The sequence below is a fragment of the Microcebus murinus genome, chromosome X (genome assembly GCF_040939455.1).
Source record: "Microcebus murinus isolate Inina chromosome X, M.murinus_Inina_mat1.0, whole genome shotgun sequence".
Lineage (NCBI taxonomy): Eukaryota > Metazoa > Chordata > Mammalia > Primates > Cheirogaleidae > Microcebus > Microcebus murinus.
In genome coordinates, this window is record NC_134136.1 from 48277109 (window position 1) to 48565466 (window position 288358).

A 288358-nucleotide genomic window follows, 5' to 3' on the forward strand; every position below is an offset into this window, starting at 1 on the left:
TACCTTGAAAGTATTATTGAGCATATCAGGAATTTTGGTTCCCTTTCTATGGAAGCCACTTTAACTCTGTATTCTAATATTACTTTAGCAAGAATGAAAATAATGAAAGAGTTCTCAGAGAGTGGGAATATAGGAGCATATAAAATTAGACTGCCCCTCCTTATTTTTGTAACAAAGCAGGTTTATTAAAATGTTACTAATACTGCTAATTACTGCTAACTAATATGGACGGAGTTCTCAGATATCCCTTGTGAGATATGGTCTGAATATCAGTACAGGTAGAGTATCCATGATTCAAAATGCCTAAAACCAGAAGTATTTTAGATTTGATATATTTTTGGATTTGAGAATATTTGCATTATGTGATACAGTCATGTACCGCATAATAAAGTTTTGGTCAATGATGAACCACATACCATGGTGGTCCCATAAAATTATAATAGAACTGAAACTTTCTTGTCATACAAATACTTAATGTTGTCTTACTATTTCCTTACATTATTCAGTACAGTAGCATGCTATACAGGTTTGTAGCCTAAGAGCAATAGGCTATACCACATAAACTAGGTGCATCGTAGGTTGTACCATTTAGATTTGTGTAACTACATTCTATGATGTTCACACAATGATGAAATTACTTAACAATGCATTTCTGAGAATGTATCCCTGTAGTTAAGTGATGCATGATTGTGCTTATCTGGTTGAACATCCCACATCTAAAAATCTGAAATCCAAAATGCTCCAATGAACATTTCCTTTGAGTATCATGTTGGCACTCAAAATATTTTGGATTTCAGATTTTTGGATTTGGGCTCAACCTATAGTAATCTCCCCTGTTGTGGAGCTGTCTTTCAATGGAATATCTTCTCAGCAAGAGGCCCATAAATTTCTCTGACCCATGGGAAAACTGCCCTGTAATCTTCAGTTATCCCCAACCTTCATCACTTCTTTACCTCTAACTGATTCTGTTCGGGGGTCCATGAACATAACTTGCTTTTTTCCTCCATAAAACAAGAATATTGATAAAATGATTTTCAAGCCCTCTTAAATGCTCAAATTTCATTATTAACACAAATATCTTGAAATTATTGAATAATAAAATTATAAGCTTTATTATGTGACACAGCATACTCTCTCAGTCAGTTAGAACCTCGATAGGAAACAAAACATTCATAATACAATAATTTGAGGAGGATTTATTTGCATAAGTACTGTTCATAAAGGTGTGGACAGGGTGTATGGGATCCATAAGACAGTGTAAGAAGCAAGAGAAGTTCACATTGTTTCTATCTGTAGTCCTGAGAGACAGACAGTGGTTAATGAAACTCAAAATGAGAGAGATTTATGTAAAGCCAGCTGCTATATGAGCATTTACTTTCTCTTTTAGAGGCACAGTGAGATTAAAATCTCATAAGAAGGGAACCAGAAGAATAAATACTCTAACTTCATTCTCTTCTCTCCCTCTGGTCTCTTGCTGGTGCTCCCTACTGACTGAACCCAACTGAAAATCATAGGTTAGGGGATTTCAATGATATATAGTCCATACAGATCAGCCTCCTGAGGCAGAAAGCCAAATAGAGAAAGGGATGAATCCAAGGCTGTAAACATGTCAATTATATTTACTTAACATGTATGATGTGCCAGGCTCCTTACATATATTATTTCCTTTAATTCTTATAACACCATGAGAGAATATTTTATTAGACTGATTTTACAGATGAGAAGTTGAAACATAATGAGTTTAATTAATTTGACCTGAGTCACACAGATAATCAACTGAAGACTAGGCTCATAAATGTCATTTGTATTTCTTCTCTATAAAACTATTATTAGCGAGAATTTGCTGAATCTAATCCTATTGACTATCCTTAGAGGTAGCTACTATCATCCACATTTGACAAATAGGGAAACCAAAACACAGGAGAAGTTAAATAACTTATACAAGATTATAGAGCTAGTAAGAAACAATAGCAGGATTTGGAACAAGGAAATCTGGTTCTAGAGCTCCTGTTGTTTGTTTACCATTACAATGTAGCATCTGCTGATTTCCAATATTTTCTCTAAGCTATTTTATTAGATTTTGTTTATCCTTTAATATACATTACAAAGCATCAATTAGAGTAGCTTATATGACCCTTTTCCTCCTAATTCAACTCCTGTTCCAGCCTTTAAATTAAAGAAGCATCTATCTGTAAATACACTGCCCCACCTTTTCCAAATAAGGGAGAAATTTTTTGTTCCACTTTAGTAATAACCTTCTGCTTCTTTCTGGACCAGCATTTCACCTCTAGGATTCTGGAAGTGAGTTTGTGATCTGTACAGTTAGGACAGGAAGATAGTCTTATACATGAACTGGCTGTGAAAATATATGTAAACAGTTTCAGATTTGGGTGTAAAATATAACATTTTCTTTCAGAAATAAGCCTGGAACCACAACCATCACCACAACCCCAAAACATTGGAGTGGGTACTTCTAAATATATTTTTATAGAATTAAAGAAGTACGAAATAGTATTAAATTATAAATCACAGGCCAATTGATTTTATATTTTATGATTTGTATTATTTCTAAATACCTAAATAACACATGGTCCTTTTGGAAAATACAGATAAATGGTAAGAAGAATGTAAAAATGATCCATAGTGTTATAACCTAGAGAGAAACAATATTTATATTTTTATGTAAATTTTTCTGAAATATTATCTCATATGTATATATTTGAATTTAGATAGAACTTAAAAATATATAATTTTTAAATAATTTTTAAAACATGAGTGGAGCATGCCTGTTGGAGAAGAAAATTAAATAATGCAGTTAAACAAAAGGAATCAAAATAGAAATCAACACAGAGAGCGCCAGTGTTAATGTTTTGGTGACTATCCTTCTAGATTATTTTCTATGTATATGCTTGTCTATATATTTATATACATGTAAAACCTCTTAACAGAGGTGGCATCATGCTGTATGTGTGGTATTTTTGTGGCCTGCTTTATGATGGTATAATATCCTGATACTTGGAGGTATTGTCTTAATTTCATATTTTTGATGTGTAGATTGTTTTTCTTTTAAAAATATTTCATACATAGTCTTGATAAATATGCTTATAGTTAAATATTTATTATTTAATTTGGTGATTTCATTAGTCTAATCTCAAAAGTAAAATTTATGTATTAAAGGGAATGAGCAGTAAAATTTATGTGTTAAAGGGAATGAGCACTTTTAAGCTTTTGATGCATATTTTAAAATGTATCTCTCAGGAAGAGTTACTAATTTCCATTTCCACTGGTAGTATTTGAGAGTTTTTCCATTCACTTACCTATACTCAATATTATTGTTTAAAAAGGGGGAAAATTACTACTTTAAGAGAAGAAAATAGTATTTTAATTTTGTTCATATTTCCTTTATTGTCAACATATTAATTAGTTGTATATGTGTATGAATTACCTGTTTATGCAAGTGAGGCTATCTAATCACAGAAATATAATTTTATGGAATGAATCAATGTGTAGCATTTAGAAAGGTGGAGAAGGGAGTAAACTGATCTGTATTGGCAAAGGGAAACATTCTCAATACCTAGAATAATGTTAAGAAGTATCTCTTAAAGTTTAAATTGTTGCAAAGGATGCGATTTCAGTCATAGTATAAACAAAGTCATATCCCTCTTCTAAATGTTTCCAGTGTTATCTAAATAACATAGTGATTTTATCCCTACAATCATCTATTTGAAAAATACATGACTTCTGGATGAATCATCTTGGAAAGAACATTCTGAATCAGAGAAGTGACTGGAGACACCCAACATGAAGAAGAGGGAGGCAGGATAATCCATTCAGCAAGATTAGGAGGTACCTGGTGAAAGCACCCACACATGGGAAAAGGTTGGGGGAGTGAACCCTGTGGCTCTAGGCTCACCCCATAGACACTGAAACCTGAGCTGCAAGGGGGCAATGCCACCATGGCAGACTTCTGATCAAGAAGCTGTTTGGAGATGATACTTCACTTACTAGAATTGACTCCAGCACCATCCAGGATAATGCAAGAGGTGCTAGTTCACCATTGTTTTTTGTGGCTGAGTAGTACTCCATGGTATACATATACCACATTTTATTAATCGAGTCATGTATTGATGCGCACTTGGGTTGTTTCCACATCTTTGCAATATTCTCAACTTTTTCATGTGTATAATTTTCTTTGTCATTCAAATTGAATGACAAAGAGAACACAAGTTCCAAAAATCTATGGGATACAGCAAAGGCAGTGGTAAGGGGGAAGTTCATAGCCTTAAATACTTACATTAAAAGACAAAAAGATAACAAATTAGCAATTTCATGTCACATATCAAAGAACTAGACAAAGAAGAACACAACAAACCCAGAAGTAGCATAAGAAGAAAAATATCAAAGCTCAGAGTAGAATTAAAAGAAACTGAAACAAATGAAAACCACAAAATACAAAAGGATCAATGAAAAAAAAGATCAATGAAACAAAAGTTGATTATTTGAAAAGATAAACAAATTCAATAGATCACTAGTTGGATTAACTAGAAATAGAAGAGAAAGGACTCACACTCAATCAGAAATAACAATGGGACATTGCAATAGATACCACAGAAATACAACATATGAGTCATGCCCACTAGGAAAACCGCTATACCCACCAACAAGAAAACCTAGTAAGCAAAATGTTTGTACCCCCATAATATCCCGAAATAAAATAAAATAAGAAAACCTAGAAGAAATGGATAAACTTTTGCAAATACAAAACACACCAAAATTGAATCAAGAAGACATAGAAATCCTGAACAGACTAATAATGAGTAGTAAAATTGAAACAGTAAAAAAAAAAAATCTAATAATAATTTAAAAAAAAACAGACTAGACAGATTCACAGTTAAATTCTACCAGTCCCACAAAGAAGAACTAGCACCCATTCTACTCAAACAGTTCCATAACATCAAGAAGGAGGGAATGTTCCCTAATTCATTCTACAAAACCAGGATTACCTTGATACCAAATCAGGAAAGGACCCAACAAAAAAAGATACTATGGACCAATATCCCTTATGATCATAGATACAAAAATCCTTTGCAAAATACTAGCAAATCGAATTCAATAGCATGTCAAAGGTAGTTCAACATAATCAAGTAAGTTTCATACCTGGGATGTAAGGGTGGTTCAACATATGCACATCAAGAAATGTGCTGCATCACATAAATAGGAGTGAAAACAAAGACCACATGCAGACCATTCCATAGATGCACTAAAAGCATGCAATAAAATCCAGCACTGCTTCATGATAAAAACCCTCAAAAAACTAGGCATAGAAAGAACATGCCTCAAAATAATAAAAAAATAAGAAAACCCAATAAACAACATGATAATAAATGGAATAAAGTTGAAAGCATTCCACTTAAGAACTGGCATGAGACAAGTGTGCCCACTGTCACCATATCTAGGCAACATAGTACTGGAAGTCCTAGCCAGAGAAGTCAGACAAGAGAAAGAAATAAAGGGCATTCAAATCAGGAAGGAGGAGGTCAAACTATCCCTGTTTGATCTTGCCACTCAAAAACCTTGCAGACTCCACCAAAATACTCCAAGTATTGATAAATAAATTCAGTGAAGTCTCAGTTTACAAAATCAATGTGCAAAAATCAGTAGTGTTTCTACATACTAATAACAATCAAGCTGAGAGTCAAATCAAGAACTCAATACCATTTACAATAGCTGCAATGAAAATAAAATACAGGGGGATATACTTAAACAAGGACACGAAAGATTTCTCCAAGGTGAACTACAAAACACTGATGAAAGAAACCAAGGATGACGCAAACAAATAGAAAAGCATCCCATGCCCATGGATTGGAGGAATTGATACTGTTAAAATGTCCATACTGCCCAAAGTGATTTACAGACTCAACATGATTCCCACCAAAATACAGACATTATTTTTCATAGATCTAGATAAATAATCCTAAACTAGATAGGCAACCAGAAACGAGCCTGAATAGCCAAAGCAATCTTAAGCATAAAGGACAAATTTGGAGGCATCACATTACCTGACTTCAAATTATGCTGCAAGGTTATGGTAACCAAAACAGCACAGTAGTGGTATAAAGATACAGACATAGAACAATGGAACAGAATAAATAACCTAGAAATATAACCATACAGGTATGAGCAACTTATTTTTGATAAAGCAGACAAAAAGATGCACCAGGGAGAAAGCATCCTATTCAATAAATGGTGCTGGGAAAATTGGAGAGGCACATGCTGAAGAATGAATCATGATCCTTATCTCTTGCCATATATAAAAATTCACTCAAAATTGACTCAAAATGGATTAAAGACTTAAATGTAAGACCAGAAACCATAAAAATACTAGAAGAAAACATAGGAAAAACTCTTCTAGACTTCAGCCTAGGGAACGAATTTATGACAAAGACTCAAATGACAAATAGAGCAACAACAAAGATAAATGGGACTTAATTAAAATAAAAAGTTCTAGAAAACTCTTAAAGACAGTGGCCTAGAGAAAGAATTTATGATGAAGACCCCAAAGTCTATAATCAACAACAAAAATAAACAAATGGGGCCTGATCAAATTAAAAAGCTTCTGCACAGCCAAGGAAACTATCATAGAGCTAATAGACAATGTACAGAATAGGAGAAAATATTTGCATGCTACACATCCAATAAAGGGCTGATAACTAGAATCTATATAGAACTGAGGAAAATCAACAAGAAAAAATCAAACAACCCCATTAAAAAGTGGGCAAAAGACATGCACAGATACTTTTCAAAAGAAAATAGACTAATGGCCAACAAACATATGAAAAAATGCTCAACATCTCTATTCATCAGGGGCATGCAAATCAAAACCACAGTGAGATATCACTTAACTCTAGTGAGAATGTTTTTTATCAAAGAGTCCCGAAACAATAAATGTTGGTATGGATGTGCAACTTCTGTGGAAAGCAATATATCTCAAAGAGATATAAGCAGAGCTACCATTTGATCCAGCAATCCCATTATTGGGCATCTACCCAAAAGAACAAAAGACATTCTACAAAAAAAGACATCTGCACTGGAATGTTTATAGCAGCACAATTCACAATTGCAAAGATGGGGAAACAACCCAAGTGCCCATTCATACATGAGTGGATTAATAAAATGTAGTATATGTATACCATGGAGTTCTACTCAGCAACAAAAACAATGGTGAACTAGCACCTCCTGTATCATCCTGGTTGGTGCTGGAACCCATTCTACTAAGTAAAGTATCCCAAGAATGGAAAAATAAGCAGCACATGTACTTACCATCAAATCGGTATTAATTGATTAACACTTATGTGCACATATGCTAGTAACATTCATTGGGTGTTGGGCAGGTGAGAGGGTAGAGAGTGAGATGGGTATATTCACATCTAATGGGTGCGGTGTACACTGTCTGGCTGATGGGCATACTTGTAGCTCTGCCTCAGGCAGGGCTAAGTCAATATATGTAACCTAAACATGTGTGCCCCCATAATATTTTGAAATAAAAAATAATAATTATATGATTAAAAAATTCTGCACAGCAAAGGAAATAACAGAGTAAATAGACAAACTACATACTGGGAAAAAATATTCACACTGATACATCTGTAAAACGACTAATATCCTAATATCCAGAATCTATAAAGAACTCAAATCAGCAATAAAAGAACAAATAACCCCATTAAAAAGTGGGCAAAAGATCTGAACAGAGTCTGTTAAAAAGAAGATAGACAAATGGCTAACAAACACATGATAAAATGCTCAACTTTTTATCATCAGGGAAATGCAAAGTAATACCACAATGACATACCACCTTATCCCTATCATAATGGCCATTATTAAAAACTCAAAAAGCTGTAGACTTTGGCATTGATGCAGTGAAAAAGGACCGTTTGTCCAAAGTCGGTGGGACTACAAATTAATATAACCTCTATGGAAAACAGTATAGAGATTTCTCAAAGAACTAAAAGTAAACCTTCCATTTGACCCAGTCATCCCACTACTGGGTATCTACCGGAAGGAAAAGAAGTTATTATATCATAAAGACACCCTCACTTCAAAGTTTATCACAGCACAATTCACAATTGCAAAATATGGAATCAACCTAGGGCCCAACAGTTGGTTAGTAGATAAAGCAAATGTTGTGTTTGTATGTGGTCGGGGGAGCATGGGATACTACTCAGTCATAAAAAAGAATGAAACAATGTGTTTTGCAACAACTTGGATTGAACTGGAGAACTTTATCCTAAGCAAAGTATCTCAGGAATGGTAAAAGTAACACCACATGTTCCCACCAGCATGTGTGAGCTAAATGATGGGCACACAAGTTCATATAATGATGTAGAAACTAAGAAGGAAGTGAGTGGGAGGGAAGTGAAGTATAATAGTGTAACTGTCTGGTACAACATACACTACTCTGGTGCTGGGCATGCTAAATCCCTGACTTTAGCATTAATGCAGTTCATCCATGTAACAAAAATGTTTATATCTGCTAATATTTTGAAATAAAAAAGAAACTAATTTCCTCACAAATAAAAATATTTTGTATGTTCTAAAAGATAAAAAATAAATACTCCTAGTATTAAAAGTAACAGTAGTTAACAATGACATATTCACTACATGCCACTCCCTCAAAAAAAAAATAGAAAATTACATAAACCAGTTAAAAATACATTGAAAGAAGTTTTATATCACTACTTCTCCTTTAGCTCATTTTCCATTGTCCTTTTCCTACAGTATTTTATCTTAATTTATGTTATTTAGTGACTAAAATTATATTGATCATCTATATTTCTCTGTTGAAATATGGATATATTTTGATTTTTTATATCCCCTATGAGTACAGAGCTCTAAGTATTGATTTTTTTCTCCTGAAATGAATTATTTGTACAAAGTTTTAGTACATAGTTGGTAAAAATCGCATAAGCATATCAACATTTTGACAGATAAAGTAATAAATGCTATTGGAAGTACATCTCTTTATAAAATGATAGGAAATGTTTTCCAAATTAGATTTAATATTTGTAGATGAATTTCAATTTTTACAAAAATGAGATTGGTTTTATCAATTTCATAAATTTTTCTTTGATTTGTAAGATATGTAAGCATGAAAAAACTTATACAGAATTAGATTGCGACGGAGGGAATTTTGTAACAACAAAGTATCTTAATCCTTTAAAAACTGAGTTACATGCCAGAAATCACATTCTAATTTATCATCAAAATGTATTTTTAATGATCTGTCATCTGGCAGTTCAATTTGGTCCTCCTTCAATTTTATTAATAGCAAAGAATTAGAAATACTTAAGTTACATGAGTATGTTACTCAGCGATTAATCATTCATTTTATTTAATTTATTAACATAATTTCAAATAGTATCTTTGTTTGGCACATCACAGGTTTTTCCATCCTGTGGCAACATACTGTAATAAAAATTTCTGGTGGCCAAGAGATATGCTTTTCTTTGATGAAGCAAAAGAAGGAGTTTGTGAATGGGATTTGGAGAAAGAATCTGCAGTTTGCAGATGTTGTCTCAGGTAAACAATGATTAGGAAAGAGTGTATATGAAATTTGGAGATCTGAAATTATCTTAAAAATCTTCATCCTTCCACATATCATTTCGAAAGATTTTTGTATCCCTCCACGGGTATATGTACTATGGTTTATGATCTTTGATTTAGAATATGACATACCATTGCTTCAGCTCCATTAGTTTTCTTTACTCCAATACAATTAAAATATTTTTAATGGCAGTTATTATATGTTTATAGTCTTTCCACCTGGCATGATTCTGGGCACATCATGGGAATTAAATAAGTACAGAAATTCTCCAACTTATGATGGTTCAACTTACAATTTTTCAATTTTATGATGGTGCGAAAGTGATACACATTCAGTAAAAACTGTACTTCAAGTACCCATACAACCGTGCTATTTTTCACCATCAGTACAGTATTCAGTAAATTACATGAGGTATTTAACACTTTACATGAAATTGGCTTTATGTTAGATGACTTTGCCCTACTATAGGGTAATGTTTAAGGCAGCCTATGCTAAGTTGTGATTTTCAGGAGGTTAGGTATATTAAATATATTTTTAACTTATGATATTTTTCAACTTATGAGTTTATCAGAACATAACCCCATTGTTAAGTAGAGGAGCATATGAATTGCTTTAATTTGAATAGGTTCTTGAGGCTCTTGTTTCTATAAAATAAGAACTGACCTAAATATAAGAATAGTGGAAGAAAAAGTAGAGACAGTTCCAGGAGGCAGCAGGTTTGCAGAACAGGGGCCCAACGAAATCAGAAAATGAATAAAAGTGTACAATCCACCTAAGAACATTTTCTGGATCTGAATCGTAGTCAGACATTTCTCTTTTTTGTAGTAAAGTCAATTGTAACTATAGTAACCTTATGTTGTTTTTACAGTTGACTTGGAGGTTTTGAGCCAATCTTCTGCCTATCTGAATACTACTGAATATTTTCTTTAAATCTTTCCTGACAACCTGATACTTCATTGATCTCTGTTTAAGGACTAGAGTATTTATAACTTGTATCATATAGTTTTGTGCTTAATTATATACTGTTTATTTTTTGAAGATATGTCCTAAATTTGACTAGTTTCCCTCACTAGATTGAGGGTAGGGATTAAGTTTTATTACATTTGGCAAATACTTTGTTAATATTTGCAGTCTAATTAAAAGTCTTTCAAAAGTTTAGCATAACAGTTTTGAAGGTCAGAAAAAATGAAGTGCTTAGAAATGCCAGGCCTAAAGTACAAATAACTTGGTTGAGAATATAATTGAGTGACACCTCCCCCTGCTTTTTGTTTTGTATCTTCTTGGAGTTTGTTTAGAAATTGTTCATTTTATTATCAATTAAAAGATGAATATTCTACTGTCTGTGAAAAGAAGGATTGACAATGGCCTTGATAACATAGTCATTTTGCAACTGTATAATTACCAGAGATCCAAGTCTGCCACAGATTTTGGTCATTGTAGTTAAAGACTCATTAGGTTGTTGCTACTATTAAATTTTCAGTGTTATAAAGACTTCCATCCTAATGTAAGAGCTAATAACTTTGAAACCATTTCCTTCCATTGTTTCTCCTAAATATAATCATTTGCATTTATTAGTATTTTACCACATTGTATCTTCTTCCTTTTGACTGAGACATCCTGTGGAGTTATAGCAAGTCAGGATAATGATTGGACTTTGTTATCAAGAGTTTCCAAAAGTTTAAGCATCTGTGATACTTCATATTATTAATATAAGCATTTTTTCTCTTCTCCTAGATCAGTATTTCTCAATATATTGGGTTTGAATTGAATGTTAAAAGTTAGTTTATTTTCTGTAACTTTTATTTTATAGTAACCTTATATTGAGGCTAATCAAAGATAAATGTGAAATATAGTGGCTCTCAAATCAAGGAATGATGGAGTTGATTTACTTATGACCCTACCATTTAAAACCATTGCAGTAGTTTGGAAACCTCTTAAGATAATCTGTGTCCCATAGGCCTAGCATTGCCAGGCACAATATAGGCATTAAACAAATATTTTTTGAATGATCAAATTAAAAGTGCAATGGCTGTGTATTATTATAATACATCATAGATTAGCTTATAAATTGGTAATAAAGCATATGCAGCTATTTATTGATAATGATACTTTAGTAGTTTGTTTGAAATGATAAATGGTTATGACATACTATTGAGTGAACAGAAGATTACAAACATGATATTATTGGTAAAATTTTGTGTATGTGTATCTGTATATATATACATATCTGTGGATTTGTATGGTTTAAAATATTAGGCTACATGTTTAGATATGTTAAATTAGTTATATTCTCCTATGGCAAAATTTAGGTCAATTTTAATTTAGTATTTCCTGGATCTCATTAGCTACCTTATTGTATATCCTGAGAAGAAATGTATCCTTTGCAACGTTCCTGTGAATTCCTTGATCATATGTTCTTGTCAACAAAAAATTTCCTAAGTTTATAAATTTGGAGATGAAAGCTTTATTTTCTTATAAAGGATTACAACTCACAAGCTAGCCATCCTGTGGGCTGGGAAGCATAGCCTTTGGCAGAGTCCAAAAGCAGACACTATGAGGGAGAAAAGGGTGAGACAGTACATATGCAACAGGTTATAGAAGAAGCTATAAATATTCATATTAATGAAGAAGGGGATGCACACATGCATAGAAAGCAAATATGCATGTTGCAAATGTCTCATGTTCATTTTGGGGTAGAGACTTAATATTTAAGTATATTACAATGAGGCCCTATATGTCAAAAGGTGAAGCAGGGACACTTCAGGGCACAGCCTCCCTAAACCAGGTAGAACCAGTCCATGGTCAGTGGTTTCTTATTAGGAGAAAATGACTGAAATCAATCTCTTGTCCAAGCAAAGCTGTAGTTATGGCTTGTGAAACAGAGGTGTCAGTTAGCATCTGGCAGTGGGTGAACTGCAGTTATTTTAATATTGCTAATCTCAAGGCCAGTGCTTGTTTAGCTGCCAGATAAAAAGGGAAAACATTGTGATAGTTAGAACATCATTTATTCTTTAAATGTAGGGGTGCGTGACTTAACCCTTGCCTGACATAGCCTTAGGTCTTGTTTATAATTTGGTATCTTTTTTTGCCATGAAGTGTCCCTTTTGTCAGTCTTAAGATCTCTCTTTTGACATTCTCATGGTCACTCATGCTACTAATTTCTTGCTTCCACTGAACTTTTCAGTCTCACCTACAGTGACTGTCTTTTATTCTCATTGCTGGGCTGACCTAAATGTCAAACTTGTCTTTTTATTTGATTTTTCAAGATGTGTGTGTACACACACATACACATATACTTAGTTATTTGTATGAGTTGCAGAATTTTAAAAAGATTTTATTTGATGAGCAGGAAGTTTACATTGTAGTAATGCTAAACTTAAATTTGAATATTAGATGTCATTCTTCATAAAAAATCCATGACCCCCTGCCAATGGTAATATCTTACCTTTCATGTTTTTTTCCTATGGAAACAATCCTTCTGTCCTTTTGTCTACTCTCTTGTTCTTGTCATGGCTCCATAATTAGATTTCATCAGGCAGCTTCTTTATTTTATCATAACATGCCTCCACCTAAGAAAAACAATACTAACCCAGTGCCCTTTACCTGATTATGTAGAACAATGAATAGTTCTATTATATACTGGCTCAAGGGACATTCTTACATATTCGGACTCAGTAATGTGATTCTGCTAAACAAAGGGTCACCTACTATTTGTAAATGTTTCAGGAAACTGACAGAGGTTTTGAAATTGTCCTCCCTTTCTCCTTATTAGTTTGCAAAATTTGGGGAGTGCCACACAGACCCTTAAGACAGAAATTAGAATGCAAAATTTGCTACAGTAAATTTTATTTTAAAACAACATTTTAATGTAACATATACAGCTGGCTAATTTAATTAATTTCATGTAAATGTTTCTGAATTTTCTGCCCAGAAAGCAGCTTTAATTTTGTTTTCATGCCTTGCACTCCAATGTTTCACTTAAAATGACTATTGTTGTTTTATTAATATAAGGCAACAAGTTAAAAGGATAAAGGGTGATAAAATGTACTTATATATTTAACTTTTCCCTTAGGAACACGTGGCTTTGGTTATTTTGCTTTATGAATATACATAGTTCAATAAACTAGCAATAGCATGATTAGTATGCCATTATCAAATCTGTTACTGATCAAAGTTATCATTTGTTAAAATTATGACCATATAATAACATATCATATTTGCTTGCATACTTCTCTTCAATATTGAGAAATTAATTCAAGCTCCAGATAATTGCCCTAGGCTGACTTTCATTGTTAGCAGAAGGAATCCTACGCACTTAAAGGCTTTCTAATAGCTGCTAAAGAGGTGAGATTTGTGTTTACATTCTGTTCACAACTCTCTAACTTCCTGTAAGCAAGCTTTGGAGCCTATTCTTAACAGGACTGGTATTGGGAATTTCTCCCTGTTGTTAGAATACTATTGCTATATAATCCCCATCCACTATTTTAGGTCAAAGGTATCCAGAAAAAATTGGTATCTGGATTCATTTCCTGCTAGCCATCTGTTAAAAGAGTTAAGCAACTTTGCACTGTTGACTCACTTAAACTCCCTTAGCTTCTTGGAGACTTACTTTCTTGATTCATCTCCTTTCTCTATAATTTTTCTTTGTCTATCATTCTTACTGACACTTTGCTTTACAGTTTCTTGTGGGTAACTGTACACTCAGGTCTGTATTGATTTTCTCAAAAAGCTCAGCCACTCTCATAACTTCAAATATCATCTCTATATTAATGATTTCCAAGTTCATTGCCCTGGCCCCCATCAATATGTCTTCCCTTTCCTTCTTTCAAGTTCTGTTTTTCTATAGATCATTTTTCCAGTCTCCATGTGGAACTGCTGGAGATAACATAAGATTGTTCTTATGACGTTTATCTAGTCCATGAGCTTTGTTATTTCTTAGTCCCACTCTTTACTTTCTATTCCACTGCTACACTTCCCTACCACCTATCTTGATAGTACAAAAACCTTCTAATTGATTTTTCAGAGAGCTGTCCCACAACAAATATAACAAACCCATAATTATCTTTTGACACCACTTTGCTTTTAAATCAAAGCTTTTCCTCCTTAGGAATCATACTTGCAAAGTGCATAGTAAATTGGGATGCTTAGATATGCCTTTCTGTGTACCAATTGGCTAGATCTTCTCCAGATATGAGTAATTATAATTGATAATAAACTGCCGTATTTTCCTACTTGACCTTATTTTTCTCATAAAATGGGATCTTAAGATATTAAATATAAATTCTAAAGGTTTAAGGAAGCATAAATACTTAGACTACTTAGACACAAATTAAGTTTCTTTCTGAATAAGCTTCAACTTTTTTCCCCTCAGTCCTTATTAAATTCAGTGTTGACTTATTTCCCTAGTCTAAGTAAAAAAAGATCTGCTGATAATTTTAGACATTTTGACAGGGTCAAAAATGTTTTACAGATATAAATACTTATTTATTTCTGATTCTTGTATTTCAAAGCTTCATGCAGGTTGATTTGTGACTTTGGAGAGACCCCTATCTTCCTCATATAATTATTGTAGAGAAATGATGTATTTAATCAAGGTAACTTATACTAGTGGACTGGAGTAGCCAAACCTCAGTTTTTCAACACATTAAAAGTTTATTTCTCATTCATGAAGAATTCAGTGAGGAAATTTTAGCATGGATGACTCTCACTTTGATGACTCAGACATCATAGTTCCTTCTATCTAATGGCTCCAACATTTCCTCGGGCCCTTGGGGTCCTGTGCTGGATCCTTTACATCTACTATCAGTGAGCATGATGAATGAACATGAAGGATCACACAAAATATTTTAACAACCAGGCCTGAGAGTATTATATATTACATTTACCTACTTGTTGTTGATCATAATTAGTCAAATGGTTTCACCTAGATGTAAAGGGGTTGAAAAATATAGTTTGTGTGCCCAGTAAGAAGAAATGAGTTTGGCAAACATTTAACTGCTCTTTGCCACAGATAATGTTAATTTTTCTTCTGAATAATCCCAGTTTACACTTTGGTTTCTGACTCATTTGTCCAGTTGTATACCCTTCATATGAAGGAAAATTTCTTATTTCTTTTTACTTCAATATAAATATCTTAAGAATAACCAAATTACCTCCATTGGTGTACATAGAACTGGTCTGGTAGTGGTGTTGGTGATAATGATAGACGTGACTGGGGAGGTGACGATGAGTGTTGAGTAAGTTAATCACAAGGTAAATATCAGTTATTGATAAAATATGGCTGTTCAAAAACATTTTTTGATTTTAGTAAAAATAATTCAAGCCTGTATTCTTGTGTATATGTATCAACTATTAGTAAAGTTTATTTTTTTCTTAAGATATAATTCACATAGCATAAAATTTACCCTTTTAAAGTTGATAATTCAGTGGTTTTTAATATGATCAAAAATCTATACAACAATCTCCACTCTGTAATTCCAGAACACTTTTCATCACCACAAAAAACAAACCATTGTACCTATGAGCATTTTCCCTAGTTATGTCCTCTGCCTTACTCCTGTCAGGAATTTAGTTGAATTTATAGATCAATTTGGGGGCATTATAATTTTATCAATGTTAATATTCTAATTCATGAACATTGGTTGTCTTTCCATTTATATAGATGTTGTTTAATTTCTTTTTACCATATTTTGTAGTTTTCAGTGTGTAAGTCTTACACTTTTTTTGTTAATATTTTCCTAAGAATCTTGTTTTTTTGATGCTGTTATAAATGAAATTGTGTTCTTAATTTTTTTTTCAGATTGTTCTTTCTAGTGTATTGAGATAGAATTGACTACTGTAGTTTGCTTTTTTATCCCGAAATTTTGATGAACTAGTGTGAGTGTGTTTGTGTTTGTGTATATATTTTCATGAAGAGTATTCTGATAAAAACCTTATTAGATAAATTCTATTAATAAAAGAACTGTAACACTTGAACTATATTCTACTAGTTTTCTTGTAGATTCCTGAGGATTTTCCCTATATAAAATCATATCATCTACAAATACAGATAGTTTTATTTCTTCCTTTCTGATTTTGATACCTGTTATTTATTTCTTTATTTTTTTCTTCCCTAATTATGCTGGTAATTAGGACTTCTGGCACAATGTTGAATATAAGTGGCAAGACCAGGCATGCTTGTCATGGTCTTGATATTAGGGGGAAAGCTTTTGGTTGTACATCATTAAGTATGATTATAGCAGTAGTTATTTCATAGATGTCCTTTAGCAGGTTGAGAAAGTTGCCTTCTATGCCAAGAGTGTTCAGTGTTTTTAATATGAAATGATATTGAATATTGTCCATTGTTTTTTCTGCATCTGTTGAGATATCATGTATATTTTGTCCCTTATTCTACTAATATGGTATATCACATTGAATTTGTATATTGATATGACCTTGTACTCCTGGGATAAATTCTACTTGATCACAGAGTATAATACTTTTACTATGCTGGTGGTTTGGTTAGCTAATGTTTAGTTGAAGACTTCTGCTTCTATATTCATGGAAATATTGGTCAGTAGTTTTTTTTCCTTATTTTCTTTTCTTGTGTTGGTATTATGTTAAATTAGCCTCATAGGTTGAGTTGTGAAGTGTTTCCTCCTTTTATATTTTGGAAGAGTTTGTGAATAAATGGTGTGAATTATTCTTTAAACTGTTGCTTGAATTTATCAGGGGAATCACCTGGGTCCTGGCCTTTTCTTCATGGAAAGCTTTTTGGTTACTTATTCAATCTTTTTAGTTGTTATAGGTCTATTTAGGTTTTTTATTTCTTTTTGAGTCAGTTTCAATAGTTGTGTCTTTCTTGGAATTTGTCCATTTCATCCAAGGTTATCTAATTTGTTCACGTACTATTGCTCACAATACTCCTCTGTAATCTTTTTAATTTCTGTGAGGTAGATAATCCATTCTTTTATTCCTGATTTTAGTAATTTGAGTGTTATGCCTTTTTTGTTCAGTCTAGCCAAAGATTTGTCAGTATTTATTAACTTTCTATCTTTATTATTTTTTCTGCTCAGTCTAGTTAAAATTTCCTCAATATTGTTAGTTTTATTCAATGAACTAATAACTTCTCATTTCATTTATTCCCACTCTAATTTTCATTATTTTCTTCCTTCTGAAAGCTTTGGGTTTAATATGCTCTCCTTTTTATAGTTTTTTAAGGTAGAAGATTAAGTTATTTATTTGAGATTTTTTTTCCTTTTTAATATAGATGATTACATTCTTCTCAAGCATATGTAGAACAATCTCCAAGATGGACCTTTCCTTTATTATAAAAGAATGTGTATACTTCTTTTCTGATGTGGAGTTTTCTACAGATGTCTATTAGGTAGGTCTAATTGGTTTATAGTATTCTTTAAGTTTTCTATTTCCTTGTTGATCTTCTGCCTGATTGTTCTATCCACTATTAAATGAGGTGTTGAAGTCTCTATTATTGCACATTATTTCTCCTTTCAGTTCTCTCAGTTTTATATCATATATTTTGGGGGATATCTTGGTATATGCTTTTATTGTTATGTATTCTTTATGTATTCACATTTTTATTATCCCAGCCCTCCTTTGGTTATTGTTTACATAGTATAGATTTTCCATACCTTCACACTTAACCTATTTGTGTCTTTGCATTGAAAGTGTATCTGTTATGGAAATTATATAGTTGGATAATATTTTTTTAAAAAATGTATATCCATTCTGTCAATCTCTGTTCTTTGCTTGGAGTGTTTACTCCATTTGCATGTAATGTAATTACTGAAAGGCTAGGAATTATATCTTATAACTTCTTTATTTTGTATATGTCTTATTTTTGGTTCATCTACTTCTACTATTCTTTGGGTTGAATAGATACTTTCTATTATTCCATTTTAATTGTATTAGTTGGGGTTATCCAGAGAAACAGAACCAATAGGGTGTGTGTGTGTGTGTATGTGTAAGGAGGTATGTGTGTGTGTGCATGTATGTGTGTGTGTGTGTATAAAGAGGTTTATTATAAGGAATTGACTCATGTGATTATGGAGACTGGAAATTCTGAAGATCTGCAGGGTGAGTCAGCAAGCTAGAGATTGAAGAGAGCTGATAAAGTGGTTCTAGTCTGAAGGCTGGCAAGCTCAAGACACAGGAAAAGCCAATGTTTGAGTTTGAGTCCAAAAGCAGAAAAAAGGATGAAGGCTAATGTCCCATTTCGAAGGCTGCCAAACAGGAAGAATATTCGTTTACTTGGGGGAGTATTAACCTTTTTGTTCTATTCTGGCTTTCAACTGGATGAATGAGGCCTATCCACATTAGGCAGGGCAGTCTGCTTTATACAGTCTACAAAATTTTAAAGTTAATCTTGTCCCCCAAAACATATAAACTTCCAGAATAATTTTTGACCAAGTATCTGGGCACACTGTGGCCCAGTAAAAGTGATAGATAAAAGTGACCATCACATAACTCCTTTGCCATTTATTTTGCTATGCGTTTGAATTACTTTCTTAGTCATTTCTCTGGTAGTTACAATTAACACCTAAATTTATAACAACTACTTCAGATTAATGATGGTACAATTTCAATTTTATACAAAGCTTTGCTTCTGTACAGCTCCCTTTTCTTTTCCTTCCTTTGTAATGTTATTGTCATACAAATTATAGGCCTGTACCTTGTGTGCTTATCAACATATATGTAATTATTACTTTATGTAGTTGTCTTTAAAGAATATAATAGTTATAAATCAAAACACATTTGTTCTGCCTTTTATATTTACCTACGTAGTTATCATAAAATGTAACCTATATGTCATATTCATTACCTATGCCATGGGATGTGGTATTCTTAATTCTTTTTGTGGATTCAAGGTACTGCCTAGGATCTCTCAATTTAAGTCTGAGGGATTTCTTCTTGTATTTCCTGTAGGTCAAGTCTGCTAGTGATAAATTCTCTCAGCTTTTATTTGAGAATGTCTTAATTTCTATTTGATTTCTGGAGGACAGGTTTTCTGCACATAGAATTCTTGGTTTACAATAATTTTCTTTAACACATTGAATCTGTTATACCCCCACCTTCTGGGATGCATGGTTTCTGATGAGCAATCAGATGGCAGTCTTATTGAGGATTCTGTGTATGCAATGAGTTGCTCCTCCCTTAGTGCTTTCAAGGTTCTCTCTTTGTCTTTCTATAGTTTGATTGTAATGAGTTACAGTGAGTACCTCTTTTGATTAATCCTATTTAGAGTTCATCAAGCTTCTTGTATGAGAAGATTAGTATATTTCACTAAATTCAGAAATAATTTAGCCATTAATTATTGAAATAAAATTTATGCCCCATTGTCTCCTTACTCTAAGAGTCACATTGTACCTATGTTGATATGCTTGGTGGTGTCCCGAAATTCTCTTTGGCTCTGTTCAATTTTCTTCATTTTTTGGTTGTCTATTTCTCAGATACAATAATCTCAATTGACCTATCTTCAAGTTCTCTGATCCTTTCTTTTGCTGGCTCAATTCTGATGTCAAACCCACTGGTAATTATTTATTTATTTTTTAATTTTAGTTATTGTACTTTTAAACTTCATAATTTATGTTTGAGTCCTAAAATAATTTATATATTTTTATTGGGTATTCTCTGTTTGCTGAGACAATATTTGTATATTTCCTTTAATTCTTTATACATGGTTTCCCTTAATTCTTTATACAAATTTAAAATAGCTTATTTAAATTTTTTGTCTATTAAGTGCAATATCTTGTCTTCCTCAGGGATAGTTTCTGTTCTCTGTTTTTTATTCTGTGTATGTGTCATCCATTTTTGTTCTCTTACATGCCCCATAATATTTTTTTGTTCAAAACTGGACATTTTATCTAATATAGTTTGGCACCTCTGGAAATCAAATTCTTCCCCCTCTCCACAGTTGTTACTGTTGTTTGTTATTGTTAGTCTATTGACTTCTCTAAAGTAATTTTATAATGTCTGTCTTTGTCATGCATGGCCATTGAAGTCTTTGCTCAGTTCACTTTGTAATCACCTATGTTGACCAGAAATTTTCTTGGATGTCTGCAACCGGTAGCTCCCTCTCTTTTCTGAAGGGCTCTATGTTGTTAGGATATATCTTAAACATTAAGCCAGGAAGTTTACTACTTTGCCTTAGTCTTTATTTTCTGCTTATACAGAGCTTCAAGGTTAACCAGTAGTGAGAGCTTAGGGCATTCTCAGGTTTTCCTTGAGCATGGGCACAATCCTACACAGGCACATGGCCTTCTAGATTCCCAAGAATAAGCCCTCTATGAATGTCTCATTCCCCAGCTTGTCCTTTTAAGTTTTTTGGTTAGCACATGGTTTGCATTAACTCTTATTCTCTGCCCCATATAGCTGTGTTATTAAACCATTGCTACTGACTATTTTTGACAAATGCTCCCAGCAAAAGTTATCATTGGGTAATTTCTGAATAAGGCCCAAGAAAGATAGGCCTTGTGAATGAGGTCTTTCAGGAAACCCTCAGAATAGCCAAATAATTATAATTCTTAGGAAATAGGCTTTGAAAGAGCTGCAACCCTGTTCTTACTCCATTGGCTACCAATCTACTTCCTGGTTTTCACAGTGATTGCAGGATGTTGATTTTCAAGGGTGCCACAAAGCTCAGGGAGGGCAAGTAGGAGTAAAACAAGTTAAAATGCCAAAATTCTCACTATCGTTACTGAAATTCTACTTTTTTCCTGAATAAATTCTCCTTGATTGCTGTAAACCTTTGATTAATTTCCATATTCCTGAACAAGTTTATTATAATTTTTTATCAGAGTTCTTTATTTTATTAAAGTAAGATGTTTTTAAAAGTCCTCACTCTGATATTACTATGGATACCCCCCCTTTTAATTGTGCTTTTTAAAAGATATATATGTTTTCTTTTTTTCCCCTAGTACCTAGCTACATGATCTAGAGCACATTCTTTTATTCGTCTCTCTGGGCCTCAGATTACCTATCTGTAAAATGAGGATTTGGAGTTGAGGCATAATCATGGAACCTCTTCCTGGATCCAGAAGCATTCTGGATTATGATATGGGAATGTTCATTTCAGTATGATGGATAGTAACATAGTAGTGATAATGGACACTGAGTGGTAAGTTCAAAATGAGCTATAATATAACTCTTAATTTTTAAATTTCAAAACATGAATGGGGTACAAATATTTTAGGTTATGTGGATCACTTTTATAATGCTTGATTCATGGCTCTAGGTATGCCTATCATCTAAACAGCATTCATAGTACCCATTAGGTAAGTTTTTACTCTTCTCACCTATCTCTTCCCCTTGGATGATTTCTGCTGAGTCTTACTTCCCTGTGTGTAAATGTGTGTTCATCAGTAAGTTCCAATTTAATAGTGAGTGCATGTGGTATTTGTTTCTTCATTCTTTAAATACTTAGGATACTGGTCTCTTGTAAAAGGTATTCATTAATCTTTTTTATGGCTGAGTAGTACTCCATGGTATACATATACCTAATTTTATTAATTCACTAATAAATTGATGGGCACCTGAGTTCATTCCACATCTTTGCAATTGTGAATTATGCTGCAATAAATAATCAAGTGCAGACTTTTTGATGAAAGTCTTCTTTTCCTTTGGGTAGATACCCAGTAGTGGGAATATAGGATAAAATGGTAGATCTACTTTTAGTTCTTTGAGGAAGCTCCATACTGCTTTCCATGGAGGTTGTATTAATTTGCAGGCCCACTAACAGTGTATAAGCATTTCTTTCTCTCTGTATCCATGCCATAATCTATTGTTTTTGGACCTTTAAATAAAAACATTGTAACTGGGATAACACGATATTTCATTGTGGTTTCAATTTGCATTTCCCTGATGGATATTCATGTTCAACATTTTTTCATGTTTTTATTGGCTATTTCTCTCTTTTTGAGAAGCTTCAGTTCATATATTTTCCTACTTTTTTAATAGGTTTGTTTGTTTTCTCTTGCTGATTTGCTCGAGTTCTTTGTAAATTCTGGTTTTTAGCCCTTTATCGAATGTGTAGATTGCAAATACTTTCTCCCATTTTGCAGGTTGTCTGTTTGCACTGTTGATTGTTTCCTTAGCTGTGCAGAAACTTTTTAGTTTAATCTAATTCCATTTATTTATTTCTGTTGTTGCCATGAGTTCCATAGGGGACTTCATCATAAATTCTCTGCCTATGCCAATATCTAGAAGAGTTTTTTCCTAAATTTTCCTCTAAAATTCTTATGGTTTCATGGCTTAGATTTAAGTCTTTATCCATCTTGAATTAATTTTTATGAGTGATGAGAGGTAAGGGTTCTGTTTCATTCTTTTGCATGTGGTTATCCAATTTTCCCAGCACCATTTATTGAATAGAGCTTCTTTTCCCCAGTGTACATTGCTGTCTGCTTTGTAAAAAAATCAGATGGTTGTAGGTAGATGCTTTTATATCTGGGTTATCTGTTCTGCTTCATTGGTCTATGACTCTATTTTTGTGCCAATACTATGCTATTTTGGTTGTTATAGCCTTTTTAGTATAGTTTGAACTCTGGTAAAGTGATGCCTCCAGATTTGTTCTGTTTTTCCTAAAGATTGCTTTGGCTATTCAGGCTCTTTTCTGGTTCCAAGCAAATTATAGAATTATTTTTTCTAGATCTTTGAAGTATGACTTTGGTAAGTTGATGGAGATTGTACTGAATTTGTAAATCACTTTGGGTAGTATGGACATTTTAACTATGTTGATTCTGCATATCCATGAACATGATATATTTTTTCATTTGTTTGTATCCTCTATGATTTATTTCCTCAGAGTTCCATAGTTCTCCTTGTAGAGATTTGTTAACTCCTTACTTGAGTATATTCCTAGGTGTTTTATTTTCCTTGTAGCTATTGTGAATGGTATTGAATCTTTGATCTGATTTTCAGCTTGACTCTTATTAGTATGTAGAAAGGCTACTGTTTTATGTACATTGATTTTGTATCCTGAGACTTTGCTGAATTTATCAATTCCAGGAGACTCTTGGTGGAATCTTTCGGGTTTCTAGATATAAGACCATACTGTGAGCAAAGAGTGATAGTTTTGTCTCCTCTTTCCCAATTTGGGTACCCTTAATATTCTTTTCTTGCCTGATTGCTCTGGCTAGTGCTTCTAGCACTTAGTTGAATAAAAGTGGTCACAGTGGACATCCTTGTCTTGTTCCCATTATTAGGGGGAATGCTTTCAAATTTTCCCTATTTAGTATGATGTTGGCTATGGGTTTGTCATATGTAGCTTTTATATTTCTGAGATATGTGATATATGTATACTTATACTATGGAGCACTACTCAGCCATAAAAAACAATGGTGAACAAATGCCTCTTTTATTATCCTGGGTGGAGTTGGAGCTCATTCTTCAAAGTGAAGTATCATAAGAATTGAAAAGCAAGCACCACATATACTCACCATTAAATTGGTACTAACTGATGAACACTTATGTGCACATATGGAAATAATATCCATCAGGTTCCAGACAGTGGGGAAAGATGGGATAGGTAAATTCACACCTAATGGGTGCAGGGTATACTTTCTTGGGGATGGGTACTACTTGTAGCTATGACTCAGGCATTCAAAGACAATATATGTAACCAAAGTGTTTGTATCCCCATAATATTCTAAAATAAAACATAAAATATAATAAAAAGAAAGGAAGATAATGTGGCATTATGGTTGAAACTGTGTTTCTTTTTATTGTATGAATATATTTTCCTTATAAAAATTATAAAACCAAAGATACAGTAAAAATGTAAAGTCTCACTTCCCCAGCCTCATCAATTTCCTTCCTGTCCCCATAAAAATGTATCTTTCCATTTTTTTCTATACATTTACATGTATAAAATAATTTGCATATACATGCATATTATTATTCTATAACTTGTTTTCTTTATCAGATGATATTTCTATGTTACTCCCAAGATCTAGTTCAACTACTGAACTAGATACAACTACTGCAGTATATAAATAGTGTATCTATTCATACTTCTATTGAGGAATATCTAGGTTTCAAAATATGCTACTATAGTAATTATGTAATACACACTGGATTTTAAATTTTCTTTTATCCAAACTGTTACTCTTTTTGTACAGACATGTTTAATCCATTATCTTTTGTTGTGATAACTAATATACTTACCCTTACTTATAACATTGTATTTTGTGTTTTCTTTGTATTTTATTTTTTTAATGTATAAAAGCATCATAGTTTATTTTGTACACAACAGTGTGGTGAGCACACTCTTTCACCTAAATAACAGTCTTGATTCACATACACAACTAGCTAACTTAGAAATATCTTTGATACATTTGTCTTTATTTGGTGTATTACATGTACCAAAGTGTTAGGAAGATATTCTTTCACTGAATAAATAAGTAGCCCTCTTAAAAATATATTTCATACATATGTATTTACATAGTGTATGGCAAATACCACAGTGGGATGACCATATACCTTCACTGAATAAACTGTAGTGATTCAAATGCACAACTAGAATTCTTAGAATTACTTTTTATACCTGTGTCTTCACAAAGTATATTACATGCACCACAGTGTGGTGAACACATTTCATTCACTGAAATAGCACTGCTGTGATGCGAAGAATAACTATCACTATTAGAAACATCTTTCATACATGATCTTTATATACTTTATTTCATGTACTGCAGTGAGATGAATTAATGAAGAAATAACATTGTCATGATTCACATTCACAGGCTGAACTCTTAGAAACAGCTTTTATACATGTGTCTTTACATAGTGTATTGTATTGTACCACAGCGTCATGAAAATGTTAATTCTTTGAAATAATGCTATCTGGATGCAGTGAAAATCTTGCTCTCTTAAACCTCTTTTGTGTATGTGTCTTTTCAGAGTATATTACATATAGCACAGTGTGCTGAATATATTTATTCACTGAAATTACACCATAATGTTGCAATAAATAGCATTCTACAAACATCTTGTATACATGTGTCTTTAGGTAGTGTATCACATGCACCACAGTGTGATGAATTCTTTTTTTTTTAATTGTGGTAAACACATGAGAGCTACCCTCATAACAAATTTTTAACTGTATAGTATTGCTAAATATACTCACAGTATTGTACATCAGATCTCTGGAAATTTTTCATGTTGTGACTGATACTTTCTACCCATTGAATAGCAACTCACCATTTTACCTGACCGATATCACCTGGTAACCAACACTCTATATTCTGCTTTGATGAGTCTGACTGCTTTAGGTATTTCATATAAGTGGAATCATGTAGTATGTATTCTTCTGTGACTGGCTTATTTCACTGAGCATAATAACCTCCAGGTTCATCAAAGTTGTAGCATATTACAGGATTTCCTTTTTATGACATTGTGTATATATATATATATATATATATATATATATATATATATATATATCATATTTTCTTTATCTGTTCATCCATTGATGGTTATTTAGTTTATTTATACCTCTTGGCTATTGTGAATAGTGCTTAAGTGAAAATGATAGAGCAAGTATCTCTTTGTGAACAAAAATAAGATTATCATGAAATAAATATTGTAAAAAAGAACCAAACAGAAATACTGTAGATGAAGAGTACAAATTGAATTGAAAGATTCACTAGAGGGACTCAACAGCAGGCTCGATCAAACAAAAGAATTGGTGAACCAGAAGATAGGTCATTTGAAATTATTGAGGCAGAGGAACAACAAGGAAAAAGAATTAAGAAAAGTGAATGGAGCTTCTATGGTTTGAATGTGTGCCCTAAAGTTCATGTATTAGAAACTTAATCAACAATGCAACAGTGTTATGAGGTAGGGCCTAATAAAAGCTGATGAGGTTATATGGATTCTGTCCTTATGAATAGATTTATGTTGTTAACATTGGAGTGAGTTAGTTATCATGAGAATAGGTGTGTAATAAAAGTGAGTTTGGGCTCCTTGAGCTCTCTTGCTGTCATGCGTTCTTGCCCTTCTGCCTTCCAACATGGCATAATGCAGCATGGAGGTCCTCACCTGATGCTTGCACTATGATCTTGGACTTGACAGCCTCCAGAATCATGAGTCAAATAAACTATTGTTTTTGAATTACCCAATCTCAAGTATTCTATTATAGCAACACAAAATTGAATAGGATAGGAGCCTAAGGGACTTAAAGGACAATATCTAGCAGACCAATATGGATATTATGGAAATCCCAAAGGAGAAGAATGAGATTAAAGACCAGAGCATACTTGAAGAAATAATGACCACAGACTGTCCAAATCTGAAGGATGAAATGGACATACAAATTCAAGAATTTCAGTAGACTATGAGAATAATTCCAACCCACATTAAGGACCCACATTAAGAAACATTATACTCAAACTGTCAAAAGTTGAAGACAGGCAGAATCCTGAAAATAGTAAGAGTAAAGGACTTTTCATGTAGAGAAGTACTTTAATAAGATTATCAGTGGATTTCTTGGTAGCAACATTACAAGCCAGAAAGGAATGTGATGATATATTCTAACTGCTGAAAGAAAAAAAATCAACCAAGAATACTGTATCTGATAAACCTGTCCTGGGAAAATGAAGGCAAAATTAAGACTTCCCCAAATAAAAAAAGCTTAGGTAATTCACTACCACTATACCTGCTCTAGAAGAACTGCTAAAGGGAACTTTTCAATTTGAAACAAAAGGATGATAGGCAACAACAAAAAAACACTTGAAAATATAAAGCTCTCTGACAGAGATAAATATATATACACCTATAAAATCCTTTATTATTGTAATGCTACTGCATAAATCATTTTTAATTCTTGTGTAGAATTAATTTAAAAGATAAAAACATTAAAATTACTATAAATCTATGTTAATGGATATACAATATATAATTTGTATTAATAATATAAAGTGGGAGAGAGGAAGAGATGCAAAGGAGTAGTTTTTCTATGAGATTGAGTTCGTTATTAGATTAAAATAGATTATTATAACTTTAAGATATTTAATCTCATGATTAACCACAAATAAATTATCTATAAAATATACACAAAAGGAAATGATGAGGAAATCAAAGCATGTTACTCTGAAAATCAATGAAAGAAAGAAGGCAGGAAGAAAGTAAAAGAGAGACAGAATAATTCAAGTCATATAAGAAATAGTTAACAAAATAGCAATAGGAAAACCTTCCTTATCAGTAATTATTTTAAATGTAAATAATTAAACTCCTACATCAGTAAACATACATTAGATGAATGGATAGAAACAAAAGACCCAAATATATGTTGTGTATGAGACTCACATTAGATCTAAGAGCATACATAGACTGAAAATGAAAACCTAGAGAAAAGATATTCCATGCAAAAGATAACCAAAAGAGCATGGGTAGTTATATATCCATACAGAGGACTTGAAAAATACTATAAATCAATCGAAACTATCAGACATATACAGAATAATCTATCAATCAACTTCAGATTACACATTCTTCTTAAGAGCACATGGAACATTCTGCAGAATAGGCCAAATGTTAGGCCACATATAAGACCCACTCAAAATTATGAAGATTGAAATCATCCCAAGTGTCTTTTCCAACCGTAATGGAATAAAAATGAAGATATAAATCAGTATCAGAAGGAAAACTGGAAAATCTACATGTATTTGAAAATTAAACAATAAACTCTTAAACAACCAATGAGTCAGAAAAGAAACTACAAGGAAAATTAGAAAATACCTTGATACAGATGAAAATGAAAACAAAACATACCAGAACTTATGGTATGTAGAAAAAGCAGTACTAAGCGGGAAGTTTATAGTGGTAAGTGCTTATATTGAAAAAGGAAGATGTCAGAGCAACAACCTAAGTTTTCACCTCAAGGAACTAGAAAAAGAACAAATTAAACTCAAAGTTAGCAGAAAGAATAGGATAATAGAGCATAAATAAATGAAATAGAAAATATCAACAAAACTAAGAATTGGTTTCTCTAAAAGACCAACAAAATTGACAAATTCTTAGCTTGAATAAGAAAGAAAGAAGACTCCAGTAACTGAATTAAAAAAAGAAATAGGGGATATTAACAACTGTTGTATCAGAAACAAACAAACAAACAAACAAAAACTGTCAGAACTAATAAACAAATTCAGGAAAGTTGCAATATACAGGATAAACACACAAAAAAAATCGATTATGTTTCCATACACTGAGAATGAACAATCTGTAAATTATATTAAAAAAATGCCTTTTACAATAGCATCAAAAAGAACAAAATACCTGTGAATAAATTTAACCAAAGAAATGAAAGCCTATACACTGAAAACCATAAAACATTTCTGAAAGAAATTATAAGACACAAATGAAAAAACATCATGTTTCTAGATCAGAAGACTTAATATCATTAAAATGTCCATGTTACCCCAAATGATCTACATATTCAGTATAATCCCTATCAATAGTTTTTACAGATACAGAAAAATTATCCTAAAATTCATATGGAATCTTAAGGGACCCCTGAATAGTCAGAACAATCTTGAAAAAGTTAAGCAGAGTTTCATGCTTCATAACTCCTGATTTCAAAACATATTGCAAAACTATGATAATTAAAACACTGTGGTACTTTCATAAAGACAAACATATAGATCTATCTGTACTGAACAGAGTAGTGAGCCCAGAATTAACATTTGCATAGTCAAATGATCTTTGCAAGGGAGCTAAAACCACTTAGTGAAGAGGAGACAATATTTTCAACAAATGGTTTTGGAAAAATTGGATGTACAAATGCAAAAAAAATGAAGTTGGACCCTTACCTTATGCCATTTACAAAAATTAACTCAAAGTGGATTATACACTCAAATGTAAGAAATAAAATTATAATATTTCTGGAAGAAACATAGGGGAAAAATCCTTACATTGTATTTGGCAGTAAGTTCTGAGATATGACACCAAAAGCACAGGCAACAGTAACAAAATATACAAATTGGGCATCGAACTCGAAAACTTCTTCACATCATAGGAAATAATCAACAGAGCAGGAAGGTAACTAAGGAATGAGAGAAACTATCTACAAGTCTATCAGTATTTGAGTAGATATATCATGGTATATTCATATACTTTAATATTGTATAGGAAAAAAATGTATAACTACTGCTACCTTTATCAGTGAGAATCAATTTCCCAGATACAATGTTGAGGAAGCAAGACACCAAATAATATATACACTATTATTCCATTTATATAAATTTTAGGAACAAAAAAGCTAAACAATGATGTTTAAGAATGAATAATATATGATAATATGCAAAGAAAAGCAAACTATGATAATCAAAAGAATGAGGATCTGTTATCTTTCGGGGGGGGGCGCGGAGCGTGAGGAGCAGTGAGATGGCATGGGCGGGGCATTCTAGGGTGCTGGCAATGTTTTATTTCTTGATCTGGGTGGTGATAACATAGGAATTTGCTTTTTAATTACTTTTAAACTATTCATATGTTTTATTCGTTACTTTATATAGATTGCATTAACTGATTTTTTTACAATAGAAGTATGAAAGGGAAAACCTTATTATTTTATGAATTGAAAAAGAAAGCCTTATTTTCTGAATTGCCTATTTCCTTTACAGTCATTGGGTTTAGTGTTTATTTTTATCCTTGTTTACTATTCTCAGGCTTTTTTTTTTTTAATCCTAGTCTAACGAACATGGCTGTTTATTCATATTTTTACATGAATATCTGGGTTCAGTAGTTCAGGTAGCTGTCATGAGTTTTCTCTGTAGTTATGTAGACTTATTTTCTCAAAATGACCTCCTTTTGAGTGAGATGGCTGACCATAATGACTGTATAAGTAGAGAGTATATGCAATATTTGACATTGGTAACATCCTCTCCCTTTTTCCCTCCTCCTCATTCTTCTTTTTCTTCTTCCTCACTTTTCTGTCTCTCCTCCTTCTCCTCTGACTCTCCCAGCCCCTGTCATCTGACTTCTATGATAGTATACTTTCTACTTCTTCTTTTCTTTAAATTTCCATTGCTCTTTTTTTTTTTTATTCATCCACTTATTGGCATTGGAGTATAGGTATTTCCCATTTTTGCATGTTGTTCTGGTTTAGTATTCACAAGTTCAATTATTAAATAAAACCTAAAAATAGCTAGATTTCAAAATATTTATCTCTAGCTTCTCAATTCCAAGTTCCAGGGAACCAGAAGAGTAAATACCCTGTGACTATTTGTAGATGATTCATTTATTCTGCTATTTAGTGAGAATCTACTAGGTTCTAGTTACTATAAGGTGATATTTAGGGGATAGAGGTTTCACCCAATAAATTCAATCATGTTCTATAGGTTCTAAGCTATTGCTTTGCATTGAAATGTTATAGTGGACTACAAAGGAGGTAGGGAGTTCTTTCCGGGTAGATAAGTCATGAAAATATTTAAAGTTATGCATGAGTGATTCTTGAATGTTAATAAAAAAAGAGAAAACAACAGAAAAATGAACAAAGAAAATAAATAGGGAGTTCACAGATGAGCACACTTGAATGTCCATTAAATGGATATTCATGGATATCATGGATATTCATGGATATCATGGATATCCATGGATATTTCATGGATATTCATATGAATATCTTTTGTATGAATTACCAGGAATAAAGTAAATATTAAAGCAGCAATATCATGTTAAACCCATCTGATTGGCAAATATCAAAAAGTCTAATGAACCAAATAATTCAGTTTGTCCCATAAAAATGCACTCTCCTCCTTGCTCCAGGATCCTGACCTGTATTGACTGTACAGTGGGGGTTGTCCTCTTGCTCCTCAATGAATTCAGCAGAAGATTAGAGGGAGGGAGGAAACTTAAGTCAAGGTATTCATTTTCCTGGATACTTCCTTATGTGTTGCCTCTGGATGGTCTCATCTCTTGAATAAAGACCAAAACTCCTCTTAAGACAGCTTTCTCTTTATATATTTCATTAAATTCATTATTCAGTGAGGTACCATCTCAAACTACAAGTATGCAAAAATATTTTGATAAATTTATGGTTGAAGACATTATGGAAAAATCAACACTGTTAGATTTCTTGACTTTATATTTTAACATTTTCTTTTGAAAAATTATACATGGGAGTTGAGAAGAGGAGGGGTCTTAGTATCTTCAGTTTCTCTGGGTTCAGAAGGTTCCAATATGACCCTGTCTATTAGATAAATGAAAGATATTTGGAACTGTGCCTAACTTTTGGAGTTGACCCCCAAAGGGCAACCATACCCTCCCAGAACTGTGATTTTTATAAGATAATTGAGCTGGAGAAGTATTGCAATATTATTTAATTGCCTCCTGTATCTCTGGCTCAGTTTGGCACTGTCTTTGCTTTCATCCTTCCTCCAAAATACCTGTATGATGACCTCATGGAACAAATTCTTTGAAAAGAGTTTTTCCCAATAAGGCAGAGAGAAAGTTTCAGCACATTATTACAACTCTAGTCATATTTTTTTTTGAGAATTGGGCCTATTTTATATATGTTTTTAAAATATCTAAATTCTAGACCAGTTTGTGTGCCACAGAACAGTATTCCTGTAGGTATTGGTATGGAGAAAGAAATTTTTTTTGATGTTCATATGCTTAAATACATTTAGGAAATGTTGGGATTTATTATTATACATTTCTTATTATAGGCCTTTTCTTACCATACAGCTTTTCAGATCTTTTAATAATATGCTAATATGCATTATGAATATTCAAGATAAGTGATTTATTGTGGAACAACTGAAAACAAACTAGTACCCCACAGAATATTTTTTGAAGTAAAGCTTATCTAGAGTAGTTTTTCTGGAAGGCTCATCCACTGACCACTAAGAACGTCTGAGCTCCCTTTCAAGGGCTCTGTGATATCAGAACTATTTTGCAATAATTCTAAGACATCTTTTCCTTTTTTCAGTGTGTTGACATTTGTACTGACTGTGCAAAAGTAATGGTGGTGAAAACTGCTGGATACTTAATACAAATTGAAGCAGTATCACCAAAACATTCCAGTAGTTATTGTTAATATTTTTTTCATTACCCAACACTTGTAGTTTTTTTACGAAAGAAAAAGCCCAGTTTTACTTAAGAATATCCCTGATTGGAGTAGTCACAATTATTAATTTCATGAAATCCCAATCCTTTAATACCCATCTTTTTAATATTTTCTGTGAAAAATGGGAATTATGCAGAGAGCACTACTACTGCATATAATAGTATTTTGATTATCTGAAAGAAAAGTACTTTCGTGATTGAGCTGCTAACTGAACAGGCCAAATTTTTCATGGAACACCATTTTTATTTGAAAGACTGAAAAAGTATGTTTATTTATACTTAGGTATTGGCAGATTTAAAAAAATGAATGAAATGAAATTTTCAAATCAAAGAAGACAACAGAGAATATATGCTGCCAATGATAAAATTTGTGCTTTTGAGTAAAACAAATTTTGGAAAATTTGTATCCACCACTTTTGAAAACTTTTCTCATGAGATTGATGATGATGCTAATGAATGAAAGTGATTTTTAATATTGTATAATGAAAGGTGTCAACATTTAGAAGATCTGATCTAACTCAGTGAATCAGTATTTTCCAAATGACCATTGCAAGATGTTACAAAATGGAATGTGGATAAAACAGTACATTGAAAATGCAAAATACACTGCAAAATTTTCTAAATCTTACCTTCAATACTCAGGCCATTTCCTCTCTCAAAATACCCATGTTTATTATCTTCCTCAAGGTGGTTTCTATTGATGAAATTATAGACTAACTTGTTTTCAATATCTACAGACTGATGATGCTAATTTTTTTAAATCTGGAATGTTTTTTTATTATTATTGTTTTTATTTTAGCGTATTATGGGGGTACAACTGTTAAGGTTACATATATTGCCATGCCCCCCTCCCCCCTCGAGTAAGAGCTTCAAGTGTGTCCATCCCCCAAACGTTGCACATCTTACTCGTTGTGGTTGTATATACCCATCCCTCCTCCCCCCTCCCACCCTCCCGACACCCAATAAATGTTATTCCTATATGTCCACTTAGGTGTTGATCCGTTAATACCAATTTGCTGGTGAGTACATATGGTGCTTGTTTTTCCATTCTTGAGATACTTCACTTAGTAGAATGGGTTCCAGCTGTATCCAGGAATATACAAGAGGTGCTATATCACCATTGTTTCTTAAAGCTGAGTAGTATTCCATATACATATATACATATACCACATTTTATTAATCCACTCATGAATTGATGGGCACTTGGATTGTTTCCACAGCTTTGCAATTGTGAATTGTGCTGCTATAAACATTGAGTGCATGTGTCTTTTTCATAAAGTGACTTTTAATCTTTTGGGTAGATGCCCAGTAGTGGGATTGCTGGATCAAATGGTAGATTTACTCGTATAGCTTTGAGGTATCTCCATATTGCTTTCCACAGAGGTTGAACTAGTTTGCAGTCCCACCAGTAGTGTAGGGGTGTTCCTCTCTCTCCGGATCCATGCCAGAATTTGTTGTTTGGGGACTTTTTGATAAAGGCCATTCTCACTAGAGTTAAGTGATATCTCATTGTGGTTTTGAGTTGCATTTCCCTGATGATTAGAGATGCAGATAGCTCATGAGGAAGGTCTGATTTGAATTTATGGATGGAAAGGTATGTAGGAAGAGATGGTGAAAAGCTAAAAATATAATAGTAAGTTGGGGGTCTACCGTTGAATGCAGTATGAAGTGACAATTTATTCTTGGTAATGCTTTTCTCAGAATAAAATTATATTTTACCTTTATTGATTTTTTGATTGTCTAGTTTTTGTAAAGTTATTTTGTCATTGATATTTGGTGGATATTTTTGGAGTAACTATCTTTTTCATCTGTAAAATAGGATGATAGCAACGAGTACCTCACAGAGTTATTGTGGGAATAAATTGGATCATATAAGGAAACACCCTTTGTAAATTATAAGATCATTTATTTGCCTTTAAAATCTCTCTGATAAACATAGCCTATGATTGGAAAACTGCAAAATAATCATGGTACAGATAAACTAGTGATACTGCTTTTAAAAAATGCAAAATATACCAAAAAGATTGTGAGCCACTGCTGTCAATCCTTGAGAAATTAAAACCCAAGGACCTCTGTGCTTTTGTAAGAGTATTAATGTTTATAATATGTCCATGCATGTCTTCTACAGATTTTTCTTACATAATTTATTTATCTCTTCCTAATGATAAAATATTCTCAAAGTTTCTCTCATTAAAAGCAGCAAATTATTTCAATATATTTTATATTACTAGGTATAGAAAACTTTAATCAAACCCCCTGGTGGAGAATCCCTACTCATCAAGAAAGAGTTGGAAGAGGCCTTAGAAATCATCCAGTCTAGTAATTGTCAAACATTTTCTGCACACCTGTGTCTTAATTGCTTCATGATCTTGGGCCTTACACCTATGGATTTTCATTCAGTAGACAAGGGTGGAGGCAAGAAATCTGTATTTTATAGAAGCTCCCCCACATTGTCCTGATGCCTAAACAGATTTGAAATTAATAATATGGTTCAACCTATTATTTCCTAGGGCAGGTTTGTCAAACTATAGTTAGTGGGCTAAATCAGGGGCCCTCAACCTATGGTGAGTTATATAATTATTTCATTATTTATTACAATATAATAATAGAAATAAAGTGTACAATAAAGTACTTGAATCAGTACAAGGACCACATATACTCACCAGAAAACTGGTATTAACTGAGCAGCACCTAAGTGGACACATAGGTACTATAGTAATAGGGTATTGGACAGGTGGGAGGGGGAGGGGGGCAGGTGTATACATATGTAATGAGTGAGATGTGCACCATCTGGGGGATGGTCACGCTGGAAACTCAGACTTGTGGGGGGAGGGGGAAAGGGCATTTTTTGAAACCTTAAAATTTGTACCCCCATAATATGCTGAAAAAAAGAAAGAAAAAAATTATGGTACAAAAAAAAAAAAAAAAAGTACTTGAATCATCCCCAAAACATCCCCCAGCCCAGTCTGTGGAAAAATTGTCTTCCATGAAAACAGTCCCTAGTGCCAAAACTGTTGGGGATAGCTGGGCTAAATTAAGCCCAACACCTGTTTTTATAAAGTTTTATTGGAATTACAGCCATGACCATTTGTTTATACATTATCTATTGATGATTCTGTGCCACAACAGTTGAGTAGTTGCAGCATCAGCTCTATAAGTCTACAAAACATAAAATATTTGATACCCAGACCTTTACAGAAAGAGTGTGCCAGTTCCTGTGCTACAAGAAAAATGGTAAACTTGGGAGTTATAAGGATTTTTAATTTGGGTAGTGTCTTAGTCCATTCAGGCTTCTGTAATGAAATATCTTAGACTGGGTGATTTATAAACAACAGGTATTTATTGCTGACAGTTCTGGAGGCTGGAGGAAGTCAAGGATCAAGGCACTAGCAAATTCAGTGTTTGATGAGGGCCCATTTCTCATACATGGTGTCTTCTATATGTCCTCACATGGTAGAATGGTGAAAGGGCCTAACAAGCTTCCTTGGGGCTTCTTTTATAAATATACTAATCCCATTTGTGAGGGCAGAGCCATCATTACCTAATCACCTCCTAAAGGCCACACCTCTTAATAACATCATCATGGGAGTTAAGAGTTGACATACTAATTTTAGGAGGACACAAACATTCAAACATAGTAGGTAGGTAGAAGAATTCCGACTGGAAACCAGATCCCCTGACACTGGTCCAGCGTACTCTATACCTGATGTTTTCTTTAACACAAAAGGCAAGTTAGTGATGGTTATTTTTGCTGATACTGAGCTTACAACACAATTCTATTAAATAGTAAACTACCATTCTGCACTAAAATTATAGTTTTAGTGCAGAATGAAGAAATTAGATTTGAAGACATATCCCAACACAAACTTGTTTATTGTGAGGCAAGTGGACCAAAAGGTTTTTTGTTTTCAACTTTTTCCCAGTGGTCCATGATTCATGTTTTCTTTTCAGCTCATTTAAAGGAGAATGGCCAAACAATGCTAATTGCTCCTGTTTATTTTCTGCTACTATATGGCAAGTGCTAGAAACTTTATATACATAATCACAGTGATTTTCAAATTTCCTCTCCAATTCCTCCTCTACCCAAATGGTTTCAAGAACAGCTCCACATTATCTGTTGCATGTTGGGCTTCACCATAAGCTTTAATTTGAAGAAAATATTTTGAAACGAAAAAAGAAATACTTAAAAATTGCTACATTATCTCATTTACTACTCATAACTGCCCTATGAGATAGGTATTAAGCTTATTTTAAAGATGACAACGAAATTGTTAGCTATGACCTTGAGTCTCAAACAAATCATGGAATTTGAACTCAGTTCTATAGAGTGAATTTATAATTATCATATCACTGTGCCAAACTGAAGGAATGTAGTTCTAGAGAAATCTTTTAAGAGTTATCTTAGATTGGAGAAGATTATAGAAGGAAGATATTGATATTCTGAAGGAGAAGATGAGAAAAGAAGAAATGAAAAGCTTTGCCTTGATAGCTCATCATCATAAAATGAGATAAAGGAGATTAGGTCTCAGGCCCTACTAACATGATAAAAAGGCAACTGCAGTATGATTATGCAGAGTTTGATAGATTGGCTTTGCAACTTTGTTCACTAGATTCAGCTTTGTCACAACATTTATCAAAGTCAATAGTTATGTTTTGGGATTTGGCCAGGATAACTGTCATTGGAACTTGTCTGGTATAAGAAGTTTATGCTTGCTGAAAAGGCCCAAATTTTAGTCCTTTTCTTTTTGTTTTGCACTTTAAAAACATGGACCACAGCTCTGACCAAGATCACCTCACTTATCCAGTGGTGTCTCCTGATCCATATATATTTTTGTCCCATAAAGATTCTAGTAAGCTCTCAGTCACAAAATTAATAGAAGACTAGATGACTTCTTAAAAATTCAGTCTCACTACTTGGAAAAAAGCACCTTATATTTAAAATATGGGAGCCATTGGTCATAGTATAATTTTATGTAGCTAAATAGAATGAGAATGAACTTTGGCGTTTGAGAGACATGGAATAAAATGCTGTTTTACCATTGATTAGTGTTGTGATCTTAGGCTAGCTGTATCTCAGCCTCAATTTTCTTATGTGTAAAATGAGGATAATAATCATATCTATCTTATAAGGTGGCTAGATATGTATATGTGATATACATATATATATATACACACTTATATACATTATGTATATATTGCAAATATTCCAAAATCTAAAAAAAATTTCCAAAATCCAGAAATCTTCTAGTTCCAAAGATTTTGGATAAGAGACATTCAGCCTATGATGGGAAAAGTAATTGAATCATTTCACATTTGAAATACTGTGATTAAGTCTCAAATAGAAATATTACTGTATTTCAATATACAGGAAAGCATCCCAAAATCTGCTTGGTGCAAACTTTCATTGTTTACTTTCTTTCTAATATCTTTCAGTTCACCATCTTTTGGTGTGATGTTTTACTGAACAACACACCAAAACATATGGTGTGAAAACACCACGCCTGAAAACGATATGTAGAAAGGGTTTCCACAGTGTCTGTTCCTTCTGACAAATATTTGGGCTTATAAAATTAAACTTTGTTGTAGAAACATTTTTCATTTGTCAATGATACTTTAAAAGAAAAATTTGCTATTTTGAATGTGACTTAGGAAGACATTCTGCTGTAATCACAATCACAAGTTGCCTCAAAGAAATAAGAAAGAAAGAAAGAAAGAAAAAAAAAAAACCTAGATGAATAGAAACAGATGTCTTATTGTACCCAAACTAGAACAAAAGCTTTATAACAAAAAATTTACTTGGCATGTTATACCCCTAGTATTAGGATACATACTGTTTGAATTTCTTTCTTTGTGCATCTTTTGTGCATTGAAATAGTGCATTTGCATGTGAATGGAAGAAAGCAAAATTATATTTCAAGGTTCATGAAAAGAAATTACTGATTGGCTCTTTAATTGGACAAACACCATCTGAGCCACTTTCTCCATTTATTTTCAGCTTTGACATTAACTGAAACCTTTGCTTCTCTTTGCTTCAGTGGAAATAGTATTTGTAGCCTGAAATTCTAAGTTAGTCTAAATATTACATCCTGATCTATAAAGGAAGAAAATGTCTTAACGCCTGGTCCTGTGGTTATTCCTCTTTACAAGGTTGACTCAAAAAATTTATGCAGAAAGACAAAGGTTTTCTTTAGCACTGCCACTTCGTTCTTAAAGATGCCTGATGCCCTCATGAATTGGTAGTAGGTCTCACTTTGGTTCCTATTCACTAATTGCTTTCTAATTCAGCGACCTATTTTTTTCTCTTACAGAAGTAGAGACTTCGACATGTAACATACTTGTCTTGTGTCCTCTTCTCTTAGGGCATAATCTGAAGTAGCTGTATTTGCCAGACATCTAACATAAAGGAATAAAATAGGTCAGATTGGGGCTATAAACAAAAGCAAAGCCCATGCCCCATCTACAGGGGACAACATATTACTGCATAAGAATATTGACTCCATATTGCTAGATCTTCCAAATTCACATGAAAAGTCAGATATGTAAAAATTTTTAAATAGTACATTTCCTGGTTTTTCAATACTGGCAACAATTGTTTTCAACACTGTTCTGGATCATATTGTATGAATTACATAAAGCTCATGTATGGAGTACATGTAACTTAAAAAGCCACCAGTTTTCAACCTCTGTTTTAGGGGACTTGCTTTCTGGCTTTCTGCTCTGGGTGATAATGGCTAAATGCATAAATCCCTGTCATCGTAATTAGTAATTTGTGTCTTTATTACTTCTTTATTTCTCCAGTTATGTACTCATGAAATATTTACTATACAAATATGATATAGTTTTACTGTTCTAGGCACTGGAAATGGAGTCTAATTGTTCCCTTTCTGCAAGGATCATTTTAGAACATAAACAATCGCAATGCAACATAATGAATGTCATGAGAGAAGGAGGCATGTGTATATTGGTAGCACAGAAGAGAGATACCTAATTTTCTCAGTTAATATATTCTCTTAAATGAGCAAAATGACCATATCTCCTTCTAGCAGGTATCTGAGAGGAGATGGTAATGGCAGGATGTTCAGGAAATCTGACATGCTGGTGGAGGAGATTTGTGAGGAGACAGGCCTTTCAGTTCCTCCTAAACAGAGCATGTTTGTCATTTGGCAATTGAAAAAAATGATGCTGTCATTTCACCCTTTGACATCTATTGAGTGTTATTTCTAAAGTGAAATGCTCAGAAGAGTCAACAGACTGTTCCCTTTTTATATTGCTTTGACTAGGTGTCAGCAATTCCAATCGTTATCAGATCATTTATTACTCTGAGAAAATCCCTTGACAAACTCAGAGATGAATTTGTTGTTGGTGGGCTACTCAGGAGATATTTCTACTTTTTCCTATAATAGAGAGAGGTGCTCACAGTTCAGGCCACGTCTGGTATTATAGCTTTGTATGAAATATAAACATGTAAGAGGAGGGATCAAAGTGAAATTTTGAGTTGGTTTCAAATCAAAACAAAATCTCCATGCACTGTCAAAATCCTTGGTTTTCTTTATTGCGAAGGCAGTTCATGCAGAGAAACGATAAGCGTGCCCAGTAAACAAGTAGCTTTTGGATAGTAGATAAAACTGAAAAATGAAAGCACTCGATGGATAGAAAATGTTACTTGTCTACCTTGATTTGATGTTATATTTTATGGGAAGTGAGTTAATATCTGCCCTATAGGCTTACTCAAGTGAGAATAGGCACATTTCCTAAAATTGTCCATTTGGCAATGAGTTTATAGAACTTTAAGGAAAAAATTAGTATTAAATGCTGAGTCATTTCCAAAGGAAAATTCCATAAACTTCTAACATCAATATTGATTGGAGGTTGGAAATTGGATAAATACTTGCTTTATAAGCCAACAGGAGATATAAAATGTTGAGATGGCACGGCTTCTTGTGGTGTTACATGAATGAAAGCTCTTACCATTCATGAAGTCCTATGCATAGCAAGCTACATAAAATTAATTCCTAAGGCTCAGTGCACCTCAAAGGTAAATTTCATTAAAAAAGCAAGTTATAGGTATTGTATTTTCCTATTTTCACCTGCCAAATAAATGATTTTAAACTTATAGGAGAATCCACTGTTTATCTTCTTGGGCTGACCCTCAGCAATAACCTGAAGCTATTTGGGGGCCTCCATGTTATGAGCATAGGATCTGGAACAAGATACCTGGGTTTGAGTGCTTTCTCTGCCATTTGTTAGCTATGTAGCTATGGGCTATTTGATGAACTTCCTTGTACCTCAGTTTACTCATTTTAAAAATAAAGATAATAATCCTTACTTCATTGGGTTGTTGTGAGTACTGAGATGCCTTGAACATAGTAAATGTGCAATTATTATTAATCACATTCCTTCCTTCACAGATTTCTCTGTCTTCATAATAGTCCAGTACCTCAAGCATTTCATGCCTAGAGAGGCCAGGGAGAAAGGTAGCTATAGAGGGAAGGGGTCCTACTGATGATCCTCAAATTAGGCAACATAGTTGTTCATCTATATGACCTTCCAACAGATAAGTCCTGTTCCCTGATGTTTGGCATTCCCAAATGTCTCTGAGTTGAGGGCCTCTTTGTGTATAAGTTTATGGTGCTAATTTTCACTATAACTTTGTGTAGGTTACACACCAGAGCAGGGAGATTTTTCACTGGAAACTCCTTGTTTCTAATTTTTCCTATATATTTGAGTCTGAGGATTTATCTGCAGGGGTGAAGAATATTTTATTCTAAGTCCACACTCTCCTGAGCTAGAAAACCTCATATAGAGAAAGCTCCTACTGAGAATAAAGGGAACTCTGCCTAAAAAAAGAACTGTAGGACTTGGCCTACTGTGTATAGATAGTTATTCAAGAAAGTTTGAAGATACATCAGTCATAGTTTTCCTTTCCCTTACCCCAATGTATGTCTTAAACAAACATGCCAGCAGAGATCTGTATTCTCTAAGGGACAGAACACTAATTTGGTCTAGTTCAACAGATTAGACTTTCAAAAATATGGGAGAAGCCCTTCTCTGAGAGAAAGAATGGTGCAATGCATTTGAAAGTTCATTATTTTAATCCTGTCAGGGATAAAGTATTGATATAATAAAAAGGAAAGGGCTATAATTGCTAACATTTTGATTTGGAAATTGTAACTGAAATTGAAAGGGATTTATATAAATTTTTCTGATTTTTGGTGAAGGGCTCAAATAAACCTATTTCTGATTCCCTGGGAAATATGAAATATAATTAGGGTAAAATTAACACAGTTATCAATTAGTCAACCAAGCCATGAACATATATTTTTCCTTGAGTCAGTACCCAACAATAGTCACCCTCTTGGATATATGGTAAATTTGGCTCCTGCTCTCAATGTATTAACAGAATACTTTAAAAACATGAGTATTATATATATATATATATATATGACAATAAATTTAACAGATTAAATATTATTCTGAGAACTTTCTATTCCTGAAAATCTTCCTAATTCTCATGACTTATGTCAGTTAGTTCCTACCAAAGTTTCAAATAATACTAATTCATTCATACTGGGGTTTACCTGGTTCTTTTCAGATAACAGGGGAAGCAAGAAAAAATAAATCACTGAGCATCAGGAAGGTAAAGGGGCTTGGAGAATGCAGGTTGGGAGAGAGAATAGTACAAAAAAAAAAAAAAAAAAAACAGTAGTGAGATGCTGAAGATAGCTGCCTGCACCATGACTTTGCCTCAGGCTGTTTTTCCTAAAATCCATGTGAATTTAATTATGAATAAGCATCAAATAGAAGCCTAGAAATGCGAAATAAAATCTCAATTTTGGCTATGATTTTTAAAAATTACTTATCTATATGCTCCAATACATAATAAGCTAATTGAGGGAAATAATTATGTCTTGGTTATTATATTCTCAACTTCTAACATGCTAACATATGATAAGTGCCTGATATATATTTATTTAATATGTTTCAAAGGAGCTACTCTGTTCTCATTTTTCTATTAATCTTTTCTACCTCCTTTGTAAGTTCTTTTTGATCCTCTAATTATGGTATCCCTTAGATTCCACCCTCAGACTCTTATTTTCCCCTTCTATATACTTTATTTCCCCTTCTATATACTTATTTTTCCCTTCTATATACTTTCACTGAGTTCATTTCTTCTTCAATGATTACCTTTTTCCTGATGACCAGATAGGGTAGATTAGTAATTTAAATTGCAGGCATGACTATTGGAATAATAAAAACATGTCTTCAAATTTACAGTTCTCCTACTTAGTAGCTATGGGACCTAAGACCTAGGCATACTCAGGTTCTTTGATGCTTAGCTTCCCTTTCCTTTGAAAAGGATTAATGATAATACCTAATTCATAGTGCTGTCCTGAGAATTAGGTGAAATAATACATATAAAGGTTCAGAACTTGATAAGCACTCAATAAATGTTGGCTTCTTTTACTTTTTCAAAAGCTTTATTGAGATATTTTAATTCATATGACTTATAATTTATCCATTTAAAGTGTGCAATTCAATGATTTTTGGTTAATTCACAAGGTTGCATAATCATCATCACAATCTAATTTTACAATAATTTTTGTTCTCTCAGAAAAAAAAAATTAGCTTTTGGCAGTCACTCCTCATTCCTCCCAGCCCCACTTATAAGAAACCACTAATCTCCTTTCTGACTTTAAAGATTTGACTATTCTTGATATTTTATATAAATGGAGTCATACAACAGAAACTGTTTTCAAGGTTCACTCATGTTGTATAATGTATCAGAACTTCATTCTTTTTTATTGCTGAATTCCATTGTATCTATATATACCATATATTATTTATCCATTCATCAGTTGTTGGACATTTGGGTCGTTTCTACTTAGTGGCTGTTATGAATAATGCCACCCTGAACATTTGTGTACAAGTTTTTATGAAAATCTATATTTTCACTCCTCTTGGGTGTATACTTAGGAATGGAGTTGTTGGTTCATGTGAGAACTCAATGTTTAGGATTTTGAAGAAATGCTAAACTGTTGTCCAAAGTGGCTGCACCATTTTACACTTCTACATGCAATGTATGAGGGTCCCATTTGCCCCAAATTTTTGCCAATACGTGTTCTTGTCTGATTTTTAAAATTCTAGCCATCCTATTAAGTATAAAGTGATATCTCATCATGGTTTTGATTTAAAATTCCCAAATGACTAATAATGTTGAATATTTTATGTGTATGTGCATAGAGGACTTTTGTGTATCTTCATTCAAGAAAACTAAAAGTACACTTATTGCCCATATTTAAATGGAATTATTTGTCTATTATTATTGAGTTATAAGTGTTTTTTATATTCTGGATACAATTCTTTTATCAGACATATGATTTGCAAAAATTTTCTCTTATTTTCTGGATTGTCTTTTTACTTCCTTGATGGTGTTTTTGGAAACCCAAATATTTTAAATTTTAATGTTGTCTAACATATCTTTTGCTAAAAAATATCTGCTTGTGCTTTTGGTGCCATCTCGAAGAAATCATTGCTCAATCCAATACCATGCGAATTTATTTCCTTTTAAGAATTTTTTGTCTCTTATGTTTAGGTCTATGATTCATTTTGAATTATTATTATTTTTTTTTGACAGAGTCTCACTCTGGTGCCCAGGCTAGAGTGCTGTGGTGTCAGCCTAGCTCACAGCAACCTCAAACTCCTGGGCTCAAGCAATCCTCCTGCCTCAACCTCCCGAGTAGCTGGGACTATAAGTGTGTGCCACCATGCCCGGCTAATTTTTTCTATATATTTTTAGTTGTCCAACTAATTTCTTTCTATTTTTAGTAGAGACGGGATCTCGCTCTTGCTCAGGATGGTGTCAAACTCCTGAGCTCAAACGATCCTCCCGCCTCGGCCTCCCAGAGTAATAGGATTACAGGCTTGAGCCACTGCACCCAGCCCTTTGAATTACTTTTTATATATGGTGTGATGTAAGGGTATAACTTCATGCTTTTACCAGTGGATATGCATTTGGCCCATTACCACTTATTGAAAAAATGATTCCTATTGAATTGTCTTGGTACTCTCGTCAAAAATCAATAAACGAAAAATGTGGGAGTTCATTTCTGGACTCTCAGTTCCATTCTATTGATCTATATGTTTATACTTAGGCCAGTGTCACACACTTGATTACTGTAGCTTTGTGGTAAGTTTTAAAATAGGGAAATTTGAATCTTCCAACTCTATTCTTATTCAAAATTGTTTTGGCTGTCCTAGATCTCTTGCATTTCCATTTGAAATTTTGGATCAGCTTGTCAGTTTCTTCAAAAATGCTAGGTAATATTTTGATAGGGATTATATTTAACCTGTAGATGAGTTTAAGAAATATTGCTATTATAACACTACTAAGTCTTTGAATTTATGATCATGGATGTGGACTCATCTGTTTAAGTCTTCTATTTCTTCTTACTTCTAAATATTAAGGGGGTACAAATGTTTTAGATTACATGGATTATTTTGTAATGCTTGAGTCCTGGCTATAGGTGAACCCATCACCTAAATAGTGTCCATAGTACCCATTAGGTGGCTCTATTCCCTTTACCTCCTCCTCCTTCCGTTGTTTTCTACTGAGTTTTACTTCCCTCTGTGCACTTGCGCACTCATTGGTTTGTTCCAGCTTTATAGTGAGTATATGTGGTGTTTGTTTTTTCCATTAGGAGAATGGTCTTCAGTTCTATCCAGATTGTTACAAAAGGTATTAAATCATTTGTTATGGCTGAGTAATACTCCATGGTGACCATATACCATATTTTATTAATTCACTTATGAATTAATGAGCACTTGGGTTGATTCCACATATTTGCAATTGTGAATTGTGCTGCAATAAACATTTGAGTGCAGGTGTCTTTTTGATGAAATGACTTCTTTTCCTTTGAGTAAGTACCCAGTAGTGGGATTGCTGGATCAAATGGTAGATCTACTTTTAGTTCTTTGAGGAATGTCCATACTGTTTTCCATAGAGATTGTAATAATTTGCAGTACTACCAGCAATGTATAAAGTGCTCCTTTCTCTCTGCATCCACACAAGCATCTATTGTTTTGGGACTTTTTAATAAAAGGCATTCTACTGGGGTTAGGTGATATCTCATTGTAGTTTTAATTTGCATTTCCCTGATGATTAGTGATATTGAGCAATTTCTCAATAAATGTAATTCATCATATAAACAGAAGCAAAAACAAAGACTATATGATCCTCTCAATAGACGCAGAAAAAGCATTCGATAAAATTCAATACCCTTTTATGATAAGAATGCTCAACAAAATAGGCATAGACGGGGCTTACCTAAAAACGATACAAGCCATATATGACAAACTCACAGCCAACATCATACTGAATGTGGAAAAATTGAAAGCATTCCCACTTAGAACTTGAACAAGACAAGGTTGCCCACTATCTCCACTGCTATTCAACATAGTGCTGGAAGTCTTTGCTACAGCAATCAGACAAGAGAGTTGAATTAAGGGCATCCAAATCGTACCAGAAGAGATCAAACCCTCACTCTTTGCTGATGACATGATATTATACCTAGAAAACCCCAAGGATTCAACCAAGAGACTCATTGTATTGATAAATGAATTTGGTAAAGTCTCAGGATACAAAATCAATACACAGAATCAGAGGCATTCATATACGCCAAAAACAGCACAAGAAAGAACCAAATCAAAGACTCAATTCCCTTCAAGATAGCAACAAAGAAAATAAAGTACCTTGGAATATATTTAACTAAACAGGTAAAAGACCTCTACAGGGAGAACTATGAAACACTGAAGAAAGCAATAGCAGAGAACATACATAGATGGAAGAATATACCATGCTCATGGGTCGGCAGAATCAACATTGTTAAAATGTCTATACTGCCCAAAGTGACCTACAGAGTCAATGCAATCCTTATCAAAATACCATCATCATTTTTCAGAGATATAGAAAAAATAATTTTATGCTTCATATGGAACCAGAGAATACCCATATAGCAAAATGAATCCTAGGCAATAAAAACAAAATAGGAGGTATCAATTTACCAGACTTGAAACTATACTATAAGGCTATAGTCATTAAAACATTTTGAGACTGGCACAAGAACAGGGACATTGACCAGTGGAACAGAACAGAGAACCCAGATATAAAACCACCCTCATATAGCCAGCTAATCTTCAACAAAGCAGACAAAAACATACACTGGGGAAAAAAATCCTTATTCAATAAATGGCGCTGGGAAAACTAGATAGCCACATGTAGAAGACTGAAACAAGACCCACACCTTTCACCTCTCACAAAAGTCAACTCACGCTGGGTAACAGACTTGAACCTTAGGTGTGAAAGTATTAGAATCCTAGAGGAAAATGTTGGAAATACTCTCCTAAACATCAGTCTAGGCAAAGAATTCATGAAGGAAGACCCCAAAGGCATTCACAGCAGCAACAAAAATAAACAAATGGGACTTGTGCAAATTAAAAAGCTTCTGCACAGCCAGAGTAACTGTCAAGAGAGCAAACAGACAACCCACAGAATGGGAGAACATTTTTGCAAGCTACTCAGCCAGAAAAAAAATCAAACAATCCCATCAAAAAATGGGCAAAGGACATGAACAGAAACTTTTCAAAAGAAGACAGAATATATTGCTGATAATGGGTTAGCTAAAAAAAAAAAAAAAAAAAAAAGACAGAATAATGGTCAACAAACATATGAAAAAATGCTCAACATCTCTAATCATCAGGGAAATGCAAATCAAAACCACAATGAGATATCATTTAACTCCAGTGAGAATGGCCTTTATCAAAAAGTCCCCAAACAATAAATGCTGGCATGGATGCAGAGAGATAGGAACACTCCTACACTGCTGGTGCGACTGCAAACTAGTTCAACCTCTGTGGAAAGCAATATGGAGATACCTCAAAGTGATACAAGTAGATCTACCATATGATCCACCAGTTCCACTACTGGGCATCTACCCAAAAGATCAAAAATCACTTCATGAAAAAGACACCTGCACTGAGGTGTGACATTAGGTTGTTAATTACTGATCTTTTTGATATCGATATTTAAGGATATGAATTTTCCCCTGAGGAATACTTTTTCTGTGTCCCAAAGATTTTGATAGCTTGTATCCCCTTTGTTGTTCAGCTCAAAGAATTTTTGTTAGCATAAGACAAGATAGATTTTTATTTACATATTTGAACAGGAGTTCACAGAAAAATGTGACTCAGAAGTGGTTAGAATTTGTAGCTTATATACCATCTTCACAAGGGAAAGGGAGGAGAGAACTACTCATATGGGAAAATAAATTATTTTTAAGAAAGATAAATGGGTCCTTCGAAGGATAGATGGGAGATGTAAGAGTTTTGTGACAATGCTGTTTCCAATGATTTCTTATCCCAGTACTGACTACTTCTGTCTAGTGAAAAGAGTCAGTCTCCCTTGGCTGCTGAATTCCTGGGGAGAGGATTTATGATAGTTGAATTATTTGGAGAGGCTCTGCTTTCAAGCAAATAAGGGAAATTCTTTGGGGAAAACTTTCTTCACAGTGTTATATTCCAAAGCCCTTCAAACCTCAACTGGGGAAATTATGGTATATATACACAATGCAATATTATATAGCCATAAAAAAAGAATTAAATCCTGCCATGTGTAATTTTAATTGCATTCTTGACCCAATAATCATTCAGTAGCAGGTTGTTTAATTTTCATGACTTTGTATAGGTTTAAGTGTCTTTGAATTCTAGTTTTATTCCACTGTCGTTTGAGAAGATACATGGTATGATTTCCATATTTTTGAATTTGTTGAGACCTTTTTTGTGGCCAAGATGCGATTAATCTTGGAGAATGTTTCATGTGCTGCTTAGAGGAATGTGTATTCTGTAGTTTTGAGGTAGAATGTTCTGTAAATGTCTGTTAGGTCCATCTGATTTAGAGTTTGGTTTAATTCCATTCTTTCTTTCTTTTATGCTTAGATGATTTATCAAGTTCTGACAGTGGTGTATTGAGGTCCTAGCAAATACTATGCTACTATTTATTTCTTTCCTTAGCTCTAGTTAGATTTGCTTTATGTATCTGGGAGCTCCTATGTTGGGTGCATATATCTTTAGGATTGGTATATCTTCTTGTCAGATAGCTCCCTTTATCATCATATAATGTTAATTGACTTTACCTTTGTTGTTTTAAGTCAATTATATCTGATATGGTATACCTGAACTCTTTTGATTTCCATTTACATGGAATATTTTTTTCTATTCTATCATGATAAGTCTCTGTGCATCCTTGTGGTTTAGATGAGTTTCTTGGAGACATCTAATACTTGGGTTGTGTTTTTTCATTCATTCAGTCAGCCTATGTCTTTTGAGGGAAACATTCAGTCCATTCACATTAATTGATAACATCGATATGTGGGATATTGGTTTGTTCACCATGTTGAATAGTCCCTTATTGCTATGTTTTACCTCTTCTTCTATCATTTTATAGGAGTTGTGAGTTTGGGAGGTTTTGTAGGTGAATTTACACTGGCAGGTATCTGTTGTGCCGATTTGTGTATAGTGCTATTCTGAGTATTTCGTGCAGAGCAGGTCTGGTCATGGCAAATTCCCTCAGTGTTTGCTTGTCTGGAAAAGACTTAGTTTCCATCTATTGTGAAACTTAGTTTTACAGGATATAAAATTCTAGGCTGGCAATTGTTTACTTTTTTGATTGAAGATGGGTCCTCATTTTCTTTTGACTTGTAAGGTTCCTGCTGTGAAGTCTGCAGTTAGCATGATGGGGTTTCCTTTGTAGGATATATAATTCTGTTGTCTTGCCACTTGTAGAATTTTCTCCTTTATTTTGACTTTGGCCAGGTTGATTACTACATGTCTTAGAAATGACCAGTTTTCTATGTATCTTCCTGATGTTTGATCTGCATGGTGTATCTGTATATCTGAATTTCTGGTGATGCCTGGGAAGTTTTCCTCAATGATTTCCTCAAATATGTTTTCCATGCTTTTAGCTCTTTCTTCTTCACACTCAGGGATACCTATAATTTGAATGTTAGTACACTTCAGATAGTCCCATATCTCTCTATGTGATTGGTTGGATTTTTTTAAATACTCTTTTCTGCCTGTTTGAGTGACTGGGTTATCTTGAGAGCCTTGTCTGAGTTTAGCTCTGTCTCTAGTTAGCTCTGAGTTTCTTTCTTCTCCTTGATGTTGCTTGTTAAAGATTTTGACTGCACTTTGAAATTCCATGAATGACTCTTTAATTTCTTTAAGTTATATTGTATCCTTTCTTATATTGTCTAGCACTCTAGTGATTTTTTTTCTTTTTTTCATTGATTCCCTGAAATATTTTTTGGCTTCTTTTTGTTGCTCTTCAAATTTCTCTTCAATTCTGATTATCTTATTTTCCACCCATATTCTGAATCCCATTTCTGTCATTTGGCAATTTACCTCTGGGTGGGGGTCCACTACTGTAGCTCCATTGTGTTCCCTTGGGAATGTTGAACTATTTTGATTTTTCATGTTGCCAGGGTTCTTTTGTTGGTTTCTTCTCCTCTGGCTTCTCTTCTCTTGGCTCTGGTTAATAGGTATATAGGGCACCTGTTCTCCTTTGCTAGGGATTCTCTTGAACCAAGTTCAACAGTGATAACTACTAAGGTCTGAAGGGTCTTTAGTGGAGTGTTGTACCTCAGGGAGGTTCTGCCAGCCCAGCAGTAGTGGTGGGGACTCAGTTGTGGGGTCTTGGTGTCCATATATGACTCCAGAGTCTCAGGGGTGGAGTTGGGGGCTCAATGGCCCCAGAGCTACGGGGGCAGAGCCTTGGACTTGGGCACAATGAGAGCTTCAGAGCTGGCTTTGGATACTTCAGGGGCAGAGTCACCCATATGGTGGGCTGTCCCACCTGCATTGGGACTGCTGATGCCCAGTTGCATGGGTTTCTCTCAGTAGGTCAGGTTCTGCATAGGTGTGCTTGAGATGCTGGTCAGCCTGTGTTCTCCTCCCACACCTAGGACCCAGTGAAGCAGTCCACTGAGCCTTCCCATGTTGTCCCTGTGGTGTCTGAGGCTCCCCCTCTGTTTGGCTTCCATGCCAGGGAGGAGGTGTGCTCAATTCCCAGTGACAGGGCTCAACACAGGGGACCGACTCTTCCATCCCGAGCCTGGCGAGTGTGATGCTAAGTTTAATGTTGGATGGCAGGGTCCTTAGTGGACTTGGCTCTGTGTATCAGAGTGATCAGGATGTTTTCTGTTGCAATAGGCTGGTATTGGAAGGTAGAAGATCTCTGCTGCATCTGCTCTCTGGTGAAATGTCTCTGTACAAACTCTGAGCAGCTCTCTGAACAGCCCAGAGGTCTTCAGTGAAAGACGGAGACCTCTCACAGATCAAGCTGCCCATAACTTTTGTTTTTCTCCTAATAAACAGTGTCCTCTTGGCTTGCCTCTGCCCTGCTATCTTCACCTCTTCCCAGTAGTGTGAATTATATTGGGTCTGCAAGCTTAATCTCTGAGATGGTAGATGGTAGTTGTAAGAATCAGCCCTGCCCTGTTTGAGTTGGCGGCTGCTGTGATGAGCTACTACAGAGTTGTTCTCCCTGTCAGTGGTTGATGCTTGCAGGAAAGAGCCAACTGCCAATATGTTCTTTTGTGCCTGTGGTAAGCTCTAGTCCCTCAGGTGGAGCACTTGAGTGCCCCAGGCTTTGGAAAGGTCCCTGTAGCTCCCAGGAGGTTGCCTGATCTCCACCACAGCAGAGGTGAGTGGAGAAGCAAGGCAGAGTATGGTTAGGTTATGAGAGCCTGGAAGGCTTTGCAAAGCCTCAGCAGGGCTTAGAGGATGTTTTCCTGGTCGCTAGGGGGAGGCATTAGGAGGAAAGTCAAGGCATGCCCTCTAGACCAGGAGGGCTGTGCATGGGGGAAGGGCTTAAATGCTTGGTTACAATAGTGCCAATCTGGGATCTTCACTGCTAGAGGACCTGCCTTAATCCAATAGCATGGCTTTCCTGTGGGGAGGTCAGTGTCCCAGATCACCAAGTCTCAGACCCCCACAGTATTCTTCTGGCAGTTCTGTCAACATGGGCTCCTTTGCTACCTGAGTTCAGGTCTCAAACTTCCACCTGGCCTACATGTCTGATCCTCTGTCAGGCTTCTCTGCGATATGCTGGCAGGCGGGGAGCTCCCAGATTGGGCACCCTAGGTCCACTGCAGGTCCTTAAGGGAAGAAGTGTGGTCTCTGCTCTCTGTGGAGACTTCAGACTGGAGTACATGCCCAGTGGAAAGAGGTGGCCACTCACCAAATTGTTGCCTCAAACTGCTCTCCTGGTTGCAGTGGTGAGGGAGGGGCCACAGTTCCCAGTCAGCCTGAGTACCTGAATATGCCACATTTGGTTGCTATGGCTCCCAGGGCTGGAATCTTCCTTGCTGGAGGACCCACCCTAATCCAAGAGGGCAATTTAACTGCAGGGAGGATGGGTTCTCTGTCACACTGCTGCATCTTGGAACCCCACAGTATTATCCTGTCAGTTCTGTCCATGTGGGCTCCCTTACCACTTGAATCTACCTCCTAGACTTCCTCCTATATGCCCCAGCAACCCAGTCGAGTCCAGGGGGCACAGGGTCCATCCTGCTTGCCTGACCCAGTTGTGGGCATCTCCACAAAATGCCGGCAGGCAGGGATCTCCCAGATTGGGAAGTATATACGGCAAATATTAATAGACCTAAAGGGAGAGAGAGACCATAAAACAATAAGAGCAGTGAACTTCAAAACCCCACTCTCAATAATAGATCATCGAGACAAAAAAATCAACAAAGAAATATAGGAGATAAACTATATACCAGACCAAATGGGCCTAACTACATTTACATATGTCATCCAACTGCTGCAGAATATACATTCTTTTCATTAGCACATGGAACATTTTTCAGATTAGATGCTATTTTAGGTCACAAAACAAGTCTCAACAAATTCAGAAAAGTATAAATCATAACATGCATCTTTCTGACCACAGTGAAATAAAACTAAAAATCAATAAAAGGAACATATGAAGTTACATAAATACATGGAAATTAAACAACATGCTCCTGAACAAACAATGTGTTGATAAAAAATTAAGAAAGAAATTTTAAAATCTCTTGAAACAAATGAAAATGGAGCTACAATATACTAAAATCTTTAGGATACAGCAAAAGCAGTACTAAGAGAGAAGTTTAACGCAATAAATGCCTATACTAAAAAAGTTGAAAGACCTTAAATAAACAATCTAACAATAAACCTCAAGGAACCAGAAAATCATGATCAAACCTATCCCAAAATTAGTGGAAGGAAAAAATAATAAAGATCATAGGAAAAATAAATAAAATTGAGAGTAAAAACTACAGAAGATTAACAAAACACAAACTTAGTTTTAGAAAAACATCAAGTTGACTAATGTTTGGCTAGACTAATAAAAAGAGAGAAGTTCCAAATAAATGAAATTAGAAACAATAAGAGAAATACAAACTGAGATCACAGAAATACAAAGAATAATTGGAGACTATTGCAAACAATTATACACCAAAAAATTGGAAAACCTAGAAGAAATGGATAAATTCCTAGATTCATATAACCTACCAAGATTGAACCATATAGAAGTAGAAAACCACAACAAACCAGTAATAATAAAAAATATAAAAGTCCTAATAAAAAGTTTCCCTTCAAAGAAAAGTCCAGAACCTGATGGCTCCACTGCTGAATCCTAACAAACATTTCAAGAAGAATAAATACCAGTTCTACTCAAAGTCTTCCAAAATAATTAAAGAGGAGAGGGATTACTTCCAAATTCATTCTACAATGCCAGTATTACCTTGATATCAAAACCAGGCAAAGGCACAATAAAAAAATAAAACTATAGGCCAATATCCCTGATGAATATAAATGTAAAAATCCTCAACAAAATACTGGCACACATTATTTTCCACAGAGGTTGCATTAATTTTCAGTCCCACCAACAGTATAAGAGTGTTCCTGTCTTTCCACATCCTCACCAGCATTTGTTGTTTTGAGATTATTTGATAATAGCCAATATCACTGGGGTTAGGTGATATCTCATTGTGGTTTTGATTTGAATTTCTCTAATGATTAGAGATGTTGAGCATTTTTTAATATGTTTACTAGCACTATTAAGCATCTACCCAAAAGAACAAAAGACATTCTGTAATAAAGACATGTGTACCCAAATGTTTATGGAAGCACAATTCACTATTGCAAGGATGTGGAAGCAATCCAAGCCCATGATTTTGGGCTTGATGTGGCTGCAGTCCCTGCCTAGCTGGGAAGGATCAGGGAAACCAGGATTTCCAGAACACAGTTGGGACACTGCCGACCATCCTGCAGCTAGATGCTTTGGGATTGAGCCTTGAGCACACTGCACTCCCCACAGTTTCCTGATAGTGCAGCCTGCCTGAGAAAGGCATCCCATCTCTGGCCACAGGCCAAGGGCACCTTTTTGGGAGTTTGAAGCTGGGAAGTGCCCCCCTCTTGGGCTGAATTCAAGCTGACACACTCCTGTCTAGCTGAGAAGGGACAGGGGAGCCCAAGCTCTCCTACCTACTGCTAGAACAATCCCTACCAACCTGCTACAAGCTGATGTTAGATGAAGATGCAAGCATAGCGCACTCTACCCAGCATCTTGCCCATGTTCTTTGCCTAGAAGAGGCCCCACCCTCTCTGGTCACAGGCCCAAGGCACCATTTTGGGAGTTTAAATATGGGAAGCCTAGGAAGCAACATGGAGATGGGGAACTCCCTTCCTCCAAACACCCAATACTTTAGATGTAGCTGCCTCTGCTCCCAAGGATGAGCTTTCAGTGCAGGTGATCTGTGTGTTGGCCAATTTTAGGGTTGCAAAAGGGGTACCCCCCCAATAGTACTCTGCTCAGTGTACACAGGTTCTGTACAGAGTGTACAGAGCTGTTCTGTACAGAGCTCATTTCCCTCCCTTCATCGACAGGCAGTGTTTATTTTTTAGCTATCCTAACCAGGGAATCTCAGTCCCTGAGTCTCTACATGGCTGGATCCACAACCAATGCTTTCTAGTACCCACTTGTACTACAGGAACCTTGGGGCACTAGTGGGTCCAGGGGTAACTATGGGGCTCCCAGAGCTTGGGCATTCATGGCAGGCTGCTTCTAGCTTAGAGGAGAGTGCAGCATACCAGAGGTCCCCTAGGGACAAAGGAGAGTAGGGCCCTGTCTCCCTACCATTCAGGGTCTTCTCTTCCTCCACCTCTCCCCCTCCCACTAATGTTGAGGCAGCCGTGGCTGTTTCCACTTAAGATGAGCAAGGGTTACACAGGAGAGGATTAACCCAGGGTGCCTGGGAGTGGCTATTCCACCTTTGACAGTACATCTATCAAACCCAAGATTCCACAGAGCTTGAGGTACACTCCTTTCCCTCTAAAAAGTCACTACAAGCACTTTGGTGTTTCCAATAACTAAAGCTACCACCTGTCCTGAGGGAGAATGAAGCTAGCAGTTCTTTTCCCAAGCTCCCTATCTCTTTTAGGAGAAGCCTACCCACCTTGGATGCTAGTCCCTGGCATGACCACACCTCTCATGCTGGAGCATTTCAGCCACAGCCCACAGCCAGCTTGGCAACAGTGCACACAGCAGGTTAAGCTGACCTATTACCTCTGATGCAGGTGGGTCAGGGTTGGATCTGAGAATCTAGGCACTTTTTTCCCCCAAATAACAGAGACCTCTGTCACTGCTGAGAGAGGGAGGTGTGAGTGGCATGTGCATCCCACAAGTGCCAACCTCTGCTAATCTCATCAAGAGGGGCTCACCCTTCCTTTCACAGACTTACAGTGCATCTACCCTTCTCCTTTCTGAGCACTCTTCCAGAACAGGAGGTCAACCCACCCTCTCACTATCACAGACAGTGCCAGAACTCATAAAGGCTTGACAGCATATTTATCACCTTGGTCTTGATCTGATACCATAGGACTTATGCATGCTACCCAGGAGGCTGGGATCTGGGCGTTACCTAACCTAGTCCATCACTGCTGGTACATGAACACCCTCCCAGGGGTCTAAGGTCCAACTGACCCAAATTACCAGCAAACCCACAACAGGTACCTATGTGAAGAAGTGAAAGGCAGTCTACCTCTACCTTTTCACACTGAGCAGCAGAGTTACCAACAGAGGAGAACAGATGAATGGCAAAGCTAACTGCTTTAAGATTAGTAAGGGAAGAGGTTCCAGATGAGAAGGAACCAGCATAAGAACTCTGACAGTATGAATAAAGCAAGCTCTTTGACACCCCCATTGGATCACACTAACTCTTAAGCAATGGACTTTAAGCAAAAAGAAATCTGTGAAATGTCAGGTAGGGAATTGAAAATATTGATCACAAGTGAGCTTAATGGGATAGATGAGAAAGTTGAAAATCAATACAAAGAAATAAAAAATTAATTCAGGGCATAAATGAAAAATTAACTAGATACATATTTTTGGAAGTACAAAACAGAAACTCTGGAAATGAAAGAGACATTTAGAGAATTTAAAACAAATAGTGGAAAAACTTATCAATAGAGTAAAAGAAGCAGCAGAAAGAATTTAAGAGCTTGAAGATAAGGCTTTCAAATTAACCCAGTAACTCAAAAATAAAATCAAAGAGAAATGAACAAAGTCTCTGAGAAATAATGGATTATGTAAAATGCCCAAATATAAGAATTATAAGTATCCCTGAGGGAGAAGAAGAAAACCAAAAAGCAAGCAAAACCTATTAGAGGAAATAATGTAGGAAATCTTGCATGGTCTTGTTAGAGATTTAGAAATCCAGATACAAGGTCAACAAATTCCTGGAAGATTCAATGTAAATACACATCATAAAGACACATAGACACCAGATAGCCAAAGTCAAAGTGAAGGAAAAAATCCTACAATCTGTGAGATGAATGCATCAGGTACCTCAAAATGGAAAACTCATCAGACTAACAGCAAACATCTCAACAGAAACCTTACAAGCCGGAATGGGGTCTCATCTATAGTATTCTTAAATATAATAACTGCTAACAAAAAAAATTCTGTATCCTTCAAAACTGAGTTTCATAAATCAAGGAGAAAGAAAATCTCTCCCAGATAAGTGAACACTAAAGGAATTTGTTACCACTAGTCTGCCCTACAGAAAATACACAGAACTGCATTATACATGGAACAGAAAAAAAAATAGATACCCACCAGTATAAAAATACCTGAAATTTAAAGCTCACAGCTCTTATAAAACAATAGCAAATGAGGGAAAATAAAATAAGGCAAATAAAACATGATGAACAGAACAATATCTCACATATTGATAATTATACTGAAAGTGAATGGTCTTAATGCCCCACTTAAAAGTCAGACTGGCTGAATGGATGGATGACAAAACACACTCCAAGTATATGCTATCTTCAGAAAACACATGTAACTCACCAGGAATTGCACAGACTCAAGGAAAGGGGATGGAAAAAGAAAAGATATCCCATGCAAATGGAAACTGAGAGGAAGTAGGTGTAGACATTCTCTTATCAGAAAAAATAGACTGAAACAAAAATAGTTAAACAAAAGACAAAGATGGTCATTATAAAATGGTAAAGGGCACAATTCAACAAAAAGTCATAACAATTCTAAATATATATGCACCTAACATGGGAGCTCCCAGTTTCATAGAACAAACTCTACTAGATCTAAGCAAAGAAATACACAGTAGCATTGTAATTGCCTTGGACTTCAACACCCTCTGACAGAGTTGGACAGATCATCTAAGCAACAAATCAATAAAAAAAAACATGGAATTAAACAGGACTCTAGCACAAATGGATCTAATAGACATTTACAGAACAATCTAAAGAAATACTCTGAATATATATTCTTCTAATCAGCACATGAGTCATTTTCCTAGATTGATCATATATTAGGCCACAAAAGGTCTTATCAAATTCAAAAAATTTAAATCATACCATGTATTTTCTCAGCCCACAATGGAATAAAACTAGAAATCAAGTACAAGAGAAACACTCGAGTATATGCAAAGTCATGCAAATTAAACAAACTGCTGCTGAACGATTCTTGGGTCAATCATGAATTTAAAATGGGAATCAAATTATTCCTTAAGCTTAATGACAAAGTAGATACAAGCAATCAAAATCTATGGGATACAGTGAAAGCAGTCCTAAGGCGAAAGTTCATAGCGCTAAATGCCTATATCAAAAAGACAGAAGGTCACAAATTAACAACCTAATGTCACATTTCAAGGAACTTGAAAATGAAGAGCAAACAAACTCAAAATCAGCAGAAAAACATGAATGATTAAGATCACAGGAGCACTAAATGAAATGGAGACCAAAATAACAATACAAACAACAAATTAAACAAAAAATGGTTCTTTGAAAAGATGACGAAAATTGATAGACCATTAGCCACTTTAACCAGAAATAGAAGAGAAAGGATTCAAATAAAAATGGAAAAGGAGGTATTACCACTGATACCACAGAAATAAAAAACAACTTTCATGAATACTAGGAAAACTTCTATGCACACAAACTAGAAAATGTAGAGGAAATGAATAAATTCCTGGAACCACACAACCTCCCAAGCGTGAAACAGGAAAACTAGAAATCTCAAATAGACCAATAATGAGTAGTAAGATTGAAGCAGTAATAAAAAAAATCCCCCAACAGAGAAAAGTCCCAGACCAAATGGATTCACGTGAAATTCTACAAGATTTACAAAGAAGAACTGGAACATATCCTACATAAATTATTCCATGACATTGAAAAGGGAAGAATCATCCCTAACTCATTCTGTGAAGCCACTATTACCTTGATACCAAAGCCAGGAAAATACACCAAATAAAGAAAACCATAGACCAATATCCCTGATAAATATAGATGCAAAAATCCTCAATAAAATGCTACCAAACTGAATTTAACAGCACATCAAAAAAGATAATTCACCATGATCAACTGGATTTCATTCCAATGATGGAAGGATAATTTAACATATGCAAATCAATAAATGTAATTCAACACATAAAGAGAAGCAAAAACAAAGTCTCTTCAAGAAAGGGTGTTGAGAAAGCTGGATGTCCATATATAGAAGAATGAAACTAGACTGTTATCTCTTGCCATGTACAAATTCAAATCAAAATGGATTAAAATCTTAAATCTGAGGCCTGAAACTATGAAATTACTAAAAGAAGACATTGGGGAAACATGTCAGGATATTTGTCTTGGCAAGGACTTCTCAACGACATTGGTATGGGCAGGACAAGGACCTCTAAAGCACAGGCAACTAAACCAAAATTAGACAAATGGGGTCACATTAAGCTAAAAAGCTTCCATATAAGAAAGGAAACAATAAAATGAAGAGACAGCCCACAGAATGGAAGAAAATATTACAAACTACCTATCTGATAAGGGATTAATAACAAGAATACACAGGGTGCTCCAACAACTCAAAAGAAAAAAATCAAATAACCTGATTTAAAAAATGGGCAAAGTATCCAAACAGATATTTCTCAGAAGAGCATATACAAATGGCCAACAAATATATGGAAAAAGTGCTCAACATCATTAGTTATCAGAGAAATGCAAATTAAAAAAAAAAAACTACAATGAGATATCATCTCACCTCAGTTAAAATGAATTTAACTAAAAGACAGGTAATAACAAAATCCGGCGAGAATATAGAGAAAGGAGAATCCTCATAAACTGTTGGAGAGAATGTATATTAATGCATCTACTATGGAGAACAGTATGGAGATTACTCAAAAAACTAAAAATAGAACTATGATATCATCCAGCGATCCCACTGTTGGGTATACATTCAAAAGAAAAACAAGTATATAGAAAAGATATCTGCACTCCCATTTTTTTTATTATTATTATTTTTTTATTTCGGCATATTACGGGGGTACAGATTTTAAGGTTTCAATAAATGCCCATTTGCCCCCTCCCCCCACAAGTCTGAGTCTCCGTCATGACCATCCCCCAGATGGTGCACATCTCACTCATTATGTATGTATATACCCGCCCCCCTCTCCCCTCCCACCTGCCCAATACCCTATTACTGTATTAACTATGTGACCACTTAGGTGTTGTTCAGTTAATATCATTTTGCTGGTGAGTATATGTGGTGCTTCTTTTTCCATTCTTGGGAAACTTCACTTAATAGTATGGGTTCCAGCTCTAACCAGGAAAATATAAGATGTGCTATGTCACCATTGTTTCTTAGAGCTGAATAGTACTCCATGGTATACATATACCACATTTTATTAATCCATTCTTGGATGGATGGGCACTTGGGCTGTTTCCACAGCCTTGCAATTATGAATTGTGCTGCTATAAACATTCGAGTGCAGGTGTCTTTTTTGTAGAGTGTCACTGGATCATTTGGGTAGATGCCCAGCAATGGGATTGCTGGATCAAATGGTAGATTCACTTGTATCACTTTAAGGTATCTCCATATTGCTTTCCACAGAGGTTGAACTAGTTTGCAGTCCCACCAGGAGTGAAGGAGTGATCCTCTCTCTCCGCAACCACGCCAGCATTTATTGTTTGGAGATTTTTTGATAAAGGCCATTCTCACTGGGGTTAAGTGATATCTCATTGTGGTTTTGATTTGCATTTCCCTGATGATTAGAGATGTTGAGCATTTCTTCATATGTTTGTTGGCCATTCTTCTGTCTTCTTTAGAAAAATTTCTGTTCAAGTCCTTTGCCCACTTTTTAATGGGGTTATTTGATTTTTTCTTCCTAATTTTCGTGAGTTCTAAGTATATTCTAGTTATCAGTCCCTTATCGGATGCATAGGATGCAAAAATTTTCTCCCATTCTGTAGGTTGTCTGTTTACTTTCATGACTATTTCTTTGGCTGTGCAGAAGCTTTGTAGTTTGATCATGTCCCATTTATTTATTTTTGTTGCTGCTGTGATTGCCTTTGGGGACTTCTTCATAAACTCTTTGCCCAGGCCGATGTCTAGGAGAGTGTTTCCAACTTTTTCCTCTAGAGTTCTAATAGTTTCATATCTTAGGTTTTAGTCTGTTATCCAGCGTGAGTTGGTTTTTGTGAGAGGTGAAAGGTGTGGGTCCTGTTTTAGCCTTCTACAGGTGGCTATCCAGTTTTCCCAGCACCATTTATTGAAGAGAGATTCTTTTCCCCAGCGTATGTTTTTGTCTGCTTTGTCAAAGATGAGATGGCTATATGAGGATGGTTTTATATCAGGATTCTCACATCTGTTCTACTGGTCAATATTCCTGTTTTTGTGCCAATACCATATTGTTTTAATTACTACAGCTTTGTAGTATAGTTTGATATCTGGCATATTAATGCCTCCCATTTTGTTTTTGTTGCCTAGAATTGCTCTTGATATTCGGGGTCTTGTTTGGTTCCATGCGAAGCGTAAAATTATTTTTTCTATATCTGTGAAGAATGCTGATGGGATTTTAATAGGTATTGCATTGAATCTGTAGATCAGTTTGGGTAGTATAGACATTTTGATGATATTGAGTCTGCCGATCCACGAGCATGGTATGGATTTCCATCTGTTTACATCCTCTGCTATTTCCTTCCTCAGTGTTTCATAGTTCTCCCTGTAGAGGTCTTTTACCTCTTTGGTTAAATATATTCCTAGGTACTTTAATTTCTTTGTTGCTATTGTGAAGGGAATTGAGTCTTTGATTTGGTTCTCAATTAGATTGTTGTTGGCGTATATGAATGCCTCTGATTTCTGTGTATTGATTTTGTATCCTGAGACTTTACTGAATTCATTGATCAGTTCCAGGAGTTTCTTGGTTGAATCCTTGGGGTTTTCTAGATACAATATCATATCATCAGCAAACAGTGAAAGTTTGATCTCTTCTGCCCCTATTTGGACACCTTTGATTCCATTTTCCTGTCTGATTGCTGTAGCCAAGACTTCCAGTACTATGTTGAACAGAAGTGGAGATAGTGGGCAGCCTTGTCTGGTTCCAGTTCTAAGTGGGAATGATTTCAATCTTTCCCCATTCAGTATGATGTTGGCTATGGGTCTGTCATATATGGCTTGTATCATTTTTAGGTATGTCCCTTCTATGCCTATTTTCTTAAGTGTTCGTATCATGAAAGGGTGTTGAATTTTGTCAAAAGCTTTTTCTGCATCTATTGAAAGAATCATGTGGTCTTTGTTTTTGCTTCTGTTTATGTGGTGAATTGCATTTATAGATTTACGTATGTTGAACCATCCCTGCATCCCTGGGATGAAGCCCACTTGGTCGTGGTGGATTATTTTTTTGATAAGTGTCTGGATTCGGTTAGCTAAGATTTTGTTGAAAATTTTTGCATCTATATTCATGAGGCATATTGGTCTGTAGTTTTCTTTTTTTGTTGCATCCTTTCCTGGTTTTGGTATCAGAGTAATATTCGCTTCATAAAAGGTGTGGGGGAGGTTTCCGTTCTTCTCGATATTGTGGAATAGTTTCTGCAAGATAGGTACTAGTTCTTCTTTGTAGGTGTGGTAAAATTCGGGTGTGAAGCCATCTGGACCTGGAATTTTCTGTTTAGGGAGATTTTTAATTTCTGTTTCTATTTCAGCTGTTGAGATTGGTCTGTTCAGGGAATCTATTTCTTCCAGGGCGAGCCTAGGGAGGCTGTGTGTTTCTAGAAATTTGTCCATTTCCTCCACATTTTCCAGTTTGTGTGCATAAAGATTTTTGTAGTATTCATAAATTGTATCTTGTATTTCTTTGGGATCAGTTGTGATATCCCCATTTTTATTCCTGATGGAGCTTATTAGAGATTTCTCTTTTCTGCTTTTCGTTAGCTTAGCCAATGGTGTGTCAATTTTGTTTATTTTTTTCAAATAACCAACTTTTTGTTTTATTAATCTCCTGAACAGCTTCCCTGTTTTCAATTTCGTTTAGTTCTGATTTGATCTTGTTGATTTCACTTTTTCTGCTGGGTTTGGGGTTGGTCTATTCTTCTTTTTCCAGCTCTTTTAGTCGTTTCTTTAGATTGTCTGTTTGTGATCTTCTTGTCTTTTGGTTATAGGCTTTTATGGATATAAACTTTCCTCTCAGAATTGCTTTAGCTGTGTCCCAGAGGAGTTGATAACTTGTCTCTCCATTGTCGTTTTCTTCATAGAATTTTTTTTATTTCTGTCTTGATTTCTTCATTTATGAAGTAATCATTTAGTAGGAGGTTGTTTAATTTCCACGTTTTTGTGTAGAAATGTGAGTTTCTGTTATGGTTGATTTCTAGTTTTATTGCACTGTGATCTGAGAAGGTACATGGTATGATTTCTATTTTTTTAAATTTCTTGAGATTTTCTTTGTGTCCTAGGATATGGTCAATCTTAGAGAATGTCCTGTGAGCTGATGAGAAGAACATATATTCAGTGGATTTTGGGTAGAATGTTCTGTAAAGGTCAGTCAGACCCAATTGTTCTAGAGTTTTGTTTAAGTCCATTATTTGTTTATTAATTTTCTGTCTGGAGGATCTGTCTCGTGCCATCAGTGGGGTGTTGAAATCTCCGGGGATTATGGAGTTGCTATTAATCCATTTGCTTATCTCCAGTAAAGTTTGCTTTATGAATCTGGGTGCACCTAAGTTGGGTGCATATATATTTAAAATTGTTATCTCTTCTTGTTGAACTGTGCCCTTCACCATTATATAATGACCCTCTTTGTCTTTCACTACTTTTGTTGGTTTAAAAACTAAATCGTCTGAAATTAGAACTGCCACACCAGCCTTCCTTTGTCTTCTATTTGCTTGGAATACTGATATCTATCCTTTTATTTTTAGTCTATATGCATCCTTGCAGGTTAGATGTGCTTTCTGAAGACAGCATATACTTGGCCTATATTTTGTTATCCATTCAGCCAGCCTATGTCTCTTGAGTGGAGAGTTTAAGCCATTCACATTTATTGAGAGAACTGATAGGTAAGGTAGATTACTGATCATTCTGTTGGGTTGGATGTTGTTGCTATGATTTCTGTCTTGAGCCATTGTAATATTTGGCCTTTAATATCTTTGGATTTTGGTTGTTTTTATATTTGTGGGTTATTATTATGATGTTCTGTGCGTAACGCTGTTTTGAGTACTTCTTGTAGGGCTGGTCTTGTCTTGGTGAATTCTCTGAGCTTTTGCTTGTCTGAGAATGTTTTTATTTCTCCTTCATATACGAAGCTTAGTTTTGCAGGGAATAAGATTCTAGGCTGGGCATTTTTTTGTTTCAAAAGAGTGAGAATGGGGCAGCAGTCTCTCCTTGCTTTTAAAGTCTCATTAGAGAAGTCTGATGTTATTCGAATTGGCTTTCCCTTGTAAGTTACTTGCTTCCTTTGTCTTACAGCTCTTAGAAGGGCCTCTTTAGTTGATACTTTGTTCAGTCTGATGACTGCATGTCGTGACATCTTCCTTTTTACATTGTATCTCCCAGGGGTCCTCTGAGCTTCTTGAACTTGTATATCCAGATTTTGAGCAAGGCCTGCAAATTTTCTTCTATTATATCTTCAAACAGCTTGTCCAACCCTTGAGTGTTGTCTTCTTCCCCTTCTTGTAACCCTATGACCCTCACATTAGGTTTCTTCACATAATCCCACAGCTCTTGTAGTCTTTGCTCTTTTCTCTTGTTTCTCTGCTCTATTTCCATGACTGATTTATTTAATTGGAGGGTGTTATCTTCAAGCTCTGAGATTCTTTCTTCTGTTTGATCTACCCTGTTCTTGAGACTTTCCACTGTATTTTGTAGTTCCTTGAATTTATTCTTCATTTCCAGGAGTTCGGTTACACTTTTCTTCATTGTGTCTATTTCTTTTTCCATATCCTGGAGGCTTTTTGTGGTTTCTTTTTGTTGGTTATTGAGTTGTTGTTGCAGCTTGGTGAGTGTTTTTAGGATCCACATAGATATTCTTATTCTGTCATATTGGTTGCCTTATTTTGGTTGGTGTCCGTTTCTAGGGGGCTGGTGCTCCTCCTTGGGGGTGTGTTTTCCATTTGGTTCTTCATATTTCCTGAGTTCTTTCGCTGATTTCTTCCCATGTCGATCAGTTATTTTTTCTTTCCTTTAGGTTATTGTTTGGGTATTCACACACCTTGTTTAGTTTCTGAGGCGTTAGGTGGTGTCTGTGGGTGAGATTGGACCACTCCCTGTATATTGAGTCAGTGGGTGCCGTTGAAATGCTGTACAAGATGCTGTCCCTGTCAGTAGGTGGCGTTTGCTTGGAGGAACAGGCTATACTGTTGATTTTGTGTCCTGTTATCAGCTCTTGTTCTGGGCGGAGCTGGGTTGAGTAAGCCTGTCCTCAGGCAGTTATCAGGGGTCAAAGTTCTGTTCTCTGCTTCCAGGGAAAGCTGTCAGGGTGGGGCTGGAATGGTCCCGCTCAGCCAGAAATTCTGGGTGTGGGGTGGGGCTCTCTTGAGACCCGTAGTCTGGAGCGGGCCTTACTTCTTTCCACCCTCCCCAAGTCCGCAGCTATTCCTGGGCCTCTGCCAGCAGGCCAGACCACAAACCACAAGGCCTCCCCGGACTGTGAATCCGGCGGGGAGGTTCCCTGCACAGGAATGCCACCTGGGCTGGGCGCACGGCCTCCTCCTGGGAGGAGGAGGGTTGCCCTCTAGGATGCCGATCTGCCCCTGGAGTCACACACACCTCAGTAGGCTGTTCATGTATAACCCTTCTGTGCCCCGGGCAATGCTAGCCCTCAGTGCCAGGGATCTGGTCTGCAGGTCCGACCTCTGGGTCCCAGAGTTCAAACTGTATCCCCACCAGGGAGAGGAATTCCAGTCCCAATTCACCCACAGGGAGCACAAGCTGGGTCTATGTCTCTCAGCCTCTGAGTCAGCACCGTTCTCCTGGGAACAATGTGCCAGCAGCACCTGGGAGAGCTGGTGGGTAGGGAGCTCACAGTCTGAGTTCCCCTGAGTCAGCTGTAGTGTCCCAAAAGGGAAGGTCTCATTACCTGGAGGTGCCTCTGGCTGGTGGCTGTATTGTCTCTCTGGGCAGCCACGGGTAGGGTAGGTGGAGGGGAGGAGGAGGCAATATGGCGCCTGCCGCGCGGCTTGTGTCTGTGCACACGGAGGTGCCCGGAGGAAGTTGGGAACCTTGTGCCACGTCTGCTACAGGCTCACCGCTGGCTGGCGACGGCCAACTCTGGGCAGGTGTCCGCAGGTCTCTCCACTCGCTGGGGAGCTCACCAGCAGTCCCAAATGCAGGGTAGGGGAAATAGCAAATCCACCTACCTTTGCCGCTGGTCTCCGGGCTGCTCCGGTGGTCTCAGCCTCCAGTTCTCCTCTGCAGCCTCCTCCCGTGGAGTCTCCCGGGGGCTCAGGTTCCCCTCCTTCTGGCCCTCGTCTGCTGTATGCTCGTCTTCTTGCTTCTTTTTTCTATTTTCTGCTAGAATCTGTCTTTTCTGCAGAGACACTCTCTCTGGCGGTGTTTCTCGTCCGCCATCTTGCTCCACCTCCTGCACTCCCATGTTTATTGCAATATTATTCACAATAGCTAAGATTTGGAATCCACCTAAATTTCTATCAATGGATATAGAAATTGTGGTACATATACACAATATAATATAGTTACAAAAAAGAATGAAATCCTGCTAGGTGCAACAACATGTATGTTACTGTAGAATATTATGCTAAGTGAAATAAGCGAAGCACAGAAAGACAAAGTTTACATGTTCTCCGTCATATGTGGTAGCTAAATATTAAAGGCAATTGATCTCATGTACACAAAGAGTAGAATGATGGTTACTAGAGGCTAGATACTGTAGTGTGGGTGGATAAAGTGGGGATGGTTAATGTGTGTAAATATACAGTTAATTAGACAAAATGAAAAATATTCGATAGCACAACAATGTGACTATAATCAGTGTAAAGTTAGGATATGCTTTAAAATAACCAAAAGAGTGGAATTTGAATATTCCTAACACAAAGAAGTGATAAATGTCTGAGATGTTAGATATTCCAATTACCCAGATTTGATTCATTCACATTGCATGCATTTATCAGAAATCACATGTACTCCATAAAGATACACAGCTATTATACCTATACATGATAGTTTTAAAAGGAAAGTTTAAAAGTTTTAAAAGGAAAAATGGATGTGTATTAAAAAATAGGCAAAAGAACATAATAGACATTTCTTTAAAAAAGACATATAAATGGTCCACACACATATAAAAATTCTCAACCTCACTTATCATCAGAAAAATGCAAATTAAAACCAGAATGACATATCATCTCAGCTCAGTTATAATGGATTTTATTGAATAGCAAGGAATAACAGGTGATCCTGAAGATATGGGAAAAGGAGAACCCTTGTACACTGTTTATTGGAATGTAAGTTCATACAGTCACTATGGAGGTTCCTCACAAAACTAAAAATGGAACTATCATGGATCTAGCAATTCCACTAGTGAGTATATATCCAAAACACAGGACATCAAAATATCAAAGAGATATCTACACTTAAATGTTTATTGAAGAATTTATTTATAGCAGCCAAAATATGGAATCAACCTAAGTGTCCATAGGACTGACTGGATAAAGAAAACATAGTTTATATATACAATGGAATATTATTCAGCCTACAAAGAATTAAATCCTGTCATTTGTAGCAACATGGGTGGAACTGAAGGTTATTATGTTAAATGAAATAAGTCAACCACACAAAGACAAATACAGCATGTTCTCACTCATATGTGGGATCTAATTAAGTAGATCTCTGGAAGATAGTGTACAGATTCATGGTTACTAGGGGCCTGGAATTATATGGGGGGAGAGGAGGATGAAAAGAGATTGATTAATGAATACAAATGTACACTTAGAGAAATAAGACCTAGTTTTTGATAGATCAGTAAAGTGACTATAGTTAACATCTATCAATTGTACATTTCAAAATAGCTAGAAGAGAATATTTCAAATTTTTCTAGCATAAAGAAAAGATAAATATTTAGGGATGATGTATTTTTCAATTACCCTTAATTGGTTATATCAATGTATCCAATTACATGTACCTCCAAAATATGTACATATAAAATGTATTAAAAATAAAATAAATATATAAAATAAAAATTTTAAACAGAGATTATTTTATTTCTTTCCAATTGTTTGCCTTTTATTTACTTTCTTGCCTCGTTGCTCATGCTAAGCCTCCCATTATTATGTTGCATAGAAGTGGTGAGAGTGGGCATCCTTGTCTTGTTCCAGCTCTTATAGGAAAAGCTTTCAGCTTTTCACCATGCAGTATGACATTAGCTGTGGGCTTATCATATATGGCCATTATTATGTTGAGGTACATTCCTTATATACCTAATTTATTGAGACTGTTAATCATGAAATTATATTAGCTTTTGTCAAATGCTTTTTGTGCATCTATTGATTATATATTGATCAATATATATATTGATCATATGATTTTTATCTTTCATTCAATTAATGTTGTATATCAAATTTTATTTTTTGTTGAATCATTCTTGCATTCCAAGTATAAATTTCACTTTATGATTTTATGTCTAGATGTTCTACCCATTGTTGAAAGTGGATATTAAAGTCACTTACTTTTAGTGTATTGCTGTCTATTTCTCCTTTTAGTTCAGTTAATATTTGCTTTATATATTTATATGGTTTGATTTTAGGTGTAGTACTTGACAGCCAGAGGCAATGTATGCAGAGTTAAAGTAATAGAAAAGGCCAAATTTTTAATTTTGTTGATTTGACCCTCAAGGGTCTTTGGTAGGGGGAAACTGATTATTGACTACCTAAGACTTTTTTTTATTTCAGAATATTATGGGGGTATAAACATTTTGGTTATATATAATACCTTTGCCTCACCCATTGAACATATGAGATGCCTGATAATGTATTATTTGACTGGTAAAACTGAAAATTCTAAATCTGGTTTAAAGATTCTAACTTGAACCAATAAAATCACAAGTCATTGCCCTGTATTCAGGTCACAAACCCAAAGCTAGTTATTATAATAAATTCACTACTTTTGAATGAAAGATAGGCAGAAAGTCCATAAGGAAAAACTCTGTGATAACATCACTAGGACTTGTGCCATTATCAATGGGCTTGTGCCCCAGGGAATGGAAATTATTCATACCTTTCAGGGATTACTGGATACTAGTTATAAAATAATGTTAATATCTGAGAATGCAGAACACTATTTTAGACAAGGAAGAGAATTATAAACTCTGTTGATATATAAGAGTTTAGGACCCCAGTGGAACTACAAACCCTCTTGAGGTTATTATACCAGTTACTGATATATAGTTGGAATAGACATGCTCAGCAATGAGAAGAATCCCTACTTTGGCTCCCTGACTCTAAGGGTGATGGATCATGGAAAAGCCCCTGAGTTACCTCTCTTACCAAAATTAAAAACTGCCTAGGGAAATTGAAGTGATTAATGGTACCATCAAATATTTGAATTATGTGCATTATCTTCATTTAAATCACCAGTTTGTGCTGTGTACAAGAAAAAGCCACCTTGGAGCAGAACAGTGAATTATTTTAAGCTTAATCAGGTGGTGACACCAACTGCAGCTGCAGTTTTAGACTAGTCAACTTTCTGGAACAAATCAATATAATCTCCAGCACCTGGTATAAAACGATAGCACTGGCAAATACATTATTCCTTATCCCAATAAAAAAAGAGAAAAAAAAAAATAAGTTAACTTTCATTTGGTAGGTATAGCACTAAATATTTACCATCTTGCCTCAGGGGTATATTAACTCTAAAGATTTGTGTCATAATGTAGTCTACAGGGACAGTGATCATTTTATCACACAGACATTACACTTGTTGATACTATTAATAATAATGACAGTATAACAATAGAACCAGGTGAGCAGGAAGTAGCAGCAATTACCTTAGACGCTTTGGTCAGACACATGCTTATCAGAATTTAGGACAAAACCCATGAAAATTTGGAAGTTGAAAACATGGGTAAAGTTTACTGGGAATCCAGTGCCTTCAGTAATGGGATTTCCTTCCAAATGATATGATGTTCCTTCCAAAGTAAAAGACAAGTCACTGTACCTTACTTCCCTAAACTTTAAGAAAGAGGTATAATACTTGATGGGACTTTTTACATAAACCACATTAGGGTATGCTTCTCTAAACCATGTGTCAGGTAGCCTATAAGACTTTGGATAGTGATTAAAATAATGCAAGGATCTCCAGAAATTCCAGGGCACAGTTCTGTGCAAGCAACTTTGCCACTTGCCCATTATTACCCAGCCCATCCAATTCTTTAAGGATATTGTATGAAATAAAAAAAAAATCCATGCCAACTACTTATTTTAAAAAATCACAGCAGAGCCTTCTAGAGTTTTAGAACAAAACAATGCCTCCTCTAATAAATGTCTGTTCTCCTTTATGGAAATAGCTTTTGGCTTACTGTTTGGCCCTGCTAGAGGTTCAATGCCTGACAATGAAAACAACTTTTAGACCTATCAGTCATTACAAATTACACATGCCAATGAGTATTCCACTATCAAGTAGAAGTGATATTGAGGGATTGCCTTAAAGAGTATATAGAATGGATGATATTGTCATAGACATCTTTGGAAAAAATAATATGCTCCAGTGCCCAAGTTGGTAGTGGTAAAAACAGACTGAGTTCTAAATACAGCATTCTAATCTGAGGTAACCACAGTGGCCTGTACTGGCAGATGGAGAATATTGGCTCTCTTCTGTTATCAAGAAGATAGCAATTTGTCCCCACGGAAATAGATAATATGGATATGGATTTTTCTTCTTTTCATACCATGCTTTTGTACAACATTATCCATGAACTTAGTGAATGCCTTACATACTATAAAGGCGTGTAAAGAGTTTTGACATTTACTCATCAAAAGAAGTAAGACCATTAAGATAAAACTCTGGGCAATTACTATTTGTAGCATGAACTCCATTTCACAGAGGTAGGTGGCTAAATGAAATTTTAGAGTGGCCTATGGAAAACTCAGTATTTATGGCTATATATCCAAAGGGAGGGAATTTAGTATATTGAAAAAATATCTGCACTCCCACGTTTACCATTTGGGTACCTTGAAAGGCAATAACCAAAATTGCTATTTCCTTTGTCTGGCTGTGTCATTAAATCTTTGTGTCAACTCTAATTCCTTGCCCAATGAAGAAATGACCTTAGATGCCACTGATTCATGGCTGTAGATAAATCATTTGGCCTGATGGCCAGGCATTTGATAATAATCATGTCTACGTTTTGGTGAAATCTAGAGAAGAATAAAATATCTTCATAGTAACATAACATCTGAAAAATGTCCCTGGAAATTACAACCTTCCCACTCTGAAATCCCAGGACCTCTATCCTCCTATCCTTCTTTTTTTCCTTTACTTTTATCCATGGTATTTTATCACCTTCCAAAATACTATATAGTTGTTTATTCTATTTACTGTTTCATCAAATAGGAATATACTATAATTTTTCCGTCTTGTTCACTGATGTACTTCCCAGAACCTAGCACAGTACCTGACATGTAGAAAACATTCAAAAGATATTTGTTGGAATTAATGAGGAGAAATATGATTTCTGCTACAAAGTGCTGCAAGAGAGAAGTATGTTTGGTACACAGTCAATAGAAGATCACAGAAATTCCATATAGATAGGACCACTAACAATAGATTTCTTAGGAACAAAAAATTTCCTGCCCATGTAAAGGACTTCAACCACCTGTTTTTATGGGTGAAGAAAAAGAGAACATGGAAAGGGTAAGAAAGGAAGGCAATTATAAATGGCTTTTTGACCAGTTGTAGAAATAAGGGCTATAGTAGCCATACGATGTGTTAATTTTTTAAATTTACAATTTAGTCCACAGGTTCCAGAATTTTCCTTAAAAATGTTACTATAACCTAGCGAACAAATGATCAACACTCAGAGATTCTGGACTTAAAAGTGGTAAGACTTTTAGGTATCTCCCTTTAGATAAAGGGTGAATGTTTGTGTGTTTGTGGGATACTTACATTATACTAAATAGAACCATATTATTGTTGATTGAAAGAAGAAGAATGTAGAAGGGTATATGCTATTTCCAGAAACAGCCAAGGAGGGTGTCCTATACTGGGCTATTAGTGAACATGTGTGATTCTTAGCTGCTTAATATCCTTCTTACATCTGATAGTTGATGACATTGTAAGTTCCACATTCCCAAGGTAATATATAGGATATTCCCTTCCTCAGCCTCCTTTGCAGCTAAAATGCAGACATGTAAACCAAATTCCACCACTAAGATATACCATTGCAAGATTTGTAAATGAGCAATATGTAGAAATAGGCTCTGGTGGGCATCTATTTTTCTGGCTTGGGTGGTAGCACAGGTGGCCACACTAGCTATTCTTCATCAGGCCAGTTTTGTAATGTGATTTTGCATACTGCTTTAAGAAGCTTAGCTTCAACCCACTTTCTCCAGCTTCCCCAGTGATTCTGTAAACTATCTAATATTGTTTAATAAAAAAACACACTCTGCTAAAATTAGGTAAAATAGACTTTTTTTTTTTGCAACTAAGATCACTAACGGATACATTCACTCACATGTGGGATTATTTTCTTTTTGTATTTATGTTAATTTTTCCTGTATATATTTCAAATCTATGATCTTAGTACCTAAAGTTCATGGAAGCTATATCTTACTGGTAGATTACACCTTTTAGCAATTTCAATAATTCTTTATATCTTATGCATTATCTCTTGAAAGTAATTCCAAATTAACATGGCTACACCTGATATGAGTTTTGTCTCCTATATCTTATTACATTCCCTTATTTCTACTTTCTGTGTTATTTTGTTATTAAACTTATATTGAATCTTTCAAAATCCAAAATAACTGTATGTCTTTATGAAGCAATTTAACACTTTCATATATAGTATGATTAATAATACCAAATTTGGTCTTATTCCTGCCAGTTATATTTTCTGTTTACCATGGTTTCTTACTTTAACATTGGTGTTTTTTGCTCTCCCTATATATTGTTAGATGATTAGTGGTTTATTATTCTATTTTTTTGCATTGCAATTTTCTTAATACTCTCAAGCTTTTAAATAAACACAACTATCATTTTGTGTAGCAGGAATTGGCAAACTATGGCCTACTGTGTCAAATGTACCTGTAATATTTTTTTACTGCCCGTGCATTAAAAAGAGTTTCTATACTTTAAAATGGTATAATGTGGGCATTTTATTTATTTATTATTATTTTTTATTTATTTTGGCATATTATGGGGGTACAGATTTTAAGGTTTCAATAAATGTCCTTCACCCCCCCCACAAGTCTGAGTTTCCGGCATGACCATCCCCCAGATGGTGCACATCTCACTCATTATGTATGTATATACCCGCCCCCCTACCCCCTCCCCCGGGCCCAATACCCTATTACTGTAGTACCTATGTGTCCACTTAGGTGCTACTCAGTTAATACCAGTTTGCTGGTGAATATATGTGGTGCTTGTTTTTCAATTCTTGGGATACTTCACTTAGTAGTATGGGTTTCAGCTCTAACCAGGAAAATATAAGATGTGCTATATCACCATTGTTTCTTAGAGCTGAATAGTACTCCATGGTATACATATACCACATTTTATTAATCCATTGTTAGATTGATGGGCACTTGGGCTGTTTCCACAGCCTTGCAATTATGAATTGTGCTGCTATAAACATTCGAGTGCAGGTGTCTTTTTTGTAGAGTGTCATTGGATCTTTTGGGTAGATGCCCAGCAATGGGATTGCTGGATCAAATGGTAGATTCACTAGTATCGCTTTAAGGTATCTCCATATTGCTTTCCACAGAGGTTGAACTAGTTTGCAGTCCCACCAGCAGTGTAGGAATGTTCCTCTCTCTCTGCATCCACGCCAGCATTTATTGTTCGGAGACTTTTTGATAAAGGCCATTCTCACTGGGGTTAAGTGATATCTCATTGTGGTTTTGATTTGCATTTCACTGATGATTAGAGATGATGAGCATTTTTCATATGTTTGTTGGCCATTCTTCTGTCTTCTTTAGAAAATTTTCTGTTCAAGTCCTTTGCCCACTTTTTAATAGGGATATTTGATTTTTTCTTACGGATTTTCGTGAGTTCTAAGTATATTCTAGTTATCAGCCCTTTATCGGACACGTAGGATGCAAAAATTTTCTCCCATTCTGTAGGTTGTCTGTTTACTTTTATGACTGTTTCTTTGGCTGTGCAGAAGCTTTTTAGTTTGATCATGTCTGATTTATTTATTTTTGTTGCTGCTTTGATTGCCTTTGGGGACTTCTTCATAAACTCTTTGCCTAGGCCGATGTCTAGGAGAGTGTTTCCAAACTTTTCCTGTAGAATTCTAATAGTTTCATACCTTAGGTTTAAGTCTGTTATCCAGTGTGAGTCTGTTATCCAGTTTGTGAGAGGTGAAAGGTGTGGGTCCTGTTTTAGCCTTCTACAAGTGGCTATCCAGTTTTCCCAGCAACATTTATTGAAAAGGGATTCTTTTCCACAGTGTATGTTATTGTCTGCTTTGTCAAAGATGAGATGGCTATATGAGGATGGTTTTATATCAGGATTCTCACATCTGTTCCACTGGTCAATATTTCTATTTTTGTGCCAATACCAGATTGTTTTATTTACTACAACTTTGTAGTATACTGTGATATCTGGCATATCAATACCTCCCATTTGGTTTTTGTTGCCTAGAATTGCTCTTGATATTTGGGGTCTTCTTTGGTTCCATACAAAGCATAAAATTATTTTTTCTATATCTGTGAAGAATGCTGATGGGATTTTAATAGGCATTGCATTGAATCTGTAGATCAGTTTGGGTAGTATAGACATTTTAATGATGTTGAGGATGCCGATCCATGAGCATGGGATGGATTTCCATCTGTTTACATCCTCTGCTATTTCCTTCCTCAGTGTTTCATAGTTCTCCCTGTAGAGGTCTTTTACCTCCTTGGTTAAGTATATTCCTAGGTACTTTAATTTCTTTCTTGCTATTGTGAACGGTATTGAGTCTTTAATATGGTTTTCAATTTGATTGTTGTTGGCGTATACGAATGGCTCTGATTTCTGTGTATTGATTTTGTATCCTGAGACTTTACTAAATTCATTGATCAGTTCCAGGAGTTTCTTGGTTGAATCTTTGGGGTTTTCTAAATATAACATCATATCATCAGCAAACAGTGAAAGTTTGATCTCTTCTGCCCCTATTTGGATAACTTTAATTCCACTTTTCTGTCTGATTGCTGTAGCCAGGACTTCCAGCACTATGTTGAATAGAAGTAGAGATAGTGGGCAGCCTTGTCTGGTTCCAGTTCTAAGTGGGAATGCTTTCAGTTTTTCCTCATTCAGTATGATGTTGGCTATGGGTCTGTCATATATGGCTTGTATCATTTTTAGGTATGTCCCCTCTATGCCTATTTCTTAAGTGTTCGTATCATGAAAGGGTGTTGAATTTTGTCCAAAGCTTTTTCAGCATCTATTGAAAGAATGATGTGGTCCTTGTTTTTGCTTCTGTTTATGTGGTGAATTGCTTTTATAGATTTACGTATGTTGAACCATCCCTGCATCCCTGGGATGAAGCCCACTTGGTCGTGATGGATTAATTTTTTGATAAGTGTCTGGATTCGGTTAGCTAAGATTTCGTTGAAAATTTTTGCATCTATATTCATGAGGGATATTGGTCTGTAGTTTTCTTTTTTTGTTGCATTCTTTCCTGGTTTTGGTATCAGAGTAATATTCGCTTCATAAAAGGTGTCCGGGATGTTTCCGTTCTTCTTGATGTTGTGGAATAGTTTCTGCAAGATAGGTACTAGTTCATCTTTGTAAGTGTGGTAAAATTCGGGTGTGAAGCTATCTGGACCTGGACTTTTCTTTTTAGGGAGATTTTTAATTGCTGTTTCTATTTCAGGTCTTGAGATTGGTCTGTTCACGGAATCTATTTCTTCCTGGTTGAGCCTAGGGAGGCTGTGTGTTTCTAGAAATTTGTCCATTTCCTCCACATTTTCCAATTTGTGTGAATAAACATTTTTGTAGTACTTATAAATTATATCTTGTATCTCTTTGGGATCAGTTGTGATATCTCCTTTTTTGTTCCTGATGGAGCTTAGGAGAGATTTCTCTTTTCTGCTTTTCGTTAGCTTTGCCAGTGGCGTGTCAATTTTGTTTATTTTTTCAAAGAACCAACTTTTTGTTTTGTTAATCTCCTGAATAGCTTCCCTGTTTTCAATTTTGTTTAGTTCTGATTTGATCTTGTTGATTTCACTTCATCTGCTGGGTTTGGGGCTGGTCTGTTCTTCTTTTTCCAGCTCTTTGAGTCATTTCATTAGATTGTCTATTTGTGATCTTTTTGTCTTTTGGTTATAGGCATTTATGGAGATAAACTTTCCTCTCAGAACTGCTTTAGCTGTGTCCCAGAGGATCTGATAACTTGTCTGTCCATTGTCGTTTTCTTCATAGAATTTTTTATTTCCATCTTGATTTCTTCTTTTATGAAGTAATCATTTAGTAGGAGGTTGTTTAATTTCCGTGTTTTTGTGTAGAAATGTGAGTTTCTGTTAGGGTTGATTTCTCCTTTTATTCCACTGTGATCTGAGAAGGTACATGGTATGATTTCTGTTTTTTTAAGTTTCTTGAGATTTACTTTGTGTCCTAGGATATGGTCAATCTTAGAGAATGTCCTCTGTGCTGATGAGAAGAACGTATATTCAGTGGATTTTGGGTAGAATTTTCTGTAAATGTCAGTCAGACCCAATTGTTCCAGGGTTTTGTTTAAGTCCATTATTTCTTTATTAATTTTCTTTTTGGAGGTTCTGTCTTGTGTCGTCAGTGGGGTGTTGAAATCTCTGGTGATTATGGAGTTGCTATTGATCCATTTGCTCAACTCCATTAAGGTTTGCTTTATGAATCTGGGAGCACCTAAGTTGAGTGCATATATATTTAAAATTGTTATCTCTTCTTGTTGAACTGTGCCCTTCACCATTATATAATGACCCTCTTTGTCTTTCACTACTTTTGTTGCTTTAAAAACCAAATTGTCTGAAATTGGAACTGCCACACCAGCCTTCCTTTGGCTTCTATTTGCTTGGAATACTGATATCCAAACTTTCATTTTTAGTCTGTATGCATCCTTGCAGGTTAGATATGTTTCCTGAAGACAGCATATACATGGCCTGTATTTTGTTATCCATTCAGCCAGCCTATGTCTCTTGAGTGGAGAGTTTAAGCCATTCACATTTATTGAGAGAACTGATAGGTAAGGTAGATTACTGTTCATTCTGTTGGGTTGGATGCTGTTGCTGTGATTTATGTCTTGAGTTAATGTAATATCTGGCCTTCAATCTTTGGGTTTTGGTTTTTATATTCATGAGTTTTATTATGGTGGTCCGTGAGTAACAGTGTTTTGAGTACTTCTTGTAAGTCTGGTCTTGTCTTGGTGAATTCTCTGAGCCTTTTCTTGTTTGAGAATGTCTTTATTTCTCCTTCATATACGAAGCTTAGTTTTGCAGGGAATAGGATTCTAGGCTGGGCATTGTTTTGTTTCAAAAGAGTGAAAATAGGGCCCCAGTCTCTCCTTGCTTGTAAAGTCTCATTAGATAAGTCTGCTGTTATTCGAATTGGCTTTCCCTTGTATGTTACTTGCTTCTTTTGTCTTACAGCTCTTAGAAGGGCCTCTTTAGTTGATATTTTGGTCAGTGTGATAACTGCATGTTGTGACGTCTTCCTGTTTGCATTGAATCTCCCAGGGGTCCTCTGAGCCTTTTCAAGTTGTATATCCAGATTTTGAGCAAGGCCTGGGAAATTTTCCTCTATTATATCTTCAAATAGCTTGTCCAACCTCTGAATGTTGTCTTCTTCCCCTTCTGATAACCCTATGACCCTCACATTAGGTTTCTTCACATAATCCCACATCTCTTGTAGGCTTTGCTCTTTTCTCTTGTTTCTCTGCTCTATCTCTGTGACGGTTTTATTTAGTTGGAAGATGTTATCTTCAATCTCTGAGATTCTTTCTTCTGTTTGATCTACCCTGTTCTTGAGACTTTTCACTGTATTTTGTAGTTCCCTGAATTGATTCTTCCTTTCCAGGAGTTCAGTTAAACTTTTCTTCATTGTGTCTATTTCTTTAGTGAACTTTTTTTCCCCGATCCTGGAGGCTTCTTGTGGTTTCTTTGTGTTGGTTATTGAGTTATTCTTGCAGGTCGGTGAGTGTTTTTATGATCCACATATGAAATTCCTCTTCTGTTATTTTGGTTGCCTCATTTTGTTTAGTCCCTGTTTCTAGGGGGCTGGGGCTCCTCTTTAGGGGTGTTTTTTCCGCTTGGTTCTTCATATTTCCTAAGTTCCTTCGCTGATTTCTTCCCATATCGGTCAATTTGTTGTTTCTTTTCTTTAGGTTTTTGTTTCGGTATTCACATGCCTTTTTTGGTTTCTGAGCCAGTAAGTGGTGTCTGTGCGTGAGATTCGACCACTTCCTGTTTAATGAGTCAGTAGGTGTTGTGAAAAGGGTGTACAGGATGCTCTCCCTGTGAGTAGGTGGCACTTGCTTGGAGGAACAGGCTACGCTGTTGTTTTTATGTCCTGTTATCCGTTCTTGTTCCTATTGAGAGAACTCTAGTGCCTCAGGTGGTGGGTGGGGCCCTGGGACTTCCAGGTGTGTCCTTTTCTCCCCTTCAGTTAGGGTTAGTATAGGAGAGAGTCAGGGGGGAGCTGGGTTGGGTCAGCCTGCCCTCAGGCACCACCAACGTCGTTAGCAGGGGTTAAAGTTCTTTTCTCTGCTTCCAGGCAAAGCTGACAGGGAGGGGCTAGAATGGCCTGGTTCAGTCAGAGAGTCTATGTGTGGGGGTGGGGCTGTCTGAGACCTACAGTCTGGAGCGGGCCTGGCTTCTTTCCACCATACCCAACTCCACAGCTACCCCTGGGCCTCTGCCAGCAGGCCAGACCACACACCACCAGGCCTCCCCTGGCTGTGCTGAGGTGGGGAGGTTCCCTGCGCAGGAACACCACCTGGGCTGGGCGCATGGCCTTCCTTTGGGGGGAGGGTTGCCCCCTAGGACGGTGATCTGCCCCTGAAGGCACACACACCTCAGTAGGCTGTTCACATATATCCCTTCTGTGCCCCGGGAAATGCGAGACCTCAGTGCACGGGATCTGGTCTGCAGGTCTGGCCTCTGGGTCCCAGAGTTCAAACTATATCTCCACCAGGGAGAGTAATGCCGGTCCCAATTCACCCACAGGGAGCTCAGGCTGGGTCTATGTCTCTCAACCTCAGGGTCTGCCCCGTTTTCCTGGGATCACTGTGCCAGCAGCACCTGGGAGGGCTGGCGGGTAGGGAGCTCACAATCTGTGTTCCCCTTAGTCAGCTGTAAGGCCCCAAAAGGGAAGGAGTTCCCTTTCCCTGTAGGTACCTCCGGCTGGTGGCTATATTGTCTCTCTGTCTCTCTGGGCAGCCGTGGGTAGGGTTGGGGGTGGTGAGGAGGAGGCAATATGGCGTCTGCTGTGGGGCTCGGGTCTGTGCACAGGTAGGTGCCCCGAGGGAGTTGGGAGCCTGGTGCCGAGTCCGCTACTGGCTTACTGCTCACTGGCAGCGGCTGTCGCTGGGCTGGTGTCCTCAGGTCTCTCCACTTGCTGAGGAGCCCACCAGCAGTCCGGGATGCAGGCGAGGGGAAATGGCTGATCCACCTACACTTCCCGCTTGTCTCCGGGCTGCTCCGGGGGTCCCAGCTTCCGGTTCTCCTCCGTGACCTCCTCCTGTGGAGTCTCCCGTGGTCTCAGGTACTACTCCTTCCAACCCTCATCCGATGTCTTCTTGCTTCTTTCTTCTAATTTCTGCTAGAATCTGTCTATTGTGCAGAGACACTCTGTCTGGCGGTGTTTCTCATCTGCCATCTTCTGCTATCTCTAATGTGGGCATTTTATAAAAGTTATGAATAAATACCTACAAAATATCTTCGGTTTGACTCTTGGCCTCCAAAACCCAAAACATTTACTATTTGACTCTAAGAAAAAAATTGCTGACTTTGATCTAAACACTGCTCATAGTCTCCCACTAAATAAGATAAGAACTTTGTCTCACTTTCTCTTCTTTCTTCATTTCTGCTAATTAATTCAACAAATGTATATGGAGTACCAAGTATATGCCATGAAATGTCCTGGATTTTGAGAATAGAATATTATTTAAAAATCTGAGATTTTAATTATAGGTGGCTACTCATTTTATTTTACTTTAGAAATAATCCATATTTAAAGACTTGTTTCACTAATATTATTGATAATTTGTACTTCATGCTACCTATGTCATCTTTTAAAGACTTATTTTTCATTTTTCTGGCATTAATTCTTGGGAAATTTTTCAAATGGGTGTGTAGGAGGAAACATTTCTGATTCCTCATATGTTTGAAAAATTTTTGTTTCCCTGTAATTTTGAATGTTTGTGCTTAGTATGTTTCTCTTTCTTTTGTAAATAGATTTTTTTCTTGGAAATTTCTAGAATTTTCATGTTTGTAGTTCCAAAAATTTACCACATATACTCATTTAAACATATTCTTCAATCTGAATGTGTATCTTTTTTTAGTAACAAAAATTTATTATATTATCAATTGGATTATTTCTTTCACTCCATTTTTCCTTGTTCTCATCTCCTGAGTCTATTAGACAGATTTTAGGCCATCTGGCTGAATTTCTAAATGCCCCTAAATTTTTCTCTTGTCTTTTCTATCTCTTTGCTTTGGGATAAAATAACAATTAAGGCAATCATAATCCCTGTCCTCATGGAACTTTTATCTAGTCACTATAAAGAACACAGATAAAGACAATAAATAAAATATGGTAAGATATTTAAGTAAACAAACAAGGTGGTGTGATAGTCTTAAAATGTGATAGTTAAGGTGAGTGCTAAAGAATGAGAAGGAGCCAGCCATGTATGAGGGATGAGGGGCTCTTCATGTGCAAATACAAGTACTTGGTGTGCTGAAAGAACTGTATGAAAGGGTCTGGCTGAATTGTAGAAAGCAAAGAGGAAGTGGGCCAAGTTGAAGTCAGAATTATTGGCAGGGAGCAAATTATTCAGGGCCTTATACGTTGTGGTAAAGTTTGGGTTTTATTCTAAAGTGCAACTCAAGTGCATTGAAGGGCTAACTTATTTCAAAGATTGCTGAGGCTATTAGCACAGAATAGTTTAAAAGAGTAAAAGTATAAGAGAAAAAATAATGAAAATTCAAAGTAATTAGAGAACATCTTGAGAATTGATCTTTCTGGAAAATAACAAAAAGCATAAGCATAATTTCAATTTTTATATCCTCTGCTTTACTGGCTGCCAGAATGGTTTGGTCAATTTCTACTCTGATCAAAGTTCATCAGTTCCATTTTCTACAAAGTTTACCAGCGTTGTTAGTGCCAATATAAATTTTTTGATAAATGATAGATGGAAAATTATATCTTATTTTTTAATATGCATTCATGTAATCAACAGAGACAGTTAAACACCTTTTCCCATTTTTATTGGTCATTTGAATTTCTTCTTTGGTTAGATGACTGTTTGTACCCTTTGTCTCTAGAGGTGTTTGACCTTTTATTATTAGTTTATAGCACTTAATAATAATAAAGATATCACTTCTTTATCTGCTATATATTTCCCAATATTTTTTCTTTATCTTCATTTATGGTGACTTTTGAAATAAGGACTTCGGTTGTTTTTCCTGTTGTTTCTGTGTCCTTTTTGAATTTGGATAATTATTTCAATTTTCTCTTTTATGGTTTCTGGTTTTGGAATAATACTTGCAAACTTTTCCCTCACCACAAATTCATTAAAATAGTCACTCTTAAGTGTTCACCTAGAATATTTCTGGTTTTGCTTAGATTTAATTAATCTATCTAGTATTTATTTTGTGGTAAGGAGTGAGGTAGATATACTTTATTGTTCTCAAAATGGCTAACCAGTTGTTTCCAACACAATTTATTGTACACTTTCTGTACTGTCCTTACCTTAATAGAAATACTTCTACAGCATCATTTTCCAATGTGTTCTGAGAAATATGATAGGACTAGACATCAATATCTCTTTCAAGAAGAAATATTTTTGTAGTTAAAAACATTTGGAAAACATAGAATAACTAAATGAACTTTTTAAATATTGGATTTCATGGAGAATTTATAATGTTACTATTGTTTGTATATCTCCAAAGTACATAGTTTATTACATACCCCTATTTTCACTGAACCTCTCAAAGGGCAAGAAATTTATAGAAAATATTCTGAGAAACACTGCTTTAGAGATTTATTTTGAGGACATATTGTTATTATTGTGGAATGTATATAGTTACAACTCTACAGAAAAAATATAGTTTATTTGATTGACTTTTATATGAAAAACTGATGTTTAATTTTTAGCATTCATTGAAATAATAATATTGTTTTATTCTTTTGACCCTATTAATATTATGAAACAGGTGTTTTTTTTATTTCAAAAATTATGGGGGTACAAAATGGATACATGTATCAATTTTGTTATGCTTGAGTCAGGGTTATAAGTGAGCCCATCACCCAGATAGTGTTTATTATACCTGTTGGGTTTTTGCCCATCTCCACCTCTGCTCTGCTTTATTTCTGCAGAGTTTTACTTCCCTCTGTGCACATGTGTACTCATTTGTTAGTTTCAATTTAATAGCAAGTACATGTGATGTTTACTTTTTCCATTTTTAAGATACTTTACTTAGGATGATGGCCCCTAGTTCCATCTACATTGTTGCAAAAGGTCTTAATTCATCTTTCTTCGTGACTATGTAATATTCCATAATATAAGTATACAATATTTGTTAATCCACTCATGAATTAATGGAACCTTGGGTTGATCCCACATCTTTGAAATTGTGAATTGTTAGGCAATAAACATTCCAGTACAGTGTCTTTTTGATAAAATGAGTTATTTTCCTTTGGGTAAATACCCAGTAGAGGGATTGCTGGATCGAATGTAGGTCAACTTTTAGTTCTTTGAAGAATCTCCATACTGTTTTCCATAGGGGTTGTACTAATTTGTTGAGGGCTTTTATCATGAAAGGATGCTGGATTTTGTTGAATGATTTGTTTGCATCTATTAAGATGATCACATGCTGTTTGTTTTTGCTTTTGCTTATGTGGTAAATCACATTTATTGATTTCTGTATGTTGCACCATCCTTACATCCTTGGGGTGAAGCCCACTTGGTCATGGTGGATTATTTTTTTGATGCACTCTTTTTTTTTTTTTTTTTTTTGAGACAGAGTCTCGCTTTGTTGTCCAGGCTAGAGTGAGTGCCATGGCGTCAGCCTAGCTCACAGCAACCTCAATCTCCTGGGCTCGAGCGATCCTTCTGCCTCAGCCTCCCGAGTAGCTGGGACTACAGGCATGCGCCACCATGCCCGGCTAATTTTATATATATATATATATCAGTTGGCCAATTAATTTCTTTCTATTTATAGTAGAGACGGGGTCTCGCTCTTGCTCAGGCTGGTTTTGAACTCCTGACCTTGAGTAATCCGCCCGCCTCAGCCTCCCAGAGAGCTAGGATTACAGGCGTGAGCCACCGCGCCCGGCTTGATGCACTCTTGAATTTGGTTTGCTAATATTTTACTGAGGATTTTTGCATCTATATTCATAAGGGATGTTGGTTTGTACTTTTCCATTTTTGTTGTGTCTTTTCCTGGGTTTAGTATCAAGGTGACACTGGCTTTGTAGAATGACTTGGGGAAGCTTCCCTTCTTATAAATATTATGGAATAATTTCTGCAGTATGGGTATCAGCTCTTCTTTGTAGGTCTGGTAAAATTCAGCTATGAATCCACCTTGTCTAGGCTTTTTTGTTGGAAATTTTTTTTATTACTGCTTCAGTCTCACTGCTTGTTGTTGGTCTGTTCAGGAGTTCTGTTTCTTCCTAATTGAGTCTCAGTAGGATGTGTGTTTTCAGGAATTTGTCATTTTCCTCTATGTTTTTGAATTTGTGTGCATAGAGATTTTCATAGTATTCACAGATGATATTCTATATTTCTGTTGTATCAGTTGTAATATCTCCCTTTTCATTTCTGATTGAGCTTATTTGGGTCCTTTCTCTTCTATTCCAGGTTAGTATAGCAAGAGAGCTATCAAATTTATTTATATTTAAAAAAAAAAACAATTTTTTGTTTCATTGATCCTTTGTATTGCTTTCCATTTCATTTAGTTCTGCTCTGACCCAGTTATTTTTTTTTTCTTCTGCTGGCTTTGAGATTGGTTTGCTTTTCCTTTTTCAGTTCCTTGAGATATGTCATGATATCATTAATTTGTGATCTTTTTGTCTTTTTGACATAAGCATTTAAGGCTATGAATTTTCCCCAAAAGACTGTTTTTGTTGAATCCCATAGATTTTTGTATCTTGTGTCTCTTTTGTCATTTGCTTTTGTGGCACTCCATCTCAGAACCCAGGCACCATGCTATGGAGAATCATAAGCTGCATAGAGTGGCTATATGTAGGTACTTCTCTTAACATTCCAAACTGAGCTCCAAATGGATAGTCAGCAACAAATGCCATACATGTAACTGAGCTATATTATATTTCCAAGGCTGAGTCAAATCTTCAGATGACTCCAACTCCAGCCATCATTAATTGTAAACACATATGAGAAGCTCAAGTGAGTACTGCCCTACTGATAAAAATTGACCCATGGAAATGTGAAATAAAATAAATTTTAAGGCACTAAATTGAGAAGTGGTTGTTTATTTGGTAACCGATAACCAGATTTCCACATAAATTGTGCATGGAGGTATATTTACATATAGGTACACATTGCATGCTTGTGTGGAGGGTAAACAACTGGATTGTTGGCTACATCTAGCTCTGCAACTTGCTTTTTACATTGATGATATGTCATAGACATATTTCCAAGTTGTTTTCAGATGGCCTTCTCCTGTGTCTCCATCTGTGTGTTTTCCTTTTCAGTCCCTTATAAAGACACCAGTGAGCCTGCTCTCATCCAGAATGATCTCATCTAACGATCCTTACCTTAATTATATCTGCAAAGACTTATTAAAAATAATGTCACTTTCTGAGATTCCAGTGGACATATTTGGGGAGCATTGTTCTAACCACTACAAATACTGATTATTTAAAATATTTTTTTCATGTTGTAAATAATATTTGGAAATTTGTAAAGAGATACTTGCCTCATGTATTTTATTTTATTTTATTTCATTCAGCTTTAAGTAGGAAAACAAATCCAGCATTAGTGATACATTCAAACTAGTCCCCCACCTACTCTGCTTTACAGATGCTGGGAAAGCACATGGTCCAGTTGAATCTTAAGTGGCAAATACAACAGAATATATACTTTCTAAAAGAAAATATACCCACCTTTATTAGTCCAAGATGCTTCCATCTACATGGCTCTGGATAACAAGACAAAAGGGCTATACCCTCACATCTTTCACAAATATCGGAGCTAAATATCACTCTGTGTATCAGCACTGAAGTTTGATACCCTCTGAGTGCTGTGGTTATGCCCATTGATGGACAAGACACTATAATGATTATCCACTATTTGGAATGTATCATAAATTCCTATTATCCTTTAGTTCTCCCTTGCCCAAGCCTCTTGAAATCAATGGCACTAAAATGGCACTCCAAAGCACAACTAATTTCTGTTTTACACACCCACATTAAATCTCAGGCAAGTAGTAGCAGGTGAAATTTAAAAACAAAATACAAAAACAACAAAAATGAAAAACAAAAACAGCCTATCTCAACAGATTTCTAGTTCTAACACTATTATTTTCTAAAAGGCCTATAACATATATAATTGTTTTTTGTTTGCTTACAGTTACCCTACTTTGCCTTAATTATCAAAAATTGAAAACAACATTTCCATTAAACATTGTCTCAAATTTAATAGATGCACAAACGGTGAAGCCTAAAATAAAGAGTCATAGATGCGAAATTTTGACATAATTAAATGTGAAGGATCTCATCTCAGAAAATAGCTTAAATTTAACATACACAAATTTAATAGCACAGGGTATTTTGAATTCAAAAAGCAATCACTGCAATTTTGTCAACATACTGTAAGTTTTTTGGGGGATGATTTTTTTTCATTTATTTCTTGGTCTATGTGATATAATTTGATTCAGAAAGCTGATTCCAATGCACTGTCAATAGATTAATGGCCTTACCTGTGTTACAACTATCCTCCAAACAAAAGTACAATGTTCATAAATGCGGCAAAAGAAAGTTATAAAAGGCAAACAATATAAAAATATAAAATTGGTGACATGTTTTGGAAAGGGGGCATAGATAGAAACACACACACAGGAAAATGAAATCAATAGAGAATTAACCAATGGCAAGTTTCCTCACCAAAGCAGGCTGTGAATTTTGGCCAATACCAAAATTGTAAAGAGTTGAGTTTCCACACACAGGTTGAGGCTTACTATTTTAACATATTTAGAATTACTCATTGGATTACCTGCCAAGTATCTAGTTTAGTTCTAGGTAATTCCAATTATAGAGGCCTTCTAGTCTATATAACTTCAAGCAGGTTAGGGATCAGATTTTATAAACAATGATAACATTTTAAAAAATAAATACTTTTTACACTCCTGCAATACAATATTGATTACAGGTGATACAAAAGAATTTCAAATCCAAAATACAAACATATTCATTTTTCTTTCCTGGAAAAATTCCAAAACAGAATTCTTATTTGAAAGATCAATAATTATTCTCAAATTAAACATTCTTAGATGTTAGTAAAAGAAACAGATTTTTTAAATATGTCAAATTACTTTTATCTCAATGTAGGATAAAGTAAAGAAAGTTGGATTCTAACATTGCATTGGTTCTAACTTCATTTCAAATTGAACTTAGATGTTACACCTCAAGCCACACAAGAGAAATATCACTCTAACATATGATAATTTTAGGTTATAGAAATGGTAAAGAGAAATGTACCATGCTGACCACCCAGTTAATGTTATAGTACTCATTTATTTTGTCTTTTTTGTTTAGTTGTGTCCCTTACCACAAAAAGAAAGAAAAGAGAAGAAAAAAGGTTGCATGCAAGGGAGGCATGAACTCAGAAAGAGGTCATAGCAGAAATAAATATTTAAAAACATGTTTTGACAAAATATCTGTTAGTCATTTTGGCATAGACTCCATAATACAGAGTGCTAACCACTATATGATCACAGCAACATAGACACCAAAGAATATCACCTTGTGTGTCTATAATTTTCAGAGTATATTTACCTACATTGTGTAATGAATCCTTCTAACAAATCTTAAGATAGCCAGGAGACACCAGAAAGACCCAAGTAGACTCATGTAAGTTTTTAGAAACAGGGCCATGTTCCATTGTTCTGACGACATTTCAGTTGCATCCATTTTTGTCACATTTGCATAGACATAGGTTGTTTTAAAAAAGTTATATTGATAGAAGGTATGGCTATCTGTCTTGTACATTTATCCCACAAGATATACACGACAGAATCAGACCACAGATAAAAATATCCGAATTCTCCTAAGCTTTCTGTTGTGACCAGGTCTGGTAAAATAATTTTAAAACACTTTTCCCCTTTCAGGTTTGTTTCTACAGAGCTCAATATGAAAAACTAGAAGAGGATATTGATTAGACTCCTGGGAAAATTACACTGATTGTGCACAGTCCAGGTGCACAAACGAGACAATACATTTTACCTCATACCAAACTCTAAAGGCAATTTCATCATTATTATTTTCCAAACAATTTATGTTTCTCTTTCTGTCAAGGCAGTCACAGGGAACATTTGGTCAGTAATGATTGATCGTTATGGCACAGCCAAACAGTGGACTTGTGAAAACAGCCAGAAATAAGGATTACATTTAAATGCTGAGAAACCATGGGCACATTACTGAAGGATGGCATTGGTAAACAAAGTACCATTTCTCATCTATCTGAAACACAAGTTTTAGCTTCAATACCACATTTTTTCCCTTAGGAAGTCTTTACATATCTTTTCAGCCCTCTTTTTCTCTATGTCTTTGGAGACCTCCATTATGCCTCCAGGCTACCTTCTGTTTTTTTCAATAGTAGTAATTACTATTATTCATAAGAATTGTTCCCAAGATATTAAATAGAACTATGCATAAAGGTGGCTATATCTGTCTTATTCACTATTGTTGTCTCTAGCATTTAACATAGTTTTTGGCATATATGAAGCATTGAATAAGTATCACAGGAATGAACAGAGAAATGACTGAACAAATAAGCTGGATTTCCAATAATTTTAAGAAAATAGCTTCATTATTTTTCCAAATGAGAGCCTCCTTCCAACCAATATTATGTGCTAAACATAATGCAGCTTTATCCAGGGATGAATAAAGAATGGAATTGGTATTTGTTGAGTACCACCTATACGCCAAACACAGTGTAAGTCCCTTTACTGGAGACATTTAATTTATCCTAATCATCATACCACCTCTGCTAGGTAATTGTTATTAGTTTATAAATGGAAAACCAACTGAAAAATACAATAAGCTTTGTGTATTTTATCTGGTTCACTTGCTATTTTTCCACCTTTGCAATGAAAATGGCAATAATTGAATTCAGTTATCTTCCAAGAATGAAGGGAGAACCAGGCATGGTACCTTACACCTGGAATTCCAGCACTTTGGGAGGCTGAGGTGGGAGAATTTCTTGAGGCTCGAGGTTTGAGACCACCCTGGACAACATAGTGAGAAACCATCTCTACAAAAAAATTTAAAAAATTATCTGGTGTAGTGTCATGCACCCACAGTCACAGCGGAGGCAGGAGGATTACTTGAGAACAACAGTTTGAGGTTTCAGTGGGCTATGATAACCCCATTGCACTATAGCCTGGACAGCAGAGTGAGAAAGTATCTAAAAAAAAGTGATTCTCTAAAATATGAACCCTTGAAAAAGAAAAAAAAAATAAAAAAAAGTGAGGGGAGACACATTAGAAAAAGAATATATCAATATAATAATAATCATGGTGCCAGGCATCCTGCTAAGCACCTTAGATGCATTATTTCCATGCAGTTCTCAAAATGGCCATGTGAAAATATTAGCCTCATTTTATAGGTGAAGAAAAGTAAGGCTCAGAGAATTTAAGTAACATGCCTAAAATCACACAGCTAGTAAGTAAATGGTGAATATAAGATTCAAACCTAGGTCAGTCTGACTCTAAAGCCTAAACTATAACCTACCCTATATAAATCTACAGCCTTTTAAAGTAATCATTAACATTCCTGCTCTCTATACATAATACATCTTTTAAAAACAACTTTATTGAAATTTAATTTACATACCATACAATTCATCCATGGTATGTAAATTAAACCCAATGGTTTTAAATATATTCACAGGGTTGTTGCAAGGTTTTAAATATATTCATAGGGTTGTTGCAATCATCTTTATAGTCTAATTTTAGAACATTTTTGTTTCCCCCAAAAGTAACCCCATTTCCACTACCAGGTGTAAGTATCTTTTAACCTTTTAACCCTATGTTGTAACAAATCATTGGGTCATCACATATACTGAAAATAAATGGTTTTGTATTATTTATGGTATATGATGAGAAGAATGATATTTGGATAAATATTTTCTATACTTTACTGCTCTACTGCCATCTGTCCTGGATATATATCATAAGCCTCTTGTTACTCTCCTTGAGGAATAATAATGGTAGGACAGTAAATCCATCTTACCAAACAAAATTAAATTGCACATCAAAAAATAATTCATCATGACCAGGTGGGCTTTATACCAGAGATGCAAGGATGGTTCAACATATGCAAATCTCTAATTGCAATTCACCACATAAATAAAAGCAAGAACAAAGACCATATGATTCTCTCAATAGATACAGAAAAAGTATTTGACAAAATACAGCACACTGTTATTATAAAAGCTATTAACAAAATAGGCATAGATGGGATATATCTTAAAATTATTAAAGCCATATATGATAAACCCACAGCCAATATTATACTGAATTGGAAAAAATTGAAAGCATTTCTGGTTAGAACTGGAACAAGACAAGGTTACCCACTATCTCCACTTCTATTCAACATAGTGCTGGTAGTCTTTGCCAGAGCAATCAGACAAGAGAGGACAATTAAGGGTGTCCAAATGGGGGCAGAAGAAGTCAAATTCTCACTCTTTGCTGACGACATGATATTATATCTAGAAGATCCCAAAGGTTCAACCAAGAAAATCCTGGAATTGCTAAATGAATTCAGTAAAGTCTCAGGTTACAAAATCAATGCACACAAATCAGTGGCTTTTATATACTCCAATGACAGCGAAGCCAAAATTCAAATCAAAGATGCAACACTTTTCACAATAGCACCAGAGAAAATTAAATATTTAGGAATATATTTAACAAAGGAGGTGAGAGACCTATATAGGGATAACTGCATATTCCTACACTTTCTTAAACAATTCCTCATATAACACATGCTGCTGGGTAAACGATGCTGATCTAGAGTAATATGTTAAAGGAATAGTGAGAAAAGCTTTTATCCCATCTCAAATCAAGGCCCATGTTTTCTCAAGACATAAAGATATAACAAGCTGTCTTAATTTTTAAAGAGATAATAGAATACTAGAAAAGAATGTTTTGATGATGAAAGTTTGTGGTAGTGGAAGTACAGAGGGGGTGGGTTAATGAATCTATTCAAAACACAGATTACTGCATGAAAAAGGAGAAGACCTTTGGGCAATTGAGGATCAGGTTCTGGGTTCTGGGAATATGAAAAGTGAAAAGAAGTGAAGGGCCATTATTCTGTCTTCTTTTGAAAAGTTTCTGTTCATTTCCACTGCCCATTTATTGATGGGGTTGTTTTATTATTTCTTGTTGATTCTTTTAAGTTCTAGATAGATTCTTGTTATCAGACCTTTATAGGATATGTAGAGAGCAAATATTTTCTCCCATTGTGTAGGCTGTCTATTCACTCTAATGATATTGTCCTTGGCTGTGCAAAAGCTTTTTAATTTGATCAGATCCCATTTATTTTTATTGCTGTGGTAAATCCTTTGGGGGTCTTCTTCAAAAATTCTTTGCCTAGGCCAATGTCTGAAAGGGTCTTCCTAACATCTTCTAGAATTCTTAAGGTTTCATGCCTTAGATTTAATTCTGTTATCCATCTTGAGTGGATTTTTGTGAGAGGTAGGGATCCAGTTTCATTCTTCTGCATGTAGCTATCCAGTTTTCCTAGCACCATTTATTAAGAAGAGATTTTTTTCCCCAATGTATATTTTTGTCTGCTTTATCAAAGGTTAGATTACCATATGCGGATGGTTTCATCTCCAGAATCTCAGTCCTGTTCTTAAGATCTATGTCTCTGTTCTTGTCCCAGTACGAAGCGGGGGTTTTTTTTTTTTTTTTGAGACAGAGTCTCACTTTGCTGCCCAGGCTAGAGTGAGTGCTGTGGCATCAGACTAGCTCACAGCAACCTCAGACTCCTGGGCTCAAGCAATCCTTCTGCCTCAGGCTCCCGAGTAGCTGAGACTACAGGCATGTGCCACCATGCCCAGCTTATTTTTTCTATATACATTAGCTGGCCAGTTAATTTCTATTTTTAGTAGAGATGGGGTCTTGCTCTTGCTCAGGCTGGTTTCAAACTCCTGACCTTGAGTGATCCACCCACCTCGGCCTCCCAGAGTGCTAGGATTACAGGTGTGAGCCACCACGCCTGGCCCCAAGCAGTTTTAATTATTTTTTTCTATCTCCTTCATTTTTATTTTTTAATTTATATTTATTTATTTATTTTAATTTCAGCATATTATGATAGTACAAATGTTAAGGTTACATATATACCATGCCCCCCTCGCCCCTCGAGTCAAAGCTTCAAGTGTGTTTAATAATTACAGCTTTGTAGTACAGCTTGAAGTCTGGTAGACTGATACCTCCAAGTTGTTTTTACTTAAGATTGCTTTGGCTTTACGAGGTTTTTTCCAGTTCCATACAAAATGTAGAATTATTTTTTCTAGATCTGTAAAGAATTATGATGGTACTTTGATGGGGATTGCATTAATTCTATAGATCACTTTAGGTAGTATTGATATTTTAATGATATTGATTCTACCAATCCATGAGCAAGGTAGATTTTTTCATCTGTTTACATCTTCTAAAATTTCTTTTTTTAGTGTTTTGTAGTTCTCCCTGTATATGTCTCTCACATCTTTCATTAAATATATTCCTAGACATTTAATTTTCTTTGGGGCTATAATAAAAGGTATTGTGTTTTTGATTTGAGTTTTTACTTGACTTTTATTGGCATATATGAATGCCTCTCATTTGTGTGTATTGATTTTGTAACCTGAGACTTTACTGAATTCATTTATCGATTCTAGGAGTCTCTTGGACGAATCCTTGGGGTTTTCTAGATATAATATCATATCATCAGCAAAGAGCGAGAGTTTGATCTCATCTGCTCCCATTTGGATGCCCTTAATACTCCTCTCTTTCCTGATTGCTTATAGCTAGGACTTCAAAAACTATGTTGAATAGAATTGGAGATAGTGGGCATCCTTGTCTAGTTCTGCTTCGAAGTGGGAATGGTTTCAATTTTTCCCTATTCAGTATGATATTGGCCATGGGTTTGTCATAAATGGACTTGGTAATTTTAAGGTATGAGCCGTCTATGCCAATTTGTTAAGAGTTTTTATCATAAAGGTGTGTTGGACTTTTCAAATGCTTTTTATGCATCTATTGAGAGAATTATATGGTCTTTTCTCTTTTATTTATGAGGAAAATTGCATTTATAGATTTGCATATTTTGAACCAAACTTGCATCCCTGGAATAAAGTCCACCTGGTCATGGTGAATTATGTTTTTGATGTGCTGCTGAATTCTATTTGTAAAAATTTTGTTGAGGATTTTCGCATCTATATTCATCAGGGATGAACATATAAAAAAATGCTCAAATCCCTAATCATTAGAGAAATGCAAATCCAAACCATAATGAGATATCACCTAACCCCAGTGAGATTGGCCTCTATCAAAAAATTCCAAAACAACACATGCCAGCAAGGATGTGGAGAGACAGAAACACTCTTAAACTGCTGGTGGGACTGCAAATTAGTGAAACCTCTGTGGAAAAGAATTGGTAGATATATCAAAGAGCTGAAAATAGAAATACCATTCAATCCAGCAATAGCACTATTAGGCATTTCCCTTAAAGAGCAAAAGACATTCTATAATAAAGACATCTGCACCAGAATGTTTATGGCAGCACAATTCACTATTGCAAGGATGTGCAAACAGCCCAAATGCCCGTCAGTTTATGAGTGGATTATTAAAATTTGGTATATGTATACAATGAAATATTACTCAATTATAAGAAACAACAGTGATCTAGCACCACTTATATTTTCCTGGATTGAGCTTCATCCCATTATCTGAAATGAGGTGACACAAGAATGGAAGAATAGGCCCCACATGTACTTGCCATCAAATTGGTACTGACTGATTAACACTATAGTGCTCACATCGTAGTAATATTCTCCAGGTCTTAGGGGGTTGGGGGGGCAAACTCAGAACTAAAGGACACAATGAACATTGTAGAGGGGAAGGGCATTCCTCTAACCCTTGCTAGGGAGAGGAAGAGATATAAAATGTAACCAAATTTTTTGTACTCTCATAATTTCCTAAAATAAAAGAAGTGAAAGGGTAGTGAGATAGTACCAAAGAGAAACTTTGATGACTTGGCAATTGTCCTTTTATCTAGCACTGGACAGAACTGTCAGCTACGAAAACTAATTCCCCTTGACTTTGTTGATGTAGGTGATGCTGAAACCACATTTTCAGAAACACCGATCTAGAGGAAAGTCACATTCTTATTTTTTTTTTCTCTGCCTTCACGTAATTGGAGTAAACAAGATTGATTGATACTGTGGTGCAATTAAATAAGTACTACTTATTGTTTATCACATATATAGGAACTGCAAGAGCACACAAATAGTAGAACAGAACCTGCAAGAGAATTGCTTATTCATCATATGGTATCTGCTTTCTCAGTGCTATTACTGCCAAACCTGCTTAGTTTATAAGCACAGTCCTTAGAACAATGTTGATAAATTTGCTTCAATATTTTCACTGTAATATTATATGCTTCCCCAACCCTTGAAAGTACTGGGAATCTTCATAAAGAACCATGGGCCTAAAGTCACAAAATGTTGGCAATAGCCCATTAAAAAGAAAAGAGAGTAACAAGTTTTTCATTAACTAAAATCAATAGCATACACCACTGCAATTTGCCATCATTGCAAAAACATATTGCGTTCCAATCAGAGAGAGTATAAAATGTTTTAAGTTCTACAAAGTCACAGAGGTAACCAAAATTAGAGTAGTAAACTAGTCAGTGGTATGAAATCAATAGAATTATCAAGCTCCAAATCCTATGTAGAGGCTTTATAGCAAAAGTATATGATATACAAGGAGAATGCATAACACCAATCAATAATGACCACTCTTAATCTGGCAGTAGAAGTTGTAGAATTAATTCTATTTGCTGTTTGATATGAAGCAAAGTTAATTAATTGTGTTTCAGAGAAAACTATTGTGTTTGCACTTTTCTAACACAAGAAGTCTCTATAATAGACCATTGTGAGAGATGAAAGATCTCTCCCTAGAACCTGCTTTTGCTGTATCATTCTCTTTCCAAAGGGCTTTCTCCTCCTCCTTCTGGAAAGTGCTGAAAGTCATCCTGAAGAAAAAAAAAACAATTTGTACAGGGGCTTTTGAAAACAACATAAAAGTAGACCTGTGTGAAAAATACCACTGACCATCTTCCACTGTCCCTTTTCTCTGTAGTGCTTTCCAAAAGTAAAAAATCTGGTTTTTGGGATCTTACCTCTTAGTGACATTGTTTAATATCACATTTCACAAATGATTGACATCATTTTATAATAATTACAATGTTTTGAGAAATTATCATTTTCCAGACACCATGCTTATTGCTTTATATTTATCTCATTACTCCCCCAATATGTCAGCCATTTTTTGGCCTAGTAAACCAAGATTTACAGAGGCTAAATAAATATCCCAAGATTATATAATCACACAGTTAAAAAAAAGTATATGTGTGTGTGTATACCCACAATTATAGATTTCTTTGTTTATTTTTCCAAACAAAGGGCAGCCCCTAGCACTTACCTCCTGGATTCTGGGGTACAGAATGATATGAGTTTTATGTCAAGAGATCTATTGATTCTAGGCAATGCCATCCATACAGCTGCATGCTTATTGTCATGTATACAACAGATAAACAATAAGAAGGGTATTAAGGATTCAAACCAAAGCACAATTATGATTTAGTTTTCTTTTGGTTTAAATAATATTTTCATGCTTTGGTATTGTAAAAATATCATAGTTTTTGCAAATACATATGCCTGGCTGTAGTCAGAACTGGTCCAATTGGGCTTTTTTGTTTATTTATTGTATGTTTTGCTTTTTAAAATTTGTAAGTTATTATAGAATAGTAAATTAGTACAGTATTTCAAAATGGTTTGGTGTTCCATAATGAACCAGATTCTTAGTTTAGTTTGCTTTAAATCCAAATCTATACTATCAATTTTATAGATATGTGGCTATTAGCACCAGGATTGAGACGAGGTGAATGAGGTGTCTAAGGAGTAAAATTTAAGGAGGCATTCATTTATGGAGCCAGAGCTCTGAGAATGAGTGCCTCCTAAAAATCTGTGCCCTATGCATCTAACTCATTGCTGTTTGTCACCCTATTCCTTGCCCTACAACTAACTAGGTAATTATAGCTTAAGTTTCCTGGTGACTGTTAGTCTTACATCAAAGGGATATATAATCCCAGTTGTTTAGTGCTCTCAGATAAACATCACACCTGTCAATGTTTCCTCTAATTCATCAAAGATAAAAATGTGCTTTCAATATTGAAGTATCGGGAATGGGTTTCACAGAGACATTTATATTCTATTCATTTAGTCCCCCCAAATCTAAAAGAAGGCTGACATAAGAAGTCGTGTATTTAGCTGTCTCGGCAACAGATTCCCCTCCCTCATATGACAACCAATAAATAAATGTTGGGTGAAAGAAATCTACAACCTTAGTTTCATGAACAGTTAATACCATGTTCCCACCAATTAAATAATTAGCTCAAACTGGTCTCAGATATGTCCCAGGAGATGAACAATCACCAACACAATAACATCAGTAGAATTTGATAGTGTTTAGCAATTTCTGCTTATCAGAGCAGAATTAAATCACAAAGTAACTGAATTACAGCGCTCCTTACTCTATCAGAAAAGTTTCCCTCATGATCATAGTGAAAGTCAGCAGTGGTATGTTAAGGTACCTACAGTTCATTGATGGTGAATCTAGTTTCCAGTTCAATCATTTTGCTTTCATGAATACAGGTATCAAAACTACGTACAGAAATCAATTACAGGACGTGAAATTAGGAGATAGTACAAAGCATCTTTAACATTTTGGGGATGCCCATTTATGAACTTATATTAAAAGGCTGAGCATAAGGAGTAAAAGACTCCTTAAAATGTATATATTTAGCTCACCTACACAGTATTAGTAAATATAAAAATATACATCATTACTAAGCAAGCCCAAATATTCACCATTTGGCACTTGGGCATGTAGTGGCATATGGTCAACAAGTTATGTGCCTGAGATTTTCTAATATGTTTTAATGTAAATTGGAATAAAAGAGGTCAAACGAAATTCATGTCAAGATCTCTTTAGGGGTTATTGAAGCCATTCAAATGGTGAAAAATATACATTTAACTTCAAGTTGTAGAAAACAGTGTTTTAGATAAAAAGCCTATTCCTTTAATTTTTTTTTTTAGTTTTTTTTAATTTTTTTTTTATTTTTTTTTAATTTTGGCATATTATGGGGGTACAGATTTTAAGGTTTCAATAAATGCCCATTTCCCCCCCTCCCCCCAAAAGTCTGAGTCTCCATCATGACCATCCCCCAGATGGTGCACATCTCACTCATTATGTATGTATATACCCGCCCCCCCCACCTGCCCAATACCCTATTACTGTAGTACCTATGTGTCCACTTAGGTGCTACTCAGTTAATACCAGTTTGCTGGAGAATATATCTGGTGCTTGTTTTTCCATTCTTCGGATACTTCACTTAGTAGTATGGGTTCCAGCTCTAACCAGGAAAATATAAGATGTGCTATATCACCATTGTTTCTTAGAGCTGAATAGTACTCCATGGTATACATATACCACATTTTATTAATCCATTCTTGGATGGATGGGCACTTGGGCTGTTTCCACAGCCTTGCAATTATGAATTGTGCTGCTATAAACATTCGAGTGCAGGTGTCTTTTTTGTAGAGTGTCACTGGATCATTTGGGTAGATGCCCAGCAATGGGATTGCTGGATCAAATGGTAGATTCACTTGTATCGCTTTAAGGTATCTCCATATTGCTTTCCACAGAGGTTGAACTAGTTTGCAGTCCCACCAGCAGTGTAGGAATGTTCCTCTCTCTCCGCAACCACGCCAGCATTTATTCCTTTAATTTTATATGCTAAAACCTGCACAATATGTCCTTCTGCACAATATGTCCTGCATAATATGTCCTGCACAATATGCATAATATGTCCTGCACAATATGTCCTGCTAAAACCTGCACAATATGTCCTTCTGCCATATTAAAGTCAAATGGACATGCTTAAATCTTTCTCTAAAGTTCAAAAAATTTTCTGAATTTCAAAATCACCTGAAAACAATCTTTTCCACATTACCCATTTTTTAAAGGGAAATGGATATGACATGATGTTCTAGAGTGAAAATATAAAGCCAGTATACTTAATTTTCATAAAATTAAATAAAACTTTCCTATGAGGTTTTCCTGTCATTTATTTCTCCTAAAACTAAAAGGAATTTCAAAATAAAAGTTATTTCAGCATTGTACTGAAGTTCCCATTAACATTTTTAAATAATTAATTTAATTTAGTATATTCATGTTAGCAGGAAGTCTGGAGTGAATAACCTCAACCACAATTATGTAATTGCCCCTTTTCCATGTTCTACGTGCTTTTCTAGGAGATCAGAAAGTTACTTTCCTTTATAGTAAGTAAAGAACTGAGGTAAGTATCAATTTTAGAACACAATAAATTAGAATTAGAAGGGCTCCTAAAGATTATGTAGACCAATGGCCTTATTTTACAGAGGAAACTTGAGACCAGAGAGGGAAAATGATAGAAACAGCTAGGACTAATTGTTGTATGATCACGTATATTAAATCCCACATTCAGAAAAGAAAAACAAACATGAAGACCACTGTAATAGACAAAAATAAGATGGTAATGCTATCTAGTTATGGTCTCCCAAATTATAAGAAACCTTTCCTCTAAGTATTAATTCCCTCACAAAACAATTTTTTTCTCACATTGTAATGCTGACATCTGAAGTTATGTCATGGTTTTGTGGACATAATAGTCATATTTAAAAAACTGCTCTTTCTCCATCATGTAGAAATGAACTATAAGCTTGGCAACCTTGCTAATCATATGGGTTTTCATTGAAATACTTGTTGAGTTTTTAAAATTTATTTATTCCATAACAAATGAGCAGAAAATACAGACTTCCCATTTACCAGTGGACACAATTTCCTCTATAAAAAATATCTTGCATTAGTGTGGTATATATATATTTTTTACAACTAATGGACTGATACTTTATTATACCTTATTAACTAAGCACATAATTTACATTTACATTAGGGTTAATACTTTGTATTGTACAGTTTTATGGGTTTTGACAAATATACAGATCAAACATGTACCATTAGAGTATGCTACAGAACAGTTTCACCTCCCTAAAATTTCTCCTCTCTGCTTCACCTATTCAACCCTCCTATATCCCCTTGATCCACTGGCAACCACTGACCATCTTTATATTATTCCTGTAGTATTGCCTATTTCAGAATGTCATATACCTGGAATCATACAGTTTGTACCCTTTTCAGAATTGCTTCCTTCATTCAGGAATATTCATTTAATATCCAGCTCTGTCTATCTGCAGCTTAATAGATCATTTCTTTTTAGCACTGAATACTATTACATTATCTAGATGTACTGATGTTTATCCATTTACTTAATGAAGGACACAGGTTGCTTTTAGGTTTTGCTAGTTATGAATAAAACTGCTATGGATATTTGTGTACAGGTTTTTGTATGGACATAAGTTTTCAACTGAATAGGATAAATTCCTAGGAATTTAATTGATGGATTATATGGTAGGACTATTTTTAAATTTGTGAGAAACTGTCAAACTATTTTCCAAAGGGGCCATATCCAGAAATGAATGAGAGTTCCTGATGCTTTGTATCTCTGCTAGCATTTGGCATTCCCATTTTTTTGTTTTTGGATATTTGCCATATTTAATACATTAAGTCCTCACTTAACATTGTCAATAGGTTCTTGGAAACTGCAACTTTAAGAGAAACAAAGTATAATGAAACCAATTTTATCATACCCTATTTCTGCAGTCCTCAACCCCAGGCCATGGCTGGTACCAGTCTGTGGCCTGTTAGGAAACAGGCCATACATCACCACCTGAGCTCCACACCACCCACCTACAGCACCCCACCTCTGTCCACCCCCTAGTAATGTGGAAAAATTGTCTTCCATGAAACCGGTCCCTGGTGCCAGAAAGGTTGGGGACTGCTGTGCTAATTGATATAAATAAGAGTTAAGTTCTCACCATATAATTCTGGTCACAAAAACATCACCAAATTTCTAAATAAAGACCCAAATCATTTGTAATATTAAATATTAAAATAAATGGAAGCTATACATACATTTAAGAGACATTAATAAAAGCAGGTAAGATAACTACCCGATTTTCGGTGAATCAGTGAGCGATGACTGTCTTAATGATGATGAGTTAAATGAAAGAGTTAATGTTGGCAAACAAAAATTGTAAGGCGCACCTCCTAGCACTGTGCAGGTCAAAAACAATGACAAATATGGCAGGCTCTTTGAGCACTTTGTACTACATTGTTTATTTTTGTTCATGTTTACTTTATGAAGTTTTATTTCACAATGATTTATATCCACTCATGTTCTAACCCACTTATTTCAGTTCAAAGTCATGGGCGAGCTGTTCCAGTAGCTTAGGACACACGGTGAGCACCAATCCTGGACACAAGGGACACCATCCCTCCACAGGGCTCACTCACACACATCCTCACTCACTGAGACTGGGAAAATTTAGACACACCAATTAACCTAAGGTGCACATCTTTAGGATGTGGGAGAACAGAGTACCCATAGAAAATCCACATAGAAATGAGGAGAATCTACAAACTCCATATAAATAGTGGCCCTGGTTGGGAATATATTTGATTTTTTTTTCTTATCAACTCTATAACAAATGATGTTAAAAGAAAAAATGTTATCTGAGGACCTGGTGTAGGTGTGTAATAGTTTCTCATTGTTTTAATTTATAATTCCCTAATGATATATGACGTTGACCATCATTTCATATGCTAATTTTCCCCTGAATATTTTCTTTGGGAGTTATCTGTTCAGATATTTTGCCTGTTTTCAACTAGGTTGTTTGTTTCCTAATCAAATAATTTTAAGTGTTCTTTGTATATTATGGATACAAGTATTTTATCATATAATATGCTTTGTAGATATTTTGTCACAGTCTGTATATTTTCATTCTCTTAATCTTTCACAGATCATAAGTTTTTTACTTTAATAAAGTCCAACTTATCAATTTTTTTCTTTTACAGATTGTATTCATGATGTTGGACATAAAACTCATTGCCAAACTAAAAGTAACTTATCTTCTAGAATTTTTATGGGTTTGCATTTTGTATTTAGGTCTATGGTCCATTTAGAGTTAATTTTTGTGAAAGGTGTAAGTTCCTTGTATATATATATATATATATATATATATATATATATATATATATATAATATATATACTGCATTTTGATGCCCAGTTGTTTCAGCATAATTTGTTGAAAGATTATCCTTTCTTCATTGAATTGCTTTTGCTCTTTTGTCAAAGATCAGTTTACTATATTTATGTGGGTCTATTCCTGAGCTCTATATTCTGTCCCATTGACCTAATGCCTATCTTCAGTATTGTGTTGGCTATTCTGGATCTTCTGTTTTCCTCCATATAACTTTTAAAAAAAATTATTTTATTTCAAGAAAATATGAAAGTACGAATGAACATTTTGGTTACATTTTATATCTTTGCCTCTCCCTAGCAAGGGTTAGAGGTATGTCCTTTGCCTCCACAATGCTCACCACATCCCTCAGATGTGGGTCTATACCTCCAACCCCCGAATCCCTGGTGAACACCACCACCCTTTGAGCACCATAGTGTTAATCAGTCAGTACCAGGTTGATGGCGAGTACATGTGGAGCCCATTCTTCCAATCTTGTGTCACCTCACTTCAGATAATGGGGGAGAAGGGGGGAAAGCAACACACGTAATCTAAACATTTATACCCCCAGTATTGGTCATCCAAGGAGGTGGCCTAGAAGCAGCCTGAACATGCCACCCTCACAGAGATGATTGAAGGTGGTGACTGGCTATGCACCTTTTTTTTTTAATTTTATTTTATTTCAGCATATTATGGGGGTACAAATGTTTAGGTTACGTGTGTTGCCTTTGCCCCCCTTTCCCTCCGGAGTCAGAGCTTCAAACATGTCCATCCCCCAGATGGTGCACATCGCACTTATTATATATGTATATACCCATCCCCTTCTCTCCCTTCCCATCTGCCTGACACCCAATAAATGTTATTCGTATATGTCCACTTAGGTGTTGATCAGTGAAACCAATTTGCTGGTGAGTACATGTGGTACTTGTTTTCCCATTCTGTGATATCTCACTTAGTAGAATGGGTTCCAGCTCTATCCAGAAAAATACAAGATGTGCTATATCACCATTGTCTCTTAGAGCTGAATAGTACTCCATAGGATACGTATACCACATTTTATTAATCCGCTCATGTATTCATGGGCACTTGGATTGTTTCCACATCTTTAAAATTGTGAATTTTGTGGCTATACACCTTTAGATCAATTATCTAAAAGAGAGCATTGGGAATCAACAGAGTGGCAACAGGAGCCTCTCAAAGTGAAGGAGATGAAAGAGAGGTGATCTGCTCTGTGGAATCGGAGGTACATGGGGAAAGTGCCTGCATGTGGTGAAGAGACAGAGGAGAGAATCTCAGAGCTCCACACTTCCCCCATGGACATTGCTATCTGAGCTGTGGAAGGGGCCCTCTGCCACAGCAGGCCACAGGTCTCATATCAGGAATTAACTGGAGTCTATACAGAAGCATTGCTCTGGAAAGAAAGCACAGCAGGAATCCACTGACTTACAAACAGTGGGCACTGCAGCTCACACCACTTTGAAATCCAAGACCCAGAGCACTGAATACACCTGAGGGTCAGATCCATTGTTACTGCCTACCTATTACCTCTGTTGGGCTGGAGAGGAAGCAGGGAAGCTGGTTGCTCTGGTGTGTCCCCTGAGCAGGAGCTGCATGCTCCCACTGCCACCAGGGGATATGGTTGGAATGAAAACTAGGGTCACCAAAGGCTGGCAAATACTGCCACCCAGGGATTTGGGTGGAGCTGCACTCACGCTGGTGTGGGCCAACAAACACCAACACCTGTGTATCTGAGAGGGCCAGCACTCAAGCCTCCATGGGCCAACAATCACCCACCACCTGAATACATGGGTGAAGCAGCACTTAAGTTGAAATGGGCTGGCAAATGCTGCCTTTTGCAGACATGGGTGGGGCGGTGCTCAAGATATCCTGCGCAATAAATTGCTAATACCCATGATCTTGGGTGGAGAAGCACTCAAGCCTCCATGGGCAAACAAATGCTGGCAACTGTGGATTTAGGTGGGCCTGTGCTCAAGCTAATGCAAGCCAACAAACACCACTACCAGAAGATCTGAGTAGAGCAGCACTCAACTCCATGGTTTGACAATTGCCACCACCTATGGTCTTTGGTGGGCCAGTGCTCACACTGCCATTGGGGACAATCACTGCCACTGATGGAACTGGGCATTCACTCTGCAGCACAAGGACCATCCATAACAACCACAGGGGAATGGTGAGATGGAAGGTACAGGAGAGAAGCAATGTTAAATGCTATGAATGCATCTACCCCTCTTGTGCTGAGTCAATCTTCTGGAGCAGGACTCAAGGGCACCTTCCAGGGAACTCTTCCTCTCTTCACTGAGTAGGAGAGTTCCCAATAGAGGAGAACAGGTACATCACAAACCTATCTGTCTTGAGCTGAAAAAGAGGTTTCAGATGAGTAGGAATCAACATAAGAACTCTGGCAACATGAAATACAAGCTGTTTTGACACCACGAAATCAACATAGTTCTCCAGCAATGGAAACCAACCAAAAGAAAATGAATATAATGAGTGACATGTGCACCATCTGAGGGATGGTCATGCTGGAAACTCAGACTTGTGGGGGGAGGGGAGGAAAGGGGATTTATTGAAACCTTAAAATCTGTACCCCCATAATATGCTGAAATAAAAAAGATGTAAGATACGGAATTCAGAATATGGAAGATAAGTAAGATCAATGGGATCAATGACAACATTGAAAATCAATACAAAGAAACAACAAAAAAATCAGGACATAAAAGAAAAATTCACTAAAGATTTGAGTTTCTGCTTGATGGTTCTTGGCATATATCAATGTTTCTGATTTGTATATATTGATTTTATAACCTGAAACTTTACCAAATTTATTTATTAAATCTAGGAGTCTCTTGGATGAATCCATGGGGTTTTCTAGGTATAATATCATCAGCAAAGAGCGAGAGTTTGATCTTATCTGCCCCCACTTAGATGCCCTTAATACCCCTCTCTTGTCTGATTGCTGTAACTAAGATTTCGAGTACTATGTTGAATAGAAGAGGAGACGGTGGCCATCCTTGTCTAGTTCTGGTTGAAAGAGGGAATGATTTCAATTTTTCCCCATTTAGGATGATATTAGCAGTGGGTTTGTCATAAATGGATTAAATAAGTTTAAGGTATGAACCATCTATGCCTATTTTGTTAAGAGTTTTTATCATAAAGGTGTGTTGGACTTTATCAAATGCTTTTTCTGCATCTATTGCCAGAATCATATGGTCTTTTTTCTTGATTTTATTTATGAAATGAATTGCATTTATAGACTTATGTATTTTGAACCAGCCTTGCATCCCTAAAGAGTTACACAATATAAGAAAAGATATAACAGAACTTAAAAAAATTAAATTCATTTAGGGAATTTCAAAATACAGCAGAAAGTTATAACAACAGACTAGACAGAACAAATAATTTCAGAGCTTGAAGACAAGATTTTCAGATTAACCCAGTCAGTCAAAAATGTCTAAATTAAAAAAAAAAGAAGAAGAATGAAAAATCACTCTGAAAAATGTGGGACTATGTAAAGTTAGGTAATGTAAGAATAACTTATAGCTCAGAGGGAGAAGAAGAAAAAACAAAAAGCATGAAAAACCTATTTGAGTGAATAACTGAGGAAAACATGCCTGGTGTTGCTAGAGATTTACATATTGAGATACAAGATTGTCATCAAAAACCTGAAAGATTCACAGCAAATAGAATATCATCAAGGCACGTAGTCATCAGTATGGCCAAAGTCAAAGTGAGGAGAAAATCCTAAAATCTATAAGATGAAAGCAATAACTAACTTACAAAGGAAAACCCTTCAGACTAACAAACTTATATGCAGAGACCATACAAGCCAGAAGTAATTGGGTTCACATTTTTAGTCTGTTTAAATGAAATAACAGCCAGCCAAGAATTTTGTTATCCTGCAAAACTAAGTTGCATAAGTGAAAGAGAAATAAAGTCTTTTCCAGACAAGCAAATACCAAGGGAATTTGCCACCACTAGACCTGGCCTACAGGAAATGCTTAAACATGCTTTATACATGGAAAAGAACAATCAATACCCACAAGTGTAAAACAAACCCCAAAGTTAAAGTTCACAGTGCTGATAAAATAGTAACACATAGGGGAAAACAAAGCAACTAGGGATCATTCAATATGATAAAGAGAACAGAATCACACATATTAATACTAACATTGGACCTAAATGGTCTTAATGCTTCACTCAGAAGATATAGATTGGCTGAATGGATGTAGAAACACAACCCAAATATATGGTGTCTCTAAGAAACTCATCCAACTCACAAGAATTCTTTTAGACTCAAAGTAAAGGGATGGAAAAAAATATTCCACAAAAATGAAAACCAAAAGTGAGCAGAAGTACCTATTCTCACATGAGATAAAACAAACTTTAAATCAACAATGGTTAAAAAAAGACAAAGACAGTCATTATATAATGATAAAAGGAGCCATTCAGCATGATGATATAATAATCCCACATATTTATGAATCTAATACAAGAGCTCCCAGAATCATAAGAGAAATTCTACTAAATCTAAGCAAAGGAATAAATAACAGCATTATAATAGCTGAGGACATCAACACTCTACTAATGGAACTGGATAGGTCATTGAGGCAGAAAATCCATAAGGAAAGACTGGATGTAAATGGGACATTAGAACAAATGGGCATAACGGGTATTTACAGAGCATTCTACCCAAAAACTACAGGATACACTTTCAACTCATCAGCACATGGGACCTTTTCCAAGACAGAATGGATGTTAGCCACAAAACAAGTCTCAGCACATTCAAAAGACTCAAAGTAATACTATGGCAAAGGCAATTTATATGACCAAAGTGTTTGTGCCCTGATAATATTCTGAAATTAAAATATAATAATAATAAATAAAAGATCCCCTTTCTTTAGTCATACATACATACACAAAATAATACAATGTATCTTCTCAGACCACAGTGGAATAAAACCAGAAATCAATTCAAAGATGAACTCTCAAATCCACACAAAGTCTTGGAAATTAATCTGCTGCTGAACAATCTTCAGGTCAATAACAAAGTAAAGATTGAAATCAAAATATTTTTCAAACTGAATGACAAAGAGAACACAAGCTTACAAAATCCGTGGAATACAGCAAAGGCAGTGGTAAGGGGGAAGTCCGTAACCTTAAATGTCTACATCAAAAAGACAGAAATATCACAAATTAACAACCTTATGTCACACCTCAAGGAACTAGACCAAAAAAGAATATACCGAACCCAAAGCTGGCAGATGAAGAGAAACAACAAAGCTCAGAGGAGAATTAAATGAAATGGAAACCAAAGAAAATAATACAAAGTATCAACAAAACAAATAGTTGGTTCCTTGAAAAGATAAACAAAATTGATAGACCAATAGCTAGATTAACCAGAAATAGAAAGGACTCAAAGAAGGTCAATGAGAAAAGAAAAAACAGAAGGTTGTTTAACTTCCACATTTTTGTGTAGAAATGTTTGTTTCTGTTAGGGTTGATTTCCACTTTTATTCCACTGTGATCTGAAAAGATACATGGTATAATTTCTATTTTTTAAAATTTTTTGAGACTTGCTTTGTGTCCTAGGATATGGTTAATCTTAGAGAATATCCCATGAGCTGATGAGAAGAATGTATATTCAGTGGATTTGGGGTAGAATGTCCTGTAAATGTCAGTCATGTTCAATTGTTCTAGAGTTTTGTCTAAGTCCGTTATTTCTTTATTAATTTTCTGTTTGGAGGACCTGTCCTGTGCAGTGAGTGGGGTGTTGAAATCTCCGGCTATTATGGAGTTGCTGTTTATCAATTTGCTTAGATCAAGTAAGGTTTGCTTTATGAATCTGGGTGCACCTAAGTTGGGTGCATATATATTTAAAATTGTTATGTTGTCTTGTTGAACTGTACCCTTTACCATTATATAATGACCCTCTTTGTCTTTCACTATTTTTGTTGGTTTAAAAACTAAGTTACCTGAAATCAGAACTGCCACACAAGCCTTCTTTTGGCTTCCATTTGCTTGAAATACTGATCTCCATGGCTTTACTTTTAGTCTATATGTATCCTTGCAAGTTAGGTGTGTTTCCTGAAGATAGTAGAAACTTGGCTTTTATTTTTTTATCCATTCAGCCAGCCTGTGTCTCTTGAGTGGGGAGTTTGAGCCATTCACATTTATTGAGAGAACTGATAGGTGGGGCAGATTTCTTTCTGTTAGGTTGGACATTGTTGCTTTGTTTTTGGTCTTGAGCCATTGTAGTATCTGGCCTTTAATCTTTAGCTTTTGAGAATGGAAAAACAAGCACCACATGTACTCACCAACAAATTGATATTAACTGATCAGCACCTAAGTGGACATATAGGAATAACATTTATTGGGTGTTGGGCAGGTGGGAGGGGGGAAGAGGGGATGAGTATGTACATACGTAATGAGTGAGACGTGCACCATCTGGGGGATGGTCACACTTGAAGCTCTGACTTGAGGGGAGAGAGGGGGGCAAGGGCATTATACATAACCTTAATATTTGTACCCCCATAGTATGGTGAAATAAAGAAGAAAAAAATAGAAACTGTTTAGTATTTATTAAAAAAAGAAAAGAAAAAACAGACATTATAACTGATGCAACAGAAATACAAAATATTATCTGTAACTACTATGAGAACCATTAAACAAACAAACTAGAAAAACTAAAGGAAAAGTGTAAATTTCTGGAAACACCAAGCCTGAATCAGGAAAATATAGAAATCCTGAACAGATCAATAAGGAATAGTGAGATTGAAACTGTAAGAAAATATATCCTCCCAAAAAACCCCTGGACCAGACAAATTCATAGCCAAATTCTACCAGACATAAAAAGAACTGGCATCTATCCTACTGAAAATGTTTTATAACATCAAGAAGAGTGAATCCCCCATAACTCATACAAAGCTATTACCACTATGATATCAAAGCCAGAAAAGATACTACAACAACAACAAAAAATAGAATGAAAGACCAATATCCCTCATGAATGTAGATAGAAAAATTCTGAACAAAATACTAGCAAACCAACTGAAACCAACATCAAAAAGATAATTCACCATTGTAAAGTGAGTTTCATCCCAGGGATGCAAGGATGGTTCAACATACGAAAATCAATAAATGTAATTCACTACATAAATAGAAGTAAAAACAAAACCCATATGATCATCTCAATAGATACAGAAAAGGCATCTAATAAAATCCAGCACCCCTTCGTGATAAAAACCCTCAACAAATGAGGCATAGAAGGAACATAGTTCAATATTATAAAAGCCATATATGACAAATTCATAACCGATTATCATATTCAAAGGAGTAAGTTGAAAGCATCCCCCCGAAGAATTGTAACAAGATAAGGGTGCCCACTGTCACGACTTCTATTCAACATAGTACAAGAAGTCCTAGCCAGAGAAATCAGGTAAGAATAAGAAATAAAGGGCATCACAATCAGGAAAGAGGGGAGTCAAACTATCCACATTTGCCAAAGATATGAGGTATACCTAGAAAACCCTAAAATCTCCACGAAAAGACTCCTAGAATTGATAAATAGATCCATTAAAGTCTCAGGTTACAAAATCAATGTACAACAATCAGGAAGCATTTTTTTTTTTTATTTCAGCATATTATGGGGGTACAGATTTTAAGGTTTCAATAAATGCCCATTTCCCCCCTTCCCCCCAAAAGTCTGAGTCTCCATCATAACCATCCCCCAGATGGTGCACATCTCACTCATTATATATGTATATACCCGCCCCCCTCTCCCCTCCGACCTGCCCAATACCCTATTACTGTAGTACCTATGTGTCCACTTAGGTGCTACTCAGTTAATACCAGTTTGCTGGAGAATATATCTGGTGCTTGTTTTTCCATTCTTCGGATACTTCACTTAGTAGTATGGGTTCCAGCTCTAACCAGGAAAATATAAGATGTGCTATATCACCATTGTTTCTTAGAGCTGAATAGTACTCCATGGTATACATATACCACATTTTATTAATCCATTCTTGGATGGATGGGCACTTGGGCTGTTTCCACAGCCTTGCAATTATGAATTGTGCTGCTATAAACATTCGAGTGCAGGTGTCTTTTTTGTAGAGTGTCATTGGATCATTTGGGTAGATGCCCAGCAATGGGATTGCTGGATCAAATGGTAGATTCACTTGTATCGCTTTAAGGTATCTCCATATTGCTTTCCACAGAGGTTGAACTAGTTTGCAGTCCCACCAGTAGTGTAGGAGTGTTCCTCTCTCTCCGCAACCACGCCAGCATTTATTGTTTGGAGATTTTTTGATAAAGGCCATTCTCACTGGGGTTAAGTGATATCTCATTGTGGTTTTGATTTGCATTTCCCTGATGATTAGAGATGTTGAGCATTTTTTCATATGTTTGTTGGCCATACTTCTGTCTTCTTTAGAAAAATTTCTGTTCAAGTCCTTTGCCCACTTTTTAATGGGGTTATTTGAATTTTTCTTCCTGATTTTCGTGAGTTCTAAGTATATTCTAGTTATCAGTCCCTTATCGGATGCATAGGATGCAAAAATGTTCTCCCATTCTGTAGGTTGTCTGTTTACTTTCATGACTATTTCTTTGGCTGTGCAGAAACTTTGTAGTTTGATCATGTCCCATTTATTTATTTTTGTTGCTGCTGTAATTGCCTTTGGGGACTTCTTCATAAACTCTTTGCCAAGGCCGATGTCTAGGAGAGTGTTTCCAACTTTTTCCTCTAGAGTTCTAATAGTTTCATACCTTAGGTTTAAGTCTGTTATCCAGCGTGAGTTGGTTTTTGTGAGAGGTGAAAGGTGTGGGTTCTGTTTTAGCCTTCTACAGGTGGCTATCCAGTTTTCCCAGCACCATTTATTGAAGAGGGATTCTTTTCCCAGCGTATGTTTTTGTCTGCTTTGTCAAAGATTAGATGGCTATATGAGGATGGTTTTATATCAGGATTCTCACATCTGTTCCACTGGTCAATGTTCCTATTTTTGTGCCAATACCATATTGATTTAATTACTACAGCTTTGTAGTATAGTTTGATATCTGGCATATTAATGCCTCCCATTTTGTTTCTGTTGCCTAGAATTGCTCTTGATATTCGGGGTCTTCTTTGGTTCCATACGAAGCGTAAAATTATTTTTTCTATATCTGTGAAGAATGCTGATGGGATTTTAATAGGTATAGCATTGAATCTGTAGATCAGTTTGGGTAGTATAGACATTTTGATGATATTGAGTCTGCCGATCCACGAGCATGGTATGGATTTCTATCTGTTTACATCCTCTGCTATTTCCTTCCTCAGTGTTTCATAGTTCTCCCTGTAGAGGTCTTTTACCTCCGAGGTTAAGTATATTCCTAGGTACATTAATTTCTTTGTTGCTATTGTGAAGGGAATTGAGTCTTTGATTTAGTTCTCCATTAGATTGTTGTTGGCGTATATGAATGCCTCTGATTTCTGTGTATTGATTTTGTATCCTGAGACTTTACTAAATTCATTGATCAGTTCCAGGAGTTTCTTGGTTGAATCTTTGGGGTTTTCTAGATACAATATCATATTATCAGCAAACAGTGAAAGTTTGATCTCTTCTGCCCCTATTTGGATACCTTTGATTCCATTTTACTGTCTGATTGCTGTAGCCAACACTTCCAGCACTATGTTGAACAGAAGTGGAGATAGTGGGCAGCCTTGTCTGGTTCCAGTTCTAAGTGGGAATGATTTCAATTTTTCCCCATTCAGTATGATGTTGGCTATGGGTCTGTCATATACGGCTTGTATCATTTTTAGGTATGTCCCTTCTATGCCTATTTTCTTAAGTGTTCATATCATTAAAGGGTGTTGAATTTTGTAGAAAGCTTTTTCTGCATCTATTGAAAGAATCATGTGGTCTTTGTTTTTGCTTCTGTTTATGTGGTGAATTGCATTTATAGATTTACGTATGTTGAACCATCCCTGCATCCCTGGGATGAAGCCCACTTGGTCGTGGTGGATTATTTTTTTGATAAGTGTCTGGATTCAGTTAGCTAAGATTTTGTTGAAAATTTTTGCATCTATATTCATGAGGGATATTGGTCTGTAGTTTTCTTTTTTTGTTACATCCTTTCCTGGTTTGGGTATCAGGGTAATATTCGCTTCATAAAAGGTGTCAGGGAGGTTTCCGTTCTTCTCGATGTTGTGGAATAGTTTCTGCAAGATAGGTACTAGTTCTTCTTTGTAAGTGTGGTAAAATTCAGGTGTGAAGCCATCTGGACCGGGACTTTTCTTTTTAGGGAGATTTTTAATTGCTGTTTCTATTTCAGCTGTTGAGATTGGTCTGTTCAGGGAATCTATTTCTTCCTGGTTGAGCCTAGGGAGGTTATGTGTTTCTAGAAATTTGTCCATTTCCTCCACATTTTCCAGTTTGTGTGCATAAAGATTTTTGTAGTATTCATAAATTGTATCTTGTATCTCTTTGGGATCAGCTGTGATATCTCCTTTTTGTTCCTGATGGAGCTTATTAGAGATTTCTCTATTCTGCTTTTCATTAGCTTAGCCAATGGTGTGTCAATTTTGTTTATTTTTTCAAAGAACCAACTTTTTGTTTTATTAATCTCCTGAATAGCTTCCCTGTTTTCAATTTCGTTTAGTTCTGATTTGATCTTGTTGATTTCACTTCTTCTGCTGGGTTTGGGGTTGCTCTGCTCTTCTTTTTCCAGCTCTTTGAGTTGTTTCGTTACATTGTCTATTTGTGATCTTTTTGACTTTTGGTTCTAGGCATCTATGGAGATAAACTTTCCTCTCAGAACCGCTTTAGCTGTGTCCCAGAGGAGTTGATAACTTGCCTCCGCATTGTCATTTTCTTCATAGAATTTTTTTATTTCCATCTTGATTTCTTCATTTACGAAGTAATCATTTAGTAGGAGGTTGTTTAATTTCCACGTTTTTGTGTAGAAATATGAGTTTCTGTTAGGGTTGATTTCTAGTTTTATTGCACTGTGATCTGAGAAGGTACATGGTATGATTTCTATTTTTTTAAATTTCTTGAGATTTTCTTTGTGTCCTAGGATATGGTCAATCTTAGAGAATGTCCCGTGAGCTGATGAGAAGAACGTGTATTCAGTGGATTTTGGGTAGAATGTTCTGTAGATGTCTCTCAGACCCAATTGTTCTAGAGTTTTGTTTAAGTCCATTATTTCTTTATTAATTTTCTGTTTGGAGGATCTGTCTCGTGCCGTCAGTGGGGTGTTGAAATCACCAGTGTTTATGGAACTGCTATTAATCCATTTGCTTAGCTCCAGTAAGGTTTGCTTTATGAATCTAGGTGCACCTAAGTTGGGTGCATATATATTTAAAATTGTTATCCCTTCTTTTGGACTGTGCCCTTCACCATTATATAATGACCCTCTTTGTCTTTCACTACTTTTGTTAGTTTAAAAACTAAATCGTCTGAAATTAGAACTGCCACACCAGCCTTCTTTTGGCTTCTGTTTGCTTGGAATATTGATCTCCACCCTTTTATTTTTAGTCTATATGCATCCTTGCAGGTTAGATGTGTTTCCTGAAGACAGCATATACTTGTCCTGTATTTTCTTATCCATTCAGCCAGCCTATGTCTCTTGAGTGGAGAGTTTAAGCCATTCACATTTATTGAGAGAACTGATAGGTAAGGTAGATTACTGTTCATTCTGTTGGGTTGGATGTTGTTGCTATGAGTTCTGTCTTGAGCCATTTTAATATCTGTCCTTTAATATCTTTGGGTTTTGGTTGTTTTTATATTCGTGGGTTATTATTATGATGTTCCGTACGTAACGCTGTTTTAAGTACTTCTTGTAGGGCTGGTCTTGTCTTGGTGAATTCTCTGAGCCTTTGCTTGTCTGAGAATGTTTTTATTTCTCCTTCATATATGAAGCTTAGTTTTGCAGGGAATAATATTCTCGGCTGGGCATTGTTTTGTTTCAAAAGAGTGAGAATGGGGCCCCAGTCTCCTTGCTTGTAAGGTCTCATTAGAGAAGTCTGATGTTATTCGAATTGTCTTTCCCTTGTATGTTACTTGCTTCTTTTGTCTTACAGCTCTTAGAAGGGCCTCTTTAGTTGATACTTTGGTCAATCTGATGACTGCATTTTGTGATGTCTTCCTGTTTGCATTGAATCTCCCAGGGGTCCTCTGGGCTTCTTCAACTTGTATATCAAGATTTTGAGCAAGGCCTTGGAAATTTTCCTCTATTATATCTTCAAACAGCTTGCCCAGCCCTTGAGTGTTGTATTCTTCCCCTTCTTGTAAGCCTATGACCCTCACATTAGGTTTCTTCACATAATCCCACAGCTCTTGTAGGCTTTGCTCTTTTCTCTTGTTTCTCTGTTCTATTTCTGTGACTGATTTATTTAATAGGAGGGTGTTATCTTCAAGCTCTGAGATTCTTTCTTCTGTTTCATCTACCCTGTTTTTGAGACTTTCCACTGTATTTTGTATTTCCTTGAATTGATTCTTCATTTCCAGGAGTTCGGTTACACTTTTCTTCATTGTGTCTATTTCTTTTCCCATATCCTGGAGGCTTTTTGTGGTTTCTTTATGTTGGTTATTGAGTTGTTGTTTCAGCTCGGTGAGTGTTCTTATGATCCACTTACGAAATTCCTCTTCTGTCATATTGGTTTCCTGATCTTGGTAGGTGTCCGTTTCTAGGGGGCTGGTGCTCCTCTTTGGGGGTGTGTTTTCGGTTTGGTTCTTCATATTTCCTGAGTTCTTTCGCTGATTTCTTCCCATGTCGATCAGTTGTTGTTTCTTTCCTTAAGTTACTGTTTGGGTATTCACACACCTTGTTTAGTTTCTGAGGCGTTAGGTGGTGTCTGTGGGTGAAATTGGACCACTCCCTGTATATTGAGTCAGTGGATGCTGTGAAAAGGCTGTGCAGGATGCCGTCCCTGTCAGTAGGTGGCGTTTGCTTGGAGGAACAGGCTATGCTGTGGATTTTGTGTAAGCCTGCCCTCAGGCCTTTAGCAGGGGTCAAAGTTCTGTACTCCGCTTCCAGGGAAGGCTGTCAGGGCGGGGCTGGAATGGTCCCGCTCAGCCAGAAAGTCTGGGTGTGGGTGCCGGGCTGTCTGAGACTGGCAGTCTGGAGCGGGCCTCGCTTCTTTCCACCCTCCCCAAGTCCGCAGCTACTCCTGGGCCTCTGCCAGCAGGCCAGACCACAAGCCACCAGGCCTCTGGGGACTGTGATGTCGGCGGGGAGGTTCCCTGCACAGGAACGCCACCTGGGTTGGGCCCACGGCCTCCTCCTGGGAGGAGGGTTGCCCCCTAGGATGCCGATCTGTCCCTGGAGGCACACACACTTCAGTAGGCTGTTCACGTATAACCTTTCTGTGCCCTGGGCAATGCTAGCCCTCGGTGCAGGGGATCTGGTCTGCAGGTCCGACCTCTGGGTCCCAGAGTTCAAACTGTATCCCCACCAGGGAGAGGAGTTCTGGTCCCAATTCACCCACAGGGAGCCCAAGCTGGGTCTATGTCTCTCAGCCTCTGAGTCGGCACCTTTCTCCTGGGAACTCAGTGCCAGCAGCACCTGGGAGGGCGGGCGGGTAGGGAGCTCACAGTCTGAGTTCCCCTGAGACAGCTGTACCGTCCCAAGAGGGAAGATCCCGTTCCCTGGAGGTGCCTCCGGCTGGTGGCTGTATTGTCTCTCTGGGCAGCCGCGGGTAGGGTCGGCGGAGGGGAGGAGGAGGCAATATGGCGCCTGCCGCGCGGCTCGGGTCTGTACACACGGAGGTGCCCGGAGGAAGTTGGGAACCTTGTGCCACGTCTGCTACAGGCTCACCGCTGGCTGGCGGCGCCACCAGTCTCTGGGCTGGTGTCTGCAGGTCTCTCCACCCACTGGGGAGCCCACCAGCAGTCCCAAATGCAGGGGAGGGGAAACAGCAAATCCACCTACCCTTGCCGCTGGTCTCCAGGCTGCTCCGGTGGTCTCAGCCTCCAGTTCTCCTCCGCAGCCTCCTCCTGTGGAGTCTCCCGGGGTCTCAGGTACCCCTCCTTCCGGCCCTTGTCCGCTGTATGCTCATCTTCTTGCTTCTTTCCTCTAATTTCTGCTAGAATCTGTCTTTTCTGCAGAGAGACTCTGTTTGGTGCTGTTATTCGTCCACCATCTTGCTCCGCCCCTCAGGAAGCATTTTTATATGCTAATAACAGTCAAGCTGAGAGTCAAATCAAGAACTCAATCCTATTTACAGTAGCTGCAGCAAAAATGGGAACATATTTAACCAAGGAGGTGAATGATCTCTACAAGGAGAACTATTAATACAAAAAACTGATTAAAGAAATCATAGATGAAAAAACAAATGGAAAAACATCCCATGCTCATGGATTGGAAGAATCAACATTGTTAAAATGTCCATACTACCTAAAGTGATTTACAGATTCAATGCAATTTTTATCAAAATTCCAATGTTATTTTTTTTTTACAGATCTACAAATGTAATAATAAACTTCATATGGAATGAAAAACGAGGCCAAATAGCCAAAACAATCTCACACAAGAAGAACAAATCTTGAGGTATCACATTACATGACTTCAAATTACAGTACAAGACTATAGTAATCAAAACTGGATGAAACTGGTATAAATATAGACACACAGTGCAATGAAGTGAAATAGAGAACCCAGAAATAAAGCCATATAGCTGCAACTAACTAATTTTTGACAAATTAGACAAAAATATACACTGGGGAAGGAATGCCCTATTCAATAAATGATGCTTGGAAAACTGATAGCCACATGAAAAATAATAAAACTGGATCCCTATCTGTTATCATATACAAAAATTAAGTCAAAATGGATTAAAGATCTCAATGTAAGACCTGAAATCATAAAATTTCTAGAACAAAATGTAGGAAAAACTCTTTAGAGGTTGGAATATGCAAAGAAATTATGAGTAAGATACCAAAGCAAATAAAGCAACAATAAAAATAAGTAAATGGGGCTTAATTAAAAAGTTCCTACACAGCAAAGGAAGTATTCAACAGCATAAATAGACAACCTATAGAATGAGAGAAAATATTCACAAGCTATACATTCTACAAAGGGCTAATATCCAGAATTTACAAAGAACTCACATCAGTAAGAAGAAAACAAATAATCCTATTAAAAAGTGGGCAAAAGACTTGAACAGATTATTCTCAAAAGAAGATATACAAATGGCCAACAAACATGGGAAAAAAATACCCAACATTACTAATTATCCAGGAGATGGAAATTCTAACCACAATGAGATACCACCTTACCCCTGTCAGAATAGTCTATATTAAAAAGTCAAAAAAGAATAGATGTTGGCATGCATGTGGTGAAAAGGGCATGCTTATACACTTTTGGTGGGAACATAATCTAGTACAACTCCTGTTGAAAGCAGTATGGACATTCCTCAAATCAGTAAAAGTAGACCTACTATTCAATCAAGCAATCCCACTACTGGATATCTAGCCAAAGGAAAAGAAGTCATTATATTAATAAGACACCTACACTCAAATTTTATTTTATTGTAGTAAAATGCACAATTGCAAAGATATGGAACCAACCTAAGTGTTCATCAACTGAGGAGTGGATAAAGAAAATGTGTGTATGTGTGTGTATATATGCATGCACACACACAAATGCGCGCACGTGTGTGTGCACACACACACACACACACACATACACACACCCCATGGGTATTACTTAGCCATAAAAAGTAATGAAATAATGTATTTCGCACCAGCTTGTACAGAACTGGAGATCCTTATCCTAAGTGAAGTATCTCAGGAATGGTAAAACAAACAATGCATGTTCTCACTTATAAGCAGGAGCTAAACAAGGCATATATATGGTCATAAAGTGGTGTAGTGGACATTGAAAACTAAGAGGGGGGAGGCTGGGGATGAGGGATAAAAATCTACCTGTTGAGTACAATGTACACTATTCTGGTTATGGGTACACTGAAAGACTTTAGCATGATAAAATTCATCCACATAACTTCAAAACACTTTTACCCCCCAAATTAAGGAAGTTCCATCCTATTTCTGTCTTACTAGGAGTTTTATTTTGAGTGAATGTTGAAGTTTTTTCAAATGCTTTTCCTGCACCAATTGATATAATCTTATGGTTATTCTTCTTTAGCCTGTTGACTTGATGGGTTACACTAATCATCAAATATTAAATTGGACTTGAAATTATCAAATATTAAATTGGACTTTATTCCTGAAATAAATCATGTTATATAGTAGCCTATAACTGTTCTATATATTGTTAAGTTTGTGTTTGCTAAAATTTTCCTGAGGAGTTTTGTGTCTGTGTTCATAACAGATATTGGTCTATAGTTTTCCTCTCTTGTAATAACTTTATCTGGTTCTGATATTAGGGAAAGTGTTAAGTAGCATTTTCTCTGCTTAATTCTTCAAGGCAGTGTTGACAATTGGTCATTTCTTACTTAAATGTCTTGTATTAATAAAATTCACCAGTGATTACACCTGGGACTAGTGTTTCTTCATAGGTTATTAATTATTGATTCAATTATTCAATTACTTTAATAGTTATAGGCCTATTCAGATTATATTTCTCCTTGTGTGAGTTTTGGTGCTTTCATCCTCTTAACAGTGTCATTCAGAGAGAAAATTTTGCCTTTTTAAAGAAATTTATCCATTTCATCTGAGTTATGAAACTTAGGGGCAAAGAGATGTTCTTATGGTGTTATTATCCTTTCAATGCTCATGGGACCGGTAGTGATGCTGTCTCTTTAATTTCTGAGATTAGTAATTTGTGCTTTTATATTTTTAATTGGCTTGACTATTTTATCAATTTTATTGATCATTTCAAACAATCACCTTTTGGTTTCATTGATGTTATCTACTGATACTTTATTGATATTTGCTCTAATTTTTATGATTTCTTTTCTTCTGCTTGATTTTGGTTTACATTACTCTTTTTCTCTAGTTCCCTCAAGTATAAGCTTAGATTACTAATTTTAGATCTTACTATTTTCAAATATGAGTTCAATGCTACATATTTCCCTCTAAGCACTTCTTTTATTGTACTTCATAAATTTTATGAGTTGTATTTTCATTTTGATTTAATCCAAAGTAATTTTAAATTTTTCTTGAGACTTATTTTTTGGCCTGTGTATTATTTAAAAGTGTGTCATTAAATTTCCAAATACATTGGTGTTTTACAGCTAGCTCTTTGTTATTGATTTCTAATTTAATTTCATTTTGTTCTGAGAGGATATATGCATGATTTCCATTTTTTTAATTTTTTTAAGGTGTGTTTTACAGCCTGGTATAAGTTCTACCTTGGTGAATATTCTATGCGAGTTTGAAAAGAATGTGTATTCTACTGTTGTTGAATAAAGTGTTCTATAAATATCAAATAGACCCAATTGATTCATAGTATTGTTCAGTTTAACTATATCCTTACTGATTTTATACCTACTAGATCTGTCAATTACAGATTGGATGCTGAAGTCTCCAACTATAGTGGATTAGTATGTTTCTCCTTGAGGTCCTATTGTTTTTTGACTCACATACTTTGACACTCTGTAGTTTGGCATACAAATGTTAAGAATTATTATGCCTTCTTGGAGAAGTGATCCCTTTAACAATATATACTAAACCTCTTTATACCTAATGTTTTGTTGTTCTTATTGTTCTGAAGTTTGCTTTTTATGAGATTAGCACGGGGTATATTTCTCCATTGTGTTATTTGAAATCTCTTTTTTTAAATATTTTGGGTGGGTTTGTTTTAGACAACATAGGTCTTTGTTTTTTCCTTTTTTTTGTAATTCACTTAAACAGCCTCTTTTAATTGGTGCATTTAGATGGCTCACACTGACAATTATTGATCCTATAATTATTATAGGATTTATTTCTACAATGTTTGTTACTCTTTCATATTCATTGCACTTGTTCTTTCTTTTTTCCTCTAGCTTTATTGAGGCATAATTGACTAACCAAATTAGGTATATTTAAGATGTACACTCTGATTTGATATATATATACCTTGTTACATGATTACTATGATCAAGTTAGTTAACATATCCATCATTTCACATAATTACATTTGTGCATATGTGAACACTTAAGATCTTCTCTCAGTAAATTTCAAGTACAGATTATGGTATTATTAACAATAATAATGTACATTAGATCTCAGAACTTATTAATCTTGTAACTTAAAGTTTGTACATTTGACCAATATCTCCCTATTTCTCTCACCACCCAACCCCTGGAAACCACCATTCTACCATCTTTTTCTATGAGTTCAACTTTTTTATATTTCACATATTAGTGAGATCATACAGTATTTGTCTTTTTTTTATCTAGCTTATTTCACTTAGTATGATACCCTCCAGGCTTATCCATATTGTCAAAATGGCAATATTTCCTTCTTTTTAATGCATGAATAATATTCCATTGTGTATATATATACGATGTTTTCTTTATCTGTGCACCTGTTGATGGACACATAGGTGTTTTCCATATTTTGGCTGTTGTGAGTAATGCTACAATGAATATGGGAGTGCAAATACCTCTTTGAGGAACCTCCATACTGTTTTTCATAATGGCCATACTAATTTACATTCCCCCAACAGTACACAGGGGTTCCCTTTTCTCCACATTCTCATCAACACTTGTTAGCACTTGTCTTTTTGATAATAGTAATCTGTATTAGTCAGTGTTCTCCAGGGAAACACAACTAATAGGTTAGACAAACAGATAAGAGACTTATTATGGGAATTGGATCATATGAATGTGGAAGCCAAAAATTTCTACAATATGCCAATTGAAAATTAGAGAAACAGGAACCCAGTGGTGTAATTCAATCCAAGTCTAGGGGCCTGAGACCTAGGTTTGCCAATGGTATAAGTCCTGGAGTTTGAAGGCCTGAGAATCAGGAACTCCAATATCTGTGGATAGGAGAATATGGCTGTCCCTGTTCAAGGAGAGAGGGAGAGAGAAAAGGAGAGAGAGAGAGAGAGAGAGAGAGAGAGAGAGAGAGAGAGAGAGAGAGAGAGAGAGAGAGAGAGAGAAGGAAAGAGAGAGAGAGAGAATGAATGTATGAGAATGAATGAATGAATGAGAGAGAATATTCTATTCAGGTCCAGAATGGGTTGGCTGATGCCTGACCCACATTCGTGAGGGCAGATCTTCTTAACTCAGTCTACTGATTCAAATGCTAGTCTCTTTTGAAAATGCCCTCACAAACAGAAATAATACCCTCACGCAAAAATAGTGTATCAGTTTTTTGGGCATCCGTTAACCCAATCAAGCTGACACACAAAATAACCAATCACACAATCCTAAGTAGTATTAGTTGATATCTCATTGTGGTTTTGAGTTGAATTTCCCTGGTGCTGAATATGTTTTTGATACTCATGTTGGCAATTTTTCTGTGTTGTTTGAAAAAATGTCTACATAGGCCCTTTGTCCACTGTTTAATCAGGCTATTTGTCTTGATTTGTTTATTGCTATTAAGTTGTGTAAGATGAACTTTAAAAGGCTTTTTAAATCTCCCCTAATTCTCAAGAGGATGGTTGTTGCAATTACATTAATTTGGGAAAGAATTAATAGGTGTGCACTATTTAGTCTGAGTACATAGAATGACTCTGAGAGCCCATCTGGCCCAAAGTAATAATGAGAGGGGCAGTTGAACAAAGAAAAGCACAAGTACGCCATCATGTCAGAATATAATTTTTCAATCACAATAGGTGGAAGAAATTCTCAGAATTATTATATAAACAGACTTAGAAGTTGCCAATCCCTGTAGAGAAACAAAAGCTAAAGAAATTCTCCCCTAAACTTATGAAGAGAAACTTAACTGTAAATTAGCAGAAATTTCTTCTTGCCCAGAAATCCAACCTTCACCATTTGCCATGCAAATTACTTTCAAATAAGTGCAGAAAACTACCTTATTTGAAGATAATTAATAATAAAAATAAACCAAAACAAGACCCAATATTGATATACTTGTGAGGAAGGAAAAGATGGCAGCCCAGAGACGCCAGCTGCCAGATTGTCTCAGAAAGAAGGAAATGTTTTAGATGAAAAAGGAAAAACAAACAAACAAACATAGACTGGGTGTAATTGCAAGGGAAAAGTGCCAGACCCTACAAGAAATTCCACAGGAAGAAGTTGTAGAGCAGAACAAAAAGGATCAAGATATCAACAGAGGTCAACCCCTGAGAGGTTTGGAGTCCAGTGAAAAGGGTAGGTGGAACAATTAGTTTCTTCCTCCCTCACATCTCTGTCAGTCAGTAAGCTCCTGAGCTGCTGGAGAGCATTTTTACTTTCACAAGCCAAAAAGCAGCTACTGCCAGTGAACTGGGAGCCTCTTGAGGACAAAGCACTAGGCTGGCAGTGCCCTAAGGATCACTTCCCATCACTACAGACCTGAGCCAAGACAGTAGGTGCCATATTGCTTCTCTACCCACCCTGTTCCTTTGTCCTCCCAAGGGGGCTTCAGCCCCTCAGTTTTTGTCTTGCTCATTTCCACACAAACATTTCCCAACCTGAGCCCAGACTGCAGGAGCCACAGAAGCTGGTGGGTACTGGGATCTGTGAGACCCCAGGCCCTGGACATTCTGGGAAGACTGCCTTCCAGAGAGAGGGACAGGGATGAACAGAGTACTAGCTTTCCTCCATCCAAACTCTTTGCCTCTCTTTACCCTCCCCCACTGATAGCTGCTAAGAGAGAGCTTATGGAGACAGGGCTCTCAGGAGTTGCTGCTTCCCTTGTTAGTGTGCCCACCACACTGAGACTTCCACAGAAATTGGGGTTCAAACCTTCCCTCTTAGAGACCTGAAGCAGACTAAGGGGTGCTCAGACTGTGAGCACCCTTCTCATCAGCCCTTGCCAGTGCTGTTTGCTCAGTTGCTCCATCAGAGGAGGGTGCACCCTGAAACAAGAGGGACATCAAACCTCCTTGCGGACCCTGTAGGCAACTTGGGACCAGCACATTTTTCCCTGGCACAATCAGGAATTGATCTTCAGGGACCCAGAGACAGGTCTGCAGGCCAGATCCCATATGCCTAGGACTTGATCATGTTGCTCGGGGGCACAGAGGGGAAATTTGTGAACTAACCACAGGAGGTGAGGAATCCCCCATAGGCACTGAGCTGAAAGGAGAAGAAAGTGTGAGTCCTAGTTGCAGTACACACATGGAGCACCCCTCCCCCCACAGGAAGGCTATGCTCTCAGCCCAAGATGGGATCCTGGACAAGGAAGCTCACGGCCCACAGCACCATCATGGGGGAGCTCAGCTAGTTTGAGCCGCTGACAGATGCCTGAGGGAGACTGTGCAGCAGAGGAGTGGGGAGAAGAGGGAAACCTGATCATGACAGCCAGATCATGAATCTCAGATGGCCCTCCCCTACAATCAGACTTTCTGGCTGGGTGAGGCCACTTCAGCCCTTCCCTGGAGGCCTGGGAATACACCTTCGACCTCAGCCAAGATAGCTATATTACCAGCTTTTGTGGAGTCTGAGGGCAGGCTCACCCAACCCAGCCCTACCCCCCAGCCTCACTCCCCTACTAGCCTATGCTGAGGTAGAGGATAAGAACTCACCTGCATAGTTCCAGGGCCCTTCCCACTGCCTGGGGCATTTGAGTGCTTCTCCTGAGTGGCTAGAGCCAGTCACCGGTCCTGAAAACAACACTGCAGCCTGTTCCTTCCAGCAAACACCACCTATCCACAGGAAGTTCAATTTGCAAAGCCCTTTACAGCATTTACTGACTCAATCACACAGGGTGTGGTTGATTCTTAGCCACAAGGACCACCTACTGTCTCAGAGATTAAACTGGGTGTGCCAGTATAATTGACACTGTTAAGAAAACCATAGGGCTGAGGAAAGAAAAAGGATTTCAAAGATCTCCACTCCCCCTCATCAAAGAGAGAGGAGGAACCTGCCCATGCATATAGTTCACCACTGGTACAGCTTACAAACAGCTAGCAACTGAGAAACCACTATGCTAAAGATATCTATAACCAAAGCATCCATCCAGAAACTAGATCACTATCAAAGCACCCACAAGCAAAGCCAAAAGTTCTTATCCAACATATGCTACAGTCACACTCTTTCAAGTTGGGGGCAGAAAGAAGCCCCATCTAAGCAAAAGAAAATCCAAATATAAAAAATGACAGCTGCTCCAGATGAGAAGGAATCAGCAAAAGAACTCTGGAGGTATGAAAAATCGGAATGAAAGGACACCCCAGTAGGGAACACCACCTCACTAGCAATAGATCTCAACCAAAATGAAAATATCGAAATGGCAGATAAAGAATTCCAAATATGGATTGTAAGGAAGCTCAATGAAATACAGGAGAAAATGAAAAAAAAAAAAAAAAACAACTCAAAGAAACCAGAAAAACAGCTTAAGAAATGAATGAAAAATTCACTAAAGAGATTGACATATTTATAAACAAACAAATAGAACCTCTAGAAATGAAAAATACATTTAAGGAAATACAAAACACAGTGGAAAGGTTGAATAATATACTAGACCAGGCAGAAGAAAGAGTCTCAGAGCTTGAAGACAACTGTGTCAACTTAACTCAGTCAGTCAAAAATAAAGAACAGAATTAACACTGAACATTATCTGGATAATGGAAACAATTATAAACCTGACTGAAGCATAACAAAATTGATACATATAACTAAAACATTTGTGCCCTTGTAATATTTTGAAATAAAAAAAATAGAAAAAAATAAAAACAAAACATTCTTAAGCCCATTACCAAAAATGAAAACAAAACAAAAAAGCCCCTAAACCTCCAAAAAACAGAAAAAAGGAAGGCCAACATCAAGAAAGGCAAATGACAGATGACGAACATGACAAACACATGAATTGTTTCAGCTTTGTCTGCCTTTTTTTTTTTTTTTTTTTTTTTTGAGATGTCACTGCTACCCCATATTAATCACATCCTTATCCATCTCAGTTCTGGCAATGTAAACCCTGATACAAAATTACCCCTTCTCTTCCCATCCCACACAAACACCAAGCCCTTTTTACTCCTTGCATGTGGTTTAAAGTGTTATAGAGAGAAATTTTTCTTCAATGCTCAGTTCTCACCTAGTGCTTATCTGAAATGTCTGCTGTGGACCTGTCAGTCTAGCCCTCAATCCTGCAGGGCTTTGCTTCTTTCCCTTTTCACATACCTACCTCTTCCTTTCTTATTTTCCTCTCCATCATCAAAGAACTCACAGGGATACACACATACCTACCATGAGGAGGAGGGGCCTCTCTCACCCTATTGATTTCATTTTAATCATCACTATCTGCATTTCACATTGGTGTTCTATCTTGGAAAGGTGTGGTTCTGTAGCATCCCTTGAGCCTGGCCTAGCTGCATTTGGTTCAGAGTCTTGTTCTGTCTGTTGTAATGGTTAAAATGTATTGGTCATTCTTCCTCCATTCTGTTTAAAGTAGTTCCAGTTTTGTGAAGAGATATATTAATTGAACTCATGTGAATTAGTCTTTCTACTTTCCTCTGTGTCTTTGACAAACTGATGAGCTCAGAAGGGCATTAAGTTGGGGGAAAAGAATGAGGGACAAGTGCGAAAGGGGGCCTAATAAGAATGAATTAGACCTTGAGGTTTATGCCAGGCAAGGGTAGGAGAAATTCTTGGTTGGGGGGTGACAATGAAGAAGAGAAGCTTAGATAGGATCATCTGACCTTGCCATCACTCCTGGACCTGAGTTTACAAAAGGTCCTCCTCATATTCCTCTGTTTGGTGCTTGTGGTTCATTATCTCCCAAGTACACTAGGCTCCTGTGATTTCTTGATCACCTCAGCAATGTTAAAACCTCCCAGTTTCTGCCTTAAGAATCCTGCCTTCTCAAGATATACCACTCCCCAGGACAAGGAGAAGCCATGCCTTTTGAGTTTTGTTTGGTCATCAAAGCACTCTTCCCAGCCAATGGTAGCAATGGATGGCTTATACTTCATAAATTACCACTCTGACATGACCCTGGAGGATGTGGATGCTGGGGAAACAATGTGCTCTGGTCGGAAGAGGGAGTTTTTTTTTAGCACCCCTAAAGAGCCTTCCCAAACTGATCTTCTACCTTCCCTCATCTTCCCATGTTCAATTCTGGTGATAACATGGCAGGGAGAGCATTTCCTCCAAGGTATTTGTTACGGCCATACCCCATTTCCCTAGTTCATTCTGTCTCCCATCCTTCACTATTAACTAATACCTTAGATACCTCACCTATAATATCTCCAAGGTAATGTTGTTGTATTTAAATGCCAATGAAGTTATGAATCATCTCACTTCTCTCCAACAAATTTCCTGAGTGCTTTTAAGACCATTCACATCCTGCCTACTACCAGGCAACTTTCCTGTCCTACCTTCTTTTCCCAATATCTACATAGATCATTTGAGTTTGCTGTTTTCCAGTCTGAGCTAACTGCCTCAGGTTGTCACGAATCCAGCGGGAAACTTGCTATATTTGCCATTCTGGTCTTGTTTCAAATCTGGAGTACTATGTTTATCTCAATAGGTGCAGTGCCCAGACTTGGTTTTTATCAGTGTGGGGATAAGAGAAAATATTTATTGGATGGAAGTTGTGCTGGGTGTTTGTATGCCAGAAAATACAACCTAAGACTGATAAATGCTCTCAGTGAAGAGGTTTGTTTTACCAGAGGCATGCCTTACCTGAAGAGTTTTTGTCAATATATGTCAGTACCCAACATATACTTTTCCTCTCTTAATTTATTGATGAGGCTACTAGCATCCTACCTTCCTTCTCTCTTTTGAGGCTTTTTGGAGAAATGGAGCTCACCTCACTGGAGGGACGCTGGTAGTATTCATTTATATGAACAGTAATAACAAGCTTCCAGATTCTTAGAGAAGACAAATTGTCCAACATCATGTTCTCTCCATTTACCTCACTAGATAGAGGGTCCTTTATTCAGGTTTTTCACTCTAGAGGAAAGAATTGTGGGGTAGGCCATGAGTCTTATGACTCTAATTTGACTAGTAGGTTCATTTATCTTGTGGCCCTTGGCACACATCCTTTTAGCCTAGCAGGGTCATTCCTGGATTTCCCATAAAGCACTCACTTCCTGGTGGCCACTGGTTGCTTACTCACCCAGGATACCTACCATCCATAAATAATTTTCCTGGGGAATCCTCATTTGAGGAGGCAGGTGCAGTTAGTTGCTTATGACTTCATGTAATATGCAGAATAAGCCCCAAATATGTTCATATCCTAATCTCTGGAACCTATGAATATTTTAGGTTACATGGTAATAGGGAATTAAGGATACAGAAAAAGTCAAGGCTGCTAATCAGCTGAACCAAAGGCAAGGAGATTATCCTGAATTATCCCAATGGGTCTATAAAAGTGGAAGAGAAAGGCAGAAGAAAGCGGTTAGAAGGAGAAATGTCAATGGAAGTGATATAATGTGAGAATCAATTCACCTTTGCTAGCTTTAAATATGGAGGAAGGGGGCTATAAGAATGAAATGTGTCCTTAAGAATCTAGAAAGGTCAAGGAAGTAGATTATCTCCTGGAGTCTTCAGAAAATAATGCAGCCCTGCTGACACTTTTCTTTTATCTCAGTGAGACCCATGTCAGACTTCTATCTCCCCAAACTGTAAGATAATAAATCTGGTTTTTTAAGCTGATAAATTTGTGACAACTTGTTAAAATATCAATAGAAAACTACTGTACCTCATAAGGTACAGTAGTTAATTAACTCATAAATAATTTATTATGTATCTGCTTTGAATAAAGCACTATGCTACTAATCTGGGATGACACACAGCTAAAGAAGACATGGTCTCCAACACCAAAGAGCTTCTAAGTCCAATAGAAGAGGGAAATGTTAAAGGTACATTCCTACCATCTCAGAATCATAAATGCATTTTCTGGGATGCTATCGTCTAGACCTCTGTTCCTATGCACTTTATTGTTTCCTGGGCTCTGGTCTCAGGCTCTCTTCCTTTGTAACTTTCAGAATTTTCTTAGGGAACCCCTCACCTCTACTGAGGGCTGTATATCTCTCTGGCCAACTATTCCTGTTAATTTCCTTTCAATCTCTCTCCCAGGTTGGTGTAGACCTTCATTAAGACAAACCTCTAATAACATTGCCTTGGCTTCCAAGACTTTCTCCAACAAGAGGATAACCTATTTATTGATGGGATTTTGTTCCTATCTCTGTATGTGTAGCAGCCAGAAAGAAAAAAATCTCAGTGTAAGTGCCCAAGACATCTTTATTTAATGAGCACATGCTACCAGTAGCAATAGTACAGCACAATGTAGCAATGGTAACACTGGATTTGGAGTCAGGAACATCTGGAAAGAGGATAAAAGATTTAATCCAAAGCCTAATTATGACGTAAACATTTGAGAGTTTGAGGCTTAGTACAGTTTTTATCAGAAGTAGGATGGCTAGGCAGACTGTACAGTTATATGGAAGGACAGTGATAGAATTCAGAAAGAAACAGGTTTAGCTCAAGTTGTGGATCATTAGCCAGTATTGTGGAGCTAGGTCACAGAGTAGTAAACCTGGAGTGTTATTAAACAATCACGCTGGGAGCTTCTCTGAAATCTACTGATGCATATCTAATTCCTGCCTTCAGTAAAAGTTCTGAGGTTAAGATATGTGTCCAAATAAGTATGGCAAATGATATGGGTCATAGAAGAGGAATAAAATAGGAACTTCTAGAGTCAAGAGGTAAGGACTTTCTGTATTAAACCTTCTGGTGGTTACCACCACCTACTGTGCTGGGAACAGTTTTTTAAAAATATAAATTTTATGAAAATATATATATTTTTATCTTTCTTCTAGTAAAGTTTATATATTCACCTCTGGGTGTGAATCCCAGAGAAATACTCACGTAGGATCCAAGTGCAAATGTACAAGGTTCATCTTAAAGTCAATTCTGTGGCAGTGGATAGTTGAAGACGAGGCATTCATCTGTGGGGGCACAGATTAGTGAACAAAGTGACTTACTCACTCTGAAATACTATTCAGTAGTTGAACACAATGAACTAGACAATTAAACACATATACAGTAGCAAAGACACAGTTTATCACATTTATATACACACTGAAAGATTTAAAGTTTAAATAGTATAGTTTCTGGATTTGCTTTACAAATATTCCAGGAAAAATATAGAAATAAGTAGAGAGGTGTATAAATGGTAGAATGTTAGCTGTTGGATCTTGGTGATGCATACACTATTAGTATGCATTATTTGAAGAAATGTCTATTCAAGTCCTTTGCTTATTTTTTATTGTGTTAACATAAAAGTTACCATTTAAACCATTTTTAAAATTTATAATTCAGTGGCATTAAGTGTTGTACATTCACCATCACAATGTTGCGCATTCATCATCACCATCTAATTCTAGAACATTTTAATCACCCAAATAGGAAACCCATACTTATTAAGTAGTGTGGATATAGGTCAGAAAACAATGGAGAAATATCTTCAAAGTACTTAAAGGGGGGAAAAAGAAATGTAAACCAAGAATTCTATGCCCAGTGACAACATACTACATATTTCCAAAAGACTTAAACAATAAAAGTAAAATAATTCATCACCAGAAGACTTAATTACTAGAGATATTAAAGGAAGTCCTTGAGGTATAAAGAAATAGAATCTCGTAGAAATATGGATCTACACAGTGTGATGGAAAACACCAGAAAATTGTAAATATTTGGGTAAATATAAAATAATTTTTACCTAATTTTAAAAATATCTTTGAAAACTATGTTAAAAATAATAACAATGTATTATAGGGCTTAAAACATATGTAGTAGTAAAATAAATGAAAAATAAAAAATCACCATAATACTGATATAATTAAGATTATATCCTCTGACATCAATGGAATTAATCTTGAAATCAATCACAACTATTAAGTAGAAAATCCCTGAGTGTTTAAAAATTAAGTAACACACAGCTAAATAAGCCATATGATTAAAGAAGAAATCAACATGATATTTTAAAATATTTTTAACTCAAAAATAATGAAAATATCACTGAAAAAGCTGAAAACCTCCTGATATTCAGCTTAAACTATACATAGAGGGAAATATATAGCCTTAAATACATATTTTGCAAAAAACAGTCTGAAAAATAATGACTTAAAACTTCCATCTGAAAATAACAGCAAGCTAATCCTAAGGAATATAGAAGGAAATAAATAATGAGTAGAGCATAAGTCAGTGAAATAGAAAAGAAAAATACTCTAGAGAGAATAAACAATACAAAATCAGTTCATTGAAAAGGCTAATAATATTGGTAAAGTTCTGATAAGAATGACCAAGAAATAAAGAGAGATGGGACAAATTACTAACATTTGGGAATAAAAAGGATATATAACTACAAATCCTCAGATGATAGAAAATTAATGAGATATTATGAAAATTTTATGTCAATACACTTGAATATTTACATGAAATGAAAAAAAAAAATTTAAGCTGGCGTGGTGGCTCACTCCTATAATCCCAGCACTTTGGGAGGCTGAGGCAGGAGGATTGCCAGAGACCAGGAGTTTGAAGAACATTAGCTGGATGTGGTAACATCTGTAGTTCCAGCTATTTGGAAGCTGAGGTAGGATAGCAGAAGGATTTCTTGAGTGCAGGAGTGTGACGTTGTAGTGAACTGTGATCGTGACACTGGACTCCAGCCTGAACAACAGAGATAGACCCTGTATCTAAAAAAATTAAAAAAGAAAAGAAAAAGGAAAAAAAAAAAGACTCAATGTCTTATGAACATAAAGAAAATGTTATCAAACAGAAACCAGCTAATAAGTTAAGGATAATATTTCTTGATCAATTTGGATTTACTTCAGGTATACCATATTGGCTTAATATTTAAAAGTCAACCAATATAATTCACCACATTCAAAGACATCTCAAGAGATGCATAAAATCCATGTAATAAAATTAGGAATTCATTCATAATAACAACTCTTAACAGATTAAAAAAAGAAGGAATATTCTTTACACTAATATGAGATCTACAAATAATCTACAGCAAATAGACTTAATGACGAGATGCCATAAGCTTTCTCTGTGAGACAAGTAAGAAAAATTTATTTATTATTCACTCTTACATTTAACATTTTACTGGTGGTTCTGTGTAATGCAACAAGAAAATAAAGAGAAATAAAACATTTAATAACACAAAAGAAATATATAAAGCTCTCATTATTTGTTACATAATTTTACATATAACTAGATTATATACATAGAAAATTCAAAATCTACCAGAATTGCTAATTAGATTTATTAAGTTCACTGACTATAAGGTCAATGTGCAAAGAATGTGTGTAATTTATATAACAACTAAAAATAGAATACCAATTTAAAAACAATACTATTTATAGTAGCATCACAAATATTACAAAGTCAAAAAGCTGTATAGAAAAATATGCATGAACTTTACCCAGGAAATTACAAAACATTACTGGTATAACCATCTCAATGGATATAGAACAAATATTTCATTTCACAAAATCTAAAATCCATTCTTAATAGCATCAAAAGAGTAAAATATTTAAATTTAACAAAACTGCAAGACCTGTGCCAAGTTCATGGATTGGAAGACTTAACATTGGGCAGCTTTCCCCAAGTCGATATATACACTCAAGGCAATTCCAGTAAAAGTCTCAACGTTTGTTTGTAGATATTGAAAAGCCAATACTAAAAATTATATGAAATTAGTATCTAGAATAATAAAAACCATTTAAGAAGAAGAATAAAGTTTGGGAAGTCATACTACCTGATTTCAAGGCTTCCTATAAAGCTACAGTAATTAAGAAAGTAATATACTGATAGAAAGATAGACATATAAGCATATAGAATAGAGACTATGGAAATAGGCCCTCACATATACAGTCAATTGATTGCTAACAAAGATGCCAAAGTAATTCAGTGAAGAAAAGAAAGTCTTTTCAACAAATAGTGATAAAACAATTGTATATCTATTTGCAGAAAACAAAAAGGATATTACTTTCATGTGAGCACCTAAGTGTTGATCAGTTAGTACCAATTTGATGGTGAGTAACAAAAAAAAAAAAAAAAGAATTTCAGACCTCATACTATATACAAAATTAATTCAAAATGTATCAAATGTATGAATGTGAGGTCTAAAATGATCAAATTTCTATAAAAATATAGGAGAAATTCTTTGTGACATTGGGCCAGGCAAAGATTTCTGAAGTATGACACAAAAATGTATGTAAATTAAATAAAAGGAAAAAATGATGAACTGAATTAGACTTCATCAAAATTAAAAACCTTTTGCTCTTCAAAAGACACCAGTAATGACATGAAGAAACAAGTCACAGAATTGGAGATATTTGCAAAACATGTATCTAATAAAGGACTTGTATTTGGATTACATAAAAAAAATCTTCCAACTTAATAAGATAAACCAATAAACCAATGACAAAAGAATAGCCAATTCATCACAGAAGATAATTAATGGCAATTATGCATATAAAAAGTTGCTCACCACCATTAGCCATTTGGGAAATGAAAATTCAAACCACAATGAAATGCCACTATACAACCACTGCAAGTGTAGGTGAGGATTTAAAGAAACATGAACTCTTATATATTGTGGGTGGAAATATAAAATGGTACTGCCATTTTAGGAAACAATTTTAAAGCTTCTGAAATTTTTAAATATAAGCTTACTATTATATATGACTTAGTAATTTCACTCCTTGGTATCTATCCTAGAGAAATGAAAAACATTTGTATACAAATATTTATAGCTGTATAACTCATATTAGCCCAAAGGTGAATGATTAAACAGAATATGGCATATCCATTTAATCAAATATTTACATAGCAATTATAAAGAACAAAATATTGTTACATGCAACAGCATGGATTAAATATAAAAGACACCATGCTCATTGAAAGAAGCCAGAAACAAAATACTTCATACTGTATGATTCCATTATATTAAATTTCTGGAAATGGCAAAACCTTATACACTAAAAGTACATCAGAGATGGCCTAGCTCTGGAAGTGGGAGCGGGGATTTACTACTAAGAGGCATGATGAAACTGTGAAGTGATGGAAATGTTCATTATCATAGATTGCCAAGATAATTATTCATTGTATAAATTAACCATCAAATTGTACAGTTAAAATTAGTGAATTTTATGATATGTAAATTATATCTCAATGAAGCTGTTAAAAATTACAGAGAAATATTAAGGAATACCTCATTTAATGGGGGCATATATCATTTTCATGGATTGGAAGTTTCAAACTTTAAGGTAATTCTCTGCAATGTAATTGCAGGTAAAATCACAGCTGTGTTTTATTTTGGGGGAAATTGATAAAATGATTCTAAAATTTATATGGAAAGGTAAGATGAGGAAATGTGAAGATCTTGAACAAAGAGTGATGACATACACTATCAGAAATCAAAGATTACTGTAAAAGCTATGATAATTAAGGTACTGTAGTAGTGTTGTGGTAAAAATTTTTTAAAATGGAATAGAAGATTGAATCGAGAAGCAGACTATACTAGTTTTCTATTGCTGTATAACAAATTATCACACATTTAGTAACATAAAACAATACCTATTTAATATCTCACAGCTCTGCAGGTCAGAAGTCCAGGTGGGTTCGACTGGGTTCTTTGCTGAGGGTCTCACAAGACTGTAATTAATACATTGCTTGGGCTAGGATCTTACCTGAAGTCTTGGGGTAAGAATCTGCCTCCAAGTTCTTTCAGGTTGTTAGCACAATCCAGTTCCTTAAGGTATAGGTCTGAAGTCCCTATTTCCTTACTGGCTGTCAGCTGAGAGACTGCTCCCTTCTCCAGGCTGCCCAAATACTGTCTCACATGGCCCTTTCTATCATTAAACTGGCAACAGTATATTGAGTCCTTCTTATACCTCATATCTCTTTGGCTTTTCCTTTTGCCACCAAGAGAAGAAAGTGCTCTGCATTTAAGGGCTCATATGGTTAGCTTAGGCTCACCCAGACACTGTCTGTATCCTATATGGAGTGGAGGGAGCAATTGGTCAATGGGTACAAAGTTACAGTTAGATAGGAAGAATAAGTTCTGGTGCTCTAATGCACTGTAGGGTGACTATGGTAAATAGTATTATATTGTGTATTTCAAAGTAGCTAAAAAAGAAGATTTTAAATATTCTTGCCATGAAGAAATGACAAATGTATGAGCTGATGAATATGCCTTTTATACAATGTATATGTATATCAAAATACCACACTGTACTTCATGTATATGGATAATTATGTATCAATTGAAAAAAACACACAAAAAAGAAATAATGGCCCAGCGGGTGGAGAGACCTGCAGACATCAGCCCAGAGACTGCCACCGCCTGCCAACGGTGAGCCTGTAGCAGACGTGGCACCAGGTTCCCAACTTCCTCCGGGCACCTCCGTGTGCACGGACCCGAGCCGCGCGGCAGGCGCCATATTGCCTCTTCCTCCCCTCCGCCGACCCTACCCTCGGCTGCCCAGAGAGACAATACAGCCACCAGCCGGAGGCACCTCTAGGGAACCGGACCTTCCCGTTTGGGACCCCGCCCTCCCTCCCAGGTACTGCTGGCACCCTGTTCCCAGGAAAACGGTGCCGACTCAGAGGCTGAGAGACATAGACCCAGCTTGGGCTCCCTGTGGGTGAATTAGGACCGGAAATCCTCTCCCTGGTGGGAATACAGTTTGAACTCTGGGACCCAGAGGTCGGACCTGCAGACCAGATCCCCTGCACCGAGGGCTAGCATTGCCCGAGGCACAGAAGGGTTATACGTGAACAGCCTACTGAGGGCTGTGTGCCTCCAGGGGCAGATCGGCACCACAGTCGGGGGAGGCCTGGTGGCTTGTGGTCTGGCCTGCTGGCAGAGGCCCAGGAGTAGCTGCAGAGTTGGGGAGGGTGGAAAGAAGCGAGGCCTGCTGCAGACTGCGGGTCTCAGACAGCCCCACCCCCACACCCAGACTTTCTGGCTGAGCTGGACCATTCCAGCCCCGCCCTGACAGCTTTCCCTGGAAGCTGAGAACAGAACTTTGACCCCTGCTAACGGCCTGAGGGCAGGCTTATCCAACCCAGCTCCGCCCAGAACGAGAGCTGATAACAGGACTCAAAATCAACACCATAGCCTGTTCCTCCAAGCAAACGCCACCTACTGACAGGGACAGCATCTTGCACAGCCTTGCCACGGCATCCACTGACTCAATATACAGGGAGTGGTCCAATTTCACCCACAGGCACCACCTAACGCCTCAGAAACTAAACAAGGTGTGTGAATACCCAAACAATAACCTAAGGAAAGAAACAACAACTGATCGACATGGGAAGAAATCAGCGAAAGAACTCAGGAAATATGAAGAACCAAACGGAAAACACACCCCCAAGGAGGAGCACCAGCCCCCTAGAAACGGACACCGACCAAAATCAGGCAACCAATATGACAGAAAAGGAATTTCGTATGTGGATCATAAGAACACTCACCCAGCTGCAACAACAACTCAATAATCAACACCAAGAAAACACAAAAAACCTCCAAGAAATGGAACAAAGGTTTAACAAAGAGATTGACACAGTGAAGAAAACTTTAACTGAAGTCCTGGAGATGAAGAATCAACTCAGAGAACTACAAAATACTGTGGAAAGTCTCAAGAACAGGGTAGATCAAGCAGAAGAAAGAATCTCAGAGCTTGAAGATAACACCTTCCAATTAAATAAATCAGTCACAGAAATAGAGCAGAGAAACAAGAGAAAAGACCAAAGCCTACAAGAGCTGTGGGATTATGTGAAAAAACCTAACGTGAGGGTCATAGGTTTAGCCGAAGGGGAGGAAGACAACACTCAAGGGCTGGACAAGCTTTTTGAAGATATAATAGAGGAAAATTTCCCAGGCCTTGCTCAAAATCTCGATATACAAGTTCAAGAAGCCAAGAGGACCCCTGGGAGATTCAATGCAAACAGGAAGACGTCACGTCATGCAGTCATCAGACTAACCAAAGTATCAACTAAAGAGGCCCTTCTAAGAGCTGTAAGACAAAAGAAGCAAGTGACATACAAGGGAAAGCCAATTCGAATAACATCAGACTTCTCTAATGAGACTTTACAAGCAAGGAGAGACTGGGGCCCCATTCTCACTCTTTTGAAACAAAACAATGCCCAGCCTAGAATATTATTCCCTGCAAAACTAAGCTTCATATATGAAGGAGAAATAAAAACATTCTCAGACAAGCAAAGGCTCAGAGAATTCACCAAGACAAGACCAGCCCTACAAGAAGTACTTAAAACAGCGTTATGCACGGAACATCATAATAATAATCCACGGATATAAAAACAACCAAAACCCAAAGATATTAAAGGCCAGATATTACAATGGCTCAAGACAGAAATCATAGCAACAACATCCAACCCAACAGAAGGATCAGTAATCTACCTTACCTATCAGTTCTCTCAATAAATGTGAATGGCTTAAACTCTCCACTCAAGAGACATAGGCTGGCTAAATGGATAAGAAAATACAGGCCAAGTATATGCTGTCTTCAGGAAACACATTTAACCTGCAAGGATGCACATAGACTAAAAATAAAAGGGTGGAGATCAATATTCCAAGCAAATAGAAGCCAAAAGAAGGCTGGTGTGGCAGTTCTAATTTCAGACGATTTAGTTTTTAAACCAACAAAAGTAGTAAAAGACAAAGAGGGTCATTATATAATGGTGAAGTGCACAGTCAAACAAGAAGAGATAACAATTTTAAATATATATGCACCCAACTTAGGTGCACCCAGATTCATAAAGCAAACCTTACTGGAGCTAAGCAAATGGATTAATAGCAACTCCATAATCGCCGGGGATTTCAACACCCCACTGACGGCACGAGACAGATCCTCCAAACAGAAAATTAATAAAGAAATAATGGACTTAAACAAAACTCTAGAACAATTGGGTCTGACAGACATCTACAGAACATTCTACCCAAAATCCACTGAATATACGTTCTTCTCATCAGCTCATGGGACATTCTCTAAGATTGACCATATCCTAGGACACAAAGAAAATCTCAACAAATTTAAAAAAATAGAAATCATACCATGTACCTTCTCAGATCACAGTGGAATAAAACTAGAAATCAACCCTAACAGAAACTCACATTTCTACACAAAAACGTGGAAATTAAACAACCTCCTACTAAATGATTACTTCGTAAATGAAGAAATCAAGACGGAAATAAAAAACTTCTATGAAGAAAACGACAATGGAGAGACAAGTTATCAACTCCTCTGGGACACAGCTAAAGCAGTTCTGAGAGGAAAGTTTATCTCCATAAATGCCTATAACCAAAAGGCAAGAAGATCACAAATAGACAATCTAATGAAACGACTCAAAGAGCTGGAAAAAGAAGAACAGACCAACCCCAAACCCAGCAGAAGAAGTGAAATCAACAAGATCAAATCAGAACTAAACGAAATTGAAAACAGGAAAGCTATTCAGGAGATTAATAAAACAAAAAGTTGGTTCTTTGAAAAAATAAACAAAATTGACACGCCATTGGCTAAGCTAACGAAAAGCAGAAAAGAGAAATCTCTAATAAGCTCCATCAGGAATGAAAAAGGAGATATCACAACTGATCCCAAAGAGATACAAGATACAATTTATGAATACTACAAAAATCTTTATGCACACAAACTGGAAAATGTGGAGGAAATGGACAAATTTCTAGAAACACACAGCCTCCCTAGGCTCAACCAGGAAGAAATAGATTCTCTGAACAGACCAATCTCAACAGCTGAAATAGAAACAGCAATTAAAAATCTCCCTAAAAAGAAAAGTCCCGGTCCAGATGGCTTCACACCTGAATTTTACCATACTTACAAAGAAGAACTAGTACCTATCTTGCAGAAACTATTCCACAACATCGAGAAGAACGGAAACCTCCCCGACACCTTTTATGAAGCGAATATTACTCTGATACCAAAACCAGGAAAGGATGCAACAAAAAAAGAAAACTACAGACCAATATCCCTAATGAATATAGATGCAAAAATTTTCAACAAAATCTTAGCTAACCGAATCCAGACACTTATCAAAAAAATAATCCACCACGACCAAGTGGGCTTCATCCCAGGGATGCAGGGATGGTTCAACATACGTAAATCTATAAATGCAATTCACCACATAAACAGAAGCAAAAACAAAGACCACATGATTCTTTCAATAGATGCAGAAAAAGCTTTTGACAAAATTCAACACCCTTTCATGATACGAACACTGAAGAAAATAGGCATAGAAGGGACATACCTAAAAATGATACAAGCCATTTATGACAGACCCATAGCCAACATCATACTGAATGGGGAAAAACTGAAAGCATTCCCACTTAGAACCGGAACCAGACAAGGCTGCCCACTATCTCCACTTCTGTTCAACATAGTGCTGGAAGTCTTGGCTACAGCAATCAGACAGGAAAATGGAATCAAAGGTATCCAAATAGGGGCAGAAGAGATCAAACTTTCACTGTTTGCTGATGATATGATATTGTATCTAGAAAACCCCAAGGATTCAACCAAGAAACTCCTGGAACTGATCAATGAATTTAGTAAAGTCTCAGGATACAAAATCAATACACAGAAATCAGAGGCATTCATATACGCCAACAACAATCTAATTGAGAACCAAATCAAAGACTCAATTCCCTTCACAATAGCAACAAAGAAATTAAAGTACCTAGGAATATATTTAACCAAAGAGGTAAAAGATCTCTACAGGGAGAACTATGAAACACTGAGGAAGGAAATAGCAGAGGATGTAAACAGATGGAAATCCATACCATGCTCGTGGATCGGCAGACTCAATATCATCAAAATGTCTATACTACCCAAACTGATCTACAGATTCAATGCAATACCTATTAAAATCCCATCAGCATTCTTCACAGATATAGAAAAAATAATTTTACGCTTCGTATGGAACCAAAGAAGACCCCGAATATCAAGAGCAATTCTAGGCAACAAAAACAAAATGGGAGGCATTAATATGCCAGATATCAAACTATACTACAAAGCTGTAGTAATTAAAACAATATGGTATTGGCACAAAAACAGGAATATTGACCAGTGGAACAGATGTGAGAATCCTGATATAAAACCATCCTCATATAGCCATCTCATCTTTGACAAAGCAGACAAAAACATACGCTGGGGAAAAGAATCCCTCTTCAATAAATGGTGCTGGGAAAACTGGATAGCCACCTGTAGAAGGCTAAAACAGGACCCACACCTTTCACCTCTCACAAAAACCAACTCACGCTGGATAACAGACTTAAACCTAAGATATGAAACTATTAGAACTCTAGAGGAAAAAGTTGGAAACACTCTCCTAGACATCGGCCTGGGCAAAGAGTTTATGAAGAAGTCCCCAAAGGCAATCACAGCAGCAACAAAAATAAATAAATGGGACATGATCAAACTACAAAGCTTCTGCACAGCCAAAGAAATAGTCATGAAAGTAAACAGACAACCTACAGAATGGGAGAAAATTTTTGCATCCTATGCATCCGATAAGGGACTGATAACTAGAATATACTTAGAACTCACGAAAATTAGGAAGAAAAAATCAAATAACCCCATTAAAAAGTGGGCAAAGGACTTGAACAGAAATTTTTCTAAAGAAGACAGAAGAATGGCCAACAAACATATGAAAAAATGCTCAACATCTCTAATCATCAGGGAAATGCAAATCAAAACCACAATGAGATATCACTTAACCCCAGTGAGAATGGCCTTTATCAAAAAATCTCCAAACAATAAATGCTGGCGTGGTTGCGGAGAGAGAGGAACACTCCTACACTGCTGGTGGGACTGCAAACTAGTTCAACCTCTGTGGAAAGCAATATGGAGATACCTTAAAGCGATACAAGTGAATCTACCATTTGATCCAGCAATCCCATTGCTGGGCATCTACCCAAATGATCCAGTGACACTCTACAAAAAAGACACCTGCACTCGAATGTTTATAGCAGCACAATTCATAATTGCAAGGCTGTGGAAACAGCCCAAGTGCCCATCAATCAAAGAATGGATTAATAAAATGTGGTATATGTACACCATGGAGTACTATTCAGCTCTAAGAAACAATGGTGATATAGCACACCTTATATTTTCCTGGTTAGAGCTGGAACCCATACTACTAAGTGAAGTATCCCAAGAATGGAAAAACAAGCACCAGATATATTCTCCAGCAAACTGGTATTAACTGAGTAGCACCTAAGTGGACACATAGGTGCTACAGTAATAGGGTATTGGGGAAGGGGGGGAGGGGGGAGGGGGGCGGGTATATACATACATAGTGAGTGAGATGTGCACCATCTGGGGGATGGTCATGATGGAGACTCAGACTTTTGGGGGGAGGGGGGGAAATGGGCATTTATTGAAACCTTAAAATCTGTACCCCCATAATATACCAAAATAAAAAATAAAAAAAAAAAAAAGAAATAATGGTGTGACATTTTCGAAAATAAACCTTAAGAGCACTGAGGGTTTCTGCTAGCTCTTATGCAATTTTTCCATCTCCATAAGAACTTTCCCAGTGTAACTGCTGCCTACCCACTCTCTGGTCTGTGCTCCTGAATAAACACACAAATAACAGACAATAGTAAGGAGTCAATCCCAGCCAGAACCATTGTTTAGAGCAGAATTATAAAAAAAACCCTAACCTATATCAGTTGATCCCAGATGTACCTGCAGATGTATGAGCAATAATAAATACAGACAGTTCCCAACTTACGGTGGTTTGACTTAGGATTTTTCAACTTTGTGATGGTGTGAAGTGATACATATTCAGTATGAATTTGTAATTGTTTTAAGCCATTGAGTTCCATTGTGGTTTGTTTTCCAGCTAACTATTGATACCAAGTGTTAGTAAGGAGGTGGAGCAATTAGAACTCTCAGATTCTGATGGAGGCAGTAAAAATTTGCACAGCTATTTAGACAAACTGGTAATGTCTAATAAAGATAATCATGTCTTTTCCTCTCAACCCAGAAACTCCACTCCAGAAATGCAAATATATATCCACAAAAGTTCTCACAATGATACTATTCATAATGGAAGAAAATTGGAAAGTGTGTGTGTGTGTGTGTATACATACATACACATATTCATGTATGTGTGTATATATAGTGGTACATCTATACATTGAAATACTATGAGTAGGAAAAGGAATGAAAAGTAACTAAATTCAATAACATGGATGAATTTACAATCATTATTTTGACCAAAAAAAGACAAAAATGTACATACTGTACCATTCAATTCATATTAAAGTTCAAACATTGGCAAAATAAGTTGAGGCTTATAGAATAATGCTTATCTTTTGTAAAGGTAGGAGGTGCAGAGAGAGGTTTCTGTAATGTTGTTTTATGTTCTATATCTTGACCTGAGTGGTGGTTTCAGTACAAAGAGGCATTTTAATTAATTCATTTCAGTCTTGTGAGACCCTTAGCAAAGAATCCAGTTAAACCCACCTGGACTTCTGACCTACAGAGCTGTGAGATATTAAGTAGGTACTGTGTTCAGTTTATACAAATTCATTAAGCAGTACATTTAGGATTTGGGTACCTTTCTGTGTGTATGTTTTACTTAAAAAAACAAATTTCCAAAAAAAATAAATAAATAAAAAGAGAGTGGAAAGCTCTCTCTATATATACTGATATAGAATGACTTTCAAGATATAAGCAAAATATTATCTATTCCAATTATCTTTAATTTCTAGTTAACCTGCATATGGCAAGCAATATCTGAGGCAATTCAGTTATACAGCAACTCAGGGTCTTTTTTTGGTAGTGGGTATTACCACTGTTTTTAATAAAACGATGACCTCACTTGGTAATTCATAGTATTGCCTGCTTGGAAGATGCCTCATGTGAATCTTCTATTTCCATAAACCTCTCTTTGCTTGCTATCTCTTCCCTCAATAATCACTCATTTCTATGCAGTCCCTTCTTTCAAGTTTCCAAGTCCAATCCTGTTTTGCTCTTCCCCAGAGACACACTACCTTTGTTCAAAAGAGGAGAAAGTTATTCTCCACTTAATCACTTCCTACTTTTCTGCAAACTGGAGCATCTCTAGCTTTAGTTAAGTGCTAACAGAGATTCTCATCCGCACAGACATCACTGCCTTTAGAGGAGGTATATACAGCCTCTAATTCTCTCAGAGAATGAAAGTTGGTGTCCTCATTTCAGTTCTGCCTCCCCACTAACAAAAGCCAATGCTTATTTCCTCACTAGCTTTCCCAATAGGCATGTAAAACTTACCATGTTGAGAATTATTTTTTCATGGAATTAATGTGATAATTTACTCTCAATTGATCAAAGAATATTTCTCCTGCTAACTTAAGTGTGACTTTGCATTCCTTTTAAAAAACTAAATAAAAATAAAATAAGCCTATTATTTTGCTGAGGCTTTCCTGAGCCTGCCTTACATTATAAGAACCACAACACCAAGCTCTCTTTATGTCCAAAACACTTGGAGCTAGATTAGTTTATATATATATATATTTTTTTTTCAATTTCTCTCCCTAATTGAGGCATGGGAGTATGAAAACAGGGGGATTAGTTTCCAGTTCATTTCCCTATGTTTTTTTATTTTTTAAAGAGGGAATCTGTGTTTTCTTCAATGTCATTTAGAACACAGAATATAGTCTACAAATTTTCCTCTGGTTTACTCTAGTAAATCTTTTTCAATCTCAGCAGAAGTAGCTGCCAGACAGACCTCAGTGCCTGCTTTCAATGTAGTCTCCTCTATACTATAACTAGTACACATTTTAGTTTTTATTGATACAGAAGTTTTTGCTTTTTTCATTTTCTTAGGTATAGGTTTTTTTCTGGTGGTATATTCTACTGTTTATTTAAATAATCAGAAGAGAAATGCATGTGTTAGGTGACTAGACTCATATTACCATCCACTACTGGTTTAAAGCAGTACTTCTCCAACTTTAACATACATAATATACTGAAGATCTTGTTAAAATGTATATCCTGACTCAATATGTCTTGGGTAGAGCCAGAAACTGCACATTTGTAACAAACTCCAAATTATGCCAATAATTCTGGCCCATAGGCCACAAGTTAAGTAGCAAATATTTAAGGTACAGGTGCTGGAAAAAAAACTATTTGGTTAAAATCCAAGCTTTGAAATGTATTTTAGCTTTATGATTTGGGTAAGTGACTAAGATTCCTTATCTTTAAGATGGGAATCATAATGGTACCTATCATTTGGGGGTTAAAGAGATAATGCATTAAAATATTTAGAAGAGAATCTGACAAACAGTAAGTGTACAATAAATGATGTAAATCTCTGAGGCAATCTAACTTCCATATACAAAGTGATAATCATAAAAGTGATTACCCTCTTGTATTTTCCTGGATTGAGCTGGAAGCCATTCTACTAAGTGAAGTATCCCAAGAATGGAAAAACAAGCACCACATGTACTCACCAGCAAATTGGTATTAACGGATCATCACCTAAGTGGACATATAGGAATAACATTTATTGGGTGTTGGGCAGATGGGAGGGGGAGGAGGGGATGGGTATATACAAACATAATGAATGAGATATGCAACGTCTGGGGGATGGTCACGCTTGAAGCTCTGACTCGAGGGGGGACGGGGAATGGGCAATATACATAACCTTAACATTTATACCCCCATAATATGCTGAAATTAAAAAAATGGAAAAAAGTGATTATGATAAAGTCTCAGATACTTTTGCCAGCAATTGTGTTATTTTGAACATTTAAAGGAAATTATTCGTTTCAACCACACAAAGAACAAATGTGATTTAGAAAAAAAATAATGTCCCAGTAACATGGCAAGCATAAATGACCAGAAAACTAGTTAAAGGAAAGCAATGTATTATATATGATGACCGATGAATATAAATATATATACATATAGCTTTAAATCATATAACAATCCTGTAAGTCAGGTATTACTATTTCCATTATACAGTTATGAAAATCGAGGTGCAGAGCACTTAAGACATTTGACCAAAGTCATGTAGTACATAGCAAAACCAGGATTTGAATAGATTTGCAAATTTCTATTTCATTATCATTCTAGAAAAATTATCTGGTTTTCTAGAAGAAGTTTCAAATAGTGAATTCTCTTTGCATAAATCTCAAAAATATGAAGAGGTTCTCAACAATTCCTTCAGCTTTGGATGCTTCACTTACCTTTGTGTGAACTATAATCCTGCCACACCTGCTAGCCTAAAGGCACACGCGGTAAGCATTTCCATTCTGAACGCTATAGGGGCACTTTGTAACTCAGCCATAATCAATCTATATTGGGCTGAGGTTTGTCAATTAAGGTCATGACTCAAAAGCAACTTTAACAAAAAACCCTCCTTTTAGCAAACTTTAGTAGAAGCAAGGCACATGAATTCAGGCTGATTTTGCACCTGATTGTAATTCACAGCCAGGTGTCAGATTTGCCTATGCTTTCTAAAAGATGGTGCTGTGTATTTGCACCTGCAAAAAAAAAAAAAAGCAAACTGCAGGAGAAAATAATTACAGGTACAGCTAGCTCAGCCAAATTCCCTTATCTAAAGAAACTCTGAACATTAACTTCTAGTTTCAAAAGGTTTATCATGCTAAAATTTCATCATGACAAACGTTGCAGATTGGAGATCTAAAGTAAGTGAGGCAAATATTCTGACCTTGAAATTGAAGATAACAGCTTGATTTTGACTTGAGAAATTTAATAACTCCAGAAATTTCCAAGTGCAAAAAATTCTAAGTATGACTATTTTTAACAGAAAGCACTGAAGAATTCCAAAATCTCAATGCAACATAAAAGGAAGACCTGATACCACCTAACTGAGCCAGTATTTTAATTAGATAGGTTCAAGCAAGTCAGCCATGATCAGTGATGTGCTTGTAAAATAGCTCTCTAAAAATCCACATTTGCTAATTTCTGTGGTGTAAATACTCCAACAAAGATTGATTCCAAGCTATATATATGATACTACCAAATCCAGAGTTGGGAAAAGATATGTACAACTGGCTCTGTTAAGCTGGTGTTAACCAGTTATGATACACTGATGGCTACAATGAATAAAAATCCCAGGACATGACTTTCATACTAACCATGTTTTGTTACCATGGCTGTCTCCCAAGAAAAGCATGGATGATGTTTATATCAGTTAAATAATTAGTGACTGAAATGCAGATGAATATGAAAAAGGAAGAGCTCTAAATAATGGAATTTTATAATTAAAGCTTTTCCATGCCCTTTAGGTCTTCAGAAGCAAATAAAAATTATAAAGTAGATTGAATTACCAATCACAGTTGATATAGATCTCAGAAAAAAATTTATTAGACATAAAGAAGCATATTTTGATAATGATAGAGAGGCCAGTCCATAAAGAAGACATAACAATTATATATGCACCTAACAACAGAGCTCTAAAATACATGAAGTAATAACTGGTAGAATTGAAGGCAGAAAGAGATAATACTACAATAATAGTTGGAAACTTCAATAACCCAATTTCAATATGTAACAGACCAAATGGGAAGAATATCAACAAATAAATAGAAGAACTGAACAACACTATATGTCAACTAGACCTAACTAACATCTATAAAACACTGCACCCAATATTAGCATAATATACATTCTCAAGTGCACAAGAAACATTCTCTAGTAGAATCCATAGGCTAGACCATAAAAAAGGCTCAATAAATTTAAAATTATTAAAATCATATGAAGTATATTCTTATAATAAAAAAGTATTTAAACAAGCAATCAATAACTGAAGAAAATTTTGGAAATGAATAAATATGTAAAAGTTTAAAACAAAACACTCCTAAATAACCAGTGAGCTAATGAAGAAACCACAGTGAAAATTAGAAAATATTTTGAGATAAACAGATACTAAAATATACCACACCAAAACACATGAAATTCTGGGAAAACAGTGATTAGGAGAAATTTTATAGTTGTAAATGCCAATATTAAAAAAACCCCTCAAATTAATAAACTAACCTTTTATATTAGGAAAGTATAAAAGAGTAAGTTAAACCTAAAACAGACAGAAATTATAAAGATTAAATAGAGAATAGAAAAATAGACAAAAATCAATGAAAATAATAACTAATTATTTGAAAATAACAACAAAATAGAAAAACCTTTGCCTAGAATGACCATGATATTGGGAGAATATGTATCTTACAAAACTAAAAGGACTGGGGTGGGCTGAGCAATATCTCCAAATAGATATCTCCATAGATTGTTTTTTGCAGGAACACCAAATTCAACAACTATCTACACAAAAAAGCATCTTCACTAACAATGAACTATCTGAAAAAAATTAAGAAAACATTTTATCAGTAGCATCAAAAGAATACATAAGAATAAATGTAACCAAAAAACATGAAAGATCTGTACAATAGAACTATAAAACATTGATGAAAGAAATTGAAACATAAATAAATGAAAAGGTAGCCCATGTTCATGGGTTGGAAGAATGATTGTTGTTAAACTGTTTTTACTACCCAATGTGCCCTATAGATTCATCACAATTGCTGTAAAAATTCTGATGTCATTTGTAAAAATATTTAAAAAATAATATTAAGGTTTATATGAAATCATAAAAGACTACAAAGAGCCAAAGCAATCCGGAATAAGTAAAACAAATCTGGAGTTATCACACTTCCTAATTTCAAATTATATTAGAAAGCTATAAATAGACGCATAGACCAATGAAAAGGAATAGAGAACCCAGAAATAAACCGATGCATAGGCAGTCAATTGATCTTCATCAAGGGTGCTAAGAATATACAGTGGGGAAAAGATAGTTTCTTCAATAAATGATGTTGGGAAAAATGGATATCCACGTGCAAAAAACTGAAATTAGATACTTACACTATACATGAAAATCAACTCAAAATGGATTAAAGACTTTGATGTAAGACCTGAAGCTGTAAAACTCCTAGAAGAAAATATAGGGGCAAATCTCCTTCATATTAATTTTGGCAATGAATTTTTGGATATGACACTAAAATCATAGGCAACAAAAGCAAAAATAAACAAGTTTGAATACATCAAAGAAAAATGCTTCTCTATAGCATAGGAAACAATCAATAAAATAAAAGACAACCTACAGAATGGGAGAAATACTTGTAAACTGTATATCTGATAAGACATTAATATCCAAAATATATAAGAAAATCATAAAACTCAATAGCAATAAACCAAACCAAACAACAAATAATGTGATTAAAATGTGGACAAAGTCCCTAATAGACATTTTTTCGAAGAAGACATACAAATGGCCAATAGGTACATGAAAAGGTGCTCAACATCACTAATCATCAGGGGAATTTAAATCAAAACCACAATGAAGTATCATCTCATGCCTTTTAGGATGGTATTACTAAAAAACCAAAAGATAACAGGTGTTGATGAGGATGTGGAGAAAAGGGAACCCTTGTACACTTTGAGAATGTAAATTGGTTAAATCGTTTTTGAAAACAATATGGATATTCCTCATAAAATTAAAAATAGAACCACCATATGATCCAACAATCATTTTGGGTATTTATCCTCAGGAATTTAAATCAGAATCTCAAAAAGATACCTACACTCCCATATTCATTGCAGCATTATTCAACAATAGTCACGATGTGGGAGCAACACAAATGTCTGTTGACAGATAAATGGATAATAAAAATGGAATATCATTATGCCTTAAAAATGAAGGAAGTCCTGACATTTGTGACAATATGCATAGACCTGGAGGGCATTATGCTAAGTGAAATAAGCCAAACACGGAAAGACAAATACTGTACAATCTTTCTTATCCATGTAATCCAAAATAGTCAAATAAATGGAAGCAGATTGTAGTATGGTGGTTGCCAGGGATTGGTTATAGGAAAAAATGGGTAAGTAATGGTCAAAGGGTACAAAGTTTCATTTATGCAAGAGAAATGAGTTCTGAAAGTCTACTATATGAATCAGTGCCTATAGCTAACAATATTGTATACTTAAAATTTTCTAAAAGTACAGATCTTTTGTTAAGTGTTCTTACCATAACACCCCCCACAAACATAATGATAATAGTAATAATAGTGGCAGAAGAAAACTTTGAAAGGCAATGGAAATTATATATATATATATATATATATATATATATATATATATAGTGAGACAGTCTCACTCTGTTGCCCATGCTAGAGTGCCGTGGCATCAGCCTAACTCACAGCAACCTCAAACTCCTGGGCTGCAGCAATCCTTCTGCTTCAGCCTCCCAAGTAGCTGGAACTACAGGCATGCACCACCATGCTCACTCATTTTTTCTATATATTTTTAGTTGGCCAATTAATTTCTTTCTATTTTTAGTAGAGACAGGGTCTCGTTCTTGTTCAGGCTTGTCTTGAACTCTGACCTTGAGCTATCAGCCCGCCTCGGCCTCCCAGAGTGCTAGGATTACAGGCTTGAGCCACCGCGCCAGGCCCAATGGATATCTTTATGGCCTTTATGGTGATGATGGTTTCATGGCATCCTCAAACTCATTAATCAAATTGTGTACATTTAATATGTACAGCTCTTTTCATGTCAGTCATGCCTCAATGAAGTGTTTTAAAAAGAAAGAAAATGAATTTATTAAAGAATATTAGATAATTTATGGAATTATTGCGAGGGATAGAGAAACAAACTTGAGGATAATTATTCACAATTAATTCCTAAAAATGTACCACAGAACTGGCTTAATGAATAAACTACTGCTACTCATGCAAACTCAGATATTACCTTTGCAAACAAAATCGATATCTTGCTGAAAGTTGTGTTTCCTCATCTTTTTTTTTTTTATCTCTTGATCAGTCTTGCTAGGATGCATCTCAGTGGCAGAAGCAAGGTCACATGCCTGCACCCAATTGCAAAGGAAGATAGGAAAACTGATTTTCTGATTCTCCCTTAGGAAAGGATGCCTTAGAATATGTTTAAGTCTCTATGTATTTGCCTTGTATGGACATTTAATATGATGAATAGAATCATAAAATATGTAGTCTTTTGTGATTGGCTTCTTTTACTTAGCATGTTTTCAAGGTTCATCCACACTGTAGCATGTCAGTACTTCATACTGTTTAATGGCTAAATAATATTCCACTATATATCACATGTTTATTGTGTTTTAAGTGGATGGACTTTTGATTTGTTTTTACTCTTTGGCTATTATGAATAATTTAGTTATGAACATTCACATATGAGTTTTTGGGTGTGCAGGTATTTTCATTTCTCCTGGGTATATATCTAGAAATGAAATTGCTGAGTTATATGATTAATCTATATTTAACATTTTGGGAAACCATCAAACTGTTTTCCAACGTACCTGTACTATTTTACATTCCCACCAGCAGTTTATGAGAATTTCAGTTGTTCCACATCTTCACCAAAACATGTTATTGTACTTTTTATTCTAGTCATCTTAGTGAGTGTGAACTGGCATCTCAATTGTGGTTTTAATTTATGTTTCCCTAATAGCTAATCATATTGAGCATCTTTTTCTTCTCTGTGACCGTTTGTATTAGCATGTATTATTTGGAGAAATGTTTACTAAAATCTTTTGAATTTTAATTAAATTATCTGCCTTTTTTATAATTGAGTTATAATAGTTTTTCATTAATATATATTCTAGATCTAAGTCCCTAATCCATTACTAGATATGATTTCCAAATACTTTCTTATATTATGTCTATTGCCTTTTTACTTTGTTGATAGTGTCCTTTGATGAACAGAGGTTTTGATGATATTCAATTTATGTATTTTTTCTTTTCTTATCTCTAAAAAATGTTGCCTAATCTAAGGTCATGATGAATTTAACTGTTTTCTTCTGAGAGTTTTATAATATTTTTAATCACATATAGGTCCATGATTCATTTTGAGTTAAATTTTATATATAGTATAATAAAGAGCATAAAATTTCATTTTTTTTTTGCCCAAAGGAGGTGAAGGAGGTACAGTTTTATTTATTACATTATTATTTATTTATTTTCATTAAAAGTTGTTATTTTTTTGTAACACAATTAGATTTATTTGTCACAATTTGCATACCATCCTGGGTTCTCCCATATCCTGGTTAATTTTTTTTTAATTTTAATTTTAATTTTTATTTATTTATTTATTTATTTTGAGACAGAGTCTCACTTTGTTGCCCAGGCTAGAGTGAGTGCCATGGCATCAGGCTAGCTCACAGCAACCTCAAACTCCTGGGCTCAAGCCATCCTCCTGCCTCTGCCTCCCGAGTAGCTGGGACTACAGACATGCGCCACCATGCCCGGCTAATTTTTTCTATATATATATATATATATATATATATTAGTTGGCCAATTAATTTGTTTCTATTTATAGTAGAGATGGGGTCTCGCTCTTGCTCAGGCTGGTTTCGAACTCCTGACCTCAAGCAATCCGCCCGCCTCGGCCTCCCAGAGTGCTCGGATTACAGGCGTGAGCCACCTCGCCTGGCCAATTTTTATTATTGATACAAAATATTTGTACATATCTATGGGGTATATGTGATATTTTGTTACATGCGTAGAATGTGTAATCATCAAGTCAGGATATTTAGGATATTCATCACTTTGGACCTTTATAATTTATATGTGTTAGAAACATCTCAAGTCCACTCTTCTAGGTATTTTGAAATATTCAATATATTGTTCATTAATTGTCATCATCCTACTCTGCTATTGAACAGTATAACTATTTCTTATATCTCTAAGTGATCTGTACACATTAACCAACCACTCTTCATCCCCCTTCCTTCCCAACACATGCCCTTCCAAGCCTCTGGTCACTGTCATTCTACTCTCTCCCTCCATGTAATCAACTTTTGTAGCTCCTATGTATGAGTGATTACATGTGGTATTTGTGTTTCTGTGCCTGGCTTATTTCGCTTAACATAATGAATTCTACTTCCATACATGTTGTTTTAAATAACAATATTTCATTTATTTTTTAAGGCCAAATAGTTTACCATTGTGTATATATACCATACTTTTATCTATACTTCTGTTGATGGATACTTAGGTTGACTCACTACCTTTGCTATTGTGAATGATGCTAAAATAAACATGGTGCAAGTATCCCTTTGATATATTTATTTCCTTTTCTTTGAATAAATAACCAGTAGTGGGATATCTGGATCATATGGTAGTTTTCAAATAAATCTCAATATTATTTCCCATAATGGCTGTACAAATTTACATTTCCACAAATAGTTTATGAGTTCCCTTTCCTCCACGTCCTCACCAGCATTTGTTATTTTTTGTATTTTTGATAATAGTTGTTCTTACTGGGATAAGGTGATATCTCATTGTAGTTTTGATTTGTATTTTCCTGATATTAGTAATGTTGAGCATTTTTTTCATATACCAATTGTTAATTTTTATATAAAGTTCTAATATCCTGCAATCTTGCTGGATCCATTTATTAGCTCTAGTAGGTTTTTAGTGCATTACTTAGTGTTTTTTCTACACAAGTTTATGTCATCTGAAAATAAAGATTATTTTGTTTCTTCCTTTATAATATGGATGCTTTTATTTCTCTTTCTCACCTAAGAACTACATCTACAACCTCCAGTGCAAAGTTGGATAGAAGTGACAAGAGCAGATACCTTTGTCTTGTTTCTAATCTTAGGGGAAAAGCATTCAGTCTTTTATCATTAAGTATGATTTTAATCATGGGTTTTTTTTTTTTTTTTTTTTTTTTTTTTTGAGACAGAGTCTCACTTTTGTTGCCCCGGCTAGAGTGAGTGCCGTGGCGTCAGCCTAGCTCACAGCAACCTCAAACTCCTGGGCTCAAGCGATCCTCCTGCCTCAGCCTCCCAAGTAGCTGGGACTACAGGCATGCACCACCATGCCCGGCTAATTTTTTTTTTTTTTTTAGTAGAGACGGGGTCTCGCTCAGGATGGTTTCGAACTCCCAACCTCGAGCAATCCGCCCGCCTCAGCCTCCCAGAGTGCTAGGATTACAGGCGTGAGCCACCGCGCCCGGCTAATCATGGGTTTTGATAGATCCCCTTTTTCAGATTAAAGAAATTTCTTTCTCTTCCTTGTTGGTTGGATTTTTGTCAAATATTCTTTCTACATTTATTGAGGTGGTTATGTGTTTTTTCCCTTTATTCATTGATATTGTATATTACATTGATTAAGTCAGAGATATTAAACCATCTTTGTATTCCTAGAGTAAATGCCAGTTGGTCATACACTTCTATATATTGGTGAATTCAAGTTGCTATTCTACTGTTGAGGATAAAATGTGCTAATATATTTATCTTACTTGGAAGGAAGAGCTACTGAAAAACTAAACTTTTCGTTTAGGAAATTATAGTGATAGCTTGAGAGAGGTTGAAGAGTTTCTGATAAGATGGCATTTGGAATAATAAGTGGAATGCTAGCCTATTATGCTTTTATCACCTAGGTCGTTGATGTTCATGCGAGTCAGATGAGGGTACTCTTGCCTAGATCAGAAATTACAGGCTTGTTGTTAAACCCAAGGCTGACATTACAATTTTGATATTTCATTCTCTCTGAAAATGTTGACTATGCACTCTTTCTGAAGTATTATATATCAGTTATACCTCAATATTATGGATTTACCAGTCCTTTTCTATATGTTCTCTATTATTTTCCTCTGTGGGCTCTTCTTACTGGGCCATTCCTTGAATTTTAGTATCCTTTATGTGTTCATCCTTTTATCTCTTCTCGCATCATAAACACTTTTTGAGAGATGCTATCCAGTCTTGTTGCTTGAATTTTTATTGATATAATGTATATTACTGAATCTATATCCCATTCCTTATCTCTCCCTTGAATAATTCCAACATGTGTGCATGTATGTGTAGGATATCACATGGGCATCTTAAATTTATGCTCCATTGTTTTCTCTGAACTCTCAACCTCTTCCACCTTCTGGTCTCCCTAACACCACAGTAAACTAGTTCACTATTTAGCCAATTGCTCAGATAAGTATACTGGTCATAATTCTTTAGTCCCTCCATGCCTAAATATCAATGAGACTAATTACAAAATAAGCTCTCATATCTGTCTATTTTCCATTCACTGCCATTATTTTCATTAAGACTACACACAACACCTAAGTGCACATATAGGAATAACATTTATCAGGTGTGTCAGGCAGATGGCAGGGGGGAGGAGGGGATGGGTATATACATACATAATGAGTGCGATGAGCACCATCTGGGGGATGGACATGCTTGAAGCTCTAACTTTGGGGGGAAGGGGGGCAAGGGCAATATATGTAACCTAAACATTTGTAGCCCCATAATATGCTGAAATAAAAAAAAGTCTACACACAAGTTTTATCTCAGTCTTACAGTAAAATTATAAGTGGTTTTCCTAAGCAATTCATTCTCCATAAATCATGCAGAAAGAGCTTTCTTCAGTGCAAATCAGACTATGGCACACTCCTGTTTAAAACCATTCTTTAGCTTGTAGTTGCTACTAGGATAAAGGCTAAGCTTCTTTATAGGGATTTCAGATCCCTGCAATATTTTGCCCAGCTTACCTTATTATTTGCATTGTCTGTTTTCATTCTGTACAAAATGTATTCCAGCAAATTAATTGAATGAGTGAATGGAATTTTAGTTTTAACTTAAATAAGCAACATCAAATAGGAAAATTATCAAACTGGACATTAAGTAAAATGGGCATAATAATACCTAAAGTACTTAAAGATTTTATGTAAGGCACATGTAGTGAGACATATTAGCACTTTGAAAAATAGAAGCACCCACCCAACAAGTGCTATGTATTTTGCTACACTTAGTGTTACTAATATTGATATAATAGTAATAATAATAACATTAGTAAAACTTTACTAGAAAGTGATCTTTGTTTGATGTTTATAATTTTATAGTTGAGTTCTAATTTTTTCATTTACAACTATGTAGTCATGAAGAATGAATCTTTCTGAACTTATCTGTAGAATGGGGATAATAAAAATTCCCTTCAATGACTTTAGTAATATTGTTAGGAATATTTAATGAAATATTACTTATTAAATTATTTCATAGACTAAAAAATGCTATGTAATTTTAAGTTGATTTAGCATTTTCTAGTTTCAGAGACTATGTATGCCATCCTTCCTTTCCATTTTTGTAGGCTTAATGAGGTGATGCTTAAGTCAACAGTATCATATGCAGCATCATTAAATAATGAAATTTATGAATATCTACTGTGTTCCAGACTTTGTGCTGTCCACTGAGGATACCTACTGAATCCTTATGGGGTTCATAGCAGTCAATTAATTTATAAAGTCTATAGAATATTATTTTTATGAATGTGAGATCTCAGGGAGGAAGATTTAGGATAAAATATAAGTGAACACAGAATTAAGATTTTCCAAAAAGTATTGATTATAAAATTTTATTATTATTCACACATGAACACAACTTCTTGCACAGATAGATCATCATAATTATGCTACAGCAGTCACCATTGTTGGCTTTCTGATTTTCGTCAAATGGGGAAAAGTTTCAGTTTTAGGATAGAATGGATAGAATGCCTCCAAAAATTTTATTCCTGATACTCCTTTATTCAGATACATGACTTTTCATTAGCTCTCTCTATTTGCTTCACTGCTTCCTGATCAATTGATGTCTGTTGAGGAAGATGTATGGTAATATTGGGACATGTTTGATCTTGGGATAAGAATATTTTAATCAATAAATGTTTCACAAGGCCAGTTCTACTTCTTGCTGAGGTAAAAAAAAAATCATGATTATCCATTGATTTTGGAGCAATAAAGTCACCTTTAGTTGATTGATGTGTGAGAGACCCAGGAATTGTGACAGTCTGATGAATTTCACAAGACCACTTATGGTTTTGTTTGGAGATTCAAAGCTAAATAAGACCAGGTATCATCCTGCAAACCCACTTTGATTTTTGATCTACTAAAATTTTAGACAAACATCTTCATGAAAATATCCTCAAGCTAAAATACTGAGGATTGGAAGATACAGTGCTAAATATAATTTAGCAACATTTGGGGGAGAAATTATAAAATAGAGGCTACTAAATGAAATCTTCATATCAGTTGTAATAAGCAGTCTGATTTCAGAAAATGTAAAAATATAAGAAAATGTACATATGGGTATGAAGAAGATGTAGTAATCTAGTGAAAAAGATTTTTATTGACTCATAATAAACCATCTCTAAATTTGGCATCTTAAAAGAATAAAACCTTCATTGGTCACAGGTCTGTGATTTGGCAATTTGGGCTGATATCACCAGAAGCAGAACTTCTTTGTTCCATTAGGCGTCAACTTGGTTCACTCATACATTTGGGCCTTAGCTGGGGTAGGGTAGCTGAAATGGCTTGGTTGACTGTAGTCTCACTCCACATGCTCTCTCCAGCTCTCAGGAGCTAGCTCTGGCTTTTTCACATGCAGGCAGAAGATTTCCAAGTAGCAAGAGAGGACATGCTCCGCTACACAAACCTTTCACAGCCTCTATGTGTACCATATTTAAAATTATTCCATTGTGTCAAAGTCAAATGGTGAATAGAGAATCAATGTGGGGAAAAAAAGTACAAAAGACCATATATCCAGGGAAGGATGATTCACTGGTGCCTATTACTATAATAATTTACATGAAGAACATTTTCTTTATAACCCACTCATTCTATCACTTTAAAATCCTTTGTAATTGATGATAATACATTATAAAACAATTATGAATTTGCTGTTACACATTATTGTCATGAAATGCTATTCAGATTATTGTTATTGTTGTATTTACACCTGTAGGCTTTTATTCATTCATTCACATGTTTATTGAGCATATATTGTGTATAAAGCACTGCATTAGGCAAGTAGATCATAGAACACAGATAATTTTATAGAATTTTCTAGAGTAGTACCAATTTCAAATATTTTATTATCTCATCAGATTGTGTCTCCTTTTCCCACGTGCATGGTACTACTTATTAATAATATAAATATTTTCAGTGAACCTATCTTGTTGACATAGGATCATACAAATATATTTGTAGCTTATATGAATCAAGTATAAATTACATTATTGTTCAATGTAAATCTCTTTTCTTATGGCCACTAAGTCTCTAACTAGATTGCCCTTCTATTTCATTCCTCACCTCAAGAATTTAGCTATTTTTAGTGATTGTAATTTTCTCAGAATAGGAGGGGAAATACTTGTCATTAAAATGGGAAAATATTTTTGAATACTATCTTGTATAAATCTTTCTTTTTCTGTAAATGGAATCCTTCTCTCCTATTGTTTATGCTATAATATCCAGGAAAACTGTGGCTAATTTATGATAGAATAATAGTTTTCAAGGCTTTAAAATAATTTATCTTTAATATGAGCATGTGTGAAAAAAAGATTCAGCTTAATGTCAACTGTTCCGAAAGGTCTTCCCCAAAAACTTTACCTAATGAGCCCCCTGACATTATTCTCTATCACAGCTAGATTTTATGCTCTATAGCAATTTTAACATCTATTTGTTTATTGTCTCTCTGCCCCTGATTAGAATATTAATATTCATCGGGTGTCGGGCAGGTGGGAGGGAGTAGGGAATGGGTATATTCACACCTAATGGGTGCGGTGCGCACCGACTAGGGGATAGACACACTTGTAGCTCTCTCGGGTGGGGCAAAGGCAATATATGTAACCTAAACATTTGTACACCCATAATATTCTGAAAAAATATATTAAAAAGAGAGTATTAACAGCATGATTATGACATTGCTTTTTTTGTCTACATTACTGAGAACACTTAGCTCAGTGGCTGATACATAATAAGCAATTTGGTGTATAAATGAATTAATGAATGAATGAGAGGAAGGAAAGAAAGGATAGATGGATGAAGGAATTAAAGGGTTTTAAGTGACAGTAAGTTCAACAAGAGACAGTAGCGTGATGTGGTTGCCACTGGAAAGACAAGTATTTCCCCTGCTATTCTGAGAAAATTACAATCACTAAAAATAGCTAAACTCTTGAGGTGAAGAATGAGATAGAAGGGCAATCTAGTTCTAGAGACTTAGTGGCCATAGGAAAAGAGATTTACATTCAACACTAATAAGAGAACTGTCTTAGAGTAGAGGGATTAAATTAATCCTGACAAATTTCACAGGCTAGAATTAGGGCCAATAGATAAGGTACAAAAGATATCAACTCAATAACAAATTAACTTTGGAAATAACTTTTAACAGCCAATGCCAGCTGAATGTTATGAGTTCCCCATCACTATCATTATCAAGTCAGAATTTTTAAAGAGTACTCAAGCATAAGATGGTTAGCAGAGTAGATAACATCCCTCTCAAAAAATGATTTTACAATTTTGATATTCTTTGCTTTCAAAAGTTTTTTTTTTTTGTCAAAAACACATTTAAAGTATTTTAAAACATTTGATGTATTTGACATTTGGGGAAAATAAAGGATAATTTAGCAAAAAAAAATTATGCCCGAATTTATGTTTCCTAATTTTCTATTTTTGTTTTCTTAAAGAAGTCACATACATTAAGTAACCTGGTCTTTTCTCCTTTGTTACTACCTGAGATCAAAGGTTAATGGAAAGAACTATGGGCTTTGTTATAGTCTATCATATGTCTCACTTGAATTCTTTATTCAGTCTTTAATATATAAAGGATAGATAATGATATGTTAGCTTTTATTAATCTAACATCACTGTTTTCCTGCTATTAGCAAACAAAAAAGCCATCGCCAGGTCTTAAACTTAATAGGCAAGTCTAAAAGTTGTCTGTCTTTAGTCAAGTAAATAAAATCAGAAATTAAAAAGGAGGCATCACAACTGATACCACAGATATATTTAATAAAAGGATTATAAGAGACAATGAACAATTCTATACCAACAAATTGTATAACTTGTGTTTTTAACTTTTATCTGGTGTTGCTAATATTTAGCAGGAATCAATGTTAATTAAAATTCTCAACAATATGGTCCCTGTCAGATACTGTGGTAGATACTGTGCTGTACCACTTAGACCCTTCTCAGAAATGAAGGACTTATTCCCTTAGCTTCTAGGAGGAGAAAGAAAAACGTCTCACTTAAGGGGCAGCTCATATCAAGGACTGATTGACAAAAGGTGTGAAGTCTTCTTGCTCCACCCTGGGCCAAAATCTGAAAGCCCATCTCAGTGGGACTTGCTGGGATCTTTGTTGGAATGGTATGACAGCTCAACTTCCTTTTGTCTAACCCTGTTTCCTTCTATTACTTTCCACAAGTATGATCTGGAAAGCATTCTCTTATGTACTTATTATGTACTAATCTCTATCTCTGAGTTCACTTGCCAGAGAACCTAATTTGCAAATGAAAGTATAGGCTGGGACATGAGATGGCAAGAGAAGACATGGGAGATGAGAAGGAAGACAGTAGGGAAGGGTCAGGAGCTGGATGCCCAGGACACAACTAGTTAATAAAGCATCAAGAAATTGGTGGGTTATGGGAGGACAATTGCATAGTTCATAGCTTTTTTAAGAGCTAATCCTGGATGACCAAAGTAAGGTTTAGGGGTATACTTATAGAATGTTAATTGCATCAAACATATAGTGTATAATTTGTATATATAGGCATTCATATATGCCAACAACAGTAAAAGTGAGAACCAAATCAAAGACTCAATTCCCTTCAAAATAGCAACAAAGAAAATAAAGTACCTAGGAATATATTTAACTAAGGAGGTAAAAGACCTCTACAGGGAGAACTATGAAACACTGAAGAAGGAAATAGCAGAGGATGTAAACAGGTGGAAGAATATGCCATGCTCATGGCTCGGCAGAATCAACATTGTTAAAATGTCTATACTACGCAAAGTGACCTACAGAGTCAAAGCAATCCCTATCAAAATATCATCATCATTTTTCAGAGATACAGAAAAAATAATTTTATGCTTCGTATGGAACCAGAGAAGACCCCGTATAGCAAAATCAATCCTAGGCAATAAAAACAAAATAGGAGGTATCAATTTACCAGACTTGAAACTATACTACAAGGCTATAGTAATTAAAATAGCTTGAGACTGGCACAAGAACAGGGACATTGACCAGTGGAACAGAACAGAGAACCCAGATATAAAACCACCCTCATATAGCCAACTAATCTTCGACAAAGCAGACAAAAGCATACACTGGGGAAAAGAATCCTTATTCAATAAATGGTGCTGGGAAAACTGGATAGCCACATGTAGAAGACTGCAACAAGACCCACACCTTTCACCTCTCACAACAATCAACTCACTCTGGGTAACAGACTTGAACCTTAGGTGCGAAACTATTAGAATTCTAGAGGAAAACATTGGAAATATTCTTCTAGACATTGGCCTAGGCAAAGAATTTATGAAGAAGACCCCAAAGGCAATCACAGCAAGAACAAAAATAAATAAATGGGACCTGATCAAATTAAAAAGCTTCTGCATAGCCAAAGAAACTGTCAAGAGAGCACAGAGACAACCCACAGACTGGGAGAAAATTTTCTCAAGCTACATATATGATAAAGGGCTGATAACTAGAATCTATTTAGAACTCAAGAAAATAAGCAAGGAAAAATCAAATAACCCTATCAAAAAATGGGCAAAGGACATGAACAGAAATCTTTCAAAAGAAGACAGAATAATGGCCCACAAACATATGAAAAAATGCTCAACATCTCTAACCATCAGGGAAATGCAAATCAAAGCTGCAATGAGATATCACCTATCTCTGGTAAGAATGGCCTTTATCAAAAAGTTGCCAAACAATAAATATTGGCATAGATGCAGAGAGATAGGAACACTCCTACACTGCTGGTGGGACTGCAAACTACTTCAACCTCTGTGGAAAGTAATATGGAGATACCTTAAAGTGATAACAAGTAGATCTATCATTTGATCCAGCAATCCCACTACTGGGCACCTACCCAAAAGATCAAGAGTCACTTTATGAAAAAGACACCTGTGCTTGAATGTTTATAGCAGCACAATTCACAATTGCAAAGCTGTGGAAACAACCCAAGTGCCCATCAATTCATGAGTGGATTAATAAAATGTGGTATATGCATACCATGGAGTACTATTCAGCTTTAAGAAACAATGGTGATATAGCACCTCTTGTATTTTCTTGGATAGAGCTGGAACCGATTCTACTAAGTGAAGTATCTCAAGAATGGAAAAACAAGCACCACATGTACTCACCAGCAAATTGGTATTAACGGATCAACACCTAAGTGGGCATATAGGAATAACATATATCGGATGTCAGGCAGGTGGGAGGGGGGAGGAGGGGTTGGGTATATGCAAACACAATGAGTGAGATGTGCAGCCTTTGGGGGATGGTCACGCTTGAAGCTCTGACTCGAGTGGGGAATGGGCAATATATGTAACATATTGTACCCATAAATGTATTAACATTTGTACCATTAACATTTAACATTAACATTAAAATGTATTAACATTTTTACCCCCATAATATGCTTAAATAAAAAAATAATTTGTGTATATATATATATGCACACAAAACACAAATACATATATGTATGTGTTTATATATACACATATATATATTCATTCATAGTCATATACATATATTAATATATAATACATACATGCATATAATCAGCCTATTTTGTTTGTATCCATGTGGTAGAACAGCCGTGTTATTGATGTATCACTTTTCCACCAGTTGCTTTATCTTGGCTTCATGCTGTAAACCTCAGAAAAGGGAAGCTCTTCTGGTCATACAGTGGGGGGAAATAATTACGTTTCATTGTGCTGAAAGGCCATGTCAGCAGCACTCAGCAAAAATGCAGGGTCAGAAAAAGAATATGAAAATTTCAATTTGTTAACAGATGTATTATCTTCAACTGTCAACAAATTAAAGTGTTCCAGTACTCTTCCAAGCACTTCCTAATTATTTTCACTTTTCCTTTTGAATTCTGAGACTAGTCTAGACTGAGGAGAGATAGGTAGCAAAAGCAGAAACAAAGAACAGCATTTTCTGTCCTTTGGGAAAACTTTCATAAAACCTTATGGAACATCCTGTCATGATATGTGCTTTCCTGTTTCACTGCATGTTAGCTCAGTGGGCTAGCAGAAATTCTTCCAGAAGCAAATTTTGCATAAATATCCACGAACCATGGTAGTATTCCCCAATCAGTATCTATAATGAAGTCTGTGGCTTGTCATCTGTCTAGTAGGACTAGGTCTTACCTTGAAAAGTGGTAAGTACTGAGAAGAATTAAAAGTTCAAAAAGCAACTTTGACCTGGAGCCTTTATATAAGGAATTCTAATGGGAATGCTAAAAAACTAGAAGACAAAGTTTTTGCCCTTGAGGAGCTTACAGTCAATTTGGTGACATCAAATGTACACAAATGAGAAAAATTGAAAATAGCAGATAATGATTTAATACAGTGCTTCTGAAAGTTGTTAGCAGCAAAAGTCATCTCACACACCACGCGAGCATCTCTGAAAAACAAAACAAAACTTTATAAATGAAATAATTCTTTTATATTTCTTTCCTTAAAACTTATACAAAAATCTAACATATTTCTAAACATGTTTAAGTGTGCTTTAGTATAAAAATAATGTTTTCACCTGTTTCCCAATATTAAAGTGAAATTGAAACTCCAGGAAGATGCAATATGTTTCTACTGTGGTTTTTCTGTTGTTTGACACATAAAATTATAGTGATATATCTCATTTTGAAAAGCATGGAGTTAATTTGAATTCCTCAGATGTCCTGTTTGTGTTGGAGCACAGGCCTTCTTTATCTCAAAAGAGTTTTGTATTGGCCGGGCGCGGTGGCTCACGCCTGTAATCCTAGCACTCTGGGAGGCCGAGGCGGGCGGATTGCTCAAGGTCAGGAGTTCAAAACCAGCCTGAGCGAGACCCCGTCTCTACCATAAAAATAGAAAGAAATTAATTGGCCAACTAATATATATAATATAAAATCAGCCGGGCATGGTGGCTCGTGCCTGTAGTCCCAGCTACTCGGGAGGCTGAGGCAGGAGGATTGCTTGAGCCCAGGAGTTTGAGGTTGCTGTGAGCTAGGCTGACGCCATGGCACTCACTCTAGCCTAGGCAAGAAAGCGAGACTCTGTCTCAAAAAAAAAAAAAAAGAGTTTTGTATAGATAGAATTAAGAAATGTGATAAGCTGTTAAGAAAAATATTTTTTGTGCAAGATGGTCTCTCATGCCTCTCTCATAGCACTGTATGTTATTATAAAGCTCTGGAAGGATTTCTATTTGGAAATATGGTAATCATTGGTTAGGAATAACTAGAAAGTAACTACAAGTTATATCTCCTTCATTTAGTCTTTTTTTTGGTGGGGGGACAGAGTCTAACTGTTGCCTGGACTAGAGTCTCGTGGCATCAGCCTAGCTCATAGCAACCTCCAACTCCTGGGCTCAGATGATCCTCCTGCCTCAACGTCCCCAGCAGCTGGGACTACAGGCATGTACCACCATGCTTGGCTAATTTTTTCTACATATTTTTAGTTGTCCAGCTAATTTCTTTCTATTTTTTGTAGAGATGGGGTCTCGTTCTTGCTCAGGCTGGTCTCGAACTCCTGAGCTGAAATGATCCTCCCGCCTTGGCTTCCCAGAGTTCTAGGATTACAGGTGTGAGCCACAGCACCTGGCCCTTCATTTAGTCTTAAAGAGTGAATTATTTTGTGCTTGTACCTTTTTTGATAAAGTGTATTATATTAGTATCCCATTGCCGCTATAACAGATTACCACAAACTTAGTAGTTTTACACAATATACATGTATCATCTTACAGTTCTGAAGGTCAAAAATGTGAAATGCACCTCATTGAGCTAAAATCAAGGTGTCAGTAGGTTTGTGTTCCTTTCTGGAGACTCTAAGGCTGTATCTGGTGTTTTTTTTGTTTTTTTTTTCTTTTTTTCTTTGAGACAGGGTCTCACTGTGTTGCCGCGACTAGAGTGCAGTGGCGTCAGCATAGCTCACTGCAGCCTTGAACTACTGGGCTCAGGCAATCCTCTCAGCTTAGCCTCCAGAGTAGCTAGGACTATAGGTACACACCACCATGATGGGCTAACTTAAAAAAAAATGTAGAAATGGAGTCTTGCTATGTTGCCCCAGGCTGGTCTCAAACTCCTGGCCTCAAGCAGTCCTCTTGCCTTGGCCTCCCAAAGCACTAGATTACAAGTGTGAGATACTATACCCGGGCTTAGTATCTGTTTTCTTGTATTTTCCAGATTCTATTAATAAAAGCTGCCCCCATTTCTTAACTCATGGCCTCATTCCTTTTTTAAAGCCAGCAATGACTGTTGAGATTTGAACTCTGAAGCTGACTCTTTTACCTTATCCTTTCACATTTAAGGGCCCTTGTAATTACACTGGGCCCACTCAGATAATCCTGTGTAATCTCCTTATCTTAAAGTGAGAAACTAATTAGCAACCTTAGTTTCATCTGATACCATAATTCTCCTTTGCCATGTATGTTAACATATTCACAACATCTCTAATTATTAGAGAAATGCAAATCAAAACCACAATGAGATACCACCTAACCCCAGTTAGAATGGCCTATATCAAGAAATCCCAAAACAACAAATACTGGCAAGGATGCAGAGAGACAGGAACACTCTTACACTGCTGGTGGGACTGCAAATTAGTGCAACCTTTGTGGAAAAGAATTTGGAGATACTTCAAACAGCTAGAAATAGAAATACCATTTGATCCTCCAATAGCATTGTTGGGCATCTACCCAAAAGAGCATAAGACATTCTATTATAAAGACATCTGCACCCGAATGTTTATGGCAGCACAATTCACTATTGCATGGTTATGGAAACAACCCAAATGCCCGTCAATTCATGAGTGGATAATTAAAATGTGGTATATGCTTACAATGGAATATTACTCAATCCTAAGAAATGACAGTGAGCTAGCACCGTTTATGCTATCCTGGATTAAGCTGAAGCCTGTTATCCAAAGTGAGGCGACACAAGACATGGAAAATGGGCCTCACATCTACTCGCCATCAAATTGGTACTGACTGATTAAAACTATGGTTTTCAAATGGTGGCAATGCTCACCAGGGATGGGGGGGGGCAATCTTAGGGATGTGGCAAGCATTTTAGAGGGGAAGGGCATAACTCTAACCCTTCTTAGGGAGAGGCAAGGATATACAATGTAACTAAAATGTCAAAAAACAAAAACAAAAACAAAAAACAAGCAAACAAAAAAGGAAAAAGAAAAACTTTTTATCAGGTGGTGGGCAGACGGGAGGGGGGAGGAGGAAAGGGGTGTATGCTTACATGGAGTGTGTGGTGCACACCACCGGGGGATTGGACACATGGAGGGAGAAGGGGGGGGCAGGGGCAATGTTTATAACCCTAGCAATATTTGTACCTCCATAATATGATGAAATAAAAGGAATAAAAAACCATATTCACAGATTCTGGGGATTCAGGCATGGATATCTTTGGGACACCGTTATTCCATCTATCATGTGCATTGACCCTGACCTTTTCTCTCTGAAATTGGAGGACACAATTTGGGTGAAGAAAAACTTCCTTTCTACCCTTCCTGTGCCTTTCTGAAAAGGAAGTATGGGAAAATATTTCTGTTACTGTGTTTATAAGTGTGCTTGTGTTTTGGTCCAGCATTGATGAAAAGAAAAATGGAAGGGCTTGCTTTTTAAATGTTTGGCAAGTATATTTAGGAGAGGGCAACATTTTTGAAGATTAGTGGATTTTTGTTTTGTTGTTTTGCTTTGGTTTTTTTTTTTTGTTTTTTTTTTAAGTGGATGACTTCCTGGGTAAGAGGAAGGAAAGATCAATTTTATCATTGCCTCCCAGCATGCCATATAAATATTAGCATTTTTATGTGTGCCATATGTGAAGATGGTTGGGAAACACTTCCTTAATCTACCTCTGGTTCCACATGTGGATCCATGTTCTGCAAATTGAAAAACCACTGTTCCCTCTGTGAATGCCTGTGGTATTCTGGAAATTGTCCAAATGCTATCTCATATGCTTTGCTAACTCTTTCTAATATTTAAGTCTTGCATTCCCATCTTCACCATAGTTTGTTCAATGGATAACTTTTAATTTTTATTTTATTACTGATACCCTGGATTAAAATCTCAATAAGTAGCTCTTGAGAACACAGAATCATTTTTTTTCTTCATGAAATTTAAAGAATGACAAAAAATTCTCCTATGATGAGAGAGTGTAGTAAGGGTTCATTCTTGAGGCTCTGATGCCTGACACTTGTATGTTATGTGATAAAGCATCTGAATGAAAAACTTGTTATGATCTACTGCTCCTTAGGCTAGAAATACTAATCCCATCACTTGAAAAGCCTTCCTTATTAATACGATGTAGGGAATCGCTCTAGTCCAGTCTTCTTATACAATCTTCTTTACCTCATATGTTACTATAATCAGTGTGGTGGTTAACTAACAATCAGATTTCAATATGTAATGCTATACTGTTGAAGATGTATTCATCAGGCATTCTTGGAAGATTAATGAGAAGCGGTTAAATATTAAATATTTACTAAATTCCTAGCACACCCTTTATATTAGGCAATCTTTGGGAGGCAGGGTTTAAGGAATCTGGGGAAAAAGGGTATCATTGAATCTAGGCTAGTTAGAAGCTAGTTATGTGGGTGCTATGAGACGATCGCAGATTCAATCCATATATAAACAACTTAGTTAAATGTGTAACGGTATTTATAATCATCCTTTTTTTGACACTAACTATAGGCGAGGCACTGTGCTAAGCATGTTACATACATTATTGTATTTAATTTTTTCAGCTATAGTAGTTAGATGCTATTATACCCATTAACAGTTAAACTGATACTAAGAGAAGATTAATAAATTGTTCAAGGCCACAGGGTTAATAAGTGGCAGACTCATACTTTAAGTTGTGATCTGTGTGAACTTGTCTTAAAATATTTTCCCCTGAAAGCAGAGCCTGTGAAAAAGACTTGGATTCAGGTATTTTATTTGGTATGTGATCCCAGAAAACAGAGTGAGAGAAGGAAAACTGAGATAAGAAAGAAAGAAAAGCCAATACAGGAGTGCATTTTTAAGTCACTACTATGAGCAACAGAGACTCAATTTTATTGGGACCTCCTCAGAAGCATCCAAGATACCTCCTAGAATAATCTATCTGAAAAGATAGTTGGAAAATGTATTTACTGATTCTTACCCTCCAATAGTTAAGAATTGTCTCTGGGAACATTCAGCTGCTCTTCTGGGATGCAATTTTTCAAAAACCAAGCCAGCTCCAGAGGCATGAAACAAGGCCTTGGGGCACAAAGCAAAATTATCTCAAGCTATACAGGCTTGAAGTAGGGCAGCTGCCTGTAGGTAGTGGTCTGAACTCCTGTGGATCTGTCCACCACAAAAGCAGCTGAAATCAAAGGTGGGCCAAGAGGCTGTGGCATGGGGCAACAGAGTCATCTGTTATAGAACTATAAAGCTTGTATGCTCAACAATGATTCTATTTAGAAATAAACTATTCCCACAGGCAAAAGTTTTACCCTATATGTTTTCTGATACTTTCTCAATATATTCATCCCATGTTTCCACAAATGTTGAGTTCCTACTATGTTCCACAAATGCTTTGCAATATCCTGAAGACTTAGAGGTGAAAAAGCAAAAGGCTTGCTCTCAAAAAAAATGTTCATTTAAGTGATTATCTGACAAGAAAGTGTACGTTACTTAATGTACCACCATTACAGAACATAAGAACTACAATGGTTACTCAGGCTGTGTGTGTGTGTGTGTGTGTGTGTGTGTGTATGTATGTATGTAAGAATGATGTATTCCAGTCTATAATGTCTCTTTGTTTTCAAATTGCAAATGAGAAACTGATTAGGGTCAGAGTTAGGATGTGTTAGAATGTATGTGAAGATTTAAAAAATCAACTAAGAAGACAGTTGAAAGTGGAGGTGGAAGATTGCAGGTAAGAAAAATCTATCAGCATGTCATCAGCTTGGTATTTTCTTGACAGCACGTACTTGCCTTCACCTTTCATAACCTTGAACTCTTCTTGACACAGCTATTAAAGCTGAACCTTTGAATAGCCTGTCTCATAACATTAAGACCCTATGTCTGATTTCCTGACAATGATCAGATCTTCAAAGTATATATGATCGTGGCATAGGGGTGTGTGTATGTGTGTGTGTGTGTACGTGCCTGCATGTTTTTCTGTATTTTAAAGGATAAAAGACCTGGTCCAGATGTGCTTGAAATACTTAAACCATTGTTCACAGCATATTTTGTTATTTAGGGTCCAATAGGAGCAGATATCTCAGCAATGTATTCTTGGCATTAGTTTGAAATGCTATGTCAAAGCCTCACCATGCTGCTCTGTTCTTATGTGTAAGCAGAGTAATTAGTTTTGTGATTTGAAGAATGTTGGAGAAGAATCTCTCTTCCAAAGTAATCTGTTCTACCAAAGTATTGCACTACCTTAAAATTCACCTCTAGCTATACTTTCTTTTCCCACCAGTTTTCTTTGAGATGGTGGCATTTAAGCCCCTAACATGACTTTGTTTGTTAAGAAAGACAGATTAGGGGACATAGGTTCAAACTCTCTGGATTTGTGTATACTAACAGTGCCATTTACTGGATGATTCTTAGGCAATTTACTTATTCTCTTTAGAAAGACTGAGGTTTTGATCTTTGAAAACAAGGTTGATCATGCCTACTAGTCAAAGTTAATGAAAGATTGATGAAATGTTGCATGTCAAAGTGCCTAGTAGAGTACCTATACAGTAAGTGCTCAATAAGACTAGTATTTTCTTCCCTTCATTCTGTGAAAGGAATAGAAAGAGTAGTGTAAGGGTTGTAGAAAGGGATTAACAAGCCCAGAAATATGTGGTTACTGTAGTGCTGAGGGCTAATTCTACCTTTCAGCTATTGGTAATGGCTTGCATGGTTGGAGGGAGAGCTAGATGTTTGCAAAAGACATATACTTAAAAGGCTTTTGCCATTTTCTGCCTCTTGCCCTTTTCTCTCTAGGCTCTGTGCCTCAGTTTCTTCACCATCATGATGGGGAGCCTGTTGTTTCAACTTAAGCTTTGTATCACATAGCAAGGATGAAATAATCAGCTAGAAGTCCTGTATAAAGTGAAGACAGGGTGCAGTTATATCCAAGGAAAACAGCTAGCAACTCAGCAGCAGGTTGTTGCACTCCCTTCCCCCAACCTCTACCTTTCCTCTGTAGGCTTGAGATGTGTGCTCATTTAAGAAAAGGTCAGAAAATGAGACTTCGAAATTTTGGTCAGCCAACTCCAATTAACTCTGAAGAACCAGACACCCTGCTCATTATGCTGAGCACTCGTTGGAGTTCTCTGAGGTGAGGGCATACTAATACACTTGACAGGATTCTCTGAGTCAGTTTGAGCTTGCAATAGGAAGATAAGGGCAGCAGAAACAACATGAATTAATTTTAGCCATTGGGAGTGAAGGGATCTATATAAACAAAAAGAAGAAATCCCATTATTTAAAGAGGAGCCTGATACAATATGATGGCCTAAACTATTGAATTTTTTATGAGAATATATTTATGCATTATAAGACATGAAGCAAGTCATAGGCAATTTGGAAAGGCAATAGAGATTTATTGCTAGGAACAGCAGTGTCTACTGATAGGAACCCAAGACAGGAAGTAGATTTTCTGACTGGGATTGTCTATTAAAATTCTTTTTGAAAAAAAATTAAATAATTCTTTTCAATTTTTGATATGATAAATAAAAATAACAGTGGATTTGGAATTAGAATTCAGATAATTTAGGTGCTAATTCCTGATCTGCTCATAACTGGCTATATATCCTTTAGCAAATTAATTAATCTTTAAATGCAAAATAAAGGTATTTAGAATAGAAGACCTCTAAAGTCTGTTTTACATCCAGCATTCTGTAGTTCTCTCAGTTAAGGAAATTTCAGGTCAAAATGAGATTTTGTATGTATGTACAATACATTGTGATTTCCAGAGCTAAAAGGAACCCTAGAATAAACATTTAATAAATATGTCATGCTTCATCAACTTTTAAATATATTCAAGAGGTTTGCAATATTATCTTTAAAATAGGGCAATTAAATTTTAAAAAGGAAAGTGTGGAAGCCATTAGAAGAAAAAGTGATACATGTTATAGAACCCGTGGGTGAGTTAATATCACAGTTTGAACATGAAATTTGGTTCTGAGCATCCTAGAAGCCAAGGACAAAAGTGAAATAAATTGTGTTATATTTATCTGATTATTATATAAAATTAAATACAAACTTTGTCTTGAGAAAGTAATTTTTTTGACCTTAAAATACAAATTCTATAAGGAATTCACTGGTCTCTTTATATTAGGGACCATTAGTAATATCACACAACGTACAATCTTTTCTAAAATGCCTTGAAAAGCATATAGAAGCATTTCTCTTCTTAGTTGTGTCATCTGAAAGTTAGGAATATTTATAAAAATCAATAGATGTAAAGAGAGATCTAGAAATTGAGATAGCATTATCTAAGATGGAGAAAATATTGGCTAACATGAATTAAAAGTGCAGGGGTTGATCCAGTGCTTCAAATAATATCCTCAGCACTAAATCTTCTCTTCTTCTGCATTGGTTTCATTCTCAGGCAAGGGTGTCCACTGGCAACTATAGGCTTACATTCGCTATGCAGTCAATGATTCCAGAAATGATAAGCTCTTTCCCAAGAGTCTAGCCAGCATCCTGAACTTGGGTTTCATTGGTCAAGCTTATATTACATGTCCATCCCTGAACCAATCACTGCAGCCAGGGTAAGGAAATGCTTTCATTAACTGGGCATGAATCAGTGTCCACCCCTGAAATAAGAGAGTAGAATTAGTTCCTCCAAACCACATGGAAGAGAATGACAAAATGGGGTAATGTGGGGTTAGGAAGGGTGGAGAAGATAGATGCTTCACCAAAAGCGAGAGATGTAGGACAGAGAAAAAAAGCTGTTAGATATCAATTACAATCAAGTCATATTCACAAGTTGGCTTAGTGGGCATGGAATGATGATGAGGAAAATTAATTGATCTTAAATGCTCAAGATAGGATAGATTAATATATTTATTTTATCACAGGAATGCCCTTGCCGATTGTATGGGAGTTTTTACATTTCAATGACCAAAGTTCCTTCTTCTCTAGAAAGTTAATATTTCCCTCTACCACTACATGTTTTCTATGCTTCCTCACTGCTAAACTCTTCTCTGACAGTCATCCATTAGGTATATTAATACATTCTAATAATTCATAAACTCTTGCTGGCCTGGGAGTCTTCTCTTTAGGAGACTGTACATTTTCTCTGATGTATTTTTATCCTTTTGTTTAATTCTGAGAGGGCCATTTTATTTCAGCATTTCTTAGTTCTTGGTAGGAGGGGGTTAATTTCAGCACCCTCACAATGGCAATAATCATTTCCTTCCTTAGAGAGTTGTCAGGATCAAAGGATTTAGCATATGATATTTATAAAGCACTTTTAATTTGGCAATGATAGGCACTCAAAACGTAAGAATATTGTTCAAATAACTGCAAAACAAGAAAAGATCAGATAATGATGGAGTCTATCATTATCTCTCCCAGAGTTTTCTATCTTTTGAATACCCTGTTGTTGTATAATAGTACTAGTATCTTCCCAATCAGGCCTTAGTCAGAATAATTAATTATTCCCTACATTTCGTTCCTAACATAATATCAGTTGTCAAATCCTATTGGTTGCATGTCTGGACTATCTCTTAAATATCTTTCTGTTTTCTCCTATTTCATTGCTACTACACCCATTCTGACCATCATTCCTCATTCCTTAACAACAGCAATATACCCCTCAATAGAGAGTTCTTTATTTCCAGTATGTACTATATTCTATTGCCAGATCTGATTGTGCCACTTCACTTAGAAATCGACAATGTCTCTCAATGGCCTGTAAAGTCCATACTCCTGATCCTTTTATCTATGACTTGCCTCAGTGAGGCTTGAATCTAGATTTTCAGCCTTATAAGTATAGCTCTTCACAAATTCTATGCTTCAGCAAACCTGAACTACTGAACTACTTTTTTTTTTTTTTTTTTTGAGACAGGGTCTCATGTTTTTGCCCAGGCTAGAGTGCAGTGTTGTCATCATAGCTCACAGAAACCTTGAACTCCTGGGCTCAAGGGATTTTCCTACCTCAGTCTCCCAAACTGCCTTTTTAGGATTTTAGGCATGAGCCACATGCCTGGCTGAACTACTCACATTTTTTTCATAAATTTCCTATGCTCCCTTGCCTGTATACATTGTTCTTTTCTCCACTTGTAATGCCTTTATTTCCCATCATAGCGTATCTAAATTGTACCTCTATATCAATGTCCTGCTAAAATGCTACCTCCTCCATGGAGCCATCGTTGATTTTCCCAGCCAGAAGCTATCTTTCCATCATCTAATTTCCATGACATTTCCTTATTTTGCTTTCCTACTTTATAATTATATAAGTATATATATTCTCTCTCTTATTAACTTGTCAGAGTCTTAAAGATAGGATCTATGTTATTTCATTTGTTCTTCATCCTCCAACACAGAATTCAGAGTAGCAACTAAATTAATGTTATTTGTATGAATGAACAAAGTTGTAACTTAATGAATATGTGCTTATATCCTGATTTGTGGTGTTCTTATATTAATCATGAATTTAATAGTATGGAAAAGAACATATTAATTGTTCCTTCCATGGTTTTACAAATGTCTAATGTCTCCAATAAGCTTATGCCAAAGAGAAGGTTGCATATAGTTCTTGATTGAACTTAGATACATGACTAAAGATCCAATATCTTTGCTGTTCATTAAAGAAAAATCCATGTTCCATAGGTAACATACGTGTGATAATAAAATTGACACTTGTATATGGAAAAGAAAAAGCCTTGTTTAAATTCTTGCCTCAAAGGGGGCCATTCTACTCCTGAGTAGAGGTAGGCTACAGGGGTACCTCCAGGTAGAGCAAAATACTTGACTCAAAAAGTTTTTGATTTCGCACAAACTATTGGACAAGTGCTCAGATGAAATCAGAGTTACATGCTATGAATCATGGAAGAGATGCCATTGAACTTATATACAGGTTGCTTTTGCAAATCGAGTTTCTTAGTTAAAAGAAAAAAAAATTCAAACATGACTTCTAAAGAATGTCAGACTCAGAATAAAACTGCCTCTGGATGTAGCTATTAAGTATAATTTTCTATAAAATGACAAATTTCTTCTATGTGACAATGTTCATATTTCCACATAGTTTGATCACTAAACAGGATGGTTTACTAAATTAATTATATTTACAAAATGTCCTAATGTGTTAAACTAATATAATGTGCCAGATTCTGTTTCAGTACCATTGGTCAGTTCAAAGATGAGTGGGATGTGATCCCTCTTTTGAAATTTATTGAGAGAGAAAAATGTTTTATGAAGATGACATAACAGAATGCTTAATGGGATAGGGGTGAAAAAGGGAGATTTTAAAGTAGAAAAATCAGCACTATGGTGTAGAAATATTGTCTCAAACTACATATCAATGGTGTGTTTGATTTTGCGATGTCTAACACAGGTCAGAGGCCTATTCATCAAATACTTCTTTATTATACGATTTTATCATTATAGAATATTCCACACATAACTTTTAATAATAAAGTATCTTTTATATATTTTTCCTATTACAAAAACCTTATATGCATATTACATGAAATTCATAAAATACAAACAAAAGACATTCCCCCCAAGAAAAACCCTCATAATTCCTTTTACCCAGTGGAAGCTGAATCATATTATTATGTTATAGGTGATATATATTATTTTATTTTTATATGTATATACACACATAGAAATTATATCACAAGATATGTGCTATTTTGAAACCTGGTTATTTAAAGTTACTTAAGAATATTTATAGTTTGTATTTAACTAACACATTAGGTTACTGTTTTAATATTCCCATTTCTGATTAGGAACATCTCTGCTTGATACAGACATTTTCAGTCTTTTGCACAAAGTTTTATTTTATCTTTGTTTATTATGTCTGTTTTGCATTTTCTGCTTGGGTTTATTCTGTCAGCCTTTATGGATTTGAGGATATCATTTGTGTTTTCTTCTTCTTTATCATCATTGTCGTCACTAATATTTATTGAATATTTACTACACGGTAGCTACTGCTAAAAGTTTCACATGCATACTCATTTAATATTTTAAATATAGCTATAGTGACTATAGTTAGTCTATTTTATAAATGAAGAAATTGTTTCCAGAAATGCTTATCCTATATACTTGCTCTACAAAAAGAGATATGTCTTAGTTTCTAGGCTCAACCACTCTTGGAATGGTTTATCTTATTGCAAAAAATCAATGATTGCACTGTTACTTCAAGTTAAGTTGATTTCAAAGTAAAAAGAGTAAATATAGAAAAAACAGTCATTTCAAAATGATGTACATTCCAGAGAGATGATAAACATCTTCATGAAGCTTTAATTAAAAGATAATATAATAATGAAGTATGTAATATGTAAAGCACAGGCACATAGTAGTCAAGAGCATGTACTGTAAAACTAGACATCCTGTGTTTAAATCCTGGCTTTACCACCAGTTAGTTATGTGACCTTAGACACATTACTTATCCTCAGTTTTCACCAATTTTCCCATCTGTAAAATGGGTTGGTAAAAAATATCTGCCTCACAGTGTCGTTGTAAGGATTAAATAAATTGTTACATGTAAAGCACTTAGAATGGTTCCTGAAATATTGTAAAGGCTATTAGCTTACAAGCTGCTGGAAATATGAAGAGAAATAGAAAGAGAAATGTTTCCACTGATAAATCTCAGTCTACGAGAGATCCAGTAGATGATATTATAAATAAAAATATTATGTTCTGAATAACACAATAATTTTGATATAATTAGACATATGTTCAATTTTATATTCCAAAAACCAAGGCAGAATGGATTCACAGTGTTCTCCATAACCTAATTCTTGGAAGCTGTGATTATGTTATGTTACATGGTGAAAGAGACTGCATATAAAATTAAGGTATGGACTTTAAAATAAGAAAATTATCCTGGATTATCCAAATGTACTCAACCCAATCATGTGAACACTTAAAAACAGTGGCATTCTCTGGCTGGTGTCAGAGAGATGTGGTAGAAGAGTCAGAAATATAAGCAGGAGTTAGAAAGATTTGAAATATGAGAAGGGCTTGACTGCTCCATTGCTGCGTTAGAGATGGAAGAGGACTTGTGGCAAAGATGGTAATGAACAAGGAAATGGGGACCTTATCCCTACAATCGCAAGGAACTGAATTCTGGCAACAATCTTAATGAGGCTGGAATCTGATTCTTCCTAGAATCCCCCAATAAGAGCCCATCCTGATAAACAACTTGATTTTAGCTCTGTGAGACCCAAACAGAGAACTAGTTGAGCCACCTGTGCTCATAGATTCTGACCCATGGAAACTGTGAAATAATAAAATGGTATGTTAAGTCGCTAAATTTATGATAATCTGTTACACAGCAATATTAAACTATATGGCACCATGTTACTTTTATCAAAATTGAGTAGATCATAAAGCAAACCTCAATGAATTCACCAGAGTATGAACATTATAAATCAGGTTCTGTTCACAAAGTAATAAAACTAGAAATAAATTAAAATGTAAGTGCAGAAAACCCATTGCTTAAAAATGTTAATAATATGTCCTGGCACATTGGCTCATGTCTGTAATCCTAGCACTTTGGGAGGCAGAGGTGGGAGGACTGCTTGAGGCCAGGATGTTAGGCAGGGATCAAATCTGCAGGTGGCAGATACAGGGCAGGAGGGCAGTTCCTAGGGGTGGAGAAGCTGGAGAAAGGACTGTAGGAAAATGCATCTAACAACTGCACAGTGGAGGAACTTGAGGTTTTGAAGCATGCACACCTGTGGAACTGAAACTTTCTTATAGGAACACCTGCCAATTATATATATAATCATCTGGTAACATCCCACACCTCCCATAGGCCCGTCCGGGACCAGGCCAATAAAAAGAAACCACCTGGGAGTCCTTAATGTCTTTCTCCACTTATGGAGATTGATTCATTCCTCTCTGGAATGTACTCTTCTTTGTATAGCTCTCTTCTTTTTTGCAATAAAAGCTGTTTGTGTGGAATTGCTTCCTGCCTGTGGTCACTCTGTGGCACTGACACTACTTGCGAATTTTCCAAGCAAAGAGCCAAAGAACCAGCACAACAGTGCACCAAGACGTCAGACCTGACAAGGTGTTGGAGACCAGCCTGAGCAACATAGCCGTACTCAGTCTCTACAAAAATTTTTAAAAAATTAGCTAGGCATGGTGGTGCATGCCTGTATCCTATATTCCCAGCTACTCGGGAGGCTAAGACAGGAGGATCATTTGAGCCCAGTAGCTTGAAGTTGCAGTGAGCTATGATCCCACCACTGCACTCTAGCCTGGGTGACAGAGTGAGAGTCTGTCTCAAAAAAAGGGGGGTTAATAATAAAACTCTCTCTCATACTAAAAGTGTTCAAAGAGCAAAACCAAACTCTATTTGCAGAACATTGGAGGAGTGAGTGGGATTTATAAGGAATGAGAATGTTACCTGCTAAAACATTAGGGACAGGCAAAAGTTGTACTAAAAGGCAAATTAATTCTATAAACATTTTATGAGGGGATCAAAAAAGGAATCAGTATTATAACTTAAAGTGGAAAGAAAATAATGCAAATCTAAGCTACAGAGAAAGAAGATGTTAATAAAATAAAACTGAATAAATTTGAAAGAAAAACAGTAGCTATGAAGAAGTATTTTAATAAACAATAGAAAAATTAAAGCACTAGTTTTGATAATAAATGAGGACAGGAAAAAAATATGTAACACTAAGAATAAAAAGAGGAAATAACCATCAATAAAAGTTTTAAGATACTACATTTTGTATCATTCTGCTAACAAATTTGAAATGATTTTTATGCAAATATTACTTTCTAAAATTGACTTAATAGGAGAGAAAAACCTAAGGAAAACGTTAGCCATGGGGATAAATGAGAAAGCTGTTAAAAATATTGAGCCCAGTTTCACTGAAAAAATTTTGTAATTTTGAAAAAATTTTGTAATTCAATTACAAAATAGTTCTGATGTTATTTATATTGTATCAGATAATAAACAAGGGAAGTTTGTTTTATGGAGCCAGCATTAGGCTAATAACAAAATCTGAAAGAGTTCAAAAATGAAACATAGTGACAAAAGTTTCACATCTGAATACATATGTGAAAATGAGAACTATATTATTAATATATAGAATCCAAGAGTAACATAAAGAATAGAAATGAACAAATAGGTTTTGTTCCAGGGATGCAAGATGGTTTAGTATTAGGAAATCTAATGATATTTGCAACAGTAATAATAGGTTCAAAAAGAAAATAAAGCATATGATCATGTTGACAGATGCCAACAATAAAAAATTCAACACTTATTACTAATAAAAAATAAAATGTAAATTTACTTCATTAAAGTATCAGCCAGCATCATATTTAATGGTTAATCAGGTGTAAGACAATGGTCCCCAAACCAGAAGTATTATGTAAATCACTATAATTATTTAACATTTTTCTGGAATTGCTATCTAAAGTAATAATATAAAATAATAAAATTAGACAGAATGGCTAACAAACATATGAAAAAATGCTCAATATCTCTAATCATCAGGGAAATGCAAATCAAAATCACAATGAGATTTCACTTATCTCCAGTAAGAATGGGCTTTATCAAAAAGTCCCAAAACAATAAATGTTGGCATGGATGTGGAGAGATAGGAACACTCGTACACTACTGGTGGGACTGCAAACTAGTTCAACCTCTGTGGAAAGCAATATGGAGATACCTTAAAGCGATAACAAGTAGATTTACCATTTGATTCAGCAATCCCACTACTGGGCATCTACCCAAAAGAACAAAAGACACTCCACAATAAAGACACCTGCACTTGAATGTTTATAGCAGCACAGTTCACAATTGCAAAGCTGTGGAAACACCTAAGTGCCCATCAATACATGAGTGGATTAATAAAATGTGGTATAGGTATACCATGGAGTACTATTCAGCTCTAAGAAACAATGGTGATATAGTACCTCTTGTATAGAGTTGGAATGGATTCTACTAAGTGAAGTATCCCAAGAATGGAAAAACAAACATCACATGTACTCACCAGAAAATTGGTATTAACTGATCAGCACCTAAGTGGACATATAGGAATAACATTTATCGGGTGTTGGGCAGGGGGGAGGAGAGGATGGGTATATACATGCATAATGAGTGAGATGTGCACCGTCTGGGGGATGGTCACATTTGAAGCTCTGACTTGAGGGGGGAGGGGGGACAAGGGCATTATACATAACCTTAAAATTTGTACCCCCATAATATGCTGAAATAAAAAAATAATGAAATTAAAGTTATAAATATTTTTAAATAAAGTGGCAAAATTACAATTATTTGCTGATGATTATATATCTAGAAAAACCAGGAGGAACTGCTAAATAAAACAAAACAAAACAAAACAAAAAGCAATATGACCATTTAGTAAAATAGTTGACTACTGTTATGGACTGAATTGTGTCCCCTCAAATTCATACGTTGAGGCCATAACACTCAATGTGACTATATTTGGAGATAGGGCCTAGAAGAAGGAAATTAAGGGTAAAGAAGGTCATAAGAGTGGGGCCCTGGTATGATAGGGTCAGTGTCCTTATTAGAAGATACACCAGAGAGATCACTCACTCTACACATGCACAGAGAGGTCAGGTGAGTACACAGCAAGATGGCAGACACTTGCAAGGCAAAAGAAGAAGCCTCAGAATAAAACCTACCTTGCCAATAACTTGATCTTTGACTTCCAGCCTCCAGAACTGTGAGAAATACATTTCTATTGTTTAAAAAAAGCCCAGCCTATAGTATCTGTTATGGCAACCTGAGCTGACTAATACAGCTACCAATTTTATTAGACAAAATTGTTAAGAATCTCATATAGTAGGTATATGCTAATATATTAGTCTTCATCCTTTATATATGTTATATATATATATGATTTTATATCTCTGAAATATTAAATATTTTTAAAAGAGACAATGTAAGTAGGACAAATATGAAACAATTTAGTAGACACAGATTATAAATTATTATAAATTTTATTATACAAATATGCAAATAAAATATAAAAGGAAAGAGTTATATATGCACATACAAAAAATCAAATCCCATGCATAATAGCAACAAAAACATTAATAAACATAAAATAGACAAGAAATAAAATTATAGAAAAAAACCTATAAAATTTAGCTGAGGGACATATAAAAATACTTGAATGGGGCCGGGCGCTGTGGCTCACGCCTGTAATCCTAGCTCTTGGGAGGCCGAGGCGGGCGGATTGCTCAAGGTCAGGAGTTCAAAACCAGCCTGAGCGAGACCCCGTCTCTACTATAAATAGAAAGAAATTAATTGGCCAACTGATATATATATAAAAAATTAGCCGGGCATGGTGGCGCATGCCTGTAGTCCCAGCTACTCGGGAGGCTGAGGCAGAAGGATCACTCGAGCCCAGGAGTTTGAGGTTGCTGTGAGCTAGGCTGACACCACGGCACTCACTCTAGCCTGGGCAACAAAGCGAGACTCTGTCTCAAAAAAAAAAAAAAAAAAAAAAAAAAAATACTTGAATGGAAGATGTACTCTTTCTTCAGATTATAAACATTTCAATTCCCCCTTAAATTATAATACATAAAATTAATCTTAAACAAAATTCCAGTGGAGCATTTTTGTAATTTGGAAAGTGTTTAATATTTATCTGAAAGAGTAAACATATAATAATAGCCAGGAAACTTCTGAAAAGGGGAAGCAGGAAGGGCATTGCCTTACCAGATTTCAAAACCTATTATAAAGTTATACAGAAATTAAAACTGTATTGCTGACCTAGAAATAGAACAGATTAGAGACTTCAGACAGGTTATTAAGTACATTAAAAATTCAGAATCCATTGAAATTTACCATCACAACTCTATAGTTTAGAATAATGATTAAGCATGGGTTTTGAGGTTAGATAGTCTTCAGTTTAAACCCTTGATCTACCATTGACTAGCTACTAGTATGACCTTCATTAAGTTACTTAACCTTTCTGAATATTAGTTTTATCATCTGTATAATGGAACAGTAATACATCATAATGAAAGAATGAATGTATGTTCCTGGCACATAGTAAATTCTTAATAAATAGTAGTTTCTGGATTGCTGTCTAACTCTTTGCAGAATCAAAAGTTTACATATGTAAAAAGTAAAGGAAATAGGAATAAAAATATAGATGAATGGAAATATTGTTTACAGGAAGATACTTATAAGCATGATAAGGAAATTAGAAATCATAAAGAAAAAAATGGTGGTATGTTTGATGTACAGAAAAAAGTTCTGTGTAGTAAAAATTAAATTACTATAATAAAGTTGAATGAGAATAACAATATTGGGTAATGGATATACAATATAGATGCCAATATAATTAATTTTATGGGAATTGTAATATCCAGTGAAAAGGAGTTGGATCATTAAAAGATATCCTTCCAAAACCAACACAAAACTTAATCACTTGGTTTTATGTTAGGCATTTGGCTGAATTTTGACTTTTTTGATCCTTAATTATGTGTGCTTCATATATATATGCTGTCTTGTTTTTAATAAATATTTTTTTTCTGTAAATATTTGTTACAAATATGGTCCTATATTTGTAGAAGCCTTGAAATGGAGATGAAGCAATGGAAACACGGGCCTTGTTTGCTAGATGCCATTATTTCCAGTTGCAGAGGGATGGTGTTATGTCTGTGTTTGGCTAATGTCTTCATTAATGACTTTGAAAAGAAGTGAAATGACATGTTAATTAACTTTGAAGTGATAGTAAAGGAGAAAGTGTTGTGAACATCATTGAGATTCCAAACAATAACCTCTCTGGGAGAGGTTAAGGATATAAGGAGACAAGAAAGCCAGATTTAACCCATCAAGTAGAAGCAATCATGCAGGGAAAATGATCAAAAATAAGATATTTTAGTCTAAGGAGGGTACTGACTGGAAATCAGCCATGCTGTGAGCATTTGGCAGTCACTAGAATAGAATTAGTCTAAATAAAATTCTCAAGCAATGAAAAGACTCACACTGAATTTCTAACTTTTCTCTAAAAATGTATTTTACTTTGAAATGTTCTAAGTGTTGGTGTAGCTCTCAAAAAAAAAATATGAAAACAAAAAAACCCCACAGGCTTTAGAGATATATCTTGTGATCAGAGAAAAGTTTCATATCTGTTACTGAGGTAAACAAAAATCTCTATAGCAAGGGTTAAGTTAATTATGTGAAGAAAACTTGACCAGCAGTATCCCATCTTAGAGAGTGTTTTGGGAAAAGGTAAGTGATGGGATTAATCTGACTTTTAAAGTCAGTGGTTCTTAAGGATCACTTGCTTCAGAACCATCATTGCTTTTTAAAATGCAGATTTCTGGGCTGTAGCATAGACCTACTAAAACAGAGTTCCTGGATGCAGGTACATGGAATCTGCATTGTAAATGAAGGTTCTTTTTCTATCATACTCCAAATGAAAAGATTTACCTTTTACTTGGTCCATGTTCACCAGACTTTACAAATTTGATATTCAAGATGCGTTGATGTTGAGATAGGTAAGTCACTAGAAATAAGTATATATCCTGTTGTAATATAATATAGTCAGATTTTCATACATAGATCAATCTCCTGTGACTTGGTGAATGATAGTTTCATAACCAGCAGAGTTGAGGGCCATAGCCTAGACCAAGAAAGAATCCACTAAAACATTATTGACCTATTGAAAAGCACTCTGAAACTATCAGTCAGCTTGCCTTGTCATGACTATGGCTGCCCATACTGTCATATTATGTATTTTTCTGTAGTAAGGGAAAAAAGATCAGTGTTTAAGTAAATAAGAAAAGACAGAGAGGTAGCTTGATGAGCTATAGATTCCATTTAGAATATTTTCCCTCACATGCAACTTTTTTTTGCACCTGCAATCAGATTGTAACTTTGAGAAGAATCTTATACACAAAATTAAAGGCCATGGTGGAAAATTTACTTCTGGAAGTAGGTCATCAAAAAGAGCATGCTGAGTCCAGATGCAGAGGAAATTAGAACCTTTGTTTGTTCTCACTTTGAGGACAATTGTGCCCTCTGTGAAAATTACATAGCCCCTCCTTACACTGTTTGAGGGGGAGAGAAGCTCATTAACAAAACAAATAAGGGAGATTTTGTAGCACAAAATCAGGGGGAGGAGTTAGAAAAATAATGGAATTTGAAAACTGCTGAGTCAGTAGGACTGACTGTATAAGGAGGGAACAGGAGGGAGAGAGCAAATTTGTTACCTGGCCTAAGAGTGCAGATGGAACTCACTGAAATAGTGAGTAGCAGATGATGGTTTTCCCTTCTTCCCTTCTCCTGAAAATATTGTTTACTTGACCTGAACCCCCTTCTATATTCCTTCTTGTTTCTTTCCTTCCTTTTACAACTAATCTTCTTTTTATAAGTTGACTCTCTCTGCTCACCGCCCAGAGCCTCCTTAACCCCTTAACCCTTAACGTAAATACATTTCAGCTGTTATTTCTTCCCACCAATGCTACTAAATCTAAACTCCTAAAAGTTACCAGTACCATATCAACCTGTTTCTCTAGGTCCAAATCTCTTTCTGCTTTTATAAGTATCTGTTGGTATTTCCCCTTAAATATAGCAACAACATCAACAGAAACAACAAAAGCAATGCCAATAACAAGAAAACAAATTATTTATTGCGCTGTGCCAGGCACTGTTCCAAGTTCTTTACATGTATTAACTCTTGATTCTCTCAACAACTCTAAAAGGTAGGTGCTATTATTCTCCTCCTCATGTAGATTAGGTAACACATTTGGGGAAGTTTCCCAAGTTCACATAAACCGGTGAGTGGTGAAGCTAGGATTTTAACTCAGCTTTTATAAGCTGTCTTTCTTTATGCTGTATCACTTCAAATTTAGCATATCTAAAATTAAACTTCTAAATCTCTATCCCTAACCCTAAGCAAAATTCTTCACTTTGTTTCCTTAGTGAAATCACCCTTTTTTCAAGTACTAATGGCACCATATTTAAGCATGAATGATCAAAACTAAGGAGTTTTCTGGGTTTTGATTTACAAATGCATAAGAATGTTCAACTTTCCCCCACAAAAAATCCTTTTAATGCAGAATGTGCTTACTTTAATATAATATCTGTACTGTTCTGTGAACATGAATTCAAAGTTCTTGAACATTGTAGATTAATTTCAATATTTCTGCAGGTAAATTTAGATTTTAAATACTTAGGCAAAGTATGTGATATTTGGCCAAAAATCCTTTGCCTATGCTCTCTTTTTCTTGTCTAGTTCAAATATATATTTTATGTTACTTTTTTAAATTTCAGAATATTATGAGGGTATAAGCTGTCTTTTATTGACTCTCTAGAGCTTCCTTAGGCACATAAACACTCTAGTAACTAGTATGAAGAAGAGGCCCCAAACATCTTTCTCCAGATAAAAAGATATATAAATGAGTGATTCAACTTAAAGTATCTCTAGGGTGAATGAGATAGTAGGTTAAGTATTGTGTGGGTAGAGTTTTATAGATAAGAAACTTCAAATCATATGGGAAACATTCTTTTAGTCATTCAGATATTACCCCCCTTCTCTTTCTCTCTCTCTCTCTCCATGTTTGGAAACATGTCATTGGCATAGGGCAGATTAACCATCTCTGCAGTCGGATGATTTTTTTCATTTTTGTACAGATATTTTGATGTTTGATAAACTTAGTCAACTTTTATATTTTAGTATTGTTTAAAGAGCAAGCCATCAAACAGAGAATGTTGTATGTTAAGAAAAGCTTGACTCAGTTCTGCCCTTGAACTCTAAAAGAGAGCTTATTCACCTAATATCAGTAGTTTTAAAATTACCCCAAATTCTAGCAATAGTTCTATTCTCTCCTAAAGGGAATTTAAGTAACAGTAGTTCAACATCAAGGTACTCTTACTGATGATGCCTCTTTTGTAATATGACTGAGCCCTTTCTTGCCTTGTTTCCTATGATAAAGTAGGTCTTTGCCTTTGTCTCCAATACCCATAACTAGGCCCATATTTTCTCTTTTGCTCGATCCTTTGCCAAGTGATCTAGTTCTTTTAACATTCTATTCTTACATTTTCTTTATCATTATTTATTTCCAAATACTAGAATCCAGACCTAGAATTTTATTCCCCATGTCAAGAGCTACATGATTTTTCCCACACTGACTATCTTCCTAGACCCTGGGACTGTCACATATATATGGCCAAGCAAACTGTACACTGCAAACTTTAGGGGCCACCACTGTGCAAACTGTGATGTGACTGGTACCCCTTGGAGTTGTGCAATGAGGCGGACCTAACTAGATCTTTACCTATTATGTGCTGACAGACTACCTTCCTTTCTTGCTTCTTGTAACACCTTGTTTTATCTATGTCAGGGTAATTTTCCTAGTCTTTATTACCAGACCTCCTTGACTTCAATTTTCTGCTTTCTTGGACCATCTATTAATGCCTGCTGTTTAAATACTACTGCCAATGGTTACAAATGGGATCTTTTTTAAACATCAAAATTGCACAGAAAAAGTCAATTTGTTAGAATGACAAAATTGCAAAACTCAAGAAAGCGCTAGTTGTCAAAGGTTCTAGTTTTCACTATATTCATTTGAGAGCGTGTATACACATATGCAGCCTTGGTAGCTCCCACTCACAATGTTTATTTTTCTCATTGTATTAATTTCAATAAGAGCTATTTTACATTTATACCATCAGACAAGTGACACAAATCTTGACTAATTCTTTCTTCTATAATTCATATAGATTTACTATATTGGAATGTTTTTTCAGAGGGTCTAAGAACAGAACCTGAAAAGAAGCTATTAATACATTCTTTCTATAATTTCAGTTAGTGAACTTGTTGACTGAAAGGAGCACAGAGGGTGGTTTATATTGTTCAGGTATTGAAAACTTTTTTCAGGCTGTGCCTATATGGTCATTTTGGATTTCTTTAAAGAAAAGATGAGGGGGAATACTGACAGCAGTTGCCAAAAGAAAGCACATTATCTATGCCTCAGATAATTATAAGTCACATATAATGTGACTTTTGCAATTAACTATTTTGGGAGAAATCCAGACATTCCTAAAAGTGAGACACTCACTGTTTGTTAAGTTGCACCAAATGAAGTTTCTAAAGCAGGGGTTCTCAAACTTTTTAAACAGGGGGCCAGTTCACAGTCCCTTAGACCGTTGGAGAGGGCGCACTCTGGACCTGGGATGAGTCAGCTGCTTAAGCAAGAGAGGCAGCGGTGGCAAAAACACCAGCAGGGCCGGATAAATGTGCTAGACGGCCCACATGTGGCCCTCGGGCCATAGTTTGAGGACACTTGTTCTAAAGTGTAGAAAGAGCAAATCAGTAGATTGGGTGAGCAGTAACCCTGTGGTTCTCTGAATTCTAGGAAGTTCAGAGCAGTGGATCATGGATTTATTACAGTGCCTTTTCATGTCATTACTAACCATAATGAGTTCTAAAATATACTTAAGGGCTCTACTCCCAAAGGCTTTTTTCTCTCCACTAGTTTAAAAACTCATTTCATCTTTATTTTTGCAAAATGTAGGGGTGAGAGACAAAGAAGAAATAGAAACATCCTCATTGAGTATAAAGAAAGTGACACAAGTGGCATCATTTTCTTGCCTTGTGTAAACTGCCTCATTGACAGAGCATTTTTTATTGTCTTGTGTTTCTGCAAAGTGTTGCTGATCAATATTAGCTAAGAGCACAGATTCATAGCAATCACTCTGCTCTAAGGAATATAATTGAAACATGTAATTCTCTAGCCTGCTTAATACAAATGACAAGAAATACCATAATATCTTTGTTTAAAGTTTATTAAATGGGACAGAAATCAAAAATATCTAAGATCCTTGCTGCTTCAGTGACTAGGCTGAGTATTTTTTTCTTTCAGCCTCCTTCTATAATTCCCCAAAGGCAGCTTTATTGTATTATCAAATTCTAGCTAGCTTGCTTCATTGGAGTTTATGATTTCAAGGCAATAGCAATCTGAGGCAAATCTGATGGTATGAAAAGCTATTGCAAGGAACTCTTCCCTTTATTCCTTCATAACAAAGCATGGAAGAGTTATTATTTTTAGTGCCAAGAAACTTTATTCAGGAAAAAACTATTTTTGTTTTAGTTAGTGGAATTACCAAAAAAGGGAATGTTTAGTGCCCAAAGTTAGAGTTCTCTACATTTTATCAGGTGGTATTCAAAGAGGTGCAGTTTAATAAGATCTAATTGTTCTCAGAAACTTTCCTTGGAAATAAATTGGCATAGGGCTCAATCCAGGTCAAGGGGTCTAGACTTAAATCGAAAATTGTTTGTTTAAACCTGATATTATAAATTCAAGTGCTTTTAGGAATTAAGCAGGTAACACAAATTTGTAAAAAGAGTAAAAGTGGGAGATTTAGTAATGGTAGGATGAACTGGAGAGTGTATTCCTCTTTTAAACAAATTCAGATTAGCTTGGGACAATTTTTTAACAGATTTTACAACATCATATTTACCCTCATGTGGCAGCGCATTAGAATATGGTAATAAAAAATAAGCTAGTGACATATTAAAACATATTAAATGCCATGAGAGATACTGTAGTCAATAAACCTGTTTAACCAAGAGTTTCCCAAATGTGACATTAGGACCCTCCTTTCTCAGTATCACTATCCCACCCCCTTCACACATGTGCATGTAAGATGGATGTTTGGCAAATGCATAATATCTATTTACTTCTTGTGGGGTTTTAGTGATCTATCAGAAAAGTTTGATAACTTCTATTTTTAGTGAAACTTACTTAAATCAAGCATAAAAAGCCAAGCAATCAGTAACTTAATATAGTATACCTCTATTAGATGCTATATAATAGGGTCTTGATCTCTGACTATACATATTCTAAAATAATAAATATTTTGGTGTCAATCCTTATGTATTTCTAGCCAATTCAAAATATAGGCTTTCAAGTTGAAATTAGTCCCTAGACAAGATGACATTTTTTGACTTTGTATTACTACTATTTCTCATCACCTAAAGGGGATCTAGTCCATTCATCAGGGAATGAGCTAAACTGTTATAATAAAAAGAGGCCAAAACATAGTGGGTTCTAATATGAAGAAAATAGTTTTTTTTTTATCTCACAGAATAGTCCAATGTAGTCCAGAGCAAGTAGCTTTGTCTCTAAGAAGATGACCCATGAGCTGCATACTGTACTTCTACCCACATCCTATTATTTGAAACTTTAGTAAGCTGGCCATAGCTAACTTCAGGGAGGCTGGGGAATATAGTTTCTAGCTTAGTAGCCATGTTCCCAGCTGAACCTGAGAAGGAAAGAATGGGTACTAGGGTACATTTAGCAATCTCTGTTATACATGGGAAATATTTGTGACCATGGTACAACATTAAAATGTAGAAAAGAAAAATCCAGGTAAGTAGTTCAATTATAATTCAGTGACTGTCTATAGAAAATAGAAATCATTTGGTCATATGTTGAGTACAGAAAGTCTTCAACTTATGATGGTTTGACTTATAATTTTTCAAATTTATGAACATGAGAGAGTGATATGCATTCAATAGAAACTGTACTTTGAATTTTAAATTTTGATCGTTTCTTGGGTTAGCTATATGCTATATGGTACTCTCTGGTGATGCTGTGCAGCGGCTTCCAGCTTCAGTTCCCCGTCAGCCACGTGATCACAAAGACAAACAACCATACTCTACAGTGCATTGTGTTGCCAGATGATTTTGCCCAGCTGTAGGCTACTGTAAATGTTCTGAGCACATGTAAAGTAGGCTAGGCTGAGCTATGATGTTCATTTAGTAGGTTAGGTGTATCAAATGTATTTTTGACTTAGATACTTTCAATTTATGATAGGTTTATCAGGACATTGTAAATTCAGGAATATTTGGAAAATTATAAAAATATAGGCAAACATGTTTACTAAATAGGCAAGACAGCATGATTTATCTTTCTCTTTTATATTGATAGCCACTTAACCTGAAGGAATTGTTGAACACTAATATATAAGGAACTTTGTTTTAGGCACTGTACAAGGTATTAGACATGCCATGATGAGTAAGACATAGCTACTGCCGTGGAGATCACAGTATAATGAGAAAATATGGTGTTAGATAATCCCCAAATTTTATACATAGGCATTTTCCACATTTTTTTCAAAGGTAGAATAGCATAGAAAACATTTTTTGGGGGAAGAAAGTCCTACTATTGGCATGCGATTCTATTTAAATAAGTTTTCAAGTTTCCCATTGTCCTTAGGGTGATATATGTACTTTTTTTTTTTTTTTAACAGTAGTGCTTCTATTTTCTTTCAAGTCTCCATAATAACAAAAATCTCATGAAGAATGACAGAATATGGTTGGACTTCCGTATCCACAAGTTCCACATCTGTGAATTCAACCAACTGCAGATCAAAAATATTTGAAAAAAATAAAAATAACACAACACTAAAAATGATACAAATAAAAAATACAGTATAACTATTTATATAACATTTACATTGTATTAGGTCTTTTAAGTTATCTAGAGATGATTTCAAGCATACAGGAAGAGGTGCATAAGTTATATACAATTTTTATATCAGGGACTTGAGCATCCATGGATTGTGGTATCTGTGGAGGATCCTGGAACCAGTACCTTATGGATACCAAGAGGTGACTGTATGTGATTTAACATAAGACACTTTTAAATAAAAGTAATATGTGATAGTGCCACTTTTCACATTCCCATGGGCCTGTAATGCAATATAGTATAGGACTTGCCTGGGAGTCAGGAAAACTAGTTCTAGTCTTATCTCTATTGCCTCAATTTTATAATCTATAAAATGGGGATAATGAAACTTGTTCTACCTATTTTATACACTGTGAGGTTAAAATAATGTTCATATATATGAAAATACTTTATAACTTCTAAAGCAGTGTGCATTTATGTATTATTGCTGTATCAAAACTTTGTAAATGATATCAAGACATTTGGAATCCTTGTCACAGAAAGCACTTTGGTTCTAATTCCTGAATATATCTTGACTGTCTTCACAGTTTATATGTAGGAAATGGAGGGCACTGACAAGAGATGAAGTTGAAGGTTAGGCAGAGATTGTGTAGGCCATGGAAAGGAATTTGAGAATTATTCCACATGCAATGGTAAGCCATTAAAGACTTGAAGCAAGGAAGTAACGTGTTATGATTTGCTCTCTGGAAAGATTTACTCTGGCTGTTTTGTAGAGAATAAACTTTAGGAGACAAAATTAAAGGTGGAAAACAGATCATTGTGAGATTTAACAAGTGGTCCAAGCAAAAAAAAGTTATGCTGGTTTGGGCTAGGGTGGTGGCTGTGGGGATGGAGTGGACAGGAGAAATTTTGGAAATGTTGGAGTTAGAGATGTTGGGATTAGCTGGCAATGAAACTGTAAGCAAAATCTTTATTGCTGTGGTAGCACAGATGACTGGGTTGAACTTGTCTTTTGTCTTTGATCTGTGCAGTGCACTATTTTATGCAAACAATTTCAGCTTCCTGATGTCATATATCCCATGAATTAGTGGAATATTCTGGGGAATTTTCTGCAAAGACCATTTCTTTTATTAAACGAACATAGAGGGGCTTATTTGGCTGACAAATTGTTAGGAAATCCTGATGAGCCACCATTGGCAATCACCTTGATTAGCAAGTTTAGGGTAGACATTTTCTGAAAAAATGTTTCCTTCTATCTATTTAAGTATATTTTTGCATCTATTAACCATCCCCACTTTATCCACCCCTCCCCTCTACCCTTCCCAGGCTCTTGTAACCATTATTCTACCCTCTGTCTCCATGAGATCAATTGTTTTTAATATTTAGCCTCCACATATGAGTGAAAACATGTGAGATCTGTGTTTCTGTAGGATAGAAATTTTATTATAAAAATATAAAAGTGTGATTTTTAATCAAAATACTAATGAACAGAATAATTTTAAGGTTAAATGGAGTTTCATGAGGGGATGTGAGAAAGAAAGGCCTTGAGGATAAATTCTGTTTTGGGTTTGGGCTACTGAGTAGGTGGAACATCATATGAGGTTAAATAAGACTCGGAGAGTAACTGGCTTGGGAAAGAGAGTGTTCTGGTTTAGATATACTGAGACGTCTATTTCTATACCCAAATCTACAACTAAAATCATGGGAGTAGACAAGATTCCCCACCATCTGAAAATGTAGTGAAAAATTTTAAAAAGAGATCCAAGCACAAAATCCTCAGGGACACCAGATAAAAGAGGAAGACAATCCCTGGTGAGAAGGGTAGCAGGAAAACTGAAATAAGAGAGTATTTCTAGGAACAAGAATTTGTCAAATGCTTCTGATGGCACAAGTATGATAATTTCTGAGTAATACCTATGAATTTAATATGAAGAACTCCTTAGAGTTCTTGGTGAGAGATGCTTTTGTGAATCACTTGGTGCAAAAAAAAAAAAAAAAACACAACAAAATATGTTGAGATGGATACTGAGTGTAGATTAGAAATGGAGATGGAAATTGTTGATAGTTCTTACAATATATATATTTTTTTGAGACAGAGTCTCACTCTGTTGCCCCAGCTAAAGTGCCATGCCATCAGCCTAGCTCCTAGCAACCTCAAACTCCTGGGCTCGAGCAATTCTTCTGCCTCAGCCTCCCGAGTAGCGGGGACTACAGGCATGCACCACCATGCCCAGCTAATTATTTTCTATATATTTTTAGTTTTCCGGCTAATTTCTTTCTATTTTTAGTAGAGACGGGGTCTCACTCTTGCTCAGGCTGGTCTTGAACTCCTAAGCTCAAATGATCCACCTGCCTCGGCCTCCCAGAGTGCCAGGATTGCAGATGTGAGCCACCATGCCCAGCCTCTTGCAAGAATTTTGATTGTGACCTGGAGGAGAGAAATAAAACAGTATCTGGAGAGGGTTAGAGAGTACTGTTTTTAAGATGGGAGAAATTGAACTTACTAAAATGCTGATGGAAAGGACTTAGTAGATAGGAGAGGTTGAATATAAAAAAAGAAAGGGAACAATCAAGTTTTCTGAGCAAATGAGAGGTGATGGGATACAAAGCATGAATAAAGATGTTAGCCTTGGTCAGAAGTGGTACCTCTTTAATTGTAATAGGAAGGTAGAAGAAAAGGATGGGTATGAATACAAAAACATTGCAAAAATAGTGATCATAAAATAACAGACATGCCATGTTATAACTACTATTGGTTTCTATTTTATATGAAATAGGAGGCAAGTTAACCTACTGTGAGTAGATGGTGATGTAGTGGGGTCAGTAATGAAAGAGAGAGAGAGAGAGAGAGGGGAAGGATGGAGGGGGAGGAAGGCCTAGGTAGGACAATTTTATCTATCTTTGGTCTTACTCTTTTTCTACCTTTATCACTTTTAAACTGGCTTCTTAAATTTATGGTTGGAGAGAAATACCTCCAAAAATCTGGTAATAGTTGTATTTTAATCTTCATCTTACATGATCTTGTCAGTTGTTTTCCTTCTTTCCGACTAAGCTGTGAGAAGTTTAGTCAGGAGTTGCTAGCCAAATGCTGTTTTTTTTTCCCCTCAAGTGAATAGGTTCTTAACAGTCCATTTTCAAGAACTAGATACACAGCAGGCCTGTGAGAGGACAATAAATGCATTGACAGCTCTATAACCTTTTGCAGGTGACATTTTATCAAGTCCTACTTGTTTGTGCATGTCTCTTTCTTTTGGTGTCCCTGTTATAGACAGAATCCCAGGGATCTACTTCTAGGAGTCTTTTCTGATGTTCTCAAATATTGTTTAACTCTTTTAGCTCCATAGTATCTAGTTTCATGCCCCAGTTGTGCTCAAATTCACTTTCATTTCAGTTCTAGCAAGTCCTTAAGCATACCAATCAAGTCATGGGTAACTTTGGTTCCTTAACTCAGTGTAATCATGTGTAAAGCGTTACCTCACTCTATGCTTTTCAATAATCTCTAATATAAGATTATCTCCAGAAATTATTGCTAAATTCCATTTTCATTAAGTTCTTTTCTTCTGCTTTGTGTATAGCTGTCATTTTCTCTCCATTTAATCCTCTATTGTTCTCTTCCTCTTATAAGTTTGTATACCTTTTGCATATTAAAAAAAATTGTCTAATTTTTTCTGCTACCACAACATTTTGAATGATTGTCCTATTCTGATGTCTTTTTTCTCTCCATGGATATCTGTATCATATGTAAATTGATGCAAGTTGAGGTCAAGAATCCTTTAAGAAATGTCCCTGAACATTACCTCAAGTGTATTGTATTAATAATAGTAAGGACTCTGTGGTTAAAGAAACAATAAGCCAATTTAAGCTAGTTTAAGCAAAAAAAGAATTGGCTCACATAATTGGGAAGCCTAAAGATAAACACAGTTACTGCTATATCTTCTTCACTATTTCTCTCTGTGCATCAGTAGCATTTTAAGAGTTCTCTCCATGTGGCAAGATACCTAAACCCAAACCTTTACAACTTGTAACTCATAAAGAAAGAGTTTCTTTCTCACTCCCAATGTGCATATAGTAAATTTATGGGAGGACTAGGACTACTCATGCTTGAATCATGGACCTATTTCTTGAATAAGTAAGTAAGATGTCATGCTTAGCAGAGCCTGGGTCACACATTCATCCATACATTTAGGGATGGGTTCCAGGGGTCCTCAAACTTTTTACTTTAAACAGGGAGCCAGTTCACTGTCCCTGAGATCGTTGGAGAGTGCACACTGTGGGCCCGGGACAAGTCGGCTGCTAAGCAGGACAGGCAGCGGAGGCAAAAACACCCAGCGGACGGGATAAATGTCCTCAGCGGGCGGCATGTGGCCCACGGGCTGTAGTTTGAGGACGCCTGGTAGGCATTGTGATTAAACAGTCCCACTAGAACCATTTATAGGTATGGATGAAATGGCTACTCCAAGGAAAGAGTGCTGGTAGATAAAATTAACATATCTACTGTACACATGCTATTCACTCATATTTTCCATATCCCTACCTTTAAGAAAGAAAATTTAACTCAATAAATGGCAATACCTCTGATAAATACTGAAAACAGAAATATGAGAGTCTTTTCAAAATTTTATTGAACATGTATATAGTACTTACTATGTACTGGACACTGTTTTTAGTGTTTTACAAAATTTGATTTATTAATCTTTAAAACAACCTATGAGGTAGGTACTGTAATTGTGCATAATTTATAGATGATAAAACTGAAGCACAGAGAAGTTAAATAATTTGACCAAAGTCACATAATCAGTGAATAGAAAATCCATAGATCTGAACCCAGGCTGTCTAGCCCAGAGTCCATGTGCTTAACCATTTCATGCTCTCTCTTTGACACCTTCCTCCTGCCCCTGGTCGCAAACTGCAGTTGAGTGTACTGCTACCTCATTAAGAATGTGCAGCTGTGTTCCCTCTTCTCTATCTCTGTATCCACTATTGTCATTCCATTCTTTTATCCCTGTTTTCTTCCTCATGGAAGAAAGCAATAAACAACTTATGGCTTTTTGTGTGTGTATGTGTGGTTTTTTTGGGCATGGCAAAATATTATAGCATTTCAACTAATTTTACTTCTTTGAGTTTAGTCTTTTACAATATGTTTTCCAACTTCTTCCCAGGAAGTTTTTCTAAAATAGAAATTTAATCATGTTGTTTCCTTGATTAAAAACATTAGTTTCCCAAAGCTTTTAAGTTAAAATCTAAATTCCTTAACTAGTCCTATGAAACCTACGTGAGCTAACTTTTTCCTATTTTTCAGATACTCTTTCCATTCCATCACTTTTGCCTGATTTTTCATGCATATCTCTTGCCATTTTCCCACTTAGGTTTCACATATTACCTACACTATCTAGCTATATGATCTTTGGAGAATGCTATGTTCTGAATGTTTGTTTCCAGCCAAAATTTATATGTTGAAACCTAATCACCAATGTGATGTTGTTAGGAGGTGGGGTCATTGTGAGGTGATTAGGTCATGAGGTCAGAGCCCCCATGGATGAGATTAGTGCCCTTATAAAAGAGACCTCAGAGAGGTGCCTTGCCATTTCTACCATGTGAGGACACAGGGAGAAGACATCATCTATGATCCTGGAAACAGGCACTCACCAAACATTGAATATGCTGCCACCTTGATCTTGGATTTCTTAGCCTCTAGAACAGTGAGAAATCAATTTCTGTTGTTTATAAACTACCCAGTCTATGGTATTTTGTTACAACAACCCAAATTGACTGAGATGGAGAATTATCTTAATCTCTGATCAACTGTTTCCTCAACTGTAAAATGGTGGGATTAGACTAGAATAGCCCTATATACCTGCCCAGCCCTTGAAAAAAATCTATGATCCTGATTCTTGACTAGTCAGCTCTTCCATTGCGATATTTTTAGCTGTCTGGATCTTTTATATGTGTCTACAAAAAGTGCTCCTGGGTATAAGCCTTAGCTATGTTCTTGGGAAGGGAAAATATCTAAGGGTTCTTTTAATATATTTGAGACTAATAAAGAATTTCAAGAGAAATTTAATGCATGCATTTATTTTGTACACTAATTATTTAAGTGCTCTTCTATTAGGCTATGTCTGATCTCAACAATTTTATGAGCTTTAAAAAACCCTAAGCAGTTTACAAAGAATCACCATAACCTTAACTCAAAGATTAGAATTCAATTTAAAGTTCAGAATTCACAAGTTTGAATGGCTTGTTCAGATAAATTAATTTCCATGATTATTTTTAATATAATCGTTAGCTAAATTGTGTTCATTCCTTCTGGTGACATCTACAGTGATCCCTTTCTGTTAGCCAACTTCAAAGTCTCGCACCTTTAACAATCAAATGCTAATTGACTCTGAAGATCTGTGGTTTATTTCTTGTCCTTTTCAGAGTCAGTATGTTCTAAATCACTGTTGCAGAAGCAACAGGACCTCAATGGCTAGTTGTTTCTACAGAAGAAAAACAAATATGCTAATGAATTTTGTATGTGTCTGGTACAAGTGTATTTTGAATCTCAGTTCAGTTATTTATTATTGATTTGTTGATTGATTGATGGTTTTCCTCCAAGAGATCTTGCCTCATTTGTGGAGAGTTGTCACAAGATGGAGGATTGAGAAGGGGCCACCAAGCAAAGATTTTAGAAATAAGATTGCTTGCTTTTTGTTGAATGCAAGACAAATTGATCTCTGGTAATGCAATGCAAGGTTTTCCTGAACAGAATCAGAGAAATTGTAGGGAAAGAGGAAACAGCAGAAATGACTGATTTCCTCTTTTCTTCCTGTTTCCCATTACTTGAATTTTTTCCCTTGGTAACATGAGTTTTGCCAGCAGGGAGATTACAGTATACATCATGAGTTAGTTACTTCTTAGCTGTGACTTTGGAAAAAGTTATTTAACCTCTTTAAGCCTCAGTTTTCTCATAGTCAAGTGGGGATAATGAAAGTGATTATTTATAGGATTGTAATAAAGATCAAATTACATATTCATGTTAAGAGATGGATACAAAGTAAGCAATCAAATGTTAGCATCCATTGTTATTATTAAATATTGCTGCTGTTCTATCCATTGAGGGAGAAAATCATATTTATACCACATAGTATATTTAATCCAAAATTATTCATGATATTTTTCTGTTCTCTTTTTAAACATTCTACTTTGCAATCCCCGTCTTCATTTCCCTCTTTTGTCCTCTTCCCTCACACAGATTTTTAAATATTTTCCATTGCCTGAGTAATTCAATTCTCTCCAAACTTTCCTTTCCAGTTAGCAAAGACCCCATAATTTGCCTAATCTGATCTTCTTAGAAAGCATCTCAGCAAACATTCAATAATACATCAGACATGACTGTTGAGAGGTATTTTTCTTTCACTTTGTATTGTTTATCTGGACCTTCCATCAGTACTCCCACCCTGACCCCCTCCTCCATCCAATAAGCAAGTATTTTGCTAAAGGTGATTTTCTGCTACTAAGAACAATATTTTTTTTCCAGTGGTGAAATTATTATTATCCTCAGTAAGCAGAAGATTCAGATTTAGCATATATATTCTAAGCAATTACAGGAAAGGGCCTTTTAGTCTTTTTCAATTTATTTATTTTCTTTTTTAAAGTTTCAGAATATTATAAGTGTACAAACATTTTGGTTACATATATTTATTGCCTTTGCATCGCCCAGGCCAGAGCTACAAGCATTCACATCCCCCAGACAGTGCATTCCCCACCCATTAGTTATGAGTTTACCCTTCCCCTCCACCCCCCACATGGAAGTATATCCATCAGTTGCCTTTTAGTTTTTGAGTAATATACTAACAGAAGGTTAGTGGTATGCCTTTCAAAGGTGACTTTTGACCATTTAAATCTCTGTGCGCTGAAGCTTTACATAAGTTACTTGGGTGTAAGATATATCTTTCTATGTAGTGCTGGTGTGGTTTAAGTAACGTGGCATGTTGGAAAAAGCCATACTTAGATTAAAATCCTAGTTCAGACACTATTGACTGCATGATATTGAGTAAATTTCTTAACTTCTCTGAACTTGAGTATCATAATCTGTGAAATAGAGATTAAAGCATCTAATAAAGTTATTTTGAGGATTAAATACAATACAAAACTAAATATCTGGGGCATAATACACACATTAAGTGTTTGTATAATTATTTGTGTGGGTGTGTGTTTAAAATTCTTGGTTGAAGGAGATATGCAGAAACATGGCCCAAAGTGTTATGCAATATACATCTGAGTTTATGTGCCAATAGATATTATAAACTGTCAAAAGCTTAGATCTGGCTGCTTTTCATAGCTATTAGGAAGTTAGTCAAAATGGACATATTAATAAATGCTTTCTTGACGGATCTTGTGAATCACCGTTGGCACTGAGACTCCATTGTGGAACTACACTGTGATGGACACTGTTTTGCAGCAAGGTCTTTTTGGTATTGCAACTTCTAAATATTTTTTGTGACATCTAAGTTATCCCTATCTAATGGGAAATTCTTCTTTATGCCAAGTAAAGTGGCTCTCTGTATCAGATAAAAATAAACCAAACAGCCTGAGAAGGAGAGAGAAGGGAAAAAATGAGTCACACCAAAATAATAGTTTCTTCCTAACAAAAATGAAGCCCCTACATACGTTTTCAAGTAAGCATTTGCCAGAGAATGTTTGACAATTAAATGTTGCCCACTTTATTTAGTGGTAGATATTCAATAAAAAACATCTGTCAAGATGACAAATGAATCTAATGTGAGATAAAACAAAATGAAAGAAAAAAAATAAAAAAAAAACAATGAGCTCCAGGCTCTCCTCAAGTTAAGATCACATTGTATATGAGATTAGATGGAGTTTAATCAGATTTTTTTTCATAAACTTGTCACTGAAATGAAGGAAACTGCCACTTTCAGCACCATTACAATGACCTCATTCATCTTTTCCTGAGACCAGATGATTCCAACAATATTTGCTGCTTATAACACTGTGAAGAAATTATACCTTGCTTTGAAGTAGAGTCCTCATTGTTCTTGATATTGACTCTGCTCTAGCTCAGCCATTTAGTTAGGCATTGCTATAACTATTCCGTGCCATTAGGCATTTGTCCTCAGCGTCCTTGAGCCTATCAACCTGGTTTTATTTTTTAAAGAATTTTTTTTCAGGAAAATATGAGAGTACAAACATTTTGGATACCTTTTATATCTTTGACTTTCCCTAACCAGGGTTAGAGGTATGCCCCTCCCCCTCCACAATGCTCACCACATCCCTCAGATGTGGGTCTACCCACCACCCCCTAATCCCTGGAGAACACCACCACCATTTGAGCACCGTAGTGTTAATCAGTCAGTACCAAGAAGCCTTCTGACTTATCAGCCTTGTTTAAAGGAAAAGGAAGAGAGCTGGGAAACCTATGTCTCTTCTACCATGCCGACTTCTTCACTCGGTCTGGAACACTCAACCTCTCATAGTACATTTGACTAGCTAAGGACCACTAATCATTTAGAAATCAGTTAAATAATTATTTTCTCAAGGAAACCTCTGACACCTCAAAATAGATGGGGTTCCCTCATTATAAGCTCTAACTATTCCCTCTACTTTTACTTTATTTCTTGTTATGTCCCTCCTCCACATTATGTCATTATATTAACATTGAGTTGATTCATATTGAAACTGCTGTTTATGTAGGCCAAAAACTATGAAGTATTGGCCGTTTCATATGATTCAACCTAAAATACTTATGTGTAGGGTTATTGAATTAATTTCTATGTCCCTCACTATACCATAAACTCTGTGAAGTCAGAGAACAATCTATCAATGTATTTTTTATCTCTATGTCCCTATTAGCTAGCAAAATATCTGTCATATAGAAGTTGTTCCATAAATATTTGTTAATGAATAAATGAATGAATAGCATCTGAATTCCAATTTTTATATATGTTCATATATATATGTTATATATATTCAAGATATATATATCTTGAAACAAGTATTCAAAATACTCTAGACTGGAAAGTTATACTGTGTGGAGGAGGGGGTATGCTTTTGTCATTAGGGGTATTTTTTTAATACAAAGAACATAGTTTCTTGAAAATAAGATTATCTTATGTGTCCCAGGATGGTGCATACTCCCTTTTTCAACCTCCACATGAACCCTAATCAGAATCACTATTGTATGTTTATGTTATTGATGAATGTCTATCATCTCCATCAGGAATTTTAGACCAAAGGAAAAAAAAAAGATTGAACACAATTACTTTAGCTTCTGACTTTTGCTTCCTGGTCAACCTTATCTCTCATTATGTTCTGACATGAAACTTATCTACTTAAGACAAACTGGTCTTCTTGATGTTCCCCATGTATATTTTGGACTTTCATCTACATCCTTGCTTATACCTCTGTCTTCTACTTGTCGGTATCCTACCCATCTTTCAAAATCCAACTCATATTCCTCTCTCTTTCTGAATCCTTTCATCCTCCCTCTTTCATGGCCAGTCAAGGTAAAGTTTTCCTTTTAAACTCCTAGAACACATACTATGTGTTTCATATAATAGTTTTATCACTTAGTTACTGTCTATTTTGACAGTGATTTTATCACTGGAGGATCTGTTCTTTATTTGTCCATTATTGTCCCTCATTATCAGTGATTTGAAAGAGTGGAGATGTGGCAGAAAGCATGCCTAATTTAAAGAAATCATATCAATGATTTTACGTTTGAATAATTTCAAATCAAATATATTTGTTTTATTATACAAAGTACAGAAAGTTCATTGGATTTTTATGTTTAGCAAAAGGAAGCATTTGTTTTAAAAAAAACTGAGAAACATTTTAAGAGAGAAAGTAACAAGCCACTATAGGTATTATGCAACTAGAAGGAGGTAGAGAAATGCTCTGGCCTGGGGGGAGAGAGGAGATGGTAGACATAGCCCCTTTCCTCTTCTACCCACAGTATGTTGGGACATTGCAAAAATATAAAGTACAATCTTTTAATGACATATGTGGTTACTATAAAAACCCTTTTCATCTCTTTCCTTTCTTTTTCTTTCCTAAGAGCAGAAGTTTGGCCATTAGACTTGGAAAAAAGCAGCTTAGGATTCAGGTGACTTTTGCTTAGTAAGTACCTTAGGTGTAGATGTTTTGTTTTACAGTCCATCTTAGGCTTGGGACAGGGAGAGAAGAGTTGGGTGATTTCAAGTTCTCATATAAGTGATACATCTTAGATTCTCCAGGTAGTGGAGGAAATAGGAGGCAGGGAAGAAGCTCTGTTCATCCAAACAGTCTCATTTTGCTAGAGCAACTTCTAGGCTGCTCTTTCTACATATGATTTTACTAATGACAATTTTGATGCCTACTGGTAAATATTAGAGAACCACCAAGGTATCTTGTCTCTCCAAGAAAATTCTAAGTTCCTTGTAAATAATGGTCATAACTTGTACTTTACTGTAAACAACACAGTACATTATGAATAGTAAGTCCTCAACAAATATTTCCTTGAATAATAGAAATTTGTAACTGGAAGTTACCCTAGGAATCATTTAATTTAACTTCCTTATTTTGTAGTTCACATATTCAAGATATTTACTCTGTACCAGGTAGTTTGTCCATAGAAGACCCAAATCAAAATAAGATAGTACCTGTGTTTGGGGGAAATTACAGAATGAGCAAACTGAAACTCATAGAAGAGACTTCACTTCTCTAAAATCATGAGGCCTACAGTAGAACTGGTCATGCACAGTTTAGTATTATTTTCTTTAAAGAAAAATCCCTTGTTGAGTCCATGATGATCAATTCTACCTCACTCTGGATCTTGGTACCTGCTGCTTCTCTAATTCTAGAAAATTATTCCTTGCTCTTGTCCCAATTCTAGAAAAAGAAACACAATTATTAAGGTCTAGTACTTGATTAGCCTTCACTGTGTATAAATTAAGAATTTATTCTTATAGTAAGCTTCATCTTTTTCTCTATATATGTTACTTACTTTATGCATTTGATTTTACAAATATTTGTATTAACAGATCTGAGCCATTAGGTTATCTTTTCCTTCTTTATCTTCTTTCTCTTCTTTCCTTCTTTCCCTCTTTCCTTGCTTTCTTTCCTTTCTTTCTTTTCTTTCCTTTCTTTCCTTTCTTTCTCATCTTTTTTTCTTTCTTTCATCAGGTTTCTCTTTGCCTGACTTTTTGTTACATTTTAAGATAAACTTCCTCTAAACAGTACTTTTTTTTATCAAAATATTTTTATTTATAATAAATACTTTTCAAGTTAATTATGGGAAATTTTAAAGATACATAATGTATAAAGAAACAATGAGAATCACCCATAAAATTTCATACCCAGAGATAACTACCTAACTTTTTAATATAGTCAGCCCTTCATATCCATGGGTCCTGCATCTGTGTATTCAACCAACCACAGATCAAAAATATTTGATAAAACTACAATAAAAATAAAAATGTAACAATAAAAATGCAAATAAGAAAATAATATAGTATAACTATTTATATACATTTATATTATATTAGGTACTATAAGTAATCTAGTCATGATTTAAAGTATAAATCAATCAAGGATGTGCATAGTTATATGCAAATATATGCCATTTTATATAAGTTACTCGAGTATCCATGGATTTTTTTGGCGGGGGTCCTAGAGCCAATCTCCCATGGATACTGAAGGGTAAGTATGTATTACCTTCACATATACACACACACATGTATATACATATTAATTATTTAGTTTTTGAAATGGATAAATAGTGTTGTAATTCTATAATCTGTAATTCTGGAATCTTATTTTTTCCTCATAATATATTATGGACATCCCTTTACATCAATAATTATCCATCTACATTAGTTTTAATGCTTGCATAATATTTTATTGTATAGATGTTTCTCTTTCTATCATGTGACTGCTGTGTGCAAGGCTTTAATATAAGTGCTGGTAAAGAGTTCTAATGAAGGGTTTAGGTATAGACTATAGTTAAACAGCTGACTCCAAAGTTTCACTCAGGAAAAAAAATATGTTTTTTTTTTTTTTGGAAAATACCTTGATAAGCACCTTAGAAGTGTATGGTTTGATGCCTGAGAATGTGGATTGGGAGAAAATTTTGCATGAAAACATTGCTCTAAACTGCTTTGTTAGGAAATTGTAGCAGGAAAATAGGGCTAGGGTTGGGGGAGGGAAAAAATGACAGGACATTTGAGAGAGAGAAAAAGAAGCTAGGCAACATGGAAGAAAGCCAAAGGCTGTGGAAGGATGCCTCCAGAGACACAATGCTAGTGGTAGGGTAATTGAAGGACTTTTAAAAGTGGAATTAAATAATATTAAATGCTTAATTACTTATGTAGCTATGGTATGAAATCCTCTTCTCAAATGTCCAGTAAAATCTAATATACCCATATAATCTTGTGCATTCAAGTTGCAAGGGATGAATTGGTGCTGGTCTAAAAGGAGGTGATGCTTTGCCCCTCCCCAACTATGATGATTATCTGTGGAGTTTCCAGCATTGAATCAGCAGTGAGAATAGTCTAGGAGCTCCAAGAAGTGACCAATGACCAACAACAAAAGGAACAAAGGCCAAATGTACTAATTTGAGTAATGCAAACAAAAGCAGTTTTAACCTGGTTTAGACTAAAGAGTGGCCATGAAACAGACTCTTGCTTTCTACCAGAAATGCAGCAGGGAAATAATCTTGGAAGGCTGGGAGGTGTTGGAAAGCTGATGTAAAGGTTACATAATATAATGGGATAAGTTCTATAATAGAGGCACGATCAATATAATTGTTGGATGTAATGTGAATTAACATTGACATATAAAGATTGCCTCATAGCAACTCTCAGTTTAACTTTGATTCCAAATTCAGAGTTAGGAAATCATGACTGTAAGAGACATTTTTTTCCCTAAAATACCTATTATCTTTCTTAGAACAACTTTGTCAATAACCTTTCTACAAACTTAAAACATTTCTGAAAAGATAGCAAGATTCATCAATACAAGGTAAACTTAAATAGCGTCTTTTACCCTGTCTTTCTCAAAGACCCATCTTGTTTCTTCTCTCATGTGGTAGTCTACTGACATCCATGTGAACTGTGACTGTCTTTGTTGAGGCTTTTGTAGTAGTGTGCCCCATGCTCTGGTAATGTAATGAATATTTATTTTAACAGCTTGTTAGGCTATCAGGTATATCATGGGTCAAAACCTATTCCCGAAATAAGATGACTTTTTATAGTAAAAGCGGGATACGATATGGCTAACTTGGCGGGATGTATGTGTTACTCCTGTATCTAAACATCAGCATTACAAGGGAGTTCTGCTGAATTGGTTTAATTGAATTTTTATGCTGAATAAAGGTCTATGTCTTAACTCTTGCTTTTTCTATTTCCTTTCCTTCACCACTGTAAGAAAATGCAAACTCTTGATTTCCCATGAGATGCTGATTGTTTATAATGTCTTTCGCGTTGGCAGATGGTATTTTTGACTCTACTGTTGATTGCAGCTCTGCAGGGACAGACTGGTCTGAAGGCCTGGAATATGGAAGAATAATATATGCTGCCTAAGAATGAAATATAGAACATAAGGACAGGTATTAGAAGAAACATTCTGAGCATTTTTCCTACCAGAAGAGACAGTTTGAAATCAGGCCTCCAATTGCAATGGAGTAATAGAAATTGAGACTGAGATGCAAAGTCAAGACTGAGACTGACCAGAGTGGAAAAATTAGGAGGTGCAAAGCAGTGAAAGGAAGATAAACTTTGAATAATCTATGACATGAAGTCTAGAGAGTTATGAAAAATTTTTATTTTGTTTTAAAGGCTACTGGCATAGTCATGTTGAATATAATTTAAAGCAGAGCTTCTCAACTTCAGCAGTATTATCATTTTGGACCAGATAATTCTTTGTTGTGGTAGAGAATGACCTATGTATTTTAGGATGCTGTTTAGCATCCCTGACCTGTACAGACTTGACACCAATAGCACCCTTACCATTGTGAGTTCCCATGAGCCAAAAATATTTCCAGCCATTACCAAATGTCTCTTTGAGGAAGGGGGAAAAATCACCCCAGTTGAGAACCACTGATTTATGGGTTTTATAGAAAAAATAGTTAAGAGGGTTTTAATACATGCTGCACTTAGGCTGTATTTCCCAAATTTAGATAAACTCATAATACTGTCTAATCATCACCCTCTCTACCTCATATTTCCAAAGTTGTACCATCTGTTATTTCCCTTCTATAAAAATTAAAACTATTGCTTATACTTTTCCTGTGGTCATAGGAGTTCAGACAATAGAGTGATGATAAATTCTATGTGTTCCTTATGTCAGGATATGTATTCAGGGTCTACCTTAAGACTGGTATGATCATGCAAGGAAACTCTTTGAGGAATGTATGACTTTTTAGGTATTCTCAGATATATCTAGAAAAACTTCAAAAGAGATACAGAGGTCATTGCTATTTAAATATACTTTTTGATGGGTTTTCTGTTTATTTGATGTTCCAGCTTAACTGTCCAATATAACCTGTGTGCATGTGTGTTAGTTTTCTGAGTTTTTTTAGAATTTATTTTCTGTTTGCTCTTAGAGAGAATAAAAATGGAAAATAAAACAAGACAGCTGCCCCCAGTGAAACTACTATCCTACTGTCATTTTGGTCTTGAATCTGTCCAGTTCTTGGAGGTTTCTCTTCTTGAACTTTTCAACCATTTCATCCAAGGGAGCTGAACATACTATATGAAATATTTTCTCTATTTGTTTGTAAGCTAGGTTTTCAGGATTCAAACAATGATCCCAAACTGTCCTCTTCAATGGATTTCCACAATTACTCATGTTAATAACTTCTCCTAGATAGCAGGGCATGATCCCTAGTGTTGCAAAACAGCATTATCTTTTCTAATTCAAAAGCATTTTTATTGACAGAAAGATTTATTGGCCTCAACTATTTTTAACCTTTTGTTCTATTTCTTCTAAACATTAGCTAAGCTAATACTAGCATTCTTAGTTCAGAACGAATAGGTTACAATTAATTCCTTATCCTTTGTTGACAGAACAAATTGAGATTTCTTTTCAACTCAATGCTATTACCCTTCATAATATTTTGTCTCTTATATGGAAGATTTTGAAGGACTTGATTAACACTAAATATTTCCTGAAATATTTGATTTGATTTGATTTATGGATTAATTTGCCATCTTAAAATATCATATCTAATGAAAGTTTCCAAATCTGTAATTTTTAATAGATTATGTGAATTTTGGTGAATGAATTGAAATTAAAGAGTAGTGGGAATGGCATGACTATGACTTGTTTCAGCAGTGTAGAGATAAAATTGAAACATACTGTAGTGTTTAATAGCATATGTTTAGCTTTAGTATAATCCAAATTTGGGTTCCAATCTTGTCTTTGATAGTTTGTTACTAGCAATTAAATTCACCTCTCTGAATATCTCTTTCCTGATCATAAAACAAACCAACAGATGATAATATTAATAATACCTACCTCATAAAGGATTGTTGTGACTATTAAACAAAACGATGCATGAAAAGCACTTAGTACAACTCTGGGACAAGACTTTCATTAGCACAAAATGCCTTTCTACTTACTCAACTGAGCTAAATACCTGAATAGGCTTCATTTGAACTTGGGGCAAATAATAACGGCCATGATACCTGATATGTTTCAGACTCTATGATAGTCACTTGATATATCTTATTTCTAATCTATGTGGCAATCCTATTAGGTAATACTCTCTCCATTTTATCTATGAAGAAAATGAGGCTCAGAGAGGTTAAGTAGCTTGCTCAACCTCACACAGCTGACTACATACATAGATTCAAATACAGATCTGTCTGGCTCCAAACCAAAGCCTATTTCATTTAACAACTTTAGCATTTAGGTAATGGCCATTAAAAGGACAAAGGGTGGGCTTTTCTTCCTTCTGTTGATATATTGTTTGCTAATTCAACAAAAGTGAAGGATTTACTCCTGACATTGTTGCCTGGGTGACCAAAATTTAATCTTCACCACTGTGTTCAGCTCACCACTTCCATTCGAAATATTTCTCACTTCACCTTAATAGATACTGTTAATCGTGGCTGGCCTCATACCTAAAGTAGTGCGTAGACCCTTTCTTGTATCATTTGTTAAACAACTGGGAATATCTCTCTGCCCCCAATTTTTCTGTATACTCAGAGTTGCCTGAAATGTTTATAAAGGGACTGTACTGACAGACAGTTCACATGGATCTGAAACTCAGCGAAGGTTTTGACAAGCTGTCAGTGAGAAGATTGGCAAAGAAAGCAAAAGTAGGAGGCCTTGTAAGTGGTAGTGATACAGCAGAAAAGAAAAACAAAGAAAAATAGGTAGGCTGTGATATTGACTATAAATTTTTTCATATGCCATTTTCTCTGCTTGGGATATCTTTCTCCCTTTCACTGCCATCAAAGCAATGCATACATTACATAAAGAATTTAAACAGTAGAGAAGAACATGAGGTAAGAAGTAAAGATTTTGTCTTTCCTCCTCAACCTCTTTCAAACCTGGCCCACCCAAACTCTTTTATTAGACTTTTATATATATTTTCAGATATCTTCTACAGGCAGAGAAGCCTATCTCTCTATCAAACTATTATTTTTATGCAAATGGCATCATAAATGTCCTGTTTTTTATTTTTGTAATGTCTTTGGGACACCTTTCTATGGAAGTACATATAGACTTACATCATTTTGTTATGGCTACATAATATGGATGTATCATATTGAGTTTATTTAATTACTTATTTTATTTTTTTTCCTTTTTTTAATTTTAGCATATTATGGGGGTACAAGTGTTAAGGTTACGTAAATTGGCCATGCCCCCCGTCCCTCCTCGAGTCAGAGCCTCAAGTATGACCATCTCCCAGATGTTGCACATCTCACCCATTGTGTTTGTATATACCCATCCCTCCCCCCACCACCTGCCCGACACCCGATAAATGTTATTCCTATACATCCACTGAGGTGTTGATCGTTAATACCAATTTGCTGGTGAGTACATGTGGTGCTTGTTTTTCTATTCTTGAGATACTTCACTTAGTAGAATCAGTTCCAGCTCTATCCAAGAAAATACAAGAGGTGCTATATCACCATTGTTTCTTAAAGCTGAATAGTACTCCATGGTATGCATATACTACATTTTATTAATCCACTCATGAATTGATGAGCACTTAGGTTGTTTCCACAACTTTGCAATTTTGAATTGTGCTGCTATAAACATTCAAGCACAGGTGTCTTTTTCATGAAGTGACTCTTGATCTTTTGGGTAGATGCCCAGTAGTGGAATTGCTGGATCAAATGGTAGATCTACTTGTATTGCTTTAAGGTATCTCCATATTGCTTTCCACAGAGGTTGAACTAGTATGCAGTCCCACCAGCAGTGTAGGAGTGTTCCTATCTCTCCACATCCATGCCAACATTTATTGTTTGGGACTTTTTAATAAAGGCCATTCTCACTGGAGTTAAATGATATCTCATTGTGGTTTTGATTTGCATTTCCTTGATGATTAGAGATGTTGAGCATTTTTTCATGTGTTTGTTGGCCATTATTCTGTCTTGTTTTGAGAAGTTTCTGTTCATGTCCTTTGCCCATTTTTAGATAGGGTTGTTTGATTTTCCCTTGCTGATTTTCCTGAGTTGTAAATAGATTCTAGTTATCAGCCCTTTATCAGATGTGTAGCTTGAGAAAATTTTCTCCCAGTCTATGTGTTGTCCGTGTGCTCTCTTGACAGTTTCTTTGGCTATGCAGAAGCTTTTTAATTTGATCAGGTCCCATTTATTTATTTTTGTTGCTGCTGTGATTGCCTTTGGGGTCTTCTTCATAAATTCTTTGCCTAGGCCAATGTCTAGAAGAGTATTTCCAATGTTTCCCTCTAGAATTCTAATAGTTTCACACCTAAGGTTCAAGTCTGTACCCAGCGTGATTTGATTTTTGTGAGAGGTGAAAGGTGTGGGTCTTGTTGCAGTCTTCTACATGTGGCTATCCAGTTTTCCCAGCACCATTTATTGAATAAGGATTCTTTTCCCCAGTGTATGTTTTTGTCTGCTTTGTCGAAGATTAGCTGGCTATATGAGGATGGTTTTATATCTGGGTTCTCTGTTCTATTCCACTGGTCAATGTCCCTGTTCTTGTGCCAGTCTCAAGCTATTTTAATTACTATAGCCTTGTAGTATAGTTTCAAGTCTGGTAAATTGATACCTCCTGTTTTGTTTTTATTGCCTAGGATTGATTTTTCTATACGGGGTCTTCTCTGGTTCCATACGAAGCATAAAATTATTTTTTCTATATCTGTAAAAATGATGATGGTATTTTGATAGGGATTGCTTTGACTCTGTAGGTCACTTTGAGTAGTATAGACATTTTAACAATGTTGATTCTGCCGACCCATGACCATGGTATTTTCTTCCATCTGTGTATGTCCTCTGCTAATTCCTTCTCCAGTGTTTCATAGTTCTCCCTGTAGAGGTCTTTTACCTCCTTAGTTAAATATATTCCAAGGAACTTTATTTTCTTTGTTGCTATCTTGAAGGGAATTGAGTCTTTGATTTGGTTCTCTCTTGTACTGTTGTTGGCATTTATGAATGCCTCTGATTTCTGTGTATTGATTTTGTATCCTGAGACTTTACCAAATTCATTTATCAATTCAAGGAGTCTCTTGGTTGAATCCTTGGGGTTTTCTAGGTATAATATCATGTCACCAGCAAACAGTGAGAGTTTGATCTCTTCTGGTCCCATTTGGATACCCTTAATTCCGTTCTCTTGTCTGATTGCTGTAGCAAGGACTTCAGCACTATGTTGAATAGCAGTGGAGATAGTGGGCAACCTTGTCTTGTTCAAGTTCTAAGTGGGAATGCCTTCAATTTTCCCCCATTCAGTATGATATTGGCTGTGGGTTTGTCATATATGGCTTGTATCATTTTTAGGTAAGTCCCGTCTATGCCTATTTTGTTGAGCATTCTTATCATAAAAGGGTATTGAATTTTGTCAATGCTTTTTCTGCATCTATTGAGAGGATCATATGGTCTTTGTTTTTGCTTCTGTTTATATAGTGAATTACATTTATATGTTTGCATATGTTGAACCATCCCTGCATCCCTGGGATGAAGCCCACTTTGTTGTGATGGATCATTTTCTTGACAAGCACCTGGATTCGATTGGCTAGGATTTTGTTGAGAATTTTTGCATCTATATTCATAAGGGATATTGGTCTTTAGTTTTCTTTTTTTGTTGCATCCTTTCCTGGTTTTGGTATCAGGGTTATGTCCACTTCATAGAATGTGTGGGGAGCATTCTTTCCTTCTTGATGTTGTGGAATAATTTCTGCAGGATAGGCACCAGTTCTTCTTTGTAGGTTTGGTAAAATTCGGCTGTGAAACCATCTGGTCCAGGACTTTTCTTTATAGGAAGGTTTTTTATTGCTGTTTCAATTTCAGTACTTGATATTGGTCTGTTCAGGAATTCTATTTCTTCCTGGTTGAGCCTAGGGAGGCTGTGTATTCCTAAGAAATGGTCCATTTCCTCCACATTTTCCAGTTTGTGTACATAGAGGTTTTTGTAATATTCATGAATTATATCTTGTATCTCCATGGCATCCGTTGTAATTTCTCCTTTATTGTTCCTTATGGAGCTTATTAGAGATTTTTCTTTTCTGCTTTTCATTAGTCTAGCCAAAAGTGTGTCAATTTTTATTTATTTTTTTAAAGAACCACCTTTTTGTTTTGTTAACCTTCCATATGGTTTCCCTGTTGTCAATTTCGTTTAGTTGTGATTTGATCTTAATGATTTCACTTCTTCTGCAGCATTTGGGGTCTTTCTGTTCTTCTTTTTCCAGCTCTTTGAGACAATTCATTAGGACAAGTTCAAGAAGCTCAAAGGACCCTTGGGAGATTCAATGCAAACAGGAAGACGTCACAACATGCAGTCATCAGACTGACCAAAATATCAACCAAAGAGGCCCTTCTATGAGCTATATGATGAAAGAAGCAAGTAACATACAAGGGAAAGCCAATCCAAATAAAGCCAGGCTTCTCTACTGAAACTTAACAAGCAAGGATATACTGGGGTCCCATTTTCACTCCTCTGAAACAGAATAATGCCCAGCCTAGAATCTTATTCCCTGCAAAACTAAGTTTTGTATATGAAGGAGAAATCAAGGCATTCTCAGATAAGCAAGGACTGAGGGAATTCACCAAGACAAGACCAGCCCTTCAAGAAGTACTCAAAACAATGTTACCCAAGGATCAGCACAATAAATACTCACGAATGTAAATCTACTCAAAAACTAAAGATCAAAGCCAAGAAACCACAATGGCTCAAGAGAGAAAACAAAGCAACAAAGTTCAACCCAATATAATGAACAGAAATCTTCCTCACCTATCCGTTATCTCAATAAGTGTGAATGGCTTGAACTCCCCACTCAAGAAACATAGGCTGGCCAAATGGATAAAAAAATACAAGCCAAGTATCTGCTGCCTTCAGGTAACACATCTAACCTGAATGGATGCAGTTAGACTAAAGGTAAAGGGGTGGAGAACAATATTTCAAGCAAATGAAACCCAAAGAAAGGTGGCATGGCGGTGCTGATTACCGATAACTTAGTTTTTAAATCAACACAAGTAATAAAAGACAAAGAAGGTCACTATATAATGGTGAAGGGCACAGTTCAACAAGAAGACATAACAATTCTAAATATATATACACCCAACCTAGGTGCACCCAGATTCATAAAGCAAACTCTACTTGACCTAAACAAAGGGATAAACAATGACACCATAATAGTTGGAGATTTTAACACCCCACTGACAGCACAGGACACATCCTCCAAACAGAAAATCAACAAAGAAATAATGGACTTAAATGGAACTCTAGAACAAATGGGCCTGACTGACATTTACAGGACATTCTACCCCAAAACCACTAAATATACGTTCTTCTCATCAGCTCATGGGTCATTCTCTAAGATTGTCCATATCTTAGGACACAAAGCATGTCTCAAACAATTTAAAAAACATAGAAATCATACCATGTATCTTTTCAGATCACAATGGAATAAAAGTAGAAATAAACCCTAACAGGAACTCTCATTTCTATACAAAGTCATGGAAACTAAACAACCTTCTGCTGAATGATCACTTCATAAATGAGGAAATAAAAAGATTCTTTGAACTAAATGACAAAGGAGACACAATTTATGAAAACCTGTGGGACACAGCTAAAGCAGTCCTGACAGGTAAGTTCATTTCCATAAATGCCTATATCCAAAAGCCGAAAAGATCACAAATAGACAACCTAATTACTGATTTTAGAAGTTTAGATTGTTCTCAGTTGTTTTCCATTATAACCACCATTCCTGTCAAACTTGTGCTCTTATTTCTATCCATATATCATCAGTTAACGTGCCAAATAATAACTATTTCATTCTACATTTTAGCACATCTGATAGCACTTCATAAAATCAGGATATGTATCCATATCACTTTTTAGCAAATCCTGAAAATATCCTACAAAGTACCTTGACATGAATTGGTCAAAAAATTGGTTGAAAACAAATGAGTATAAATGTAAAATTGTTTCAAAGGATATACCGCTTGAAAATGAATATTTCCATTCATTCATTGCTTTTTCACCTGTGGTAACATTCATGTATCATGGACAATAGGACTTTTCTGAAACTTCTTATGTAACAATTACCAAAAAGTCTAAAAAGTTTATTTAATAAATATACTAACCACCCCCCTACTGCAAAAGTGTCTTGCTGTACACAAATTTAACCACTACCTGAAAATCTGATAAATTCAATAAAACTGATTTATAATCAATTTTTTATCAACCTGATGGCCCTTTTGCTCAGTTTGATTAACATTTTAATTATAAAATTGTATCCACTATACACATTTAAATACAGAAATGTGTATAAAGATAAAAAGTGAAAGTTATTTACTTATCTCTACTTGTCTTAGTCTGTTTAGTGCTACTATAACAGAATCCTGAAGCTGGATAATTTATAATGAAGAGAAGTTTATTTGGCTCATAATTGTTGTGGCTGGATAGTCCAAGATGGCATTAGCATCTGCTCAGATTTTGGTGAGAGCCTCATCTTGCATCAGAACATGGTAGAAAAGGAGAAGGGGAAGCAGGAATGCCAAAAGGATTAAACACAAAAGGCAGCCTCATTTTATAACTACCCACTGTCTTGGGGATTAATCCATTCCTGTGGTAACTAACCCAGTCTCCTGTAAAAGAGAATCTGTCTTAACAACCTAATCACCTCTTAAAGGGACCACCTTCCAATAAGACATTGAATACCAAACTTCAACATGTGTTTTGGTAGGGAAAACCATATTCAAACCATAGCATTACTTGTCTGTCCAATACTACTTTCCTGAAATCACCGCTGATGAACGTTTGGTATATAATTTTTAGAATGTTGTTCTAGGTCTACAGAAATAATCTGTCATGAGCCATCTTTTTATTATATACAGCCACTCAACACATATTTTTAAATAACTATTTTACTATTTCACTATATGTGTATAGCATAATACATTTGTTTATTTCAAAATGTTAAGAGGGTGCAGGTGTTTTTGATACATAGCTTGAGTCAGGGTTATGGATGTGCCCATCACCAGAATAATTTTCACTGTACCTGTTAGGGTTTTTTTGGCCCTTCCTACTTCTCCCTCTCCCATGCTTAATTTCCAATGATTTTTACATCCCTCTGTGTACTTGTGTGCAGATCAGTTAGTTCCAGTTTATTACAGAGTACATGTGGTGTTTATTTTTCCATTGTTGAGATACTTCATTTAGAATAAAGGTCTCCAGTTCCTTTCAAATTGCTGAAAAAGGCATTGATTCACCCTTTTTATAGCTGAATAGTACTCCATGGTATACATATACCATTTTTTTGTTAATTTGATCATGAATTGATGGGCACTTGGGTTGATTCCAGATTCTGCAATTGTGAAAAATGTACTCCAATAAACATTTGAGTACGGTTGTCTTTTTGATGAAAAGTCTTCTTTACCTCTGGGTAGATACTCAGTAGTGTGTTTGTTAGATTGAATGGTAGGTCTACTTTTGTTCTTTGTGAAATCTCAATACTGTTTTCCATAGGGGTTATACTAATTTGCAGTCCCACCAATAGTGTGTAAGTGTTCCTTTCTCTTTGCATCTGCACCAGCATCTAGTGTTCTTGGACTGTTTAATAAAAACCATTCTAACAGGAATAAAGTGATATTTCCTTATGGTTTTAACTTGCATTTCCCTGATGATTACTGATATTGAGCCTTTTTTCATATGTTTCTTGGCTAATTGTCCATCTTCTTTTGAAAAACTTCTGTTCATGTCTTTTGCCCACTTTTTCATGGGGTGGTTTTTTCCTTGTTGATTTGTTTTGAGTTATTTATAGATTCTGAATATTAACCCTTTATTGGATGTGTAGACTGTAAATATTTTCTTCCATTCTGTAAGTTGTCTATTTTCTCTATTGATTATTTCCTTAGCTGTGCAGAAATTTTTAATCAAGTCTTATTTATTTATTTTTGTTGCTGCATTGTCATTGGATCTTAGTCATAAATTCTTTGCCTAGATTGATGTCTAGAAGAGTTTTTCCTACATTTTTATGTAGAATTCTTATAATTTAATGCCTTAGATTTAAGTCTTTTATCCATCTTGAATTAATTTTCCCAAGTGGTGAGAGATAGGGGTCCCGTTTCATTTTTCTGTGTAATTTTTTAAACCAAATATTTAAACAATGTTGATTTATTTTTACTACTTTCTAATTTTACAGATGATGCTTTAATATATGTCTGTGTCTTCTAAAAGGACTTATGGGACTCATGAAGGTAGGAGCCATATTTTGTTTTTGTTTTTTTATTAGGAGGTCAGATACCATTGCCTTTAGATCTCTAGTTAACGTGTATTCCATTCACTTGCCTTGCATGAATCCCACTAGGCGAGGTGGGAAGAGAGTGGAATTTGGGTTAGGATGAAGGAGAGGAAATGATATCGGATATGCAGAAATACCAAAGGAATACATTAGACTCCCATGGCAATTGGCTGTTTAAGCCAAATTTACCTGGACCATAAGTGGATGGTAATTCCAGTTGACATCTAAATGTCAATGAGAACTACATTACATGCCTTAAAATTGATCCACTTAAGATAAATATAAACAAGAACCAAAGGACCTAGACTGCAGTTTTATATGAGGACATGGGTCATGTTTATTTCCTTACTCTTTTAATTAGCATATCTTAAGCAGCACTCTAAATATTTGTTTAAGGAAGAAAAGAGGAAGAGAAGGAGCAAGGAAAGGAAGGAAGGAAAGAAGAAGAGAAGAAAGGAGGGAGGGAACGTAACTTATCTAAAACATTATTCTGAACAGTGCTTTAGTTTAGCATAGGAAAATAAAGGTCCAAGTACAAAGATTTATTTAGGGATTTGGGGAATGCTATGAAGTATTAGGTACAACCCTAATTTATGAATGTATGATTATGTTCGTTAATAGCATAGTCCTCTGTGGGCCTGTAAAAGATTGAGTGTTGACCTGGATCCATTTATGCATGCATTTAATAAATATTTATTGAGCAGCCACTGTTCATGTAGTAGTCTCTAAATGTTGTAGAAGACACGTTCTTTATCTTAAGAAGTTTATAATCTAGGCTAAAACACACATGCACATGACTTAAATGGTTTAAGAGAACAAAACAGCAGTGCGTCATAGTAAAAGAAAAATGAGTTTTCCAGTAAGACAGATGTAAGTTTAAATCCTGTGTAGTTGTTACCGTGGCATGATACTTGTCTCATTTTCTTCATCTATAAAATGAGGAAATTAATATTATCTACCTACTAGGGCTATAGTGACAAATAAGATAATGTGTTCAAATTGTTAGTATAGTACTTAAAATACAGTAAACACCTAATGATGGTGATATAATTATTAACAATTATTAGCTACTGAAAACAGTGAAACTGTATTTAAGCTGTATATGATTGTCAAGTGAATGCCACAGATCAGAGGTCAGCAAACTTCTGTGAAAGGACACAGTAAATATATATTTTAAGTTTTGCAGGTCACATGTGTTTTCTGTCATGTATCATTTGTTTTCATCTATAACCCTTTAAAATATAAAAACCACTCAACTCACAGGCCATAGAAAAACAGGCTTGAGGCTGTAAACGTTCCTCTTATTACTGCTTTTTCTGTAGCCTGTAGGTTTTGATATGTTGTGATTTCATTTTCATTTGTTTTGAGAATTTTAAAAATTTCCTTCTTAATCTCTCTATTAACCCACTGGTCATTCAGGAGCATATTGGTTAATTTCCATGTATTTGTATAATTTCCCATGTTGCTCATGTTATTGATTTCTAGTTTTATTCCATTGTTGTCAGAGAAAACATTTGTTATGATTTCAGTATTTTTGAATTTTTTAAGACTTGTTTTGGGGCCTAACATATATTCTATCCTTGAAAACGATTCATGAGCTCAGGAGAAGAATGTGTTGAGGTCTCCAACAGTTACTGTTTTTGCTCTCTAGCTTGGTAATATTTGCCTTATATATCTGGGTACTCCCATGTTGCATGCATATATATTTAAAATTGTTATATCCTCTTGTTGAATTTACTCACTTATCAGTATACAATGACCTCCTTTGTCTCTTTTTACAGTTTTTTTTTATTGAAATCTATTTTATCTTATAGAAATATAGCTATTCCTGCTCTTTTAATGGTTTCCATTGGCATGGAATATCTTTTTCCATCCCTTTATTTTCAGTCTATGTTTGTCTTTAGAGGTGAAGTGTGTTTCTTGCAGACAATTTATAGTTGGGTCTTGGTTTTTTATCCATTCAGCCACTTTATGTCTTTTATTTATTTGAAAATATTGAAGAGGTACAAATGTTTTAGATTACATGGATCATTTTTGTAATGCTTGAGTCCTGACTAAAGGTGTGCCTGTCACCCAAATAGTGTTCATAGTACCTGTTACGTAGGTTTTTGCCCCTCCCATCTTCTTTCTTCTCCCTGGTTAATTTACACTGAGTTTTATTTCCCTTTCTTTGTACACGTGTGTGCTCATCAGTTAGTTCCAATTTAACAGGGAATACATGTGGTGCTTGTACACTTCCCTTAGGAGAATGGTCTCCAGTTCCATCCAGATTGCTGTAAAAGGTATTAATTCATCTTTTTTATGGCTGAGTAGTACTCCATGGTATACAGATAGCATATTTTATTAATCCACTCATGAATTTATGGACACTTGGGTTGATTTCATGTCTTTGCAATTTTGAACTGTGCTGCGGTAAATATTGGAGTGCAGATGTCTTTTTGATGAAAAATTTTTATCCTTTGAGTAAATACCCAAGAGTGGGATTGCTGGATCTAATGGTAGGTCTACTTATAGTTCTTTGAGAAATCTCCAAACTGTTTTCCATAGAGGTTGTACTAATTTACAGTTCCACCAACACTGTATAAGCATTCCTTTCTTTCTGCATCCATGCCAGTATCTAATGTTTTTGGACTATTTGATACATGCTATTCTAGCTGGGATAAGGTGATATCTCATTGTGGTTTTAATTTGCATTTCCCTTATGATTAGTGATGTTTAGCATTTTTTCATATGTTTACTGGCCATTTGTATTTCTTCTTTTGAGAAGCTTTTCCATTCATGTCTTTTTCCCACCTTTTAATAGGGCTGTTTGTTTTTTCTTGCTGAATTGCTTGATTTCTTTTTTTTTGTAAATTCTGGTTATTAGCCCTTTATTAGATATGTAGCTTGAGGATATTTTCTCCTACTCTGTAGGTTCTCTATTTATTCTGTTGATTATTTCCTTGGCTATGCAGAAACTTTTTAATTTAATCAAGCCCCATATATTTAATTTTGTTGTTGCTGTGATTGCCATTAGGGTTTTTTAAATAATTTCTTTGCCTAGGCCAATATCTAGGAGAGTTTTGCCTACATTTTCCTCTAGAATTCTTATGGTTTTATTCCTTCGATATAAGTATTTTATTCATCTTGAATTAATTATTATGAGTGGAAAGGGATAAGGGTCCTATTTCATTCTTCTGCATTTGGCTATCCAGTTTTCCCAGCACCATTTATTGAACAGGTTTTCTTTTACCCAGTGTATGTTGTTGTTTGCTTTGTCAAAGATCAGCTGATTGTAGGTAGATGGTTTTATATCTGGATTCTCTGTTCTGTCCCATTGGTCTATGTCTCTATTTTTGTATAATACCAATACCATGCTGTTTTGGTTACTATAGCCTTGCAGTATAATTTGAAGTCTGGTAACAGTGTCTTGTGAGTGGTGAGTTTAGACCATTCACATTGAATGTTATTATTGACAGTTAAGGACTTACTACTGCTTTGTTTTTAATTGATTTATGATTGTTTTGAATTACTCTTTTTCTTTCTTCATTCCTTCCTTTATTTATTAAAAGTGATTTTCTCTGTTAGTATGTTTTAATTTCTTGTTTTTTGTTTTTTTCTGTATCTCTTGTAGGTTTTTTGATATGATGTTACTATGAAGGTTGCAAAAAATTTTTATAACCAATTATTTTAAACATATGACAACTCTGCTTACAAACAAACCAATGAATAAATAAGCTTAGAGAAATCTAACAGGAAATCTACCTTTTAACTCCACCCCCTTTTAACATTTTATTGTTTCTATGCATATCTTTTTATATAATCTATCTTTCAAAAAGTTGTTATAGTTATTTTTGACATGTCTGTGTTTTAGTCTTCCTACACAAGATAGAAATGGTTTATACACCACAATTATGGCAGTATGCTATATTTGTACTTACTGTTACCAGTGAGTTGTATAGCTTCTGATGATTTCTTATTGTTCATTAACATCCTTTTCTTATTGAAGAACTCCTGTCAGCATTTCTTGTAGTACAGGTCTGGTGCTGATGAAATCCCTTAATCTGAAGAAGCCTTTATTTTTCCTGTTTTGAATGTTTGAAGAATATTTTTGCAGGATATAATATTCTAGAGTTAAGGTGCTTTTCCTTTAGCACTTTGAAAATGTCATGCCAATCTCTCTTGGCCTGTAAAGTTTCCACTGAGAAGTCTACTGCTGATGTATTGGAGTTCCTTTATATGTTGTTTTTATTGTTCTTGAGTCCCTTAAAATGTTTCCTTTATCCATGACCTTTAGGAGCTTCATTATTAAATGCCTTGTGGTAATCCTGTTTAGGTCAAATCTGCTTGGTATTTTGTGACCTTCTTATACCTAAATACTGGTATCTTTCTCTAGATTTGGAAATTTCCCTGTTGTTATTTCTTTGAATAAACTTTCTACCCCAATTTCTATCTTTACCTCCTCTTTGAAGCCAATAACTCTTAGATTTGCCCTTTTGAGGCTATTTTCTAGACCTGGTAGGTATACTTCATTATTTTTTTTATTATTTTTTCTATTCTATGTATTTTCAAATAGCCTATCATCAACCTCACTAATTCTTTCTTCTGCTTGGCTAATTCTGATGTTGAGAGAATCTGATGCATTTTTCCTTTAGTCCATTGAATTCTTAAACTCCGGAATTTCTGCTTTTTTAATTTTTAATTTTTTAATTTTAGCATATTACAGGGGTACAAATATTTGGGTTATATATATTTCCTTTGTCCCACCTGAGTCAGAGCTTCAAGCATGTCCATCCCCCAAATGGTGTGCACCACACCCATTAGGTATGAATTTTCCCATCCCTTCCTTCCCTGTCCCACCTGCCCGACACCTGATGAATGTTACTACTATATGTGCACTTAAGTGTTGATCAGTTAATACCAATTTGATGGTGAATACATGTGGTGCTTGTTTTTCCATTCTTGGGATACTCAGTAAAATGGGCTCTATCTCTATCCAGGATAATACAAGTGGTGCTAGATCACCATTGTTTTCTGTGGCTGAGCATAACTCTATGGTATACATATATCACATTTTATTAATCCACTAATATATTGGTGGGCACTTGGGTTGTTTCCACATCTATGCAATTGTGAATTGTGCTGCTATAAACATTCTAGTGCAGATATCTTTTTTATAGAATGTCTTTGTTTTACCCTTGGGTAGATACCCAGTAATGGGCTTGCTGGATAAAATGGTAATTGCTTTTTTATTATTATTTTGATTTATTTCTTAAATTTCTCAATAGGCTCCTGAATTTCTTGTGTGTTGTTACAAAGTTCATTGAGCTTCTTCAGGACAACTATTTTTAATTCTTTGACTGAAAGGTCACATATCTCTCACTCCATGATTGGTCACTGGTACCTTATTTAGTTCATTTGGTGAGGTCATATCTTCCTGGATGTTCTTGATGCTTGTAGGTGTTTGTCAATATCTGGGCATTGAAGATGTTTATTTTAATCTTCACAATCTGGACAGACTTGAACCTGTCCTTCTTGAAAAGGCTTTCTAGATATTCAAAGGGAATTTAATGTTGTGATTTAACTCTTTGGTCACTGTTGCTGTATAAGCACTGGAGGTACCCCAAGCCAAGTAATGCTATGACTCTTGTAGACTCCTGGCGGTAACCCCACTTGGTGGACTTGGGAAAGTTATGTGGGTATTCTCTGGATTACCAAAATCTCTCACTCTCTTTCCTCACTCTCTCTGCTGGGCTCTTTGAGTTGGGAGAGGAGTGATGTGGGCACTCCCTCCTGGCCACCAGTGCCAGGTCACACCTGAAGCCAGCCAGTCTTACCTAAAGTGAGTGGTGACTGTTGTCTAGCTGCCTCTAATGTTTATTTAAAGCCTAAGGGCTCTTTAGCCAGCCGGTAGTGAATCTTCCTTGGACTGGTTCCTTCCCTCTAGGGAAGCATGTTTATTTCTAGTGGGTACAGAAATGCCAACCAGGAGCTAAGGCCTGGACTCAGGGGTTCAGGAGTCTGCTTCATACTTTATTTTACTGTGCCTGAGCTGATACCTAAATTGCAAATGAATGCCCTCTGAACTCTTCCCTTTCCTTTCCCTAAGTGGAAGAAGACTCTCCCTGTGCTGTGCTGTACTGCCTGGAGTTGGGGGAAGGTGATGTAGGCTCAGCCACTATTGCTGGTGTTTCACTGAATCACATGCACCCCAAATTCACTGGCTTCGAGCCAGTACAGCTGCATGAATTGCCAAGGACTGTAGCCTTTGTGTCTTGACTGCCTTAAGAATTTATTTCAGGCCTCAAGCCCCTTTTTGTCAGCCAGTTGTAGGGCTGGCTGGAACTCAGGTTTTGGGGCAGAAGATTTTCTTCTGGCTGGGCTAGTCTAAGTGCTCTCTCTGTAGGTACCAGCAGAATTCTGCCTTGTGCTGTGTTTCCCTGTGATAGGGCGGCCCTGAGTTCCAATGCAAAGTCCCACAATTACTTCACTCTTCCTCCTCCAGGCACAGATTCTCTCTCCACTGGGTGTGCTGGCATGGCATTGCCAGGGGATAGGGGAGAGGTGGTGTAGGCATATCAAGATTGTCTTTTCTGCCCTCTTCAGTGCCTCTTTCCTTGATAAAATGATAAAATCAGGTAGTATTATTGCTCACCTGATTTTTGGTTCTTCTGAAGGTGCTTGCTTGCATGGATAGCTGTTGAATCTGGTGTTATTGCAGAGGGATGGTAGCTGGAGTTTTCTATTTAGCCATGATTTGAGCAGAGATATTGGTTTGCCAACTCCTGCTATAGATGATAAAGTAATGTAGGATCTTAAGAAGACTGCTAGCTAGCAGGGTGCATTTCTTGTAATAGGTGATGCTTGATCTTATTCTTAGAGAATAAAAGGATCATAAATCGAACTTAGGATGGTAATTTTTATCTTCTTCGAGTAACTGATATAAACTTTGATCAGTATGTCATTCTGAAAAATGTATGGTCTGCTGATTGTAAATCACTGAAAACAAAATTTAGGAATAAACTTTTAAAGCTTCAGCCCCTCTGTGAGTTTCCTGGACCTGCAGATGGTGACAGCATTCTTTGATTATCACCCCTTCTTTGAGATTTCTCATACTAATTTTTCTCTAAGTTCTGTTTCTTTTATATTCCATAAGGATCCAAAATTGAGAAGCCAGCATATTTGAAAAAGTGGCAGAAATATAACAATTGTTGCTAACATTGTATTGAGTGCTATGTGCCAGGTGGTATTTTAAATGACTCACATTCATTAACTCATTTGATCCTCACAGTAACCTTATGATGGAAGTGTTATTATCACCACTATTTTACAGATGAACAAACCAATGCTTTAAGAGGCAAATTGTTCAATGTCTCACTGATAATGAGTGGCAGAGGTGAGGTTTAAGCACAGATAGTCCAACTCCAGAGCCTATACACTTAGCATATGTCACCTGATGGGCTCTAATTTGTTAGTGATTTTAGGCAAATGAGATTGAAACTCAATTTTATAGAAGTTAAAATGAGATTAACATAATTTCAACCACATTAATTTTATATCAATATATTTTGAAGGACTTATTGCAGTAAGACATTTTTTTTAGCCATCCACACATTTTTGTGGTTTCTCTACATACACAGCAAAATGATAAATACTGTTGGGAGAGTACCATCAGCTTATAATGTAGGCATTAATGTTATACTCGTCTTATAAATGAGTAAGCTAAAAGAGGTGAAACAACTTGTACAAGGTCACATAGCTAGTCAGTTGGCAGACACAGGATTTGACTTCAAGCCTGTTTGATGCTATAGCCCAAGATTTAACCATCTTACACAGTGCCCACAAGGAATTTACACTTGAGTTGGAAAAATAAGGGGACTATCTAAGACATTATTACTAACAATATTATATGACGTTTGTGATATGGATTGAATAGACAGTAAGTGCTATGAAAATTCGGAGTAAGAATATGACACTTTCAGCTAGGGTACATATAGAGGGAGGTGTTGGTGCTATTAATTTTTATTCAGTCAGTCTATAATTAACAAGGCACAAATTGTAAGGAGAGAGTGGTATGGTAATGGCAAAAATATGGAAAGATGCTAGAGATGACTTGACATACATCAGAAAAAGGTGCTTCTGCCACATTTATTGTTATGGAAAAAATACACTAACAGTAAATGTTTAAAAAACAAAAACAAAGAGCCAAAGACAGAAAAAGGGGAGTTACATCTGCAGTCTATCTCCAAAATATTAAACAATGAATCATATTCAAAGCATTGAACAGGAGAGATAAATGTGACACCACTTTGCTGCAGCACTAGCCTTTCCTACAGTAGCAAAAAAAATAAAATTAGTAATGAGTTATTTTTTAAAAAGGAATACTTGCTGTATGGATACTGTCAACATGTAACAATATGCTTATAATTTAACAGTTTTCATGCTATGGAAACATATTTTGATTTTTCTAATAATTTTCTTGGAATCTTAAAAATGTTACCATATTTTAGCCATCATTCTTCTTATAATCATCTACTTCACCCCATATTATATTTTGATTTTTTAGTTTCATAAATGGATATAATTTAATAGTATTTCTAAAATATGCCATTATCATCCATCAAGAAGTGTGATATTATCTTGTCCCATTCATTTCTCTTTTATTCTATTGAAAACTACATTTGATTTCCTTTGTAATTCCTGGTAAGATAGATATTTTCTTTGTATTAAAAGGTCATTAAAAACCTTCCAGTAGATTGATGAAACTGTTAATTTGCTTGTCAAGAGAAGGCCACAGATGTATTTGAAAGAGGTGTACTAATGGCATGGCATTAATGCAATTTCACAAATGACTTAATGGTGCACATAAAGCATATTTCCTCTATTAAATTCACATAGCCATAGCATGGAGTCATATCTTGCTTTACAGGCTGTGAAAAATAATGTAGGCATTTTTAACCAACTAAAGGATAAAGAGACTCTTCAAGGTTATGAATATTAAGTTATAAAGAAGCCCTTAAATGCATAATCCTCAGTGAGTGTTCAGGAAGGAGAATTTCAATCAAGGATGTTTGTTTAGATTAACAACATTTGTGAGTTTCTTAAGTTTCCAAGGGGGTTTTAAAGGGAAAATTAGAATGTATCATTTAAAAAAAAAAAAAACTAAAATAGGTAAAATGCAAAGTTATTCAAGGCTTATGCTCATTAAAAATATCTACTGAACTGTGTTTCTATACTAAAAAGATCCAAAAGGAATCTAAGAACTCTGTGATCCTAGATTTCTGACCCCTCTTCTAGCCAGCATCAGAGCATAATTATAGCTATAGTTGTTTTTGTTTGTTTGATTTTAATTCCCTGACCAACTACAAATATAATATTTCTTAGTGTGCTTGGGGGACAATATCCATGGCTTCCATCTCCTTAGTGGCAAGTAATTATCAAAATACCTTTGCCAACTTTCTGCCCTGGAGATAAAGAACCATGCATACTTCATAATTCCTTTACTTACTTATTCTCTCTCTCTCTCTCTTTCTCTCTCTCTCTCTCTATACACACACACACACACACACACACACACACACACACACACACATATATATATATATATATATATATATATATATATAAATTTATAATGTGTCCAGCACTCTCATAGGTGCTGGAGATATACTGAGCTTCAAAATACCTCTAATAATAAACTAAGTCATAGCTCTGTTTGATACTGAGCTTATTAGGAAATAGCCTAGGTCTTTTTGAATGAATCAATCAGGGCTTCTGGTGCTTTAATAAATAACCGGGTGAGGGGACTTGATATAATTTGAATATGTTCCTCCAAAATCATGTGTTGGAAACTTAATCCCCAATGTAACAGTGTTGGGAGTTAGTGCTTAATTGGAGGTATTTAGGTCATGAGGGCTCCACCTTCATAAATGCATTAATGCCAGTTATAAAAGGGCTTGAGTCTGCAAGTTTGATATCTCTCTCCCCGACACCCCCTCTCATCCTCTCTTTGCCCTTCTGTCATGTGATGATGCAGCAAGAAAGCTCTCACCAGATGCAGGCTCCTTGATCTTAGACTTCCCAGCCTCCAGAACTGTAAAAAATACATCTTTATTCTTTATAAATTACTATATTTGGCATTCTGTTATAGCAGCATAAAATGAACTAAGTCAGAGTGGCAGTTTTACCTTGGGAAGAAATTATGCAAGAATGGGGACACTGAAATTTAAGGTAGAATTCAGGGAGCTGGATGTGGCTAGAATTAAGCAAAAGGGCCTCTAATCAGGAGGTTGAGGGAAAGGTGAAAGAGCTTCCAATAATCTGAGGTTAGAGGAAAACTGAAGTTTTCTGCTTTAACTTATGTGCTTCCAAACTCTTATCTTAGTATCTTGCCCCTGATAATAAGTAATCATAGGCATCATGATGAGAGTTGATGGTCAGAGAACTAAGGACCCTGAAGTCTTCATCTAAGAATAATTAAAGTTCTTTTCAGTATATTATTCTTTCAAAAGCAAGAGAAACAAACCCTCAATAAGAGATGGAACCAAAATTGGTTTCTGTTTCATATTAAAATATTCTGAGAACTCCATCAGGGTTACAGGATCTGAATGTTGGTCTTAGCTGCAATACTTCTCAACTCTGTGATCTTGTGCATATCATATAACTCCCTGGAGCTAAAGTTTTCATCTGTAAAACAAAAATACTAAAACTGGCCCTGCCTAACATGTGAGGTTGTGTTTGGAGAATCCAATAATGTTAAATGTAAGAATATTTTAAAAGTTGTTGAGCAATATACAAATGTAAGGTTTTATTTGAGAATATCTCAAGCTCTGATAAAGCCTGACTTAGTACTTGAGTAGCAAGCTTCTTAAGAGTCTCAGCTGAAAGTTATTGCTGTAGTGGAAAGTAGTTTTAGAGTCTATAATAACATTGGAAAATGATAGATATTCTCATTTTATTATGAAGGAGATGGAATTGCCAATTGTCAGGTGAGTTTAGGACTACTTCTTTTATACCTAATAAATAAACTGTGTACTGAACTCTATAATACCTTGTTTACAAAGATTTGAAAGCATTTATATCTGTTCTGGGCTGCTGTGCCACTCTTTATAGAAGATGTTTTGTCTAATAGGTTGAAGTAAAGGACTTTGTACTATATAAAATATGGAAATGCATTATCTACTCAATGCAGGAGAATTGAAATAAAGGCCACAGAGCTAGTTTATGATTTCCAGCTAATGATCTACACCACTAAGGTTTTGCAGCGTGGAAAGTATAGCAGTATATCCTGAATTGTGATAAAAGCAATAAACCCAAAATGCACAATTTTATCTGACCCAAAGATGTCATGAGATGTTGTTCTTCTGAAATGTAAATGTAGACATAATTATGATTCCCTCTTTTGACTCCCACAATTTTGAAAAATTTGCATATGATAAATTTATTTGCTCTTTTTGGTATACAGTTATGTGTCAGTTTTGACAAATGCATAGAGTTGTAGAACCATTACCAAGATCAACATACAGAATATTTCTACAACCGAGAAAACTCCTTCATTTTGCCCCTTTGTAGTCAAACCTTCCTTCCACACTTAACCCTTGGAAATCTATTCTGTGTCCGTATAGTTTTGCCTTTTCCAGAATGCCATATAAATCTAATCATTACCTATTATATAGCCTTTGGTATTTGCTTCATTTACTCACAATATATGCATGTGAGATTCATTCATTGTTGCATTTATCACTAATTTCTTTTTACTCAGTCCTTTTAATTGTCCAGTAGTGTCCCAGTGTATGAATGTACCACAGTTTGTTTATACACTCACCTGCACATGGATATTTGGCTGTTTCTAGTTGTTGATGATTATGAATAAAACTGCTATAAACATTTTCATACTGGTTTTTATGTGGACATGAGTTTTCATTTCTCTTGGATAAATATATAGGGGTAGGATTTCTAGGTCAAATAGGAATAGGAAATATATATTTCAATTTACCAAAAACTACCAAATTGTTTTCTAAAGCAGCTGTGCCTTTTTCCATTCCCATCAGCAACGTTTTACAGTTCCAGATGTTCTGCATCTTCTCCATCATTTGCTATTGTCACTCTAATAGGTGTGTAGTACCATATCATCATGATTATTTTGGCCTTAAATTTGTGCCTTTTTAATTGACATAAAATTATGACTTTATTGTATACAACATAATCTTTTGAAATATATGTATATTGTAGAATACTTAAACATAGCTAATTAACAAATACTTTATCTCACATAGTTATCATTTTGAGGTGAGAACACAACATCCACCTTCTTAGCATTTTTCAAGAATATATAATCATCGACTATAATCACCACGCTGCACAATAGACCATTTGAACTTATTCTTCCTATCTAACTATAATCATGCATCCCTTGAAAAACATCTCCCTAATCTCCAACTCCCCACTAACCATCCCAGCCTCAGGTAACTACCATTCTATTGTCTATTTCTATGATATCACCTTTTTTAGATTCCATGTATGAGTGAGATAATGTAATATTTGTCTTTCTGTGCCTGGCTTATTTCACTTAACATAATATCCTCCAGACACTTCCAGATTGCCACATATGGAAGGATTTCCTTCTCTTTTAAAGCTGAAAAATATTCTAGTATGTATATATACCATTTTTTTTATTCATCCATAGATGGACACTTAGGTTGAGTCCATATCTTGGCTATTGTTAATAGTGTTGCAAGAAATATGGGAGTGCAGATATTTCTTCAATATACTGATTTAATTTCTTTAGATATATACCCAGTAATGGGATTGCTGGATCATATGATAGTTCTATTTTTAATTTTTTGAGGATCCTTTCTACTATTTTTCCATAATGGCTATACTAATTTACAATCCCATTGCTCAATTGTTCCAGCTTTGGCTAATTGCACAATCCCCTAGTTTTAATTCATTTGAAAATGTCGATAACTTTATTGGATATAGAATTCAAGGTTCACACATATTTTATTATAAGACCTCCAAAGATGTTGCTCTGTATTTTCACCTCTGTGGTTTCTGACAAGAAATGCACAATCATACAAATTGTGTTTCCTTATATGTGATGTGCTGTTCTCTGGATGCTTACCAGATTTGTTTTCTTTATTTTTTTTTATTTTTAGCAGTTTGATTATAACATATTAATATTTGGGCATTGGTTTCTTTGAATTTATCCTAGTTGAAGAAAGCTATACTTCTTGAATCTATGAATTTTTTGTCTTTTATCAAATTTGGAAAGTTTTTAATTATTATTTTATATACTAATCTTTTTCTCCTCTCATTCATATACTCCATTAACACAAACATTAGGGCTTTTGATATTGTCCCACAGGTCACTGTGGCTCTGCTGATTTTGTTAAAATTTGTTTCTCTCTGTTACTCAGATTGTATAATTTCCGTTAATTTATCTTCAAATCAACTTACTATTTCCTCTGTCATCTCCAATCTTCTATAGAGCCCATCTCAGTGAAGTTTTTATTTTGAACAGTTTTAAATTTACTTTTACTTTTCAGTTTTAAATTTTACTTTTGGACATCTGTTATAATATTTATTTCTTTGCTTAGAACTTCTACTGTTTCTTTTATTTCAAAAATGTTCAAATTACCTTGTGGTAGATGATTATAGTTGCATTAATGTATTTATTTGATAATTCTAACATCTATTCATCTTGGGAATGAGAGCGGCTTCTTTTGATTATCCTTTATCTTCAGAATTGGCCTGATTTCACTATTTTTTTTAAATATGAAGTAATTTTTATTATATCCTTGGAATTTTGAATATTATGAAAATATGGATCTTCTTAAAATCCTTTGGAAAATGTTGATTTGTTAATTTAGAGCTTATAGTCATGATTACCTTCAGACTTTGAGCTCTATTTGGCTTTATGTTAATGGTGGTTTCAACATCAGCTCATTGTCCCTAGCATTCGATATGCTGCTTGAGTCTGACCATCTTATGTATTTCTCATCATCATATTTCACTCCTCAGAGCCTCTGCAATGTTTGTTTATGTCTGTTCTTTCTTTCCATGCACATATTGGGGTAAGCTTGGGACTTATGTCAATTACTACACAGAATTAGAGGATGTCTTATTCAAGCTCTCTTCTCATAGGGTTTACTACCATATTCTCTAGATCCCAAGGGCCACTTTCAGTAGTTCCTCTGGCTAGAAAGACAGGCTACTATTTAAGTTTTAGTGCCTTGTGCTGTTGTGCAGTTCTTCTCAATTGGGCTGCATTTGAAGTGAGAGAATTAAAATATTTGTACCTTCTTAGTATTTGAAATAAATAAATAAATGGAGAATAAAAGAAAAAAATAACCTGAAAGATTAATATTTCATAGGCTAATGAGATTTTTCATCTTCAAATGTCATTTACTTATTTCACTAGGGAAAAATAAAGATCATTTTTAAAATAAATAAAAAAGACATTAAAATGTGGAAAAGTTACGGGATGAAAGCAACAATAAAATACCACTACACTTCTATTAGGATGGCTAAAATCGAAACGTCTGACAATGTCAGTGGCTGGTGAGAATACAGAGCAATAAGAGCTGATGGAAGTGCAAAATAGTGCAATCACTTTTAAAGACAATTTTGTAGTTTCTTACAAAGCTAAATATAGTCTAACCATAAGATCCAGCAATTGCACTCCTTAGCATTTAACCAAATGAGTTGAACTTATGTCCACACTAAAACTTTCACATGAATGCTTATGGTAATCTTATTCATAATTGCTAAAATGTGGAAAGAATCAAGATGTTCTTAAATATGTGAGAGGATAAGCAAACTGTGGTATGTCCATAAAATGTAATTCAGTGATTTTTTTAAAAAATGAGCTCTCAAGTGACAAAACGACATTTAGGAATCTTAAATGCACATTGCTAAGAAAAATATCAGTCTGGAAAGACGATATACTCTATGATTCCGGTTTTGTGCCATTCTGGAAAATGCAAAACTCTAGAGATAGTGAAAAATTTAGTGGGTGCCAGGGGATTGTGGAAAGGGAGAAGGTTGGTAAGTGAAGCACTAGGGATTTTTTTTTAGGGTGGTGAAACTATTTTGTATGATGCTAGGATGTTCACTACATGTAAGTATGAGTTTGTTAATCCTTATAAATCTTTACAGGAAACTGATTTTAATGCATGCATACTTAAAAAAATCATTTAGGAGATTAAGGAAACCAAGGATGGAATTCAGGATGTGACAGAGGAATCTAAATGTATTATAAATGTATGAAACAGCTGAAGGAAATGAGAGAATAAGGTGCTGACATAAGGAACTTTGGAAATGGGTGGAGTTTGTAAGGCTAACGCCATACGGAACCATATAGAAACATTGCATTCTGGTTGATAAAGTTGTTTTACATTGGGACATTGGTTGACAATTCTGGAATGCTATACATGTATATTGAAATGGAACAATTAAGTAAATGGATGGCAGGTGGTAGGAGCCAGGTTCCTAACTATTGGAGTGAGAGGTTACACATAAGCAAGAGACTAGGATCCATCTGTTAATGAATTAGAGTTGGAGAGATTAGTATAAACTCATGTATACACACACACACACACACAGGTTAGTGTGCATACATATATCTTTTTGTTCTGTCAGTTGATAGGGCCTAGAAACAATAATCCAGTGCCAATGAGCATACTTAGCACCCAGATATTGGTTTCTAATACTATTCTCTGATAAAAGGAATCAGAGGTTTCTTTTATTAATTTATTAATCTTGGAAAAATGATTCTACTAATGGAACAGGAAATATACAAGATGATATTGAAGTATCTTATAGTGTCAGAAATTAAGAAAGTACTACCTCCCTACCCCAAGATAAAATAATCAAAACATAATGATGGGGTATGTCAAAGGGTACCAGGAGCCAACTAAAAGAGTTTACAATGGCCATAGCTGGGACAATTTGAGCAATACATGCATTTAAAATAAATAAAGTAGTATTGGATTATAACCTACAGCTTAAAATAAATATTCTTCAGTGCAAATGGATATAAATAAATGATTTAACAAATGAATAAATGGAGGAGAAGAGACAAATCATGCATGCAGAAAAGTCACAAATAATTTATGTAGATGCTCTGCCTTTAAGGAAGTAGAGCATAACTTACCATTTCTTAAGTTTGGGCTGCACATACTGACTGACTTTTTTTTCAAAGAGTCATTATGAAAAAAGAATAATAAATTTGCAGTGGAGAAACCTGACAAACACTACCTCAAGGCAGGCCATCAAGGTTAACATCAACAGTGTTAAGTCATATTGATAGTATGTTCCCTTGATATGATAATATGAAAATGGCACTTTACCTCTGTGATCTTCCTCCCAAAAACCTATTACCTTACTCTAATCATGATAAAAACATCAGACAAATCTCAATTAAAGGACATTCAATGAAATATCTGACCAGTAATTCCTCAAACCTGTCAAGGTCATCAGAAATGAGGGAAGACTAAGAAAAAACTAAGAGGGACAAAAGGAGACATGATATCTTAATAAAGTATGGACTTTAGTTAATAGTAATTTATCAATATTGGTTCATTATTATGACAAATGTATCATATAGAGTAAGATATTACTAATAAGATGGAAATTAGGTATATAGGAATTCTCTATACTATCTTCACAATAATTCTGTAATCTACTGTAAATTATAAAAGCTAATTAAAAAACTAAAAAATTAAAAAAGAATGAGGATTAGTCCACATTATTCAAATTTCAGGGGACTCTATTTAATGTCCTCTGGCACTTTCTCTTGGAATTTTTGTATTTAGTGATCACTATACAGTTCTGTATTAATATCTCCTCTCAGGCCAAAGTCAGGCTACCAAGGAGGAAACAAATCAGTGGAGCTTACTATTATTTAAACTGTGACTAACTCCCAATTTGTCTCTTATTGTTTACATTTCAGAGCCTTCAAGTAGAAAGATTTTTATTTTGTCAAAAAATTATAGGTATAGTCAGTGGGAAAGATAAGGTATTGATGACTTTACTCCATCATGGCGAAGATTGGAAAGCACAATCCAAATTTTTTTTTATTTCAGCATATTATGGGGGTACAGATTTTGAGGTTTTAATAAATGCCCATTTCCCCACTGCCCCCACAAGTCTGAGTCTCCAGCATGACCATCCCCCAGATGGTGCACATCTCACTCATTATATATGTATATACCTGCCCCCCTCCCCCCTCCCCCCTGCCCAATACCCTATTACTGTAGTACCTATGTGACCACTTAGGTGCTGCTCAGTTAATACCAATTTGCTGGTGAGTATATGTGGTGCTTGTGTTTCAATTCTTGGGAAACTTCACTTAATAGTATGGGTTTCAGCTCTAACCAGGAAAATATAAGATGTGCTATATCACCATTGTTTCTTAGAGCTGAATAGTACTCCATGGTATACATATACCACATTTTATTAATCCATTCTTGGATTGATGGACACTTGGGCTGTTTCCACAGCCTTGCAATTATGAATTGTGCTGCTATAAACATTCGAGTGCAGGTGTCTTTTTTGTAGATTGTCATTGGATCTTTTGAGTAGATGCCCAGCAATGGGATTGCTGGATCAAATGGTAGATTCACTTGTATCGCTTTAAGGTATCTCCATATTGCTTTCCACAGAGGTTGAACTAGTTTGCAGTCCCACCAGCAGTGTAGGAGTGTTCCTCTCTATCCGCATCCACGCCAGCATTTATCGTTCAGAGACTTTTTGACAAAGGCCATTCTCACTGGACTTAAGTGATATCTCATTGTAGTTTTGATTTGCATTTCCCTGATGTTAGAGATGTTGAGCATTTTTTCATATGTTTGTTGGCCATCCTTCTGTCTTCTTTAGAAAATTTTCTGTTCAAGTCCTTTGCCCACTTTTTAATAGGGTTATTTGATTTTTTCTTGCTGATTCTCGTGAGTTCTAAGTATATTCTAGTTATCAGTCCCTTATTGGATGCATAGGATGCAAAAATTTTCTTCGATTCTGTAGGTTGTCTGTTTACTTTCATGACTATTTCTTTGGCTATGCAGAGCTTTTTAGTTGGATCATGTCCCATTTATTTATTTTTGTTGCTGCTGTGATTGCCTTTGGGGACATCTTCATAAACTCTTTGCCGAGGCTGATGTCTAGGAGAGTGTTTCCAACTTTTTCCTCTAGAATTCTAATAGTTTCATACCTTAGGTTTATGTCTGTTATCCAGCGTGAGTTGATTTTTGTGAGAGGTGAAAGGTGTGGGTCCTATTTTAGCCTACTTCAGGTGGCTATCCAGTTTTCCCAGCACCATTTATTGAAAAGGGATTCTTTTCCCCAGCGTATGTTTTTGTGTGCTTTGTCAAAGATGAGATGGCTATATGAGGATGGTTTTATATCAGGATTCTCACATCTGTTCCACTGGTCAATATTCCTATTTTTGTGCCAATTCCATATTGATTTAATTACTACAGCTTTGTAGTATAGTTTGATATCTGGCATATTAATGCCTCCCATTTTGTTTTTGTTGCCTAGAATTGCTTTTGATATTCGGGGTCTTCTTTAGTTCCATACGAAGCGTAAAATTATTTTCCTATATCTGTGAAGAATGCTGATGAGATTTTAATAGGTATTGCATTGAATCTGTAGATCAGTTTGGGTAGTATAGACATTTTGATGATGTTGAGTCTGCCGATCCACGAGCATGGAATGGATTTCCATCTGTTTACATCCTCTCTTATTTCCTTCCTCAGTGTTTCATAGTTCTCCCTGTAGAGGTCTTTTACGTCCTTGGTTAAGTATATTCCTAGGTACTTTAATTTCTTTGTTGCTATTGTGAAGGGAATTGAGTCTTTGATTTGGTTCTCAATTATATTGTTGTTGGCGTATATGAATGCCTCTGATTTCTGTGTATTGATTTTGTATCCTGAGACTTTACTACATTCATTGATGAGTTCCAGGAGTTTCTTGGTTGAATCTTTGGGGTTTTCTAGATATAATATCATATCATCAGCAAACAGTGAAAGTTTGATCTCTTCTGCCCCTATTTGGATACCTTTGATTCCATTTGGCTGTCTGATTGCTGTAGCCAAGACTTCCAGCACTATATTGAACAGAAGTAGAGATAGTGGGTAGCCTTGTCTGGTTCCTGTTCTAAGTGGGAATGATTTCAACTTTTCCCCATTCAGTATGATGTTGGCTATGGGTCTGTCATATATGGCTTGTATCATTTTTAGGTATGTCCCTTCTATTCCTATTTTCTTAAGTGTTCGTATCATGAAAGGGTGTTGAATTTTGTCAAAAGCTTTTTCTGCATCTATTGAAAGAATCATGTAGTCTTTGTTTTTGCTTCTGTATGTGGTGAATTGCATTTATAGATTTACGTATGTTAAAACATCCCTGCATCCCTGGGATGAAGCCCACTAGGTCGTGATGGATTATTTTTTTGATAAGCGTCTGGATTCAGTTAACTAAGATTTTGTTGAAAATTTTTGCATCTATATTCATTAGGGATATTGGTCTGTAGGTTTTTTTTGTTGTTGTTGCATCCCTTCCTGGTTTTGGTATCAGAGTAATATTGGCTTCATAAAAGGTGTCGGGGAGGTTTCTATTCTTCTCGATATTGTGGAATAGTTTCTGCAAGATAGGTACTAGTTCTTTTCTTTGTAAGTGTCGTAAAATTCGGGTGTTAAACCATCTGGGCCAGGACTTTTCTTTCTTGAGAGATTTTTAATTGCTGTTTCTATTTCAGCTCTTGAGGTTGGTCTGTTCAGGAAATCTATTTCTTCCTGGATGACCCTAGGGAGGCTGAGTGTTTCTAGAAATTTGTCCATTTCCTCCACATTTTCCAGTTTGTGTGCATAAAGATTTTTGTAGTATTCATAAATTATATCTTGTATCTCTTTGGGATCAGTTGTGACATCTCCTTTTTGTTCCTGATGGAGCTTATTAGAATTTCTCTTTTCTGCTTTTTGTTAGCTTAGCCAATGGTGTGTTAATTTTGTTTATTTTTTCAAAGAACCAACTTTTGTTTTATTAATCTCCTGAATAGCTTCCCTGTTTTCAATTTCGTTTAGTTCTGATTTGATCTTTTTGATTTCACTTCTTCTTCTGGGTTTAGGGCTGGTCTGTTCTTTCTCCAGCTCTGTGAGTCGTTTCATTAGATTGTCTATTTGTGATCTTTTTGACTTTTGGTTATAGGTATTTATGGAGATAAACTTTCCTCTGTTTACTTCTTTAGCTGTGTCCCAGAGGAGTTGATAGCTTGTCTCTCCATTGTCCTTTTCTTCATAGAATTTTTTTTATTTCCATCTTGATTTCTTCATTTATGAAGTAATCATTTAGAAGGAGGTTGTTTAATTTCCACGTTGAATAGAAATGTGAGTTTCTGTTATGGTTGATTTCTACTTTTATTCCACTGTGATCTGAGAAGATACATGATATGATTTCTATTTTTTTAAATTTCTTGAGATTTACTTTGTGTCCTAGGATATGGTCAATCTTAGAGAATGTCCCGTGAGCTGATAAGAAGAAGGTATATTCAATGGATTTTGGGTAGAATGTCCTGTAAATGTCAGTCAGACCCAATTGTTCTAGAGTTTTGATTAAGTATATTATTTCTTTGTTAATTTTCTGTTTGGAGAATCTGTCTCGTGCCGTCAGCGGGGTGTTGAAATCTCCAGTGATTTTGGAGTTGCTATTGATCCATTTGCTTAGATCCAGTAAGGTTTGCTTTATGTATCTGGGTGCACCTAAGTTTGGTGCATATACATTTAAAATTGTTATCTCTTCTTGTTGAAGTGTGCCCTTCATCATTATATAATGACCCTCTTTGTCTTTCACTACTTTTGTTGGTTTGAAAACTAAATCATCTGAAATTAGAACTGCCACGGCTGCCTTCTTTTTGCTTCCACTTGCTTGGAATACTGATCTCCACCCTCTTACTTTTAGTTTATATGCATCCTTACAGGTTAGATGTGTTTTCTGAAGAAAGCATATACTTGGCCTGTATTTTCTTATCCATTCAGCCAGCCTATGTCCCTTGAGTTGAGAGTTTAAGCCATTCACATTTATTGAGAGAACTGATAGGTAAGGTAGATTACTGTTCCTTCTGTTGGTTTGGATGTTGTTGCTTTCATTTCTCTCTTGAGCCATTGTAATATCTGGCGTTTACTCTTTGGGTTTTGGTTCTTTTTATATTTGTGAGTTTTTATTATGGTGTTCCATGTGTAACACTGTTTTGAGTACTTCTTGTAGGGCTGGCCTTGTCTTGGTGAATTCTCTGAGACTTTCCTTATCTGAGAATGTCTTAATTTCTCCTTCATATATGAAGCTTAGTTTTACAGGGAATAAGATTCTATGCTGGGCATTGTTTTGTTTCAGAAGAGTAAGAATGGGGCCCCAGTCTCTCCTTGCTTGTAAAGTCTCAGTAGAGAAGTCTGATGTTATTCAAATTAGCTTTCCCTTGTATGTCACTTGCTTCTTTCGTCTTACAGCTCTTTGAAGGGCCTCTTTAGTTGATATTTTGGTCAGTCTGATGACTGCATGTCGTGACGTCTTCCTGTTTGCATTGAATCTCCCAGGGGTCCTCTGAGCTTCTTGAACTTGTATATCAAGGTTTTGAGTAAGGCCTGGGAAATTTTCCTCTGTTATATCTTCAAACAGCTTGTCCAACCCTTGAGTGTTTTCTTCTTCCCCATTCTAGTAACCCTATGACCCTCACATTAGGTTTCTTCACATAATCCCACAGCTCTTGTAGGCTTTGCTCTTTTCTCTTGTTTCTCTGCTCTATCTCTGTGACAGTTTAATTTAGTTGGAGTGTGTTATATTCAATCTCTGAGATTCTTTCTTCTTTTTCATCTACCCTGTTCTTGAGCCTTTCCACTGTATTTTGTAGTTCCCTGAATTGATTCTTCGTTTCCAGGAGTTCGGTTAAACTTTTCTTCATTGCGTCTATTTGTTTAGTGAACTTTTGTTCTAGGTCCTGGAGCCTTTTTGTGGTTTTTTTGTGTTGGTTATTGAGTTGTTCTTGCAGGTCGGTGAGTGTTCTTATGATCCACATAGGAAATTCCTCTTCTGTCATTTTGGTTGCCTGATTTTTGTTGGTGTCTGTTTCTAAGGGGCTAGTTCTCCTCTTTGGGGGTTTGTTTTCTATTTGGTTCTTCATATTTCCTGAGTTCCTTTGCTTATTTCTTCCTATGTTGATTAGTTGTTGTTTCTTTTCTTTAGGTTTTTGTTTGGGTATTCACACACCTTGTTTAATTTCTGAGCCGGCAGGTGGTGTCTGTGTGTGAGATTCGAACACTCCCTGTATAGTTATTCAGTAGGTGCTGTGAAAAGGGTGTGCAAGATGCCGTCCCTGTCAGTAGGTGGCACTTGCTTGGAGGAACAGGCTACCCTGTTGTTTTTGTGTCCTGTTATCAGCTCTTGTTTCTGTAGAAAGGCACTCTAGTGCCTCAGGTGATGGGTTGGGCCCTGGAACTTCCAGGTGTGTCCTTTTCTCCCTCTCAGTGAGGGCTGGTCTGGGAGTGAGTCTGGGCAGAGCTGGGTTCGGTAAGCCTGCCCTAAGGCACCATCAATGTGGTTAGCAGGGGTCAAAGTTCTGTTCTGTGCTTCCAGTAAAAGCTGTCACGGAGGGGCTGGGATGTCCCTGCTCAGTCAGAGAGTCTGCGTGTGGGGGTGGGGCTGTCTGAGACCCACAGTCTGTAGGGGGCCTTGCTTCTTCCCAGTGTCCCCACCTCCACAGCTACTCCTGGGCCTCTCCCAGTAGGCCAGACCACACGCCACCAGGCCTCCCCTGCCTGTGATGCCGGTCAAGAGGTTCCCTGCGCAGGGACGCCACCTGGGCTGGGCACACAGCCTCCCTTTGGGGGTAGGGTTGCCCTCTTGGACGCTGATCTGCCCCCGAAGGCACACACACCTCAGTAGGCTTTTCACGTATATCCCTTCTGTGCCCCGGGCAATGCGAGACCTCGGTGCACGGGATCTGGTCTGCAGGTCTGGCCTCTGGGTCCCAGAGTTCAAACTATATCCCCACCAGGGAGAAGAGTGCCGGTCCCAATTCACCCACAGGGGGCCCAAGCTGGGTCTATGTCTCTCAGCCTCAGGGTCTGCCCCATTCTCCTTGGAACACCGTGCCAGCAGCAACTGGGAGGGCTGGAGGGAAGAGAGCTCACAGTCTGAGTTCCCTTTAGTCAGCTGTAGGGTCCCAAAAGGTAAGGTCCCGTTCCCTGTAGGTGCCTCTGGCTGGTGGCTATATTGTCTCTCTGGGAAGCTGCGGGTAGGTTCAGCGGAAGGGAGAATGAGGCAATATGGCGCCTGCCATGAGGCTCAGGTCTGTGCACACGGAGGTGCCCCGAGGGAGTTGGGAGCCTGGTCCCATGTCCGCTACTGGCTTACCGCTCACTGGCGGTGGCCGTCTCTGGGCTGGTGTCCATAGGTCTCTCCACCCACTGGGGAGCCCACCAGCAGTCCGAGATGCAGGGGAGGTGAAACGGCTCACCCACCTACCCTTCCCGCTGGTCTCCGGGCTGCTCCAGCAGTCTCAGCTTCCAGTTCTCCTCTGTGACCTTCTCCTGTGGATTCTCCCGTGGTCTCAGGTATTCTTCCTTCCGACCCTTGTCCGATGTAGGCTCGTCTTCTTGCTTCTTCTAATTTTTGCTAGAATCTGTCTTTTCTGCAGAGACACTCTGTCTGGCAGTGTTTCTGGATACTACAAATGTAAGCCAAAGAGCAAAGTTTATAGCATTAAATGCCTACATCATAAAAGTAGAAAGATTAAAAATTAACAACCCAATGATACCTCGAGGCACTATAAAAGCAAGAACATTCCAAACCTCAAATTAATAGAATTAAATAAATAAAAAAAATCAGAGTAAAACTAAATGAAATAGAGACCAAAGGATCAACAAAATGAAAAGTTGATCCTCAGAAAAACCCCAAAATTGACAACCCCCTAGGTCAGTAGTCCATAACCGTTTTGGCAATAGGGTCTGTTTTCATGGAAGACAATGTTTCCATGGACCAGGGGTCAGGGGGATGGTATGGGGATGACTAAAGCACATTACATTTATTGTACATTTTATTTCTATTATTGCATTATAATATATAGTGAAATTACTATACAACTCACCATAGATTGGGGACCCCTGTTCTGGGTAGACTAACCAAGAAAAGAAGAGAGAAGACTTTATAATGCACTCAGACAGCTGAAAAACAATAATACAAAATAATCCCATTAAAATATAAGCAAAGGATATGAATAGATGTTTTTCAAAAGGAGCGAACTGGTATATGAAAAAATGTTTAATGTCACTATCATCAGAAAAATTTACAACCAGAGGTTTTCATAGAATTCAAGGATGAAAATTTGTATTTATGTGGTACCAGTTGTAGTGTCTCCTTTTTCATTTCTAGTTGAGCTTATTTGAGTCCTTTCACTTCTATTTCTGGTTAATGTAGCAGAAACCCTGTCAATTTTATTTATCTTTTCAATGAACCAACTTTTAGTTTTGTTGATCCTTTATATAGTTTTTTTTTTCATTAGGTTCTGCTCTGAGCTTTGTTATTTCGTTTCTTCTGCTGGCTTTGGGTTTGGTTTGTTCTTCTTTTTCTACTTCCTTGAGTTGTGACATTAGGTTACTAATTTGTTATCTTTCTGTTTTGTTGACGTAGGCTCTTAGGGTTATGGATGTTCCCCTTAGGACTGCTTTTGGTATATCCCATAGGACCAAAGGTTGTTCTACAGCAGGTGTTTAAATTTCCATGACTTTTGATAGATTTGAGGGTTTCTCTTAGACTTTATTTCTAGCTTTATTCCACTGTGGTCTGAGAAAATATAAGGTATGATTTTGATTTTTCTAAATTTGCTAAGACTTGTTTTGTGGCCTAAGACATGATCAATCTTGGAGAATGCCCCATATGCTGATGAGAAGAATATATATTCATTAGTTTTGGGGTAGAATGTTTGGTAAATGTTTGTTAGATCCATATGTTTTAGAGTCCCATTTAATTTCAGAGTTTCTTTACTGATTTTTGGCTTTGATGATCTATCCAGCTCTGTCAGTGGAGTGTTGAAATTTCCAGCAATTACGATGCTACTGTTTATTTCTTTGCTTAGATCTAGTAGAATTTCCTTTATGAATCTGGGAGCTCCTGTGTTAGGTGCATATATATTTAGGATTGTTATGTCTTCTTGATGAATTGCTCCCTTTACATTATATAATGACTATCTTTGTCTTTTTTTAAACCATTGTTGACTTAGTCTATTTTGTCTGATATGTGAATGGCTACACCTGCTTGCTTTGAGTTTCCATTTGCATGGAATATTCTTTTTTTACATCCCTTTACTTTGAGACTGTGTGAATCCTTGTGAGTTAGATGCATTTCTTGGAAATAACATATGCTTGGGGTGCGTTTCATATCCATTTCGCCAGTCTATGTTTTTTAGATAGGACATTAAGACTGTTCAGGTTCAGTGTTAGTATTGACATGTGGGATGCTATTCTGTTCATCACGTTGAATGATAACTTGTTTTGTTTTCCCTGTTGTGTTTTTGTTTTATATGAGCTGTGAGCTTTGACTTTCTGGTGTTTTTACACTGGTTGGTACCTATTGTGCTGTTTCATGTATAATGCAGTTCTGATTATTTCCTGTAGGGCAGGTCTGGTAGTGAAAAATTCCCTTAGTGTCTGCTTCTCTTAAAGAGTATTTATTTCTCCATCATTTATGAAATGTTGTTTTTCAGGATACAAAATTATTGGCTGGTGGTTGTTCTGTTTAAGAAGACTAAAAATGGGGCCTTAATCCCTCTGGCTTGTAAGGTCTCCATTGAGACATCTGCTGTTAGCCTGATGGATTTTCCTTTGTAGGTTCATTGTTGTTTTCTTCTTGCTGCTTGTAGAATTTTCTCCTTCATTTTGACTTTGGCCAAGTTGATAACTATGTGTCTTGGAGATGCTGTATTTGTTATGAGTCTTCCTGGTGTTTGATGACCATCTTTTATCTGGATATCTAAGTCTCTGGTGATACTAGGGAAGTTTTTCTCAATAATTCCCTCAAATAGGTTTTCCATGAATTTTGCTTTTTCTTCTTCTTCCTCTGGGATACTTATAATTTGTATATTGGTTCACTTCATATAGTCCCATATTTCTCTGAGTGATTGTTCATTCATCTTTATTCTTTTTGTTCAACTTTGTCTGACTGGTTTAGTTGGAGAGACTTGTATTCGAGATCTGACAATCTTTCTTCTGCTTGGTCTAGCCTGTTGTTGAAACTTTCTGCTGTATTTTGAAATTACCTAAATCATATAATCATATATATCAAATCATATCATATATATATATATATACATACACACACATACATTTTTTATTTTTTTTATTTCAGCATATTATGAGGGTATAAATGTTTAGAGTACATATATTGCCTTGCCCCACCCAAGTCAGAGCTTCAAGCATGACTCTTTCATTTCTTTTGTGCCTAACTCTTTAGTAACTTTTTCATTTTTCAAAATTTACATCCTTTAATATTTTTGACTTCTTTTTGCTGGTTTTCAACTTTCTCATCAATCTCATTCATTTTATTTTCCATTCATATTCTGAATTCCATTTATGACATTTTGACAATTTGCTTTTGGTTGGGGTCCCTTGCTATAGATCCATTGTGATCCCTTGGAGTTGTTGAGCTAGCTTGTTTATTCATGTTACCAGAGTTGTTCTGCTGTTTTTTTCTCATCTGAAACCTCTTCTCTCAGCTCAGGGAAGATAGATTTCCAGCACACCTGTTCTCCTTTGCTGGGAACTCTCCTACTTAGTGAGAAGAAGGAGAGGTCCCAAGATGGCATTTTGTGACCTGCTCTGGAAGATTGACCTGGCAGGGAAGAGGCAGATGCACTGAGAGCCTATAATATATCTCTTCTGTGTTGTCCCATTCCCCTGTGATTATCAACAGCTTGGACTAGCTGGTTCTTGATGATCTTTGTGCAAAGTGATGTGTTGTTCCATAGGCTGCTGTTGGAAGCTCAGACTGGGAGCTGGGTGAGTCCGTCTCCATGGACCTGGTTCTGCCAGGTCCATGTGGCAATGATAGTGGCAGCTGGGCAAGGGTATCTAGGCAGTGGTCATGGGTGTCAGGGCTTTGGATGTTTTCTCCAACCTGGTCCAATTGTGGTAGCACCTTGAGGCCAGTGGGTCTCTGGCAGAGCGTTAGCTCACAGGAGTGGTTCCCAACCGGCAGCCAGTGGTATCCACTGGGGTGGGGCCACGGGTTTTGGTAACAGCATAGGAGCTTTGGGGTTGGGTGGTAGCACTAGAGCTTTGGAGCTGGGGATATAGGGCCTGGCTGCAGCTCTAGATCCTCAGGGGTGTGGCTATAAGGTTGGACAGCAGCACAGGAGCCTAGGGGCAGAACCATGGGGTTAGGTAGCAGCACAGGAACTGTGAGAGCGGAGCTATGGGCCTGGTGGCAGCCAGGGGGTTGCAAGGGTGAGACTGTAGAGTTGGGCCACCAGGCAGTTGGGGCTCTCCCCCTACCCAGGTCCCATGGAGGAAACTGTGGCAGGGCTTCTCAGTAGGTACTCATTTTGCTAAAATCTCCCGTGGGGGAGGGGGGGTGCTTGGATTCTAGTGATCCGGTACATGAAAGTGTCTGTTCTGCCTGTTCCCTCGCTGGCCCCGCTGGAGTGATATGGAGGTGGCTGTAGCAAAGCCAAGCCCTGTGTAGTCCTAGTGCTCCAGACCTAAAACTCAGAATGGCATCATTTGCAGCAATCTGGGAATAGAAGCCATCAGGTCCCTCTTGTGCCCATTCTCTGGTGCAGTGTCATGGCAGACTCCAAGTAGCTCCCTGATCAGTCTGGAGTCTGTGGTGGTGGTGGGTGCCCCCTCACAGCTTGGGCCACAGTATCCGTGGGGGAGACTGTGGAGCATCAGAGTTCTCTCCTCCTGTCCTTCTTCATGTGTGGATACCTCCCCCAGGTACCTTCTGATCTTGCTGAGTGTATCATCCTTTCACCTTCTCCTTTACTCTGAATGTCCCCTGTCACATATATGATGATTCACAGCACTCTTTCCAAGAAGTCCTGTCTGTAGGTGGGCATCTGCCTGTAACTTTTGATCCTCTCCTTCAGAGCAGCACACATGGGATGCTTCTAGTCTGCCAGCTTGCCCCTTCTTCTCCTTCCATGTTTTTGTATAATCCAAAATCAAGTTTTGATTCCTGTTTCCTCACTCTTCTCTTGTTTTGTAATAGAAGACTGTAGAATTTTACAAAGAAAGATTTGTCTGATTCATAAGTAACTATATTTGAGTTCTATTTTCCATGTCACCGAGTGACTAAGATGTGTTTGGTAGATCTTCCTGGTACATTATGTTACTTCATTAAAATATGCTTCATCCAAATATCTATTTTAGATATGCACAGGATGGAGCTGCAATGACTGTATGCAGCGTTAAAGAGTTGTGCGCTAGAGTGGTATTATGGGGTAGGTTCATAATCAGAATGGCCTCAAAGTTTCCATGACTTTTCTATAAGGCAGAATTTGGTCTCTGTAATCCAGATCATAGTCTTCTTGAGAAATCCTTAAAACAATAGTGAGAAATATCTTCACAAGTAACCATGTTTTCCTTTTCCTAGTTTTTAAATCTAATGAGTACATTTTAATCCTTATCTTACTTAACTTCTTACAGAATTTGAGACTGTTGATTACTCCTGCCTTCTTAAAACATTCTTTTCATTTGGTTTCTATGATATTTCAAACTCTTGATTTTATTTTTGCTTCTGTATTTATTCCTTCTGTCTCTTTTTATTTAGATCTTCTTCTTCCACCTACCCATTAAAACTGATGTTATGCACAATCCCATGTTCATCTTCTTCCTTTCCGAATCTCTGCACTCCCTGTAGTCAATTCATTTATTCCTATAGTTTCAACTACAGCTCTACCACTTGTAAGTTGATGCTTTCTAAATCTCTATTTCTAGTTCAGAAGTCTCCTTCACATTCTAGGTGTGTATATCTCTAACTCCCTACTGGAAATTCCCCCTTGGATGTTTTCTAGATACCACAAACTAAGCATATAAAAAAAATTTAACACTTTATCTATTTCCCTCAAATCTACTTTACTCTCATTAAGCCCTAACTCAAAGAATGGAATGAGTACCTATGCATGAAGTCATAAAACTGGCAATTTGATTTCTTTCTTGGTCTTATTCTACTGGGAATTAGAATGTATTTCCCAACCCTTTGAATTACAGCTGGCCCTGTGACTTTCTTTGGTGGAAGTGATGTTGGGTGATTTTCAAACCTTGACCCCAAGTGCCTTATAGCGTCCACTTTCATTGTCTGGTAACCTGGTACCATTCGTGTATGGTAACCAAGGCTAGCTTGCTGGACAATATGGGGAAGAAAGAAGCCATCACAGGCAAAGTTCTGTAGACCAGTAAACTACTAGATGAGTCCCCAAATGACTAGGAGTCACATGATTGACTCTATACACGCAGGACTATATGGCTAAGTCTGGCTTAGATGTCTTCAGGGTAAAATATCATCATTTTAGCATGATATAAAAGATGCTGCATGATCTGAACTCTGCCATGATCTTGCTATAGCCATAACAAGGTACAATTTTAGTGTGTCATATTTTCCTTATTTCTGTACCTTTGGACATATTCTTCTGTCTGTAATTCTCTTCTTGAATTCAAGAATTAGTTAACTCATGATATCTTTTGTCAGGTCTTCATTGAATCTCTACTTTTCTAGTCTGGGTTAAAGCATCATCATTGTGATCCCATAGCATTCTATGTTTTTTTTTCTATTCTATTACTTATTAAGCTATATGGTCTATTTACTTTTCTGTCTTCCCAATAGTCTGTGTGCTCCTTCAGGGCAGGGAATGTGTTTATTCATTTCTGTATTCCTAATAGTAAAATAGCAAAGAGTGAGCAGTTGACAATTTAATTAGAAGCATTTATCTAACAAATATAGAGACTGATATGGGAGATAAGAATTTCTCGGACCTGAGGCTGGAAATAAGTGTATGCAAAGGACATATATAAATCAATGTATCCAAATGGATATTACAATGGGGACTGGGGGAGAGATTTTTTTCATTCATGAAATAGTGCCAATGGTTGGGTATTTGTAGTTCACATGTATAGTGATATGTATGCTAACAGAGCTATTTTAGAGGGACTACTATATCATGTTTTAGTCAGAGTTATACCAGTTGGCCTTATATGCAGACATGTACACATAGTATTTCTGTCCAAGCTAGCTTCCAGAAAGTAATTTAATTTGGTTAAATAAAAGATGGTTTAAATTAATTGTTTGATTTTAAATTGTTGTTGAATTTTGATCCAAACTGTTTAAATACCCAATAAATAACAAATAACATTGATACTAGTCATACTTTTTCTATCATTGGAATTTTCATGTAATATAGAGGCATGATACACCTGAGAGAAACAGTTTGGGAGAGTGATTAACTGAAGAACTGAATTCATTTAAATGCTTATTTATATCACACAGATGCATGTGTGCAAATAAATGTGTGTGTACATACAAGAACATTTTCTGTTTATTATTTATATAACTATAAGATCTGTGTATATAGACATATTTATTGTATACTCAAGCAATGGAAAAATGCTCTATATTCACTTCTTCATTTAATAAACATCACCAGTACACAGTGCATCCTTGAATGCTTTTAGGTAAATTATATATATGACATAGAGCACTTGTAGAAATTTTCCATTTTATAAACGTTCAGGAGTGTTCAAATTGAATTTTATAAAATTGGAGGAAATATTTATATTTTGAGGTTGGGGTAGGATGGAATTCGAAGGAACTTTCAGTTTCTATTCATTTGTATTCGTGTTATTTGAGTATTTTACTAAGTGCTATTATTCTTTTACAATCATAAAAAAAGATGAAATCAATTTTTAAAAGACAGTTGTCAAGTTACTTCTGACTTGAGTAGGAATAATAAAGTAGTGAACCCATTAGACAGTATCATATTGTGCAGATTATGACAGCTTTGCTAAGATTTCTTCAAGAGGTAGTGAAATTAGTTTCCCTTTGGCCCTGTATTTTATAGTAAACGAACACCATGCACCTATATTCAAATTTATAAAAATAGATTAGAAAGGCTACAATGATTTCAGAATTAAATATATGAATAATCAAAATAAGGGTTCACTCCCTAATGGTTGGACACATGCAAATTTCCTTTGAAATCCACAGAGACAACTATCTATAAAAAAGGAAACTAGAATATTGGCACCATAGCCATCTACCTTACCACGTGAAACTTTTATCTTCACAGTGTGTTGGCCTGGTTTTCATAGTTGTTATCTTACTTGCATCTCTTTTACTGGTAGACTCATGACCATATTCATACTTATTGCCTAGAAATTAAAAATATGACTTCTGTTGCCCATTGCCTAAAAACAGCACTCTCTTTACCTTCAAGGGGAAAAATGTACTAATTTGATATAGTGCTCTGTGTGATCCATTTAAACAGTGACCTTTGGAATCTAACTATGGGCAATTGTGTCTAACTCATGAAGCAATGCATTCACTGATGATTAAGACTTTCTGGCCCAGTAGGAAGAGTAAACAGTATTGTGGTGAGCCTGGATGCTGCTGGGTATGGAATTGTAATACACTTGTAATACACTGTAGACTTGTAATACACTTCTAAAATCACACCTTTTATGAAATTACTTATGTCACTTAAACCCAAGACCATCTCTCAATGAGATCATTCATGGTTTATTTATTCATGAAAAATGTGATTTCCTGTTTATACACAGAAGAAAAATGCTAACTTGGCTCATCAAAGTAATCCAAGGACTCTTTGTATATAAAGTACCACAAGAGGAAGAAGTACATTTTAATGAGTCAGTGTAAATTAATCAGAAACATATGGGCCTGAACTTCCTTTGATTTTGGGACACAGGAAGGATTCTAAACATTTTAACTAGAACATTGTAAGTTTAAGGATGGTATATCAAAGTGAATCCATGGCATTTAGCCTGAGGTTCAAAAAGTTTGAAGTGAAAATGAGGTCAGTCTCCTTTAGTCAGGGATGCATTTGTGCATTAGCTGGTGAACAGATGGGGTCCATTACATTCTGATTTTCCAGAATTTTATTTTTTCCCATAATTAATTTGGTATAGTTTTCTGCCTAGTAATTATTCAATTTTTCTATTTAGTGACTGTTTTGGTAAGGAAAACAAAACCTTACATAGTGATAAATAAATATCTGAGTGATTATATTAACCTATTTACTAATAGCTTAGACTACACTTGAAGTAGCTGGGTTATTTATTTCATAATCTATAGGTTTTCTATTTTCTGGACTAGTGATCCCTATTTTTAGTGCAAATAATCAATACCTTGAATAACCAACAATTCTATTCTTCCTCGTCCATTATTTTGTTATTATTTTTAGTCTTAACAGCTTTGGAAGACAATGTAGTCATTCCTGGAAGTTATATAAACTATCTGTTCTCTCTAGGTCTATAGTCAAATGTGATTCCAGGATTTGAGATTGTGCTCCTCTAGAAAAACAAAAAGGCCATATTTTTTTCTTTTGCTCAGTAGGAAATGTTAATGTTTGCCAGCTGAACATTTTTCCTTGCTATGTGCTGAATTCTCAGGCTCATTAAACAACTTGTAACTGCAACCCACAATACGGGCTGAAAAAATGTTGGTCATCTTATATGATGGAACACACTGATGGGGCCTTTCTTAATGGGAACTTAGCTGGAGGGAAGTTGGCAGAAATTGAGGAGATTTTGAGCAGTATTACTTTGTCTTTTCTCAACAACTAGGATCTGAGTACAAAGCTCACAAGAAAGAAAGCAGTCTATCCTTTGGGACAGGAGTTACATAAGAATTTTCTTAGGCAACATTTCTATAGGCATAATCTCATTTGTTAAGGTTTCCTGAAAATGCTAAAGTCATGAGTGCTATACTTTAGGACAATATTAAAACATTAGGAAAGTGTCACCAAAGAATAAATCTTGTTGTGGAAAACTCTTTTTTCACTCTAATGAGCTTATGGCATTTACTTTTCAAAAAATTAGTTTTCACAGAGGATTTTTTTGTTTTACTTTGATTCCCTAAGAACAACTAATACTTCTGAAAGGAGGGGTAACTCATGATTTCAGCTTAGACATCCCTTGATATCAGTTTTGGTTGGATGCAACCATAGTAAAATTACTATAATGAATAGAATTAGGCCTAATTGTTACCCCTGTGGGAGGGGGGAGCTTTTCTTCATAATGACTGAAGTCATCACCAATAGAGAGAAAGGAACAGTAGCATATACCCAGAGCAATTCATTCTTTACGGAGTATGTGTGTGTGTGTGTGTGTGTGTATGTGTGTATGTGTGTTTGGGTGTCTCTGTGTTTTATTTATTTAAGAATAGACTCTCTAGCTCTATTTTCTCCTTTTAAGTTGAATCCTAAAGAAATAGTAGGAGATATATAAATCAGTAAGAACTGGGAAGATTGGAACAGCATATGCCAAGTGCCAGAGATAAAAAGAATGTGGCATTTTTAAGGAACTAAAAGTAATTCAATACACTAGGTAAATATAATACATTGGGTGTGACTAGAAAATGTGAGGCTGGACAGAGAAGTAGGGACCAGATCATAAAGGATCTTGTAAGCCAGTTTGTGAGTTTGAGCCTTATGTTAAGGTAAGAGAAAACCTTTGAAGGTTTAAGCAGGAACATGATCAGATTCATGTTTTATAAAGCTCATTCTGACTATAGTTAAGAGAATGAATTTGAGAACTCAAAATGGAGGTGGGGAGAGGCTATTAGAATAATTAGGATGAGAGGCCCGGCGCGGTGGCTCACGCCTGTAATCCTAGCACTTTGGGAGGCCAAGGCGGGCGGATTGCTCGAGGTCAGGAGTTCGAAACCAGCCTGAGCAAGACCCCGTCTCTACTAAAAAAAAAAATAGAAAGAAATTAATTGACCAACTAAAAGTATATATACAAAAAATTAGCCGGGCATGGTGGTGCATGCCTGTAGTCCCAGCTACTCGGGAGGCTGAGGCAGGAGGATCGCTTGAGCCCAGGAGTTTGAGGTTGCTGTGAGCTAGGTTGACGCCATGGCACTCACTCTAGCCTGGGCAACAAAAGTGAGACTCTGTCTCAAAAAAAAAAATAATATTTAGGATGAGAGATTAATAACTAGTAACTAAAAAAAAAATCCAGTAGCAAATTAATTACTCAGCTGCTATTGAGGAGTAAGAAATGGATCAGGGGCCAAGGGAAATTAAAATTTTTTTAATGATAGTTAAAATGAGATGATAATAAGTATTATTATCAAATATATACGATGCTCTATAGTATACAAATAACTTTCAATACCATTATTTAATTTAATCTTTTAATAGTTTTATAAAATAGATGTATGAATTATGATTATAATTTGCCTTGTACAAATAAATAAACTGAATCTGGTAGAATTTCATGAATGCTTAATGCCATAATTGTAAATAACTTTGAAAGGTTTGAGATTTTATCCTGTTTTCAAGCTTACAAATTTGTCTGCCACAGTTTTACGGAGGCTGGCAGAGAACAAGAGCTTCCTGGATCAGAAACAAAGGAATTCATTACTAATGGCTCAGGAAGCACCATGATCATACTTGCAACTATTCCTGTTGCCCTTTAAGTACCATGGAAATAGTGTGAAATACCTTAGGTGGCTGCTGCACATGCAGTGGTGTACTTCACAGATGAGGAAGCCTGAGCTTAAGAGACACCAATATTTTAACCTCCCCAACATTTGCACTTAGAGGAAGATATTATCTTTATTATCCTGGACAGCTAACAAATCTGCCCTCTGTCCTAGAAGAGACAATATCTCCATCTTCCAAAGTTGTTTGCTATATAAATGTCTTTGAGAAGATAGTCTAGAACAGCAGTCCCCAGCCTTTTTGGCATTAGGGACAAGTTTCATGGAAGATAAATTTTCCACGGACCAGGATAGGGTATGGCTGTGGGATGATTCAAGTGTGTTACGATAATTGTGCAGTAAAACCTCTCTGCTAATGATAATCTGTATTTGCAGCTACTCTCCAGTGCTAACATCACCTCCTCAGCTCCATTTCAGATCATTGGGCATTAGATTCTTAGGCATTAGATTCTCATAAGGAACAGGCAATCTAGATCCCTCACATGTGCAGTTTACAGTAGAGTTTGTACTCCTATGAAAATCTAAACCTGCCTCTGATCTGACAGGAGATAGAGTTATGAGGTGATGTGTGTGATGAAGAGCAGCCATAAATACAGATGAAGCTTTTCTTCCTTGCCTAGCACTCACCTCCTGCTGTGTGGCCCTGTTCTTAATAGGCCATGAACCAGTACCAGTTTGCAGCTCGGGGGCTGGGGACTGCAGGTCTAGGAGAAAACTTTCAATGCTTCTGATCAGAAGATGTGCAGAAAAGTGAGAAACCCACAGAGAATTATCTCCCAACAATAATCCTTAGCCTTGTATGCCAAATCCAATACTTGTTTCATACTCCTGTACGTGCATAGAATTGATAATTTTCTGAGCATATTCACAACATTGAGTAAAGTCAAAACCTTTGCATAGAGACCAGTCTCCTGTGAGATCTAGAAATTTTTGCTCGTGGCTACACAATAGTAGAATTATGTAAGTTGCCTCAAAAAGTTCTTATATTTTTCCTCTTGCTCTAGTATTTAGAAGATATCAATTATTTTTACTATCTGGATTTAGAGGAATGAGAATGAAAGGAGCATGACTGAATGGCTGTTTATTTATTAGACTTTCTAAATTGCCCCTTATAGTGATTGGAACTACAGGAAAACAGTGCTGCCAGAATCATTCAATGTGAAAGGAAATTGCTGGAGCCATAAGGAGCAAGAGAAACGCTTACCTAGTGGGATCTTAACTAATAATAAAGGTGCATTGGGGGCATACTTCAATGTTTTAGGACCCAGTGTCAAACAGGGGCAGTATGTCAGTCACATCCAGTGGGAAAATACCCATTTCTACTAACTAGAGAAGGTGACAGACTTACATTAGTTCACAAAGTTCTTGGAAAACTTTAAATCTGTAAGTTTATAAAATGTAAAAGGAAGCAACCATGAGTTACTGATCACTTTCCATATGCCATATACATTTTTTGGATTTGGTATTATTTATTAGTTACTAAAAAAATCTTATTTTTGACTGGACTCAGACCTAGGAGAAGCTCTCAGTTAAGATAGTCTGTGTCTCTTGGCAGTCCCTCCCTGGCATTTTTCTTTGGATTCCTAAACAAAACAAAAAAGCAAAGAGTTAAGGCCATCTGAGTTGTCACATACTATTATTTAATTCTCACAGCAACCCTGTAAGATTATTATCATTCTTATTTTAAGGATGAGGAATATGAATTTTGAGAAAACTAACTTGCTTAAAATTATACAGTTGTTAAGTGACCAATCTTAAATTTGAGTTTAGGTAAAATTCTCAATGCTATGTCCATTCTATGCCACCATACTACCTAGGTATAAATTCTTACAATTTCATAGGATACTTAGAATTATTATTTCTCAAGACGACTGAAAGTCTCTTAAGGAAACATGTTGACATGACCAAGTCAATATATTATGCTATTTGAGGAAATCTTAAATCTTTTGTAAACAAAAGTAATAAGATAGGTCAGATAGGAAAGAGGTGGCTGTGATGGGAAGGAACGTTGGGGATGGGAAGGAACAAAATCATTAATGACTCTATTTCTCAGAGAGGAAAGCTCTCTTGATACCACCAATGTGTATGTGTATTAGCTAATTGCGTACAAGAGGATTTATAAATCCTATCTGCTCTATTCTGCCCCCAAAGAATGTGTTCACAATGGATATGGTTGGATTGTATGGGTTACTCAATTAGATCAACTGTAGGAGATTGCTTCATGACTCAGAAACAATTTATTATATTATAGTTGAAAAAATCTTGTGGTCTTATTGCCTGCACATTCTGTAAGAAATTGGTGAATTCAGTAATAAAATTCAGTGAAACTGATTATTTGGGTCCTGTGGACAAATTAATAAATCAAACTATTGGTTTAACAGGATTTTCTCACTGTTTGGGCATTTGGAGTCGGCTTCCTGTAGACACAGTTTTAATTTTAAGAGCCTGAAGTAGCAAATATTGCTATTCCCATTCTTCCCTCAAGCCTTTGTATAGGCATTTGTTACAGTGTAGGATTTTGAGATAATATAATAAGGGAGCAGGAATATATCTGTTTTCTGATGTCATTCAGGGAGCTATGCTGTTATTTGCTGAGTTACCTTGCCTACCTGAAGTTACTCATCGGTATGCTCTAGCTTGGACTCTGAAAAGCAATTATTCAACATATTCACAAGGAAATGGAAACCCCTGGAATGAAATGCATTAGTGAGAATGGAGTCAAGGTCATAAATAATCTGGATTTAATATCTCAATAAAGGCAGTATAGAATCAATTAAAAGGATAAAGGTTAGTTAGCAGTACACACTGGAAAATTATTTGACAGAAGAGTAGAATATTTGATTATTTGTTTTGGATTTAGATAAACATGTTTTCCATTTACTGCCTTTAATGAGACTCCTTGAAATTGAATTAATGATCTTAAATTTTAAAAATGGATTAAAGGAATTATTTTAAGCAATTTATAATTAACCTGTGAAGATCATATTACAGTGTGTGTATACATACACACACACACACACACACACACACACACACACAGAGCAATCAGGCAAGATAAAGAAATTAAGGATATCCAAATCAGGAAACGACTGCTTTTTGCAGATGATCTTATATCTACAAAATCCCAAAGATTCAACCAAAAGACACTTGGAATTGATAAATAAATTCAGCAAAGTCTCAGGTTACAAAATCAACGTACATAAATCAGTGGCATTCTTATACACCAACAATAGTCAAGCTGAAAATCAAATCAAAGACTCAATACCATTCACAATTGTGACAAAGAGAATAAAATACCTAGGAATATACTTAGCCAAGGAGGTCAAATATCTCTACAAAGAGAACTATGAAACATTGAGGAAAGAAATCACAGATGACACAAATGGAAAAATATATCATGCTCATGGGTTGGTAGAATCAACATTGATATATTGTCCATACCACCAAAGTGATTTACAGATTTAATGCAATCTCATCAAAATACCAATGTCATATTTCACATATATAGAAAAAATAATTCTGCACTTCATTTGGAAGCAGAAAAGAGCGCATATAGCCAAAGCAATCTTAAGAAAAAGGAACAAATCAGGAGACATCACATTTAAATTTCAGACTATACTACAAGGCTGTAGTAACCAAGACAGCATTGAATTGGTGCAAAAATGCAGACACAGAACAATGTAACAGAGCAGAAAACACATATATAGAACCATCCACATACAGCCAACTGATCTTTGATAAAGCAGACAACAGTATATACTGGGGAAAAGAAGCCCTATTCAATACAAGGTGCTGGGAAAATTAGTCACATCCAGAAGACTGAAACAGGATCCATATTTCTCACCACTCACAAAAATTAATTCAAGATGGAAAAGGACTTAAATGTAAGGCATGAATCCAACAACACTAGAAGACAATGTTGGAAAAAATCTTCTAGATGTTGGCCTAGGCAAATCATTTATGAAGAAGACTCCAATGGCAATCACAGCAACAATAAAGTAAATAAATGGGACTTGATTAAATTAAAAGGCTTCTGCACAGCCAAGGAAATAATCAACAGAGCAAATAGACAACCTACAGAATGGGAGAAGATATTCACAAGCTATATATCTCATAAAGGGTTAATAACCAGAATCTACAAAGAACTGAAGCAAATTAGCAAGAAGAAATAGAACAATTCCATTGAAAAGTGGGCAAAAGACATGAACAGAAGATTTTCAAGAGGAGGTAGACAAATGGACAACAAAAATATGAAAGAATGCTCAACATCAGTCATCATCAGGGAAACATAAATTAATCCACAATGAGATATCATCTTATCCTAGTAAGAATGGCTTTTATTAAAAAGTCCAGAAGCAATAGATGTTGGCATGGATGCAGAGAGAAAGGGATACTTATACACTCTTGGTGGGACTGCAAATTAGTACAGCTTCTATGGAAAACAGTATGGAGAGTCCTCAAAAAATGAAAAGTTGACCTACCATTTGATCCAGCAATTCCACTACTGGATATTTAATCAAAGGAAAATAAGTCATTTTATCATAAAGGCACCTGCGCTTGAATGTTTTTTTACAGCACAATTCACAAAAGCAAAGATGAGAAATCAACTTAAATGCCTATCAATTCATGAGTAGATTGACAAAATGTGGTATACCATGGAATACTACTCAGCCATGAAGAAGGGTAACTTAATGCGTTTTGCAACAATTTGTATGAAACTGGAGACCATTCTCCTAAGTGAAGTATCTCAAGAATGAAAAAACAAGCACCATATGTACTCACTATTAAATTGGAACTAATCAATGAGCACACATGTGCTTAGAGGGAAGTATAACTCAATTGAAAATAATCAGGGGTGAGGGAGAGGATTTTTTGACCTTTGAAGATATCCATATGTTAATAAAGATGTTTTTACAGCAATATCAGGACTTTCTTGATTTCTTGATTTCTTGATTTCTTGATTTCTGACTTTCTTGATTATCTGACTAGAAATGGGGTCCAATTCTAGGTTTTATCATCTCTTACATCTGTGTCAAATATGATGTGCTATTCTTAAAGGCCATGGCCAGGCTATTTGTACTAAAGCATTTACTTTATTTTTTGGAGGAATATGATTATATTGAAATTCTGTTGCTTTCTTGCTAGACTTCTGTAGATTTCTTGACTATTTTTGGATCTAGCTTTATATTCCACAGAAATTCTACTTAGGCAGTATAATATTCAATACATTAGGCACTGTTAAAAAAAGAAGCAGAAAGCTAGATCAATATTGTGATCATGCTATTATCATAGTGGGTAATGGTGGGCAAGCAAAATCTGGTGTCAGTATGATATTAAAATCTAAGCTAAGGCCAAAGAAGTTAAATTTGTTAATCTTCTCATAAAACTTGAATCTTTATACAATATAATATTTGGATTCTGCAGCAAAATAAATAAATAAATAAATAGACTTAAATACAGTGTGATATATGCCAAGACAGAAGTACAGAGTAATATGTAAACAGAGAGTGAAAGTATATAAGTAAGCTTGAATTTCAGGCAAGGCTTCCTAGGGTGATTTAACATGTAGATGAGACATGAATGGGTAAAGAGTAGTTGGTTAAGAAAAGCACAGAGGAATTGATGTGGTTTTGTAGAGGAAACAGAGTGTGAAAATGTTTGTGGAGGAGAACAAGCACAGAATGTCTGGGAACCGAAAATCAAATGCTAGAGAGGAGAGCTTGAGGGTCAGAGTGGTAATAGACAAGACTTGGGAGGGAAACAGGAGTTAAACAATAAGGACTATAAAGCCAAGTATTAGGCTTAATATTGATAATAATGAGAAACCATTGAATAATTTTAGCAGGGGAGTTTAAAAAATAACTCTTACTGCTAAGTGCAGCCTAGCAGGGCAGAGTGGGAGAACAAGAGCAGAGGCAGCACAGTCATTTAGGAACAGGTTGCAGCAATCTATGGAAAAGATAAATGGAGATGTGGACTAGGCTTGTGACAGTTCACAAGATTTTGTTATGTATCAGCTAGGGCAGAAGGTGAGAGATCAAATAAAGACTCTGTACTGCTTGTTCAACATGGTAGGTACCAGCTCCTAAAAGAGATAATACTGCAAGAGAAAGATTATGGAATTTGAGGGATAATAATTTAGATCCTTAGTAAGATATCCCACTGGAATTATTTAGGAAGCAGTAGGATGTGTGGAATATACGGGTGACCTTGGGATAAAGATATAAATTTAAGAGTCATCAACAAATGGGTAGTGATTGAAGCCATTTGCATTGGGAGATCCCAGGTAGATTATATAGGGCAGCAAGAAACAGTCTCAGAATAGATTCCTAAGAAATGAGCACTCATATTTAAGGGATGGCTATAGTAAAAAGTAGCCATCAAAAGAGATTGAAAAGAGAAATATCTGGAGAATGTGATTTTGTGGAAAGCAAGGGAGAATACCCTGAAAATGAGGTGGTAGTCAATAGTATCCAAAGATTCTAGGATAAGTATTACAAAAAGGATACATTAATTTCAACTACAAGAATATTTGTCATCTTGGCAAGAGTGGTTTAAGTAGAGTCATGAGGTTGGGAACCAGACTACAGTAGATTAGGAAGTTAGTGTGATTTGAAGAAGTGTTTAGATAACTACAGGATATATATATATATATATATATATATATATATATATATATATATATATATATATATGCCAGAGACCAGAAACCTTGGATAGGGGGAGGACATCCTAGAATTCTGCTTATCACAGTGTCACATCTAAGAAATATTTATGTAAATCAAAGTTATAAAGTTTTTAAATATATGCATAGTAATAACACTTAACATGAGATCTCCCTTCTTAACATATTTTAGGTACACAATACAGTGTGTATCTTTAACCATGGGCACACTGTTGTATGGCAGTCTCTAGAACTTATTCATCTTGTATAACTGGAAATTTGTACTCATTGAACAGCAACTCTTCATTTCTCCATACCCCTATCCCCAGGCAGCCATCATTATACTCTGTTTCTGTAAGTCTAATCATTTTCGGCACTACATATAAGTGGAATCATATAGTATTTGTACTGAGTGTGGCTTATTGCACTTAGCACAATGTCCTAGAGGTTCATCCATGTTGTCACATATGGAAAGCTTCCCTTGTCTTTTAAAGTAATATTCCATCATCTGTTGATAGACATTCAGATTGTTTCCATATTTCAGCTATTGTGAGTAATGCTTTAATGAACATGGGAATACAGATATCTCTTCAAGATCCTGATTTCATTTCCTTTGGATATATACATAGAAGTGTGATGGCTCGATCATATGGTAGTTCTATTTTTATGTATCAAGGAACCTCCATTCTGTTTTCCATAGTGACTACACCATTTTAAAATTGCACCAGCAGTGTACAAGGGATCCAGTTTCTCAACATTCTTACCAACACTTGTTTTCCATTGTTTGATTGTTTTTTTGTAATAGCCATCCTAATGGTTGAGGCCTGATATTTCATTGTGGTTTTGGTTTACATTTCTCTGATGATTAGTGATGTCGAGCAGCTTTTCATAAACTTGCTGGCTATTTTTATGTCTTCTTTGAAGAAATGTCTCTTCGATTCCTTTGCCCATTTTTTAAATTGGGTTATTTGTGTTTTTGTTTGTTTGTTTGTTTTTTGTTGTTTTTTTTTTTTTTTTTGCTATTGAGTTGTATCAGTTCCTCATGTATTTTGAATATTAATCCCTATAAGATATACAATTTTCTCTCATTTCATGGGTTGTCTTTTTATTCTGTTGATTGTTTTCTTTGCTGTGCAGAAGATTTCTAGTTTGATATAGTCCTACTTATCTATTTTTTCTCTTGTTGCTTTTACTTTTGTTGTCATATCCAAGAAATTATAGCCTAGACCAATGTCATGAAAACTTTCCCCTACGTTTTAAAGAGTTTTAGAGTTTTATGTCTTATGTTTCAATCTTAATCCATTTTGAGTTGATTTTTGTGTATGATGTAAGATAAGTGTCCAATTTTATTTTTTTGCACATGGAAATCTAATTTTTCAAATAGCATTTATTGAAAAGACTGTCCTTTCACCATAGTGTATTCTTGGCAACCTTGTGGAAGATCAGTTGACCATAGATGCATATGTTTATTCTTCATTTTCTGTTCTGTTCCATTGATCCACTTATCTGTTTTGATGCCAGTAATATACTATTTTAATTACTGTAGATTTGTAATATATTTTGAAATCAGGAGGTGTGATGCCTCCAGATTTCTTCTTCTCTCTCAAGTTTGGTTTGGCTATTTTTAGTCTTTTGTGGTTCCATATGAATTTTAGATTATTTTTCCTATTTTTCTCCTATGTTTTCTCTAGTAGTTTCATAGTTTTGGGTTTATGGTCAGGTCTATGATCCATTTTGATTCATTTTTTAAAATGTGGTGTTAGGGGATTTTGTTTGTTTGTTTTCTTGAATATGAATATCCAATTATTCTAGCACTATTTGTTGAAAAGATTATCTTTTATTCACCAAATTACTTTTGTTCCTGTGTTGAAAAGCAGTTTCCTATTCACATGTGGGTCTATTTCTGCATACTCTATTACATTAATCTGTTTGTCTGTCTTTATACTAACACCATGCTGTCATGATTATTATAGCTTTGTAATGTGGATGTTTTGACTATTCTAAGTTCTTCGTATTTGCACATGGATTTTATACTGAACTTATCAATTTCTAAATAAAACCCAACAGAGATTTCAATTGAGATTGCTTTGAATTTTGAATTTTTAAATTGAATATTTAATTTGCATTATAGATAAATTTGAGGGAGAGTTGGCATCCTAATGATACTGAGTCTTTTAACCCATAAGCAAGATATCTCTTCATTTATTGGGTTTTTCTTTAACTCATTTAAGCAATATTTTGTTGTCTTTAGTGTATAGGTCTTGTACCTTAGATTAGGTCTTTTACCCTAAGTAACTCATATTTTTTTATTCTCTTTTAAGTAGTATTGTTTTATTTTTAAGTTTTTTAATGTTCAGTTGTAGGATAAATACAATTGATTTTTAGTAAACATTTGTATTTTGAGGTAATTGTTTATTATCATTCAATTGTAAAAAATAATATAGAATTCAATTGTAAGAATAATTCCCATGTATGTAGATTTTACCCAATTTGCCTCAATGTTAACATGTTATAAAATTATAGTAATATATCACAACCAGGACATTGACATTGATACAATCAAGATAGAGAAGTTTTCCATCACCATAAGAATCTCTTATGTGTCCTTTTATATAGCACCACCTACTCCCTTTATTCCCTCCCAACTCCACCCCTCCTTATTCTGTGACAATAACTAATTTATTATTCTTTGTATAATATTGTCATTTAAAGAATGTTATATAAATGCAATCATACAGTACATAACCTTTTAGGAATTGGTTTTCTTCATTTTCCATAATTTCTGGAGCTTTATGCAGAAAGGATAGAAATGTATCATTAAAATATGTATATGAGATATGCATTATTATCAAAATTTCCCTTCCCCTGCCTTTCTTTTTTTTTTTTTCTTTTGCTTTCTCTTGAAGGCACAATATTAACCATGCTGGACAAACTACAGCAGTGGTTATTTGAATAGTGGAAGAGCATGCAGTAAGAATTAGAGAAACTATCTCTAAACTGCCGGTTACAGCCAGTTCCTATTTTTCTCTGAAGACTGCTGGGAGGGATGACGATTGTAGGCTCCTGGCTTTAATTTCACCTTTAATTGGTTCAGTAAGACCTCTTCTCTCCCAGAAGGAAAATATAGATAAATGAGCATTTAAATGTTATTGGAAATTTATACCTTCTTTCGTCTAAATGATAATGCAGAGATTTTTGGACATTTGTCAGATTTTTCAGGAATTGGAAGTATGTAGAAGCAACAGGCTTTTCTTCAATTGGATAGTTATAATTTCACTCTTAACCAAATCTTTTCTCTTTATTAAGTGTAAGTGAAGTAAAAATGCAATGGGAAATAGCAAGACTTGCTATATATTTTCACAAAAGAGGTAATTTAGAATAAGTATTCTTCTATGACCTAATGGAATAATTGCCCATGTGGGGTGTTCATATTTAGGATTGATATCATCTCTATATTGCTGTGTTTCTGAGAAACCTGTAACCTGTAACCTAAAACAATTGTTTAGAGAGGCAATTGCTTCTCTAAGTCTACTTTCACCCTGGAGTTTGTAGAGGAAGGTGCTATGTAACTGGGCTCATATAAAGTACTTGGCATATGTCTTGCTATTCTGCTGATTTCAGTTAGTTCTTTTTGGGGAGCAAATCTCAGAGCTGAAACTGTTTTAGTCCCCTATTATTCACAGGATCAGGTGCTTTTGAAAGGAATAGGAAGTTAGAAGTATAGGGTGGGGATTCTGTGGATGCATGTACAAATGAAAAAACATTATATATATATATATATATATATATATATATATATATATATATATATATATATATAGGCTAGTATCATATTTAATGGTTTTTAATTTGTTAGGCTCTGGATCTAAGTTGTTGGCATCCTGTTCAGAGTAGAGAGGGGTTCAAATTTAGGAGACTAGATCAACACACTTTTTTTTTTATTTCAGCATATTACATTAGTACAAATGTTTAGGTTACATATATTGCCTTTGCCCCACACAAGTCAGAGCATCAAGCCTGTCCATCCCCCAGATGGTGCTCACTGTACCCATTATGTGTGAATATACTCATCCCATCCTCCCCTCTCCCACCTGCCTGACACCTGATGAATGTTACTACTATATGTGCACATAAGTATTGATCAGTTAATACCAATCTGATGATAAGTATATGTGGTGCTTGTTTTTCCATTCTTGGGATACTTCACTTAGTAGAATGGGCTCCAGCTCTATACAGAATAATACAAAAACGTGCTAGATCATCACTGTTTTTTGTGGCTGAGTAGAACTCCATGGCATACATATATCACATTTTATTAATTCACTCATGTATTGATGGGTACTTGGGTTGTTTCCACATCTTTTTGCAACAGTGAATTGTGCTGCTATAAACATTCTAGTGCATAAGTCTTTTTTATAGAATGTCTTTTTTTTTCCCTTGGGGTAGATGCCCAGTAATAGGCTTGCTGGATCAAATGGTAGTTCTACTTGTATCTCTTTGAGGAATCTCCATATTACTTTCCACAGAGGTTGTACTAGTATACAGTCCCACCAGCAGTGTATGAGTGTTCCTATCTCTCCACATCAACACCAACATTTATTGTTTTGTGACTTTTTGATAAGAATACTTAACAAAATAGGCATAGACAGCACTTACCTAAAATTGAAAGCAGCCATATATGACAAACCCACAGCCAACATCATACTAAATGGTGAAAAATTGAATGCATTCCCACTTAGAACTGGAATCAGACAAGGTTGCACTCTATCACCACTTATATTCAACAGAATGCTGGAAGTCCTAGCCAGAGCAATCAGACAAGAGAAGGAAATTAAGGGCACCCAAATGGGGGTAGAAGAGGTCAAACTATCACTTTTTCCTGATGATATGATCTTATATCTAGAAAACCCCAAAGATTCTGCCATGAGACTACTAGAATTGATAAACAAATAAGCAAAGTTTCAGGTTACAAAATCATTGTACAGAAAAATGGCAGATTAGGGGTGACCTCCTGGTTCTTTGCTCCCAGACTAGGAGGTGTAGAACGCAAACAGCTACACATGAGTGTATTGCTCTCCCACAGGATCAGCATCGTGAGTTTGCAGCGAAGTAGTGTGGGACAAGCAGCCCTGGAAAAAGAAAAGGTGAATCGGAGAATCAACCGCAAAGTCTAGAGAGTGTGAGATACACAATAGGGAATAGAGCGTGGGACTTCTGCACCCATTGGCTGGCAGGGGCAGTGCAATCTGACCCACAGGAGAATGACTCTTCCTCTACTTATCTCCACACCCATCCAGACAGGGAAGCACCTGAAGTCAGTGAGAAGTTGTAACATGGGCCAGCAGGCTATGTGGAGTAGAGACAGGAGTGGGAAACATTTTGAATTCTCCTGTGCACTGTGCTGGGTCTGCTTTGGGTGGGGGAGGGACTGGTCTGAGTGGACACTTCCTGGATCCTCAGGAGGGACCTTGAAGACAGGCTTCTCACTTCTGGAGGCCATCAGAATCAGAGCAAGGGAGGTTAACACCAAAAAGGAGGCTCTGCCCTTGGAAACCGCTCAAGTTTTGGCTGGCATAGGGTGAGAGAGACAGAGTACAGATCCCTCCTACTGAACAGTCTTGAGCCAGTGTGTTAGGGAAGCAGTGGGCTCAGCAGGCTGCTCTTAGAGATAGCGTGACAAACCCAGTGCTCCCACTACCTACCAAGCAGTTGCCTCCAGCGCTGGCTCTCTGTGGGTGGACAGCCAACATTTTGGGTATCAATAGCCTAAAATCACCAGGGTGTGTTGCCCAGGCAACAGACTCAGGCAACGCCCCTGCCCCTGCCCAGCAGAGCAGGTCCAGCCCTTGGAGGAGGACAGTGATGAGAGAAGCTGTTTTATCTCCCAACCCTGCCACTTGCCTTTTTCCACTGCAGGTCAAACCCCACTTTTGAAGGGGTGCAATAATGAAAGAAGCTGCTTTCTTTCCATTCTTGGAATACTTCACTTAGTAGAATGGGTTCCAGCTCTATCCAGGAATATACAAGAAGTGCTATATCACCGTTGCTTTTTATAGCTGAATAGTACTCCATGGTATACATACACCACATTTTATTAATCCACTCATGCATTGATGGGCACTTGGGTTGTTTCCACATCTTTGTAATTGTGAATTGTGCTGCTATAAACATTCGAGTGCAGGTGTCTTTTTTATAGAGTGTCTTTTGTTCTTTTGGGTAGATGCCCAGAAAATTGGCTTCACTGATCAACACCTAAGTGGACATATAGAAATAACATTTATCAGGTGTTGGGCAGATGGGAGGGGGGAGGAGGGCATCAATATATATATATATATAATGAGTGTGACGTGCACCATCTGGGGCATGGACATGCTTGAAGCTCTGACTTGAGGGGGGAGGGGAGACAAGGGGAATATACGTAACCTTAACATTTGTATCCCCATAATATGCTGAAATAAACAAAAAAGAAGCTGCTTTCTTGGCTGAATCACCAGGCAGTCTCACGGGTTGCCCCGTCTGACCCAGCTGCCTGCATTTCACGCCAAAGGGACTGATCCCACCTCTAGAAGGGTGGACTAGTGAAGGAGGCCACTTTTCTAGCTGAGTCACATGACAGGATCGCCAATGCCACTTTCCTGTGACTCAGCCACAAAGGTGCTTCGTGCCAAAGGTTCAGACTTTGCCCCTGGAAAGGCAGAATAGTGAAAAAGGCTGCTTTTCAAGTAGTGAAAGAGGCCACTTTTCGAGCTGAGACCTGCAGCGGGATTGCCACTGCCCCGTTTGCTTTGTTTCTGCCGCTGGGCTGCTTTGCACCAAAGGGACAGACCTCGCCTTTGAAAGGGAATGGTAGGGAAGGAGGACACTTTTCTAGCTGAGACCCACGGCCAACTCTCTGCTACGACTGGGTTCCAGGTGCTTCCCAACAAAGGGTCAGACCCCACCCTTGGAAGGGTTGAGTAGCAAAGGAAGCTGCTTTCTGGGCTGAGTCCTTCCTCGGTTGGCAAATGGCTCTTGGATGTGATCAGGCCACTGATATTTTGCTCCAAAGGGACCTACCTGCCTCTGGAAGGGTGGTGTAGTGAGGCAGGCCACTTTCTGGTCTGAGACCCTCAGTGGTCTTGGGCAGGGCTTCTCCAGCATCCCTGAGGTGTGTACTTCATACCAACTAGACAAACCCCGCCTTTGGAGGGGCGGAGTAATGAGAGTAGCCACTTCCTGGACTGAGACTCTCAGTGGTGGCCCCAGGAAGTGCCCATCCCCCAGTCCTGTGGTGTATTTTCCACTATGCAGAGCAGACCCCATCCTTGGAGGAGGGGAGAAATGAGGGAAGATGTTTTCCAGGCTGGGGCTTGTGGTGATCTCTGCCAATGCCCCTCCCCTAACCTGTCAGGACAGATTCAGCCCTTGAAGGCAGGGAGAAAGAAGAAAAGTTGCTTTCCCTGTGTGACTGGTTTGAATCTGTGGGACCTTGGAACTTAGCAAAAGAGGAAAGTTTGCTGTCTTGCTACAGTGGGTTTGTTTTGATCATCTGATAAGTTCATAACACAAGGGCTTGCCCTTGGTACCCAGGCTGGTGCCAGCTTAGAGGCTTATGGTCTTGGAAGGAAAATCTTGACCAGAGGACTTAGCAATTACACCAGTTGACACCCCCCATCAGGAGCTGCTTCACAAGAGTGGTGAAAAAGCCCTGAATAACATATTTGCACCTCTCCCCTAGTTGCAGAACAAGCAACCTGTGAAGTACACACTCTTAGGCTTGCCAGGACCTGTTGCTCTTCTCTCCCCATCTAAAGCGGTAACAGGGCTGAAGTAACCCTTGGGAGTTGCATGACATTCCCCAAAGACTGACTCACCTGTATATCCCCTTTGGGGGTTTAGAGCTCAATAAAAAGATATTGGAATACCTTAATAGCTGACTCCGTTATGCAATCTACAAACAACAAAAGAGAGGGTAACCTCATAGCCCAACACAGTGTCTTCCACCTCAAACTAGTGTTTGGCAGCAGAGTCACACACAAGAGTGATCCAACTACTGGGAGTTGAAGCAAGGGATACAAACTCACTAATCCCCTGAAGCAGGAGATGAAGACAACAGGTCAGAGATAACCCAACAGGCTAAAACACCTCTAAGACAATAAAGAACCAGAGAGCATCTCCCCAGCATTCTCAAGGAACGTCCTTTGGGGAATCAGAATTGAGTCCATAAACCAGTCCCAGCAACCCCAGTTCTTGACAAAGTAGCCTAATCAGAAAGAACCAGGGAAAGAACACAGGAAACATGAAAGATCAGTGAGAAAAGACTCCTCCTAAAGAAAATATTTGATCTCCATCATTAGATAACAACTCTCATGATGTGATTAAACTGACAGAGGAAGAATTCCAAACATGGATTATAGGAAAACTCAATGGAATTGAAGAGAAAATAGAATCCCAATATAAAGGAAATACAAGATCAATTCAGGAAATGAATGAAAAATTCTCTAAAGAAATTGAAATATTATGAAAAAAACAAAAATCTTGGCAATGAAGGATGCAATTCAAGGAACTTAAAAACCTCATATATCCAAAGCAATCTTAAGTAAAAAGAACAAACTGAGAGGTATCAGTCTACTAGACTTCAAGCTGTACTACAAGACTATATTAATTAAAAGAGCATAATACTGGCACAAAGAACAGAAGCATAGACCTTTGGAACAGGACTGAGAATCCAGAGATGAAACTATCCACATATGGAAATCTAATCTTTGACAAAGCAGACAAAAATATACACTGGGGAAATGAATCTCTTTTCAAATAATGGTGCTGGGAAAACTGGATAGCTACATGCAGAAAATTGAATCTGGATCCCCACTTCTCACCTCTCAGAAAAATCAATTTAAGATGGATAACAGACTTAAACCTAAGGCATGGAACCTTAAGAATTCTAGAAGATGTTGGTAAGACCCTTTCAGACATTGGCCTAGGCAAAGATTTTTTGAAGAAGACCCCCAAAGCAATCATCACAGCAACAAAAATAAATAAATGGGATCTGACCAAATAAAAAGCTTTTGCACAGCCAAGGAAACTATCATTAGAGTGAATAGACAGCCTACTGAATGGGAGAAAATATTTGCTCTCTACACATCCTATAAAGAGCTGATAACAAGTATCTATTCAGAACTTAAAAGAATCAAACAAGAAAAAATCAACCCCATCAATAAATGGGCAAAGGAAATGAACAGAATCTTTTCAAAAGAAGACAGAATAATGGTCAGCAAACATATTTAAAAAAAAATGCTCAACATCTCTAATCATTAGAGAAATGCAATTTAAAACCACAATGAGATATCACCTAACCCCAATGAGATTGGCCTCTATCAAAAACTCTCAAAACAACAAATGCTTGCGAGGATGTGGAGAAACGGGAACACTCTTATACTGCTGGTGGGACTGCCAATTAGTGCAACCTCTGTGGAAAAGAAGTTGGAGATACCTCAAAGAGCTAAATATAGAAATACCATTGAATGCAGCAATAGCACTCTTAGGCATCTATCCAAAAGAGCAAAAGACATTCTATAATAAAGACATCTGCACCCGAATGTTTATGGCAGCACAATTCACTATTGCAAGGACATGGAAACAACCCAAGTGCCCATCAATTCATGAGTGGATTATTAAAATTTGGTATATGTATACAATGGAATATTACTCAATTATAAGAAATGACAGTGATCTAGCACCTATTATATTTTCCTGGATAGAGTTTGAACCCATTATCTGAAGTAAGGTATCACAAGATTGGAAGATTGGGCTCCACATGTACTCTCCATCAAATTAGCACTGACTGATCAACACTATGGTGATCACACAGTATTAGAATTTCATGCCTCTAATCTTCACCTGGGCGAGGCAAAGACACAAAATGCATCCAAAATGTTTGTACCCTCATAATATTCTGAAATAAAAAAATAATAAAAAATCAATATACAGAAATCAGTAGCATTCCTATATGCCAAGAACAGTCAGTCTGAGAACAAAATCAAAGACTCAATACCTTTCACAATAGCAACAAAGAAAATAAAATCCATGGAATATATTTAACTTAGGAGGTAAAAGACCTCTACAGGGATAACTATGAAACACAGAGGAAATAAAAAGGTGGAAAACCATACCATGCTCATGGGTCAGCAGAATCGACATTGTGAGTGGTTAAGATCTTGGAGACAGACAGCCTGTTTGAAACTGGGTTCCCTTTCTTGCCACCTAGATAGCCATGATGAACAAGTTACTTTATCTCTCTGTTCTTTGATTTCCTCAGTTTACTTTTCTGTGCTTTGGTTGTGATTCTTCAAAATAGTAATCATTCCATGGGAATGTTTTTTTTTGTTGTTGTTGTTGTTGTTGTTGTTGTTGTTTTTTTGAGACAGAGTCTCGCTTTGTTGCCTAGGCTAGAGTGAGTGCCGTGGCGTCAGCCTAGCTCACAGCAACCTCAAACTCCTGGGCTCAAGCGATCCTTCTGTCTCAGCCTCCCAAGTAGCTGGGACTACAGGCATGAGCCACCATGCCCGGCTAATTTTTTCTATATACATTAGTTGGCCAATTAGTTTCTTTCTATTTATAGTAGAGACGGGGTCTCGCTCTTGCTCAGGCTGGTTTCGAACTCCCGACCTCGAGCAATCCGCCCGCCTCGGCCTCCCAGAGAGCTAGGATTACAGGCGTGAGCCACCGTGCCCGGCCCATGGGAATGTTTTAAAGATGAAATGAGTTAGTATATGTAAACTGTGTAGAATATTTCCTGATACATATTTGTTTTTCAGTAAATAATAACCATTATTATTTTCATCATAAAAAATGTCTATACTACCCAAAGTGATCTACAGATTCAATACAATCCCCTATTAAAATACCAACATCATTTTTCGCAGATCTCAAAAAAATAATTCTACACTTCGTTTGGAAGCAGAGAAGACCCTCATAGCCAAAGCAATCTTAAGCAAAAAGAACAAATTGGGAGATATCAATTTACAAGACTTCAAGCTATATTACAAGGCTATAGCAACTAAAACATCTTTGTATTGGCACAAGAACAAAGCATAGACCACTGGAACAGAACTGAGAATTCAGATATAAAACCATCCTCATGTAGCCATCCAATCTTTGACAAAGCAGACAAAAACATACACTGGGGAAAAGAATTCTTATTCAATAAATGGTGCTGGGAAAATTGGATAGCCACATGTAAAAGACTGAAACAGTATCTACACCTCTCACCTCTCACAGAAAATAACTCATGGTCAATAACAAACTTAAATGTAAGGCATGAAACTCTAAGAATTCTAGAGGGAAATATTGGAGAAACACTTACAGACATTGACCTAGGGAAATAATTTATGAAGAAGACTCTAAAGGTGATCACAGCAACAACAAAAACAAATAAATAGGACCTGATCAAATTACAAAGCTTCTGTACAGCCAAGGAAACTATCATGAGATCAAACAGACAACCTATAGAATGGGAGAAAATATTGGACATCCGATAAAGGGCTGATAACTAGAATCTACATAGAACCCAACACCCTTTTTAATATGAATAATGTTATACTTCAAGAGCTTCTTGTTGCTTCCAAGCAATTCTCATTGGTTAATGTCCATAATGTCTGTATTTTCATTCTTGAGTGTTTCCTAATTCTCCTTGTATAGATATTTCACCTCCTTGCTTAAGTATATTCCTATGTATTTTATTTTCTTTATTGCTATTTTGAATGGTGCTGAATCTTTGATTTGACTATTTGACTCTCAGCTTGACTGTTATTGGTGTATAGAAATGGTACTGATTTGCATTTATTGATTTTATATCCTGAGACTTTTATGAAATTATTTATCAATTCCAGGAATCTCTTGGGGTATTGGGAGTTTTCTAGATACAGGATAATATCATTAAGTAAAAGCAATATTGTAACCTGCTCTTTCCTGATTTGTATACAGTTTTGTCTGTCTCTTGCCTGATTTCTCTGGCTAGGACTTCCAGTACTGTGTTGAATAGAAATGGTGATGGTGGGCACCCTTGTTTTGTTCCAGTTCTTAGTGGGAATGTTTTCAACTTTCCCCCATTCAATATGATATTGCCTATGGTTTTGTCATATATGGCTTTTATAATTTTGAGATATATTCCTTCTATGCATAGTTATTTTAGGATTCTTATTATGAAAGGATGCTGGATTTTGTCAAATCCTTTTTTTTTTTTTTTTTTGCATCTATTGAGATGCACATATGATCTTTGTCTTTGCTTCTATTTATGCATTGAATCACATTTTTTGAATTACATATGTTGAACCAGGCTTGCATCCCTGGGATGAAGCCGACTAGGGCATGGTGGTTATTACTTTTTTGATGTGTTTTTGAATTTGGTGTGCTAGTATTGTATTGAGGGTTTTTGCATCTATATTCATAAGGGATATTAGTCTGTAATTTTATTTTTCTTTTCGTTTTTTTTTTTTTTTTTGCATCCTTTCCTGGCTTTGATATCAGGTGATACTGGCTTCCTAGAATGAGTTGGGGAGATATTTTCCTTATCCTTGTTTCAATCTGTTGATGAAGCTTTCTGCTGTATTTTGAAATTCCCTAAGTGACTCTTTCACTTCTTTAGGTTCTATTATATCCTACCTTGTGTTGTCTAGCTCTTTGGTAACTTTTTCTCTAATTTACTGAATTACTTTTGGCTTTCTTTTTGTTGGTTTTCAACTTTCTCTTCAATTCCATTCCTCTTATTTGCCATCCATATTCTGAATTTCATTTCTGTTATTTCAACAATTTTCCTGTAGCTAGAGTTCACTGCTGTAGCTTCATTGTGATCCCTTGGGGTGTTGATATGTTTTGATTTTTCATGTTGCTAGGGTTCTTTTTCTTTCTTCTCAGCTTAAACCTCTTTTCTCAACTCAGAATTAATAGGTTTGTAGGGAACCTTCTCTTTCCTAGAAACTCTCTTGCTTGCTAAGAAGGAGGAAAAGTTTCTACATTGTGCTTTTTTCCTACTCTAGAATGCTGATGTGGTTTGCCTGTGATTGCCTCTTTCCAAACCTGTATTGGATGCTGTTTGTGCTGAGTGTTGGGTTGTTCACCAGATGGTTGTAGAATATTTGAGTTGGGTGCTGGGTGAGACCCTCTTCACTGAGGCTTGTGTTGTGGGGATTGCTCTGCCCAGGGCGCCAATAGGAGCTCTCTGATATTATCTAGGCAGTGGTCATGGGTTCCCAGGCCATGGGCATTTGCTTGAACCAGGTCCCAGTGTAACAGAGTAGTTGCCTCTCCTCCCATAGATATGGAAGGGAAATATTGAGAGTGGGGGGATATGTAACAGAGGGAATGGTCTGAAGAAAAAAAATGGCAAAGAGATTTTTCTGTCTCCTTAAAACTTTCCCCGCTCTTTTGGGGAACTGCATTCTGGCCTACATCCCTGAGGCAGGTTAAGTCTTTTGTTTAAACTCCTAGGTCAGGCATCCTCAAACTACGGCCAGTGGGCCACCTGTGGGTGTTTTTGCCTGTTTGTTTTTTTACTTCAAAGTAAGATATGTGCAGTGTGCATAGGGATTTGTTCATAGTTTTTTAAAACTACAGTCCGGCCCTCCAACGGTCTGAGGGAAAGTGAACTGACCCCCTGTTTAAAAAGTTTGAGGACCCCTGTCTAGGTGATTCCAGCCCCCCAGGTAGGTGGCTGGCAAAGTTCACAGGCTTTGTCTTTGGTGGAGATAGAATGATTAGAATAGTTAACCACAGTAATTGCCTGAAGCCGAGAACTCTCCTTTTAAATGCTCTGTATTTCTGCCTATGTTTGGGAAATTTGGGATTTTGTGATGAGAAGTTCTACCATTTTTCTGCCTTTGTTGATAAAGTCTCTTTCCTTCCTCCCCAAACCACTTGTCCTTGTTCTTTTGATTTGGCTTTGTGGACAAGTGGCCAAGATTTTTGGTAACACCAGTGTACTGGTGGCCCAAGGCTTAGGGGTCCCTGATGGGGTGTTAGTCTTTGGAACAGTTCCTCTTGCCTTGCAGCAGTGGTAAAAGCTCCAGGGTGGGGCCTTGGGGCCCAGGTGCAGTGCTGGAATCTTGGGAGCATTATCCTGTTCCTGGTGGGAGCTCTGGAGGCACGGGGACAGAGCCTTGGGGTCTATTGTGAGAGCCTCAGAGCCAGGATTGGGGAAGGAGCCAGAAACAAGGCTTATGAGCAGGGCCTCAGAACTAGAAGTAGGGCCATGCAGGCAGTGGGGCCAATCTTACCTGGAGGGTGATGTCAGCGCCAAGCAAGTGGCAGGCTGTTCTAATAGGTTCAGGGACCATGCAGATGCCAAGTCACATGCGTGGAGGTTGGTTTCAGTGGCTCAGGGACCACCGAATTCTCCCTGCCTTTCCCCCAGGACCCATTGAAGCAGTCACCCAAAGCCCCTAAGGTCAGAGCCTGCAGTGCTCCAGTCAGTTCCCAAGCTTAGATTTCTTTACACCGTTGGGGAGGTGTGCTTGGCTTCCAGTCAGTGGGTGTGGCTCAGGGGAGCCTCTGGTCAATCTGCTTCCTCCACAGCCTTGTGTGTGTGATGTGAAGGCCGCCACTGCAAACCTGAGTGCCATTCCAACATGGCTCCATGCATCTGAGAGCTCAGCATGGCTTTAGCTGCTTCCTGATCCCCAGTATGCCTGTTGTCTGGTGTAATTACTCCACACAGACTCCAGGCAGGTCCCTAGTCTGTCTAGGTAGAGGTCTGTGTTGGTATAGGGGGCTCTCTTACAACTCAGCCACAGCACCTGCAGGGTCAGCATGGCACCCTAGAGCTCTATGCTCTTCCTATTCTTCCCTATGTGTACATTGATATTGTCAAATGTATTGCCCCTTCACCTTTTTTATTTCCATACCGAGTGTGCTGTGTTGCTGTGTTTCACAGTGATCCTTCCAAGAACAATCCATATGTAGGCAGCTGTGTGCAATTTTCATTTCTTTCCTTGAGAGCAGTATGGTAGCAGGCTGCTTCTAAGCTGTCATTTTTTCCCTCTTCCTTTTTTGCTTGTTAAAGAGAGGATTTATTATTAAAGCATAATGGAAAACAAATTTGGAAGATCCTGGATTAAATACAAAAATGTATGTAAACATATCTACCACCTTATTTATTTGGAATGTTTTAGAAAGTGGATATAACATAAAGGCATCTGCAAAAATATTCACATAATGGAGGTTATTTGGTAGAAAGAAGACAAATGGTAAGAAAGGGTGTTAATGAACTGTAACAATTTTTATTGAAAAGCAGCAACAATATTTAATGAAAAATTACTACTAATTTATAATCAACTTCATGTTTGCTAATTTTAATCTCTCAAATCCCATTAAGAGGAGGACAAGACCACTATTATTATCCTGTATTATTTAATATGAAAACTTGCATTTGAGTTTAGAAACAGAATTCCATGAAATGTATTGATTTTATAGTAGCTGTGGAATTAACCATTTGATGCTGTATAACTGGCCCTTCTCTCTCTCTCTCTCTCTCTCTCTCTCTCTCTCTCTCTCTCACATACACACACACACACACACACACACACACACACACACACACACACACACATTTTAAAGACTAGTCAATCACTTTGAAAAGTTTAACATTCAGCTTAGATTTGCAGACATATTTGACGCAATATGAGAGGGGAAAAGTAGCAGATAAACAAGAGAAAGTTAATGACATTCATAATGTATAATGATAATGTCATTTGGTTTTGTAGCAAAAAGGTTTTTATTGGATGACAGGAGTCTAAAGCCAAGTCTTAAATACACTGATACATTTGGTGCTTTAGTAGATATACTAGACAATCATGAGATGGGAGGCTCCATTATTCCAGACAGTGACTAGCACGTTGCTATGTACAGAGTATGTGCTCAACAATATAAGTTAACTTATATGAAGGAAGAAAGCATCCTATACAGGGAGAACACTAAGTCTAAATTGTTAAGACTGGCATGGAGAAGAGGGTTGCAAGGACTTGGAATACTGTGCAATACTAGGTGGCTTTTGATAGTGCCTTTTCACTCTACATTTGTGTGATGTTGTAGTAAATTGTATATTTTTCCTATGGCCTCTGGTCCTAATACAGAAGATCATTTTAGCTCTCAAATTGTGTCAGAGTGATGCCTGGATCAGGTCTCAGATATGAATCTCTCAAGGAATAAGCAAAAAATCTCCATTTTATCTGGGATATTGTTTTTCTTTTTTTTCACTTTTTTAATCATTTTTCAATCCATCTCAAATATTGCCCTTTTCCTTATAATAGTTGTACATTGTGCTTTGCAAGATGAATTTTAATAAACAATGAGCTGCAGAGCCAAGTCGATGTTTTAGACAGTTTGGGGCAAGCTTTAGAAAAAACATAATAATGTCATGAAGATTTATATTCCAAATATCCCAGCCTCTGATAGCATGAAGCTCTGCTCATTGAATGCCCATTAAAGAATGTTCCAAGTGACAGTTCTTGCAAATACCATTGCAACCAGAACCACAGATCTGAAATCTTTCTTTTTTTACCTTCAAGCAATAGAAGATCTGGAAAGAACCAAGACAGATTGTGAGCTCAAGAGACAGATCTACTTTTTCAGGAATGAACAAAAATGGATCCCCCGGTTTCCCAATAACATCAAGTAAACATAACTTAAAACTTGAACTAATACTTCAGAAATATTATTCTGTATTTAGCTTTAGTATAATTTTTCTTATGTTTTAACAGGAAGAATCTTCTTGTGTTTATTTTTTTCAGATTATTATGGGGGTACAAATGTATAGGTTGCATATTATTGCCTTTGCCCCACCCTAGTAAGAGCTACAAGTCTATCTATCACCCAGACAGTGCACACTGCACCCATTAGGTGTGAATATACCCATTCCCCCCTCCCCCCACCTACCCAATACCCAATGAATGTTACTACCATATGTGCACATAAGTGTGGATCAATTAGTAGTATACCTTTTTGTATACTTTTTCCCATGGGTCCATGAATGCTATAAATGCTATAGGTAGTTAATAGAACTGTGATGATAGCTTTAAGCACTTATGTACTTCTCGACATAAATTACCTATTGAAGGTTAAAAAACAAATAAACTTCTCTAAAATTGGGATCAGTTTATTTTATTTAGGCAGCTATTAATGGGATGAGAAGCACTGAGAAATAGGGACTGGGCAGGAAGGATCCCTCCCTATAAATTGTGTTAGCAATAGCTATAAGAACAGCAGGAGGGTTATGGCTGATCTCTAAAATGAGCATAGGTCAAACACAAAATGTTTTTTACTCAAGAACAGATGGAATGGGTATGTACATACATAATGAGTCAGATGTGCACCATCTGGGGGATGGACATGCTTGAAGCGTTGACTCAAGGGGTGGGGCATGGGCAATATATGTAACCTTAACATTTGTATCCCCATAATATGCTGAAATAAAAAAAAGAATTTAGAATGACATGTGATGCACTGGTTTCTACCTCATGATATGGAATAATTTATCCATGCAGAGACAAAAAACTTTGCTCTCCCATATTGGCTTTAACCATCCATCTCACAAGTAGATGCTATCGGTCACAAGGTAGTTAGTATAAGAAGGTATGGTGACTTGTTATAAATTCAGCCCTATGACTGACTCAAATTTCTTGGCTGCTTGATACTCAGCCAAATATCTATGAAAGAAAGTTTTCATCTTGAACTGTGTGAATTGACAACACCATAGAAGTCATGAAATCCAAGTATTATTTTTTTTCCTAAATAATAGAGTAGTACAAGGAAAGTTTCAAACTGGCAGTCCTTGGGCTGATTTTGGTACGCACATGTAAATGCATTGCTTGAGCAAATGTGCATACCCTCCCCACCATATGGCTTAAAATAAATGGAAAAGTCTGGGGATTTCACTTAAAAATCCAGATTTATGACCTCCTTTAAATGTGAAATCTCTTGCCACATTGCTCTCGTGTTCATTATGGCAATAGTAAGCTAAAGCTAGGAAGCACTTTCCCAAGGGCAAGAACTCCAAAAATTACTGCAACTTCCACCAACCACTAATTTTAAACACCCAATCCACTTCACGTATTTATTAACCAGCCACGCCCCTGTAGTAAGCAACCATGTTTAAGATTCCTGCAAAGCTTGCTATCTGGATAAAGCTCAGTCTGGCTCAGTGAAAGATGAAAATTACAATAATTTTTAAAGAAGGAAAATTGTTCTCTTCAAGCACATAATTCATCATAACATGGAACTAATTGGTGAATCATAGCTTGAATGGGATATTGCTCCCAGGGTCCTTAGAGAACATCTAGCCAAACCTCCTGATTTTAAGATGAAAAACTTGAATCCCAAAGAGGCTAAGCAACTTGCCTAAGATTTTTCTATTGAGCTTCTAAAACAACTGAGATCAGAAATATTTGTTCATGGCTCTTTTTTAGCATTCTGCTACTTCCATTTAATGATATGATATTTTCAAATAGGACATGATTCAAATACTTTTCTGTTTTAATGACCAAGCTCACATTCTATTTCTTTGCAGAAGTCTTCCTTGACTGGCCCATTACCAGGGCTACTCCTCCTATAAATTGCTTTAGAATGTATAATCTGTATCTCTCACTTGGGCACTTAATCATTACTTAACTCCAGTGTATTCTTGTTAATACAGTGAGGTTATGAGTTCTACAAAGGCCAGAGCAGGATTGTATACTTCTTTTCCCCATAATAGCATGAAACACATGGCTGATCCCTTATTAAATGCTTGATTTATAGTTGCTGGGTTGAAATGAGTCAAAGTAAATAACCATGGCTGTAGCACAAATAAGGAAAGCCCATTTACTTGGATGTGAGTAAAACAGCCAATCCTCTCCCTCTAGAAGAGTAGAGTCAGTGCTTTAACTAAGAACCAAGTTCAACTTTTTGTTTTTATACTCAAGCCACTGGTTAGCCCTGACCTCTGAGATATCAAGAGATATTGCTTTGTGTGGAAAGATGAAAGAAAGCTCTTTGGCAAGCACCTTCATAGTGGAAAAACCTAAGAGATACTACCTTAACCTAATTGTCTTTTTTTTCAAATTTTGAATTCCACAGTACATTTACTGTACCATTTCATAACCTCTATCAATTTCTACCTGTATATAACTTTCTACCCTGTATTACAAGTATCGGTGGTAGTTGAGTTGGACCTTATAGAACAAAAAGAGTTTAATTAGGCAAAGAGGATAGTAGATAAATATCTAAATCAAAGATGATAATGCCAAATTCAAAAGTTCAAGAAATCCCAGAAAGAGTCAATCCTCAGCATTTCTGGAGGTATCCAGTGAGTATTTTATATACATTATTTCCTATTTGCAGTTTGATACTTCTGTCTCAGAAATTCTGTTCTTTGCTATCCTGGAACTACTAGACCATTGTCCTTACTTCAAGGAAGGGTGGAAATATAGGAAGGGTGGTAACATAGGAAATTATAGTAAAACACAGGAAAATACACGGTTTTATTTGTGTTGTTGTTGTTGATATGAAAAGGGGTAGGTTCCCAACATTGCTTGGGAATCAGGGTATGCCATCTCTGGGGATAAAGCTAGAAGAATCATTTTTTTTAGTGTATTATGGGGGTACAAGTGTTAAGGTTACTTATATTGCCCATGCCCCCTCTCCCACCTCGAGTAAGAGCTTCAAGCATGTCCATCCCCCAAACGTTGCACATCTTACTCGTTGTGGTTGTATATACCCATCCCCTCTCCCCTCCCCCCTCCCAGCCTCCTGACACCCAATAAATGTTACTCCTATATGTCCACTTAGGTGTTGATCCGTTAATACCAATATGCTGGTGAGTACATGTGGTGCTGGTTTTTCCATTCTTGAGATACTTCACTTAGTAGAATGGGTTCCAGCTGTATCCAGTAATATACAAGAGGTACTATATCACCATTGTTTCTTAAAGCTGAGTAGTATTCCATGGTATACATATACCACATTTTATTAATCCACTCATGAATTAATGGGCACTTGGGTTGTTTCCATAGCTCTGCAATTGTGAATTGTGCTGCTATAAACATTCGAGTGCAGGTGTCTTTTTCATAAAGTGACTTTTGATCTTTTGGGTAGATGTCCAGTAGTGGAATTGCTGGATCAAATGGTAGATCTACTTGTATTGCTTTGAGGTATCTGCATATTGCTTTCCACAGAGGTTGAACTAGTTTACAGTCCCACCAGCAGCCTAGGAGTGTTCCTCTCTCTCCACATCCACGCCAGCATTTGTTGTTTGGGGACTTCTTTACCCCCTCAAAATAACAAAATTTTGTTTGGAGGCCTTGGATTTAAACACTTCCCTGATTATTAGTATTTTGTCATAGCCATTTTTCTTGAGAGAAATGAGAAACTTAATTCTCTGGATGATCTAGTTTAGTATTAACTAAAAGCATAGATGGTATATCGGCTAATTAGATTCTGAATCAAAACTGGGAGAACAACTTCAGAAGATGATGAATATTATCTTTGGCTTGTGATTTTTAGTTTGCTTTGGGATTGCTAACTACCCAGTTTTGATACTGAGCCTATTTCAAATGCAAGGCAATAAATACAAATAAAGGATTTAATATCTCCACTATCTATAAGTTTTGATTCCATCATGTGAAAATTAGGCCTGCCCTATCATGCTGTCTTGCAATGACTCTGACAGATGTTGGCCATGCTTATTATAAAATGACTTGTTTTACTTCATTACTTCTTTATCAGAGCACTCAGACCTATCCTGGCAATTTAAAATGTATATTGAAATTTCATAGACAGATCTTCCTATTTTCTATTAAAGATTTTTATTAGAGTCAATGAAGTTATTTCTGTGTTTACTGAAAACTGACCCATTTAGACCATTCATAAAAATACTATGATAGGTGTAAAATGATCTATGGGAAACTTATACATCAAGGCTTAACTATTCTGGTCACATGCATGATTAATTGTCTAATGATATAGGAACCTCTAAGACAGGGATCCTCAAACTTTTCAAATAGGGGGCCAGTTCACTGTCTCTAAGACCGTTGAAGTGCTAGACTATAGTTTAAAAATATTATGAACAAATTCCTGACACACTGCATATATCTTATTTTGAAGTAAAAAAACAAATGGGCAAAAACACTCGCATGTGGCCCATGGGTCGCAGTTTGAGAACGCCTGCTCTAAGATGTCTCTGCTACCTTTGTTAGCCCTCAAACCTAGAAGCTGAAGATAGTAGAATGTAGAGAGCTACATGAGTCAGAAGGCTTATATTAATATGTAGAATAAATGAAATATTAGACCCTGGGGGTAGAGGGGCAGCAACAATTAGTGTGACCGAGACCTATACCATTTGCCCTCCTGTCCTTCTGTCCTCAAGCATTTGTCAATTACTTACCATATTCTAGGCTCTATCAGATACTATAGTCCAACCAATTGCCTAGATATTGAGATAGGAAGATAAATGAGTTATAGGCCCTTAAGGAGACACTGTTAGGTAAGGAAGATAGACAGAAATTCAATGTGTCTTAAACATTTCCATTACAGGCACAGCATAGATAAAGTGTTTGTGAGTGGTTTGGATTACTTAGATGTAGCCATAGTGGAGGTATCCATTCATAGTGCTTGGCACATAGTATCCAGGGGTAATAGCTGAAATATAGTGAGCACTTACCAGGTGCCAGACACTGAACTAAGCTCATTACATGTATAAATTTCCTTAATTCTCACAACAACCCAATGAACTAGGTACTATTATTATCATCCCCATTTTATAGAAACTGAGACACAGAGAGATTATATAACTTGCCCAAGGTAACAGAGCTAATAAGCAGCATAATGAGGACTTGAGCCCAGGAAGAATCACTTCAGAAACTGTGTTCTCAATTATCAAAATGCACTACCTCTAATTAAAGTGTAGTTTATATAATTATTCTGATTATTATTTGAAATCCTTTACTTAAAATGCCATTGTCAGTTGATTGATATCAAAGTGAAGGTGATTTTTCTTTGTTTTCTACATTGATAGACATTTTGTAATTTCTTTGCTATTGTGAAACAAAGAAAATTGTGAGTTGTTTTACATTTTACATGAGGGTGATGATGACAATGATAATGATAATAGTTAATTACTAGGTGCCAGACACTGTCATAAATACTTTATATTCTTTAACACATATATTCCCACAACAGCCCCATAACATAGGTACAATTATTATCCCTGTTTTACACATGAGAAAACTAAAGCAAAGAAACTAACTTACTTGAAATTTTACAGCTAAAAAGCAGCAGAGTAGGGATTCAAACCCAGGCCTTTTGCCTCCATAGTCCATGTGTTCAACCTCCACAATATACATTTCATGTAATTTTGATGGTTCTATATATTTTTTTTCTTTTGGAAGGAGTAATATGTGCCTTCCTCCCATCTCCCTCTGCGAAGCTACTCCTAGGTCCTCCATTGTGCTTGGGAGACAGCATGGTGGTGTCTAGGAGATAGAGTATCTGAAGGATATCCATCCATACATACCTTCCGATTCCTTTGGTATAGAAGGTGGATTGACAAAACCTTCTCTATGGAATTGGCTTTTCATACCATGGACGTACAGGGAGCAGTAGGGACAGTAAATGACCCTGAAAAAAGGGCATAGAAAGTGTTAACCAACACATACTGTACATTTTCTCTGTGTAGCCCCTTTTCTAGCATTCGGAGTATAGCATTAAACAAGACAGACAAAATTCTCTGCCCTCATATAGTTTACATTCTAGTGGAGAAAAATCCACAATAGGCAAATTGCCATCAATATCATAGAGAAAAGTAGCCCAGAGAGTAGGAATAGAGAATTTCAGGAAGGAGAAGGAGATATTATCATTTTAAATAGGATTATTAGGGCAGGCATTGGTCAGACGGGGATATTTAGTTAAAAAGATGAAAGATATGTCCACACAAAAACTTGTACATGAATGTTCATAGTCATATTACTCATAATATTTAAGAATTTGAAACAAACCAAATGACCATCAAGTGATAAATGGATAAGCAAAATATGATACATTCATACAATGGGATATTACTCAACAGTAAGAAAGAATGAAGTTTGATGTATGGCACAACATTAATGAACCTCAAAGACATGGTAAATGAAAGAATTAAAAAGAAAAGGCTACATATTGTGTGATTCCAATTATATGAAATATCCAGAATAGGCAAAATCACAGAGACGGAAAGTAGATTTGTGGTTAACAGAGTCTGGGGAGAGGGAGTATTGAGTGACTGTTTCTATGTATGGAGTTTGTTTGGGGCATGATGAAAATATTCTGAATTTAGATAGTTCTGATGATTATACAATCTTGTGAATATACTAAAAACTACTAAATCATATACTTTAAAATGATGAACTTTATAGTATGTGAATTATATCAATAAAAAGTCTCCATACAAAGTTAAATTTGGGCAAGGTCTGAGCAAGTGTGGGTGAGTGAAGTCTCTTCAAGTATAAAGGCAACCAGACTGCCCCTGAAAGTGGAAGGAAGTGGTAGGAGTTCACAGCCTTTCCCAAGCTGAGGCCCATCCTCTACCAGTGAAGGCCACAGACTATGAGTACTGTACTAGCCAGGCCCACAAGGGTGGATCCCTGAGAGTCATGATGTCACAAAGAGCTCTCAGAACTTTCTAGCCATCTTTGAGCACAGCACACAAGTCTGTTTCAGGGTTGAGTGCTTCTCTGAATAGTGTCTTACATAGATTTAAAAAAATACTGTGTCAAAGCCATTCTCAGATCCCTGGATTTTTGATGGTGATACCTTGGTGTTCAGATACATGGCCATAACTATAAGTGGGCTGCTCTAATGAGCACGGACTGAAAAATCCACTGTTGTCTTAGGAATATGGATAATCCCACCTCAAATACCAAGTTCTCAAAGGTAAGAGATTGATCAAAATACTACATTCACATACTTAATAAAACAAAAGCCAGAGGGACCTTATTAAAAAACACTTTTTGGTAAATAATTTACATATCACTTGTATGCAATATTCTGTTCATTACCAATTATAATTGTAGAAATACTGATGTTGAACTTATACTTTGAACACAAAAGTTAATGTTTCTGTCCATCAACTGATGAATAGAAAAATTATAAAATATCCATACAATGGAATACTTTCACTGATAAAAAGGAATGAAGTACTGATATATGCTACAAAATGGGTAAACCTCAAAAACATTATGCTAAGTGAAAGAAGGCAGACATAAGAGGCCACACATTGTAGGATTCCATCTGTATGAAGTGACCATAATAGGCAAATCCATAAAGACAGAAAATAGGTAAGTGCTTGCCAGTGTCTGAGGACAGTGGAGAATAGGGAAGTAGCTGCTTAATGAGTACAGGTTTTCCTTTTGAGGTGATGAAAAATTTATTGAATTAGAAAGTGGTGATGGTTGTGGAACTCTGTGCATATACTAAAAACTACTGAAATGTACACATTAAAATGTTGAATTTTGTGATGTGTACATTATGTTTCAATAGAAGTCTTATTTTAAAAATACTTCAAAAAATGGTGAAGGAAGTGGAGAGAGCCATGCCAATAGCTGGGGCGAGAGAGTTCAAGACAGAAGAAATAGCCGATTCAAAGACTTTGACTTATACTCGTGAAATGGGAAGTCATTGAAGGTTTCAGTAGAGGAGAAACATGACCTGACTTGGGATTTTTTTTACTTTTTTTTTTATTTCATCATATTATGGGGATATTGTTAAGGTTACATATATTGCCCTTGCCACCTCCCCCCCACCCCACCCCCATCCCCGCTGCTTCTAGCCCTTGTGGCACGCATCACACTCATTATGTAAGTATACACCCATCCCCTCCTCCCCCCTCCCACCTGCCCGACACCTGGTAAAATTTTTTTTTTTTGACATTTTGGTTACATTTTATATCTTTGCCTCTCCCTAGGACGGGTTAGAGGCACGCCCTTCCCCTCCACAATGCTCACCACATCCCTAAAATGTGAGTCTACCCCCCTACCTCCGAATCCCTGGTGAACACCACCACCATGTGAGCATCATAGTTTTAATCAGTCAGTACCAATTTGATGGCGAGTACATGTGGAGCCCATTTTCCTGATCTTGTATCGCCTCACTTTGGATAACAGGCTTAAGCTTAATCCAGGATAGTATAGACGGTGCTAGCTCACTGTCGTTTCTTATAAATGAGTAATATTTCATTGAGCATATACCAAATTTTGATTATCCACTCATGAATTGATGGAGACTTGGGTTGTTTCCGTGACCGTGCAATAGTGAATTGTGCTGCCATAAAGATTCAGGTGCAGATGTCTTTATAATAGAATGTCTTATGCTCTTTTGGGTAGACGCCTAACAATGATATTGCTGGGTCGAATAGTATTTCTATTTCTAGCTGTTTGAGGTATCTCCAAATTCTTTTTCACAAAGGTTGCACTAATTTGCAGTCCCACCAGCAGTATAAGAGTGTTCTTCTCTCTCCATATGCTCGCCAGGAGGATGTGGAGATTTGACTTGGGATTTTTAAGAATTATTCTGCCTTTTGTGTGGAGAAGAGAATGTAGGAACACAAGATGTGAATCAGGGAGACAACTTAGTGGGCTTTTGCAATAATCCAGTCAGAAAATGATTGTAGTTTTGACTGGAGTGTTAACAGTGGAGACATCAAGAAATGTTTAGATTTGGGAACACATTTTTAAGTTTGAGACAACAGGATTTCCTGATAAGCTTGATGTGGAGCATAAGAGAAAGAGGAGTCAGTGATGACTCCTACTTTTTTGACCCAAGCAGCTAAAAGAATGGAGTTGGCTTTTACTGATGGGGGAAGACTATGGTAGTAGCAGCTTAAGGACAGAAGTTTTGTACACATTATATTTAAGATGGCTATTAAGTATTCAGTGAAAATTTTGAGTAAGCAGTTGTATATATACAGCACACCTGTATAGGATATACACTGTATCTCTTCTTACTGGTAAATATTCATCCAAACTGATCCTTAAATACTTTAATATATTCTCTGTTTATAAGTCTTTAGTTCAAGAGAAAGATCTAGGTGAGTTATATATAATCTGGGCATCTCATCACTATATGTTTGTATTTTAAAGCCATGGGTCTTTCTCAGTACATCTATTCTGTTCTGTAATGGGGAGTAGTGAGTGAACAATCCTACCTTCTAGTCAAGAGGCAAATGGATTGTGAAAGAGAAAACATGTTCTATTAGGGAGGCTTACATATCAATCAGGGGCAAAGCCCTACCTATTTGAGCTGACTGGAGTAAGGGTAAATACGTTTTAAAAATGGATCTTTTCCCATTGCTGAAAGGGAAAATGATCTTCCCTCCCTTTGTCAGGACATTTCTGTGAGAAACCTATTATTTCTGAATCCTTCCTCTGTCCCTTTGATATCTCTATAGATCTCCTTTTAAAGTCTAGGTAAGCCTCTTTCCATCTTAACAACTCAGGAATGTTTTCCTTAAGGGTCTGGAAGCCATCTTTTTGAAAGGTAAACATCAAGAAATAAAGTGTCCCTATTTCCCTAATGGTGTTGGAGTGTTTTGCTCTGAGTGTAACCAAATGCTTGTCTTAGTGATAGAAGTTATATTATTTCTTCATAAAAAGGCAACTAGCTAACACAAATAGCTACCTTAAGCCAGATCAATTTGGGATGAACTATGAAAGAATGCATAACAAATGTTATTGTAATGTCCTCTTATGGAAAGGCAAGTTACCCTTAATCTTGAGAAAATGTATGTAATGGATTGTAACTTCTTGATGATGTATACGGTGGAATTTATTTGTGTATTTGTAATCTCCTAGCAGATTGCCCATGATGTGCATTGTAATCTGGTTTAGGTTTTATTCAATAATAAAATGGTGTTCTTTCTTTTCTATATCTTGTTGAGAGGATTCTCTGCCTCGACATAATATTCTTAATTTGACCAACACTGGTGATAAAGGGAAAAAGAAATCTGAAATTTTAAAGCTTCTGTGAATGTCTTGTACCACTAACACATACACACACAAAAGTTAGAAGGGAGAACTCTCTATATATAACTTTAATATTACTTTATATAATATATATTATGTATGCCATAATATATATTTAATATAACTTTAATATCACTTTAATCCATGGAGTTTTTGGATAAACTAAGCAACCCAAGTGCCAGTCCCCTCCCCCAAACTTAAAAGCTCACCCATTTTCAGGCCCAAGACCCACTTGGCCATTGATTCTCTGAAGTGAAAAATCTCTGAATAAAATTACATAAATGTGGGCAACAGTGAGAACCTTCACACCAAACAGGACTGGTATTGCCAGATAAACTACAGCACTTCAGTTAAATTCGCATTTCAAATAAATGAGTTTTTAGTATAAACATGCCTAAAATATTTTACAGGATATACTTATACTAAAAAAGTTGTCATTCTTTTTGAGTTTCATTTAAAAAGTCAAATATAACTGGGCTTCCTATATTTTTACTTGCTAAAGGTGACAATCCTGGAAAATAATAAAGCTCACTCCAGATAATCCTGGGAACCAACTATTTCTTCTTTCCAAGGACCCTTCCCCAGAGGTAGCAATAGTACTCAAGCTATCAGGTTTAGAAGCTCACCATAGACCTAGTGCAAAATCAAGGGAAATAGATATTCTTTATAGACTATCATAACTGAAAAACCTTTAGAAAACCAAGCAAATTCTGCATGAGAAGGAGAATAGTATAAATGTATTCTGTCTGAAAGTCAAAAGTCAATGGAAGTGACAAGACAAATGCTAACGATGTTGGAGAACAGATCAACTAAGGACCCCTCTCCAGCTGTCTTGAGTGTGTGTCTGTGTGTATGTAGTTTAGCAACAATTTGCCTAGAATAGCAGTTTTTGTCATTAAAAAAAAAGTCTGTGGATATAGGATGGAGGCCATTTTCTTAGCAACAAAAAGTTATTTGGAACCATTATGCTAGGTATTGGTGAAGTAATAACTAGCAAGACAAAACTGTTCTCATGTAGCTTACACTGATGAAAAAGCTATACAAATAAACAGGCAATTAAAATGTAGTTGGATTAAGTGGTATGATCAAGGAATTACAAATAACTATAGTAAATTAAAGAGGGATTTTTTTTTATTTTTAAAGATGATTTGATTTCCTAATGATTAAAACAATATGATTAGGCTTATTTTAAATATCTCGATATTCAGCTCTCTTACAGTCTTTTAATATTGCATGGGTTTTCCACTAAGCTGAAAATAATATATCCTTTCTTTCCAGAATTTAAATGGTTTTGTTTCTACCTTCCAATAATCTGGACATTTTTTAGCAAATCCACAGAATCATAAATGGTTTCCTTTGTATTTTACTCAACCGAATGTGTTTTTTTCCCTCCCTTAAATAACTCATAAGAACTACAAGTAATATATAATAAAATACTCAATAGTATAATTACTCACACATTGGATTGTGCTGGTGTGTTAATTGTCTTTGAGTCAGATGAAGTTTCCTAGAGGAAGACTATCTTAGTTGAAATCTTAAAAATGAGTAAGAGTTAGTAATTGATCAACACTTATTAATATGTGCACATATGGTAGTAACTTTCACTGGGTGTGGGGCACGTGGGTGGGAGAGGAGGGGACGGGTATATTCACACCTAATGGGTGCGGTGAGCACTGTCTCGGGAATGGGCACACTTGTAGCTCTGGCTCAGGCATGGCAAAGGCAATATATGTAACCTAAACATTTGTACCCCTGTAATATTATGAAATTTTAAAAAGTATCAGAAAAAGTTCAGTGGGATTGTAAAGGGTATATTAGGCAGAGGGACTAGCTTGTGCAAAGCTCTGGATATGATAGAGGCAATGAATATCTGTGAAGTTGTACATAGTTTAGTATGGTTAGAACATGAAATATTACTATATAGGGATGGGGTGGTTAGTGACAAGAGATGAGACTTGTACTTGCATGTCTCCTTAAGACTCAGTAGGCAACAGGAAGCCTTAAGGCAAGGCAGGAGGTGGAATGATCAGATTTCTGCTTTATAAAGATCAATGAGACTGCAGTATCAAAAGTAGTTTAGAATGGGAAAAGTTTGTATGCAGGGAGACTTGTTTAGAGGATACAATGGTCTAGGTGAGAGAAAAGGGTGGCTTCTTCTAGGGAAGTGATATGGGGATGGAGAGGAAAGGTGTATTCCAGGGATATATAAAAGGTACAAGTCATACAATACTGGTGTTGATTAGATGTAGGGAATGAGATAGAGGAAGAAATTATAGTACCCACTGGCACATTATTTCCAAATTTCCATGCTTGAAAATCCTGTTTTTAAAATATTGAATTCATTTTGGCTTGATCCCGAGTTACTCACATGTATATGAAGCCCAAATGATATCTGGCAATGAAATGGGCTTCCTGTTTTCCTGAGCAACATGAGGTGAGGTCTCTTGTGCAAATTCTCTTTCACCCCTGAGACCACAATAAAATGCATCCTACTTGGCACTACATTTTGGAGCAGTTTGCCCTTTACTAACTCAAACTCAAGCTGATTTAAATGGATCGTTTTTGAGAAAGATTAATTTCCTTGTCACTATCACAGATTCCAATAGACAGCCCAAAACAGAATACATTATCAAGTAAATAATAAGAAATACAAATATTTACCCAAGTAGCCATAGCTAGCATTCTGCTGATTATTGTAAATGCAGCAACTGAGGTGAGAGAGTTTAGAAATAGATAAGAGTAAAAATTGTAAAATGTAACCTGATAATTTTACATTTTTATTTAATGCATTTGGCCATGAAGACCAAAATTCATTGTGTACAGCATGGTAGGGAGAGAGTAAAATGGTTAATGGCCTTCAAAATTATTCTCAATTAACCAGAATATTCAGACACTATTATTATTCACTGTCATTTCACTTATAGTTGAGAACAGTTCTTGCATAAAGCAGGCATTAAAAACTATTTTTAAAATAAATATATAGCATGTGCATTACCAGTTCCCAAAAAGGATATAAAAATAGTAATTGATTAAGTGTGTATAAAACTTAAAACTACACATAGAATTTCTTGATTCCTTTAATAATTCATTAGGTACTTTAGAATATTTAAAGAGTTTAGGGTCATTATATTTAACATTGATGATCATTGGCTAGTGTTTTGGTTAGAAATGTAAAGGTATTAAGTAATTCTGTCCTTGGCATAGGATAAGGCCTGGAGGATTAATTTTTTAGTAAATTCCTGTCATTATCTTACTTAGTTACTACTTGTCTTTTCATAGTTGCTGAGGTACTGAAATTATACTTATTTGAATATCCTAAAGGTTTGAGTTCAATAAAATTAAATATTTTTTGTTATTTTCAACTTTAAGACATGTTCAATCCCAAGGCTAAAAGGGTGCTTTATTAAATAATAAGTATTTCCAGCACATGGAATACTGTATTGCTCTACACCCAACCTCAATTGATCCAAGAGTTTTGTTTGAGAGATAACACTCTAGTAGAATAATAGTGTTTTTACCAGAATTACTTTATTCTGTGTTTTCTTCCATGCTTAAATAAATGATATTAAAATGGTACACATTTATGCAAGCTTGTCTTTGGAAAAGGACATAAATAGTCATATATCTACTCAAAGATACATATTGTATGCTTTATAGAATCATTTTTGTATCCTGTTTACAGGTTTTATTTTTTAAAAAATTATTTTAACAAGTATAGTTCAGAAAATTAAGGCTATATAAAAGTTTTTAAATTACATAGCAGATATTGTAGTGGGTTCTGTATCCATCAACGTCTCACCAGGAGACAGAATCTAACTCAATGTTTTAGGAGACTGCTTAGAAAGCGATAGTCTGGACTAGGGAAACTAATAAGGGATTTGAAGTTTCCCAGTATGTAACCACAATAGGAAGCCATTACCTGTCGTAGGTCTAAAGAGGCAAGGGGAGAGAATGGTATTATGGTAGTTTAGAGAGAGTTTGTAGCTGAAGAAGAGGGGCCATCCTACAAGAACTGTGAGCATAGAGTAACCACAGTGAGATAGGGAAGGAGTGTAGGTGGGGCTAAATATAGATACCTCTCTTCTCTCTCTCCCTCTCTTTCAGTGCTCTAATCTCCTGCTGATGCCACCTAACTAGAAGTAAGTACCTAACTAGAATTAATAGCTATCAAAAAGCTCCAGTAATGCTGTTAGTAGAGATTAGCCTTCCAAGAGCAAAGGACAGGTCAGGAAAGGGTAGAGAATGGATCTGCAGAAGAGAGGATAGGGACACAGAGAAAGTATCACAGCTTCAGAAAGGTGAAGCATCTTTTTTTTTCTTGAACACATCTGGACTTCAAATCAATTCTTAAAAGCAACTAATGCCAACTTTGTTTTTGATGCATTACTGGGGTATCTTGGTATCTTTTTGAAATTTTGAAACTTGGAGACTAAAAATGACCAGTTTGAAATACACACTGTGAGAACAACAGTATTTCCAAGTAAGTAGAAACTGTAACTACATTTTAGCACTTTTCATGGTGGGTAAGATCCACCTTGCTTAGAAATCATGCAGTGTTTGAAGTGTCTAGAGATCATTTTGTATTTTGGTGTTCTTTTCTTTCCTATTTTTCTTGAAATATAAACGTCCTCTCAGTTTATCACTCATTTTGAAAAATAGGAGTATTCTTGTTTTAAGGAACACAGAACTGCAAGTCTACTGGCAAAACAGCAACTGATGGTCATTGTCGGTATTGGGAGAAAAATCTGGTGCAAAAGAGTTTGCACCAAATCGTAGTATATACATGTCCCATCTATAGGGGGCAGCAAATAATAAACCATAGTGGTAATTACTATTTATTAAATGCTTACTATGTCCTAGGCTCTCTCTGTATATTATTTCATTTAATCCTAATAATGGTTCTGTGACTTAGATATAAATTATTTCCTTTTGCAGATGAGGAAATGAAGACTCAGAGATGAAATATTTTCCTAGAGTCATTGTTCTCTTTGTAAGAGTTTAGTGTTGCCAGATTTCATGAGTTTCCAAAAGAAGTGTGGAACCTAGGTGTTTGTGTGAAAGTTCCCCATGTTTAAATGTAGATCAACTTTTTAATGATTTTCTGGTCAAAGAATACACATTTGTAGGTATAACAGGGTTTATGTTTATGATCAGACTGTTAATTTATGTTTATTTATATTTAATTGTCATCTACTCAGATATAACTATAGGATCACCAGAGTCTTTACACACTCGTTTCAAAGGTATGGGCAATGTAAAGATTTCTGATTCTGTGAGAGGCATATGAAAGGGCAATATTTGGGGTAGGGGAGACTTTTGGCACCCATGAAATCATACAGAGGAAACATTATTTAAAGTTTCTGGACACTTAGGGGACAGGAAGTTATTTCAAGGGAGTCCTTGGAAATATCTTTGCACATCATATAACCACTGCTCTCCCAATACCCTAGAATGATAGAGTACTCCATTTAGAATAACAATATAACAATACATAGACCTGTGTTTCACAATGCTTATCTACCTACCTATTTCCCTTAATTCCCAGCATAAGCATGTTATTATAAGAACAAAAGCCAAAAGAAGGTCCTTTCTTAATTCATATTACTTTTTTTTTTTTTTTTTGCATTTTCCCCTCTGATGCTATAATCACTGGAAGTAGTTTTGAAAATTTTAAAGAATTTCAGGGCCCCTAGTATTGGGGCTCATATTAGTAGATGGTAATTTCTTCCTCTATAATTTATTCTTTTCACTAAGTTTTCTGCGAGTGCAAGTATAGAGCCATAATTGATAGCCTTGGTGTTGGATTTACATTGGGAATGATAAATGAATATGGGAGCAGAGGGTACACATGCAATTGTGAGCAGATAACCATTACAATCCATTGCAATGGGCGTGAGGATAAAAATTAGAAGGTTTGGTTTGGACAATTAAGTGTGGTGAGTCTGAAATTGTAGCAATGCCTCAGTTATTCTAGAAGAAAGGTAGCTCTAAATATTTTCATTGGCTATTCATGCAGGCCATTTTCTACTCTTTCTGCTATAGCAAAAAGAACAGTAATATAAAATGAAAAATATGGATCAAATTTAAACTCTGACTCTAATGTTTGTATAATTATACATATTATTATTTTGAATGAAGAAATGCTTCTATTTCATCTATGAAAAGTGCTCCTATGTTACATAAAATCCACATTTTATAATATTTTTTAAAGAAGGCTTCACGTTTATTCATGAAACCATCTAATTCTGGGAAAATTTGGAGACAGAAAAGCCTAATTAACTAAAAATAATGGGAAAGGATGATGGAAGAGCCAAAAGATAAGGATAATTGGAATATATACATAATCCTTCTTGTTTAAATTCTTAATTTCAACTTGTCCTCCCTTCAAATTATTTACCAAAACAGTTCACACACAAGACAACTGGTTTGAATTTAAACCTGTTTCCATTTAATATACATAAGAATATTCCTGTAATGACAATTTTTACAATTAAAAGAGTGCTTATTATATACTAACCTATATACACATTTTCTCAATCCTTATAATGACCCTGCAAACTATATGTTACCACTAGGAAACTGAGGTGCAATGAAGTAAAGTGTCTTAAGCAAAGTCATAGTTGAATTTAAATCATCTTTTCTGACTCTAAAGCCATGCTGTCTTGTCTCAAGTGTAATGAGCAAATTGTACCAAGAAACAGGAAAAGATACAAGCAGTGTTGATAACTTAGAAACTGGATGAAGAACCTTGGAAATGGAGAATTATTTTTAATGTTATGTTTTTCCACTTACATATTTTTTTCTTTTTCTTTATTACCCATTTTGGAGAAATCTTTCACAATAATATAACAAGTTATTCCATAAGATTAAGGCTGTACACACCATCAAACAAATTATGTCATTTGTATAAATAAGCTATAAATTCTTTTATGCAAACCAGTTAAATTGTATATTGCAACACATTTTAAACAATGTCTCATTAGAAAATAGTTTCAAGTATCCTGCCAAATGACAAAATTTACTCAAAGTACCCTTGATGTAACTCAAATTTGTGTTCCATTAGTCAATTTATTTATTGCATATTTAAGATATATCTATGATATATCAATACTAGGCACTCTGGAGCTAAAAAGATGAGTCCCTGACTTCTAGGAAATTATAGGAGAAATGACACAAATACAGGTAACTGGAATAGAAAGTTCTACTGAAGGCACTTATCATTTCAGTATGTGCTAAGTACCTCTTCTAAGGATATTATAGACATTAAGTATGTAGACAGGAAAAGTGACTATTTACTCAAGCGAACAGGAAACTTCGTAGATATAGAAAATTAAATGTGGTGCCAATGAGGCATGAGGAAGGGAAATAAACAGTTAATAGTAACATCCAAAGGACAAATGACCAACCCAGTAATCCAACTAAATTAATTGAAAAAAGAGATTGATTATACTACATCATCCTCTTTTTTATTCAAAGGGGAAAAATAAAAGTTACAACTTAATGTGTAAAACTTTTTAATTGAATGTTTATATTTTAGGCCTTGGCCTAGGCATTTGTATCCATTAGTTACCTAACTAATTCTCACAACAGCTTTGTGAGGTAGATAATATTATAGTCTCTTTTCTAAAGTTGGGGGAATTGATACATAAAGTGAGGTCTGATTTAACTCAAAGACTGGTTTAATGCCACCATCAACAACTTCCTTGTGTAAATAGAAATAACAGCATGAGGAAAAGGGCTGTATGTTGCACTTGAAAGAAAACAAAATCAGCCCAACAGGGGTTGACACCCTGGCTTTGACAATTATAATTTAATGTGTGGCTCTGGGAAAGGGAAAGTCACCTTGTTTAAGCCTACATTTCCTATTTTTTTTTTCTAGACAGAGTCTTGTTCTGTCACCCTGGCTAGACTGCTGTGATGTCAGCCTAGCTCACAGCAACCTCAATCTCCTGGACTCAAGCAATCCTGCTGCCTCAGCCTCCCGAGTAGCTGGGACTACAGGTATGCACCTCCATGCCCGGCTAATTTTTTCTACTTTTTTGTAGAGATGGGATCTTACTCAGACTGCCCTCGAACTCCTGAACTCAAGCAATCCTCCCGCCTCGACCTCCTAGGATTATAGGTGTGAGCCACTGCGCCTGGCCATCTTTTTAATGGGAGCAATATGTCCACTTTACAGAATAATGATTTTGCTTAAATATAATGCATAGTGACACACATAGTAATTATTTTATATGTGTAGAGAATTTGTAATATAACAACTAATAAAATGAATTGACTCATTTCTTCAGGCTGGTCTCTCTCAAGAAGTAGGTAATTACAACAGAATGTTCCTCTCCCCAACCCTATCATAATGAAATTGATAGCAAAGCCCTTATAATAGACTACTGAGATAACTACAAATGTTTGCAGATGAGCCCAGATAGAGAATAAAATTCTGAAAATATTTCTGTGTAGTGGTTTCAATCTATGTATTGTGATATCTTCATATAAAATATATAGGCAGTACACGAAGAACAGTGAAATTCACACCCAAGAACTTGAAAGTAACTGAGAGTTAAAATATGAAATAAGCATATTGTAACCACAACAGAAATGCAAAATTGCCTTTAAAAGAAAAAAAATAGCAGCCTGCTCAGCAGCAGGACTTAATATATAACCCAAATGAAAGTACTGCCGTAGGTTGAAAGAAAATCTGCATCAATCTAAAGGAGCAATTGGTCTGGCACAGAAGGATGGGAAATAAAGAGATATAGAGACATAGGGTGACATTGCTTACCCAAGCACCATGCCACGCTGATTAAAATATCCAGTCTCCATGACAAGTGCATCTATACCACAGATATGACTAGGCTCAAAACAGAACTATCCTACTGATA